Source organism: Mercurialis annua, linkage group LG7, assembly GCF_937616625.2.
Source record: "Mercurialis annua linkage group LG7, ddMerAnnu1.2, whole genome shotgun sequence".
NCBI classification, from domain to species: Eukaryota; Viridiplantae; Streptophyta; class Magnoliopsida; order Malpighiales; family Euphorbiaceae; genus Mercurialis; species Mercurialis annua.
The window spans coordinates 49004404-49289304 of record NC_065576.1 but is presented as its reverse complement, the minus strand read 5'-3'; the positions used below and the strand labels follow the sequence as shown (position 1 = coordinate 49289304).

At 32.5% G+C, this 284901-nt stretch overlaps 33 protein-coding genes, 2 long non-coding RNA genes and 2 pseudogenes across 46 annotated transcripts; 17 read left to right on the top strand and 20 right to left on the bottom strand.

Moving 5' to 3' along the window:
- Positions 1 to 5585: 5585 nt before the first annotated feature.
- Positions 5586 to 6749, bottom strand: LOC126657306 (uncharacterized). The gene has a single exon (XM_050351974.1). The coding sequence runs from the start codon at positions 6747 to 6749 to the stop codon at positions 5586 to 5588; it is 1164 nt and encodes a 387-aa protein (XP_050207931.1).
- Positions 6750 to 8792: 2043 nt separating this feature from the next.
- LOC126656654 (uncharacterized) lies at positions 8793 to 12187 on the top strand. The gene is made up of 8 exons (XM_050351265.2): positions 8793 to 9389; positions 9488 to 9582; positions 9670 to 9773; positions 9882 to 9982; positions 10066 to 10169; positions 10442 to 10879; positions 11010 to 11141; positions 11835 to 12187. Exons 1-8 carry the CDS (start codon positions 9147 to 9149, stop codon positions 11989 to 11991), a joined length of 1374 nt encoding a protein of 457 aa, XP_050207222.1. The 5' UTR covers positions 8793 to 9146; the 3' UTR covers positions 11992 to 12187.
- An 11207-nt stretch (positions 12188 to 23394) lies between these two features.
- On the top strand, positions 23395 to 28250 carry LOC126656453 (L-tryptophan--pyruvate aminotransferase 1-like). The gene is made up of 5 exons (XM_050351027.2): positions 23395 to 23608; positions 24035 to 24341; positions 27023 to 27303; positions 27428 to 27732; positions 27812 to 28250. The coding sequence occupies exons 1-5, from the start codon at positions 23514 to 23516 to the stop codon at positions 27991 to 27993; spliced, it is 1170 nt and encodes a 389-aa protein (XP_050206984.1). The 5' UTR covers positions 23395 to 23513; the 3' UTR covers positions 27994 to 28250.
- A 33-nt stretch (positions 28251 to 28283) lies between these two features.
- Positions 28284 to 30834, bottom strand: LOC126656450 (putative disease resistance protein At1g58400). Its single transcript, XM_050351023.2, has one exon. It carries the CDS (start codon positions 30065 to 30067, stop codon positions 28460 to 28462), a length of 1608 nt encoding a protein of 535 aa, XP_050206980.1. The 5' UTR covers positions 30068 to 30834; the 3' UTR covers positions 28284 to 28459.
- A 141-nt stretch (positions 30835 to 30975) lies between these two features.
- LOC126656449 (disease resistance protein RPM1-like) lies at positions 30976 to 34198 on the bottom strand. 3 transcript variants are annotated; one of them, XM_056103587.1, is made up of 4 exons: positions 34164 to 34198; positions 33092 to 33361; positions 31643 to 32991; positions 30976 to 31317 (listed from the first exon to the last, which is right to left on the bottom strand). In XM_056103587.1, the coding sequence occupies exons 3-4, from the start codon at positions 32913 to 32915 to the stop codon at positions 31229 to 31231; spliced, it is 1362 nt and encodes a 453-aa protein (XP_055959562.1). In that variant the 5' UTR covers positions 32916 to 32991; positions 33092 to 33361; positions 34164 to 34198; the 3' UTR covers positions 30976 to 31228. The 3 variants fall into 3 exon arrangements, with proteins under 3 accessions (XP_055959562.1, XP_055959561.1, XP_050206979.1); XM_056103586.1 differs by having other exon boundaries at positions 31643 to 33361; XM_050351022.1 differs by lacking the exon at positions 30976 to 31317 and having other exon boundaries at positions 31443 to 33361.
- On the bottom strand, positions 33493 to 35412 carry LOC126657305 (chitinase-like protein 2). Its single transcript, XM_050351973.1, has 5 exons — positions 35027 to 35412; positions 34545 to 34615; positions 34164 to 34323; positions 33707 to 33710; positions 33493 to 33621 (listed from the first exon to the last, which is right to left on the bottom strand). The coding sequence occupies exons 1-5, from the start codon at positions 35410 to 35412 to the stop codon at positions 33493 to 33495; spliced, it is 750 nt and encodes a 249-aa protein (XP_050207930.1).
- On the bottom strand, positions 33610 to 39523 carry LOC126656451 (probable anion transporter 5). Of its 2 annotated transcripts, none has more exons than XM_050351025.2 (6): positions 39285 to 39523; positions 39098 to 39157; positions 36220 to 37919; positions 35509 to 35859; positions 35027 to 35427; positions 33610 to 34323 (listed from the first exon to the last, which is right to left on the bottom strand). In XM_050351025.2, exon 3 carries the CDS (start codon positions 37768 to 37770, stop codon positions 36442 to 36444), a length of 1329 nt encoding a protein of 442 aa, XP_050206982.1. In that variant the 5' UTR covers positions 37771 to 37919; positions 39098 to 39157; positions 39285 to 39523; the 3' UTR covers positions 33610 to 34323; positions 35027 to 35427; positions 35509 to 35859; positions 36220 to 36441. The 2 variants fall into 2 exon arrangements, with proteins under 2 accessions (XP_050206982.1, XP_050206983.1); XM_050351026.2 differs by having other exon boundaries at positions 39126 to 39157.
- A 10052-nt stretch (positions 39524 to 49575) lies between these two features.
- Positions 49576 to 51528, bottom strand: LOC126655730 (disease resistance protein RPM1-like; annotated as a pseudogene).
- A 448-nt stretch (positions 51529 to 51976) lies between these two features.
- On the bottom strand, positions 51977 to 55649 carry LOC126655731 (AP-1 complex subunit mu-2). Its single transcript, XM_050350010.2, has 11 exons — positions 55479 to 55649; positions 55241 to 55387; positions 55079 to 55141; positions 54803 to 54979; positions 54587 to 54690; positions 53709 to 53816; positions 53469 to 53565; positions 53291 to 53388; positions 53037 to 53178; positions 52788 to 52910; positions 51977 to 52389 (listed from the first exon to the last, which is right to left on the bottom strand). Exons 1-11 carry the CDS (start codon positions 55605 to 55607, stop codon positions 52291 to 52293), a joined length of 1287 nt encoding a protein of 428 aa, XP_050205967.1. The 5' UTR covers positions 55608 to 55649; the 3' UTR covers positions 51977 to 52290.
- Positions 55650 to 56445: 796 nt separating this feature from the next.
- LOC126657462 (lysM domain receptor-like kinase 3) lies at positions 56446 to 59896 on the bottom strand (annotated as a pseudogene).
- A 9713-nt stretch (positions 59897 to 69609) lies between these two features.
- Positions 69610 to 76945, bottom strand: LOC126657304 (uncharacterized). Its single transcript, XM_056103708.1, has 2 exons — positions 76186 to 76945; positions 69610 to 69862 (listed from the first exon to the last, which is right to left on the bottom strand). Exons 1-2 carry the CDS (start codon positions 76835 to 76837, stop codon positions 69825 to 69827), a joined length of 690 nt encoding a protein of 229 aa, XP_055959683.1. The 5' UTR covers positions 76838 to 76945; the 3' UTR covers positions 69610 to 69824.
- Positions 76946 to 82879: 5934 nt separating this feature from the next.
- On the bottom strand, positions 82880 to 89231 carry LOC126654726 (protein POOR HOMOLOGOUS SYNAPSIS 1-like). 2 transcript variants are annotated; one of them, XM_050348685.2, is made up of 9 exons: positions 88901 to 89231; positions 88397 to 88513; positions 88219 to 88284; positions 87988 to 88091; positions 87556 to 87866; positions 87429 to 87481; positions 87291 to 87318; positions 87024 to 87108; positions 82880 to 83058 (listed from the first exon to the last, which is right to left on the bottom strand). In XM_050348685.2, exons 1-8 carry the CDS (start codon positions 89183 to 89185, stop codon positions 87050 to 87052), a joined length of 1023 nt encoding a protein of 340 aa, XP_050204642.1. In that variant the 5' UTR covers positions 89186 to 89231; the 3' UTR covers positions 82880 to 83058; positions 87024 to 87049. The 2 variants fall into 2 exon arrangements, with proteins under 2 accessions (XP_050204642.1, XP_050204641.1); XM_050348684.2 differs by lacking the exon at positions 82880 to 83058 and having other exon boundaries at positions 86889 to 87108.
- A 2629-nt stretch (positions 89232 to 91860) lies between these two features.
- LOC126656358 (uncharacterized) lies at positions 91861 to 96511 on the top strand. The gene is made up of 10 exons (XM_050350903.2): positions 91861 to 92295; positions 92377 to 92853; positions 92944 to 93101; positions 93746 to 93829; positions 93917 to 93969; positions 94244 to 94325; positions 94630 to 94737; positions 95049 to 95172; positions 95285 to 95370; positions 96036 to 96511. The coding sequence occupies exons 1-10, from the start codon at positions 91932 to 91934 to the stop codon at positions 96255 to 96257; spliced, it is 1758 nt and encodes a 585-aa protein (XP_050206860.1). The 5' UTR covers positions 91861 to 91931; the 3' UTR covers positions 96258 to 96511.
- A 739-nt stretch (positions 96512 to 97250) lies between these two features.
- Positions 97251 to 101024, bottom strand: LOC126657650 (ribose-phosphate pyrophosphokinase 4). Its single transcript, XM_050352363.2, has 7 exons — positions 100551 to 101024; positions 99518 to 99833; positions 99324 to 99419; positions 99074 to 99142; positions 98377 to 98505; positions 98018 to 98117; positions 97251 to 97657 (listed from the first exon to the last, which is right to left on the bottom strand). Exons 1-7 carry the CDS (start codon positions 100934 to 100936, stop codon positions 97524 to 97526), a joined length of 1230 nt encoding a protein of 409 aa, XP_050208320.1. The 5' UTR covers positions 100937 to 101024; the 3' UTR covers positions 97251 to 97523.
- A 6932-nt stretch (positions 101025 to 107956) lies between these two features.
- On the bottom strand, positions 107957 to 109155 carry LOC126657303 (uncharacterized). The gene has a single exon (XM_050351971.2). It carries the CDS (start codon positions 108986 to 108988, stop codon positions 107957 to 107959), a length of 1032 nt encoding a protein of 343 aa, XP_050207928.1. The 5' UTR covers positions 108989 to 109155.
- Positions 109156 to 113206: 4051 nt separating this feature from the next.
- Positions 113207 to 114405, bottom strand: LOC126657302 (uncharacterized). The gene has a single exon (XM_050351969.2). The coding sequence runs from the start codon at positions 114236 to 114238 to the stop codon at positions 113207 to 113209; it is 1032 nt and encodes a 343-aa protein (XP_050207926.1). The 5' UTR covers positions 114239 to 114405.
- Positions 114406 to 118456: 4051 nt separating this feature from the next.
- Positions 118457 to 119872, bottom strand: LOC126657301 (uncharacterized). Its single transcript, XM_056103830.1, has 2 exons — positions 119845 to 119872; positions 118457 to 118941 (listed from the first exon to the last, which is right to left on the bottom strand). The coding sequence occupies exons 1-2, from the start codon at positions 119870 to 119872 to the stop codon at positions 118457 to 118459; spliced, it is 513 nt and encodes a 170-aa protein (XP_055959805.1).
- Positions 119873 to 120991: 1119 nt separating this feature from the next.
- On the top strand, positions 120992 to 125046 carry LOC126655450 (glutamate--glyoxylate aminotransferase 2). Its single transcript, XM_050349646.2, has 13 exons — positions 120992 to 121116; positions 121615 to 121680; positions 121772 to 121889; positions 122264 to 122345; positions 122447 to 122534; positions 122620 to 122778; positions 122917 to 123090; positions 123179 to 123310; positions 123599 to 123664; positions 123771 to 123835; positions 123929 to 124020; positions 124101 to 124257; positions 124738 to 125046. Exons 1-13 carry the CDS (start codon positions 121000 to 121002, stop codon positions 124865 to 124867), a joined length of 1446 nt encoding a protein of 481 aa, XP_050205603.1. The 5' UTR covers positions 120992 to 120999; the 3' UTR covers positions 124868 to 125046.
- An 8300-nt stretch (positions 125047 to 133346) lies between these two features.
- On the top strand, positions 133347 to 134092 carry LOC126656155 (cyclin-dependent protein kinase inhibitor SMR6-like). The gene has a single exon (XM_050350655.2). It carries the CDS (start codon positions 133558 to 133560, stop codon positions 133897 to 133899), a length of 342 nt encoding a protein of 113 aa, XP_050206612.1. The 5' UTR covers positions 133347 to 133557; the 3' UTR covers positions 133900 to 134092.
- Positions 134093 to 143925: 9833 nt separating this feature from the next.
- Positions 143926 to 145030, top strand: LOC126657501 (mitogen-activated protein kinase kinase 9-like). Its single transcript, XM_050352198.1, has one exon. It carries the CDS (start codon positions 144004 to 144006, stop codon positions 145024 to 145026), a length of 1023 nt encoding a protein of 340 aa, XP_050208155.1. The 5' UTR covers positions 143926 to 144003; the 3' UTR covers positions 145027 to 145030.
- Positions 145031 to 150401: 5371 nt separating this feature from the next.
- LOC126657300 (germin-like protein subfamily 1 member 13) lies at positions 150402 to 151100 on the top strand. Its single transcript, XM_050351967.2, has 2 exons — positions 150402 to 150513; positions 150598 to 151100. The coding sequence occupies exons 1-2, from the start codon at positions 150402 to 150404 to the stop codon at positions 151098 to 151100; spliced, it is 615 nt and encodes a 204-aa protein (XP_050207924.2).
- Positions 151101 to 155556: 4456 nt separating this feature from the next.
- On the top strand, positions 155557 to 158246 carry LOC126654481 (F-box protein At1g70590). Of its 2 annotated transcripts, none has more exons than XM_050348350.2 (5): positions 155557 to 156102; positions 156745 to 156878; positions 157025 to 157207; positions 157462 to 157644; positions 157747 to 158246. In XM_050348350.2, the coding sequence occupies exons 1-4, from the start codon at positions 155589 to 155591 to the stop codon at positions 157627 to 157629; spliced, it is 999 nt and encodes a 332-aa protein (XP_050204307.1). In that variant the 5' UTR covers positions 155557 to 155588; the 3' UTR covers positions 157630 to 157644; positions 157747 to 158246. The 2 variants fall into 2 exon arrangements, with proteins under 2 accessions (XP_050204307.1, XP_050204306.1); XM_050348349.2 differs by having other exon boundaries at positions 157447 to 157644.
- Positions 158247 to 159504: 1258 nt separating this feature from the next.
- LOC126657414 (uncharacterized) lies at positions 159505 to 161845 on the bottom strand. Its single transcript, XM_050352091.1, has one exon. It carries the CDS (start codon positions 161540 to 161542, stop codon positions 159671 to 159673), a length of 1872 nt encoding a protein of 623 aa, XP_050208048.1. The 5' UTR covers positions 161543 to 161845; the 3' UTR covers positions 159505 to 159670.
- A 5007-nt stretch (positions 161846 to 166852) lies between these two features.
- Positions 166853 to 171543, bottom strand: LOC126655743 (amine oxidase [copper-containing] zeta, peroxisomal-like). Its single transcript, XM_050350025.2, has 12 exons — positions 170961 to 171543; positions 170726 to 170835; positions 170137 to 170442; positions 169851 to 169963; positions 169436 to 169766; positions 169138 to 169353; positions 168828 to 169064; positions 168373 to 168558; positions 168033 to 168173; positions 167663 to 167931; positions 167449 to 167530; positions 166853 to 167254 (listed from the first exon to the last, which is right to left on the bottom strand). The coding sequence occupies exons 1-12, from the start codon at positions 171175 to 171177 to the stop codon at positions 167132 to 167134; spliced, it is 2331 nt and encodes a 776-aa protein (XP_050205982.1). The 5' UTR covers positions 171178 to 171543; the 3' UTR covers positions 166853 to 167131.
- A 6576-nt stretch (positions 171544 to 178119) lies between these two features.
- LOC126656126 (protein DETOXIFICATION 29) lies at positions 178120 to 189032 on the top strand. The gene is made up of 8 exons (XM_050350610.2): positions 178120 to 178505; positions 178903 to 179444; positions 181886 to 181972; positions 182300 to 182356; positions 182455 to 182693; positions 182887 to 183005; positions 183107 to 183193; positions 188806 to 189032. Exons 1-8 carry the CDS (start codon positions 178188 to 178190, stop codon positions 188893 to 188895), a joined length of 1539 nt encoding a protein of 512 aa, XP_050206567.1. The 5' UTR covers positions 178120 to 178187; the 3' UTR covers positions 188896 to 189032.
- A 4441-nt stretch (positions 189033 to 193473) lies between these two features.
- On the bottom strand, positions 193474 to 194186 carry LOC126654443 (60S ribosomal protein L27a-2). Its single transcript, XM_050348299.1, has one exon. The coding sequence runs from the start codon at positions 194071 to 194073 to the stop codon at positions 193633 to 193635; it is 441 nt and encodes a 146-aa protein (XP_050204256.1). The 5' UTR covers positions 194074 to 194186; the 3' UTR covers positions 193474 to 193632.
- A 989-nt stretch (positions 194187 to 195175) lies between these two features.
- Positions 195176 to 197597, bottom strand: LOC126656206 (uncharacterized). Its single transcript, XM_050350721.1, has 4 exons — positions 197092 to 197597; positions 196869 to 197021; positions 196547 to 196752; positions 195176 to 195524 (listed from the first exon to the last, which is right to left on the bottom strand). Exons 1-4 carry the CDS (start codon positions 197548 to 197550, stop codon positions 195317 to 195319), a joined length of 1026 nt encoding a protein of 341 aa, XP_050206678.1. The 5' UTR covers positions 197551 to 197597; the 3' UTR covers positions 195176 to 195316.
- Positions 197598 to 197874: 277 nt separating this feature from the next.
- Positions 197875 to 204300, top strand: LOC126655578 (ABC transporter B family member 26, chloroplastic). Of its 2 annotated transcripts, XM_050349809.2 has the most exons (18): positions 197875 to 198438; positions 198530 to 198657; positions 198914 to 198956; positions 199081 to 199125; positions 199245 to 199367; positions 199457 to 199560; positions 199915 to 199969; positions 200059 to 200129; positions 200262 to 200364; positions 200944 to 201154; positions 201719 to 201792; positions 202109 to 202165; positions 202248 to 202322; positions 202817 to 202891; positions 202972 to 203253; positions 203373 to 203437; positions 203509 to 203569; positions 203745 to 204300. In XM_050349809.2, the coding sequence occupies exons 1-18, from the start codon at positions 197983 to 197985 to the stop codon at positions 203823 to 203825; spliced, it is 2109 nt and encodes a 702-aa protein (XP_050205766.1). In that variant the 5' UTR covers positions 197875 to 197982; the 3' UTR covers positions 203826 to 204300. The 2 variants fall into 2 exon arrangements, with proteins under 2 accessions (XP_050205766.1, XP_050205767.1); XM_050349810.2 differs by lacking the exon at positions 197875 to 198438 and having other exon boundaries at positions 198619 to 198668.
- Positions 204301 to 204966: 666 nt separating this feature from the next.
- LOC126657299 (uncharacterized) lies at positions 204967 to 217420 on the top strand. The gene is made up of 20 exons (XM_056103829.1): positions 204967 to 205450; positions 205541 to 205607; positions 205812 to 206228; positions 207445 to 207788; positions 207873 to 208073; positions 208200 to 208400; positions 208545 to 208619; positions 208696 to 208783; positions 208876 to 209824; positions 209913 to 209969; positions 211777 to 211870; positions 211999 to 212013; positions 212150 to 212299; positions 212375 to 212464; positions 212686 to 212760; positions 213315 to 213640; positions 213741 to 213993; positions 214083 to 214850; positions 215150 to 215396; positions 215527 to 217420. Exons 1-20 carry the CDS (start codon positions 205061 to 205063, stop codon positions 215970 to 215972), a joined length of 5253 nt encoding a protein of 1750 aa, XP_055959804.1. The 5' UTR covers positions 204967 to 205060; the 3' UTR covers positions 215973 to 217420.
- On the top strand, positions 216602 to 217420 carry LOC126654648 (uncharacterized). Its single transcript, XM_050348582.1, has one exon. The coding sequence runs from the start codon at positions 216602 to 216604 to the stop codon at positions 217214 to 217216; it is 615 nt and encodes a 204-aa protein (XP_050204539.1). The 3' UTR covers positions 217217 to 217420.
- Positions 217421 to 217503: 83 nt separating this feature from the next.
- On the bottom strand, positions 217504 to 220172 carry LOC126654643 (inorganic phosphate transporter 2-1, chloroplastic). The gene is made up of 3 exons (XM_050348573.2): positions 219298 to 220172; positions 218807 to 218998; positions 217504 to 218513 (listed from the first exon to the last, which is right to left on the bottom strand). Exons 1-3 carry the CDS (start codon positions 219985 to 219987, stop codon positions 217701 to 217703), a joined length of 1695 nt encoding a protein of 564 aa, XP_050204530.1. The 5' UTR covers positions 219988 to 220172; the 3' UTR covers positions 217504 to 217700.
- Positions 220173 to 221536: 1364 nt separating this feature from the next.
- On the top strand, positions 221537 to 223570 carry LOC126654649 (uncharacterized). Its single transcript, XR_007632664.2, has 3 exons — positions 221537 to 221703; positions 221854 to 221891; positions 223001 to 223570. It is a non-coding gene; the product is annotated as an uncharacterized LOC126654649 (long non-coding RNA).
- A 24424-nt stretch (positions 223571 to 247994) lies between these two features.
- On the top strand, positions 247995 to 249067 carry LOC126654647 (uncharacterized). The gene is made up of 2 exons (XM_050348581.2): positions 247995 to 248285; positions 248378 to 249067. Exons 1-2 carry the CDS (start codon positions 248084 to 248086, stop codon positions 248821 to 248823), a joined length of 648 nt encoding a protein of 215 aa, XP_050204538.1. The 5' UTR covers positions 247995 to 248083; the 3' UTR covers positions 248824 to 249067.
- Positions 249068 to 249094: 27 nt separating this feature from the next.
- Positions 249095 to 252532, top strand: LOC130014784 (uncharacterized). The gene is made up of 3 exons (XR_008789481.1): positions 249095 to 249268; positions 249399 to 249631; positions 250393 to 252532. It is a non-coding gene; the product is annotated as an uncharacterized LOC130014784 (long non-coding RNA).
- Positions 252533 to 271012: 18480 nt separating this feature from the next.
- Positions 271013 to 275737, top strand: LOC130014686 (uncharacterized). Its single transcript, XM_056106499.1, has 6 exons — positions 271013 to 271305; positions 271403 to 271482; positions 272036 to 272442; positions 274817 to 275017; positions 275145 to 275345; positions 275489 to 275737. The coding sequence occupies exons 3-6, from the start codon at positions 272398 to 272400 to the stop codon at positions 275588 to 275590; spliced, it is 549 nt and encodes a 182-aa protein (XP_055962474.1). The 5' UTR covers positions 271013 to 271305; positions 271403 to 271482; positions 272036 to 272397; the 3' UTR covers positions 275591 to 275737.
- A 142-nt stretch (positions 275738 to 275879) lies between these two features.
- Positions 275880 to 281609, top strand: LOC126654645 (uncharacterized). Of its 6 annotated transcripts, none has more exons than XR_008791123.1 (8): positions 275880 to 276052; positions 276141 to 276197; positions 277182 to 277256; positions 277333 to 277420; positions 277513 to 278249; positions 278338 to 278394; positions 278939 to 279157; positions 279252 to 279359. XR_008791123.1 is itself a non-coding variant. In XM_050348575.2 (8 exons), the coding sequence occupies exons 5-7, from the start codon at positions 277633 to 277635 to the stop codon at positions 280167 to 280169; spliced, it is 804 nt and encodes a 267-aa protein (XP_050204532.1). In that variant the 5' UTR covers positions 275880 to 276052; positions 276141 to 276197; positions 277182 to 277256; positions 277370 to 277420; positions 277513 to 277632; the 3' UTR covers positions 280170 to 280215; positions 281131 to 281609. The 6 variants fall into 6 exon arrangements, 5 of the variants coding, with proteins under 5 accessions (XP_050204532.1, XP_055962471.1, XP_055962470.1 ...); XM_050348575.2 differs by lacking the exons at positions 278939 to 279157; positions 279252 to 279359 and adding exons at positions 280040 to 280215; positions 281131 to 281609 and having other exon boundaries at positions 277370 to 277420; XM_056106496.1 differs by lacking the exons at positions 278939 to 279157; positions 279252 to 279359 and adding exons at positions 280040 to 280215; positions 281131 to 281609 and having other exon boundaries at positions 277333 to 277399.
- Positions 281610 to 281735: 126 nt separating this feature from the next.
- On the bottom strand, positions 281736 to 284000 carry LOC126657298 (uncharacterized). The gene has a single exon (XM_050351965.2). The coding sequence runs from the start codon at positions 283983 to 283985 to the stop codon at positions 281790 to 281792; it is 2196 nt and encodes a 731-aa protein (XP_050207922.2). The 5' UTR covers positions 283986 to 284000; the 3' UTR covers positions 281736 to 281789.
- Between the last annotated feature and the right edge of the window lie 901 nt (positions 284001 to 284901).

Genomic DNA, 284901 nt, shown 5'->3' with positions numbered 1-284901 from the left:
AAATTTTAAGTTGGAACACAAACTATCAAAAAAAATTACTATAATTTAAAACATTTGAGCAGTTTAACTACTGATAAAAAGTATTGATAGAATTGCCAAATTGCCAAAACATTATATTCTCATCCACATAAATAGTTTTATTAAAAAAAAAGAAAATAATAATAAGAAAGAAGTGACAAGAACAATTTTTTCAATTTAATCTGAGTTTCTTTCATTTCGTTTTTATTTGACTGAATTCTCTTATTTATTTCTTGTGTTATAAGATGTGTATTTCACAATTGAACGTTAAAATTAAAATTAATTACTACCGGATGACTCAAAGGCTAATGACAATAACATTATAGATATTACTCCATGATTTCGATACACTTGATGTATGTTCTAGACCAAATAAACACACACTTATCCAACAAAAGATAGTACTATTACTAATTAGAAAATCAATTATAATATAATCCAAAATTTTAATTTTGGTGCAAAAAGAAAGTAAAGGAAGCCATAATTTTTCATATTAACAGAGTGATTGTATTTCAATCTTTATCACTTTGTGATGAATTCAACTCAAATTGTTCAATCTTGTATTTTTCTATATGAATTGTATAGAATTGAACATTTAATAATGTGAAAGTAAAGAGTTTAATAATTATTTTAGTTTGATCTTAAATTATTTAATAGCTAATTATACTATTAAAATAATTCTTAATGTTAATATTCTAACATAAAAAATTTAAATTATGGATTAATTTAGAGATCAAATAGTAAGAGATAATAAAACAATAAAAACTAGGTCATAGTGTGAATTCTTTTTCTATTTTTAAGTGTTGGTATGACATTAAATTTCTTTTTTTAAAAAAAAAAAATTATCGATTTTTTTTAATAATTATTAAATTTATAAAATGACATATTAATATTGTGGCAGAATACAGAGTAGGGATTGGGCAGGATGAGGCAGGCAAGTCAACTTAGATAAAGAGAGGAAAAGAGGGGCGGTTGGGTGAGTTGGCAGGGACAGGCGCCAATTATAGCGCATGTGCGTTTCACCACCCTATTCTCATCTCCCTATATTCCTCACGCGCTTCTATTCATTTTTAGCCAACCGCCGGTTTTTTCCCGGCTAGCAAAATTCGATGCAAACCAGCAGCTGAACCGGAATCGTCTCTGCCCCGATTTAATTTTTAATTTCTTCCTGATTTTTTGATAGTTCGAACTTAACATTCGACTTAACTTTTATCTAACTCTCGTTTTGCTACAAATTCTAACTTTTATTTTGGAATTGTCAAACAATTGCCCGAACTAAATGCTATTATAGCGATCGACAGCTATTGATCACTAGTTTTTTAAAAGTCGAATCAGTAGATAAATTGATATGATCATCAATTTGTGATTCAATTGATTAAATTGATGCTTGGTTCAATTATCAATTTAACCAAACTTATATATTGATGTATAATTGTTAATGCCATAATATTTAAGTAATGATGTTTGTATTTTTTTTTTTTGAAAATCAACGGAACTCTTCATTAAGAGATAATCGAAACAGTTACAGGAGTAAGATATTCAGGAAAGTTCGAAAACCAGTCCCGATGACCTGACAAGGAACCGACATTACGCGCTAACAGATGCGCAGCCTGATTCGCAGATCGCCTTACAAAAACAAAAGACAAATTAAGAAACTGTTTCGCCAACATAATACAATCACCCACTAGCATATCCTCCGCTACTATCTCCGAACTCCGAATATCAAGAATCACCTCCATAGCATCCGACTCGATGATAAGCTTATCACTGCCCTTGAGCCATGACAAAGCCTCCCGGATGCCAATAAGCTCCGCCGTTCTTGGATCATAGTTGCCTGTAAACCCCACTTGCCTGGCTTTCACGACATGACCAAACTCATTCCGAACAATAATGCCTGCGGAAGCTCTGCTCTCAGCTTTGAAGATAGCCGCATCGACGTTAACCTTTAAGTAACCAGCCTTCGGACTTCTCCACATCGCTAACCCATCTTGCTCGCCAATGACCCGGTCGTTTAACTCTTTGTGCTTCCCTCTGGCTGCCTGCCAAACCAAGAGACGAGACGAAGCTGAATTGACGACGACATCTGCGTTGCTGGTTTTCTGATTCCACACCGCATTATTTCTGTTGATCCATAACTCCCAACAGACCATAGCCACAAGATCACACTCCTCCTTCTTTAAATTTTCGAGCCAGGCGCTGCACCAATCCCTTACCTGCTGAAACTGCCCTTGACCAAAGTTAACTTGAACCCCCGACCAACAGCTAATAGCAGCTGAACAGGTTACAAAAATATGAAGAGCATCTTCGTCTCCATTACCACACACCGGACATTGAGCATTAATGAAAACATGCTTCCTACGCAAATTAACAATAGTAGGGAGATAGCCCGAAATAAGACGCCACATGAAATTTCTTACGTGCATGGGAACATTGAGACTCCAAACCCTATTCCACCATTTAAAACTGCTCGCACCCACCTCAAACTCTCCTTGAATACAGCGATAGAAACTCTTGACAGAGAAGCGACATTTCGGTTCAAAGATCCAAATCCAACTATCAGGGATATCTCTAACACTAAGAGGCACATAGAGGATATGGGCCTGATCAGAAGCAGCAAACAAATCCTGAATAATATCCAGATCCCATTGCTTCCTTCCTTCCCTAAAGAGCTGCCAAACCCGACACTCATCACCTGCTGAATTCTGACCAGAAGTAACCTGCCCCGAATCCTTGTTCAACAACCAAGGAGTCTTCCAAATCAATGAACTTCTCCCATCCCCAACACGGACTCGAGCTCCTTTTCTCATTCCAGTCTGAGTTGCATAAATACTACGCCACACGAAGCTAGGATTAGAACCCAAACTAGCATTCAAAAAAATCAGTATTCGGAAAATATCTAGCTTTGAATACTCTACTCATCAACGCGGTATTGTTGGTGATAAGTCTCCAAGCTTTTCGCGCCAACATAGCTAAATTGAAGGAGTGCACTTTCTTAGAACCTATACCCCCATATTGTTTGGGAACACAAAGTTTGTCCCAACTCGCCCAACAAATGCCCTTTTTATCTTCTCGACTTCTACCCCACCAAAATGCATTCATCATACGTTCGAGCTCACCACAAAGGTCAAGAGGAAGAAGGAACACGTTCATTACGTAGTTAGGCACGGCTTGAGCCACCGTTTTCAGCAGAATTTCTTTCCCTCCTCTAGACAAGCATTTCGAATTCCATCCCTTGATCTTATTCCACACTTTTTCTCTAATGAAAGAAAAAATTTGGCGTTTGTTTTTCCCCACGAGAGAAGGCAACCCCAAATACTTCCCTTGATCCCCCACTTCTTTCACTCCCAAAATACTACCAATATCCAGCCGAATATGTGCCTCAGTATTCCTGCTAAATAAGATACTAGTCTTACTAAAGTTCACTCTCTGCCCCGATCCTTTCTCATACGCACCAAGAACTGAATTAATCACATTCGCCTCCCCTATCGAGGCCCGAAAGAAAAGGTAGCAATCATCGGCAAAGAATAAATGGCTAATGGCCGGGGCCCCTCTACAAACCGTAGCACCATGAATTCTGCCCGCTCTCTCCTCACTAGCCAAGAGACAACTTAGACCTTCGGCGCACATAATAAAGAGATATGGCGACAACGGGTCGCCTTGTCTGAGCCCCCTACCCGGAATAATAGGATCGTCGTCATACGTATCCCCCACACTCATGTATCTCACCGAAGAAATACATTCAAAAATAAGATCGATCCACCTTGAACCAAAACCCAATTTGCACATCATGAACCGAACAAAAGACCATTCGATTCGATCATATGCTTTACTCATATCGATCTTTAAGGCCGCTACACCATCTCTACCTCGGCTCTTCCTACGGAGGAAATGACCAATCTCAAAAGCAACTAAAAAGTTATCCGTAATCAACCTATCCTCAACAAAGGCACTTTGGTTCTCGGATATGATTGAAGGTAACAAATGCTTCATTCTGTTTACTAATACCTTGGCTAAGATTTTGTAGGCGACGTTGCATAAGGAAATCGGCCTCAAATCAGTAATAAGTTCTGGATTACTCACTTTGGGAATTAAAACAATACTAGTATCATTCATACTTTCCTCAAGCTTCCCTGTAGACATAAAGCTTCTGCACATACGCACCAGATCAGTCCCCACAATACCCCAATACTTCTTAAAGAACGCCGGGTTCATGCCATCAGGCCCCGGAGCTTTGTCGTTATGCATACTGAACACCGCTCTACGCACCTCCTCGCTTGAAATCTCTCTAAGTAAATCGACATTCTGAACTTCAGTAACCTGCTGCCCTCTGAACTCAATATCTGGTAACAGCAACTCATCAGAGGAAGTGAAAAGATCAATAAAATAAGACTTAACAAGACCAGAAATCTCACTCTCCGAGTTTCGCCAAGCTCCATTACCATCTCTAAGCCCATGAATACGGTTGTGTCTCTTTCTCGCATCAGCCATTTTATGAAAATATTTCGAATTGGAATCTCCTTCTTTCAACCAGAATTTTTTAGCTCGTTGCTTCCAAAAAGATTCTTCCTTCTCAAATAACTCGTGAAGCTCAGTAGAATGACGCGTGAATAACCCAATTCCCACTGCATCTCTTCTAGACTGAAATAAAGAGACCATCTTTTTCTTAGTAGCTATGTCTCTCGAAAAATTAGGGACTTGGTTGTTACTCCAATTCTGAAGCACCGACCTAGTTTTACTGATTTTTTGAACAATAGACTCAGTCGCATTATTATTCCAGCTTGCCTCAATCGTCTCGCGACAGTCCTCTTTCGAAATCCACACATTCTCAAACTTAAACCGCCTCTTCCTGACCCTGACAATTAGTCTGCTTAAAAAGAGCAGAATAGGCTTATGATCAGACGTAGTAATGTCTAGGTTAAGCACCTCCGCTTCCTTAAAAATCTCGGCCCAGCTGCTATTGCACATAGCCCTGTCGAGTCTTTCTTCCACCCAAACATTCAAACCACGCCCTCTTTCCCACGTAAACCTGCACCCTTTAGCTCCTAAATCGAAGAGGCCACTTGCCATAACTGCATCTCTGAATCCTGATAACATCCACAAAGGTTGCGACTGCCCACCCTTCTTCTCATCTTTATCCAGTAAATCATTAAAATCACCTAGAATGCACCACGGGAGAGAGGAATGCACACTGAGCTCCTTCAACAAATTCCACGAATCTCTACGCCTTTGCCGTTCTGGAAACCCATAATACCCAGTAAGTCTCCATTTAACTCCATCCATGTTGCTGACAGCTACGTCAATGAAGCTTGAGCAGCTACCAAGAATATCAACAGCACAATTCCCTTTCCAAAGGAGAGCGAGACCCCCTTTATGCCCTACAGAATCCTCAACAAACAAACCTTCATAACCCAAGGCTTTTTGTAAAGCAGTCATCCGAAAACTAGTTATCAACGTTTCACAAAGAAAAATAAAAGATGGTTTTTTACTACTGACCAAATCTCTCAAGAACCGAATCGCTCGTGGGTTGGCCAGCCCACGGCAATTCCAAGCTAGGACACTCATTGTTCTTAGCGGGCCTGGATACCAGGGCCCACCGGACTATTATTATATGGATCGATAATCATAAGATCATGTTGAAAATCTGACCCATTAGCCTCCCTATCTTCACTGAAACCCAACTCCAATCTCTTCCTTTTTGAATCTAGCGTCAATTCAGCCTCTTCACTAGACTTACTCTCCCCTTTATCTTTACCATAACCAGAATAATTCAAATCTCCATTATTCAAGGGATTTGATTTGCCCTCTCCACCCACCTTCCTTGTATCCTCCATATTCAAATTCAAATTCCTATTATGATAGGAAATTTTGAGATTCTCGCTGATCTTTCCATTTAGGGCTTCCACCTCATCACCTTCTTCGTCGCTGGAAACCCTAGCTTGGCTAGACGGCTGTAACCATCTATCCCCAGTGTTCACCATCTTTTTCAAGTTAACCCTTAGACAGGAATCATATGGCAGAAATTCTTTGGGGATCGGATTCTCAAAATACTTAGCACAAAACTTCTCCCAATGCCCTATTATACCACAACAAAAACAGAACATTGGTAACCTTTCATACTGAAAGTTCAACCAACTCCATTTTCCTCCTCCTCGTCTCAGTTTCATTCTTCTCTGAAGGGGACGACGAACATCCAGGCTTACTCTGATGCGAAATGAATTCATCCCTGATCCTCTAATCGGTGTTAAATCGCACTTAACGAATTTACCCAAGTAATTCCCAACATTCTCTCCTACCTTCTCCGTTGCATACCCTGCCAGAACGTCCAACACATGGACCAAAAAATCTGCAAACCATAGAACAATCTCCCCCGGAATCTCCCCGATGGATAATCGTTTAGTAATAATAAGATTCTTTTCGAATGTCCAAGGACCATCTTCAATCACTCTTCGCATGTCCAGTTCATGAAAGAACTTAAACACAAACAAATGTTCCGCCACCATCTCAATGCAAACTTTGTGGACCGGTTTCCAGATACCTGCCATAATCTGCTTGAACACACTAAAATTGATGTAAGTATCTGTCAACACTCGCCCCACTAAGCACCAATCGAAGCTCTTATCCACCATACCCTCCTCTTCCTCCAATATCTCCAACCCGCCATCCTCCTCCTCCGCCAACGTGATACGAGAATACATCTCTGAAAGGCTACCGCTATTGCTCGAAGAAGCCATGAGAACACAACAAGAGCGACATCAAAAGATAAAACTCAACAGAAAAAATTAACCCCAATATTTTGCATGAAAAATGAAACATGCACTGGCTAAAAGATGACCAATGAATGCGCAAAATCTAGGAACCAGTTACAACTTGCAAATAACACAGGAATAAAACACTTGTCAACGGCGACAAGACAAACTGATTGTCAGCTGACAATACCTCGCTTTTTACAATAGTTATCAGAGTATGATTTCAAAATCTCAACTTCCGATTCAAGTAATGATGTTTGTATTAAAACCCTGAATAATGACACTTGATATATAGATAAAAATGAAATTTTCTAGTATGTTTTAAGAATTCAAAATAAAAATATATTATTTACTTATGGGATCTATAAAAATATATATTACAATGATATTTAATTTGAGAAAATTAGAAACCAAGACAAGAGAAGTATTTAAATAATTTTAAATTCATCAACTTCATGCATTACTAAAGTAAAATGTTCAAATCTTTTCAGTTTCCTAATGGAAATTTATCCTTTTTTATTTTTCTATTATTTTTATTTTATAAATTGTTTTGTCATATATTTTGTGTGTGTTCTGGTTATGTTGTTTTATGTTTCAATCAAATATTTAATTAAATCAAGATCAATTTACATTTATTCGCGCTATAACTTTAAAATTCTTAACAGATCACGATGAATGTTGTTTTATTGAAATATAGTATTAAGAAAGAAGCACGTTGCAGATATGAAAGTTTCAAGAGTATGATAATATTTGAAAACTCTACACACTTGAATTCATTAAATTATTTACACCGATATTTATGTTTCGTTAGCTCATTTTTATCAAAACAGGTAAAATGCTCAATTTAATATAACTTTTAAATATTTTAAATTAGTTCATTTTTAATATACTTAAATATCATTTTAATATAATATTGTTAAAGATAATTCCACATTCTTTAGTAATACAAATATAAATGAATTAATAAATTTAAAGGTTCAAACAAGTACTAATTATTAGGTTATATTTGAATATAAATATATTTTATAAGTATATAAATTGTCACATTTTAATGTGTATAAAATTAATACGCCGATTATTCAAATAACACTTCTAATAAATCTTACAAGTTTTTTTTTTCTTTTTCCAAGTATTTGTTGTATCCCCTCAATTCTAGAAACGCCCAAATGGGGAACGTTAAGGAGTGGAGTGCACACACTGCACATGGACGAATGAGATATAAAGATTGGATACAAATTTTAAAAGTAAAATAATGGTTAAATGATTAAATGGATAAGGGCAATGCAGTTGGGAAGTTGGTGTTACTATATGTTAGATAGGGAACCTTCCAGCACTATTCCAGCACATTTTTTCTTCATTAGAAACAACAAAAATACTCTAGAAACAAACGCTTACTCATAATCAAGATATTATCAAACATTAATCCATTTTAATCACTAATCACTTAACATTCTATCACTAATACAGAGGCTAAATTTTTGTCAAAACATCTTTGGTGGGTCCCATCAAAGATTTTGTACACATAGGAGAATGGCTATTACCAAGACACATGGCAACAACCCACGTCGATACTTTTCTTTTCCATAATTTTGTCAAATATTAGTCCCGTTTAAAAATATTATCAGTAAACTGCAACTTCAATGTCATAAGTGTTGGACAATAAAATGTCAAAATTATGGGTTCAAATTCTCTAACAAATATTTTTTCTCCTCAAGTATTAAAAAATATATTTTTATTATTCTTTTATCTCCCTCTTAAAATGTTCCATTATACTTTTTAAATTAATTAAAAATAAAATTATATAACATGAACAAATTCAGTAACTAAAATGATATAATTTTATCTTAATTAATTTAAAAATATTATTTTAATTGATTCAAAAATAAAAAATATTATTTTAATTATAATTAAATAAAACAGTCAAAAATAAATTATTTAATTCGAAATTATAAATTCAGAGACCGAATTGAGTTTTTACTCTTATATAATGTGGTGGCCATATGCCAATTTGCATTGGACACATTAGAAAAAGAGGAATTGAATGACCAGTAATTGCAGTTCACATTTTATTGGTTTTCTTCTAGACTATTATTATATGAAAGGTAGGCCATGAGAAATTTGAGGAACACAACACAATCCAAAGGAACCTAACAACAGAAAATAAAAGACTTTTTTTCTTTTTTCTTTCAATTTTCATTTCATTTTTCTCTTCTTTATACCCCTTATTGCTCCCATTCTATGGCACCATAGATGGGTTTGACAAGAAGGGGTTTAATATTTTAATTCATTTTACACCAAATTTTACATCTTTTAATCTGTTCTAAAATTCTTGTTTTTGGTTTTGGTTGGTTAGTGAATTTCTTGAGAGGAAACTTTAAAAAAATGCTAAGATGGTGGATCTCTGCTTTGCAAATAACAGAGCTTTTTGTTAGTACTTTAGTGCATATAATATATGGTTTTTACATATTTAGCTCAGCTGTGGCTGGTGATATTTCTCAGGCTTTAAATGAATATATTTTAAAGCCTAGTATGAACATTGTGGTTAAACAAGAGGAGACGTTAAATAATGCTAATGATTTGCCTCCTATTGTTTTAGTCCATGGAATTTTTGGATTTGGCAAAGGGGTATGTAACTTTTTGTTTTTATTTCAATTGGGTCCAAGTCAAGTTTTGATCTTTTGTTGATAATGTATGTTGGTTTGTATTTTGTGGTGGTTTTTCAGAGATTGGGAGGTTTATCATATTTTGGAGGAGCTGAGAAAAAAGATGAGAGAGTTTTGGTGCCTGATTTAGGGTCTTTAACAAGCATTTATGACAGGTTGGTGTAAAAAAGATTGAATCTTTTGTTGTTGGCTATGGTTTGTTTTTGTTTATGTTCATTTGTTTTTGTGGGGTTGGTTTTCAGGGCTAGGGAGCTTTTTTATTATTTGAAAGGTGGACAAGTTGATTATGGTGAAGAGCATAGTATGGCTTGTGGTCATTCTCAATTTGGAAGGACTTATGAGCAAGGTTAAAAATCATTCATGTTTTGTTTTTATTTTAGGCTCTATGTCTATTTTGTCTTGTTTTGCTAGATAATTGCAAGAATTTTGGACCTGAATTGAATTTGGAATACAGGGCATTATCCTGAATGGGATGAGGATCACCCGGTTCACTTTGTTGGTCATTCTGCTGGAGCTCAGGTTGTTCGAGTGCTGCAGCAAATGCTCGCCGATAAGGTTGGTTTGATTTGTCTGTTGGTGTGTCAACATATAAACACATATCTGTTTTGTTTGATTTATATGTTGTTTTTGTATTTTAGGCATTTAAGGGGTACGAGGACACTTCTGAGAATTGGGTGTTGAGTCTTACGTCCTTATCCGGAGCCTTCAACGGGACTACAAGAACCTATTTAGATGGGATGCAGTAAGTTCCTTATGAACTTGGCCTTTTGTTTTCAACATTTTCATCTGCAAGAATTTCACTAATGAATCTAGAATCTAGATGTGTCATATGTCGATCCCCATAGATCACTAGTCAATCTGGTCATAAACAAAAAATGTTCTGTTCTTTTTTCCTCGTTTTAGATCTCAATTTACAGCCTTAGCTATGCTTATATGCCATTGTGCATATGTTCTCTTATGCGTCTTAATTTTTACTAGTTGCGACTAAATTTGGAGAGTGTTTTAATATTTTAGGCCAGAAGATGGAAGGTCATTGAAACCATTATGCCTGCTTCAAGTATTGCGCTTAGGAGTGATAATATACGACTGGCTTGACATCCCTGTGTTGAAGTCTTATTACAATTTTGGATTTGATCACTTCAATATGTCATGGAAGAAAATGGGATTTTTGGGTCTTTTTGATTGCCTTTTGGGAAATTCCGGTCCATTTGCATCAGCAGATTGGATTCTTCCTGATCTTACACTTCAAGGGTCAATGCGACTCAATTCCCATCTCCAAACGTTTCCAGATACATACTATTTCAGCTATGCTACTAAGCGCACTAGCAAAATATTAGGCATTACAGTTCCGTCAAGCATTCTTGGAATCCATCCGATGCTTTTCATTAGAGTATTACAAATGAGCCAATGGAGTTTTCCTCCAGATGTCTCTCCTCCTTACAAAGGATACAGGTCAGTTTTGAACATCATATGATGTCCCTTCTATTAATGGTCTAATTTCGAGATGATTGTACAAAATACTGTATCTTGTATAAATGAGTAATTTATAGTACAACATAACAGTGAGTGAATGCATATGCAGGGATGAAGATTGGCTTGATAATGATGGAGCAGTCAATACAATATCCTCCACCCACCCGCGTATCCCAGTCGAACATCCAAACAGTTTTGTTACAAGTGATTCTGAGTGTCAACCTTTGCAACCGGGAATCTGGTTAGTTATAAAACTTTCTTCCATTGTCTCACTTGCACATTCTCAGCTTAGCAGATATCAATGCACTTTCTTATCAACTACATACTCTGAGGATTAAATTGTTCAAGATATATGCAAAAGGCTGTCATTTTTACAAAAAGATCTAGAGCTAAGGTTCCGAATACAAACTCGTCCAATCTAAAGAGAAACTCATGACATTTTTTTCCTGTTCTTCATGTGCTTGAATGCTTCATTATCTTTTGCATTGCTAGTTCCAGAGGCTGATACTTAAAACATGGAAAGGCATAAATGAGGAGCTTGATTAATCAAGAACCCCGAGTAATCTGATTATACGTAAACTAGATGACTAACAAAACTGAATGATTAGATTTAGAAGTTAACATCCCACTAAATTTCGTCAAGAATGTGGTGTGAATGTGTTTGCTTAATGCGTTAATTGCTTTTCATCTACCAAGAAGCTATAACTGTGTTGCCAGTTCACAGCGTTTTGTTTCCGTCTTTTCATTTTCCAACAAGCTATAGCTATGTGCGTGTTCTAAGTTTCAACTCGTTTTTTTTTCATAAGAACTACGGAACTTATAAGAAAAACTTTCTTTCCTCCGTTGTCTATTTCAACGTTTTCAGCTTCAATGTTTATGTTTCCGTGCAACACAAATCTATAACATAGATGTGAAATTTGTTGTGACGATGCAGGTACTACAAGATTGTAGAAGCCGATCACATATTTTTCATCGTGAATCGGGAAAGAGCCGGAGTTGCGTTTGATCTAATGTATGACAGTATTTTTGAACGTTGCAGAAAACATGTATTTAGGAAGACACCTCAAATTCTGCCAAATGAATCTCACTAGCAATAGTTCACACTTCAGACCTCTTCTCTCAATATATATAAACTTTAGATGATGAAAAGAGAAAAAGATAAGAAAAGAGAATTATCACATTGCATTGGCAGTTGGCTTACAATTCTTTGCATAACATCAGATTGTAGTGGTAATATTCAATCTATTTGTAAATGTAAATTTCATCAAATTAGCTGTTTTTCTACTATCTTATGTTTACTCTTATATTGCTTTTAATATTTGTCCTTGAAACTTTGATATGAGTTTGGATACGGGTCGATTTGTGGGCTGGGTTTATACGAGTTTGGATATGGGTCGATTTGTTTAAAACGTAAAACGCAGTTTAATCAGTTTTAGCTTGCGTACATTGCAAGTAATATAATTAAAGTTATTTAATTAATGCTACTAATTTCTGTTATCAACTATTTTAATGAGTTAAGTTAAGAAATATGCAAAGCAGAGAAAGATAATTAGATCAAATGTTCTGTAGTCGAAGCACTAGACACAATACTCATCTTCCTAATCATTTCCTAAACAAAAAATACACTCAATGTTCTATAATGTGTAGAACTTAGTGAATCACTTAACCTTTGCAAACAATTTCTTCTTCTCTTGAGTAGATTTGGTGATCTTAAATGAAGTATGCTAGAAGATAATTCTAGTGTCTGAAAATATATAAATAGAAAATGCACGTATACCAAAAGCTAGTATTGCTATAGTTTAATGATGGTTTAGCAAGTTAAACAAAAGAGTTCATGTCAAAGAACAACAAAGAAAACAACAGTCAAGGATACAAAGAAGGATACAGCTGTAGATAAAAACTGCCGAAGCCTGATGACTTCCTACCCGCATCAAAAAACCGGACTGCTAGTCCAGAGTAGACATCATCTTCACTGGTTTCATGAGATTTTGCAGGGTCATATCTTTAGCCTATTCTGTTGATGCAACCAGTCATGACTTCTCTGCCTTTTCGAACTTCCAGAATGGTTGTCGGTACCACGACTAACATTGCTTATTCTATGATTGATCACCTTTTCGTTTAGATTACAGATGATTATTTTAAACAGGCTTCGTGGGATGTAAAGCTTCTTAAAGCTCATGGGATTGATGGATCCCATGCCCATTTTTATCAGAGCCAATGGAGTCAAATGTGACAATGCAGATTCTCTAAAGCTTTCTAGACATATTAGCTTATGTAACGTATCTTATAAAACCATTACTAAGTTAATTGCTAGATAATCATGCCTCGTATCATTGGTCCGACTCGAACTAACTTTGAGACAGGGTAATACATCACAGACAATGTAATCAAATCTCAAAAATTCATGCATACTATGAAAAAAAGAAGAGGAAGGGGTACATACATCGTATCGGTTTTCTAAACAGAATTGCTAAATTCATACCTCATGAATAGTCCCTCTAGGAGAAATTTCATGTACTTGAACTTTTCTGCTTCAGGTTGCTTCACAACTAACTAAGTCTGCTTACGAATCCCTAGTGAGCCATGATTGCGAAGTAGAAAATTATCGATGAACAATTATTTGCAGTCGGAATCCGATAATTTTTTAAAGTTAGCCTATCAAAATAATTTTTTCAATAATTTTACAAGAGGTCGATGACAAATTTATCGGGCATACAACTCATATTTCCGCCGACGAATGTGATACTCTAAATCATGCATGATGTGTATGACCATTTTCTACCATAGGACAATTGAGATTTAAGTTTGTATTACTACAAGAAATAATATAATTAATAACAACAATTTTGGTAGCAATTATTCTTGTTGTTACTCGTAAACCTTTGATAGGGAATATATACTTATTGGAAATCATAATTTTTTTTATTCTGAATGAGACTTCAACTCTAACTAGTAAGATACGATCTCACTAGTAATTAATTAGACCATTTGATCTTGTTGAATAAATAATTTCCTTAGATTTAAATTATATATTTTTGAAGTGTAATATTTTTTTGGATTTTTAATGGTGTAATTAATAAAAATAATTAGTCAATTATTTGTTTATATATATTGGAGATGAAATATATGTTATGAAAAAACAATGAAAGCACTATAAACGGAGGATGTCACATGTGTAATCATAAAAATCCACATGCATTTTTAGAAGGTAATGAAAATTTTATAAGTAATAAAAAAAGAAAAAAAAAACACACATGTATCATCATTATCGGCATTTTCTTAGAAAAAGTTTCAACGGCATCATTGGAAGCACATGAAATTGAAGCCGACAAAGCATAAAAAAAACGGTTCAAAATGTTGTTTATGAGGCAGCTCAAATCATGTGTCACATTTCAAACAACAAATACCCTTTATTTAAGTTTTGAAATAGTAGCTAAAATTTACAATTGAAAAAAAATTGTCATATAATAAATGGTTAAAATTAATAATGTAATGATTGTAATAATTAATTATACATTTTATTACATTTTACATTAGAGAAAAAATGTAATATTTTAAATTTAATATAATAATTTTTTATAAGTTAATTTTTGCATAATAATTAGAAGCCGATGCTCTAACTACGTAGCATTCCACAAGTGAAAATGTACCAGAAAAATACCTTAACTTTAAGGGTTATTTGCATCAATAACAAAAAATTAAATCTTTTATATTTTTAGCAATTAAGGATAAATTTTTTAAAGAGTATTTATAAAAAGAATCTAATTACACTTAAATTTGAGAGTTTTTCAAAGGCGGATAGGCTCCAAATTGCTAAAAAAAATGAAAAGTTGCTTAAATAATGCTTAAATGCTAAAAAGTGAAAGTTGATGTTTTTGATGTGTTCAAATAACCTTAACTTATAAGAAAAACACGATTCGATATAAATGAATTTAATAAATTTGTATAAAATATATTTATTTATAGATAAAAATGAATTGTATTTGATTTATTAATAAACTTATTTGACATTTTATTTATATTTTTTGTAAGTATAATGATTCTAATTAAATTTTAAAATAAATTATTTATCATTCTTATTAGGTAGATAGAACTAAATATGATCATCATTTATGAAACTTTCCAAGAATCAGAAAGAGCTTGCATTTGGTCATATGGTTTGGTATATGCAACTATTTCTATCATGGCTTTCTATTTTTTATTTATGGCTTTCCATTTATTTATCCTAATATTTATTTTCCATTCTTGTATATATACATACTTTTTTTGATAATTTGGAAGGACTAACACTTAGAGGAAGAATTGAACCCACCAATATTGTCCATATTGTATAAATAACATTAATCATTTTTCTTATAATAATAAGGGTCAATTTCATATAAAATCATTATCTTTACATATTTTTTTATTTTAATCACGTCTTTTAAAAAGTATCAAATAAAATCACCACCTTTTATTTTTTTTACAAATTTATCATGTGAAAATTCGGTGTATCTTTATTTACTCGACAACCGGAATCAACAAAAAAAGAGTAAGAGAAATGTATTTTGTGTGTTAATATGACATTAGTCAGATTAAAATATTTATTTGGGAGAAAAAGACATCAAATTTTACTCACTGATGATAGATTTGTAAAAAAAATGAAAGGTGATGATTTTATTTGACACTTTTTAAAAAACGTGATTAAAATGAAAAAACGTGTAAATGTGGTGATTTTATATGGAATTAACCCAAATAATAATAATAATAATAATAAAAATTCATATACCCTAAATATAATTTCAGACTAAGGTCTTGTAAATAGAAATAATGTGTCAAAATATTTTTACTTCTTTCGTAAATTTATCCATCTTGACTCCAAAAGTGACCAAATTTCTGGATACCAAAGGGTTTCTAATATCTCAAAAACATTAGTAATTTTTTATCTAAATGGATTATTTCCTCTCTTTTTTTGTTAATCTAATGATTCCAACTTGAAAACTGCATAAATTATACAATTCTAAATACATATGAATATTGAAAAGTCAAGTAACTCAATCGGATTTTCAATTTAATTAATTTCCCAAGGTACTTTGGCAATCCAATCTAATTCATGTTTGAATATAATTATCTCTTCTATTAGCTTATGTTGAGGACTTGTTTGGCAAAGTATTTTCTATAATCTTGTTTTTCTTTTCTCAAACTTTACAAGAAACAAAGTTGATGACATAATAAGAAAGAAAAATACAATTTTATCAAAAATTAAGATTATTTTTGCATTTTAGAAATTATTTCCATTGTGTACAAATATAAAAATGGAAGAGAAATTCAAATTTCATAGGCAAGAAATTGAAAAACAAAAACAATAAAGAAAAGGCTAATCCCTTGAAAAACCCCCCACCTTTCAACCCCCCTTCGTTTGCACCCTCACCTTTCAAAATCTCCAATTTTACCCAAATTCTCACATTTCATTTTCAATTGCACCCTAAAAATATTAAATTAGCCCTTTTTCACTATAAAAAAATTGAAATCGATAATTTATATTTTAATTCATATTCTAAATAGTCCTCAATGTTTAAATTTCAATAATAAAATCATATTTTTTAAAATTTTAAAAGTTAATTTTTTTATATAAAATAAAAATCAATTAAAAATATCATTAAATATGGTTTTGTTGTTCAAATTTAAATATTAAGAATTATTTAGAACATGAATTAAAATATAAAGTATCGATCTCAATTTTTTTCTAGTGACAAAAGCCAATTTAATACTTCTAGGGTGCAATTGAAAATGAAAGGTGATAATTTGGGTAAAATTGGAGATTTTAAAAGGTGAGGGTGCAACGAAAGGGGGTTGAAAGGTGGGTTTTTTTTCAGGGGTTAAGCCTAAAGAAAATAAAAAGATGAACATAAAAACACTCACACAAATGAGAACAAAAAAAAACAACCAAAAACTATACAATACCAAAATTGTCTGCATTTATTTTGGTAGTATTCGTAATAATTCATTGAATATTGCATAATAAACGTAAATTTGTATGTATTATAATTTGGATATATTCCAAATAATTTGGTTTCGAATATTTTACAACAATGCAACTTTGTTCGGGTCCTCAGATGCTAATTTATATAGCACTGTAATTATTACAAATTCAGTTGAGTTTTTATTTTATTTTAGGTCTAATTACTTAAAAACCACCCACATTAATATTTTTTTCATTTTTTAATAAAATTTTAAAAGTTAATCAATTATTTGGATTTATTTGAATGTTTTTAAAATTAAAAGATTTATTTATATTTTAATAAATATAAAAAAAGTATGAACCTTTAAATTAATTAAATTGTCAAAAAAATTAATTTTAGGATAGAGATGAAACATGAAAACACAAAAAAGGGTACAAACGGTTTTTTTTCCTACGTCAGGGTATAAATGAAAATAAGTTTCAACGTGGGTGGTTTTTAAGTAATTAGGCCTTTATTTTAAAGTAAATAGTTCTATTAATTAAAAGTTTGATCAGCCAGTATATAAATTTTGATAATAAAAAAAACGACTGCTACAACTAGTAGTCATAATTTCATTGTTAAAGTCTCTAATCACATCTTCTGTGATATATATATTTTCTCTTTAACATCGAAGCCATTATTGATATTAACGCATAACAATGCTTCTATTTGGTGAAATCGGTCGTAAGATGGTGACTTCAATTGTTTTACAGATATATCCAAGTCGTTTGCACTGCAAAAATCAATATTTTTATTTTAAAGGATGAAAAAGAACTATTTTAAAATTTGATTAGATCATATCTATTCTAATTAATACATTAGGATAGCAGACAATCTCTAGATATAGGCCAAAATTGGTTAAAAAAGAAACTTTATTCAAAACAAAAGACAAAAACTATATAAAAAGCTAAAAAAACTGAATTTAAGAGAATATAAAGGTGATTTTTTGGCCAAAAATGGCTAAAAACCACCTCCCAAATAAACAACAAGGAAAAATTTATTAGGATTTGTGAAGTTTCTCAAAAGAGAGATGACTAGAATTTTACCTGTGTTTTTTTGTCTTCAAATTATAAAATTTGTTGTTCGTTTGATCACTTTTGAATTTTTTTTTCACAGAGATATACTCTAATTACATTAGTAGTTAGTTGTTAGTAGTTCATTTTTTTTAAATTGATCTTAAACACTGATTTTATTGAGACTCGAAATCGAAATCTCACAAATGCACTAGAACGCCTTAGCCACTTCGACTAGGCCTCACTGGCGCATTTTTAATTTTTGATTTCATGATAACTAGCTCTACATTACGTGCTATATACGTAGAGCTATTCAGGGGTCGGACTCGGGCCGATCTATCGGGCTTTTTCATTTTTTAAGTAAGTCCAAATTAGGAATGAACTTCATTTTTACCATCCAAACTCGGCCCTTGCACTCTACATGTAAACTTAATTAAAATAGAAGTCCAACTGTCCATAAAATAGCAAACTTTTTGCGGCAGGCCGGACTTGGAACAAAAAATAAGTGTCCAAACAGGGCCCCAAGGGTACGACCTGGGCGAGCCGGGCGGATACACAGGCTCATGAACATTTCTATATGTACATGGCATATAACATGACTCGTATTAATTAATTATATATATTTTATTTATAATAAATTTAAATTAGTTGGAGTTTCTGTTAAAAATAAATACGAACCTTTAATTTATTAATTTTAAGAATTAATTATCGCTAACAATTCTTATTTATAATTTATTATAACTATATCAATATATTTTATTTATATCAATAATAAATTAGTAATAATTTTTCTCGGATCAAAAAAATATCGTGTGAGTTGGATCAAATTTATTATATTAGTTAAATTTAATATTAATAATAATGTGTTTTTTTTATAATTAAATTAGTTGAAGTTTTTATTGAATTACGAAATATTGCATGAGTTGGATTACGACTATAATTGTATTTATTAATTATAAATGTTTCATGAAATTCCACATCGCTAAAGGAACCCTTTTGAAAATGAAAGCAGAAGAATTTCGTGACGGCTGTCCTAACAGGATAAACGATTTCTTGTTTTTCTTCTCTTAAGATATTTTTAATTAAAACTGCATCTCTGGATCAATTGACTCCAAAACATAAAATAACATTAAGAACAGGTATCTGATTACAATGGTGCTAAATAAGTACTCCTTCCATTTTTTTTAGTTGTCACTTTAGACAAATGTATTTTTTCATCAATAGTTGTCTTTTTAGGAATTTAAGATAACATTAGCTATTATCTTCCAAATTTATCCCTCCCCTAATAAATGACTCTATAACTCAACTTACAAAAGCATTTACTACATAGTAGGGTTATTTGAGTATTTATTCCTATAATTTAAGACAGAAACTCTGTTTTTTAATATGTACAATTTTAACTAAATGGACAACTAAAAAAATGGAGAGAGTATTTGACTACAGACTTCTTCGTCTAAAAGCACGAGATATTTCTCGAAGGGATCTACAGTGATCAAATCATTTCAACAAATGACAAAATGACTTATAAAAATATAACAAGCCTTCTCACATGTTACATATATCCCATTTTATTATTAATCTTCTACTTGGAATACCTTCACTAACTTAAACATTAGAGTGGACTCGTAGCCTAAAAATCCAAGTCCATCTTCTAGTTAATTGCATAAATTGGATGAATCCGTCAAGTCAACATACGTAGCAGCAAGGATGGTGCATCGCCTCTTTCTCGTTCTCGTTGTTGATCGACTCTTAAACCAATACCATCTAGATTTAAGTGCTAACCAAACTCCCATATTCTCCATCAGATTAATCAGTAACAATTAAGTAGTAGTAACTATATTATTATAATAATTAAATTCATTATGATTGTACTAATTAATTCTAAAATTATAATCAATGATAAATAAGTTAGAGGTTTTATTGATTTAGAAAATATCTTATGAGTTGGATTAAATATATTATCTTAATTAAATTTAGAAATAATTCCTAAAAAAATCACAAACTTTACACGAAGTTTCATTTTAATCATGACCTTTAAAAGTTGTCATTTAAAGGCACGGACTTTCGTATTGTTTTAAATTCATCATTTCAGTGTATTTTTATTGACTAAATTCTTCACTAAATCATTAATGAATGACCCAAATTATTAATTAATATCAAATCTTATTATCTTTCGGTTAGAGTATCTAGGATTAGGAATTTTTAGTTAGATAAAATACACCGAATTTTACTTTGATGATAAATTTGAAATAAAATGAAAGTTCGTGCCTTTAAATGACAACTTTTAAAGGTCATGATTAAAATGAAATTCCGTGTAAAGTTCGTGACTTTTTTAGGAATTAACCCTTAAATTTATTATAATTATATCATTGTGTTTTATTTATAACCAATATTAAATTAGTTAGAAATTAATTAGAATATTTGTTTGATTAGAAAATATCTCATGAGTTGGAATAAAATTATTATTTATTTATTTATTTAAATAATTAATTTTAATAATATTAAAAGTATTAACAAAAGTGCTTGCCCCTCCAATTAGTAAAAATATATACGCGTTGACTAGAATTAAACATAAAATCATATCTTTGGATTTATCCGGTCGCATATTTTTAAATTTATCTGAAAAAGCACAGTTTAGATTTATTCGGTAATGTACTTTTTAGATTTATTTAAAAGATACGGAAAAAGCGCATTTTTAGATTTATTCGGCAAGATATTTTTTAGATTTATTTGAAAAACACGGCGACAAGCGTATTCCTAGATTTATTCAGCAATATATTTTTGGAAAATAAAGCGATTTATTTAAAAAAAAACATGTGAAATTTATTGAAGTACTATTTAATTGGTATTTTTCATTAAAGATACTTTCAAAATTAATGTATTCTTTTTCTATCAAAAATATTATGTTCATATTCTTAAAGCCTAATCATTTTAAAATCCAAACCTTTGTGTCTTTTATCAGTTATGGCCAAACTTTTTAATTTTTATAATTATATCCTATTTATAAGTTTTATTTATTTTTTGCAATTATAACCAAAATTTTGAGTTTTATTTTTAAATCCAAACATTTGCATCTTTTATCAAGGGTATTACTATTCGCCGCCCAAAATTACTACCCACCGCCCAACTTTTTACCAAAATATCCCTACGCCATTTTCAGCTAAAAAAAAAACTCAATCCTCTCAACTCAACTAAAAACCCGACAAATAACCGAGCAAATTTATAATAAAAATATCAAAATCACCTAAAAATAGAGGACGGTAATCTCTAATAATTAATCGGTTCTTAATTTTTTTAATTTTTTTTAAATTTTTTAATGGATCATCGTCTTGATTTGGCGATGGACCCTATGGGCTATCGCCTCGATTTCCAGCAGATGGCCCAAAGCCATCGCCAAATCAAGGCGATGGCCCCTATGGGCCATCGACATCTGAGGGCGATTGCCCATTAAAAAAAATAAAAAAAAATTTAAAAAATTAAATAAATAAAAACCGATTATTTATCGGAGGTTCCGTCTTTTATTTTTAGTCGATTTTGACATTTTTATTGTAAATTTGCTGGGATATTCGTTGGGTTTTTAATTGAATTGAGAGAATTGATTTTTTTTATAAAAAAAAAACTGAAAATAGCTTAGGGGTATTTTGGTAAAAAGTTGGGCGGTGGATAGTAATATTGGACGGTAAATAGTAGTCCACTTTATCAATTACAACCAAATTTTAAAAAATTATTGTCCAACTAAGATTTAATATAAACGTTTGGTCGTAATTGATGAAAAATTTGAAAGGTTTGGGTTTTAAAAAAATTGAAAGTTTTGGCGATAATTAAAAAAAAAAGCTTCCAAATTGGACATAAAGATTTAGATTTAAAACGTGAAGATCTAGATTTAATAAATGGATAAGCCTATTCTTAATGAGATCTTGATAAAATCCAAAATTAATGTATGAATTAATCTCGAATTAAACATAAAAACATATTTTAAGATTTATTTGATAGTACATTTTTCAATTTATCTGAAAAACGTAATTTGGATTTATTTAGCATCGTATTTTTTAGATTTATTTAAAAGATACGGAAAAGACATATTTTACGTTTATTCGACAATATAGTTTTTAGATTTATTTGGAATATTCGGCGTAAAGCGTATTTATATATTTATTCAGCAACATATTGTTTAGATTTATTTGGAAAATAAAGCAATTTAATAAGGAAACATATGAAATTAATTGAAGTCCTATTTAATTGATATTTTCCATTAAAGATACTTTTGAAAAATTAATGTATTATTTTCCTATCAAATATCTTATGTTCATATTCTTAATGAGATCTTGATAAAATACAAAACTAATGTATGAATTAATCTCGAATTAAATATAAAAACATATCTTTGGAGTTATTCGGTCGCGCATTCTTAAATTTACCTGAAAAACGTACTATTTTGGATTTTACTCGATAACGTACTTTTTAGATTTATCTATAAAATATGGTGAAAAGCGTATTTCTAGATTTATTCGGAAACATGTTTAATTTTAAAATTTATTTGGAAAATACGGTAAAAAAGTGCATTTCTAGATTTATTCGTCAACATGTTTAATTTTTAAATTTATTTGAAAAATACGGCTAAAAGTGCATTTCTAGATTTATTCGGAAACACATTTAATAAAACAACTTAATAAAAAAAATATGTGAAATTAATTGAAGTACTTTTTAATTGGTATTTCCCATTAGAAGATTCTTTAAAAAAATTAAAGTATGTTTTTTCTATCATAGATCTTTTTTTTTGTTCTAATTGGTGAACATTATTTTTTTTCATTTTTTAAATTATGTAATTCCTATCAAGATAAATTAATAATTTATTTATTTGATTTAGAAAATACAATACAAATAATCATAAAAGAGTATTTTAATTGTAATCAATAAATTTGATTAAAGATTTGTGATATAAAGTTCATATGATGCTAAGTTCAATCAATGAAGATTTATAAAAAGCTCTAATTTATATTACTATCTTTTCAATCGATAAATTAATTTGTAGTTACAGATTGTACTCATTGTCATTTAAATTAAATTCAGTGTATTTGCAGATAAAATATAATTTAAAAATTCGGCAAAATCATCATCAATTTTTATTTTTGATAAATTGAAATACCTTTCTATTTTTTATTGAAAAAACATTAACACAATACACAAATACCAAAATATATAACCACGACAACTTTTTTTTAGTAAAAAATTTATTAGTGCTCTAATTTTTCAAAAAATATAATAAAAATTGACGACTGATTTTATCAAGTTTTAAAATCTGTATTATAATTACAAAACACACTAAATTCTCTAGTTTTTTTTACTGTTATCATGCATAGAGTAATATAATTAGAAGTAAATTAAATAGAGAATCCAATAAATCTGAGAAAGATATTTTAGTTCTATTACGTGGAGCATGTATTTGATTGATAATATCCAAATGTATACCTCTATTAGATTACACTCCCAAGTGGCAAAATGGTTCATGCATCCGTTTTCAATTCTTTCTATATAAATATACCCTCTCAATAGAAGAAATACACTTACATTTCCATAGTTTTCATTCATTTCTTCACTCACTTTCTGCAAAAAAACACAATGGGAGGTTTCGAAACCGTAGCCAATGACGCGAAAAACTCCGTTTCTGCCACCAAAAAACTCCCCTCTTCTGATTCCTTCATCAATCTCGATCAGTAAGTTTATCGTTCTTCTATGTAAATTCAAACTCGAGACTTTTTTTAAAAAAAATATCGTAAACTATTGAATATTTGAAAAAAATGCTTTACTTTTCATTTTTATAGCAATTTAAGCACGTCATCACGAAAAGCTCAACTTTTCATTTCTTGATATTTCTAAATAAAAATAGTTTCTCTTCATCAAATGATGTTGTTTTTATCCATTTTTAATGAATAAAATAAAATAGTAAAAAAAATATGAAAGATCGAGCCTTTTTAAGCCAAATTTTAAAAGGCGTTTTTAAAGTAATATTATCTTTACTTAATCTTCTGATTATGTTAAAGATATAATCAAATTTAAAACAGAATAATCTACTTCATTAGTGGCTACTTATTTTACTAAACGTGAAAATAATGATTATTCTTTTTAAAACTTTTTAACAGTGGGGATCCGACGATGTTCGAGCCGTATTGGAAGAAACAAGGTGACAAGTGTACGGTGGTGATCTCGGGAAGTGACCTGATGAGCTACTTTAGCGACGTAGGAAACGTATGCTGGTTCTTAGAGCCACAGCTGTCCGATGCCATCAAGAGACTTCATCGGACGGTTGGGAATGCAGAATCCGATGATCGGTATGTTGTGGTGGGGACAGGCTCCACACAGCTCTATCAGGCGGCGCTTTACGCTATCACCGCCTCCGCCGGTAGGGCGGAGCCCGTCAGTGTTGTCTGTGCTGCTCCTTACTATTCGGTGAGACACTAATCAAAATATCAGTAATTATTTATTTACGTTCAATTTTTGGTTAATTTTTACGTATAGTCCTTATATTTTCTTCTATTTTCCACAAAATTCCCTTTGTTTCAATTCGTAACAATAAAATAGGTAGATTCCTCATTTTAGTCCATTTTCACTATTTTTGTTAAATAGTACATATATGGCAGATGATATATCATTTCATATATTAAAAGAATAACACCATAACTTATTTTATTATAAAAAATTAATGACATATTAGAAAATCAGAATAGATACTAGATTTTTAGGAATATTTTTTTTTTCAAAATAAGATTAAATGTTTATTAGTTTAATATGTCAAATGATATAATCAGTAGCCGCATATGCACTATGTAATTGAATAATAAAAAATGAACGATTTTTTACGTTATTTAATTTAAAATTTAGGAATTCTATAATTATAAATCAAAATAAAAAAAATTGATTAAAAAAAAAAGAGAAACCGGGAACTATGAATGAAAATTATTATTATGTCCGACATATCGATAAATAAAATTGATTCAATTTTATAATATTATAACAATAATAATTATACAATAATATTAATGAAATTTAGTTGGCCCTAGTTTGACAACAAAATTTACCTTAAAAGTTTCTCCATATGAGATTTATTATGATTGAGAATTGATGATTTTGGATTGACTAGTTAAAATAATATGGTCATAAATAGATATTAATGTGTGATTAGATCTTAATTAGGATTTAAAACAAGTCAAAGTCAATGGAACAAAGATGCAAAAATGGGTTATATCTGGCATTACTTGTTTCTGTTTGTGCTAAAATCGTGTCTCTTGCTGAGTATGTCTCACTTGGCCGACCTACAACATGCAATGATCTGTTGCATCTTTTTAAGTTTATTTATCAAATTAATTAACAACAATTTGAAGTATAACTTTTGATTTTAAGTTGAGAAAGCAATTTAGTTATTTTTGTTTAATGTTTGCATTTTTTTTAAAAAATTACATTGAGGTGATAATTTTATTATTTTGAATTTAATGATGTCTTTATAAGTTAATCTTTAATTTTGATTAATTATTTCAATTTCAACCTTGGCATAATCACTCATATAATTTTATTATTTTGAATTTGATGATGTGTTTATAAGCTAATCTTTAATTTTGATTAATTTATTTCAATTTCAACCTTGGCGTAATCACTCATATAATTTTATTATTTTGAATTTGATGATGTGTTTATAAGTTAATCTTTAATTTTGATTAATTTATTTCAATTTCAATCTTGGCGTAATCGCTCAAAAATATTTATTTTTTATTTTTTTTAATTTATGGCCGTTAATTTCGACCTAATTTCAATTGTAGTCTACTATTCATTTTTTTTCAATAAATAGCTAAAACTCCTTAAGATTTTTATTTTTATCAAACCTTTTAATTTCGTTAATTGTAACTTAATTTTAATAAGTACTTATTTTCTATTGAAGAAAAGTTAGATTTTTTTCATAAATTAAAAAACTGATTTTTTGACATATATTTAGTTTGCTATAATTGAAATATACTATTAAAATTTAGCTAAAATTGGTGTTTTTAAACTGTTGGATCATAAATAAATAAAAAGTCAAAAAAGTTGGACATCTTTGAGTTATTAAGTCTTCAATCTTTTGTTGCAATTGCATTTTTATGGATTAAATTGTCAATTATTGACCTGACTATCATAAGTAATGCAATTGTTTTTTCTAATATATCATTCTACGCAATGAGATCGATAAATTATATAAACTTTTTAATCAATTTTAGCAAATAGGATACATTTGTAATAAATAGTTGAAAATAGGATAAATTAGTCAAAATGCACAAAAAATTTAGATTTTTTGACTTTTTCTACAACTATCATGTTTTTTCTTGCTGTGCATGTCATGTTTTTGTCTTGCTGTGCATGAGACATGCATGATTGAAAAAGAAGAGACGTTATAGTAATTACCTAAGACAAGGTGACAAACATGTTCTTGAGGAACACAAAACACACTAAATAGAACGTGTGCATGTTCTTGAAATCCTTGATCCCAGACAAACATGGTAACATGCTCATGTTCTTTTTTTGCTACACTAACACTCAATTCTTGATATGGCTAAATCCGCTTCGATCCGCGGCCATCGGGAACTAAAAAGATTGATTTTGAAACTACTTGTATATATATAGTTCTTGAAATAGCAGACAGGAAGGTCCATCTATCTGTTCTGCAATTGAGAAGCAATATTTAATTATTTGCTACACTAACTATATTTAATTTCAAATGGTGTTTGCACTTAATGCAGACATCTTACATGTTGTCGACATTAATTTTCCAGTTGCACCACATTTAATTCTATGTTTTCGAGTATCCATATTTGTACTCTAATATTGCATATGCAAAAAAATATTGCGATGCACGAGACTAGTAATAGTTACGATTATGTTAATTTGATTATCTTTGATTAGATACTATAAAAAAAATAGATTTTTTAAGTTCGGTTTGGTTTTATATATAAAAAAGTTCAGTTAAGTTTTAGCACAAACTGAACCTAAAAATACAATCAAACCCCTAGGTGCATTATTACAGGGATGAACTAGTGGTGATATTTCCATAATCTAATTGATTTCCAATTGCTTCAATTTAGTAACATCGTTGCTATGGTTTGCAGTCATACAAAGATGAGACAGATTTCCTGCGTTCTGGTCTATATAAATGGGAAGGTGATGCATATGAATTTGATAAAGATGAACCATACATTGAGGTTGTGACTTCACCGAATAATCCGGACGGCGCCATTCGAGATTCTGTGGTTAACCGAGGAGACGGGAAGCACATTCATGATCTGGCTTATTACTGGCCGCACTACACGCCGGTCACTCGTCCGGCAGATCATGATATTATGCTGTTCACAATTTCCAAATGCACAGGTCATGCAGGTTCCAGAATTGGGTAAGCAACACATGGCCTCATAATTGTATTTAGCAACACATGCCCTCATAATTGTATTTAGCAACACATTCGCAGTATTGGTATGTAGAAAAATTATAAGTATGTTCTGTTTTTTGGACTGTAGATGGGCACTTGTGAAGGATAGGGAAGTGGCAAGAATGATGACTAAGTTCATCGAAATTTGCGCTATTGGCGTATCGAAAGAATCCCAGCTCCGAGCTGCAAGGATTCTCGGAGTGGTTACTGAAGGCTGTCAGCAATTTGGGACTACTCCTGAATCGGGAAACTTTTTTGAGTACGGCCAGTCGTTGATGGCTGAAAGATGGAAGAGACTGAGAGAAACTGTTAAGAACAGTCAAATTTTCAGTCTGCCTAAGTACCCACAGGAATGGTGCAATTTCACTGGAAAGTACATTGAATCAAATCCTGGTAATGAATAAAGATTTCCTATTATATCCTGTATTTTTAAGTCGTTTCAATTGACATTAATTTGAGTTTGTCCTAGCAGCATTTGCATGGCTAAAATACAAGGAAGACGCAGACTGCGAGAGTCTCCTACGAGCCGAGAAGATTCAGACAAGGGGTGGTGAGCGTTTCGGCAGTGGTAGAAACTATGTGAGGATTAGCATGCTCAGTCGAGAAGAAGCGTTTAACCAATTTCTGGCGAGGTTGTCGGCAATCCAAGGCTAGACATGACTAGATGAGGAAATAATAAAAGCTTGAGAGAAATCAGAACCCCGAGGATGATAATGTAATCTTTAATTCATCCATTAGGAGGTTATGTTTATGTTAGTTTTCAGATGGAAAATTTGTGTTCAGAACAGATCAAGTTGTGACAGGACTTAACAATCGATTTCCCATCTATAAATGTTGTAGCTTATCTTTTAAAATAAAATAAAATAAACTCTTATCAAGCTATATAACAATGTTCTCCTATTTATTTAATTTACAACTTAGGAAATTGTAAGCAAATCCAGGGATGAAGTTCTAACTTGTTTGGATCTATGCAGCAGAGACATAAATATCGAAATGAAAAACACCAAAATCAAAAACAGCAAATCAATATGTTTTACATTTTGAAGTTTTAGAAGCGTTTTTGAAATTGAAAATGAAATATCAAAAATTCAAGCCTCGAGGAAGTTTCCATTCAACGCAGTCAGGGACTTAATTCAAGAAATTTTAATGTTGAAATGTTCTGAATCTTATAGAACTCCTCACCTTTCAATCGCCGAATAATGTCGTTGTATGCAGGCAATAATGTTAATACTTGAAGTGTAGAAATGTTGTCTAGTCCTTCCGGGAGAAACTTGAGCTTCATACAATTACGGAAGCAAAGATGCCGTAAACTTGGAAAAGCTCCTTCCACAACCTCAGACCATTCCACTAGAGTGTCTGATGCAATGGTGAGAGTTTCTAGCTTTGGAAAACCACCCACTTTGCAAAATTCTTTGCCGATGTACTTAACCTCGTAAGCACGCCATAGAGTGAAGTGTTTTAAGTTCGGAAGACGCTCAAGTACTGAATTTGGATTCTCCAATAGCCTTGACTCTAATAAACTTAATGTCGTCAGGTTTTCCATGGAGGCAATCCAGTTAGGAATTTCAACTAATCCACCACTTAAATGCAGCTCCCGAATAAAAGGCGGAGGAGCGAATTCTTCCATTTCAGGAAGAAGTGTGTAATCGTCTTCATACTCTGCATCTAAGCTCAACGAGATGAGTTTTGTCATCTTCATCATCGCTGCAACAAGTTCGCTCGAATGATCGTCCGAGACACGATTAACACCGAGCTTTTTTAGTTGGGTTAAAGTACACAATTCAGTGGCTGCAGCGCCACCTCCAGCATAAACACCCTCGCATGTTTGAAGATTAAAAAGTCTTCCAAATCCCTTTGGAACCTTAATTTCACCATTTTTAGTGCTATGGGACACTAAGATGTGCCTTAAATGTTGAAGATTCAGCATCTCTATTGGTAGTATATGCTCAAAACAGCTAGACCTCATGTCGAAAGTTTGTAATTCTTGAAGATTACCTAAAGTTCTTGGAAGATTATCAAGATCAGAACAAAACAAGCCTAAATACTTCAGATGAACCACGTCACCGACTCGATCAGGCAAACATTCTATCTTGCCGTCCAAATCTAGCACCCAAAGATGTTCCATACTGCAGATGGCTTCCATATAGCTACAAGAAAGTCCTTGTAAAGAACCATTAGAAGAACCACGTCGATCAGCTGTAATTAGAAACAAAGACTGAATTTGAAGGTGTTTGAAATCCGGAGGATTGTCCTTCCCATCGTCTTCTATGACAGCATGTACAGGTAAATTTGCAGCTTTATTAACGAATTCTTGTTCATTCAGTTCAACAAGAAACATTTGATAATATAATTCAGAAACTTTTACTTCATTCGCCTCATGATATACATCTTCCACCAGAAGCATTTTCAAGCCGATTAGATCCTCAATAATCTTTTCTATAATATCCTCCATGATTTCCCCTGGATTTTCTAGCAATATAGATGCAGCCAACACAAGCCTAACTATTTTTGCTTTGTCTACAGGATATCTAAAAGTGATGATGGAACAATAATTTAAGCATGCCTTAACAAGATCAGGAAGCTTTTCATAATTTGACACAAAAACAGATGAAGTAGAAGAACTCTCACCTTTGTTCTGGTTGAAATGAGAAGAATTTGTTGTTGGAATCTGGGCGAAATAGTACTCGCTTCGATTATCAGATTTACGACTGAAGAAGAAGAGAGACATGGTTACTTGGTGATAATCAGATCAACCAAATCTGAATGAAGTGTTTTCTAATATGTTACTGGCTGTGCTGTAGTAAGCACTAGCTTTTTTACTCTTGATCTGTAAGTCAATCCATGTAGTCCCGTAATTATCACCCACCAACCGACCAATCTTGACTATTCTCTTGTGGAAATTTCATGGAAACTAAAGCCAATTAGCTTGTTCTCCACTCCTATCATTGTCATAATTACTCTTTAGTAAATGTTGTCTTAACAACTGCTCTCTAATTTCTATCAAGTTGTCTAACACTGACAAAAATATAAAGTACAAGACATTTCCTGAAGAACCCACCACAAGCCTGCTGCAAGTTATTTCCAAAGCTAGAAATTTTCTACCAGAAAATTAGACGCCTTAACTGTTGAAGATTCAGAAATTTTATCGGTAGTTCACGTAGATCTTTAAATCTATTCCACCTTATGTCAAGACTTTTTTTACCTTTTGAAGGTTACTTAAGGCTCTTGTAGGAGCTGAACCAGACCACCTACTTGCTCAGGCAAACACTCAACCTCACCATACAAAGCTAATCTTTCTAGGGATTTGAGCTTGCAAAGAGTTTCCATGTAACCCCGGGAAAGTCCCCGATTATCTGAACCAAAATAATGCGTTTGTTTATCCGCAGTAGTAAAAAATAAAGAGTGTATTTACAGTTTTAGCAACAAAGTATTGCTCATCCACTTCGACAAGAAATTGATCATAGTATAGTTTAGAAACTTTAATTTCAGTCTCATCATATCTTTCCCTTCGATTATCAGATTTACGACTAATGAAGAATAGAGGCATGGTTACTTGGAGACTACCACATCAACCAAATCTGAGTAAACAAGGAAAATTTGGCAATTAATAAAACAAAAAGAATTAAAGACTCAATGTTTGGTTCTCATCACTCAAAAATGTTATTTACGCATATGAATATTATCAGCGAATACACTTTGCTGGAGAAGAGAAGTTAGTTTCTTTTGCAGTAAAACTAAAGGCAAATCCGTAGCTGCCCGAGTAAAGAAATCTGCCTTCATCTTCAATCAGATCTTGCAGCCTAGTGAATTGGTTTTCACTGAAAACCAATTCACTAGAGTGATCATGGAGGAAGGATCCGAGTTCTTTAGCTGCTGGTTTTCGGTTTGTTCACTGTTTTGATTGTTCTGCATTTATTATAGAGCATGTGGTAGTGAAGCTTTGTTTTTTGCCTCTTGTAGCAGGCCGAGGCTCTTTCCCTTGTTTAAGGGTGTAATTGCAAGTAATTGACAAAAAAACAAATTGTAAATAAATCCATGAATTAAGTTCTAACTTGGTTTGATCTATGCAGCATGGAAACATTGAAATTAAAGAGACAAAAACAAAAAACAGCAAAATAGTATGTTTTATATTTTGGAATTTTAGAAGCGTTCCTCAATATAAAAACGAATATCAAAATGCAAGCCTCGAGGAAAGTTTTCAAAATATAGGACTTCTTGAAGAAAGTTTCCGTTCAACGTAGTCTAGGACTTAATTCATGATATTTAAATGTTGAAATGTTCTGAATCTTATAGAACTCTTTACCTTTCAATCGCCAAATAATGTCGTTGTATGCAGGCAACAATGTTAATACTTGGAGTGTAGAAATGCTGTCTAGTCCTTCCGGAAGAAACTTGAGCTTCAAACAGTTACGGAAGCTTAGATGCCGTAAACTTGGAAAAGCTCCTTCCACAACCTGAGTCCATTCTACTAGGGTGCGAGATGAAATGATGAGATTTTCCAGCTTTGGAAAACCACCCCCTCGGCAAAATTCTTTGCCAATGCTCTTAACGTCGTAAGCATCCCATAGATTGAGATGTTTTAAGTTCGGAAGACGCTCAAGTACTGAATTTGAATTCTCCAATAGCCTTGACTTGGATAAACTTAATGTTGTCAGGTTTTCCATCGAGACAATCCAATTAGGAATTTCAACTAATCCACCACTTAAGTATAGCTTCCGAAGAGAAGGCGGAGGAGCGAATTCTTCCATTTCAGGAAGAAGTGTGGTGTCACAGTAACCACCTCGCTCTGCATCTAAGCTCAACGAGACAAGTTTTGTCATCTTCATTATCGCTGCAACAAGTTCGCTCGAATGATCTTCCGAGACACGCTTAATATCGAGCTTTTTCAGTTGGGTTAAAGTACTCAATTCAGTGACTGCAGCGCCACCTCCAGCATAAACACCCTCGCATGTTTGAAGATTAAACAGTCTTCCAAATCCCTTTGGAACATTAATTTCACCATTGTTAGTTCTATGAGACACTAAGATGTGCCTTAACTGTTGAAGATTCAGCATCTCTATTGGTAGGATATGCTTAAACCGGGTAGCTCTCATGTCGAAAGTTTGTAATTCTTGAAGATTACCTAAAGTTCTCGGAAGATTATCAAGATCTGAACAAAACAAGCCTAAATATTTCAGATGAACCATGTCACCAACTCGATCAGGCAAACACTCTATCTTGCCGTTTAAATCTAACACCCAAATGTGTTCCACACTGCAGATAGCTTCCATATAACTACAAGAAAGTCCTTCTGAAGAACCATAAGAAGAAGCACGTCGATCAGCCGTAGTTAGAAACAAAGACTGAATTTGAAGGCTTTTGAAATCCGGAGGATTGTCCTTCCCATCGTCTTCTATCACAGCATGTACAGGTAAGCTTACAGCTATATCAATGAAATCTTGTTCATCCAATTCAACGAGAAAGATTTGATAATATAGTTCAGAAACTTTTAGTTCTCTCTTATCAAGATGTACATTTTCCTGAAGCATTTTCAAGCCGATTAGATCCTCAATAATCTTTTCTATAATGTCCTCCATGGTTTCCCCTGGGATTTCTAGCAATATGGATGCAGCCAACAGAAGCCTAACTATTTTTGCTTTTCTTACAGGATATCTAAAAGTGATGATGGAACAATAATTTAAGCATGCTTTAATAAGATCAGGAAGCTTTTCATAATTTGATTCAAAATCAGATGAAGTAGAAGAAATCTCACCTGTTCCAATAACTTCCAACTGATTTGCTTGAAGAATTTGTTTCGGAATCTGGGCGAAATAGTACTCGCTTCGATTATCAGATTCACGACTGAAGAAGAAGAGCGACATGGTTACTTGGCCATTATCAGATCAACCAAATCGGAGTAAGGTGTGCTGTAGTAGGCAGTAGCTTTTTCACTCTTAATCGAAATAATTCTCACTCACCAAGCAACCAATGTTGACTATTTTCTTGTGGAAATTGATGCCAATTAGCTTGTGGTTCTCCACTCCTATCATTATCATAATTACTCTTTCGTAAGTGCTGTCATAACAACTGTTCTCTAATCTCTATCAAGTTGTCTGACACTAACAAGAATTTCAATTTTCAAGTAAACTATTGCTTTGTTAATGTGCAATATTGTCAATCAAAGTAACAAATATAGTCAGAGATTCTCACTACATATAAAAGACCTTGCTGCAAATTATTTCCACCCAGAAGTGTATTTGCAGTTTTAGCAACAAAGAATTGTTCGTCCACTTCGACAAGAAACTAAGCATTGTTCAGTTTAGAAACTTTCATTTCAGTCTCATTACAATCTTCCCCTCAAAACATTTTCAGGTCAATCAACTCTTACAGAACTAAGAATACAAGAATGGTGTGAGAAACAAATGCATATTACATTGCCTACTGACAACTCTATTTTACATTTTCGTACGATTTAGGTCATTTTTGAGAGATTCAAATCCTAAGCAATACTTCTTTAAGAATTCCCACGTAAGCAGGGGTAAATTTATTTCGATAACTAGCACTAAGCGTGGAGATGTTCTCAATCTTGTAATTTTTTCATTAAGTAATCTCCAGGCAAGGTCTTCATGCATAGGAGACAAATCCAGTTTTTCAAGTGTAGATATGTTTTGTAAGCCTTCAGGAAGAAATCTAAAGTTTAAACAATTTTGAATACTAAGAGTTTTTAATTTTGGAAATGCTCCATTCTCAATCTCGGTCCATTCCACCAGAAAGTCAGGAGGAAATTGTACGAGTTTCCAACTCTAGAAACCCTCCGGATTCACAAAATATAGCACGAGACATACCAATAGATAGGCAAGGCACCACGACCGTAGTATTCAGCACCAGGAGTGCAAGGATAGGTTAATTTATAGTAATCACCACAGTATGACTGACTAGGGCTCATTTCCTTGTTGTAGCAAAGGCCATAAGTTAACGGTCCTCCTGTAGCTACTCCATAGCCACCTGAAACAAACATTAAACAAAATTTTAAACACAAATACATCATCCCAAATAAAACAAAACAAAAAAACTTCATAAGCATTGATCTAAACATTTTTTTTATAACAAGAACTTTCAGCCAGCGTATTAAATCAAAGGGATAATTGCTAAACAAGTCATTATCTTTAGCATGATTCGTATTTCAACACAAACTTTCAACTATGGCAATTTAAACACAGACTAACAGTTATTTGTATAATTCGAAACACCGACCATGATTAGTTTCCAGGAACAATAACCATCCAAAACTTTCAGCCTACATATTAAATTAAGGTATAACTGCAAAACAAATCACAACCTTTAGCATGTTTTGTATTTTAACACGACCTTTCAACTTCAGCAACTTAAAACACAAACTAACAATTTTGCACAATTCCTAACACAGACCAATTTTTCTATTAAAACGCGATGTTATGGATGTCGGAACTTCCGGCCTTTTTTTCAAAATTCGCAACACCGAAGAAATTTTTAGATTAAAACGCGGCGCTATGGACATCGGAACATGACATGGAACTATAAATTCCAGCATTCCGGCCTTTTACACATGAAAAATCACACAATCAACCATTTAAACTCAATTCAAAGTCTAACAAACGATTCCTACACCATTAACTACTATAATGTCAACCATAAACAGTTGAAAGCAGACAAATTTAACATTACTCACAAGAAGTTTTGCTGCCGACATGTCCTAAAAACGCAGCCAGTTCCTTCATCTGCATAAGCTTGCCTCCAGTAGTACAAAACCCAAGATGCTGAAAAAGAGTCTATGCAGCAATAAAAGACTGGTAATCCCAAAACCCAACAGCATGAGCAACCGGCATTCCTCTTCGAGAACAGATCCTCAAATTGGTACGTCTGAAACAAATCTGAAATTGTCTGATTACAACAATACTCCGACCACTGTTTACATTCCCATCCTCTAATACACTCTTTTTTCCCTCTCACACTCCTCACTCTCGTCTTCTCCGAGTCATCTCCGTTTGCCAACAAACACCAACTCCCCAACAACAGCGCCGCAATAAAGATTACGCATTTGCCCTGGTTCTCCATTTTCATTCTCCTTCTCTGCAATTCAATTAAAAAAACTATGAACTTTGAACTGTGATTCTAATTTAAAATTGAAATGAAGAGTGTGAACTAGGTTACCGGGAGAATTGGGTATTTGGATCTGGAGTTGAATTGAAGGAAGCGAGTGACGGGCTAACTAAATGAGTTGATCAGTGTTGGATCGGGAGTCTTTTTTCAGTCCATTAAAGTTGTTTGGTGGTGATGATTGATGAGATCAACGGTGGAGATTTGTTGTGGGAGGGTACAGATGGTTGATTTATTACTCAGCAATACAAGCTGGATTTTTGGAGGAGGGAGCCCACTGAGTTCTCCACCGACAGCCAAATATGGCTTCGCATAATTTGGCATTTTTTGGCATCATATATCAGCCCCTTACAACTAACACAAGACTATATCTTAAACGCTATCCTTCCACAACTGCAAACAAACCTATGAACAAAAATGGGAAGAAACCAAAGAAAAGAAAATCATCTATTTCAAATTCATGCAGATACACAAAGTTCATGCACAATGTCAAATGAATCAAAGTTGAACCGTGCACTCCCCCATTACAATTATAATGAAATTCATTGTAACAGCATAAGTAATTGTAAATCAAGAACTGGTAAGGTATTTTTATTATTTTTTTCCCAAATGATCTATGCTACCTTAGACTCTTGTTCATATTAAAGTTACATGATAATAACTATGGTTTTGGATGCATTCAGTTAACAACAATCAGAATCATCAAAGCAGCAGCATATGCCAAAAACTGCCCTAGTATGATATTGAAAGAATAGAGAAATTCACCTTTCAAGTAATATATCTTGAATTAAAAAACGGTGAGTGCTATTAATTGCCTCTATAGTGACCACTTCAAATATTGATGGTCTTTAATATTTTCAGTATATACCCTTCCTGAGCATAGTCTGTGGGTCGATCAATAATCGGAAGACTCAAAAGCGGACGATTGAATTCTTCACCAGATAATAATCTTCTGCAATCGATTCTAATATGGAAAAACAATATCGCCTAATCAAAAATCCTCTCTCCCGTTGCAAATAGCAAAAATACAAAAGAGCTAAAAATGCATAGAAACCCTGGTATGACAAACACAGATCTCCAGCTTTCTGGACTTGAGAGATCTGAATAAGTAGTTTTAGCACCTTCAAGAAGCCTACCAGTTAGATCAACTCCAATAATGCCAGCTAAAGTACCAGCTGTGTTGGAAACTCCCATCACTATTCCTGCATACCGTGGAGCAATATCCATGTGATTAACTGCAAAACCAGCCCTCCCAAGGGCCAAAAAACCGAGAGCAACAGAAGAACAGAAAACAGCACCAGTAGAAGTTCTGAAGAGAGGAAGTGCCATCAGAGCAAGAGACGCGGCCAAAAAACCTAGAGTGTTTAAAAACTTCCGGGTTTTAGTCACAGACAGAATTCTCTTCGTGATCAAGTGATCCGCAACCACCCCACCAATATTTGAGAATAAGAACATGTTGAGATAAGGCATCATCTTTGATGAACCCATTTCCTGAAGACTTAGCTGGAGGCCCAGCTCAAAATAAGTTGGCAGCCAGTTCATCAGAACGTACAAAGCATAATGGAATGTGAAATTGTTAACCACAATTGCCCAAACAGGCAGGCTTAGGAATATTCTCTTCCATGGAATCTTTGCAGTTTTAATAGGACTACCTCCATTTTCCATTTTTGTCTTCTGACCAGCTTTGATGGGCAGCAAAGATTCTCCAAACCCTGCAGCGGCAGCTTTTGGATGCTCAGAGCGTGGAGGATCACTTGCATATTTGACCCAGAGAAGTGACCACAAAACACCTAATACTGCTTCAACAAAAAATACAGATCGCGGGCCTTTGTATTTCACTAGACTTGGAAGGACAAGCATTCCCAGAGCTGCACCTAGATACATTCCAGAAGTTGTAAGAGAAACCGATCTAGAGCGTTCATGTGGTGGAACCCATTGGGCTAAAACGGTATGGATCGAAGGGAAGATGAATCCTTGCGCAACACCAACAAGCAAGCGAGCCATTACCAACATACTAACTCGATTTGGATCAAGAGGAATCAAAAAGCAAGTTGATGACCATAAAACAAATGAGAGGAGGAGAACCTTTCGCCCACCTATTCTCTGAGCGGCCCATCCACCAGGCACCTGAGAGCAGGCATAACCATAATAGAATGTTGCAAGTATAGTGCCTTTACTTGACTGGTTTATACCAACAGCATCGGCTGCAGCAGTATATGCAATAGAGAAACCTACTCGTTCTATATAGCAAACACATGTGCTGATGAAGGTTAAAATAACAATCCAATAACGGTTTGGAAATTTGGAGTCCTTCATAGTTCACATTCACTTTAATCTGGCGGAATACTCTTCAATTCAATTCACTTTCCCAGAGCTGACTTTCTCTCACATCCAACTAGATCAAAAGTTTAAGATCATTTGAAGTAATTGCATAGCCATCAAAGACCTTCAACATTGCATTACACCTGGAATAGAACAAAAATATAAGAAAAGAAAAGCAGTACAATGAATTCACATGCTGCGTGAAACATCAATATATGATTTGATTTCAACAGCATCCATCATGAAACAAGAACCAATACTATACAAATAATTTTCAGTTAAGAGTTTCAAAAGGAATTCAATACTATCAAGCCATAGGATTATACATCTACTGCACTTCCAAATATATTTAAGCACATAATATGAGCATAACAAAGAGAAACAGAAAGGCGTCTATCTATTTTGGTAAAAAGATCAATAACAGCCACGTAAAATAAACTGCCAAATAAAACATATGGTAAGATAATTGAAGGAAAATAGAGAAATCTCTTAAATGTTGTAATTTTTATTTTGAATGCCAGAAGAAAACAGATTCGTTATCCTTATTAACCACACAAGAAAATGAACACATATATTCTATCAAAATATCAATCTTATCATTCACTTTTAGAAATAAACATATTACAATAATAATTTCATGCTTTTCAGACCTTGTAACCTGAAGACAATCTCGTTAAGCAAACTATTGACGCTGAGAACTAAGCATTTCTAAGCAGCAAAGATGTTGGCAGGATAGTTAAAGCTACTTTCCTTACTTCAGATGTTGAGCGAAATATACCAATATACAGTAAATTGGAAACCAGTCTAAACACATATTTATCAGGAATGAACATTACTTAGAAATATAAAATCAAATTCACCTTAGAGCAAAATAGAGAGAATTAAATCGATGTTGAGTGTGCTAAAAAATGGAGCAGATTTCATAGCAAACGTTGACATGCTAGATTATAGAGTATAGACTAACTAGCATAGAGTATAGACTAACCATCACTTAAATAGCGGCAAACCGAGAGGATATACTATTACTGGCAACTTATAATTCTTCATAAACGCATAAAAATTTTGTCAACCAATTCAGTAAAACATTATTTCCCCATTTCCTAAAACAGTCATTATTTTGCTGTTTTCCCAGAAGAGGAATCAAAATAACAAAGTCAACGCAAATTAATCACACCACACAGACAATCATAATTAGAACAATAATTTTGTTTTTGTACCATGTATGCAATTCACTCACAAAAACAGAACAAAAGTTCAAAAAACAAACATGACAGCAATAAAAGAAGATAAAAAAAAAACTCAGGAGCATCAAAGATCTAACCTTTAAATTGAAAATATGGATTATTTACCATAACAGCTCGACAAATTGAATAGACATCACCTGCAATCAAACAAAATATCAGATGACCTAAAAAGATACAATCTTGTTAATTTCAAAAGCCCAAAACTTTAAAAGTTCGAAAACTTGAAACCAGATCTAAAAAGACAAGTAAAATTAAAATATAAACCTCAAAGCATCAATCTTTTGACTGCAACCAGATCTGATAATTCTACATCCAATCCATGTACATATGCATTCTTTTATTTCCAGGTAGAACGGAAAAGATTCAAACTTCAAAATCCAGACGTGAAATTTTGAACAAAAAGAGTCAAATTAATTTGTACGAACAGAACAGAACAAATGGGTGAAATTTTGTTTGTTAAACATAGAGGTCGCAATTTTCACCCATATGGTATCCATATTCTATCCATGATGAATCAATTAATAGGTAAAATTTGGGTTAAAAAATATTTGAACAAAGGGTCAACCCACCCCCTGAACTTGTGACACGGGGTCATTTAGCCCAATTTATACTTTTTTGAGCAACTAACCCCAAAACTCTTCATTTTTGGGTCAAATAACCCCATAATTTATATTTTTATTTTAAAAAACAGATTTAGGATAATTATATCGCAACAATTAGGGAAGTATCTAATTACTTTTTTGCATCCCTCACCTCCGATTTGTATTTTACGCGTTTTAAAAATACAATTATGGGTTACTTGACCCGAAAATGAAGAGTTTTGGGGTTAATTGCTCAAAAAAGTATAAATTGGGTTAGATGACCCCGTGACACAAGTTTAGGGGGCGCGTTGACCCTTTGTTCAAAAATATTTCAATTTAAGAGTATTTGACTTTTTTTATAATACTACTAGAACGAAACCCTCGCTTCGCTTCGGACCGAGCCATTTTTCATTGAAAAAATAACGGTTAAAGAAACATGAAATTAAAAAAACCTATTTTAATATAGCAATTAAGCATCAATTAGTATTAAAGTTGTATAAATACAGACATAAAATTTAACAGCAATAATAATAAAATAAATATTATTTTTATTTTTTTTTCTCTCAACCATAATTTTGGTTCATCTTCACTAATTCGACTCCTACAACACCAACAACTAAAAAAATCAATAATATAAAAAGAAAATAAAATTAATTGATCTACTGAGCTATATAGAATCTTCTATTCTAAAAAATAAATGTTAACAAAATCATAAAATATAAATTATAATACATGTACATAATAAAATTTAAAAATAGATATACATAAATGCTATTTGGCCAGAGTTGTTGTAGAGGTAATAATAAATTTTTTAAAAAAATATAGAGATAATTTTTACTAACACAATAATTTAATTATTATTTTTTAATCAAAATTCTATAAAAAAAATTTCAAACCAAATAGAAAAAAATGATTTAAAAAAAATTAAACGCTAGTTGCACATGTTGTTAATTATTCTTTTTTTTCTTTGTTGGTTAATTTTAAAAAAATTAAAAATAAAATTTTAATTACTTTATTCATCCAATTTTAAAAACATGAGTTAAAAAAATTCAAAATTGCTTAAGACTAATTTTGGAGAAAAAAGTCATCGTCTTATTGTTTAGTTAATCTAAATTCTAAAGGATTGCCATTTATGATTTAAAAGAAAAATGAATGCAATTTATGTTGATGAGAGCTAATAAAGTGTTTTTAACTTTTCCAATAAGGGTACAGCAATTCACACTTTTAATAAAGATGGAACCGGGACAAAATAGGAATGAAAAAATATTAATATTGTGGGACCTGTTTTTAATTTCCCAATAAGGGTAAGATCATGAGACTTCAACAGGAGGTGCAATTAGGGATGAAAAAGTAAAATAATCAAATACAGCCATGTGGCATTGAAACTTTCCATTGTGGGTACACAAAATAAGCAACTATTATATAAAACGACAAATTATATGAGGGGCATCAGAGGAATCTTAGAGCACTGTTCATTTAAGGGTTCAGTTTTATACTATAGATATAGTGATAAACTTTAAATTTCAAAAACAACATTTCCAAGTCGTACCAAAATATATTTTTTCCAGATTTTTTTTTAATATTTTTTTCGTTAAATTTTTTTTTAGTAGAACAAAAAAAATTTCCGAAAAAAATTTCCCGAGAAATATTCTTTTGCAGGATACATTTTTTTTTAGAAATATTTTTTTCCGAAATATAATTTTTTTCCAGAACATATTACCTCTAAAAGTTTCTCTCTAAAATTCATTAATTGCCACAAGATGTACAATTATTATAATAAAATTTAAATTTTAAACGATTAATTTCTAACATTATACATATAAAGTAGGTTAGGGTTAAATAGGGTTATAAAGATATGAATACCAATATAAATTTAAAACGGTCACAAATGAGTAGATTACCCATTTATAATCATACCCATTTTAACCCCACCCAAATCCACCCATTTGCCATCTCTAATTAGATCGCCTGTACAGATGTACTTGCACGTGGGACGTCAAATACTTTAAAGAGTCGGATACTTTATTAAAAATAAGACAAAAGATACAAATAAACCTCTCAAAAATTTTAAAAAAGGCCTAATGTCTTAAAAACCCCTGACCTTTTAGCCCCTTTTCAATCATACCCTGACGTTGCAAATTTGTCAATTTTACCCTATTTTGCATTTTTGTGTTTCAATTGTACCCTGAAAAATTAAATTAACGTCTTTTGCGTTTGGAAATTTGTTTAAAACATTCTACATGTCTCGCATATATTAATTGTATATTTTTAAAATTTATTTAAATTTAGTTAAATTAATTAAGAATTTAAATTAGTGTTAATTTGATTATGCTTTTTAGTTAGTTTTTAAAAATAAAGGACTTATTTGTATTTTTTTGAATAAAAAAGAATTTAATTTCATGTTTAGACTTAATTAATTGAATGATTTCATCATTTAAGTAAAAAAATTAACAAAAATTTAAATATTGGGGTACAATTGAAAACAGAAAATTCAAAAGTGGGTAAAATTGACAAATTTTCAACGTCGGGGTAGAATTGAAAAAAAGTTTAAAGGTGAGGGGTTTTTGAGTGATTAGGCCTTTAAAAAAATCATATAACTCTTTTTATTTATTCCTAAACCATTTAGACTTTTCAAATTTGTAAAGTGGTGCAAATAACTCCCCTCGTTAAACATTAGTCATAAACTACCCTAATAGCATCTCCAATGATACTCATATATTTGATAAAATAGAGAACATTTCAAATATAAAAAGTGTGACTTTTAATTTTATTTTAATAGTCCTTTTAATATATAGTTTACAATTTTATTTTATTTGAAATACTAGTGTACCTTTACGTGTTTCACACGTGGCTCGTAGTGTAACTCGTCAAATATTAGATAGTAATTAAAAATAGTAGTTTTTTAATTAGTAATTATATTTTATAAAATAAAAAGAATATTAATGTACATGTACATGTTTTCCGCGAGTGCTTTATTTTACAGTATATATTTTATGGCTTAACCGGTTATATATCTTTTACTTTTGAATGGTGATTGCAAAAAATCTTCCAATCTACATAGTTTATTGTTACAATTTCTTTCCGTTTTGCTCAGTTCAAAATTTATATTAAGGTTTTTGCCTTATAATATGGAATCCCATAAAATTTGTTTCTTCAAACTCACATACTGAATTAATTGTAGTAAACAACATAGCATAGACTAATACTATAGCAGTGGGAGATATGATAAACAATTCTATAAAATAGGTGAGCAGTTTAATTCTATTAAAAGTATTTTAAATTAGCTAATATTTTGATAAAATAGTTATTGTTTAAAAGTAGTTTAAATTTGCTAATATTTATATAATAATTATTGTTTAATAATAATTTAAATTGTATTAAGGATATTAGCACAAATGTGTGTGTCCCCCTGTACTTTTATATATAGTATAGATTAAATAAAAATTATATATTAATTTTTTTATTTCAATTTTTTTGCTTTATTATTTTTTTAATGTTGAAAGGAGATGATGTTTTCTTTTTAAGAAATAAAGTAATTAAAAATATACTAAAATTTTAAATTTAGTTGACAAGATATGATATAGAAAGTGAATTTGATGAGTTAAATATTTTATAGATTATTGAACTATCAATTTATTTTAAAAAAATATTAATGAATTTTAATTTATTTCAAAAATATTAATGACCTTTCAATTTATTTAAAAAAAGATACCGAACTTTCATTTATTTAAAAAAATACTAAACTTTCAATTTAGTTCAAAAAGAATACCGAACTTTCATTTATTTATAAAAGGTTATCAATTATGAATGAAAAGTTTTTTTAATTAAATTGAGGTTTTATACATGTATAATTTATGTGGGAAATAATTACTTAAAAAATAATCTCGTATGATTGGAAAAATTAACTTTTGGTAATTTTTTAAAAATAAAAAAATGTTTGGTATCTCTTTTGTAATAAATTGATAGTTTGATAACCTTTTCAAAATAAATTAAAATTATGTATCCTTTTTAAAATAAATTGAAAGTTCGATAAGCTTTTTAAAATAAACCAAAATTCGGTAACCTTTTTGAAATAAATTGATAATTTGATAACCTGCAAAGTATATAACCCGAATTTGGCTCTCGGCATACCGTGAGACAAATTCATGATTCTCTACTCTTATGGGTGTAAATGAACTGCGCTGCTCACGAGCAGCCCCGTGTTCAACTCAATAAGAGTTTGGCTCATGTTCGTTTGTATTCTAAAAGAACCAAGTTCGAGCTTGATTATATGTTTGTTAATCTAAACGAGCCGAGCATGAACAAAGGGGTGTTCGGCTCTCGATTAGTTGTTCATGAACAGACTAGTGAACGAGCTTGAATAAGAGATCGTGAACAAGTTCGAATAAGAGTTCGTGAACAAACTCGTTTAAAACTTTAAACTTGATTAGATGTTCGCGAACTAACTCGTATTTAAATTAATTTATATAGATATTTTTTATAATTTTAAATTACACAATTTAATAAATGCTACGTAGTTTTGATATAAGAAAATTTATATTGTGTTCGTTTGTTTACACATAAATAAAAGGGCTTGCGAACAATCTCGATTTGCATTTATCGAGCTTGTTCGCGAGCTCGTTTAGTTCTTATCGAGTCATTTTGCGAGCTTGTTCGTGATTCGCGAACTTGTTTGTTTAGAAACATGTGAAATTCGCACTCCATTAAAAAGTAATTGCCATTACTTTATATTATTAGAATTATGATAGTTGTCACTCATTTTTTTTTGAATTGAGTTGTCACTCATTTGAAAGTAGAATTGTCCACTATTATATTGGTGTACGTACATAAAAAAATTATATCAGTAATTATAAAATGAAAAATAAAATTATTTTAGTAAATAAATACAGTTTGAATATAAATGCAAATGATAATGTCCTTTTCATATGGGGATGTTTACATATTTTGTAGAGTAAGAGGCCTATTTTGTATATGAGAAACAAACATAAACATGATCCTGTGCCTGCTGCTGGGTTAGCAAGCCCATGCGTACATCACAAGCTCTGCGAGAGCGGGCCTCTCCAACCCAAGCGTTAGATGCAGTCTAAGAGGCCCATGAACTGGGTTGAGATAATTTTAAAAAGGGTTATCTACATATATACTTGTTTTACTCCACTGCTTTTCATATACACGCTTCAATTGAAAATTTATCATATTTACGCTTTTTTAGTTTTCATCTTTGTAACTGTACGCCTATGACTATATTACATATGAACATGGTTAGTCTATCTATTACTGGAAGCCTCCAATTTTAGTCCAAGTACCACCATACTATAATATATAAATTAATGAATTATTTTATAAAAACAATGACGCTGTTTGTATGATACGAATAACAGTTAGTTATTTTTGTTATTTTAAAATAAATTTTATTTTGTATAAATTATATATTAAAATTCTTAAATAATAATTAAAAAGTAAAAATACCTTTTAAGTTATATTAATTCAACTAAAACATCATTATGCTAAAGTCGTGTATTTAATTCCTTTTCCAAGTGCTCTTCCTTCACGATTATTAAAAAAAATCAATTTCATTAATATTTTTGTATGTATATTATTAATTTCCTTTTAAATATTTATAATATTTTAGTATAATTTTAAAAAATTGCACATTTCAAAATTTAATTTAATTTTTTTAATTTTAATAGAATTTAGAATAAATTTAAAAACTTTTAATTATTTTAAAAATATAATATTAAATTTTATGAATCTCAACTACTTTTTTTTAAAATAATTGGAGAGTGAGGGCGTTTGTGAAAAATATTGAACCCGTGATTTCGACAGAAAGTTGTCCAACGTTTATATTACTTGAGTTATACCCCGCTGATATGAATCATTACGACTAGAGAATGTTAATGAAGCATTACATGCTCAATGAAGATGAACAAATATTATTGTCATTACACCAATATAACATTGTAAACTTAGACATTGATTATATTAAAATTAAAAGAAATAAAATAATATCATTGTAGATTTGTATTTATTTTGCATCTAGATTAATTTCGTATAATGTATATAACATGTTCGGTAAAATACTTAAATAGACGATTTAAACTTAATTTATTGCTCTGAATTTATATTTGACTTTTTGGTTAAATATCTTTTAAATTTTAACTTTTTGAATAGAAAAAATAAAAACATTCAGAAACTCGAGATTACACATTTTAATTAGAAAATAATATTCTTATGATATCTTGTATTACAATATCTTGAAAAATATTTTTTATTGAATATTTGTTGATTATTGGTTGATTTTAATTGCTCATTAATTCTCTTTGATTAGTTTTTGATAGCTCGTTATAGTTGTTCTTTGGTTGATTATTGGTAGTTAAATGGTTAATAATTGGTGGCTCATTGGTAGCTTGTTCGTTGCTCTTTATTTGATCTTCATGGTTGTTGCATTTTATTTTTATTTTTATTAATTTTTAATTAGTGAGTTAGCTTTTACAATATTTGAATACAAATACAATTTTCTAATAAATATTATTTTCATTTATTAAAAAAATTGAGTTTATCTTCTAATTTTATTTTCTGTTATAACATATGATATTGGTATATTTTTTATTTGAATAATATAAAAAAATCAAAGAACTTTTAAAAAATTAAAATTTTTTGGATGAAAACAACTTTATGCAGCATATGTAGAATATATGAATATAATAATAAGAACATGTAGAAATGACGCTTATTTTTTTTTATAATACTCCAATGATATTAAAATTATATGTTGAATAGTTTTTTATAACGTCATTGCAAATTCATACAATGATATGATATTATTATTTAACTATTATAATAACTAAAAATATTATATACTTTATTGACTTTTAGTTTCTAAGTAGCTCGTTATAGCATTCTAGTTGTTCATTAGTTGCTTTTCAGCAGCTCATTAGTTAAAATCAAGTATCGTGCAATCAAAACTGAAATGCAATCAAATTTAATGTAAATATTTATTTATTTTTTCCTAAAATTTCATCATATAAATTGTTTCTTTTGAACTATAGAATAAATTATAATTTTTATTTATATAATTTATATGGCACAAAAAAACTTTATAAAATAACATAGATAAAAATTTAAAAAATAAAAAAACTAACTAAAGAGAATAAAATGTCTTAAATGGCCAATGTTTATATATAAATGATAAATTATAAAATATTTATAATAAAAAATAATAGTAAATTTTTTAAATAAAAATTAATAATTGTTATCATTAAAAAATTTTGTCTATATATTTAATAATAAAAAAAGTAAATCAATTAAATTTAAATTTAAAAATTTAAATTTTCATACCTCCTGTCATTTCTTTTCTCTTTGTTGTTATTACTTTAATTCTTACTATTATGTAATGATAATAAATAATAATAATAGTAAAAAAAAATTGAATTAGAAATAATTGTACAAGTCATTATAATTGGTAATTTAGAAAGTAGTGGGATCAAGTGAAATAGGACCCACACATTAGCATTTAAGTAGATTTGAAGACCATCCATGCATATATGTCAAAAATCTTAAAATCTGATGGTTTAAAGAATTCTCTCGGTTATCTATACTATATATAAAAGCACGGATGGAGGGGGGGACAGACACATTTACCTAATAACCCTTTCTAATTAATTATAATGTGTTTTTTAAGAAACCAATGACTTTAACTTAATTAAAAACACTAAATATTAGTTTAGATTTAATAATGGTATTTTATTTAAATAGAAATACCAAATACATCGAAATTTTCTTTCTGAATATGAGCAATCTATATTTGACTAAGGTGGTATGCTTATTCATTAAGGAAACAACGATTTTCACTTAAATAGAAACACTAAATAACATATAATATATAATAGTATATTAATTTATTTAACAACTGTAACCTATATGGAAACAGTAAATCACATATAACATGAATTCATGTAAATTATTTTTTAAGTGAATCCCGACACCAGTAATTATTATTGGAGTAGAGTCCTAATTAGAACACTATTGTTTAATATGATAATTAATATGGATTTAATTTTATAAATTTAACTTTTTTTTCAACTAAAATATTTGGTCTAATTAAACAAATTACTATTTAATATTATAACTTATCAATTTTTGGACTCTTAAAAATAAGAATCCAAATCCGATTAGGAATATTATTAAGAGAATAGAAGTTAAATCTAAATTAAAACTCTTAATATGGATTTAATTTTATGAATTTAACTTTTTTTTCAACTAAAATATTTGGTCTAATTAAACAAATTACTATTTAATATTATAACTTATCAATTTTTGGACTCTTAAAAATAAGAATCCAAATCCGATTAGGAATATTATTAAGAGAATAGAAGTTAAATCTAAATTAAAACTCTTAATAGAATTAGGTTAATTTTATATTATATATAAAATGCTTCAACTACATATTTCATTAACTATTCTGTATAATTGTTATTCTTTTTCATCTATTGCATCGATAATATAATGTCGTCGTCTTCCGTTGACACTACGGCGTCGTCTTCAGTTGATACTCCGTCGTCTTTTCCAATTAACAGGGAGAGTAAATATTTGTATCTTTTTTTATTTATAATTTTTTTAATTTATAATAAAAGTGATGGATTATATATATAACATTTTTTGACTAGATAAAACAAATAAGGATTAACCAACTTTCTCAAATTTGCTAACTAATTCATTATTAACGTCAATCTAATTTACTACTGTATAGGCTTTTGATAATCTTGGTAGATGATTTTTATAATGGAAAATGCTTTATAACCCAACACTTTTTACCAACTTCTTTAACCCACCTTACGTGGCAAAATTTCATTCGTCTAATCCCCACCCAAAAGTGTATATCTCAAAAAAAAAAAATTTAATCAATCTACTATTTGATTGCCACGTTAGGCGGTATAAAAAGGTGGGTTAAAAATGTTGGATTATATAGCATTACTCTTTTGTAATAGACGTATATAAAGGAATTATGGTAAGACTTAAGCGTACTTTCAAGGAACCCATTTTCAGTTTAACAATTTAGCAAAATCCTTTTTAATTACTTACAACTATTTAATTAGTAAAAATTAAAATTTCAAAAATTAAACACATCATTCTATTATTTGAAACACTAATTAAAAGTGTTACGCACCATGCCAGGTGCGCGACGCGGGTCGGATCCAGATTAGTCAGGGTGAAGCCCTGAAAACCGGATGGGCTTACCAAAAAATAAATAAATAAATAAATAAACTATATATAAATAAATATTATTGATAGCAATTAATTTTAAAAATTAAAAAATTAAAGTATTGTATTTATTTATAACAAAAAAATTAACTAATTTAACATTGATTACAAATAAAATAAATTAATATAATTATAACAAATTTAATGAATAATTAAATTGACGAGTTACGTTACGAGCCACGTGCGTAGCACGTAATGTAAAACTAGTTAATTTAAAAGAGCGTAAAAGTGAAAACAAAAAATTAAAAAAGAGCACGCTTGGAAGTCCAACTTTTGGACAAGTACATCTGCAAACTTTATGAAAAATGACGTACATCACGTCATTTCCTCTTTTAAAAAAGAGAAACTTACACCATTTACCAAAATAAATAAAAATAATTAAAATAGACATTAATGTGCAATATTGTTAAACGAAGTAACAAATAGTATTAGTCAAAAATTCTCACTACATGTAAAAGACCTTGCTGCAAATTATTTCCACCCAGAAGTGTATTTGCAGTTTTAGCAACAAAGAATTGTTCGTCCACTTCGACAAGAAACTGATCATCGTTTAGTTTAGAAACATTCATTTCAGTTTAGTCTCATTACGATCTTCCCCTCGAAACATTTTCAGGTCAATCAACTCTTACAATGAACACTTTGATTATCAGTTTTACGACTAGAGACAATCAGATCAACCAAATCTGAATAAAATGTTTGTATATTACTTTGATATCTAAAAGTAAATAATATGATCACTTCTTATTAGATCAACCAACTCTTACAGAACTAAGAATACAAGAAAGGTGTAAGAACCAAATGCATATTACATTGCCTAATGACAACTTTATTTTACAATTTTGTATGATTTAGGTCATATATGAGAGATTCAAATCCTAAGCAATACTTCTTTTGGATTTCCCACGTAAGTAGAGTTAAATTTATTTCGATAACCTGCACAAAGCGTGGAGATGTTCTTGATCTTGTAACTGTCTTCATGAAGTAATCTCCAGGCAAGGTCTTCATGCATAGGAGACAAATCCAGTTTTTCAAGTGTAGAAATGTTTTGTAAGCCTTCAGGAAGAAATCTAAAGTTTAAACAATTTCGAATACTGAGAGACTTTAATTTAGGAAATGCTCCATTCTCAATCTCCGTCCATTCCACCAGAAAGTCGGAGGCAATTGTAAGAGTTTCCAACTCCGGAAACCCTCCTGATTCGCAGAATTCTTTTCTAATTTGGTTTCCTTTGTAGGCTTCCCAAAGAGCGAGATGTTTTAACTTGGGAAGAACCTGAAGGACTGAAGTTGATATCTCTTGGAGATACGAATAGCTTAAGGTTAAGCAAATGAGGTTTGTCATGGTGGAAAGCCAAGTTGGCAGTTCAATTAGGCCACCATGTAAATAAAGCTCTTGAAGAAGTGGTGGAGGTGAAAATTCTTCAAATTCAGGTAAAAGCGAAAATGTTTCATCGTCAAAAAAGGTTTCCTCTGCTTCTAGCGACAAGGAGGTGAGGTTTTCCATCTTCATGATGGCTGCATATAGCTCTTTGGAATGATCATCACTGACTCGCTTAACACCAAGCTCTCGTAGTTGGGGCAAGCTGCTCAATTCACTAGCGATACCATCTCCAGCATACACACCAGTGCAAGTTCGGAGATTCGTCAGCATTCCTATCCCTTTCGGCACTTTCATTTCGCAATCGTTGTGACATTGGGACATAAGAAGGTGCCTCAGCCGTTGAATATTAAGTACTTCAACAGGCAGTTGGTACAGTTTTCCGCACATTCGTATATCCAAAGTTTGAAGTTTCTGAAGGTTACCTAAACTGCTCGGAAGCTCATTTAAAATCCGAGTTTTCCAAGCCTAAATATCTGAGATGAACTAAGTCTCCTACTTCATTGGGTAAATAATCTACCTTACCGTCCAAATCCAAAACCAACAGAAATAGAAACCCACAAATAGTTTCCATTGAGGCACGAGAAAGGCCTTTTTCCAATCCCAATCCCATGCGTTCCGCGGTCACAAGAAACAAAGATCGGATTAAGAGGCCTTTCAAGCTAGGATTGATGCCTTTACCATCATCAATGATCACCATGCGCAAAGGTAAATTTGCAGTATTATTAGCAACAAAATCATGTTTCTTTAATATAATAAGAGACAACTTGCGATGCAAGCTAGATACTTGTAATCTAACATCAAATCCATCATGTTCTTGTCGGAGCATACTTTTGGAAATTAGTTCAGTGATAAAGTTTTCTGCAAGATCTTCCATAACATATTCTGAATTTTCCTGTACTAGGCCTTCGGCCAGCAAAAGACGAACTAGTTTCTTCTTCTCCATAGAGTATCTGATGCAGATGCAACAGTACTCGAAGCATTTCTTGAGAAGATCAGGGAGTTTTTCATAATCTTCTTTGAGATTTGCTGCAAAATTTGAGCTCTGACTTAGTTCATCCGCAGTCATGGTGGAGCTGGAAATGGATGATCCGCTTCCGCCATCATCGACATGAGGTGAAGCTTTGTTTCTCTGTAGGTCTGCCGCAAAGGAGTCTGTATCATCAGATTCACAAGTGAAATTAAAGAGAGGCATTATTTGTTTTAGACTAGTAGTTTGTTGTTGCAAAACTGAAAACAGAAGTTTTGGCAATTTATTATAAAAAGGAAAAAATGGATTAAAGAATTAATTTCTGAATGTTGATTATTTATAGAATGAAATGAGTAATTTACCTTTATGAGTCGTTCAAAAGTCAAAACTGGAAGATAGCTATGAACCCACTGCCAAGTTGTTTCTGATGGTGGTGGGGGATTTAAATGTGGAAGATATTTCTTCACTTGTAAACCTTTATCAGCCATTGGATCATGAAAAAGAAACTACTGCACTTTCGCTTGTGAAAATAATAATATTAAAAGCTTAATAATGTTATGAGTGGATACAATTTAAGATCGTTCAATTCGAGTAATTCTTTCTTCAATTTTATGATTATACAGAGAAGAAAGGAACAAAATGGAAAGAAAATTTCTGAATCTGTGCAGTGAGCGATGACAATGGGGAAGGATTCCCCATTCGCCATGAGAATCCCCACCCGATGAGGCAAAATATCTCAGCCAGAAACAGGGCACGAAAGCAAGACTCCTCATTATTGTTCATGCTTTCAATTTGATTTCAAATGAAATTGAGAACAAAAGAAAAAAACTAAATCAAATACAAGCTCCAATTCTCTCTGAATTACAAGGAATGATGTATATCTTTTGCACAAGTGGTTGACAAATTTTTGCTAGCCCAGTATTACCAAAACCCATAAAATACTACAACAATGATGCACAAACGAAAAGCAAAAAAGATCGCTGAGGTTAGTTCCCTCTTTGTTTATCCATTCAATTTTCTTTCTCCGTGATTTCACATCAGTTAAATTTACCAGATCGATCCACAATGCTCGAGTGAGGATCGGTTTCAAATAAGCCGAAGCTCATACTCCCCGCCCATGGTTATATATCTCACCCATGGAAGAGACTGGTAACCGCTTTTCTCAATGATCTTCAAGTACCGGACCTACAAATATAACCAATCTTAATTATCTGAACTACATAAATCAAAATTTAATCTACTCTTCAGTTTTAGCCTTTCCAATAATGCAATTATGTGTAGGCAGTGAAACACATTCTGTGATGAGGAGCAAGTTATCATTCAACATTGAATCACAATAATGTTTAATCATTGTTAATTCTTCTACAGTTCCATTCAACACAATTAAAACTGGGACCAAAGTGTAGCTAGCATTTAACCTACATTATAATCTCAAAGTAAGAAAGAACAAACACAACGTCGTAACTCAACAAAACGCGGTAACACAATTGATATTCTTTTAGTGGGTGTGAGGGTAAAGAGATTCCAACATTCAGCACAAGGTTTTAAAAATCATACCAAGCAAGTGATATATGTAGCTATACCTGTATTCCAGACACAGTAAAGTATGGTATTTCAAATTTCACACGTATTGGAGCTTTTCTTTCGGGAGTTGCTTCTTCAGCAGTTATACTTGGAAGATTGAACTCTGCCCTTAGCATATACTCCTAAACGATATAAAGTTACAAATGATATCAAAACCATGAAAAATCATTACTGCAAGAATGAACAATTAGGAAAAAAACTGCTACGTAATGTCAAAACTTTAATTGATCATATTAATAAGGTTATACCTTTCCACCAGGAAAAGATTTTATTTTCCACATTAAAGCGTCATTTTCAGGAGCATATGATGCAGATCCCATTGATGTACGAACGTTAGGATTGGAAGCATCAGTTGGCACAGGCAACTCGATCTCAACATTTGTTGCAGTGCTACATGATTGAAGTTTTATAAAGATAAGAAAACCTAAGCATCAGCACCTAGAGCTCTAAATAGAATTAATGAAAGACAAGGTCAATACATCAATTGAAATTTTTTGTTTACCTGCGCTCTTTAAACTGACTCCTAGCTTTTACCATGAACTCAACACGACTTCTTGAGTGCCTTTCAACTTGAGCTTCCACCCAAATCAGAGGCTTAACCTAAAAGAAGGTGCAATAGAACTCATCGGTACAAAATGTAACAAAAAGAGCAGAAAAGATGTCATGAACTGCAAATGAACCTGAGTGCTCAGTCTATATGTCATCAAATCAAAAGCTCCATCAGGTGGTACAAAGGATATTGTCCGATCATTTTCAAATCGAGCCAAACGCACACATCTAAATCAAAACAATAGAATTTTATGTGATTCCTCAGATTAAAAATTTAAATGAGAGAACTTGGTTCAAGTAAACCACTATTTGTACTGATAAATTTCCAGCAACACAAGAATTCAAGTAGACCTGAGAATTAGGCCACATACTGGTGAAATTTGATGTCTTCCAAATCAATGGCCTTTCCCTTTGTTGCACGGCCTTGGGCCTCCAATAATACTCTATCATTTAGGCCAAGCTTGCACTCAGGCATGCCACTACAACAAAAATTAACAAAAACTTAAAATTTAACCAATAGCCTCTACAGCACAAAGAAAATTTGTAACTGAAAATTACATCATACACATATGTGAGAGAGAGACATATCACACTGTTAAAGTGCATTTCCGACAATAAAAATTTAATTAAATACTGGAAACTCAATATTTGAAATCAACAGGTTAGATTAGATGATTCATGTAATATTGATCAAAAAAAATACAATACAACTATATGTAGAGATCCCTCTTCAACTTCTGTAAAAAGTACCACGTGGCAGTTTAATACAACAGAAAGGCTTTTATCTTTTACAGAATTAAATGATGTAAACAACAAGAAGGAATGTAGTTGTTAGTCATTATATATATACTTCACCATTAATCGGGAAGAGTCTTCTGATAATTCAAGCTGGTTTAAACTTTAAAATAACTTTTATGTCTGTTAGTGAAAAGGTTTTTCAAGTATGTGGAAACCATTTACTAACAGATAATCCAAGAGAAATCTACATAAGAAACACACAGTAAAAGAAGCATTACTAATTAAGTAACTGAATACTATGATCATAGAAAGCATTAGAAACAAGCCAAATAGCATACATGAAACATGCACTGGAGTAAGAATGTATATTATCACAAGACAAACGTGCAAGCCCTTTAGGTAGGATAAAAACATACATTTGACTGTTAAAGGATAAATGCTCCATGAAAATCTACCAACTATATCATAGTTTCAAAATAAAATTAGCTCTAAATTTCAGTGAACACCTAACCTCAAATACGTTCTCATCTTGAGCGCCCCAACAACATCTGATCTTATTACTTGACCATTACTGTTGACCAGTATATTAACACTTTCAACGACATCCAAGAAAACCTAATACAAACAAGAACACACGTTTTAGGAGCCATCAAATATTCTACACATGAAAAGGCAGCTCACTAAATTAATAAAGTTAAAATGAAAGAAAGAAGAAAAGAAGAACTACCTCATTCTTCTTGTAATTTATGCCTTCACTCCGCCATGAGACAGCATTAGTAACAGCCATAGGAGGCCTCTGTGTAGTTTCCATCCGATACGCATCAGTCTTAATAAATTCACTGAGAATTCTTGCTTCCGTATACTGAGGGTATCCAAAGTCCATCATTTCATCAAGTAACTCATACTACAAAAGTCAACAAGAAAAAAAAACAACAATCATCATCTCAACCTCTTAAATAATCAAAATAAGTAAAAACGAATTCCAAATTACGAAAATACATACCACTACAACGAAGTTATCTCTAAGCGATTCCTCCTCTAATTCTTCAAAATAATGCTTAAAAACCTAATAATAATTAATAAATAACAAAATCACAATTAAAAACACATAATCCAACAATTATAAGCACATTAGCTATAATTAACACTGTAATTAAGCACTTACATCAACTACGCGATGAAGAAACGATATCAAACCAGCAGCATTACAATTCTGTCTCGACGCGATCATAAGATAAACATTACTATGCTGTACAAACATGTAACTAACTCCATTATCACACACAACCGGATCTTGAGACTGCGGATCTCCCTACAAAACTCACCAAAACGAACAATTAGAACGTCGTTTTAGCTACATAAACCACAATTACAAAGTTAAGCATCAAATTGAAAATGAAAACCTCTTTTTCGATGAGCTTGGTGAAGAAGCGCTCCGCCTGAACGGAGGAGACGTCGCCGCGATAATCCCGCCATACTAAAACGCGGCCTTTGATGTCTAATAGGAACAGAGCTGAGGCTGCTCCTGCCATTTCAGTTGATCAATTAGTTTGTCTGTGAAATTGGTTTTGTATCAGTCAGATCTGGTTAGTTATTCTTGAGTTCATTAATCTTAGCTAAACGACGTAGTTTGGAAATTTTGCAAATAGAATTTATTTTATATTAAAATTTTTGAAATAACATTTACATTGCAAGTTTTTTAAAATTTTACTAGCCGTTTAATGTTTGTAATAATATTTTATATAAATTATATCCTAAATTTTTTATATGAAATTTACTAATAATCTAAACAAGTTTATAGTTTTAATCTCTAACAAAATAATGTTTTAAGCTCATCTTGAAAGAATAGCTCAATATGTATTCTGAAATATTCAAAAATATTTTTGAAAAAATAAAGTTATAATTTTAATTCATTCTTCATTAACTCATCATTAATATTAAAAAAATTAACAATATTTCACAATGTACAAAATTTATTAAGTAAAATTAATTTAAAAAATACATGAGAATTTGTATTAATTTTCTGTTCTAAAATAATTGGTGCATTTTATTTTCACTTAAATTTTAAAAATACATTTAATATTATGCCGATTAATTTAGTTTTATCTACTTTTGGTACTCTTATTTATTTTAGAAAAACAAATAATTATAAGTAATTTTTTTGTATTAGTACTTTTAAGTTGAATATTAATAAAAGATAGAACAGGAAATTCAAATTTATTTTTTGAGATTATAAAAATGAATAATTATCTTAGTATATTTAAAAATAAGAAAAAATATTATCTATATTGACCACTCTTATAAAACTATTGCAACAAAAAAATAGCAAACACAAAATTTGCACTATTTGTACATGAAATAGGGTAGTTTAGATGACTGAATAAAATGATATTGTAACTATACTAAATATGTAAATGTAAATAATTTTATCTTCCACTATGGATCCCACTAAAAACTGGGCTATTTCCTCCTAGTGATGCTTCCCATTCTACTGAGGATGTGGTGATTTTAGAAATTGATGGAACAACATCTCTCATTTCTGGCCTGTTTATTGGATCTTCATTCAAACACCATTCTGCTATTTCTGCCATCTGCACAATTTTATAATTCAGAATCCAACTAGAGTCTACTACTCGGGTAATTGATTTTGAAGATATTTTAATTTCATTTCAACGGGAAGTTTCCGGCAAAAACACACACGTGGCATGCCAGTTTTACTTATTTGTATTTGAAAATTTATCATATTTGTATAATTTACGGGTGAATGAAATGATGTAGGCGTGATAAATTTTAAGGTAAAATTAAGCAAAAACTGATTACCACGTGGTGAAAAGAAATAAAAATTAATGTCACATATATACTTTCGGCTAGAAAACTTATACAAATTTGGATAAGACAAAAATACATGATGATCCAGAATAAAATTAAAATCTTGATTTTGTGCTAGAGACTCTAATACTATATCAAAACGAACCTTAAAAATATCATCCATAGGAAAACTGCCTCGAAGACTTCTATCTACAGCATTTTCCAAGGCTGTCTCCGGATCATCATCTTCAAATATTTTGTAAATCTAGTAAAAAATAAAAAGAAGATTTAGTTAGGCAATCATGATATGATCAAAATGAAATAAGGCATTATCCCGGATTTTGTTAATCGTACAAGACTATGTAGCACGAAAACGGAAACCATCAAATAAAAAATTTGAAACAGAAAAGAACTACAAGATACAGAATTCTTTTATTTGAGAAACTGGAAAAATTTCTGTGCAATAGTTGTAACTGTCATTTAAATGAAGAAGTGGTAGACTCACAACTGTAATTAATGATCTCATCTTCGTAGGCTCCCAGTTGTCGCGAACGAGTGCACGCTGTCCTGTGATCAGCTCCGCCAGGACAACTCCGAATGCGAACACATCAGTTTTTGTGGTCACCTGAAGCTCCTTCACAGATCTTCGGGAAAAACAAAGTTAGTCTTTTATTTTTGTGTTAAAATCAAGAATAGCAGACTGATAACTAATGTAAAACATTACTCTGGAGGAAGATAGCCTGGTGTTCCGACCAATCTTGTAGCAATTAAATCCTCATCGCTTGTTCGTTCAACAAGCTTTGCCAATCCAAAATCTGCAACTTTTGCTCGTAATCCTTCGTCGAGCAGAATGTTACAACTCTTGATATCGCGGTGAACGTAACGTTTCTTCGTATGGTCATGAATGTATTCAATTCCCTTTGCAGCATCCAATGCTATCTGCGCTCTTGCTGTCCAAGACAGGGGTTGATATCCTGTGATCAGAGGCGAAGTCAGAAATATTTTATAAAATAGCAAAAAAATTATATCTAGCTTACTAGTATTTTATAATATTATTAGCTTGTGATTGAATACCTTTAAGCAATGGATCGTGAAGATGCTCGCTGAGTGATCCATTTCGAATGTATTCATAAACCAAGTAAAGATGATCGTCTCCGCTGGCATACCCCAGTAATTCCACCTACGACATCATTTATTTTCACGGTCATTAAAATTTCATTTTAAACGAAATCAATTTTATTATTGCTTCATGACATGGAAAAATCCGGTTGCTACATAGACGCAATTTAATCTGAAATCATTGATCCGTTCATAATTTTGATGTTTAGTGACTAAATTAAAATTCGTTGACCAAATAAAATAATATGAAAATTTAGTGACTCCCAAAATGTAATACCTCACTATTCTTGAATATTGCTTACCACATTTATATGATGAATCTTACATAAGACTTTAAGCTCAGCAAAAAACTCTTTGGATTTGTTAGATTTCATCTTCTTTATTGCAACTTCCTGAACATTGACAGACAAGAAATGTTTATCGCACTATAACACAGTTTTAAATATTTTTTCATTTCGGTAATGAAACGAAAAAAGAATATTGGTTAAATTTAATTTAAAATCCGGTTACAATTAAAAAAAATACCTGCCCCCCTAGTTCACCAAAGTAAACACATCCATATCCACCAGCTCCAATTTTCCGAGATTCATCGCAGTTATTAGTAGCTTCTTCGATCTCTTCCAAGCTGTAAATAACTGGTTTCTCTGATTCAAAAGCTGTTCCATCTGCAGAATGTAAAATTAATTAATATCAGAGCTTGTTTAAATTTGAATTTTGTGACACTATTATATAATTTGTCTAACCTTCCATAAAATCCAAATTAAGAATCTGTAGAGAATGTTGTCTGATTGTAGTGCTCATGCTTTTGGAAATTGTTTTTGGTTCTTCTTTAATTTTCGGTTGCGATAATTTTCTCCTTAGAAAAGTTATTATCAACGTGATCATTAGAAGTAATGTCACAGCTGATAATATGCTTATGATTATTGTCCATTTGCGTCTCGTTCCTGATTCTGCATAGAAAATGAGGCAAATATGATTGTTAGATTACATTTTCATTTCCAGTTAGGTCTATCCTCTGCATACAATTATTTATTAATATTAATTTCATTAGTATTAATAAATTTTTAGGTTAACCAATATTCTTTAAATACCATAAACATAAAGAACAGCAAACTTGTTTTCCATTCTAACCTGTCTTAGGAGGTGCAATACCATTGATCTCTTTAGGCACAAACAAAACCCAATCAGGAAATATAGAATTGGCATCATTTTTCAGAAAACTGTTCATATTCAATATACCAGTTGTAGTAGATGATAATCTGGTAGCAATATTAGATATAGTATCGTGTAGCTGAACAGTAAAAGTCACCACAATTTGCGACTCACTTTCTACACAACCGCACAAAAGATGCACAGCCACTTTATTTCCTGTAACAAATGTAATATTTTCATTTCCAATTTCCCAAGCTTGACCGCTATAAACCCGATCCGAAACGCTAAGAAACGTATCGTTTTCTTTGACTGTGTAGATTGTATCGTAGAAGTAAGCTTTGGTTCCATTGACAGTAGCACATGAACATGGAACTGTTACTAGGTAGTCTTGTTTGTCTGCGTTTTGGATCGGAGCGATTTGGGTGACGTTTACAGAGTAAAAAGAAGCGATTTGCTCGATTAGTAGACCTTTGTTGATATGATATAACGATGCATTGCATTTGTTGAGATGTTCGGAGCAGGTAAAAGGGTGCAAGTTCGGGTCATTGAAGGCTAAAATTTGAACTAGTAAGGTTAATAACAATAGAAATGAAGAGATTATGAAACTGTGTAGGAGATTATGATTAGAAGACATATTTTCTTGTTTCAGGACATGGGATCAAGAGGCAATAATTCTTTTTCAGGAGAGGGAAAAAAATAAGGAGAAGAAAGATTGGAATTAGCCATTAATGATAGTTTTCTCTCTTTGTTATTACATGTTTGTCATATTATATCTTTGGCAAAATGATTTTTTATATTCATAATTTTGACTATTTTATTGAATATATATCTAAAATATATTTGTACATCTTAATCCGCTAGTTTTGTGAAATGGAATAAGTGTATCCAAACCCTAAATTATACCTATTTTCAAAATTTATTATTATTAGGCTTAATCACCAAAAAATGCCAAACCTATCCGTTTTGTGTCAATTATAGCCAAACCTTTAAAAATCACCAAATTTAGCCAAACCTTATATGTTCTGTTTCTTTTTTAGCCATTTTTGAATCGAACCGGTTTTTTTGACACCGTGTCATCCACGTCACCGCCAACTAAGCAATTGGCTGGTATGACACCTGAAATATTTAAATAAGGTTTGGCTATAATTGACACAAAAAATATAGGTTTGGTATTTTTTGGGTGAATAAACCTAATTTTAAATTCAAGCCAATTTTTAAATTTAATAATTAAGAAATTGATTATATCATTTATGAAATTTATATATATTTAAAAATAATTAATATTTCCTATTTAATACTAATTAAAATTAATTTTAATTTTTTACTAAACCTAATTAAATCTAATAAATTTATATTATAATATATTTTAATGAATATGTAATTAAAAAAATGAATTAACGTATTACGTAGGAATTAATATTGAATTAAATTTGGTGAAAGGATTTAATGTTTATAATGATTTTGAACTTGATTTAGTATTTTTAATGTTGTTGAGATCTTGTTATGACTGGGTTTAGGTAATAAATAAAATAGTTATGTATAAATTAAGGTAAGTTTTTTGGCTATGCCGAGTAAAATAACATATGAGTTTATGCTTATAAACATCATGATATATATTGATTACACCGCAATGAGCTTCACTTTATAAAGAAAAAAAAAGAGAAAATAATTAAACTCGTCCTTTAAATAAACAGTCTATTCAGTAATTATTTGTATGAATTATGTGTGTATAGTTGACTTATGAACACTGTCGTATGTTTGTTGTGTATATTACTCTCAGATTGTTCGTCGGAAGACGAACAATTGGGTCTCAAACGGCGGCGGTGTCAAAGAACCGACCCCTGAAATTTAAAAAAAAAAATTAAGATGAATATAACATTTTTTGTTTTTATTAGAATTTAAATTAATTATATATCCCTCAAATATGTAAAAAAATTATTATAATTATTTAAATTTAGTAAAAATAAATTAATTTTAATTAGCGTTAAATAAAAATATTATTTTTTAAATATATATGAATTTTATTATAATATAATTAATCATTTAATTATTTAATTTTAAAATTTGTTTTATTCATCAAGAAATACCAAACCTATGCATTTTGTGTCAGTTATAGCCAAACCTTATTTAAATATTTCAGCTGACATGCCAGCCAATTGCTTAGTTGGCTGTGACGTGGACGCCACGGTGTCAGAAAAACCGGTTCGATTCAAAAATGGCTAAAAAAGAAACAGAACATATAAGGTTTGGCTAAATCTGGTGATTTTTAAAGGTTTGGCTATAATTGACACAAAACGTATAGGTTTGGCATTTTTTGGTGATTAAGCCTTATTATTATTATTATTATAACTATTTGATTTCATGAATGATTATTTTACTCATTGATTTTAATTTCATTTTAGTAAGGGTTACCTTAGTTAAACTGAAAAATATTTACCCGAAAATATGTTTAAATTGAGGGTTAGATATTTTTGTCCCAATTTGCAAAATTGACATACCACCATTATGCCTAAATTATTTTTTTAGAGATGTACTTAACAAAATGGTCAAATTGTGGATGTAAAAAAAGCATATTGCCTATGTCTTTTGTCTAGATCGACCTTCTCATAATTAGGTTAGGATTTAGGGGGGTGTATTCCATTTCAAATCGAAGAACCGAGCTAAATTATTAAAACTGAATCAGTCAGTTCATTTTGTACTAAAACTAAACTGAATTTTTTTACTTGTAAAACTAAAAGGAACTGAAAAATTAGTCTTTTACAAAATTGAAACAAAGCGAACTAAATCTGTCAGCTCGGTTCAATTTGGTTCGGTTTATGCACAGTCGTACAAGGTACTATTAGCTTTTCCAATATAGATTTCTAAACTCCAATCAAGAATATGTTTGTAAATAATATGGTGTACATGGTTGTGATTTACAAAGCTTCTTTCTTGGAATATATTTAGAAGATATGGATTTTACGATGCTTACAGCTTTTAAATGGACGTATTAACTTTGTCTGAACATTAATAATGGGCAGATCTTAAATGGAGTAATATTCTAAAATTAAGTCGAAGAATGCCTTAACAGACACTTGTAGCCGTGTAAGTTACTGTCTCAAGCCTTTTGGCATCCATGCAACATGGAAGTCACGTAACAGACAGAATTATTATTATAGTTTTTGTTATTTTTTAGCATTTTTTTCATTAATATCTATTAGTATAAACTTATTTTTATATTGATAGATTGAACAGTAAGGTTGTTGTTTTATCCGTCTGCAGATCCCTATTAACTAATGAGAGCATTTTTGTACAGTTAATTGCAGTTTCAGTATCTAACTCCTCCATCACAAACTTTTTTTAATAACTTAATTTTTTTATGTAATTTTGTAATTTCTTTTAAATCCCATCTTAAAAATAATTGGTATCAATTATGAAATAGAGAGGCTCAATTAATATATAAACTCATGTCCGTTCACACACCAATGAGTTATAACTAAAAGAGTATAAACATCGGGTAGCAAACTGTTAGATCGTGGTTTAAATTCTTCCAAAAGCGCTCCTCCCTTCTCAATTATTAAAAGAACATCCTCTACACACGTAGCGTGATCGAGCAGAGCAACTCTTCTTGTTTTCAATCTTTTAAACACTCAATTTCCAACCTTTCGCAAGAACAAGGTCTATATATAGTTACAAGTTTCATATTAGAAAAAGACTTAATTACTTAAAAAAGCTCCATCTTGCATTTTTTTTCGTTTATACCCTGACCTTTTAAAAACAACATTTGTACTCAATTTTGAGTTTTTATGTTTCATCTCTACCTAAAAGTATTAAATTGTACTCTTTTAATTTGAAAAACAGTTTAAAACAATCCTTCATTTTTAACTTATATACTAATTAGATATTAATGTTACTAATAGTACAAAAATAACATCTTCTTCAAAAAATTAAAAATAATAATAATTTTTTTTAATTTTTTTTAAAATATTTCCAATTTTTTTTTAATTTTTTTAAAATATTTACTACAAAAAAATTAAAAATAATAATTATTTTTTTTTCATTTTTTTAATTTTATAAAATTAAAAAAATTAATTAATTATTTGGATGTATTTGATTATTTTTTAAGTTTAAGGATTTATTAGTATTTTTAAAAATAGAAAAAAGTATGTTTTAAACTCTTTTCCAAATGAAAAGAGTACAATTTAATGCTTTTAGGTAGGGATGAAACATAAAAACTCAAAATTAGGTATAAATGGTGTTTTTATAAGGTCACGGTATAAATAAAGAAAAAATGCAAGGTGGAGTTTTTTTTTAAGGAATTAAGCCTTAGAAAAACTATATAGTCGAGGAAAATTCATAACAGTCGAACCATTATTCATCTAATTATCATGCCAAAAGCATTTGAAGTTATGATCTAGTATTATTTTATTAATCAACAAATTTATTAAGGTTTCCCAACTTTGGTGGGTATAATGGTATTAGAGATATGTTTGCTTTCCAATTATGGAGAATGTTTTTGATCTTTATGGTGAATTTTTTTTATCATTCATCAATTGAAATTTGTCAGCAATTTATGTTTGGGATCGTGAAAAAATTGCAACAGATATTTATTTTTCATGAAGATCCGTGTTTATCTATATCTTTTGAAGTTTTTTTATTCTTACATATAAAAAAATATTAATTCAAAATTACATAAAATTTCGTTGGGTTGAATGAATGCATACAAATATAAAAGTAAAAATATATGAACAAAGGATTAATTCACCCTCTCAACTTGGCACCAATTATTAAATGAGTCATTTTCGACGATTTTGGTACAATTCAACCCGCAACTTAACAAAACCGGATCATTTCAATCCGTAACTTAGTAAAACCGATCAATTTCACCCTCCTAACACAAAAAGGAGAATGAATTTTCTAATTAAAAAAATTAATCCTAATTAATCTTAATTTACACTAATTAAAATGTTAAATCAAACACTAATCTAAAAAATTTAACTCTTTTGATCTTCTTCTTCCCTTCCACCTTTCGCCGCCTCTGCCGCCACTGTCCACCCTTCCACCACCGTCTGATCTGCTCCGGAGAAGTTATAAGGAGGAGCAGATCTGAATTCTAGAAGCATCAGTAGTTTTATAGTCTTATTTTTATGAAAGAGAATAGATAAGCGTATGTGTTTCACCTTTGTTATAATACTAGTTTCGTATTACGTGCTACGCACGTGGCTCGTAACGTAACCCGTAGATGTACATATTAGTAAATTTATTATAATTATATCAATTTTTTTATTTATAATTAATATTAAATTAGTTAATTTTTTTTGTAAAAATAAATATAATATATTCGGTTATTATTATTTTTTTCCATACTGAATTTATTCTTTTTTTAATTTTATAATAACCATAATTAAATAATTAATTTTATTTTATTAATATTATCTTTAAAAATAATAAGATAGAAATTTAAATAATAATATATTGAACAAATACAGTATTTTAGTTTTGTAGTTCAATCAAATTAAAAGATAGGTATTCCTACTAATTTGGAGACAATTTAGTTATTTTTTACATACTAAAAATTAAATTAGAAATAATTTAGCTACCTAATCTAATTAGGACGTTAATTACAATAATGATTAATTAAATAACTAATTAGTTAATGACTATAAAACCTTTATTTAGTAATAAACTGAAAATGATTATTCAGTAAATTTGCATGTCCCCTCCTATCCGTGCTTTTATATATAGTATAGATATGTGGTTTGTGTATGTTAAAGTTATATGTTCAATGAGTGGTGAACTATTACGTGTATAAACGTGATGGATGATATGTGTAAAGGATAAACTTGCTATGGGTTTAAGGGCTAACACTCTCATTTCTAAGCGTTCATTGCCCACCAGAAATTGGATCGTGACAATTCTGTCTCAGTATAATTTTAATTTTTTTCATATAAAGTGTTGTCTTCTTTATCAATTTTAAAATCCACCAAAGATCAAACAATAATCAAGTAAAAATTAATGTATCGATATAGTGTCTCAATACAAATTAACAAAATCAATCAAATATCAACTGAAAATCAACATAGGATTAACATGCATACAACACTATAATATTATAAATATTTATAAATCAACCACCATCAATAAGAAATCAATAAGTCGCACTGTAAAATTAAAAAAAAAATACAACAAAACAATAAAAATACGAAAACAACACAATATAAGTCCATAACTTCACAATCATCAAAATAGAAAAACATAAGATGCACAAATTTGTTAATATAATATGAAAAGACTGTATAATATATTAGATTTTTTAAACACCCTAATAGTGAAAAAAATAAAAGAATGAAACAACAAAAAATAAAGATGAATGGCGACAACAACAGGTAATGATAATGACGACAATACTGAGGGACGGAAATAATGATATACGAGGCATATATCAGCTCTGAAAGAAAAGCTGAAGAAGAACGACAATAGATATGGCGACAACAACGACTAATAATGACGATAAACGACCATGATCATAAATTTGTAAAGTTTTGAAGATAAAAAAAAAGCAAATTAGTAGTAGACGAAAGAGAACTTATTTATGAAAATAACCTTCAGATGTTAGTCAGCCGTGTAAATTTTTTTGATATGACAATAAAAATTAAGCTAATATGATATTTTTTCGTCTTTTTAGTACTCTATTGAAAATCAGTTAAAGTATTTGATAATTTTTTAAAGAAATTAAAACAAAAGAATTAAATATTAAGTGATTTGAAAAATTCAGACGCTCCAAATATAATTTTATTACTTTGTTTTTAGAAAAATATTTTGTGTAAAATAAATGTCAAACAGTTTTTGAGAATGGTTTGCAAAAGTGATGTCAAGGATTTGTCGCAGAATTTTCACCACATATAGCTCTTCTCGCAGACGTCTTGTTTATACAAGCGCTACATTCTTTAATTTGGAGCTTGTTCGAACTCATTTTCAGTTATCACTATATCTATAATATAAAGTTGAACCTTAATTGTTGGATTCCTCTTATATCCTTGCAAATTCTATGAATTTCAATAAATAACAACTTATGTTATGTGTCCTTAATAGCAAGTCTAAGAGTTTTTATGGTGTCTTTTTGTTATGTTCCATTTATACCCTTATCTATCCTTTATGTCTAATACTAATTATGCTGTCCTTGGTGAAAAAAATATGTTGGTCCCACATATTGATTATCTTTTTATTCATTTTATACCCTTTTTAATTCAATATACCAAATACAAATCATATTACCTTGATGGAAAAAAAAATCATCACATAAACCAACAAAAATAGGAAACCGACAAAATATATTTCTCTAAAAAAAGACATTTTACCCTAATTTTCTCTCTTTTTACCCCATTCCACCACCTCTAAACATTTTTGTTGACACATGATGTCTATAATTTTTATGCAGTGCATATATAATTTGATGATTTTTATCCTAAGTAATATGAGGTTTATTTTAATTCATGATTCAAATTTGGATAATGAAAATAAAATATAGAATAGTAATTGTAATTAATTGTTTAAAATTAGCATTAAAAAATGGAGAAAGTATAGTTAACAACAGGTGATGTTGATTATTTTTTTCGTTAAAAGCAGTTTTTTGTGGACTACTATTCGCCGCCCCAAATTACTATCCACCGTCCAACTTTTGACTGAAATGCCCCTAACATAATCTCAATTCAAAAACAAAAAAAACAAAAATCCTCTCAACTCAATAATCTCTCAAACTCAACCTAAAATTTCCGACGATAACTGGAGCCGATTTATATCGAAATCGACGAGAGATAAAAAACGGGGACCTCCGGTAATTAATTTTATTTCGTTTTTAATTGTTTTAATAAAAAAATTTATTTTTTAAGGGACATCGCCCGACGATGGCGATAGCCCTGTGCACCATCGCTTGGCGATGGCGATGGTGCAGAGGGACAATCGTCCCCGAGGGACGATTGTCCCAGTGGTGATGGCCCTTAAAAAAAATAAAAAAAAAATTCTTTTTTATTAAAACAATTGAAAACGAAACAAAATTAATTACCGGAGGTCCCCGTTTTTTATCTCTCGTCGATTCCGACATAAATCGGCTCCGGCTATCGTTGGAATTTAGGTTGAGTTTGAGAGATTTTTGAGTTGAGAGGATTTTTTTTTTTAATTGAAATTATGTTAGGGGCATTTCAGTCAAAAGTTGGGCGGTGTATAGTAATTTGGAGCGGCGAATAGTAAACCCCTTTTTTTTTGAAGAAAATAAACTGGAAAATTATAGTTAGAGAAAAAAATTAAAAAAAATATTTATTTTATTATGATTGTTATTGCTGTTAAATTTATGTCTCTACTTATGCAACTTTAATACTAATGATGCTTAATTACTATATTAAAATATATATTTTTAATTTCAAATTTCTTTAACCGTTATTTTTCCGATGAAAAATGGCTCAGTCCGAAGCGAAGCGAGGGTTTTTTTCTAGTATGATACTAAAACTTGAAGTTTACAATTTTTCAAAAAGTTTACATATTATTCTTAAAAAGAAAACAAATTATATATTCAAAGATTGTTGCTTTATGAATGTCGAAAATGGAATATGATTGTATCATTACATTTATATAAATTACACGTATTTAAATAATTATATGTATTTCATAATACATCAAAATCTCTTGCTCTTATTTAGTATTTTGAACAAAGGGCCAATACGCCTCCTAAACTTGTGACACGATGTCATCTAATCCAATTTATATTTTTTTGACCAACTAATCTCAAAACTCTTCATTTTTGGATCAAATAACCTCATAATTGTATTTTTAAAAATGCGTAAAATACAAATCGGAGATGAGCAATGCAAAAAAGTAATTAGATATTTTCCTAAATGTTGCGATATAATTATCTTAAATCTGTTTTTTTAAATAAAAATATAAATTATGAGGTTATTTGACCCAAAAATGAAGAGTTTTTGGGTTAGTTGGTCAAAAAAGTATAAATTGAATTAGATGACCCCGCGTCACAAGTTTAGAGGGCGCGTTGCCTTTTGTTTTTAGTATTTTTATTAAGATTCCGCAATATCTATTAAAATATCAACATTTTCCTTAAAAATGAAAAAATAAGCTTAAAATAATCTATATTTTTAGATAAATACAATGGCGGACTAAGAAGCACGGAAACTTCGATAAAGTTGCGTTTCCCGTTTCGGAAACGTTTCGGAAACCGGAAACTCTTGGACACCCGTACGAAACGTTTCGGGCCGTTTCTGTAAATAATAAAAATTAAAATTTATAAAAAATTTAAAATTATTACCCACAAATAAAAAAATCTAACTAGTTACCCATAAATTTTACATTCGCATTGCCCACAATACAACAAATATACTTATTTGTGTTGAATTGTATTATATTTTTTATATATTTATAAAATTTTAAATATTTAGTACATTAAATTGAATTATTTTGTTAATTATCATAAATATTTAAATAATATTTTTATAAATATATCCCTAAATTTTTGTTATTTACACGTTTCCCTCACGTTTCGTGTCCTTCATTTTGAAAAAATTTCGTTTCCCCGTGTCCGTTTCGTATCGTTTCCGTTTCCCGTTTCCGTTTCCGTGCTACTTAGGTGGCGGATGCACCTTGATAAGGGTGGGGTCCATGGACCCCCATCCTTTTTGGAAGGAAAAAAATTACCTACATATGTATATATATTTAATAAATTCATTAATTTACACTATATCTATTAGTTGTAATCAAAATTACTTCAAAATTACTTAGGGAGTAATTTTAAATATTTTTTTTGCTAAATTAGATATTATAAAATAATAAAATCATCAATTAAACCATTCATAATTCGTCTATTAAACTATTAAATACATTTTTTTTTACAAAATTATCCTTCTTTTATAAATAAAAGAGATATGAATTTATCATAAATAAGGGTGATTTTGTCATAACAAAAAGATTTACTTTGTCCTTATCAAATCTTGCTCTGGAAATAGCACCACCCTAAAATAAATAAATAATCAATATTTTTTTAAAACTTTAAATTATTGTATGTGTCAAATTTGAAATGTAAAATCCTCATTGAAAAGAAATGTACAATGTAAATTATTAAATTTGAATTAAAATTCTAAGGAAAAGTATACAATTTATATAAAAAAAATCTTATTTTGTATTTAGATATGAAATATAAATATAAAAACTACACTAATTTCTATGTATTATTTGCTAAATACTATTAAATCTCAAAAGTGTATATTTATTTAATCATTTAATTTCAATAGTTAATTATGAAAAGATATTATAAAAATATAATAATTTATCAGTTTCTTAATTATTTGATTCGGAACACAAACAAACTTATATATGTGATGTAATTGATAACGTTATACATTAGAAAGTATAAATTGAATAGTGTGAATAGGTGTAAGTATTAAATATTTTCATAAAATAAAAATACCTCGAAAATAATTATAAAGGGTGTTATTTTTATATTATTTAATTGAAAATATATTAATTTTTATTATATATATGGACCCCACCGTCCAACATTTCTGGATCCGCCACTGGATAAATAGTTACTAATTTGATCCTAACCATATAAATTAATCAAGCATGACTTAATTAATTTTTATTAAAACATGAAAAGGTCTTAATTTATCCGACGTAACCATATCAGATGCTCAGGCTAAACAATCTTCATCAACTAGACGGTGGAGGGCTGCAATTAATTGGAAAATAGAAAGGGTTAGTTCTTAATCTGCAGAATATTATGCTTCATTATTTATCTAAAACAAGCATATCAAATCAGGGGCGGAACTAGGGAGGGTCGAAGAGGGTCATCCGATCCTCCTCGCCGAAAAAAATTAAAAAAATATATTTTTTTTAGAAATGTTTCTTGTAGGAGGCGGTTATAACCGCCCCTATGTGTGGTAGAGACGGTTTTGTTCTTGTAGGGGCGGTTTTACAAAATAACATATTTGCACCTATTTACTGCCGTTTATTTTTCTAAATGGCCGAACGTAAAAATTTCGACCCTCCTAATTGGGAGTCCTAGTTCCGCCATTGTATCAAATGCACGAGAGGTTCTACAGGGATATTAAACTCCCTGGGTCACTAGAGTTACTTCGAATTACATAATGATCATTAAACTTGATTTTGTTACAAAATGGTCACTGAACTATATACCTTTTGTTACAAAGGGGTGTCACTCATATAAAACGCAACATTTTTGCTTACATGGCAAGCTTTAATTACAAAAAGGTACATAGTTTAGTGACCTTTTTGCAATAAAAAGTATAATTCAATGACTTTTTTGTAATTCATGAAAAGTTTAGTATTCTTTTTGTAATAATTTAAGCATGAAAACGATGCATTTTATATGGGTGACACCCTTTTGTAATAAAAAGTATAGTTCAGTGACCATTTTGTAACAAAATGATGTTTAGTGATCATTATGTAATTTGAAATAACTCTAATGACCCAGGAAGTTTAATATCCGGCTCTACAGATAATAAATGACACTCTCTCCATTTCAATGAAGTTGGTTATTTTTTTATGGGTTAATATAAAGGCCACACTTGGTTAGGGGTAAGTTCACTAAATAAGTTTAACTTTTCAGAAAATAGTATATTTTTATTATTTGGTTCATTTTTGTCATTCTACTTCCCAGGAAGTTAAAGGGTTGACTTCCTTTTAACTAGAGAAATAATTTTTCTAACGAAACCTAAGTAAATTCTACTTCCCTAGTTAAGTTAATTAAAATACGATTATAATCCTATATTTGATTAGTTAATTTAGTTATTGAAGGTAATATTGTCTTTATATTTTAATTAATTAAAAATAAAATACAACTTTCCGGGAAGTTATTAAGTGAACCAAGCAATAAATATATCGATTTTCTCCACACTAACTTACTTAGTAATTAATTTCCCGGAAAATATACTTGTAATACCCCGTATAATTTTAAAAACCTTCCGATAAATTCCCGGTATAAATTCGGATTGTTTCCGGGTTTCGATGTTTCGATTGTGGTTCGAGTAAAGTTGGTTTGGTTAAAAGCTTTAATTAGGTCTTAAAAAGGGGGAAAAAAATAAAAAAAAAATTATATATTGTTTTGCCTAAGGGTCTCAAACGAGACCCTTAAACAAAACAATAGGTCTCGTACGAGAACAAGAGTCTCGTACGAGACCCTGCACAATTCTTTGTGTCTCGTACGAGACCTTGGTTGGCTGCGTGCAGCCGGAGCCCTTCCTTCCCCCTATTTAACCAACTCTTTCACGTTTCTTTCAATTCTTCTAACCTAAACCTTCCTCTTCTAAACACCATCAGCCGCCACCCTCACAGGAACAATCTAAACTTCATCTTCATCATTCAAATAATCCCAATTGGGTAAGCTCTTCACCTATGCTCTTTATGTTATATACGATATCGTCTCCCGCTCGTAACTCATGGTGTTCATTGTTTAGCTTGCGTATTAACATGACTTCACGTCCAAACCGATTCATATTGTCTCCGGAATCACTGAGCTTCGTTATAATACAAGTCGGTACGTAAATCTCTTGGCTTGAGTTGCGATTACGGTTACGTGTTGTGAGTTTCATTACTGTCGAATAGTTTTTGATTTCTATCTTGTTATTTTAGCCTTATCGGGTTGTTCTTCGTCGATTCTTGTCGATCCGACAATCTCTACGAACCTCACGTTTTGAAATCGATAACGGTACGTTAAAATTCTTCGTTCTACACATTACGGTTCACTGTAACCTTACTCCGTTTTTCTGCCGATTGCTTAGGCTTTGAGTTCTTGATGTCGTGCTTGATTGTTAGGCCTTGAATTGGTGTTTATTGTTTGAGAGTCATTGATGTGTTTGTGATTAAGAGTTCAAGATTTGGTTATGTCAAGAAGTTGCCCGTATGTGTTGAGTTGATATGGCAGTAGAATATAGGATTTGGTTTTGATAATCTGTTAATCAATCAAAAGTGATGGTTAAATGGCGAATATGGTCACCACTCATTTTTGCTTAATCTTGATAAATCCTTTAAATTATTTCCATTTTGTTTCGATAATAACTTTGATTTTAAATATACAATTTGTACACGTTTTATCTTTATAACTTAAATTAATATAATTACTCGGGTAATTATATGTACTTTTAATTGTAATGTCAATTTGGCAAAATTACGGTTTAGCCCCTAAAATTTCTAAAAGACTTATTCGAGTTAAGTTTTATCTATTGGATAACTTTTGGATTTTTGATTGAATTATAAATTAGTAAATTGAGATCGAATAATTTATTTGATTTCAGATATAAAATTGGCTAAAGTGCAGTTTAGTCCCTAATTGGCTAAATTACAGTTTAGTCTCTAATTGGCTAAAATACAGTTTAGCCCCTAAACTTTTATAAACTTAAAATGGTTAGATTTTTTTGTTGTAACTTGGGTTACTTGAAATTGAAGTTATTGAGTTCTGCTTTTAAAATGGATTATTATTTTATCGAATTATTTTATAAATATAAACTCGGGTTTATATTTGATAAACGTTTTGAGTCGGGTTAGACTTGGGTCACCCGACAAGTGATTTAGCTTGGTAGTTATTGGTAACTCGGCTAACCCACTATTTGGAAATTAATTATTATTTAAAGATTATTAAATAATATTTGTAAATCGGATGTTAAGCGAGAACTCAATAAACTTGTTTTAATTGGGCTTTATTACCTATTGGGTATTTTTGTGTTGTTCTGGATTGTTGTATTCGGACGTGTTATTTGTGCTAATCCTATGTGGTGTCTAGTACTCTCTAGAGTTAGGGTCTGTTTTAATAATTATTTTATTTGTCTGGACCCGTCTACTGTTCGTGCCTCATAGGCGAACCAGGATTAGTTGCTTGCCGGTTATCACGTGAATTAGCAAGCAGTGAGTTTGTACTTACTATTTACCGCTTTATTAAGTAAATTGTTATTTTAATATTAAATATATATACTGTACGTATATTTCGAACTGTTTTTATATTATGGCTGTTAGTTGGAACATGCTACCTAATAGGCATCATTAGGATTGCATGCGCACCAGTATTGATCTTGGTAAGGTAAATATTGAAATGTGGTAACTCGGTGTGAGCATAGCTCTCGGGACCAGGTAGAGTAACTCGATGTAGCTCAGCTCTCGGGACTCTGGTATAAGTGTGGTCAGTGGTAACTCGGTGTAGCTCAGCTCTCGGGACCAGACCTATTGAATTATGTTTATATTTAGAATTGTGGTTTAGGGTTCCAACTATTATTCGTAATATCGTTATTTAATGTTTTACATGGTTTTAAAGGTTTTCCACTTAATAAATGTAAATAGTGGTATAAACTCATCTCAGTATATCTGACCCCGTTGTTTTTCCAATTTTTCCCAGGGTTATGATCTGAGAGAGTCTGGTGATCTCCGCTTTTACTTTTCTTTGGAGGTTCCATTTATTTTAGTAGAACTATCAACTATTTTATTCTTAGACCGCAGTAGTTGACTAGACGTCTTTATTTTATTTTAGTTGTTGTCGGATTGGTCCGACTGGATTATTATTGCTTTGGCATGGTATATTATTATTCAGAATTATTTAAGTTATGCCTAATAATTATTCAGTATTGGAAAGCATGTTATATTTAATTGATAAATATTATAACTGCTAGAATTAGACTGGAGTCTCGGTTGCCTCCGAGCATTGGTTTTCTGCAGGTTTAATTGAATTGTATGATATAAGAAAGGCTAGCTACGGGTGTCGGTACTACATTACCCATATCCAGCGCCGGTCGCGATTCATGAAAATGGGTCGTGACAATACTTCCCAAGAATTATACTCTTTTGAACCAAGTGAGTCAAAATCACCATCTTTATACGTTTTTTTTAGGGTTAATTACATATAAAATCACCACCTTTACACGAATTTTCAAAAATAACACGACCTTTAAAACGTGTCAATGCAGGGCATCACCTTTCATTTCTTTTCAAAAATAACATGGGCACGTTTTTTGATAAAATTTTGCTGACTTGGACACCCGATAAGAGTGCCACGTGTCACGCCACGTCAGCAAAAATGCCACTAAAAATGTGCCCGTGTTATTTTTGAAAAGAAATGAAAGGTGGTGCCCTGAATTGCCACGTTTTAAAGGTCGAGTTATTTTTGCAATTTCGTGTAAAGGTGGTGATTTTATATGTAATTAACCCTTTTTTTTATTTCAATCACGTCCTTTAAAAAGTGTTAAATAAAATCACAATCTTTCATTTTTTTTGCTATCTATCACCGATGAAAAAATACAGTGTCTTTCTCTTTTCAAATAAATGTCATAACCTGACTAAGGTCCTAATTATCACAAAAAATATCTTTTTCTTACTCTTTTATGTTTATTCTAGTTGTCGACTCAATAAAGATACATCAAATTTTCACATTCGTAATAAATTTGCAAGAAAATGAAAGGTGGTGATTTTATTTATCAATTTTTAAAACACGTAATTAAAAAATAAAAACATGTAAAAATAGTGATTTGATATGAAATCAACCTTTTTTATTATCATAAAATTTAAAAAATACGACCAATGTTATAAATTTTTATATTATTTTATTATTTTCCTACCATATTCTTATTTAATATAGCCACTAATTTTTATTTCCTTAATTATATATTTCTAATCCTAGCAATAAATAGTACTCTATCATTGAATTTTAACTAAGAACAATATTAAAGTTCTAATTTTAAAAATGATTAGTTTATAAATGAAGAGTTTCAGACAAAAAAATGGACAATTCAATTGAGATGTGGAGTAGATAATTATTTATCTTATAAATTTACATTTTTGAATAATATTTGTAATATAAAATATATAATTTCGTCCACCTAAGAATTTATATTTGTTTTTTAAAAAATTAATAAAATACATTTCCTTTTATATTTTTGTTTCTTTCTCATCTTATAAAATTCCTTTTAGTCCGCTACTTATTAGATGCAATTAGAAGTGAAAAATGGTTGTTCAATTAAAAATCGATCGATTTGACCAAAATTAAATTAACCAAATTATTTTATCTCGCTAACAAAATCGACCGAATTAACTAAAATCAAACTAACCCAAATCTAAAGAAATAAAATCGAACCGACCGACAGTTACACTGATATAAAATAGGCTTAAATATATCAAAAATCATCAATTTTTGCGTGTTTTGCATATTTAATATAAACTTTTAATTTTGGTAAAAAAATACACAAACTTTTCATTTTTTGCAATTAAGATCATGTTTGCGTTTTCTTTGAAAATTAATATCTTTTTACATCCAAAATGGTGATAGTGTCTTAATTGCAAAAATTAAACAGGTCTTATATTTTCTTGTCAAAATTAAAAATTTATATTAAATATGCAAAAACACATGAAAGTTGGTCATTTTTAGTGCATTTAGGCCTATAAATATATAAAAAAATGTTATCAAGAATTGATGTTTTCACTGAGCATGACTCCTCATTCGAAAGCTATGAAGAAATAAGATCTTGCTCATGAGCGAATTATAATTTTTCTTTTAGTTTTAGAAGCATTTTTCGAAGAAGAAAATGCTCAAATCGAAAACTTTTGAAATAATAAACAACAAAATATTATTTTTTTTATGCGGTTATTTGGATCATCGTTTTATTTGTTTATATTTTAATAGCTGAACTTTAACGGAAGATTAATATAGCAATTCAAGCTGAAAATTGCTTATGCAGCAAAAGACACATCATAAATTTTTATTGCCACATAAACATTTTTCAACCTGAATTGTTATAGTAAGCTTTTGTTGGTGTAAAATGAAAGTTAAGTTGCTAAAGTGTAACAAATAAAAGGACGATAACCGTTTTGTAGATAACTTATAATGATCTTAAAAAATTTATTTAACCTGTAATTTTTAATAAAAAGAGCTACAAATATAAAATTTCGAGATTCTAAAAAAATTTCCAAAAAAAAACGTGTCAAAACATAAAACATGACAAATTTCCGTGCAACATAGTTCACATCAACATAAAGGAACTTGTTTTTCATTCTAACCTGTCTTAGGAGGTGGAATACCATTGATCTCCTTAGGCACAAACAGAACCCAATCAGGAAATATAACATCTTCATTATTCAGAAAACTGTTCATATTCAATATACCAGTTGTAGTAGATGATAATCTGGTAGCAATATTAGATATAGTATCGTGTAGCTGAACAGTAAAAGTCACCACAATTTGCGACTCACTTTCTACACAACCGCACAAAAGATGCACAGCCACTTTATTTCCTGTAACAAATGTAATATTTTCATTTCCAATTTCCCAAGCTTGACCGCTATAAACCCGATCCGAAACGCTAAGAAACGTATCGTTTTCTTTGACTGTGTAGATTGTATCGTAGAAGTAAGCTTTGGTTCCATTGACAGTAGCACATGAACATGGAACTGTTACTAGGTAGTCTTGTTTGTCTGCGTTTTGGATCGGAGCGATTTGGGTGACGTTTACAGAGTAAAAAGAAGCGATTTGCTCGATTAGTAGACCTTTGTTGATATGATATAACGATGCATTGCATTTGTTGAGATGTTCGGAGCAGGTAAAAGGGTGCAAGTTCGGGTCATTGAAGGCTAAAATTTGAACTAGTAAGGTTAATAACAATAGAAATGAAGAGATTATGAAACTGTGTAGGAGATTATGATTAGAAGACATATTTTCTTGTTTCAGGACATGGGATCAAGAGGCAATAATTCTTTTTCAGGAGAGGGAAAAAAATAAGGAGAAGAAAGATTGGAATTAGCCATTAATGATAGTTTTCTCTCTTTGTTATTACATGTTTGTCATATTATATCTTTGGCAAAATGATTTTTTATATTCATAATTTTGACTATTTTATTGAATATATATCTAAAATATATTTGTACATCTTAATCCGCTAGTTTTGTGAAATGGAATAAGTGTATCCAAACCCTAAATTATACCTATTTTCAAAATTTATTATTATTAGGCTTAATCACCAAAAAATGCCAAACCTATCCGTTTTGTGTCAATTATAGCCAAACCTTTAAAAATCACCAAATTTAGCCAAACCTTATATGTTCTGTTTCTTTTTTAGCCATTTTTGAATCGAACCGGTTTTTTTGACACCGTGTCATCCACGTCACCGCCAACTAAGCAATTGGCTGGTATGACACCTGAAATATTTAAATAAGGTTTGGCTATAATTGACACAAAAAATATAGGTTTGGTATTTTTTGGGTGAATAAACCTAATTTTAAATTCAAGCCAATTTTTAAATTTAATAATTAAGAAATTGATTATATCATTTATGAAATTTATATATATTTAAAAATAATTAATATTTCCTATTTAATACTAATTAAAATTAATTTTAATTTTTTACTAAACCTAATTAAATCTAATAAATTTATATTATAATATATTTTAATGAATATGTAATTAAAAAAATGAATTAACGTATTACGTAGGAATTAATATTGAATTAAATTTGGTGAAAGGATTTAATGTTTATAATGATTTTGAACTTGATTTAGTATTTTTAATGTTGTTGAGATCTTGTTATGACTGGGTTTAGGTAATAAATAAAATAGTTCATTAAATTACACGGCTACAAGTGTATGTTAAGGAACAAACTGGCATGCAGTCTTCAACTTGAAAAATACTTGTGTGAACCTAGTTCGCCACGTGGGATTATGAACTATGCATTAAATACATAACACGTGGCGTTATTAAATGTTGTATCCAATCAATAAAGTGCATTTAATTCTAATTAAAATATCATTAATTAATGTGATATTTATTGATTGGATACAACATTTAATAACGCCACGTGTCGTGTATTTAATGGATAGTTCATAATCCTACGTGGCGAACTAGGTTCACATAAGAATTTCTCCAAACAGAGAGGTCCAACTACTAGTACATACACACGTGTCCATTCAAAAAAAGAACACATGTGAGTTTATCCTTTAACATCTCCTTCACGCGTAGCGTGATTTGTTTAGACTTCGTATGCTTGACTTGTAGAAATTTATCAACACTGGCTTCCATTAATTAATTAGTCAAGTTTATCAAACGTTTATAAAGAAGATTCGAATTCTACAATCCGCATCTTATTAGAGTCTTTTTTGTGTGAAAGAGGATAGATAAGTGTATGTGTTTCACCTGTTTTGTTATAATATATGTGGTTTGAAACGCTTAATAAAATGAATGAGAATGTATGTTAAAGTTAAGTCTTCCATGAGTGGTGAACTCTCACATGTATAAACGTGAGGGATGATGTGTAAAGGATTTTTAAAGTTTGCTATGGGTTTTGTATACCATTTTCATTACTTAGCGTCAATCATGACAATTCCGTCTCAATTATATAATTTTAATTTTTTTTCACGTACAAGGTCATCTTCTTCATCAAATTTAAAATCAACTAAAGATCAAACCACGATCAAGCAAGAATTAATGTATTGATATTGTATCTCAACAAATTAATAAGACCACTCAAATATCAATTGAAGATCAATATAAGATCAACATGCACATAACACTTTAATATTATAAAGAATAAAATTTTCCTCCAACCTTAATTTTAGGAAACTCTTACAACTATTGACATGGCACCTCTTGAGTGGCCTCTTTCAATGTCATTTGGTATATCTAAAAAATTATAACATTAGTTTCTATTTAGACTTCTTTTATTATTATTATTTTTCAAATAATACAACTAAAACTATAATTCTTATCAACATTTTATCATGAATGAAAAATTAAACTAATACAAACTTAACTCATATATTAATAATACTATAGTCTAAATTTTAATTTACTATTGTAACAATTATTTAAAAGTGTACTATAATTTTAAAAAATAAAAATGGATAACATATATGTTTATTTAAAACAATGTATTATTTTTAAAAAAAAATTATTAATAAAAGTTTTTAGTAGCTTAACTTATAAAAAAATTATTTTTAGTTAATTAATCTAATAATTTTTATTAATTTTATTTTTTAATTTCATTACATTTATATTTTATTATCTGCAATACTACCATTTAAGAAAACTAAAATATAAATAAAGATTATCAATTTAAGACAAATGATCATACTAGTGTCCAGTTTGCAATTTTAAAAGTCACAAGTTGTATGGGCATATTTTATGTAAAATATTGGAACTAAAAATATAACTTTGTAAATATATTAAATGTATTAGAAATGGCGACTCAACTAATATCATGTCAATAGTAGTAGGAGTTTCCTCCAACCAAAATTGTAGAAAACTTTTATTCTTTTATAAATATTTAAAAATACGTCATTGTCAATAAGAAATCAATAAATTGTGCTGCAAAATCAAAAAAGATTTAAAAATACAACAAAACACAATAAAAATATAAAAGCAACACAATATAACTCCAGAAATTCACAATAATCATAATAACAAAATATAGGCTTAATCACCAAAAAATGCCAAACCTATACGTTTTGTGTCAGTTATAGCCAAACTTTTAAAAATCACCAGATTTAGCCAAACCTTATATGTTCTGTTTCTTTTTAGCCATTTTTGAATCGAACCGGTCTTTCTGACACCGTGTCGTCCACGTCACCGCCAACTAAGCAATTGGCTGGCATGTCACCTGCAATATTTAAATAAGGTTTGGCTATAACTGATACAAATAATATAGGTTTGGTATTTTTTGGGTGAATAAAACTAATTTTAAATTCAAGTCAATTTTTAAATTTAATAATTAGTAAATAAATTATATCATTTAGGAAATTTATATATATTTAAAAATAATTAATATTTCCTATTTAATACTAATTAAAATTAATTTTAATTTTTATTAAACCTAATTAAATCTAATAAATTTATGTTATAATATATTTTAATGAATATGTAATTAAAAAAATGAATTAATGTATTACTTAGGAATTAATGTTGAATTAAATTTGGTGAAAGGATTTAATTTTCATGATGATTTTGAACTTGATTTATTATTTTTAATGTTGTTGAAATCTTGTTATGACTGTGTTTAGGTAATAAATAAAATAATTATATGTAAATTAAGGTAAGTTTTGGCTATGCCGACTAAAATGACATATGCGTTTATGCTTATAAACATCATAATATATATTGATTACAGCACAATGAGCTTCACTTTTTAAAGAAAAAAATGAGCATTACACTCGTCCTTTAAATAAGCAGTCTATTCAGTGATTATTTTTATGTTTATGTGTGTATAGTTGAATTATGAACACTGTCCTATGTTTGTTGTGTATATTACTCTCAAATTGTTCATCGGAAGACGAACAGTTGGGTCTCAAACGGCGGCGGTGTCAAAGAACCGACGACTAGAATTTAAAAATAAATAAATTTTAAGATGAATATGACATTTTTTGTTTTTAATAGAAATTAAATTAATTATATATCCATCAAAAATGTAAAAAAAATTATTAGAATTATTTAAATTTAGTAAAAAAAATAAATTAATTTTAATCAGCGTTAATTAATTATATATCCATCAAATATTATTTTTTAAATATATATGAATTTTATTATAATATAATTAATCATTTAATTATTTAATTTTAAAATTAATTTTATTCACCAAAAAATACCAAACCTATGCATTTTGTGTCAGTTATAGCCAAACCTTATTTAAATATTTCAGCTGCCATGCCAACCAATTGTTTAGTTGGCGGTGACGTGGATGGCACGGTGTCAAAGAAACCGGTTTGATTCAAAAATGGCTAAAAAGGAAACAGAACATATAAGGTTTGGCTAAATCTGGTAATTTTTAAAGGTTGGGCTATAATTGACACAAAACGTATAGGTTTGGTATTTTTTAGTGATTAAGCCAAAAAATATAAGATGCACAAATCGTTAATATAATATGATAAGGCAGTATAATATATTAGATTTTTTAAACACTCTAATATTGAAGAAAAAAAAGACAACAGAAAATAAAAAAATAAAGAAGAAGAAGTAGAGGAAGAAGAAGAAGAATTGATAAACATTGACGACATGTAATGATAACGACGACAATAGTGACGAACGGAAACTATATCTGAAAGAAAAGTAGAAGATATCACTACTAGAAAACAGTCTTTTAGCAACGGATATTTCCGTCGCTAAAAGATTGAAATCAGTTGCTAAATTAGTTTTTTATTGATAAAAAATTTAAATTCGTCGCTAAATCAAGATTTTTCTGTCGGTAAATTGATGTTTTCTAGTACGGCAACAGATATGGCGATAACAATGACAATGATAATAATAATAAGAAGAAGGAGAAAAAAGGAGAGCTTATTTATGAAAGAACCTTCAAATGTTAGTCGGTTGTGTAAAAATTTCTTATTTTTGATATGATAATGAAAATTAAGCAAATATGAGAATTTTGTTTTTTGTCTTTTTCGTACACTGATGATTGAAAATCAGCTAAAAATATAGTTGTTTGATAATTTTTTAATGATATTAAAATAAAAATTAAAAAATTAAAATTGTTAATTTGATAAATTCAGATACCCCTAGTATAATTTTTTTATTTTGTTTTTAGAAAAAAAAATTGTCTAAAATAAATGCCAAACAGTCTATGAGAATGGTTTGTACAGGTTACGTCAAGGATTTGTCACAAAATTATCATCGCAGATAGCTCTTCTCATAGATGTCTTGTTTATACAGGCGCTGCATTCTTCAATCTGGAGCTTGTTCGAGCTCACTTTCAGTTCTATGATCCTAAAACTCGAAATTAACAATTTTCTAAAAAAGAGTTAATAATGAATTACATATTCGAAGATTAATGCTTTATGTATGTCGGAAATGGAATGACTGTATTATTATATTTATATAAATTACACGTATTTAAATACTTACATGTATTTCAGAATACATCAAACTCTCTCGTTTTTATTTAGTATTTTATTAAGATTGAACGCACTACAAGAATTTTGATTTTTGAAAACGTTAGTTGTTGTTGTGAGACCCTAAAATATGATTTTTAAAAGTTTTTAACAACGATAAACGTGGTTGTGCGTGTTGGCGTAATATAACGTAGTTTATAACGACTTTTTTTTAATAATGGTCGTTACTATAGGTTTTACAAAATCTATAAGATTGGTTGTTAAAAGTTATTAGTCTATAAAAAGTCGTTGTCAAAATATTATAATATTAATTATTATTTAAATATGTTATATAATTTTATAATTTTTTTTGTTTTTATAATTTAAACTACAATTATTATCAAATTTTAATATTTTTCACTTTTTGATTGATATATTACAATAAAAGTAAAAATTATTTTTATAATGAAAGGTGGGTTTCTTTTATAGAGAGAATTTATCATTCTCATTTCACTTATTTTCAATGTGGGATTTTAACTATTCCTTCTTTCTTTTAGCAACGAAATTATTTGTCGTTGTGAAATAATAATATTTAAAAACGATATAAATTAAATTGTTGGTAAAGCAAATAATTTACAATGACATAATTAGTCGTTATAAAATAATTATCTTTAAAAACAATATAAATTAAGACATTGCTAAAAGTATAACTTTTAATAACGATTTTATTAGGCGTTGTAAAATAATTATATTTAAAGACGACATTAAAATAGTCGTTATAAAAAGTATATGTATTGTAACAATTTCAATGGTCGTTGTAATAGACCATTGCTAAAACTCACTTTTTTTATTGAAACGGTAGCTATCAAAATATCAACATTTTCCTTAAAAAAATGAAAAATTAAGCTTAAAATAATATAATTTATATTTTTAGATAAAGAGTTGTAAAATTGATCCTTTACAATATAAATTAATGAAGCATGACTTAATTAATTTTTATTACAACATGAGAGGATCTTAATTTGTCCGACGTAACCATATCAGATGCTCAAGCTAAACAATCTTCATCAATTAGACGGTGGAGGGCTGCAAATACATGGAAAATAGAAAGGGTTAGTTCTTAATTTGCAGAATATGCATGATTATTTATCTATAACAATCATATCAAAAGAACGAGAGGTTCTACAGATAATAAATGATACTCTTTCTGTTTCAATAAAATTGTTTATTTTATTATTATCACAAAATTTAAAAAATATAATAAATATTATAAACTTTATAATTTTTATGTATTTTTTTACCATACTCCTATTTAATATAATCTCTAATTTTCCTTTTCTTATATATTTCTATAAATAGCAATAAATACTTATCCATTGTTGAATTTTAAATACGAATAATTTAAAAAATTAATTTTATAATTGTTATTAAAAATAAATAAGAGTTTGAGAAAAAAATGAACAGTACAATTGGGACGGATTATTCATCTCATAAATTTAAATATTTGAATAATATTTTTAATATAAAATGTAATAATATAATTTCATCCACCTAATTTTTTTTTGAATTTATAAAATATATATCCTTTTATTTTTTATTTTATTTTCCCATCTTATAAAATTTCTTTGGGTCTGCTACTTATTAGATGCAATAAGGAGTGAAGAATGGTTGTTCACTTAAGAACCGATCGATTTAATCAAAATTGAGTTAATCAATTTATTTTATCTCGTTAACCAAATCGATCAAATTAACCGAAACCAAACCAACCCAAACCTAAAAATTACAAAACCAAAGTGACCGAATTAATTGGTTAAATTGATATAAAGTATAACGAATAGTTATTAAGAATTAATATAAATTAAAAGATAACAAATGTTTGGTCAATTCTTTTAAATATAATCCAACAAAAATAATTAATAACCAAACCGACGGAACAATTTGCATCAATCAAAAACCTATAACCAAACTAATCAAAATGTATCGGTTAATTCGTTTGAATGGAATTTTTACTCACCCTAGATGAATGCATAATGAAAAAAATTACCTTGGGGCTAGTTGAGTTAGCTGCATGGGCACAAATAAAACCCAACCCTCGACCAGCAAATTCGGGTCAGTAATCAGCTGACTATTCAAGCTTTGAATACCAGCAGCAGTAGAACCCAACCTATCAGCAATATCTATCACTGTATCATTCTGCTGAACACTATAAGTAGTCACAATTCGAGATTCATCAGCACCAGCAATACACCCAGACAAAAGATGCATAGAAACTACATTTCCTGCAATAAATTTACTCTGTTCATCTCCGACAATCCAAGCTTGTCCGCTATAAATCTGTTCCGAAACAGTCACGAAGGTGTCGTTTTCTTGAACGGTATAGGGTACATCATAGAAATATGCAGTAGTGCCATTAACATTTTTGCAAGAAGCAGTCATAGAGATAAGATAATCCTGAGTGTTTCCTCGGAGAATCGGAATGATGTTTGCTGAACTTACGTTGTAAAAACCGGCGATTTGTTGTTGCTGGAGATTTAATTTGTTGATATGGTAGAGAAATGCACTGCAGGTATTGACTGTAATTGAGCAATTAAAGGGGATCATAGAATCCGAGGCGAAAATTTGGATTGGCAGAGTTGAAAGTAAAAGGAGGAGATAAGGAATGAGATTATGAGATGCCATTTAGTTTGTTGTAGAAAATGGGACTTTTTGCCTTGACAAGGAAGGAATGAAATAATAGAATTAAGTAGTGCAATTTATAAGATTTTAGCTGGATTTATATATACAAGAGAAGAAGATTGTGAATTGAGCTACTGTTTCAAGAACCTAATTGAACCAGCTAGTTCAACCGGTTCGATTACAAATTAGAGTTAAGATGGGTTTGATTTTTATCTATTAACCAAACATACAGTTCAATCCGGGAAAACTGCTATAAAAACGGTTTGATTCTTCGTTTACCAGTTAGAATGTGATTCATTAACTAGTTTTTTTTTTATTTGCTAGGTAGAATTTTATACATGTCTTTAAATTTTAAATTTTATTTTTTATTTAACTAATTCAACCAGTTGAATTATGAACCAATAACCATGCCGGTTCATCCACCGGTTTGATTTTTAGAACACTGACTTAAGCCCTCAAGCATATCCGTCTACAATAGTAGGTTCTGCTACGATATAGATAGACAATTTAATTAGCTTGAGGAAACCGCCCAATAATCAATCCAATTTTTATTGAACAAGAATTTCTTGTTTTTTCCATGGCTGCTAATAAGGCCTGCACTTTCACATAGAATTCCTGGAATTTATAAATGATTTAGTATTGACTAAAATGTGGCTCTCTATGCAACTAAACTGAATTTTTAGGATGCCTAAAATGTACAAAACGCCTAGCATAGGATCACATAAAACTAAAACAATGATGAACAACAGAATTGAGAGGTATAATATAAAAGCAAAACAATAACATATTAATATATCAAAAATTCAAAGTTCTGATAAATAAAACTAAAGCTAGCACAAAATCTAAAACAAGAACAAAAAGAACTTCCTAAAACCGAACAAAGAAAACAAAAACAAGTAAACTAGACTATAAAGAACATAAGCTAATGAGACTTGCAAAACTCAATTAGAGGAGGAGGCACCAATGGAGCCAAAATTGTAGGAATAGTTTGATCTCCATTGAAGCAATCAGCTCCCCATTTTCTATAATCTGCACAGCATTCTACACCAATTTCAATATCTGGGAAAAATATGTTAGCCGCGGCTCTAAACCAGCACGAAGATACATCGAAAGCAGTTGTCCAACACTTGGCGTAGTCAATAGTTGGTGGAGAAGATGATGGTGGTGGTTTTGGTTTAGGAGTTTGAGGTGTTGGAGAAGGGATAAGCGGATTACTTGGTGTTGTCGGAGAAGGGATAAGCGGATTACTTGGTGTAGGATTAGTGTTTCCAGAACTGCAGTTGCAGCTGCATACACAGATTTCAGCACCTCTACCAATGTTATAAAAGTTGTGCTCCTTTTTGCAACTCGGAAAGCAGGGACAATCACAGTATGCGTATCCAATTGCTAGACCACTTTGTATCAAAGTGGCTAGACATATGGAAAGTAAAATCATGAAAATTGAAACTCTAGTCATGATTCTTAGTTTTTTTTTCTGCAGAAGAAGTGTATATATTATTTCGTTTCTCTTGAATGGGTTTGATATTTATAGACAATATAGAGTAGTGTTTTCAATTTATCCAACTTATTAGTAGTGCAATTTTATTTAACTCTAGCAATATAAAGCTTTATCCGGATAGTTATTATTAATTTGAATATTATCTAATCCTATTTATTAGTATACTGATTTGTTATTAGTATTAGCATTGCATCGCTTTATTAAAAAAAAATGGAGCTACTTAAAGGAAAAATATGCATTTAACCGTTGATAAAAACAGTATACAATACTACTATATCATATTTTGAAGCTATCTACAATTCTACATCCCTAGATTTGAGGCAATATTTGTATTGTATTTACTTTCAATCAAACTTTACCAGCTATTCAACTCTATCAACTCTATATATCATATCAATTTTTTTCTGCCATACGTTGCTAAACTATAGGCAATTAAATGAAAGGAAGTTGACTTCAAATTGTCAAAACTAGCTGTAGGAAAATAATTCATCTATTTAACAAATTTTATAACATGAGTTTTATTTATATATCTAACGAGTAAAAGTAGGTATTAATGTATATCAGCCAAAATAGATTAGAAATAAAAATTCATTAATATTGATTACTAACAAAATATTTAGTATGAGTAATTTGATAAATGTGAATAAATCTGAACTGAAAAGACTGATAGTAAGCACAACTTATAAGGCGTAAAAGAATAATGTGATAAAGAAAAAAAGAAAATTAACCATTCCTGTCAAAATAAAGAAATTTGCAGAAAGGATCTGCATTGTCTTTCTCTATGGCTAAGCTATTATAGATCATATAAAATGCAGCATGCTATATATTCAAATATGGTAAAGACCAAAATGTAATACAGAAAGAAAAAAGATTGCACCTTCAATGTGCAGATATGACAGAAAATTACAGCATCATTTCATCTCCAAGTTCAGCAATAACTTTCTCCACTTTCATCAACATATCTAGCAATGCAAAATGATAAGCATGACAAATTAGCGAATTATTGTCCAAAATTCAGCAGTGCTTTAGCACCATGCTTTTCGATTCAACGTAGAATCATGGTGACAAAATAAAACTGAAGAAGGGGTAGAATTACAACTACAACTTAGCTTAAACAGACTAATAGAATTAAAATGTTAGCTACCTTGGAAAGAGGAATCTTCCATGCATCTCTACAAGAAAAGAAAAGCAGCTATTAATTAGTATTATTATAAAGCACAGAGCAAATTAAGTAGCTGCAGTTGCACCAATTCAAATATAAAGTAAAACTGCAAGAGAATACCGCAATTTGAGATTTGAGATCAACATCCTCAGCTGAACTTGACTGAATTGCAACTAGACAAGCTCAAAGTTAAAGCATCAGCATAATAAATGAGTCACAGACAGTTTCTTATAATAGCGGGATCTACCTTGTTGGACATCAGAACAGCAGTTGCTCAAGAATGAAGCAAAGCTGGGAGGCAAAGCGGAACAAATGTCTTCATAGTTGTTATTCGGCAATGTCTCCTCATTAGTATGCGAGTCTTTCTCAACTTCACAGTTCAAATTGAATGAGATTTCGGGTTGGTAATAAGAGGTTTGAACGGGAGGCAAGACACTTGTTTCCTCCTCATTAGTATGCGAGTCTTTCTCAACTTCACAGTTCAAGTCGAATGTGATTTCAGGTTGGTAATAAGAGGTTTGAACAGGAGTCATAACACTTGATTCCTCTTCACAAGTTCTGCAAGATTAAAAATCAGTTTGGCTAATTCATAAATTTGCCTGAAAAGAAAACAGTATGCCTAGTTGATGAATCAAGTCAACTATGTAATAATGTAATGGCAGGTTTCAGATTTTTTTACCTAGCTGAAATTCGATCAGCAGACCTGAACATAGATTCCGATGGAATATCAGATCGAATGTCACTAATCAGAGGTTCAATTCCAGTAGGATGCTGAAAGATATCCTGAACATTCAAAACAAAAACACACATGACTTTAAAGAGGTGCATGGAATCTTCATGGCATTCAAAGATTTGAAACAGAACTCATATTTTTTACACAAAATTAATAAATTTCTAGCTAATTATTAACCTTCAAAGCATTTATGAAGGTCTCTGCTTCAGCAATCTCTGAAAATCGCACGGCAAACTGCTGAATCTGCTAGAAAATAAAAAAAAATGCAGGAAAAGAAGATACAATTAAACTACTGATACTTACATTTAAAAATCAGCATCTTAAAGATAATCAGCATCTTATTAAACGAAAATACCTCATCATCAGAGTCTTTATAACTTATGAAAACAGATCTGCTACCTCTAGGAGGATATCCAGAGAGACAAGACACCTGTGGCCAAGCGAATTGCAGCTTTGAAACATAGTGCTCTTCCTGCACCATTTTTTAAAAAATTAACCTAAAATCATATAACAAACTATCTGCACTTTTTTGTTGCGCTTAAAATCGAAACAAACAGAGTGATATATGTCTCGAATCATCAATCATCGCAAATCTACAGTAACCAAACGCATTATCACATCGAAAATCTCTATCCATCAATAGCAAGATACCGGACTGAGTATACATTACATAATTAGAATTATAAAAAATCATACTGCAATGTAATTGTTATAGTTATTAGAACTAATTTACACAAACATTCATATAACTACTAGAGGATCGGTCTCATTTAGTTCATCTTACATCAAATTTATTGAAGATTTATGAAGCTTCTACAACAAGCTGAAATAAAATTTCACAAGAAATAAAAGAACTGACCATGATCTGGCCGTGGAAACAGACGGTGAGGATTGAATCGGAGGCGGATGATGGACGGTGATGGAGAAGGAGAGAGGCGGACGGAGAACGAGAGGAAATCCAGGTGCCGCGGGAAGGGCGGTAATAGCGAGTGTGAGGAAGAGGAAGGAGGGAAGGACACGTGGAAGGGAGCGAAGGATAGAGCAGGAAGCGAGAGAAGGAGACTTGCCATAGCTTTTCTGTAACTGATTTCTCTACGTTGGAAGGTTCGCTTAGTATGAGTGCCAAACAATCTGTTGCTGCCATTGATGAAATCTTTTGAGTGCCAATTTCTAAATTTGAAATGGAAGAGGGAAAGTTTTTAGACCAAATGTAGTAATAAGGCCAAATCTCTTATAAAAGTTTCACAAAAGTGCTAACCTTTCAATTTTGTCTATTTGGCCAAAAATAAATTATTTGGTTTCAATTGTGGGCAACTCGCAATTTGATTTCAATTTGCCTATGTGACGCCTATGTGGTACCTATGTGGAATGCAAAATATTGAAAGGTCAGGACTTTTGTGAAACCAAATAATCTATTTTTGGCCGAAATCGACAAAATTGAAAGGTTAGGATTTTTGTGAAACCAAATAATCAATTTTTGGTCAAAATCGACAAAATTAAAAGGGCAGAATTTTTATAAAATTTTTACGAAAGGTTTGGCCTTTTTACAATATTTGGCCAAGTTTTTAATAGAACCCGCGAATATTAAATTGTGGACTGCGGACCTGCGGTTGGATCCGGTATTGGGCCCCCGGATGTTATTGGACTTTTATTTAGAGGAATTTGCACAAAACACTCCTTTTTTTAATTTATTTGTTCTAAATACCTCAATTTCAAAAGTTTACTTTTTTACTCTATTTTTCTATTATTTTTAGTTGTATCTCAATTAGCAAAATAACTTATTTGTATTTTTACTCTCCTTCTTTTAAACACATGCATATCTCATTTTTCTTTTTTTTCTCTCCTTTTATTCTTTCCTCTTTCTCCTTTTTTTTTCGTTTTTTCTTTTCTCTCTCCTTTTTCTCTTTCTTCCTTCTCATTTTTTTTTTCTCTCTCTTCTTCTTCTTTTTCTTCTTCTTTCCTCTGCAACTTTTTTTTTCGTTTTTCTTAAATCTGCTTTTTCTATTTTCCACATTATACAAATGAACTCCAAGACAAAGAAATTTGAATAAAAAAAGAGTTTAAGAGATAATATGATGGTGATAGATGAGAAATTTCTTCTTTTTCTTCTCTTCTTCTTCTACTTTTTTCTTTCTATGTTGTTTTAAATTATTTTAGCACCGTTTTGGAATTTTTTACAACTTTTTTTGAAAAAATCGTGATGTTCTTCATTAATGATATTTTGACCTGGTTTTCAAATGTTAAAAATTAATTTTAGAAATCGTTTGAAACTGTTTTCTCGAAACTGTTTGATACTGTTCGAAACCTTTGTAAACGGTTTGAAACTGTTTTATACTGTTTGAAACTGCTATTTTTTAAACTGTTTGAGTGTTTTTTAGAAACTGTTTTAGACTGCTTGAGATCTTTGGAAACGGTTTGCAACTGTTTTATACTGTTTGAAACCTTTGTAAACGGTTTGAAACTGTTTTTTTAAACTGTTATTTTTTATGTAAACGGTTTGAAACTGTTTGATACTCTTTGAAACTGTTATTTTATAAACTATTGAAAAGTATTTTTTAGAATATGTTTTAGACAGTTTGAGACCTTTGTAAACGGTTTGAAACTGTTTTATACTGTTTGAAACCTTTGTAAACGGTTTGAAACTGTTTTTTTGAAACTGTTTTTTTTTATGTAAACGGTTTGAAACTGTTTGATACTATTTGAAACTGTTATTTTATAAACTATTGAAAAGTATTTTTTAGAATATGTTTTAGACAGTTTGAGACCTTTGTAAACGGTTTGAAACTGTTTTATACTGTTCGAAACTGTTTTTTGAAACTGTTTGAAACTGTTATTTTTAGACTGTTTAAAAGCGTTTTTTAGAAACTGTTATTTTTTATGTAAACGGTTTGAAACTGTTTGATACTATTTGAAACTGTTATTTTATAAACTATTGAAAAGTATTTTTTAGAATATGTTTTAGACAGTTTGAGACCTTTGTAAACGGTTTGAAACTGTTTTATACTGTTCGAAACTGTTTTTTGAAACTGTTTGAAACTGTTATTTTTTAGACTGTTTAAAAGCGTTTTTTAGAAACTGTTTTAGACTGTTTGAAACCTTTGTAAACAGTTTGAAACCGTAATTGAAATTGTACTTGAAACCGTTTGAAACCGTTTTTAATAGATTTTTAATGAGAACAAATAAATTAATAATTTACAGTTTTCTTTGTTTTTGGAGAAAGTTATGATCGTTTGATTTGAATTTCCAGTGAAATTTGAAGTAATTTGATTACGAATTAAAAATTCGAGCGGATCGGAAGCTATATTTGAAATTAGCAATAAAATTGTAAGAAATAATAATAAAATTGTAGGATTTAATTTCTTGAAATGTTATAAGCTGAAGATTACAATTGATTTGTTGATTGTTTTTGAAAATAAATTGAAAAAGATAAAAAAAAAGATGAAGAAGATGAAGAAGAAGGAGAAGAAGCTGTGATGTAGAGTAAATATAGGGTATAAAAACAAAATAAAAGAGTAAAAAAATAAACATACAACACGCTGAGGTAGACAAATAAATATGAACAATTAATGTTAACAAATGTTAATATTTCTGTTTTTTATATATTTTGCTAATTCTCTCTTTTCTTTAAAACTGGATGATGTTGGAATTGATATTGAATTGAATTGAGGCTGATTCAACCGTTATTTTATTATTTTTGTCTATTTTTCAAATTTACATAAAAGTGATAATAATTTAAAAAAGAATTGCACCAGAAGAAAAATACAATGCAGTAAGCGTTGACAAAAATAACTACCTTTGCTTGGAAAAGTGAAAACATATACATATCCGCTCTTCTTATCAATTCCATTTCTCATTTCCCAAAGCAAAAACCAGAGACTCAAATTACCGCCATGAGAGCTCTTCTCAATCCACAACCTTCTTCAATCTCAATCCGACTCACCGATTCCAACACACTCGCCCACTCAAAACATCCTTCTTCTTTACGCTTCAATCAACGCCGATCGCTTGGCCGGAAAAATCTACGTTTATCTGTAAAATCTGCTACTCTGGACTCGGCAATACTCGATCAGCTAGGGATTTCAGAATCCGATATCAAGAACCCGGCAGTTTCGTCTTCTTATCGGAGCTCTGACTTACCCAAACCTAATCAAACTCTGTTAGATGCTCAAGCTAGGGTTTGCACCGGACCAACTCAAACCAGGCCTCTCAATGAAGAACAGGCCTTAAAAGTTCTTGATACAATTTTAAAATCAGGTGAGTTTTTATTTATTTATTGAGTAATTGTTTATGTATTAAATCATTTTGCAAAATTTGAGAAAATTGTGTTGTTTGTAGCTAGGGGAGAGCTTAAAGATGAAGAGGAAGTGTCCAAAGCGCAGCTCGGGGCGTTTTTCGCGGGGATGACGATACGTGCGAATGTGTTTCCGGAAGCAACTCAATGGAGTGAAGGGGAGAAGAGAGCGATGGGTAAGTTTTGGCCCTTACTTGTTCGTGTTTTACCGCCTGATGTGATCTTCATTGCGGATCCTGAAGGGTCGCTTATGGGATTTGGTAGCTCGATTGGGCCTCACTTTGTTGGGAACTCTACTTGTGAAATGAGATTGGTTGGTGCTCTTAGAGAGATTTTGGCTGGGGGTCATCTTGGTTATGAGGAGGTTCAAGGTGTTTTGAAGGAGGTTCTTCCTTTAAATAATGATAATTCCGGAGGAGTTAGTGAGTCTTTGCTTTCGGCTTTTTTAATTGGTCAACGTATGAACAGGGAAACTGATCGTGAATTGAAAGCTTATTGCCTTGCATTTGATGATGAGCTTGGTAGGTTTTCTATGTTATGTTGTGTGATTAGGTAATTCAAATTGGTGAATATTGTTTTCCTGTATGATTCAATTGTTAGTTGATAATTAGGTTCTGCTCCAATTGCTGATATTAGATCGTTGACTCATTATGGTGAACCTTATGATGGAAATACACGTTTCTTCAGAAGCACATTGTTTGTTGCTGCAGTTAGATCCTGTTATGGTGAATCATCATTGCTTCATGGTGTTGAATGGATGTCACCGAAGGTCAGCTCTATACATGTTCATGGTGCATGTTTGTTGTTTTATTTCTGTTTTCTACTAATGTAAGGATAATTGATCCTGAAGATCACTGAACTTTCGAATTTTTTCATTTCAGTCACTAAACTATTTTTTTTTTCATTTTGATCACTGAACTTTCATTTTTTTTCATTTTGGTATTTTCAGGCCAAAAATGCTTAGGTGGCAGCCGAAATTAATTTTTTTTAACCTGAAAACTTGCCATATATGCAATATTTGATCCAAAAAGTCATTTTCAAAGTGAAATAATGTATATGTGATAAATTTTCAAGGTAAAACTTGTAAAATTCTGTTGTCACATGTCAACTTCCGGCTGCCACCTAAGCATTTTTGGCCTGAAATACTAAAATGAAAAAAAATGAAAGTTCAGTGATCAAAATGAAAAAAAAAATAGTTTAATGACTGAAATGAAAAAAATCGAAAGTTCAGTGATCTTCAGGATTAATTACCCGTAAAACCCCATTTAACAAAGTTTATTAATCCGAATGATGGATTAAAGCCTCCAACTTAATTTTTTCCCTCTGAAATCTAGACAACGGCAGTTTGATCTAATTTCTATTCGTGGCCTGAAATGGAAATGACATTTTCTGACTGCTCTTGTGTTTAATTAGGGGGGCATAACTGAGGAACAGATGCTGAAGTTTATGGGAGCTAATACGAGTTTGACCCCTTTGCAAGCTAAAGGACTTCTTGAGGTATTTGTACATACTAAATTGTGTAGCCACTTTGTTCTCTAGTCTCTTGCTCCTATCTATTTTGAACTTTCTTGATTTTTATTTCAGGATGAGGAGGTTGGTTTTGCATACTTAAGTCTGCGAGAAGCCTGCCCATCTCTGTATGAAATCCAACCATGTATATCTATTTAATCCTTTCTCTCTGCTTCTTTTTTTCGCATGGAGATGTCTGCCTGTGCTTCTTTTTTCAGTTGGCAACTATTTTTTTTTTCATACTCGAAACTTGTGAACTTAATCAATCATCAATAGAATGTAATGTTAGTCGTTTGTCTTTTTTTTTTTTTAACGATGCTGGGTGCTGGATAATGAGGAACTCCATGAATTGACTCAAGGCACATGAAAGTTCTAATATCCTTTTTATTAATTTATTATCAGATATTCGTTAATTGGGTTGAGAGAGCACATAAAGAAACGTCCACCACTTGCAACAACTGAAAAGGTTCAGCAATATGTGAGGGTGAGCCGGACTTTCATTCTGCTACGCTTGTGTACATCTTGCTGGCCTTATTTCATTTCAAGAGTTCCCCGAAAAGATTAAAATTTGACTTGCCTATTTGAAGAAACTTCTTCCGCCTTCATTTAGGGGAAACATAGTTTTGTCTTCTGCTTAAGTTGGTAGATATTGTATTCTGCAATTAGTCAGTTATGCATGTGTTTACCTGCGGCCATTCTAGTCTAGATGAAGGCAATACTTATTGTAGTACTTGATAATTTTAAATATTATACCATCCAATGCGTTGAATGATTTGTTCTACCGACAGGCTCAGGGGAAGGAATCAATTGTTGCTGGCTTTTATCATGAAGGTTATGAGGAGCCTCTTCTAATGCTCATGAAAAGAAGAGGTGTTCATTCTGGTTTGGTGATCAAGGTAGGAACTTAACATTTTTAGATATCATTGAACTCGACAGTTCCCCAGATACTAATTTTGAAACACCCATGTTTTGTGTAGATATTTTAATTTTTGTTTCATTGTAAACTGTTAAGTGAAAAGGTATGTCAGAGGGTTAAATATTTCACCTTTTGTACAATTAGGCACAGATAATAATTTAATCTTAAAATACAAAAAATGTTAAAACACATTTCAGATTGTTTGTTTTCACATAGTAATATTACTTTTTTGTTTCAGCTTGGTGAAAAAAATGACCACTGATTCAGTATCTAACAATATTGTCAATTCAGGGTGAGGAAGGGGCCCTCTCAATGACGACAAGGTTGCGCTCTGCAAATGCATCAAAAGGGCTTCCAGTGAACTACTGTTCAGGGTTCCGTTCCTTGAGCATGGCATCTGCTTTTGAAGTTGATGGTTTGCAGGCTTAACCTACTTTGATTAAGTTTGGGTTTAACTAAGTTACCAATGGTTTAGTGCCTGAATTATATTTGATACTTACATATCAATCTACTTATTGGTGATTCAGGGGTGTCACGCGAGAGTTTCAGTATGGAGGTTAATGCAAAAGACTATGGTTTTGAACCTACCGATACACCAAGAACTGATAGATCCGTAAGTTCTCCAAGTTCTTATTGATTGTTGTCTTCTTTTTTCAGTTTTTCAACAGGCTCCAATTCTGATTTTGTACTTTATAAAGGTAGCATGGACCTACGTTTCCTATAGTGGTCAATTAGTGCTCCATCTTTTCTTCCCCCAAAGTTCTTAAGTAGACATTAAAGGGAGGCTGATTCACCTAATTTTTAGTCAAATAAAAAGGGAAAAATCCCTTCCTCCAAATTCTCTTATATATGGGAAGCTAAAATTTCTGTTAAGGACCATTTGAGAAAAAGGGGTTGTTAGTGTACAGCCTGAAAATACCTGAAACAAATGATAGAGAAGATATAATTAGTTCACTGACCTGTAAGAACTTCCATATCATATAAGTTTAAATATCATGTAGAAGAACTTGCTTGTCTTAATTTGCTTTCTAATAATATTGCATATCAGAGTCATTTTTGGTCCAGAACTTATTATCCTGTAACTGTGAGTTGGAATTTTCAGGCTGTTGTTATGAATTCTTATGTTTCCAGTCAATGGACAAAATATGTCGGTATATGTAGTTCCTGGTGTATTTGTTTCCTATATGTTCATCAGAATCATCACCCATCAATCAGTCGACGCCTTTTTATTTGTAGATCAATATTTATATCACCTAATGATAAGTTCTCTAATGTCAGATCTCCAAAAATATTGAGTTGGGTTTGGCAGCTCTTAATGGGCAAAGAGGTCCAGCATATGATCGAATTGTTTTAAATGCTGGAATGGTGGATCACTTGCTCGGTTCTGATGGTGCGGAAGATATCCCTACTGCTCTGGATAGAGCAAGAGAGGCTATTGACAGTGGCAAAGCTCTTAAGAAGTTGCTAAATTACATCAAAGTTTCTCACAAAGTAAAGTAAATGAAGCCGAACTGGTGCTTTCGCCCTTTTGTATCTGATTTTTGTGATGTGTAAAGTTTTTGTACTGAATCTACTGATCATAGATGGAGAAGGAATACGATTGCGTTGAGGATTATTCACACTTGAATTTTGTAAATTAGCGAATGTTAACCACATGATAAAGTTTCCATTACTTTTTAGTTTTTAGACTTTTTTGTCTCACATATTGTAAAATAATGTTTTTTGGGTGTAATTTGCATTAACCGTTTCAGGCGTCTCTTTCTTCAAATTGTTTCTACAATTTAATTTGTATCAACCTGTTACTGAACTTCTATTTGGTAGTTTGGTTGTTCATGTCGTTATTTCTGTCATTTATGTCAATTTTAATGATGTGGCGTGTCAACTAGAATCTTAAAATGGTTACATATAAGACTTCGGTCGACATGCCATGTCAAATTTAATGATGTAAAATAATGAGAGATAATCAATTTATTAAATACATATTTAACGACAATTGTAGTATAGATTAAAGTGTAGAGGTGATTAGGGGGAGAGATGATAGTACATGAACAATTATTTTTTATATTTGGTAGATACAGGAAAATTTGATTGCACTTGTTAACATTTGTTCTAACAAAGGAAATTCACTATTAGAGTTGTCCATCATAAGTGAATCATCTATGTGATCAGCCTACTTGCAGAATGATTTGCATAAGAGAAGTTACAGGCATTGTTATATGCTATCAGCAGCTGATTTACTAGTTCAGTTCGATCCGATTTAAATATTTTGAGTCATTTTGAATTCCGTTATATTTAATTTGAACTAAATGCATATACCCCTATCCTGTTCTAAACCCCTGACACCGGACCCAAACCTCTAGTACACTACTCAAACCATGAACGGTATTCCAAATCCGAGATTTCGGATCCAATCTTGAACATTAAAGTTTAAAATTATGATACAACATAATTTCAAAAAAAATTAATATCAAAATTGATACATATTCTTAGATATTTCACAAATCAGATTATAGAATATTTTATTTCATTATTTTTTGTTCTCTTCCATTAACCAAACGTAGCAGAGAAGTCGTTTAATTACATTAGAAAGATGCAGACCTTCAATTAATTGAAAACAAAATGAAAGAATTCTGATAGATTTACATTATGCAGCCATGAATCACGATACTGCAGTCACGCAGAAAAAAAAATTAAAGAAAGATTAAAAACACCTGGGTATCTCGACAATTTCCATCGCATGTCAACTACGCTAAAGACGATAAGATGTTAGATCTGGAGTGCAGTTGCTATGGAACTGGCAAGGCTAAGAACTTCAAATGGTGGTTTGTTCATCACCTCTCTCACTGTTGATGGACAAGAATCTGTGATCCAGAAGTAGGTCAGTCCATTCCCTGGATAGCCTGTATCACAAGCAACGACACACGAAGAAAAGAAGGAATCGGATTGTGAGAAAGAAATACTACAGAAGCAACAGAATTTGAAACAAATTGCCAAGGGCTCTTCGTTAGCCGATAATGTATTATGGATAAAAACAAATTTTCGTAACACTTCATCAGTAAGCTTAACAAGACTTTGCAGAAATTTCATACTTCGCTATTTGGTACGCTAAGGAGGGTGATACATTGTCGCAACGTAAATTTGTGAGGAGAAGGTGACGAATTAAGGAATTTCACTCTTCAATGTTTCTAAAAACGATAGTTAAATTTATGAGATCGGTTTAAGGATCAAATAAAGAATAACCAAATAGATGCATGTCATACCTCCATTATCAAATTCAAAGCGTTCCCATGACCTATTAGGAAAAATTCCATGAGTGACATAAGCACTTATTCTTGTTGCTCCATGATTAGCTAATACTTTCTACAAATTACGAGGAGAAATCCGGTAAGTCTTTCGATTTACAAAAGTTAAACAACAGAAAATGGTCAAGAACAAACAGTTGAGACTAGAAAGTTTAACCAGACCAAGCTTATCTAAATCTATTGATTTTCCATTTAAAATTGATTCTATAGTAGTTTAAGTTTTTGAAACACATGATTAGTTCGAATCGCAAGTAAAAAACCTATAAAACGTGTATCAGACAGAAGGAGAAAACACACCATGCATAAGCAGTCAGTACCTGGCATTCAATTAGTGTGCCGCCTGATTGAACTAAATCATCAACAATCACAACATGTTTTCCTCGAGGGTCCCCCTCCTTGATACGCACAATTCTTTGGTTACCTTCCCGAACTTTAGTGCATACAATCTGCATACCAACACATGCAAAATTACTTAGCAGAGTAGTCCACAATGAAGTCATTAGCATGCACAAAAATTGTTGTATGACTAAAACAAAAAGACCGTCAATACAGTGGAACAAAAGTATTTACAAGCACATGCGGAGTTAGTTTGACGTATGCAAACATAATGAGTCGTTCAAATCGGTAATCTTAAATATGTGGAAGAAGATTAAAACTTGTTTCATTTACTATCCAGCATAAGGATGGTTAGCCATTAAAGGACAGAACATGACTTCCTATACATCCACAGCTATGGATAACAAGCCAAGAGCCCCAATTTCGGGAACATGTCTAAGTAAAAATACCTTGCTGGCCAAAAAACTGGTTTAAATAGCAAATTTGTCCGTAAATATAAATTCCTTTGATGGTAGAAGTTCTGAATGAACTCGAGACACAAAAGACGAAGGCATTGAGAAGAATTAAGCATATTCTCATAAACCCATTCGAGCAGTCAGAAATGAAAATGGCTATAATGATTGCATTTATTAGCCAAGTAACGCCTATGTTGCAGAAATAATGTAAAAACGTAGATACCGTGGGAAAATGCTGCAGCTGGTTATGGAATCTTTTCCATGCACCATCATCAGGAAAAGCTATTGCTATCTGAAAATCGAAGGAGAAAAAACACATCTCTGAGCATAGATAGTAATAGCCAATCTCATCTACCCAAAAACAGGGTTCCAGATAAAATTTGCATGAAATGAATGTTATATTTATGTAGAATCATAGCGGATCACCTCAGAAACACGAAAAAAAATCGTAAACATACGAATCAAAGCCTTACATTATCAGAATCAGGAAGTTGCTGAAGCCGATTTAGAAGCAGAGGTATGCCACTCTCAAAGAAGGGCAATATATTATCACCAAAATAGAATCTTTCCTACAAAAATGCACAAAAACAAAGAAACATTACAAAATCGCCACAAGAAATGAACTTCAGAAATCACAAATCAAAACAAACAAACACAAGAGTATAACCTGCAAGGCATGAATATCAAAAATGACTAAACTGGTAGGTCCTCCTCTTGAAGTGGGTATGTTTGATAAAATCCTTGCAAGAGTAAAAGCAGTAGCAACATCTCCTTCGTCCTCCATACGCTCAGAAGTACCAGTAGGAAAAAAAGGAAGGACTAAAGTGAAAGAAGATATAAACAATTTGGGCAATGCATAAATTATTGAAAGTTGCTCAAATATCACTTTTGGTGAACTAAATGACGCCAGAAACGCTACATGTTGCCCTCGAATTGCTTGTGCATTTGGTATGAACAAATTAGGAAATCCATCTTCAAATTTCCTACAAAAATTCAATTAAATCACAACTTCAATAAGTAATTCACCAACCAACTATTCAAATGCCAATGAATGAGGGTTAGGCGTCTCCAAATGCATCATGAGTCCTGGGTTCAAATTCCGTTTGTAACTAACATCTATCAATGAGATTCTAGTAGTCGGAACACTATCTATATAAAACAAAAATCCAAGTATTCAAATTACAGAGGTCTAATAGTAAAATAAATTCAAAAGTTTACAGATTGTTGCAATTATCAAAAAAAATTAATTTATTAATAACAAAATAATTTCAACATTTCATTGCAATTTTAGCCAAATTTTTTTATTAATTTATTGTTTCAATATTCAGTTATAAATTAACTTAATTAGCAAAACTCATTTTTCAAAAATTTAAAATTTAGCTTCAAATTTTGGAAAAAATAAAAAAAATAACGTTAAAATCTAACTATAAATTCTCTAACTTTTTTGATAATTAAAATTAAAAAACAACAAATTTGAAGAAAAGAATTGAAAAAAAGAAGCCAAATAAAGCTAATCGCTATTGTATTGAAATGAAAAGTTGAGAAAATTAGATTAATTGAAAAAAAAGGTTAAAATTGCAATGAAATATTGAAATTAGGCTACCATTATAAAAATTAAAAATTTAGATAAAATTACAACATCCGAAAAAATGTGACTTAGACCAATTATAAAACAAAAGGTTGAAATAAATCCTTATCACCTCCATGTGATTGACCGGAGCTCAATTGCGTCGGATTCAGCAGCGACACGCTCTGCTAAGGGTTTAGTCTCGTCGCAGTAAAAAAGACAGACCCGTTTCATGGTTTTCAACGACGAATCCGATGCTGAAGCGGCCGCCATAGAAACCGACGACGGAAGTGAAAGAGACGAGCTTTGTAAAATGTGATCAGCTCCGCCTGATAAAAATGTGAATCCTAAATTCTGATTATTACTACTACTGTCGCAAGAAACTGTCAGAATTTTGGATTTTGATGGTGACGGGCTGTTGTTAATTGCCGGAAGAAAATATGAAAGTTTTGGAATTTTGGCGGCGGCGGCGGGTATGGTGGTGTTTAAAGGGGTTTTGAGCGGCGAATTGGCCGCCATTTTCGGCGGGATTTAGTGAGTTGGCAGGTGTATTGTGGAGAATCGGAAACGACAGTGATTTTGTGAATGATGAGACTTGAGAAAGGATTCGTTTGCTGCTGCTTTATAATAAACACGTTTTAAAGAGTTTTTTTTTTAAAAAGAAAACACATTTTTATTAGTATTTTTTTTCTTAATTTTTCTTTTCAATATGATTACTCAACCTTTGGATGGTTGATTCCAAATTGTTAATTACATTTTGATGTGTATCATTATTTAACTAGGCTAAAATATACATTACAAATATATATCAAATACTTCAAAAATACTCGATATCACACCAGTGATACATATTTTATAATCTATACATCTAGGGGTGTGCAAAAACCGAATTGAACCGAAAAATCGAACTGAACCGAACCGAAGTTTCAAGATTGGTTCGGTTTTTTAGTTAAAACGGTTTAGTTTGGTTTTTGTCAATCTAAAAATTTAATATTCGGTTTTCAATTTGGTTTTAGGTTTTTACAAACCGAACCGACCGAAAAACCGAATAACAAATTATTTTTATTTTTTTTTTGAAAATTTTAAAATTTATATGTTTATTTATACTTTTTTAGTATTTATTCTTTAATAATATGTAATATATAAGTTAATAAATTTATTATAATAGATAAAATATACAAACAACATATATAAAATTATTATTAATCAATGTTTTTTTAATTTTTTATATTAAAAAACTGGAAAAAAAAATTAAAAAAATCGGTTTTTAACCGAACCGAATCGAATTTTCGGTTCGGTTCAATTTCGGTTTTTGGTCTATTTCGGAACCGATTCGGTTTTGAATTTTGGCCTATTTTCAGTTTTGGTTTTTTCGGTTCGGTTCACCGAACCAACCGAAACCGACCGATGCATAGGCCTATAATACATCTACAATGCATCTATGTAAGGACGGAATTACATAGAACTTGGGGTACGCTCTAGCCTAGGATGCTGTCAGAAGTTTTTTTAAAGAAAAGTAAGAGAAAAGAATAATGTAATAAAATTATGACTAGAAAATAATTAAACCAGTGTTGTCGGAAATTAAGAAAAGAACTAAATGATTCCACGCTACAAGTTTAGATACAAATTAAGAAAAAAAATTAGATACAAAATGATTTAGAAAATAAATATAATTGAAAAATTAACCAATTTTTTTTTTAATTTTTTCGATATGATAATCTTATCATTCTATTTTTTATATATATATGGAAATTTAATAAACACTTTTTACATACATATATTATTATCTCCTGTCGATTGTGGGTTAGCATAAATATTTAATGTATTAAAGTAAATTAAATTTTATTTTATTTTATAAAGAAAAAAAAGAGAAAAAAATTGTATTCTTAATGTTAATACTTAATAGCAGTTAAGGATTAGGTAGATGATAAAGTTGGTTTTACCAAAAATATGAGTAAGCATTTAGAAATTAGAATCTGAGTGAGTATAATTAGATATTTTAATTTGGAATTAAAAACCTAACCTATACGCATCATTAATCTTGAGAGAACATCAATTTGAAAATTTGTTAGGCAGCTGCTGCAATCTTTGAGCAGAATTCTGTTTTAATAATAATATCATCAGCTCATCAATACTGAACATGCCTAATAAATCAGATAGAATTTTGTTTTTCTATATATTTCATTAATTAATTATATTTTAAATATTACGCATTTTAATATTTAATTTAAGTATTTTACTTTATTTGTAGTCTATTTTTTTCTTTAATTGTTTATTAAAGTAAATTTTGTTTATCTCCTTATAAAGTTTGTAATCATAATACAATTATTAAATTGTTTATCTATTCATAATAGCTTTAGTATTGTTATAATTATACTAAGAAAATATTTATTTATAATTGATTTAGTATTGTTATAATTATATTTAAAAAAATTATTTAAATCTATCAAATTAATTAATGCGAAACTTGTATCTGCCGTTTTAACGACCAACTCTCAAATGATCAAATCTACAGAGTCTGCTTAATAGTCCACTCCAAGCCACTAGTAAACCGGTTTACATACATTGAGTAAACAACATTTATGTAATAAACATATTTTATGTATTGTTTAGTTTAATTTTAGAGTGGAATTCATTTTATTTATAAATAAATTCAATTTGAAATTCATGTTCAAATAAATTTTTATATTTGGTGCCAATTCATTTTCAGTTAAATTTCTGTTTAATTAAAATTTTATTATTTTAAATAAATTTTCATATATATTTTTACAGAAATATTTTCATTAAAAAAATTTCTCACTAAATATGCGATTAGAATTATTTTGTTGTATATCAATCCAACTCCATTCTCTAAATTTTATAAATTTTCACCTTTCCAAATATTTTCACCTAAAATTTATAAACATTTTCTTTTAAAAAAATTATCTCTAAAAATTTGAATTATCTCTTTTTAAAATTTTCTCTCTCCATTATTTTTATAAAAAAAAGTTTCAAAAATTAAAGTTGGGGGAATCTAGCCTGAATCCATACAAAACCCAGCCCATAAACAGGTATATATCTGATAATATTCTATCAAACAGTGAAACTGACATGTGCTTGATCCATACGTGTTAGATTGGGCTTATTTGTAGACCATGGAGCTTGAGTTGAGACTCGACCCATTTGCCTAAGGGAAAATGTTCAATTTTGCCCGTAATATTTATATCAAAGTATGAATGACATAATAAGTGTCTGATAAATTTGTCTTATATTTCACAAGAAAGGCATAACTGAACCATTTACAAAACTCTAAGAGTATATTTAAGATAAATTTATCGAAATATTATTTTTTTGTATATATCGATAGAATAACCGATTACACCCGAATATTGAAGTAAATTGTAGATCAAAATTATAAGGGTGTTATAAACTTAACGATAATATAGATAATGCTTATAGACTAAACTAATTAATAATTAGTGATCACTCAATAATGCAACAAGAGAGCAAATATTTAGGAGGAATTTTATTTCTTTGATGAGTATTTTCAATTGTAAATTTTACATGGAATGGAACCTATTTATAGGCAATTTCACCCACCATGTAATTAATGCATTTACATGCATGTCAAATATGGAGGGTTGAAATATTTTCACCTAATTAGATAGGTAACTTTGAATTTGTCATCCATAATATTTCACACACTATTCATAACACTCCCCCTTGGATGACAAAAATGTTTATTCTAAATTACGCTATGTCGTACTGCCTCATTAAAAACCTCACTAAAGAAAAACCCAATGGGATAAAAACTTTAGTTAGGGAAAAAGAGTGCAGTGCGTAATTTCTCCCCCTCATTGCAACATAGATAATCCTTCATGTATTTCGCAGATGGCGCATTCCAATATTATGAACATGTTTTCTAAATATTGCTGTAGGAAGTGCCTTCGTGAAGAGATCAGATGAATTGTTATTTGATTGAACATACTGGATGTCAATTTCTTGATTCTTTATGAGTTCTTGAGTGTATGAAAAGAATCTTGGAGGTATATGTTTGGTTCTGTCACTCTTGACGTATCCTTCCTTGATTTGTGCTATACATGCAGCATTATCTTCATATAGAACAGTTGGACTCTTATGGACTGGAAGACCACAGGATTTTTGAATGTGTTGTGTTATTGATCTGAGCCACACACATTCCCTACTTGCTTCATGTAATGCAATAAGTTCAGCATGATTTGAGGAAGTGGCTACAATTGTTTGATTCTGTGACCGCCAAGAAATTGCAGTACCTCCACTTGTAAATACATATCCAGTTTGAGACTTAACCTTATGAGGATCAGACAAATAACCTGCATCTGCATAACCAATCAATTCTAGATTTGAATCGTTAGAATAAAATAAACCAAGATCAGTGCTTCCACGAAGATAACGTAATATATGTTTGATTCCATTCCAATGTCTCTTCGTGGGAGCTGAACTGAATCTTGCTAATAAATTGACAGAAAAGGATATGTCAGGACGAGTGCAATTAGCGAGATACATAAGTGCTCCGATTGCACTGAGATATGGTACTTCAGGACCAAGAATATCCTCATTTTCTCCACAAGGACGAAATGGATCAGTTTCAACATTCAGTGATCGATTAACCATAGGAGTACTTAAAGGATTTGCTTTATCCATACCAAAACGTTTTAAGATCTTTTCTATATAATTTGACTGATGCACTAATACGCCATTGTGCATATGTTTAATTTGTAAACCAAGACAATATTTGGTTTTTCCAAGATCTTTCATTTCAAATTCTTCCTTTAAGTACACACTTGCTTCATTGATCTCACTGTCTGTTCCAATAATATTTAAATCGTCAACATAGACAGCTATAATCACAAATCCGGATGTTGATTTCTTGATAAAAACGCATGGGCAAATAAGGTTATTCACATAGCCTTTATTTATCAAATAATCGCTTAAACGATTATACCACATGCGCCCTGATTGTTTTAACCCATACAAAGATCTTTGCAATTTGATTGAATACATTTTTTTGGGTTTTCTATTTAATGCTTCAGGCATTTTAAATCCTTCAGGGACCTTAATATAAATATCGCTATCTAGCGATCCATACAAGTATGCTGTTACAACATCCATGAGACGCATTTCTAATTTCTTAGAAACTGCAAGACTGATCAAATATCGAAATGTAATTGCATCCATGACAGGAGAATATGTTTCATCATAATCAATTCCAGGTCTTTGAGAAAAGCCTTGAGCAACAAGTCTAGCTTTATATCTTGTGATTTCATTTTTCTCATTTCGTTTTCGTACAAAGACCCATTTGTAACCTACCGGGTTCACATCTTTAGGTGTGAGGACAACAGGTCCAAACACACTTCTCTTGTTAAGAGAATCTAATTCAGCTTGCATAGCGTCTTTCCATTTATCCCAATCATGTCTATTTTGACATTCAATAACCGATCTCGGTTCGGGATCCTCATTTCCATTTATGATATCACATGCAACAGCATAAGAGAAAATTTCGTCAATATTTTCCATTGTGTCTCGATTCCACACAATCTTTGTATTATTGTAATTAATTGAGATTTCTTCGTTATTCTCATTTGTGTCCTCTTCTAGGGTACTGTCTTGATTAATTACATTCATATCCTCTTCTGGGGCATTGCCTTGGTTAACCTCATTTATTTCTTCTTCTGGAGTATTTTCTTTATCTTGTGTTTCTTCAGGAACACCTTTCTCTTTGCTAGCATGATCGAGATTTTCTGCTCCTTTTCTTTTCCTAGGATTTTTATTTCTTGAACCGATCGGTCTTCCACGCTTCTGGCGTGTCTTTGATTCATGAGCGACTTTATTTTCAGAATTCTCTTTTGGAATCTCAACTCTAGCAGGGGCATTAACTGCTGGTATATATGATTTAGTCACTCTTTTTGTATCTGTAAATGCGTCAGGTAATTGATTTGCAACAGCTTGCAAATGCACAATCTTTTGAACTTCTGTTTCACATTGTTTTGTGCAAGGATCAAGATGCAATAATGAAGGTTCACACCATGCAATATTTTTATCTGATTGTTTATTTTCTCCCCTAATGGTGGGAACTCTTCTTCATTAAAATGACAATCGGCGAAACGTGCTGTAAAAACATCACCTGTTAAAGGTTCAAGATACCTAATTATGGATGCAGACACATAACCAACGTATATTCCCAATCTTCTTTGAGGACCCATTTTTGTGCGTTGTGGTGGTGCAATTGGCACGTATACAGCACAACCAAAAACCCTAAGATGGGCAATATCTGGTTCTTGACCAAATGCTAATTGTAATGGGGAGTATTTATGATATGCACTAGGTCTAACACGAATTAATGATGCAGCATGTAATATAGCATGTCCCCATATAGAGATAGGTAGCTTAGTTCTCATCATTAATGGTCTAGCAATAAGCTGAAGGCGCTTAACTAGAGATTCAGCTAAACCATTTTGTGTATGTACGTGTGCAACAGGATGCTCAACTGTGATTCCAACAGACATGCAATAATCATTGAATGTTTGAGATGTGAATTCACCAGCATTATCAAGTCTTACCCTTTTAATTGTGTAATCAGGGAATTGAACACGCAATTTAATAATTTGAGCAAGAAATCTTGCAAATGCAACATTGCGAGTTGATAATAAACAAACATGTGACCATCTGCTGGATGCGTCAATCAATACCATAAAGTATCTGAATGGTCCACATGGTGGATGAATTGGCCCACATATATCACCTTGAATTCTTTCAAGAAATAAAGGTGATTCATTCTCAATTTTAGCCGGTGAAGGTCTCACAATTAATTTTCCAATAGAACAAGTTGTACATGACATATTACTTACTTGGGGAATTTTCTCACCTTTCAGTGGATGTCCTCGTGCACTTTCAATTATTCTCCGCATCATTATTGATCCTGGATGACCCAATCTTTCATGCCATAGTTTTAGTATTGAGGCATCACAATACTTTTTCTTTTCAGCTATATGTGATTCGACCACATTTATATATGTATAATATAAACCAGAAGAAAATGTGGGTAATTTTTCAATTACATGCTTCTTACCTGAAACATTTGTTGTAATATGAAGATATTCCATATTATCATCATTTTTTGTCTCAATATGGAATTTATTCAGACGAATATCTTTAAAATTCAACAAGTTTCTTTGAGACTTGGGGGAAAATAATGCTTCATTAATGGTAAGTACAGTTCCCCCTTGTAATAGAATAGTAGCTCTTCCGGAGCCTTCAATTAATTTTACCTTACCAGATATCGTACTGACATTTGTCTGACATCTTTTAAGATTTGAAAAATATTTTTGGTGTTTATGTATAGTGTGGGTTGTCGCACTATCCACAAGACATATGTCTTCATTACTGAACTTGGACGAAACAACATGCTGAGAATTATCCATATGCTTCTTAATTCAAACAAAGAAAAATTCATCATAAGAAATTATAGAATAACACAACAATACATAAGTAAATAATAAAAACATTACAATACATGCTGGATTAGTTTTCATTATTATTGTTCTCAAGAAAATCAGAAACATCTAAATGTGTCATGTCTATAGAGTCATTATGCATTAGACTGTGGTCAAAATCATCATCAGCAACAAAATTTGTTTCTATATTCTTTCCATTTTCCTTGAGGGAAGCTTGGTAAAGCTCAACAAGATGTTTGGGCGTACGACAGGTACGCGACCAATGCCCAGTCATGCCACATCGATAACATTTACTATCGACATTTTTCACTTGATGTTTGTATTGTCCACTGTTCCTGTTTTCTTGTTTCTCCTCCTTCTTATCCCACTTCTGGTGGTGATTCTTATGCTTAAAGGAGTTATTATAACCGACATGGTTGTAATTATTTCCACCTCGACCATAACCATGACCACGACCACGGCCACGACCACGACCACGAGGAGATCTATATGCGCTCGCATTTACTTCAGGAAATGGAGCAGAACCAGTGGGTCGTGCCGCATAATTTTTCATTAACAGCTCGTTATTTTGCTCAGCCACTAGAAGGCAAGAAATCAGCTCTGAATATTTCTTAAACCCTTTCTCACGATACTGCTGCTGGAGTACCACATTAGATGCATGAAAAGTGGAGAATGTTTTTTCTAATAAATCTTCATCAGTAATTGTTTCTCCACACAATTTTAGCTTTGAGCTAATTCGGAATATTGCAGAATTGTATTCACTAACACTTTTAAAATCCTGCAATCTTAAATGCATCCAGTCATAACGAGCTTTTGGAAGAATTACAGTCTTCTGATGGTCGAAGCGTTCTTTTAAACTATTCCAGAGAACAAGTGGATTATCTTCACTGAGATATTCTTTTTTTAATCCTTCATCAAGATGATGGCGAAGGAAGATCATTGCTTTTGCACGATCTTGAGTAGAGGCATTATTTCCCTCTTTAATAGTGTCCTCATGACCAGAGGCTTGCAGATGTATTTTTGCATCTAGTATCCATGACAGATAATTTTTTCCAGATACATCAAGTGCCGTAAATTCAAGCTTTGTAAGGTTTGACATGATTAAACTTTGGAATACTTTACCGAATTTTCTTGGATTAGAGAATCGTAAACTAATAGAACGATCGTGCTGATAACGTGTTATAAACTTAACGATAATATAGATAATGCTTATAGACTAAACTAATTAATAATTAGTGATCACTCAATAATGCAACAAGAGAGCAAATATTTAGGAGGAATTTTATTTCTTTGATGAGTATTTTCAATTGTAAATTTTACATGGAATGGAACCTATTTATAGGCAATTTCACCCACCATGTAATTAATGCATTTACATGCATGTCAAATATGGAGGGTTGAAATATTTTCACCTAATTAGATAGGTAACTTTGAATTTGTCATCCATAATATTTCACACACTATTCATAACACTCCCCCTTGGATGACAAAAATGTTTATTCTAAATTACGCTATGTCGTACTGCCTCATTAAAAACCTCACTAAAGAAAAACCCAATGGGATAAAAACTTTAGTTAGGGAAAAAGAGTGCAGTGCGTAATTTCTCCCCCTCATTGCAACATAGATAATCCTTCATGTATTTCGCAGATGGCGCATTCCAATATTATGAACATGTTTTCTAAATATTGCTGTAGGAAGTGCCTTCGTGAAGAGATCAGATGAATTGTTATTTGATTGAACATACTGGATGTCAATTTCTTGATTCTTTATGAGTTCTTGAGTGTATGAAAAGAATCTTGGAGGTATATGTTTGGTTCTGTCACTCTTGACGTATCCTTCCTTGATTTGTGCTATACATGCAGCATTATCTTCATATAGAACAGTTGGACTCTTATGGACTGGAAGACCACAGGATTTTTGAATGTGTTGTGTTATTGATCTGAGCCACACACATTCCCTACTTGCTTCATGTAATGCAATAAGTTCAGCATGATTTGAGGAAGTGGCTACAATTGTTTGATTCTGTGACCGCCAAGAAATTGCAGTACCTCCACTTGTAAATACATATCCAGTTTGAGACTTAACCTTATGAGGATCAGACAAATAACCTGCATCTGCATAACCAATCAATTCTAGATTTGAATCGTTAGAATAAAATAAACCAAGATCAGTGCTTCCACGAAGATAACATAATATATGTTTGATTCCATTCCAATGTCTCTTCGTGGGAGCTGAACTGAATCTTGCTAATAAATTGACAGAAAAGGATATGTCAGGACGAGTGCAATTAGCGAGATACATAAGTGCTCCGATTGCACTGAGATATGGTACTTCAGGACCAAGAATATCCTCATTTTCTCCACAAGGACGAAATGGATCAGTTTCAACATTCAGTGATCGATTAACCATAGGAGTACTTAAAGGATTTGCTTTATCCATACCAAAACGTTTTAAGATCTTTTCTATATAATTTGACTGATGCACTAATACGCCATTGTGCATATGTTTAATTTGTAAACCAAGACAATATTTGGTTTTTCCAAGATCTTTCATTTCAAATTCTTCCTTTAAGTACACACTTGCTTCATTGATCTCACTGTCTGTTCCAATAATATTTAAATCGTCAACATAGACAGCTATAATCACAAATCCGGATGTTGATTTCTTGATAAAAACGCATGGGCAAATAAGGTTATTCACATAGCCTTTATTTATCAAATAATCGCTTAAACGATTATACCACATGCGCCCTGATTGTTTTAACCCATACAAAGATCTTTGCAATTTGATTGAATACATTTTTTTGGGTTTTCTATTTAATGCTTCAGGCATTTTAAATCCTTCAGGGACCTTAATATAAATATCGCTATCTAGCGATCCATACAAGTATGCTGTTACAACATCCATGAGACGTATTTCTAATTTCTTAGAAACTGCAAGACTGATCAAATATCGAAATGTAATTGCATCCATGACAGGAGAATATGTTTCATCATAATCAATTCCAGGTCTTTGAGAAAAGCCTTGAGCAACAAGTCTAGCTTTATATCTTGTGATTTCATTTTTCTCATTTCGTTTTCGTACAAAGACCCATTTGTAACCTACCGGGTTCACATCTTTAGGTGTGAGGACAACAGGTCCAAACACACTTCTCTTGTTAAGAGAATCTAATTCAGCTTGCATAGCGTCTTTCCATTTATCCCAATCATGTCTATTTTGACATTCAATAACCGATCTCGGTTCGGGATCCTCATTTCCATTTATGATATCACATGCAACAGCATAAGAGAAAATTTCGTCAATATTTTCCATTGTGTCTCGATTCCACACAATCTTTGTATTATTGTAATTAATTGAGATTTCTTCGTTATTCTCATTTGTGTCCTCTTCTAGGGTACTGTCTTGATTAATTACATTCATATCCTCTTCTGGGGCATTGCCTTGGTTAACCTCATTTATTTCTTCTTCTGGAGTATTTTCTTTATCTTGTGTTTCTTCAGGAACACCTTTCTCTTTGCTAGCATGATCGAGATTTTCTGCTCCTTTTCTTTTCCTAGGATTTTTATTTCTTGAACCGATCGGTCTTCCACGCTTCTGGCGTGTCTTTGATTCATGAGCGACTTTATTTTCAGAATTCTCTTTTGGAATCTCAACTCTAGCAGGGGCATTAACTGCTGGTATATATGATTTAGTCACTCTTTTTGTATCTGTAAATGCGTCAGGTAATTGATTTGCAACAGCTTGCAAATGCACAATCTTTTGAACTTCTGTTTCACATTGTTTTGTGCAAGGATCAAGATGCAATAATGAAGGTTCACACCATGCAATATTTTTATCTGATTGTTTATTTTCTCCCCCTAATGGTGGGAACTCTTCTTCATTAAAATGACAATCGGCGAAACGTGCTGTAAAAACATCACCTGTTAAAGGTTCAAGATACCTAATTATGGATGCAGACACATAACCAACGTATATTCCCAATCTTCTTTGAGGACCCATTTTTGTGCGTTGTGGTGGTGCAATTGGCACGTATACAGCACAACCAAAAACCCTAAGATGGGCAATATCTGGTTCTTGACCAAATGCTAATTGTAATGGGGAGTATTTATGATATGCACTAGGTCTAACACGAATTAATGATGCAGCATGTAATATAGCATGTCCCCATATAGAGATAGGTAGCTTAGTTCTCATCATTAATGGTCTAGCAATAAGCTGAAGGCGCTTAACTAGAGATTCAGCTAAACCATTTTGTGTATGTACGTGTGCAACAGGATGCTCAACTGTGATTCCAACAGACATGCAATAATCATTGAATGTTTGAGATGTGAATTCACCAGCATTATCAAGTCTTACCCTTTTAATTGTGTAATCAGGGAATTGAACACGCAATTTAATAATTTGAGCAAGAAATCTTGCAAATGCAACATTGCGAGTTGATAATAAACAAACATGTGACCATCTGCTGGATGCGTCAATCAATACCATAAAGTATCTGAATGGTCCACATGGTGGATGAATTGGCCCACATATATCACCTTGAATTCTTTCAAGAAATAAAGGTGATTCATTCTCAATTTTAGCCGGTGAAGGTCTCACAATTAATTTTCCAATAGAACAAGTTGTACATGACATATTACTTACTTGGGGAATTTTCTCACCTTTCAGTGGATGTCCTCGTGCACTTTCAATTATTCTCCGCATCATTATTGATCCTGGATGACCCAATCTTTCATGCCATAGTTTTAGTATTGAGGCATCACAATACTTTTTCTTTTCAGCTATATGTGATTCGACCACATTTATATATGTATAATATAAACCAGAAGAAAATGTGGGTAATTTTTCAATTACATGCTTCTTACCTGAAACATTTGTTGTAATATGAAGATATTCCATATTATCATCATTTTTTGTCTCAATATGGAATTTATTCAGACGAATATCTTTAAAATTCAACAAGTTTCTTTGAGACTTGGGGGAAAATAATGCTTCATTAATGGTAAGTACAGTTCCCCCTTGTAATAGAATAGTAGCTCTTCCGGAGCCTTCAATTAATTTTACCTTACCAGATATCGTACTGACATTTGTCTGACATCTTTTAAGATTTGAAAAATATTTTTGGTGTTTATGTATAGTGTGGGTTGTCGCACTATCCACAAGACATATGTCTTCATTACTGAACTTGGACGAAACAACATGCTGAGAATTATCCATATGCTTCTTAATTCAAACAAAGAAAAATTCATCATAAGAAATTATAGAATAACACAACAATACATAAGTAAATAATAAAAACATTACAATACATGCTGGATTAGTTTTCATTATTATTGTTCTCAAGAAAATCAGAAACATCTAAATGTGTCATGTCTATAGAGTCATTATGCATTAGACTGTGGTCAAAATCATCATCAGCAACAAAATTTGTTTCTATATTCTTTCCATTTTCCTTGAGGGAAGCTTGGTAAAGCTCAACAAGATGTTTGGGCGTACGACAGGTACGCGACCAATGCCCAGTCATGCCACATCGATAACATTTACTATCGACATTTTTCACTTGATGTTTGTATTGTCCACTGTTCCTGTTTTCTTGTTTCTCCTCCTTCTTATCCCACTTCTGGTGGTGATTCTTATGCTTAAAGGAGTTATTATAACCGACATGGTTGTAATTATTTCCACCTCGACCATAACCATGACCACGACCACGGCCACGACCACGACCACGAGGAGATCTATATGCGCTCGCATTTACTTCAGGAAATGGAGCAGAACCAGTGGGTCGTGCCGCATAATTTTTCATTAACAGCTCGTTATTTTGCTCAGCCACTAGAAGGCAAGAAATCAGCTCTGAATATTTCTTAAACCCTTTCTCACGATACTGCTGCTGGAGTACCACATTAGATGCATGAAAAGTGGAGAATGTTTTTTCTAATAAATCTTCATCAGTAATTGTTTCTCCACACAATTTTAGCTTTGAGCTAATTCGGAATATTGCAGAATTGTATTCACTAACACTTTTAAAATCCTGCAATCTTAAATGCATCCAGTCATAACGAGCTTTTGGAAGAATTACAGTCTTCTGATGGTCGAAGCGTTCTTTTAAACTATTCCAGAGAACAAGTGGATTATCTTCACTGAGATATTCTTTTTTTAATCCTTCATCAAGATGATGGCGAAGGAAGATCATTGCTTTTGCACGATCTTGAGTAGAGGCATTATTTCCCTCTTTAATAGTGTCCTCATGACCAGAGGCTTGCAGATGTATTTTTGCATCTAGTATCCATGACAGATAATTTTTTCCAGATACATCAAGTGCCGTAAATTCAAGCTTTGTAAGGTTTGACATGATTAAACTTTGGAATACTTTACCGAATTTTCTTGGATTAGAGAATCGTAAACTAATAGAACGATCGTGCTGATAACGTGTTATAAACTTAACGATAATATAGATAATGCTTATAGACTAAACTAATTAATAATTAGTGATCACTCAATAATGCAACAAGAGAGCAAATATTTAGGAGGAATTTTATTTCTTTGATGAGTATTTTCAATTGTAAATTTTACATGGAATGGAACCTATTTATAGGCAATTTCACCCACCATGTAATTAATGCATTTACATGCATGTCAAATATGGAGGGTTGAAATATTTTCACCTAATTAGATAGGTAACTTTGAATTTGTCATCCATAATATTTCACACACTATTCATAACACTCCCCCTTGGATGACAAAAATGTTTATTCTAAATTACGCTATGTCGTACTGCCTCATTAAAAACCTCACTAAAGAAAAACCCAATGGGATAAAAACTTTAGTTAGGGAAAAAGAGTGCAGTGCGTAATTTCTCCCCCTCATTGCAACATAGATAATCCTTCATGTATTTCGCAGATGGCGCATTCCAATATTATGAACATGTTTTCTAAATATTGCTGTAGGAAGTGCCTTCGTGAAGAGATCAGATGAATTGTTATTTGATTGAACATACTGGATGTCAATTTCTTGATTCTTTATGAGTTCTTGAGTGTATGAAAAGAATCTTGGAGGTATATGTTTGGTTCTGTCACTCTTGACGTATCCTTCCTTGATTTGTGCTATACATGCAGCATTATCTTCATATAGAACAGTTGGACTCTTATGGACTGGAAGACCACAGGATTTTTGAATGTGTTGTGTTATTGATCTGAGCCACACACATTCCCTACTTGCTTCATGTAATGCAATAAGTTCAGCATGATTTGAGGAAGTGGCTACAATTGTTTGATTCTGTGACCGCCAAGAAATTGCAGTACCTCCACTTGTAAATACATATCCAGTTTGAGACTTAACCTTATGAGGATCAGACAAATAACCTGCATCTGCATAACCAATCAATTCTAGATTTGAATCGTTAGAATAAAATAAACCAAGATCAGTGCTTCCACGAAGATAACGTAATATATGTTTGATTCCATTCCAATGTCTCTTCGTGGGAGCTGAACTGAATCTTGCTAATAAATTGACAGAAAAGGATATGTCAGGACGAGTGCAATTAGCGAGATACATAAGTGCTCCGATTGCACTGAGATATGGTACTTCAGGACCAAGAATATCCTCATTTTCTCCACAAGGACGAAATGGATCAGTTTCAACATTCAGTGATCGATTAACCATAGGAGTACTTAAAGGATTTGCTTTATCCATACCAAAACGTTTTAAGATCTTTTCTATATAATTTGACTGATGCACTAATACGCCATTGTGCATATGTTTAATTTGTAAACCAAGACAATATTTGGTTTTTCCAAGATCTTTCATTTCAAATTCTTCCTTTAAGTACACACTTGCTTCATTGATCTCACTGTCTGTTCCAATAATATTTAAATCGTCAACATAGACAGCTATAATCACAAATCCGGATGTTGATTTCTTGATAAAAACGCATGGGCAAATAAGGTTATTCACATAGCCTTTATTTATCAAATAATCGCTTAAACGATTATACCACATGCGCCCTGATTGTTTTAACCCATACAAAGATCTTTGCAATTTGATTGAATACATTTTTTTGGGTTTTCTATTTAATGCTTCAGGCATTTTAAATCCTTCAGGGACCTTAATATAAATATCGCTATCTAGCGATCCATACAAGTATGCTGTTACAACATCCATGAGACGCATTTCTAATTTCTTAGAAACTGCAAGACTGATCAAATATCGAAATGTAATTGCATCCATGACAGGAGAATATGTTTCATCATAATCAATTCCAGGTCTTTGAGAAAAGCCTTGAGCAACAAGTCTAGCTTTATATCTTGTGATTTCATTTTTCTCATTTCGTTTTCGTACAAAGACCCATTTGTAACCTACCGGGTTCACATCTTTAGGTGTGAGGACAACAGGTCCAAACACACTTCTCTTGTTAAGAGAATCTAATTCAGCTTGCATAGCGTCTTTCCATTTATCCCAATCATGTCTATTTTGACATTCAATAACCGATCTCGGTTCGGGATCCTCATTTCCATTTATGATATCACATGCAACAGCATAAGAGAAAATTTCGTCAATATTTTCCATTGTGTCTCGATTCCACACAATCTTTGTATTATTGTAATTAATTGAGATTTCTTCGTTATTCTCATTTGTGTCCTCTTCTAGGGTACTGTCTTGATTAATTACATTCATATCCTCTTCTGGGGCATTGCCTTGGTTAACCTCATTTATTTCTTCTTCTGGAGTATTTTCTTTATCTTGTGTTTCTTCAGGAACACCTTTCTCTTTGCTAGCATGATCGAGATTTTCTGCTCCTTTTCTTTTCCTAGGATTTTTATTTCTTGAACCGATCGGTCTTCCACGCTTCTGGCGTGTCTTTGATTCATGAGCGACTTTATTTTCAGAATTCTCTTTTGGAATCTCAACTCTAGCAGGGGCATTAACTGCTGGTATATATGATTTAGTCACTCTTTTTGTATCTGTAAATGCGTCAGGTAATTGATTTGCAACAGCTTGCAAATGCACAATCTTTTGAACTTCTGTTTCACATTGTTTTGTGCAAGGATCAAGATGCAATAATGAAGGTTCACACCATGCAATATTTTTATCTGATTGTTTATTTTCTCCCCCTAATGGTGGGAACTCTTCTTCATTAAAATGACAATCGGCGAAACGTGCTGTAAAAACATCACCTGTTAAAGGTTCAAGATACCTAATTATGGATGCAGACACATAACCAACGTATATTCCCAATCTTCTTTGAGGACCCATTTTTGTGCGTTGTGGTGGTGCAATTGGCACGTATACAGCACAACCAAAAACCCTAAGATGGGCAATATCTGGTTCTTGACCAAATGCTAATTGTAATGGGGAGTATTTATGATATGCACTAGGTCTAACACGAATTAATGATGCAGCATGTAATATAGCATGTCCCCATATAGAGATAGGTAGCTTAGTTCTCATCATTAATGGTCTAGCAATAAGCTGAAGGCGCTTAACTAGAGATTCAGCTAAACCATTTTGTGTATGTACGTGTGCAACAGGATGCTCAACTGTGATTCCAACAGACATGCAATAATCATTGAATGTTTGAGATGTGAATTCACCAGCATTATCAAGTCTTACCCTTTTAATTGTGTAATCAGGGAATTGAACACGCAATTTAATAATTTGAGCAAGAAATCTTGCAAATGCAACATTGCGAGTTGATAATAAACAAACATGTGACCATCTGCTGGATGCGTCAATCAATACCATAAAGTATCTGAATGGTCCACATGGTGGATGAATTGGCCCACATATATCACCTTGAATTCTTTCAAGAAATAAAGGTGATTCATTCTCAATTTTAGCCGGTGAAGGTCTCACAATTAATTTTCCAATAGAACAAGTTGTACATGACATATTACTTACTTGGGGAATTTTCTCACCTTTCAGTGGATGTCCTCGTGCACTTTCAATTATTCTCCGCATCATTATTGATCCTGGATGACCCAATCTTTCATGCCATAGTTTTAGTATTGAGGCATCACAATACTTTTTCTTTTCAGCTATATGTGATTCGACCACATTTATATATGTATAATATAAACCAGAAGAAAATGTGGGTAATTTTTCAATTACATGCTTCTTACCTGAAACATTTGTTGTAATATGAAGATATTCCATATTATCATCATTTTTTGTCTCAATATGGAATTTATTCAGACGAATATCTTTAAAATTCAACAAGTTTCTTTGAGACTTGGGGGAAAATAATGCTTCATTAATGGTAAGTACAGTTCCCCCTTGTAATAGAATAGTAGCTCTTCCGGAGCCTTCAATTAATTTTACCTTACCAGATATCGTACTGACATTTGTCTGACATCTTTTAAGATTTGAAAAATATTTTTGGTGTTTATGTATAGTGTGGGTTGTCGCACTATCCACAAGACATATGTCTTCATTACTGAACTTGGACGAAACAACATGCTGAGAATTATCCATATGCTTCTTAATTCAAACAAAGAAAAATTCATCATAAGAAATTATAGAATAACACAACAATACATAAGTAAATAATAAAAACATTACAATACATGCTGGATTAGTTTTCATTATTATTGTTCTCAAGAAAATCAGAAACATCTAAATGTGTCATGTCTATAGAGTCATTATGCATTAGACTGTGGTCAAAATCATCATCAGCAACAAAATTTGTTTCTATATTCTTTCCATTTTCCTTGAGGGAAGCTTGGTAAAGCTCAACAAGATGTTTGGGCGTACGACAGGTACGCGACCAATGCCCAGTCATGCCACATCGATAACATTTACTATCGACATTTTTCACTTGATGTTTGTATTGTCCACTGTTCCTGTTTTCTTGTTTCTCCTCCTTCTTATCCCACTTCTGGTGGTGATTCTTATGCTTAAAGGAGTTATTATAACCGACATGGTTGTAATTATTTCCACCTCGACCATAACCATGACCACGACCACGGCCACGACCACGACCACGAGGAGATCTATATGCGCTCGCATTTACTTCAGGAAATGGAGCAGAACCAGTGGGTCGTGCCGCAAAGTTCGTGCCTTTAAATGACAACTTTTAAAGTTCATGATTAAAATGAAATTTCGTGTAAAGTTCGTGATTTTTTTAGGAATTAATCCAAATTATAAAAATACAAATAACTGAAATCTACAATCGATCTACGCTAAAAAACAGTAATAGGAATAAAAATCCAAAAATACAAATGTGATAGGTGACTAAAAACTGATTCAATTATTAAGAATTCTCTGACACTCATCGCACCTTTTTTACTTCTATTAATATACTTCAACGAGAATAGAAAAACTTTAAATCTTAAAAAATGTGATGTTAAAGTTTGAACAAATGTTGAAAAATTTACAAACAAAACAGAAAACGAACAAAAACACTTAAAAATACACACAGATTTCCTGAAAACAGAATAATTTGTTCAAAAAAACAACAAAAAGATTAACATAAAAGTTTATTCATGCCGAACAAAATTAAATTATTTCTCTTTGCCTAATTACCTCAGTTTTGAAGAAGCTATTTGGGTTGAATCAATCCCAAGTGAAGTTGAAGATCAGTGGAAGGAGGACAATGGTTTTGAAGCTAGTAAACGAGGAGAAATTTTTAGGTAGACTCAGTTTACCACGTCATCCGTGAACTAACCTATCATATTATGACATGTCATTAAAATAATGGCACTATTGTAATTTTATTTATTACTTATTTACACTTTTGAATAGTAATTTACGATAGTGTCATTATTTTAATGACGTGTCATAATATGATAGGTTTAGTCTATAGATGACGTGGTGGATCGAATTTATCTAAAAATTTCTCGTAAACGAGGGTCTATCACTATATCTAGATTAATGAGCGAACTATATTTGTCCCAAAAACACTCAAATAATATTATCCAACATGTAATCATACACTAATTATCTCTATAACATAAATAATACGTGTATGTCCGATCCCATCCAATCCCATCCTACTCATTTCATCATCCCAAATAATGTTTAAAAAACAAGAGTCCAATTTGCTCTTCTTAAAATAAAATATTGCAAATTTAACGTGAATACATTATATTATTTAAAAAAAAAATATGTGTATATATATGTAACCTGTAAATAAATTACATCGTAGAGAATTCAGACAAACAAATTTTAACCACTACTATATACATCCTTTATGAGAGAGACATTTCTTGATTAAAATCTCTCATTATAGACCAAGAACTGAGAGTTTAAAGCTACACCACATTTCTTGTATCACCAAGTTTATCCCTTAAAGAAAAATCAATACTTTCAAAATAATAATCCAATCTCCCAAAATAATTCAGTGGCTCTGGTGTTTCCAGTTTGTGCCCAATTATATCCTCAATACAACCAATACTTATTTACTTACACACACACAAAAATAAGAACATACAGTACTACTAAACAAAACTCTACACTGCTCTCTCTCACTTGTGGGCTGTTGTTATAGAGCCAAAATAACACTTGGCACAGGTACCTACCCACTTTCTCCATTTTTAGTTCAGATTTTGGATTCTCTTTGAATTTATGCATGATTTGAATGATGGGTGATTATTCTTTTTTTGTTTCTTGAGTTTTTCTATCTGGGTTGTGAGATTTTTGCATGATCAAAGATTTGAATTTGAAACATCATGTTGAATGGTTCTTGATTTGTTTGCTTTTTGTTCTGTTGGATTCTTGAAAAGCTGTAGACTTTGAGGTTTGATTCTTACCAATGGTTTAGATTTCCCCTTATGTTAACTATGACTGTTAAAAATTTAAGCAAATGATGAAAAATTTGTAGATTCTTGATGATATGTAGAGATTTTCGTAGAAACGGACACTTCAGTCTATCAATGTTTCCCGTTTCGGAAACTTGTTGGACGGTGGGCGTTTCGGACACAGAACTTCACTTTTAACATAAGAAACCTTAAAATAAGGCTGTTTCGCCGTGTCTGTGTCCAACTGTCCCGTTTCCCGTGTGTGCTACCTAGATTTGCTATGTTGGGAGATGTGCTGTTTTTGATTGAAATGAAACTTTCAGGTTCGGAACTGAAATTTACTGGTTTTCTCATCAGGAAGGTACTGTGATTATACCTCATGGCGCCTCGAGGATTAGACTATGAATCTTTGAATGAAAATGTGAAGAAGGTTCAGTATGCTGTTAGAGGAGAGCTGTATCTTCGAGCTTCTGAGCTTCAGAAGGAAGGGAAGAAGGTATACATAATTGCTCTTTCTTCAGTTTTCTACAGGCAAACTATTTTCATTTTATTAGTATTGTTTTTAGCTTCTGCTTCTTTTTAGTCATAATTGAAATTTATGAAACCTTTATTTATTGATGGTCATGTTACTTCAGCTTGGAACTAACTGTAATATATGGAATTTCTACTGTATTTTTGGGGTCACCGAGTTTTTTAGCATGATTTTCTGCTTTTTGTTGTTGAAAATAGTGTAAAAGTCATAATTTGTGTTTAGTCCACTTCTTACAACAACATTTGGTTGTTTGCGAGATGAGTTGCTTATCCTGAGTCTTTCAAGTAATAAGGCATACCACACCACTAGCTATTTCTTTATCGGTGCAATTCTTGTTTTTATTCCACTTTTTTTGAAAAATTAATGGAAAAAGTACCTTGTATAAGTGATAATTACTTTATGTTATAATCCTTTGTTTACGGCTCTGAGTTTCTCGCTGTAACTTTTATCTTATGTCCATAGATCATTTTTACAAATGTCGGCAATCCCCATGCTCTAGGACAGAAGCCACTAACTTTTCCTCGCCAGGTACAATTTCCGTGTCTTCCATTATTTATTATATTTCTTTGGTGCATTTATTACCGTTGTCTGCGTTGAATTAAGGAATGTTGTACTGCAGGTGGTTGCTCTCTGCCAAGCTCCATTTCTACTGGATGATCCAAATGTAGGACTGCTATTTCCTGCAGACGCCATTGCAAGAGCTAAACATTATCTTTCATTGACTTCTGGTGGTCTAGGTATTATTCTTACCCGTCTTTTGATTAGACTGTAATAGGTAAAGGATTAATGAAGCAAAACTATGTTCTTGTCGTTCATTTTTGTGTATCTGTAAAAGAATGGTTATTAAATCAAATCATTTATTTGTGAGGAAATGGAAGTACATAGAATAATGCTTTATGCAGATAGTCTGATTTTGTTTAACCGGTTTTCTTCCATTTCCTCTCCTAATATTTAATTTTTGCTTGATTAATCTGTTGTCTCAATGCGATAAACGAGTTCTTGCTTTTCTATATTTATATAACATTAAAACTACATGTAGCTAAAATGCGATTCTAGCAAAATGAGGCTCTAATGTAGGTTAACTAATAGCTACTCTTCATCATCTGTTTAGGTGCTTACAGCGACTCCCGAGGTCTCCCAGGAATTAGAAAAGAGGTCGCAGAATTCATCGAAAGGCGTGATGGATACCCAAGGTGATAGTTCTAAATCCCACACTTTCTCAATCTTTTTATGTTTTTCTTTGGCATCTAGACTGTGAGCATAAAAGATTAATCGATCCTTACTTCGTTAACAGTGATCCAGAACTCATATTTCTCACTGATGGTGCGAGCAAAGGTGTGATGCAGATCTTGAACACAATAATTAGAGGTGAAGGCGACGGGGTATGGAATTTTCCTACAATGAATTGTAGTAGTCTTAGATACGCAATGTGAAAATTGTGTTCATTAAAGCTCACATTTTTTTCAGATTTTGGTTCCAGTCCCACAATACCCACTTTACTCTGCTGCTATTTCTCTGTTTGGTGGTTCCCTCGTACCATATTACCTAGAAGAGACTGCAAATTGGGGTCTTGATGTCAATGACTTGCGAAATGCAGTTTCACAAGCTCGTGCTAAAGGAATAACTGTTAGTTAACTTCATCATTTTATATATCTTCAAACTTCAATTTGATTTGTTCTGTCATTAGCTGAACTGCTTACGAACATTTTGTTTTTGGAATGTTTAGCCTCGCCAATTGAATTAAATACATTGAAACTTGATCAGGTAAGAGCAATGGTGATTATTAATCCAGGAAATCCCACTGGTCAATGTCTTAGTGAAGCTAATTTAAGAGAGTTATTGATCTTCTGTCATAAAGAAGGCTTGGTGCTTCTTGGAGATGAAGTTTATCAGCAAAACGTATATCAGGATGAGCGCCCCTTCATTAGTTCTAGAAAGGTATTTGTTTTTTTTACTACTGTATGCTATTTGGTTCCAAGGGTCTCAAATAATACAAAAACTCTAATTTCATTATTAATGTATGAAGGTTTTGCTGGACATGGGGCCACCCATAAGCAAGGAGCTTCAGCTTGTTTCCTTCCATACTGTCTCGAAAGGCTTCTGGGGCGAATGCGGTCAACGGGGTGGATATTTTGAGATGACAAATATTCCTCCAAAGGTTAGGTTTCTGTACTATTTTGTGGCTTTATTGAGTATAACCTGGCTTTTTTCAAAACATTAGATTGGCAGTCATAACCAAAGCAATTTATTAGTTCTGAAGCACTAGCATGTAACAATATATAAGCTACGAAAAGTAAAGGAAAAAAGATAAAAAAATCTTGCATAAATTTTGGTCATTCTAATCATGTGAATCATTTTTGTAACACAATTGAATTTCAAAGAATTATCCGAGTCTATTTTTATCGCAATTATATTCATTCTTCTTCATTTTGATTCCATCTTGCAGACTGTTGATGAGATTTACAAGGTTGCATCTGTATCCCTTAGTCCAAATGTGCCTGCACAGATATTTGTAAGTTGGTACTCAATTTGCTATGTTGCAATGCCTTCATAGAACTAGGTAATTTAGTTATGTATTCTAAATATTTGCATAAAAAAACTAACCCTTCTGTCTGCAGATGGGCATAATGGTCAATCCACTCAAACCCGGAGAAATTTCATATGAGCAGTTTATTAGGGAAAGGTATGCCTGCTGAATTTAGTGCCTCAAGGAAATGAATTCTGAATACAGCAAAATCCTAAGTTCTCACTTTTCCTTCGATGTTAAAACATGCAGCAAAGGAATCCTTGAATCACTAAGGCGAAGAGCAAGGATCATGACTGATGGATTCAACAGCTGCAGAAATGTTGTTTGCAACTTCACAGAAGGTAAAATGAAATGATGTTCGTAAATATAAATCTTTGGAATTTCCTTGTTAGAGTATGAACATTGTGGAATTTGATTGTAGGTGCCATGTATTCATTCCCTCAAATACGATTGCCACCTAAAGCAATAGAGGCGGCCAAAAGGGCTGGAAAAGTTCCTGATGTTTTCTACTGTCTTAAGCTTTTGGAAGCTACTGGAATTTCCACTGTTCCTGGTTCAGGATTTGGACAGAAAGACGGGTATGTTTCTTATTAGTTTATTTTGTTTTTCATTGTTCTGTTCTGGCTATATAGGTATCGTATACATCCCGATGAATGTCCCCATTTCTGCCATAGTTTGTTGCATTGGGTTACTTTCGTAGTTATAACCTTCGCCTGTGTTGCACGTAAGCTTTTGGATTCCTGTGTTTTGGCTTTCGTTTCCATCTCCGGAAATGCTTATAGAAAATACCGTTTTCTTATTTTTCATCTCAACGTTTCAATTTTGAGTGTTTCGTTTACATAGGCCTTTCATCATTTCTTACAACCTCCATTCATGACCTTTTTGGGACTCTAAGCTCATGTCAACTAAAGGAAAGTCTTAAACTATCCTAAAGTGGCAGAAGCCATTCACTATCACATTCTATTTATAGCTTACCCCATCTAGAATAACCAAACATGTTTTCAGAAAGTTCAGCTGATTAAAGTTCTATACATTTAAAGTCGCTTTTTCTCTTTCAGGGTGTTTCACTTGAGAACAACCATTTTACCAGCTGAGGAGGACATGCCAGCAATCATGGACAGTTTCAAGAAGTTCAATGATGAGTTCATGGAGGAATATGAAGATTATAGGGGCTACTCAAGAATGTAAGCGATGTTTCAAATACCACCAAAATGTATCATATTTTCTTTAGCTTTTGTAAACAATTTGATAAATGCTCCTTGGATTACTCTATTTAGCCGTAACTGAATTCTGTTGAAAAATTTCTATCTCCTGCTAGGATTATCATTCCTTGCAATATATATAAGATAATCTCAAGCTTGAAACAAGTTTTCAGTTCTAAAACTTTACTCTTTTTTTACCTAAGCTATCTACCTTCCGTCTGAAATTACCTGCATGTAACTAGTCCTAGTAGGCTCACACAAAAATGTTTTGTTGCATTGATTACTTCAACTATACCTGGTTTTAGTTAAAGGTCGTGTTTGGTTCAGTGGCTATTATTTGGGATGTAATCGATTTGGGCTGCGAGTTACTTGAGATCGACTCGAAAAGAACTCAAGATCGACCTGAAAAAATTGAGTCGAGCTCGAGCCTGATTCGAGCCACTCGAGTTTAATATTGAGACAAGCTTGAATATCAATTAAAGAGGTTTGCAAGTCTAAATGAGTGTTTTTGCACACAAATAATAATATTTTACTTTCTTACTATATTAGCTTTTTATACCTCTAATTTTAGGTGTATATCATCTTAGTTGGTTAAATTCTATAATTCAATGAAAAAACAAACTATATGCATTGAATATGATAATTTAATTAATTATTTTTATTTTCTAGTGAACTCGGGTGAAGCTCAAGTGTGGTTTGAGTTCGAACTCGAGCTTTAAAATTTTAAGCTCATTCGATCTCGACCTCGAGTTCGAACTTGTATAACACACTGGAGCCTGAACTTGGTATAATTTGAGCTCGGCTCTCACTCCCTTAGATATTATTGTTGTTATGAGCTGCTGGAACCGTTGAATGCAGTCCGGTGGAGCTTTTTATTTTAATCGGATGATCTGTTTTCGATTTCCTTCAACATCTTAACCAAATTTGGCCTAAATAGCTATCCTTGTTCCTTGATATATCCATGTTTGGCCTAAATAGCTAACCTTGTTCCTTGATATATCCAGTAGTTGAGGCATGAGTTTGTTGTGCCTCTTTGCTTCTACTATCCATTCCTATTGAAGAAATCTACCTTGTAACTCCACCCTCTTGGAAAAGTTTGCATCTTTAAACATCTAATGAAAATAATTAAAGAGTGAACTCAAAACAGAAAAAATAAATCCTTACCTAGGCAGTCCTATTCTTGATAATACCCGATGACACGGGTTGATTCATTGTTGTAATATCAAACCATTTTATCTGTTATGCTAGAATCTTTTTATCTTTGTCTGTGGACGTAGATCATATACGAATAGGGGTGTGCAAAAACCGACTGAAACAGAAAAAACACAAACTGTCCGGTTTGGTTCGGTTCGGTTTGGAGCATAAAACAGATTTCAGTCAGGTTTTAGTGTAAACCAAAAATCAAACCGGCTCGGTTTAAAAAATTGATTTTCCCTAGAATTTTGGTTTGGTTCGGTTTTCAAAAATAGGATAATCTTGGTTCGGTTCGGTTTAAGCGAATGCGCACCCCTATAATACGGATGTTTGATTCTTCTTTTGTATTCCGGTTTGCTTTCGCAACAAGTGTTCCGATTTATTTTACGTCTACATTCTAGCTGTCTAGTTCTATTTGCTTTGTATGCTAGAAAAGGAATATTAGAGGTGATCCTACTACGGAGTGAGGACCTACATTCTTTAGCTCTAAGGACAACTTTGCAACTCACAACTAAGAGGATGCTCAAAGGGATAAAATAAAACTCCAAAGCTGAATGACAGCTTCAAGAAATCTTTTACTTTGATATGATGTCTAGAAAAAGGTTATTTTGACATCTAAAATATGTCAAGGGACTGAAATGTAACTTTATACTTTGTTTTATGAAAATGTAAAGGAATGGAATATCGAATATGAGAAAGCATGGAAGATAACTTTTTAATTGAAAATGAAATGAAGACTTTTAGCTTACTAACTTTAGCATATCTCCATTTATTAGGGAGCTTTTCATGGGCTAGCTATTAGGATTTCATCCAAGGGTTCACATCAAACTTGCAATGAGTGATTAAAAACATTGGAATGGACTGGACCGGGCGGTTGAACTGGAAACTGGCCAGCTGTCTGTCCGATTAATTTTTAAAATTGGAAATCCGGTGTGACCAGGTTGAACCGTATTGAACAGATGGTATAACCAGATAGATTCTAACTCATTCTAAAATATATATTTTTTGTACAATTTACCCAACCAGTCGGATTGGAAACCAACGGCTTAGCGATGCAGCCACCGGATCACCCACCGAGTTTTTAAAACTGCACGGATCCTAGCCTAAAATAATTCATGTAATTTAACGGGATTTGAACTTTGAAATTCCTCAATTTAATTTTAATATTTTGAGTTGAATAAAACGATTACGGTCTTTTCATGGATGATTGATTATCTTTTAAACTTACTATTTCTTGTGGTAATATTTAAGCATGTATGTCGGTTTGGGAGCATAGCGGTACATTTTTTAGCTCAATCTTCTGTTTCTTATTCAGATGCGAAATAGTGGATGTAAATCCTTCACTCTTCTTGCTGAATGTTTTAATGAATTAGGTTGTTCGGAAATTAAAAAAATATAAATTAGATTATTAACTTTACTGCAATTACAATATAAAATTTAAATTTTATTAATATCAAATGTCCATTTTTAATTTTTGATAAATTGAATTTCTGAAAATATAGTGCTTAAAGCGTTAAAAATATGAAAGTTTGAAGTTTTTGTTGTTGTTGCAAATAACACTAAATTACATGCATTGAAAATTAGAGGATAATTACACTAATGATGTTTGAACTTTTCCAAATCTTCTATTTCAATGTCTGAACTTTTGTTATTTTTCATATATATCAGCATTCAACTTCTACAAAATGTATCAAATGAGTTCTTTTATCCATTTTGCGCTAAGTAGACTACTAATAACGCTAAAAATTATTTTAAATTTGTTGATATGATTTGATATTTGAATTCCATTTATATAATTATATCATTACATACTCAATCGTCATTTTTTTTATTAAAAACGAAAGTTAATTTGCCTTTTAGCATATCGATGATCGAAACATGGCTAAAACAGCTTGTTTAAAAAAATTGACACATCAATAAAAAGAAATAAAAGTTCATACACCAAAATAAAAAAAATAAAAAACTTTACACGCCAATAATATAATTTTTCCAAAATTAAAATTACATTGGAACTTGAAACTGTGAAATTAAAATTCTCAGAATTAAAATGGACAGGGGTGACACATTAGAATCCAATTATAGAAACTTATGTTGGACACAGCAATCAAAGAGAATTGGAGAAAAGACAAATAGAGTAAGACTTATAACATCACTACTGCTTCTGCAAATTTGCAGATTACGTGAATTTAGAAGTCTGCATTAAAACTCATTTCTGACCCCAAAGAATCCAATTTAGGAAACCAATTCACATTAATTTAAGAATCATTCATACTCTCAACAGTACAGTGGTGTAGTATATGGATGATCCTAAATTGACATCGCCATCAAAATCTAGAGTGTAGATCATGATCTTCAATCATGAATCATGATGATGACACACCAACATCACAATCAGAGTATAAAATTGACAAGAGTAGAAGTTCAATCCGGTTTCCGAACTTGTGACTCGCTTTCAAATATCTTACTCACCTTTTCAGGTCAATTAAGGATAAAACTAGCCCATTCCGGTTCTCAAACTCGTTTATATATTGTACAATTTTATCCTTAGTTGATCTGAAAATAGAAAATATTGTCCCTAGTCGATCAAAACAGCTGCAAATGAATTATTTGATCCCGAATTATAAATCTGGAAACCAAGTGTACTCTTTACTCAAATGACAATGTTATGTCTTATTATTCTTTTTTAAATGACATAATTCAATTAATCAAACAATAAAGAAAATGAAATTGTATTTATTGCTATTTAATATTTATTTTGAATAATTGATTTTTTATGTCCTATAGACTCAGTCTTATATGAGAGATTTAGACTACTCCCTCCGTTCCATTTAATAAGGGACATATCTCATTTTTATTTGTCCCACTTAAAAAGGCCATATCGTGTTTTTTTGTGTCAATTTATATGAATTTTCCTTTTTTATCCCCTTTTCTCTTTCCATAATTAATGACTATTAGTCTATACACAAAATACAACACTATCATAAATAAGGGTAAAATAAGAAAGCACTATAATAATTAATATTTTCTTAATCTATGTGTGTCACGACCCGATTTCCATCCTCGAAACTCGAGCCGCGACCGGCGCTAGGGAATGGGAGTGGTAGCTCCGAAATCCGTAGCAAGCCTAAAACCACTACAAACTTTTTGCGATAAAAACAAACAAGCGTTTTCAGAAAAGCTTTTTAAGGAAAGATATTAAACATCTATGTACATTTTCTGAAAACCATCAATAGAAATTAGGGTCTTACAATGCGATGCCACATCAAGCATTGCCCTGTTTCGCACATCAAAAACAAACGGTTTAAAGCGCAGTAACACCATTCAAGTTTACAAACATCAGAGTATAAATATACATTAGACCGTTTGACAAAACTATATACATATCTAGGACTGGTCTACTGCAGCACTACTGATACCTACTTCTTCTATATATACTTCTAAGCAGACTTCTGAAGCAAGAATAGAAGCCTGTCACGTCAAAAGACTATTTACCTGAAAAATGGTTATAACAACGGGGTCAGTCGAAACTGAGTGAGTTCATAAGTTTACAGTTGAGTATTCTATAAAACAAAACAATGCAATAAATCATTCATTCATATGCATCCAAATATAACTTCCGATTGAAACCCTAATCCTTGATTCATCGAATTACCAAAACCAAATTCTTTCTTTCAAACAAAACGATATATCTTAATCTTGCTGGTAGGTTGCGGGATAGTTCAACCAGATCAACCAATACCATTTGGTACAGTCCCGGGATAGTTCAACCAAGGTGACTGTCCATCTCAAAGTCCAACGATCGATCGATATGAATTTCATATTCAAACAAACAAAACATTTTCAAACACAACCGAAGGAGTATACAGCTTGAACTTAACTAGTGATCACGTAGTTCCTATTGCCGCCCAATAGGAAAGCATGTTTCATCGGATCTATACTGGTTTCAAGATAATGATGCATGTATTTCATATAAAGCATCTTCGATAACAAATGGTGTTATGCAATTCATATAAATCATTTTACGTTTAAAAGCAATGCATTTTCAATACATCAAAAGTAAACACATATAAACTCACTGCTTGCTTTTTCCCCAAAAACTTTATTACGCGACCTCCGTCAAGCTCCTTGTCCGGTAGCTGGTTGCCTTGCCGGACCTAAGAAACAGACAAACATAACTCGAGTGAGAGTCTAACTCGATAGACATTCTAGACTCGAGATACGACAAGACACAAAACATAAGCCGTCGTGCTTCAAACGTAATCTTTTCCGATAAGCGATTCATACTTCTTCCGATCTTAACACTTTTCAATTTGATTCTCAATAGAGAATATAGGTTTTCTCAATGAAACCAATTGATATCCATAAACTAACTTATCCCAAACAACTAGTCATAATTTACTCGTTTTACGTCCGAATCTCGCATTTTCGGAGTCCGGGAGTCGATATCGGGATGGGGAATCATCAAAATAGGTTTTTAGGGTCATTCCCTTCAAAAGAGGGGTGGTGCACGTCGTGCACCCCCCTAGTGCACGTCGTGCACCTTGGGTGCACGTCGTGCACCTCACTGGTGCACGTCGTGCCCCTGCACGACGTGCACTGATGTTGTGCACGTCGTGCACCTTCGTGGGCACGACCCAGGCCGCTGAAAACAGCCCTCCCGACGTGCTAAAACATTCCCGAGCCATTAGATTCATCAAAACATCAATCAAGCTAGTCGGAAACACGCGAATACGATAGAAAACGAGTTTAAAACGATTAAACGATTCGATATTACAAAAACCTATCGTTTAACTCGATATACCATCAAATATACTCAAATAAACGGAGAAACGACTTGCTTACCGTGATTGCCCTTCGGAATACGATCGATTCGAGTTATAGAACGTCGAAAACGGACGAGAAACGGAATCGAGCGTCGGAACCGTATAGAACGATCGAGAGAATGAAGGAAAGAAAAAGAAGATGAAATGAAGGATCTGTATCCTTCCTTCTGAAGGTTATCTTATATATAACCTGGTTAAAATACACTTTGGTCCTTGAAACTTTTCAAAAGTTTCAATTTAGCCCAAAACCTATCCGCGTCCAAAATTTAAACGGTCTCCGATTGACTCGAAACTTTTACCACTAATACTATAAATTATTTCGCGGACTTTGGCGAAATAATTACTAGCTCGGGATTTATATTCTATTTTATATTAATTTTTGAAGTTATATCTTTAAATCCCGCTAATCCGCTTTCTAAACATTATTCTAAATTCCCGATAAAATTAAATTAAATTCTTCTTAACTTAACTTATCGGAAATTACGACACGTGGCACGACTTATTTATCTTAAAATAATTGGGGTATTACAATGTGAAAAAGTCATTTGTCTCTTCTTAAACGGGACGGAGGGAGTATAAATTAATTATCTTATATTACAATAATAGTATAGTAAAAATAATTAAACTCTTGAGCATATACACAATTTCACATCCTTTTACAAATCATTTTGCTAGATGAACTAAAACTAATTATTATTGGAGCAATATAACATTCACCTCATCCTTCAATATCTTTTTTAAAATTTTAATAAAAATAATTATATGATATCTAATTTTTTACAAATTAATAATTTGGTGAATATTTTTGAAACTTATAATTTTGCACTATGTAAAAACTAAAATAAGAATTTTTAGGTTCCAATTTTGTACGGTTAATAATTTTACAAGACTAAACCGATAAGAACCCGTTACTATAATACTCCCTCCATCCCATTTAAGAAGGGACATATTCCATTTTTATTTGTCCCATTTAAGAAGGGCATATTATGTTTTTTGTGCTAATTTATATGAATTTTCCTTTTTTACCCCCTTTTGTCTTTACATAATTAATGAGTATTAGTATATAGTACATAAAATACAACACTATCATAAATAGGAGTAAAATAAAAAACACTATAATAGTTAATGCTTTCTTGATATATATAAAAAAGTCATTTGTACTTTCTTAAACGGGACGGAGGAAGTACAAATTTAGAAATTTGGATAATGTTAATTATCTACCCAAAAGTTTTGGCGCCAAGAAAAATGAAGGTTAATCTCTGTAATCGGACTCTGGGTTATCAGCATTTGCTGCCCGTGGTCAGCCAATTTCACGGGCACTTTTTATTTCTCTTGACTCATTAATTATTAATAAATCATCTTATGTCACGAGTTTCCTCGGGTTCTCTTTTCCCTATTCCTATTCCTAGTTTATTAAAAACCAAATCAAAAATAATTCTCTTAAAATAACCTAAAACATTCAATATTTTTGCTTCTCTCATTCAAAGCCCCACCATCACTCATTTAAATCTTTTCGAATTCAATTTTTATGGCTTAACCAATCAAAAAGCCCGTCTATTTTTATATTTTTATTTATCCGATCCTTCTTTAAAATTTGTTGTTCAATATATTCCTATACTATTTGCTATTCGTTAAGTCTTTTTACCGAGTGTGTCGCTTAATCACCGTTAAGTGCTTAACACTTTCTATATAAAAAAAAGTGACAAAAATCCCTATATTTTAATTTTTTTTATTTACTGTTTATTTTTTAAGTTTTTTTTATTTACAAGTCTATATTTTTAATTTTTATTTATCTAGTCCTTTTTTAAGTCTGATGACGTGATTCATTTTTTTAACGTGTCGAATTAATTGGCCATTTAAAGTTAATTGTGTGTGCGTTTCACTATAAATATAAGATTTGATCACTAAAAAATACTAAACTTTTGCGAGTTTGTCAGCTATATCCAAATCTTTTAAAATCGGCCTACTTAACTTATTTTAGCATAATTGATAGTATTTTTATAGCCATTTTTGCATCAAATCGATTTTTTTGTCAATATGTCGGCCACATCACTACTAATTCACCGCATGAGCAACATGGCAACACTCATCCAACTAAACCACATGATAAACTAGATAATAATTAAATATTTTGGCAAAAAATAGGTAGAAAAGGTACCAAATATGCTAAATCAGGCTAAATGAGTCGATTTTCGAAGATTTGGATGTAACTAACAAAACTTGTAAATTTTTTGTATTTTTAGTAATTAAGCCTAAGTATAATTCACGCGTCTTCTCCATTCAAAAAAAATCTAAAAATTCAAAATAAATTAATTACAACGACCGCAGAAAAACATAATTTTTTTAAAAAACTAGATAAATAAAATTATTAAAATAGAAGGGCCTAAAGATGAATTTACCGATATTTGATTACTATTTCAAATTTCTCTCTTTATATGTTTTTTCTTAGCTTTTCCACAACTTTCAAAACTTTTTCTCCTCCTTCTTCTTCCTTGTGGTTTCACTTGATTCCCTCTGTCCATCCCATAACCAACAATCAACCCCAAAAGAAAAAAGATTTCACACTTTATTCCCTCTTCTTTTTTTTCTTTCTTAACAACTCCTTAATTTCTTGATTATAAAAGGGTAATTTTGTATCGTTTCTTGAAATAGAAAAAACATGGGTTTTTCTGGTAAGACACAAATGGATAATGGGTTCGATTTAGATTCTAAAAAATGGCTTCTTATAGCTGGAATTCCTTTGATAATTCCACTAAAGCCGATATTTACGAAGTGTGCAGTTACAGTGGTGAAGAAAGAAACTGAAAACGACGACGATGATGGGTGTCGTTCGACGACTCCGACGAGTGAAGAAGCTAGAATTCCTGAAAGACCGTTGTGCCCTCCTGCTCCGAAGAAACGAAAGGCTACGTTGAAGTGTAATTACAGTAATAGAGAGTTTTTTACCCCTCCTGATCACTTGGAAACTGTTTTTATACGCCATGTTGAAAGGGCTAATTAATTAACTGAATATTAAATGTTTTAAAATCAAATTTAGATTTAGGGTTTGCTTAATTTCTTCTGTTTTTGAGTTTGTTTTAGTTTTTGTTTGAGTTAGGGCACTTTTTTTAGAAAGATTTAGAAGGAGCTTAATTTTATGTGTACATTGTTGTAAAACTATTAATAAAAGCTGCAATTGAAGCTTCTGTTTTGTATTCGGTGGCGAATTCAGAATTTGTTTTCAGCCCCGTTGTGATTTTTAGTTCATTTCTGATCTCCCGGCAGTTCGAGCTTCACCTCTCTCTAGCTGAAATTTCTGACGCGAGCTCGGGCTGGAGCCTATCCTAACTTTAGGGTAGTTCCGCCGCTGGGTGTACTTCACACACGAGTAGCGGAACTAAGGGACAAGATGAACGGTTGTTTTTCTATTCCTTTCGATATTCGTTTTTTTTTATTTTTATCTCGATCCCTTCTTCCGTCATCAACCGTTGCTGCACATATATTATAGATTAACAAATTATAATAATGTAACATGGGAATGAGCTAGTTTTTATCTTCTGACCTAATTTAGTGAGTCAGTGACTGGTGCATAATTTTTCCATATCTGTGAGACTGTTGATGATCATGTGTAAAGGGTATAAATGAAAGTTTTGTGTAGATAAGCAGCAAAAGTTGTCAAATGCAAAAGTTAATGATTAAAAGAAAATGAAATTGCTTTTGAATGGTAAGAAGATGCTACACGGATCATGCAGAAAGCAAATTGACCACGACCAATCCCTTTCCAAAAAAGAACTCAATTTTAGCCTCCCATATAGTTAGGGAGGTGAAAAACCAAATCTAATTTAATAAATTGGATTTTGTAGATATTTTTTATTTTTTTTAGTTTGTTTTAATTTTATACTAAATTTTATATTATAAATCGAACTGAATTAAAAAAACCAACAATATCGACTAGTTTAGTTTACTTTAAAACTTTATATTTCATATTTAATCCAAACTAATTAAAAATATATATTTTAATTTAATTTGGTTATTTTCTAATCAATACATCAAATATATAGACCATTTGAATAAAAAATAATCAAAATCTATAAATAAAATTTATAGGTTTTAAATCGATAAATTTTATGTTTGATGTATTTGAAGGTTTTACCGTTTGAAATGAATATAAAATCAATAGTCTTAAGTAATAATTTTAAAATACTAGAACAAACTATGTATTAAAGATAAAGGTTTTTAACCTTTTAATCTTGTATGCAGAAAATAAAATGATGAATTTTAAAAAATAATGGATCCTTGATATTATCATTTCAAACGATAAATTTTATCAAATCTGTGCATTCAACGGTATCATAATTTGGCGATGGGACCTATTTACATTTTCATATACTCTCAAATTACTGCCAATTGTTTTTTTAATAAATTTTAATTTGATATGATAAATAAAAAAATTAAATTAGAAAAAAGGTTCTAATTTTTTTTTAGATGATTAGTTTTAATTTCTCTAAGTATTTTTTGTGTTTTGTTGTGATCCCCACTTAACTCCACCAACCTTGAACTCTTTTAAGTTTGAAGATAGTGGGAAGGGGAAGGTTCTATCTGTATTACTCTTTTTTGATTAATCAATTTATTTATTTGAAAAAAAGACAAGTAACATGTGGATTGGTAAATAGATTAGAATCCTATGTGAGTTTTGAATGGACCTTGTTTAAATACATTTTGAATCCTCCACTTTTCCACTCCAATAATTGACAATATCCTTTTTATATACTCATCTATCCTTCTAATTAATTTATTTAATCTATTGTGATATGCTTTTTAATGTAGAGAACTTGGAATGTCAATCTATGATTTAATTTATAAAATATTTATTAATTAATAATTTAATTAATAGAGTTAAATTAGTTTTTATATGTAGAATTTAAGGCAAAAGTTTTTTTAATATGAACAATTTTAACTAGATAAGAAAAAAATAAAGAGAGTATATCACAATTTTATATAAAAAAAAATCAACGTAACCAAAATTATTCAATCAAACAAATAAATTTGATTTTATTTTACGTGTACCTGATGGATATTTTGTTGATTAAATTATTGTTTTACTTATCGATTCTAATGAACAGTTTGTCGACAAGCTCTCGATAAAGTGCCGATGATTTGGGCGTCGATAATTTGTCGCTTAGTTGGAGAATTACCAATAATTTCTTTTATTAGTAGCAGATGGATCATTATCGGCAGAAAAAACCGTTGATAAAAGCCTATTTTATATTTCATTGGTTGTCACATGAAAGAAAAAAATTAATTGAGCCGAATTAAATTGAAATAATTTTTTCAAATCACATTAGAGTTAATAAGTTTAAACTTTTTTATCAATATATCTATATTTATATCTATCTATATCTATAATTTATAACATATATAAAAGTGTATTAGCGGGGGGGGGAATATATGGACAAAAATACCCAATACATGATTTATAAAATTTAACTATTAAAAATATTTTATAATTCCAATCAATCACTAACATTTACATGGAGATAAAAATTCTCTACATATCTTCTTTACTTTAATTATTAAAAAACTTTACTAATTCTAATTAGGAATTTTATTTTTTTCATAATTCTAATTGAATACATAAAATTGAAATTTATGAATAATATCCAGTCTTTCTATATGTATTGATTTATTTATATAATTTTAAATATAAAAATTAAAAAATTACATTCAACAATTTCAAATATAAATAATTAATAAACAATAAATTATATATATATATATATATATATAACTTTATTTTTAATTTTAAGAAATATATTTTATTTTTATTTTTACGGTACAGAATATTTAAACAGTAAGAAGGGAAACTCAGTTTCACCTAATCTCTGAATTTATATATTTTCATTAAAGTGTAAAGAAAGGGCTTTCATTTTTCTCGGGATCGGAGCAGTAATTAAGAAATTATGGGAATCTTGCTTGGCATTTAGTAGCTACTCTACGTAGTACTAGTAGGATTATTAATTTTTAATCCGGTTTAAATTAGTGGATTAAGTGGCACCATTATTGGATACCACCATTTCAAGAGCTATCTATTTACGTGTTTAAATAATTTTTGTGACATTTTGTGTAATGCATACAAGTGAACTGAATGTACTTTAATAGTTGTATTGTGCAAGATAAGAATATGCGTTTGGATTATTGGGATGTTAATAATTAATCTAGAATCACACATTAATTAATAATCCAATAATATACTCCATAGCATTGTGTTTAATAATGGAGTATTTAGATTAATTAAAAATAATGGGTTTAACTCAACCACCGAATACTTAAATAAACTCATATGAGAGTTGAATTTTATTTTCTAAATTTATTATAAATATGATTTTTTATGTTGTAATTATTTCTAAAATTAGTATAGGGTGGTTGTTATGTTATCAAGAAGCCCATATTTTTATTGTAGTATCTAATTCAATTATTGTGGCAAGATTTGAGATTCTTGTAACCTAATTTCATCAATAAAATGGAACCATATTCCCGCACAGGTTTGGTCTAGTGGTCTAAGTCTCAGCCATCTGGGCGTCAAAGATCGTGGGTTCGAACCCCGGCTACGCCCTTTCTTAATATGAAATGGTTGAGGTTGGATTGCTGGCCATTATAGCCCGGATTTATCAGATATGTGGGTTTGCGGGTGGTCCACATAGGGATGGCAATGGGGAGGGGATTTCCCGTTCCCCGTGGGGACCCGCCCCTAATGGGACGGGGAATCCCCACCAATTACCCCCATGGATACGGGGATGGGGGAAAATCATTTTCCAACCACGGAGATGGGAAGGGGACGGGGAGTATAGTCCCCACCCCATGGGGATCCCCATCCCCGTCCCCATGGGGATCCGATATATATTTATATTATAAATTTTAATATGTTATTTATAATTTTAAATAATTTAACATAATTTTTTTATTAGTTTCTATTTAGTTATAAATATATAATATTATAAAAGGTAATAGTATTTTTTATAATGATTTTTTTTCAAATATCTTATGAAAATAATAAAATTATTTATAAATTATATTTAATTGTACGGGGAACGGGGATCTCCATGGGTATGGGGAATCCATGGGAGTGGGGACGGGGATGGTTTTATCCCTATTAATTAAATGGGGACGGGGATGGAGATTCCCCATAGACGCGGGGACGGGGATGGCTTCCCCGTCCCCACCCCGCCCCATTGCCATCCCTAGGTCCACATTCCGGAGTTTGACAATAATATTGAGTTTCGGCTCAATAGAGTGAGTCCTCGTCACCAAAAAAATGGAACCATCTTCTAATAAAAAAAATAAAGCATAAATAATCATAAGATATCGGAAATATGCGCTTTAAATTTCAGCTTTTGTCATCTGAAAAAAGAAAGAACTTTAAGTAATCTACCTTTATAAGTTTTTGCTGCATGTAGAAAATTAAAGCACATCGATTTTTCAATAAAATACTAAAAATAGGCTTAATTATCAATCTTTTCAATTTTTTGTTTATTGCCTGAATTTTTAAAATCGTCAATTTTAGCCAGTTTTTTTTTAATTTTTAGTTTCAAATATTGTCGCTATTAGTTTATATTAGAGTGTAAAAAGTTTAAGTATGCCTTTTATATCTAGAAATATCGATGGTAAATTTTTTTGAACAATATGAAACAATATAGAAGGCATATTCCTTCCATTTTTTTTAAGTTGTTGATAGGAGTATAATACTCCTATCTTTAGGATGTCTTTTCGTATGCTTTGATGTGCTTTCACCCCACTTTTATATGGAATGGATTAGCTTATAGAGGGTGTTTATGTTTCAGGGAATCAAGAGCATTACGAAGAGTTTTGAAGGCGGAATAATGGAAAATGAGCGGAAACGGAAGTCGAGCGCGAAAGGAGCTAAAGCCGGAAGCGAAAGAAATGAATCCCTCCCCTTCTGAAGAGGTGTCTCAATTCGAGACACCCATATAAGCAATCTGTTTCTTGAATCTTTGTGTCTCAATTCGAGACACCCATATAAGTGGGGTGTCTCGAATTGAGACACCTCTTCAGAAGGGGAGGGATTCATTTCTTTCGCTTCCGGCTTTAGCTCCTTTCGCGCTCGACTTCCGTTTCCGCTCATTTTCCACTATTCCGGCTTCAAAACTCTTCGTAATGCTCTTGATTCCCTGAAACATAAACACCCTCTATAAGCTAATCCATTCTATATAAAAGTGGGGTGAAAGCACATAAAAGCATACGAAAAGACATCCTAAAGATAGGAGTATTTTACTCCTATTAGTTGTCCATTTAGAAAAATTACACATACCAAGACAATGCTCATTTTGTCTTAAATTACAAAGAAAAATACTAATATAACCCCACTAGTTAATAAATGCTTTCTAAAGTAAAATATAGAGTCATTTATTAGGCATGGGTAAATTTGGAAAATAAAGATTAAAATCATCTTAAATCTCTAAATGGACAACTATTGATGAAAAAATACATTTGCCTAAAGTGACAACTAAAAAAAATGGAGGGAGTAGTATTTAAGTATGCTTTTTATATTGCTTATTAATTTGGAACGGAAGAATTTAGATATGCCTTTTATATAACTTTAAAAATTTAGATATACATATTTGTCCAAATTTCCGATATCAAATATTTTATTATTTATAGTATAAATTTCCGATATCAAATACGTATATCTCGTCAATTATAGTCTAAATTTTTGATATCTAAATTTTTATTACTCATACGTATTTTTTCTAAACTGCCTATTAATTTGGGATGGAGAAATTTAGACTACAATTGACGAGATCTCGTCAAAAAAAAGACTTAGTTGTCCAAAAAAATTTCATCTTTCCAATTTTTTTTGTTTATGACCCCACTTTTTTTTTTCTTAAAGGCTAAAACTTTTATTAATAATAATAAAAATTACAAATGAACGATTCCTCAACACATTGAGTGAACTATTCTAAAAGAGATGATGAGAACTGTAAAAAATTACAATCATCGACTAGGGATTTTCTATCCACCAAGCAGGTCACCCAAAAAATTAGACTTGATTTTATTAACATACTCGCACAACTTCTGGAACGTTTTAGAAGAGTCTAATCTCTGAACGTTACATACTAAGTGATTATTGATCCCGATGGTCCTGCATCGCTTGAACCACCGTTGAAGCAACATCCACAGAAACACCTTCCTCATTAATCAACTCCAAAACTCGAACCGCCTTTGGTTCATAGTTAAAAATCCGTCGTAAGATGGCGACTCTAAATGTTTCAGAGATCTAAGTCGTTTGCATTGCAAAAAACAAATTCATCTTCAAAAATGAAAAAAGACTACTCTTTATTTCGATTAGATCAGATCGATCTAATTCCAATTAAGACAGTAGGATATAAATTATTTTTAGATCCAGATCAAATTGGTCAAGAAAGAAACTTTATTCAAAACTAAAAATCAAATTTGAATAAAACTGAATTTTAGAGATTGGGGAGGTGATTTTTGGCCTAAAATGGCCAAGAACCACCTCCCAAATGAACAAGAAGAAGAAAACTTACTAGAATTTTTAAGGTTTTTCAAACGAGAGTAGGTTTTTTTTAACAGGTAATTATTAATTTTTAAAATTTTCAATTTTAACCTATTTTTTAATTTTTAGTTTCAGTTGTAGCCATTTGTTCAAACTGAAGTGAAAAAAAATAATTCAAATATACCTTTTATATTGCTTTATATTGGTCCAATTTATATTTTTACCATAAATATCTTTAAATATAAAGCAACATGTTTAGGCAATATATATATATATATATATATATATTAAACTTTTTTCACTCCAATTAAAATAAATCGCTATAATTGAAATCAAAAATTAAAAATTGGAATAAAATTGGAACTTTTAAAAGGTCTATAAAAGTAGAAAAGATAAAATATTTTTGGATGGTTGAATTGCACTTACCAAAATTAATATTAAATTGGCATTTTACAAAATTGAGATATATAAAGTAAAATATCTAAAGAAACTAAGCATCTTAAATTAATTAAGCCAAACTTTTAATAGGATTTGGAACAATTGGTAAGAAATATTATTTCTTTATATGCTGGTAACATATCTAGCAAAATTAGAAGATATAGATTAGAAGGATATTTTCCCTTAAATGTCACACAAATTCACCTATTTAAACACTATAATCTAGAGGACTCAAATTCACTCTTAAAAAAATCACATAGTAAAATTAATAAACCAACGAGACTTTTGTCAAGAAAATGGAGTCCAAATCTTTATTGAAGTTAACTTCTTTTCTCGTTGCTCTTTTGGTAATTGTTTCATGTAAGTATTCATGAGTGTTCTATATTTTTTTGATCATTTTATTAATATTTCAAAAGTATCAATATTTTACGAGTGAGATCAATTTCAATCAATACTTACAAAATCGCATCTTTTAATCCAATTGCATATTTATTGTGTAAATTATAACCATTTTAAATATGATTTTTAACTTTTACCAATCAATCTGATTATAGTTGAGTCAATATGTTTTAATCACAAATGCTGACAAGTCACCATCATTTATGATTAAAATACGTTGGGTCAATATTGACATGGCTCACATTCACATATGGTAAAATATTGAAATTATTTTAAACAATAATTATAATAGACACAACAAATACAAAATCGGATAAATAGAGTAATTTTAAAAAATATTTGTTAGAATTGACCTCGTCCGTAAAGTATTGATATTTTTAAGGGGTTAAACTTATTATTAATATTGAATATTTTTACGTTCATATAATTGTTTTGTAGGTTCAGAAATGGTTGTTGGGCTTGGTGAAGTGGATAGATTAGGGCCTGGTTTGTCACTGAGCTGCAACACTCCTGCAGATTGCGCTATATATGTGTGCCCATGTACAAATTGTGCTTGTGTAAATAATCATTGTACTTGTCCCCCACCATCATCTTCAGATGAAAGCTCAAGGATTTGAATTTAATTGCCTAATTTGTTGGGCGATTACAAAATAAAAATAAATTGAATCACAGTCATTTCACAAATTAGTGTTTTGTGTTACTTTTCAATTTTATTTATGAATTGATATTATCTATATATGATTGTTGACATTTTGAATGATTCAAAATAAATGTACATAAAATGATCTGATTTGAAACCAAAAGTAAATGAAGATTTTTTAGAGAAACTCGAGCTCTTTATAAGTGATTAATAACGGTAAAGATTTACGTCAAAAGAGCTATCACGACCAAAGAAAATTTCTCATTTAGCTAGAGAGTGGGTAATTTTATTATAAAATTGATTAACATGCTGCAAACGAACTTTTCTATTTTCGCAATTAAACAATCTTTCACAATAAGCTGCAAGTAATCAACTGCATGCAAGGGATTCACAATTTTTTTAAATAGTATATGGTTTCAAATTGATTCGATCGGTAATTTTTTTAATATCTATATAGTCCGAGATTCAAAATTTAATTATTATTGAAGATTGAATTAGGATTTAATTTAAAAAATTATAAAAATCAAAAATAAAATAAACTTTTTAATAACTTGGTTTGATTAACTCAACCACCCAATGATATGACTTGTTGATATAAAAGAATAATTTTCTTTGGAGCAAATGAGCTTTTGGAGTAAATAATCTTTCACATTAATAGCTAAAAGGTAAAGAGTAAGAACATCAATAAAGAGCATTTTTAGTAAAATAAAGAGCATTTTTGAAATAGAGAGTGATATTTTTATTTTTATTTCAACGGACTCTCTAAATTTAATTTTTTTATAGATAATAATAAAAATATTAAATATAAATAATATTAATTTAATGAATTTTCTAATATAATTTTTTTATTTAATTTATTTTTTATAAAAAATAATATTAATAATATATATTAATAATATAAATTTATTTCTATATTTAAATTATTTATTTATTCAGTTTTTCTATTAAAAACAATGACATTATATTTTAAAATAAAACTAAGTAACTTATTTTTTGAACTTTAAAATTTTATCCTTTAAAATTTGACCGTAGAGAATGAAAATGGCTCTCTACATGTGGAGAGTCATTTTTCACTCTCTTCTCTAAATTTAAAAGTAGAGAGTCCATTGAATCTTTAATTTATTACCAAACTCTCTAAATTAAAGAGTTTGGCAAACTGAAAAAGTTTTTTGAAAATGCTCTAATTAGAGAATCCAGAATATAAAAGATCAAAGAATTATATTGAAAAATTTTAAAATTAAGTTTAATTTGCTACATTAGGAAAGTTTTTATTGATAAAAGATCAAGGAACCACTTGTATTTCAACATATTTATTTTTTGTTTATTATAAACACATATAAAGGGGTCAACGACGTGTCATTCGGTCCTTTTTTTAAACTAAATAAAAAATCGAACGACATATTACTTTACATTTTATATTTGTACCTATAATATTTTTCATTAAAAAATGTCTCATTGCCAAAATAAAAATCTAGATTTTATAGATTTTTCATATTTTAGCACCCAATTTTACATTTAATAAAATTAATAATGAGCTTTAATAACATTTTCAACAACATCCCATAGTTTTTAATTAAAATAGGTTATTGTTTTTCTCAAACGAATATGCGCATCAACTGTGTGCCGTTTGCTTATCTAACTCTTAAACATATTATTAGGAATATAATTAATTAACAGTAATCATAATTAATTTGGAAAATACATACGTGCATTTATATTATTCTCCATCAAGAAATCATTAGCTGGTCATTATGAAGTGTGTGAGTTCAAATCCACTTCTTTAACTAAGTAACTATACAAAATCTATTTAAGAAAGTATAATTAAAGATCTGCTATATGATATAAGATATACTATAAGATAACTGAATCTATGATTATTGATTACTATAGCATATATTTCCTAAATAAAACACTAGAATTTCGAAATTTACAGCGTTTGATTTAAGCATGTATTTAACTACTTACATGCACCGCTTAAAAAACTATATAAAGTATAGTTTCTTCACTTAAACCTCACTGCAAAGAACCCTAAACCCTAAACAAGGTATTTCTCTCTAAATCTCAGTCTTCATTCAGTGCTTTGTTCTTCTTTATTTTCATTCATAAAGATTAGCAATATGACTAAAAGTGAAACCTGTTTACGAGTTTGTTCAAAAATCCTGAAACCAAATAATATTATAAAACCTAAACGAAGAACAAACCTCAGTATCTCCCTTCAAGAAGTTCTCAAAGTTGAGTCCAAGTTCTTGCCGATATCTAGCAACAAATATGGTGGCGTGGCTCAAGAAGATTTGGAAGAATTATGTGTTCTTGGCCGTGGAAATTACGGCGTGGTTTACAAGGTACGACATCGTTCAACTTCAGAAATTTACGCATTGAAAGTCATTCAAGAAGATATCATGATGAAGTCTGTTACATCGAACTCTAATCCTTCACAAGAGATAGAAATCTTAACGGGTTCGGATTCGCCTTTTCTCACCAAATGCTACGGAGTTTTCGACCGTAAAGTCGGCGAAAAAGCGATTATAATGGAGTATATGGAAGCCGGAACGGTCGAATCCCTACTGAAAAACCATGGTCCTTTCCCGGAGTATGTGCTCGGCCATATCGCTTACCAGGTGCTGAACGGCCTTAGTTATCTCCATGCACGTCACATAGCCCATCTGGATATCAAGCCTGCAAATCTTCTGGTTAATAAAGATATGAAGGTCAAAATTAGTGACTTTGGGATCAGCAAAATTGTCGACAAGAATGCAGATGGTGACTTCCTTGGGAGCCAAGGAACGTATGCTTATATGAGTCCTGAGAGGTCAGATTCAGGGACCTTTGGGTTAGGGTTTCCGTTTGCGGGTGACGTATGGTCTTTAGGTGTGAGTCTGTTGGAGTTATGTGTAGGGCATTTTCCATTCTTCTCGGCTGATCAGAAACCTAATACGGTGGAGATTGTGATGAAGGTTTGTTATGGAGAGTTAGATGAATTCTTGCCGGAGGAAGCATCGGAAGAGTTTTTGAGTTTTCTCAGGTGTTGCTTGGAGAAAGATCCCTGTAAGAGATGGTCCTCTTCTCAGTTGCTGACTCATCCTTTCATTTGCATGGACAAAGATCCAATTCCTTGTAATTTGCTGGATTCACTTATTTGATAGAATAGAAGGTTTTTTATGTAATAGTTAACTGATTAAAAATGTTATGTAAATTACAATGTTTTGAATTGAGTATCAGCTTATATAACAGTATGATTTGTTTGCGAAACATTGCCCCAGTTTCGAATGGGAAAATTAAGGGATATAAGAACTCATCTGATAATCCAAAATATAATACAGCAAGGAAGAAGAGCTAGTAAGCATTAATTTTTGATTGAAGTTACTCAATTTTTATTTTAAATTTCTCCATTGATGTGATATGCTCTTGCATATGGAATTTAAATATCTAGACTATGTTCTTGTTCCATTTTTTGTTTAGGGGTGATTTTTTGTCAAAAGGTTTTCAAGCTTAAATTATAGTGCAGCTAGTAGAGCTATATTACGATCATAGATGGTAAACGTAAAACATGTAATGGAAATCTTATTATTAACCACTCTGAATGTTGTTAGTAAGTTGTGCTCACACATTGCAAATCATATTTATTGTTGTTAAATTCTTGATTTCCTTTGACTACGTTTCTTTATTTGATTAAATTACATAAGGTAGAAATATGGTGATTGTAAGCAATTCAGGTTTTTTGCTAGTGAAAAGATACAAGATCTTGTAGTTCTTGGGTGCAAATGAGATTTTGATCCTCTGGGAAGGTAATGTTTGTCTTTCTTTTCATTTTTTGGTTGGCTAGTTTGGAATTGGATTGATCGTTTAATAGATTCGGTTTGATTTCGGAGATCTTTTACAGATTGATGAGCATGTTCAGAGAGAAATCATGAACAGGTCACTCATCCCAATCAGATTCAAAGAGGTGTGTGTTCATAAGTGTGTTATGGTTTGCTAACTATGAACACAACTTGCTTCAGAATGACTCTTACTGATGTCTACTTTTACTTACTGAAATTTACTAAAACTGTTTCCAACTTCTGGATTTATAGTTTTTTATTTGATTATGCAATACAGATGTAAATTTGATGTTTATGCAAAATTTATTGCATGTATACAGTAAAAATTTCATATATACTTATTTGTTTTTTTATAGCTAAATATTTACAAAAATTATAGTCTGTTATATGGTAATAATCAAAATAAAACCGAAAACCATACCGAACCAATTAAAAATTTTGATTATTAAAATATCCTGAAACTCACATCTTTATGCATTGTAGTTCAGCTTCAGCGGTTTGGAACGAGGTCTTTCTCAAGCTTGTTTTGCTTTGGGTTATGCCTTCAACTTTGGAGTTTTTCTTCAATCAATGGGTAGCTACATCTCCTTTTAATAAACAAGCTAACTTATGGACTTCTCTTTGGATTCATCTTATTGGAAAATTTGGAAGGCAAGGAATGGACGTGTCTTCAACGATAGAGTAATCAAGTCATCGGATATCATTTTCCAAAGTTTCACCAAAGCGGCATTTATGTTTAAATGTAATAATAAGGATTTTTTCTATTCTTGTTTAGAGTTTTTAAGAACTCCGGATTGTATTCTCTGTTCTTGATGTTTCTCCAAAATCATAGCCATAGCCTTGATTGTGCGTAAGCTTTGATTCTTGGGGTTTTGCCACTTCTTGTGGCTTTTAATGAAAGTTTTATTCATAAAAAAAAATAAGGGTTTGTTTTCGATTCTTATTGTGCCGGAAACCGTGAGAATTTATGTTTTCTATTATCGCACTGGACTGAATGAGGAATGCACAGCCTTAACGGCAGTCCATCTTTATTCCCTCTAAGAAAAATGGTCAAATAAACCCCTAACGTTTAACTTATAGGTTAAGTAGGCTCTTAACGTTCAGAAAGGTACAACGAAACCCCTATCGTTTATAAATCATACTATAAGCCCTCGTTTTTTACACCGTTTCAACCTCCGTCTACTTTTGTCAACGTGGACTCATTAATTGCCAGCGTGAGTTGCCAGCATGGACTTAGCAATCTTCTTCGGATCAATCAAGTCCCCTAAAGTTTGACTATTGGGTGATATAGACCCTTAACGTTTAGAAAGATACAATTAAAAATTAAAATTTGAAAAAATTATTTCAGAATTCTAATATTTAATTATTTATATTTCAAAAATTATTGTTTCTCATTTAACTCAACATCTCTGCTAGTCACGATTATTCCGTTGTTAGGATTGAATATAGATTTTTAAATTCTAAATCATAGCCCACGAAAATAAACTTCTCACTTCTATCATACACAGTTTGGCCTTGAGACAGAGTGACACCATTGGAGAAACGTTGCACTTCTATTCCAAGGAAGTAATGGCAATCACCTAAGTCTTTCAATCAAGGGCGGATCTACTTGAAGCCTATGGTATGCTGAAGCCCGGGTTGCCGTCAGATAATCGGAGATAATTCGGTAGAGGCGCGGTGGAGAAGCAGCGTTTGTGTTGCAGACGGCATTTTTGAGCCATGTCTGCACTCCAATAAAGAAGATGATGACGACATGTTCTTTTTAATTTAGGTTTAAAGGGACCCACCCCGTCCCTATTTAAAAGATTTAAGTGCCAAACGACTGATGTCGTTTTGCTCTGTTTAATTGCTATAAAAGAGACCAAACTACACCGTTTGGCCCCTCAGTTCTCTCTATATTTATTAAAAGTTAAAACATTTAAGAAATGTTTTTATTCTCTCAACTCTCAAATCATCCAACTTTTTAAGTCAATTCATAAAGTTTTCTAAAATTTTCCAACACTCCCTTATTAATAAAATTTAACTTTGTGGGTACAAATTTTGTAACTTAAATTCTTTCTAAATTCTCTAGATTAATTTCCCAATTTTTAAATTAAATATCTCTAATTTTTTTATTTTTCAAAATTAAACTAAAATCTTCAAAAATTTACCAATTTTACTAATTTTTTAATGTATTATCTTTGAAAATTAATCCACCTCCTGTTTTGAATATTTTTTTCCTTTTTAATTTTTCATGTATTTTTTTATTTATATTTTAAGTAATAGTTATATTTAATTAATATTTTTAGTTTATTTTAATTATTTTAGTCATAAAAAATGATAGAATTTATTAAATTAGAACAAGTAAATATTGTTTTAGTTATTATCAATTTATTTTATTTTGTTGATAATAAAAAAATTATTTTATGAATTATTTTATGATCTTTGTAGATAAATGAATTGATGAAAACTACTCAAAATAAATCTATCTATGTTATAGATAATTTTGTTTTGTTAGAGCATAATAAATATCGACTCTTCTATTAAAAAGGCAATTCATCCATAATTCAGCAACAAAAAAGGACATACTGAATTTGATTCAGCCTTATAATTAAAATTCCGAACAACAAATTTCAATTGATGAATATCAAGCAATTATTACAAGGTTAGTGTAATATTTGTTGTATTATTTTTTACTAACATAAATTCTATAGGCTTAATCACTCAAAAACCCCCCTTTAAACTTTTTTTCAATTCCACCCCGATGTTGAAAATATGTCAATTTTACCCACTTTTGAATTTTCCGTTTTCAATTGTATCCCAATATTTTAATTTTTGTTAATTTTTTTACTTAAATGATGAAATCATTCAATTAATTAAGTCTATACATGAAATTAAATTCTTTTTTATTCAAAAAAGTACAAATAAATCCTTTATTTTTAAAAACTAACTAAAAACCATAATCAAAATAACACTAATTTAAATTCTTAATTAATTTAACTAAATTTAAATAAATTTTAAAAATATACAATCAATATATGCGAGACATGGAGAATGTTTTGAACAAATTTCCAAATGCAAAAGACGTTAATTTAATTTTTCAGGGTACAAATTGAAACACAAAAATGCAAAATAGGGTAAAATTGACAAATTTTCAACGTCAGGGTATGATTGAAAAGGGGCTAAAAGGTCGGGGTTTTTTAAGACATTAGGCCAATTCTATATAATTAGTGTTGAGATATTTATTTTTTATATGTTATTTAGTCCGGGCTGGAAAAACTTTCTGGATCCGCCACTGCTTTCAATGCAAATTCTGAACTCAGTTGCTTGATTAGTGTGTGAAAGAAATCATTGTTATTACCTGTAACAACTATATCATCTGCATAGATAAGCATTAACACAACAGTATTGGGTTTATGTAAAATAAACAAAGATGGGTCAGCTCTGCTGCATATAAACTAGAGGTGCCAAATGGGTGGGTTTGAGTTGGGTTTAAATGGGTAGAGTTATAAATGGGTGATCAATCCATTTATGACCTGTTTTAATTTTATATGGGTGTCTATACCTTTATAATTTTGTATGACCCGAACCCACTTTATATGTATAATGTTAAAAATTGACTTTTTAAAATTTAAATTATATTACATTTTAATTGTACATCTTGTGAGAATTAATAAATATTTTCTGGAAAAAAAAATATTTTTTGAAAAAAACAATATTTTCTGGAAAAAAAATTAATCCTGAAAAAAATTATTTTTGGATGAAAAAATTTTCAGGAATTTCCGTTTTTTTTTTTGTTTTTGAAGAAGCTTAGTTTTTAGGGTATTACAAAACTTTATTGATTGCTCATGGAGCTGGAGGAACTTGCTAAAGATCAGGCAATGTATTAAACCTTTCTTTGGTTACAAGTTATGTAATGTCAGTCACTTGTTCTTCATTCTCTTCAGATATTTGGTCGAGTGTGTTAGAGAAAATTGGTTTCAACAGGCAGCCAAGAAGTGGGTAATCAATATTTAGTAATAAATGAAGGTTTATTTATTGGCCCCACTCAAGCTTTGGTATACTTCCGCCACAAATTATGCTCTGAGGTCCCACAAACTGTAGTCAGTAAGGTTTGGAAGAAGAGTTTATTCATAATGGGAAGTGGTGAGATCAAAGGATTGCATGGGATATGAATTTTCCGCATAGGCTAATTTATTGCTCCAAACATAGGGTTAAATATTTTTTAGGTTACCGAATTATAATATTTTTATTAAACGGTTATCGAATTATAAAAAATTATAAAATAATTATTAAACTATAGTTTTTTTATAAAATGGTACCGAACTATGAAAAGTTATAAAATGGTTATTGGAGTAATATTTTCTTATAAATAAGTTACCATTTTGATGATGTGGACAAAAAAATATGTATAGTAAGATAATCTTTTTACATAAAAGAACAACAATTTAGTAGCTGTTTTGTAAAAATAACTATAGTTCGATAATTGTTTTCTAATTTTTTATAGTTCGGTAACCATTTTGTAGAAATAACTATAGTTCGATAGCTATTTTATAATTTTTTTATAGTTTGATAATCATTTTATGATTTTTTATAATTCAGTAACCATTTTATAAAAATATTATAGTTCAGGGACCTAATATATGTTTGACCCCTCCAACATCTATAAATAATGCTCCTCTCGTAGCTAAATCACTCACTCTTTCTCAACTTAAAGCATGAAAATTACTCATTTCTGTGCAGCTTTGGTGGCCATTGTAGCTTCAGTTTCCTCTTTTTGGTTTTGCCTTGAAGACTTTTATGTTTCAACCTATTATCTTAAAAATGGTGGTAATACACATCCGTTCCTCTTCTCCAGTAAAATTTTCTTAATATTCTCAGATTTTCTTTGACATTTCTTCTGATTTCATGTAGTGGTTTTGAATGGAAAGTTCTCCAAGCATCCAATGGCTACAACACCGATTTGTGGAGGCACATCGAGTGAAATCAGATTAGAAGTTATGCTTGTAAAAGGCGATACAATCCCGGGATTCAACAAGCTTGGCATCTCAGTGGCTCGCATTGATTATGCACCTTCCGAACTCAACTCCCCCGTCGCTCATCCTCATTCCTCTGGATTCCTAGTCGTCGTTCAAGGCTCACTCTACTTCGGATTCATCAGGACTTATCCTGATCATCTTCTAATCACAAAAACTTTAAAGGTGGGTGATGTTTTTGGGTTTCCAGTTGATCTGATTCACTTCCACTGTCACATTGGTACCAGTGTTGGTGTCGTGTTTGGTGGATGGTGCAGCCAAAATCCTGATGCCGCCATGACACCTAGCTTTGGCTCCGATACGCCGATCAACGAAGTCCGATTGGATGAGGTTACAGTCAACTTTCTTCTAGAGCACTTCTGGACCAACCACAACGATTAAGTAGTAAGATGTTTTGATTTAGTTTGAGTTAAAATATTTAAGTTGAAGTTTTGATAAAATGCAAGTGTATAAAGGACTCGATATCACCACCAACAAAATCACCCATGAGGGAGTACAATAGGTGATATTTGAATTTATTTGTGTTCTTTAAAAACTTTGCTGATTTCCTATTGGACGAAATGACAAATTTCGTGGTTTGAAATGTGATGATATTTATGACCTCTTCAGAGTCTTCAAATAATAATTTGTCCACAATCCAAGAATATTTTTGTTGATATTTAGCTGTTAAATAATTAAGTAACAGTATCCAGTGGTTTAAAATGATAAGATATGGTGTTTGAGCAAATTCCCAACTGCGGGTCCACAGTAGACACAATGTGAACAAACATAATTTTTATTCTGATAAAAATGCTTCTTAATTGACCTGAAATTTTCAATAAATTTTCATGCAGCCATGACTTGAATTACTAATTGTTTGTCATGCTTGAAAGAAAACCTAATATTTGTCTAAGATTTGACCAAATTCAAGCCTAACTGGGTTTCAAGCTTGAAAAATTGCATGACATGAACACTGTGGATTACAAGTGACACATACGAATTTTTATTAAAAAAATTTAAATAAAAAATAAAAAAATATTATTATGAAATTATTTTGCCATACCGAATATACTAATATTACAAATAAAATGTTTTTTTTTACCAAATACAAATAAAATGTGGAGATTGGTATAATAGAGAGCACTAAAGTTGGTGAGACTACATCAGTAGGGAAAAAAGTTGCTACTTGACATTTCTCATATCTCACAATTTAGAAAAACAGAATAAAAATTCCACCTTTATTTTTAAATTATAGAACGATTACCCCATAATTATTGTATGATTCACACGGTGATTTCACAGGATTTGGAAAAAATAAAATAAATTCTTTTACATAATATTTGAACTCTTACAAATTTATTTTGTTAATTTGAGGATACTCAGACTATTTTGCACCTTAGTTTTATCGCGTAGCTACGACTTAAATGACAATTTATCCTTTTAACTTGCAAGTAATGATCAATTTGTCACTAATGGCAAGCAATAACTATCAAAATATCAACTTTTCCGTTAACTTCTCTGAGCATTCCTAATTGCATTTCATTGTACATGTGAAATTCTATATTTTATATGCTTGAAGGGGCGATGATGGACAATTGTCTATTTTATAATTTTTAATTTTTTTAATATATTAATATAAAATTAAATAATATAGTTTTGTCATCTTAAAATCTGTAATATGCACTTTTAAAATTTGAATTTAGTCAATTTTGCCCATTTTATAATTTTTTAATATAAATTTATCTACTTTATAGTTTATACAACAAATTCTGATTTTTAATAATGATTAATTTATAGTAATTAATAAAATTAATTTATAGGTAAATTTATAATTAAGTGACTATAGTTTAAATAAAGTATTCAATTTACAAAGCACCCTTTAATTTCCGCTTTATTTATTATGTTTCACGTTCAAAAAGTGACATTAATATCAATAAAAAAACAAAACAATTAAAATCGTTTTTTTAGAAAGTTTTCATAATTTTTTTATTTTGATGGATTAGTTTTCATAAATTATTTTTGTATTATGCATATAAGGAATTATTAACTTATATTTTACATGGTATATATCATTTTACAATTTTAATGAAATATTAATTTGGCACGTTATCTTCAAGTTGGAACCTACTAAAACAATTATTAAAAAGAGATTATTCAAATATAGAGTATTATTTAATAGAGTTTCAACTGACAGCTGTCAGTAATGAGTCAGAGAGAAGCTCACCTGAAAATTCAACCACTATAATAGTATAATAATGAATCAACAAATTTCCTCTATATTTCAATTAAACGACCCATTAAAGTGAAAAAAGCATCAATATTTTGACGGCTTGAGAAGCTTCTCTTATCATCTCCCACCACCATATTATCAGCAAAGACAAATAATCCAAGCAACCTTTTTTTTTTCAAAAATGATAATCGATTTTTAAAATTTCAATTATTAATTGTTAGCTACGGAGGCGGAATTTGAATTCACAACCTCTCAATGCACCGAAAATGCCTTAGCCATTTAAATTAGATCTAAATTAACATCCAAACATCTATTAAGAATTCATAATGAGAAACATGTTTGGTTTATGCAATAGATGCGGAATGAATAGCTATTCCGTATAGAATGAATTTTTTTTTGCTTTGGTTCATGGAATATGTGTTCCACGGAATTGCTATTTCATAATTTTGTGGAAAATATTTCTCTCAAAAATTAAAGAATGGCTATCCATTTTTTATGGAATAACTATTCAATTTCATATTATTTCATTACATGAACCAAACATGGCCAAAGATCTATAATAAACAAACCAAGATAAATAAATGATGATAATGGGAAGTTAATTAAGAATACGGCCTTAGATTACTTAATTCATATATACACTTTTTCTCCCCATTAAATTGGTCTCATATTTCTACTTCACTACTCCCTTAGCCCACATCACCTGATATTTTGACAAAAAAAAACATCACCTGATATCATTAAAAAGGGCTTTGTGAAAAATACCCCAAAAAATGAAAAGAATTGTGAAAATATAGATTTTCTTTTTTCTTCTGAAAACTACTTGTTTGACTAAAAACGTTGTAAATAAACTTAAAATTTTTAAAATAATTGTAAATATAGTGAATCATAAACCAATTCTAAATCGCCACCACTCCCACCAATGTGCGGTAACAGCCAAAAACCGTTGGCTACTATTCCCCACCGATGGTTTTCGACAGAAACTCTCGATCACTGTCGACTATAACCACTATCTACTTCTATTTGTGTGCTACATAAAAGGACCAATAGGCAAGTGCCACATCAACTAAGTAAAATAATTGAAATATATAATATACAAATTATATAGGGATATTTGCACATTTTAATTAAAATTTTAAAACTAAAAATAAAAAGTACTATTATGAATTCTATCATGCCGAGAATATTAATATATATTACAAACTGTGAATAAAACAAACAGAATTATCATCATTTCTTCTTATTGATTAAATTTTACAGGAACATTTATGCGTATGATATGGACTTAAATAGTAATTTGCCCCCTCAACTTATAAACAATGGGCAATCAACATAAAAATTAACTTTATGGGCAAATTAATACACGAACTTGGTGATTATGGACAATTAGCACCATTTTGACAAATTACCTTATAAATTAAGGGGGTAAATTGCGAATTGAGGGGACAACTAACTTACAAATTGAGGGGCAAAATTCCAAAATGGGATTAATTGCCTATAATTAGTAAATTCGTATACTAATTTGCATTTAAAGTTAATTTATGTGTTAATTAATCATTACTTACAAGTTGAAAGAGTATATTACTACTCGTATGATATGTATCAAAATAGAAAACAGAGAGTATGTGAGATTTGAGAAGTTGACATTTTCATATTACACAATTTTGAAACAACAGAATAAAGTTTCCTCAATTTCGTAATTATAGAAGGACTAAAATAATCAACTCCTTAACTATTGTATGATTCTTACAAATTGGACTCTTTCAAATTGATTATTGTGTTATTTTAAGAAGCTGTTCGCAAGGAAAATGTCCCAAATGCTTAAAAAGCACTTGAGTTCGAGGTCGAACTTGACTCGACTCAGACTCGACTCGACTCGACTTGTCAATTTACCTCCACTTCTAAGGGTTATTGGCCAAAGCTGGGGGCGGCATTTTCACTCCCTTTAATTTTTTTTGTAATGAAAGAAGTATACATTAAAAACAGGGTTTGTCTTGTACATTGCCATTTAATTGCGACAAAACTTTGGCAATAAATAAATTAATTAATTGTGATAAACGAAAAATGAAATTCATTAATAATTAATTAGTATAAATTAAAAAGTACTTTAACTACTAATATATGAATAGGGGTGAATTAATTACATGTCTAATTCAATTTGTAAAACTGCTGAAATATAAATTTTGATTGCGTAATATAGTTCTAAATAGTAATATACTTCTTGTAGTTCAATAAACTTGCAAATTACTAGTAAATAAAACTACTCTGAGTTCTTTATCATATCTAAAATATGTTATTATTTCCATTTTTAATGAATAATCATCACTTTTCATTAAATGGTTAAATTAATAAAATGTATTAAAATTTAAAACAGAATTAAGTAAAAAAATTCTTAAGAAAAAGAATCTTAAATTCTTGCTGAGTTACGCTGTCGGTACAAAAGATCTAACGACGGTTTCTCAAAATCATTAACCAATTATCATGCAAATACATACGTCACCATTTCCTCTCCACCACCAAGACCGACCTAATTAATAATTAGTGACGTGGCATAAATCTAACGACGCTGAATACAATAAATACGATGTCGTTTTGTGCTGCGTCACTAAAATAAAAATCCAAACCAAACCATCGCTAATATTTCAAGCTCTCACAAGAACATGAAGCAAAAAACATGGCCAAATCGATCAGACGGTTCAAGATTCAAGTCACTTCCATTACCATACACCAAATCCAATAAACAATACACACGAACGGTCCTGATTTCTCCATCATCATCCCCATCATCAACAACCAACGGTCGTGATTTCTCCATGCTTCCATTCGACATACTAACAAAAATAGCAGCATCATTCACTCTACCGAATCTGCACACGGCGTCATTAGTTTGCAAGTCATGGAGAGACGGGCTAAGGCCATTAAGAGAAGCTATGTTGTTTTTGAAATGGGGGAAAAAATTTAAGCATGGGAGAGGCGGAGTTAAACCTAATTTGCAGAAGGCGCTTGATTCTTTTTTAAAAGGGGCGGCTTTAGGGTCTAGTTTAGCTATGGTGGATGCGGGTCTGGTTTATTGGGAACTGGGTTTTCATGATAAGGCTATTGAATTTTATCTTAAAGCTGCTTGCCTTGGTGATTCTGCTGCTCAGTGTAATTTGGGGATTTCTTACTTGCAGTGTAAGTTTTTTGTTTTTAGTTGAATTATTGAACTGTTTTGGTTATTGGGTTGTTCTTATTGTGGAAGAAATATTGCTATTTGTAGTTTGCCTTAATTGTTTAAAAAATCACGAGTTTTAGCCTGTGAACGGGCAATGTTGGACAAAAACTTTGGAATTTTTGCAATTTTAAACACTGAGCGAATTTCTGTCAAGGAATACTTATGTGGACGTCGGAACAGTGTTTATTCCGGTGTCCACATTAATAATTTTTTGATTGAAAATTGTTTGGTCTGCGGCATTGTAAAAGAATGGTATGTATTAAATTGTCAAAATTGAAACTTCGTTTAAAATTGCAATAGACGGTAAAGTTCGTGATTTTTAAAACAATTAAGCATTGTATTTTTAATAAATTGATGATTTTATTTGTAGTTTTGGTAAATATAGCCACAAAGTGAAGAAATTTTGTGAATTTCTAAAAAAATGATGAGCTTTATTTGGGAACTTTCTGGTAAATAAACAGACATTTCTGTTGATATGCTTGTGTGTTAGGGTATTATAGTTACAGGTGAAGAAATCTGTTGTTAAGATAAGAATTGAAAGTAATGGAATTTTCAATTTCGAATTTGTTTGTGATTTGTTGTGGTGATTTTGTTGTTTGCAGCTGAACCTCCAAAACCAATGGAAGCTATAAAGTGGTTAATACAAGCTTCTAATGCTGGGCATGTTCGAGCTCAGTACCAACTTGCACTTTGTTTGCATCAAGGTCGTGGTGCGGAACAGAATCTACGAGAGGCTGTATGTACATTGCTTCTAATGTTCATTTTACTTTGAGAATTCATTTAGCAGTTTCTTTTGGTAGGATTAGGAAATCGGTGGAGTGGTCTGTTTTTTTGTTTGTTTAGCAATCAGAGTTTGTGGTTATTAGATTGTCCTTGATGCAGGCCAAATGGTACCTGAAAGCTGCTGCTGGCGGGTATGTGCGTGCAATGTACAATGTTGCACTTTGTTATTCAGTTGGCGAAGGTTTGGCCCAGAGTCATCCGCAAGCAAGGAAATGGATGAAACGAGCTGCCGATCATGGCCACAACAAAGCGCAGTTTGAACATGGGCTTGGCCTTTTTTCGGTATGTAGCGTTGTGCTGTACCATCATTAATATCACTTGAATATTGTAGGAAGTGTAGGATTTGAAGTAGATTAATCTAAATTTCAGTTGCCATAGACAATGAAATTAATGCGGTTAAAAATTGTTGGATTACAGTTATGGTTCATGTTTTTTTCTTCTTGATTTTGTTTTCTGCCACTTATTTATTGAGCTTAGGCTTATTTACTTGTTGGGGTTTGCGTTGATGGAGTTTTTGATAGTCAAATTTTGGGCAGGAAGGAGAGATGATGAAAGCCGTAGTTTACCTTGAACTTGCCTCTCGTTCTGGAGAAACAGCTGCGACTCATGTCAAGAATGTAATTCTTCAACAATTGTCTTCTACTTCACGTGATCGTGTTATGGTCATTGCTGACAACTGGCGTGCCTTGCCTTCAACTCGGTGACATTCAAAATTATAGGTTTGTACGTCTTAAATTGATGGCCCTTCATAGTCAATGATGTGCATATAGTATCGATATATGCCTAAATAACTGAAATTTAAGGTTTTGTGACATTGACAGGAATCAAATCATCAAGAAATGTGTTTTGTCATCTTCAATCTACGGTTAAAAGTTTTCTTTGGAAGTTGAAAGTCGTGTATTTATGCGGTTTCAGTGCCATATATGCTGCATATAGTTGATTCTGTTAGGCCTGTTATGTGCATATAATTTGATCAAGGCTTCTAGTGCTGAATGTTCCAGCTGAAGGTGACAAAGAAAGTGGTTGCGAGAAGATATAGTTTTAAGAACCAAACCTCACTGGCCGGTTCAACTCGTTTGATTGGAAACAAAAGATCAGTCTGGTTCGATTTTTCCCTATAAACTGAAAATACAGTTCAAACTCTTTGAACCGGAAAAAACTGCAAGAGCGAGAACGCCATTGAATTGATTAAATTGTAAAAACCAGTTCCTTTACTGGTTACAATTGTATGTATGTGTCTAAACTTTCATGTAGGTTTGTTTTTGAAAATTTATAAATCAATATTATATTTGCTGTATAAATGTCTTTATCTTTTATTTAACTGGTTGAATCGGTAATTGAATTATGAACCGATGGCCATATCATTTCAACCGCCCATTTGGTTTTTAAATCACTCCTAATAAAAGTGTTTAGTTCTTTTTTATATATTCAAAAAAATGTTCTATTTTACTAGATTAGGTAGGAAAACTGCTTAATTAATTTATGAAATGATGATCCTGTTTTATTTGGAACTAATTAAAATCTAGCTGGAGATTTAAATTTTAAGAAGTTGAACAATAATACTAATCTCTTGGTTGGAACTTGGAAAAAAAATAATCAAATCCCTCAATGAACTTGTTGATCTAGTACCAAACTAACCAATTGAGTCCTAAATCCAGTATTTTCCTTAACAAAATTAATCTAATTTAGTCCAAATCTAGAAAGTGAGAGTCAAATTAACAACTTACTATTCAAACATAAATCCCAAAACCATTACCTTAGTCAACAGCAAGTTAACACACCAGCAAAACAAAGCTCAAAAAACATCTATAAAATCCCAATCTTTAGCCATTCTTTATAATTCTATTACATTAATTCAATTTCATTAGTCATATTTAAGCAAAGTTAAAAAAAATTTAAAAAATGGCAACAAGCAAAATCTCCAAAAGTTTGCTAATTGCAATGGTTGTGATCTTGGTGTGTTGTGAGGTTGGAGAAAGTTGGGAGTGGCCATGGATGGGTTTATATCCTCAGATTGATGAGGGACATTCTTGCTTCAGAGATTGCTATGACCAGTGTGAAACCTCTAGTCCCAGGCTTACACTCTCTTATTATAATTGCAGGCAGGTGTGCGAACCGTCTTGTATTACTGCTTAACTTGAGCCTCACGTAACAACATGGAACCCTAATTTTGTGAGATTAAGGATATGAATAAAGCTGTTACAATAACTTCAAAAATCTGTAATCTTAATTTGTCTGGTCTATGGCAATTTGTTTGGCTATTGTTTTATGTAATATGTTCGGATACGATAATTCATTTGAAAGTATGTATGCGTGTAGAAAACGAGCTATTTGAATTTAAATTTTGCAATATATCAAGGAAATTTACTCTTCCTTTTAAATTTTGCGAATCAGTTGACTGATGGTTCCTCCGGCTAGAAACAGGATCAAGTCTTACATATGCAGGGTAAAAACTATCCTTAGACCAGGGTAGGTTCTAGTTCCAACGGATTTTTTAAAAATAAAATAGAAGTAAAATTTTAAACATTCAAAACCTACCCTACAAATCTATTCGACCAAAAATCTCTGAAAGAATAAAATTCACCAACCAAAATTGCCAAGAAAAGACAGTCTCCTCTTGAAGCAGTTAATCAAGAAATGAATTATGGAATCATTGTTATGTTTCTGTACTCATTTTCTTTCTAAAAGTAAGCAGCCACCTGATTTAACTATGAACAAAAGAAATTATTCACTCAAAGAATAGTGTCAAGGAACATAAGACAACAATTGAGAATGACTGCTGGTGTGGTACAGATTGATATGTCGTATTGCCTTGAACACCAATTCTCTCAACTCAGTATGTTGTGCGATCACTGTCCGGTCTACCCCCTCGAGGGCATTCAAAACCCTAGCTTGCTCCAACGCCTGATTGTTTCCGGCGTGTAATACCAGGTAACATAAAAGAATCAATCCGTACAACTGTGCCCGCTCGTTTCCTTTCAGTAATTTCATTAACCGCGGTATGCCATTGAACTCGACTATAGCCTTGGAATGTGCTTCGCGTAGAAAATTATCCTCACATGCAAATTTTCCCAGCGCAATGGCAGCTTCAGTCGCCACTTCTTGACTTCCGCTACTAAGCTTGTCCACTAATGGACCAATGACCCAAGTCTCTCGGGCCGGAAAAATCCTAGCCAATGAACCAATTGCTTTTATAGCAGGCATTTCCAATGTCGGACTATCGGACTCTTTAATCACTCTCAAGAGCTGATCAATAACCGCCTTCGCAGCAGGCGAATTCGTCTTGAAGGCTGCACGTCTAAGATCCGCATTGGACTCAGCCGCGGAAGTTATCTCCTTTATAGTCATCAAACAATTATATTGCAACTCTCCTTCTTCCTTTTCGACCAATTTCGCCAAACAGAGTAACCCTTTAGTCTCCGTTATCCGCTTACTATTCGCCACACTTCCTTTCGCAAGCATCCACAAAGCCTCAGCACAACTAATTTTCAGTTTAAGCTTAACTTCCGGTCTCTCATTCTCTCTTTCCCTCCTATTATTATTATTATTAACACTACCACCTCTACTACTACCGCTATCAGAATGAACACTCGAATACGAATTCACATACGGTTTAAAGCTATGATTACTCTTCGAACCATTAACCGAAAATCTATCCATTTCTTTATTAATCTGAACAATAGAATGAATACTAATACTATGCTTACCCATCTGAACCAATTGTTCATCGGAGAATTTCTCGAACGACAACAGAGTAACAAGCGGTCTGATCACATTCTCTCGAGCAAAATCATCCTGTGCAACTGAGTCATGTTCCGCCATCCGTGCAACTAAACTCGCCATTAAACTCTGCACCATCATAGGCGAATCGGCCAAAACTTTAACAATTAAAGAAACCCCTTGCTCATCAACAATGGCTCTAACTCTGTCCTCATCATTAGCCAAATAAAGCAGCGCCGTCCCGGCCGCAACCTGCGATTCTACCGAGTTTTTCTCCTTTAACAGCTTTAAAACCGCCGCAACCCCGCCTTCTTCGACAATTATTTGTTTATTCCGATCATTGTCTTTAGCCAGCTGCGCTAGCTGATTAGCGGCTTCAATTTTATCATTCAAATTACGCATATGAATCGAAGCTATAGAAGACCAAACCCAAGCCAGAATCGGATCATTACTAGCAATCGGCGGCAACGTTAAATCAATACCAAAATCTCCACCGCCGTCGTCGCCACCTCCAAACCCTAAAATACTTTCGAGCCATTTAACATCACCAACGGAAGCTTCTAGAACACTCTGAACTTTCTTGAAATCCGCCGAGCTAATAATCGTAACGACACGGCGGAGAACGCTCCGTCGTTTACATTTCTTGACGAGCGTTAGCGCGCGATCAAAATTCTTGACGACGTCGGAAACTGTACGGCGAACTGGACGGTCGTAGAAAGATTGGGAAGAGCCGGTGAAACGGAGTAGTGAACGGAGCTTGTCGGAGAGTACGGCGGCGTAGTTTCCGATGCTTGTGCACTCTTGTTTGAAGGAATCGGCTTCTTGGACGGCTAAACGGAGTCGTTCTGAGATTAATAAAGAGTTTCTGAGTTCTTCTTCGACTCGTTTCTCCTCCATTATTAACTCAGTTGGTTTAACCTGAAAATGAAAAGTCAGGAATTTTTTTGTGTTTGGTGAAGGGAATGTTTAGTAATTCTGTGGTGGCATGTTTGTGTTTTTTGTTTTTTAGGGAATTGGGTCAGTTTAAAAAAGGAAAAAGATTGAAAATTCGTAGACGGGTAGAGAGAGAAAGTTGTTTGGTTTGGGAGAAAGTGGGGAGAAAATTATAAACTGACTTTTACTCGGGCGGGTGGGAACTGAGAAATGGGGGAGAAAGTGGCTGGGATTTGCTCCGGAGATGGAGAGAAAATTATTTAGGTGAATTTTTTTATTGATAAGCCAATAAGGAGTAAATTTAACTGAAGTTGAAAGAGTAAAACTGCATTAATCACTGTAGAAGTCATAACTGCTACAGTAAATAGAAATGGACACGGTTTATAAACCGGCGGTTTCTATTCAGAATTATCGGTTTATGATTTAAAAAAAAAAAACAAAATCCGTCCTGAAACCTCTTAGGTGGTTCTAATTCACGGTTTTGGTTCTTGTCGGTTTAAAAAATAAAATAAAAATAAAATTAAATTCAAATATTTCAAATTAAATTAAAAATTTAAATTTAAATAAGTGATTAATTATATCTGGACATAGCAATAATTATATATAGAGTTGAACCGGGTTAAACTTGGTTGAACTAGATCAAATTGATAAAAAAACCGAACATTGAACTGATGTACTAGAGGTTGACGGGAAAAAAACTGGTGAACCGGATTTTTTTAAAAATATTTCAAAATTATTAACCAGTTGAACCGGCCGTTGAACAGATTCATCTGATTGCACCAGGAACCGATGAATTGATGTGGCCACCGGTCTAGTTTTTAAAACACTGATTATAAAAAAACGTCTTGAAATTAACAAGTGATATTTTTAAATTTAATTCCAATAAACCATCTAAAATAAATTTTTTTTTATTTTATATTTAATAATAGATATATTAAATATAAATAATATTAGTTTAATGGATTCTCTGATATTAACTTTTTAAATTTGTTTTATTTTTATAAATAATAATATAAATTTATTCCTACTTTTAACTTATTTGTTTTTAAGTTTTTGTATTAAAAAATATTATATTTTAAAATTAAAATAACTAACTTATTTTTTAAATATTGAAAAATTTTGAATTTTGTTTTTATTTAAAAGGAAAATATCTTCTATTGTTCCCATAGTATCTACGCAATCTCTTAATCCGAATAAATCATCCTTTCCACAAAAATGAATACTTATCTACTAGATTTTTAAAAAAAATAAAATGGAAAGTGAAAATGTGTCACTTTTTACTTTCAATATAAAAAATAGATATAAAATTTAATTTTTCGTCAAACTCTCTAAATTAAAAAATTTGCCAATTTTTAAGAGTCATTTGAAAATGCTATAAATATTATCAGTAAATTATAGTTTATCTTATAATAAACAACATTTTCTTTATGAGTGTTTATCTCATACATCGATTGTGTCCTAATATTTACAACAATAGAATGAGCCTTTGCATTAACAAATTTTTTAATTACTTCTTAATATTTTCATTATAATTTTTTCACATCTTATTTTAAAATAAAAAAAATGATATAAACGCTGAGCTTTATTAATTAATACTAAATACTATCAATATAAAAGGAAGACAAATTGGATTCAAGAAATCAATTAATTCGTAGATTGATCATAACTTTGGTTTATGTTAAGTTCGATTATGATGTTAACTTTTCTTAAAGGCTTAATTACTTCAAAAACCCTCACCTTTAATTTTTATTTCGTTTATACCCTGACTTAGGAAAACTGTCACATATACCCTTGACGTTGTTATTATGTTTCGCTTCTACCTTTGAGGTATTAAATTGACCTCTTTTCATTTGTAAAAGAGTTTAAAATAATCCTTCATTTTTTACATATATTCTAATTACACGTCAATGTTATTAATTATACAAAACACCTTCTTCTTTAAAAAAAATTCAACTAATAATAATAATTTAATTTATATTAATTATCAATAATTTTTTAAAAATAAAAACCGTAAAAAAATTTACATAAAACAAATAAAATATTCAGACTAATTAATTTCAACTTAATACCGTACTTTAATTTTAAAATCCATTTAATTTTTTTTTTTAAAATGTTAAAAAAAATAGGAGGAGGAGCTTTTCTTCCTTCCATGGAAGGAAAGAGCAGCTGCTCCTTCCTTCCCTGGACGGAGAAGCAGCGAGCTCCTTCCTCCATGAGGAAGGAGCACGCTGCTCCTTCCTCCATGTGAGGAAGGAACACGCTGCTCCTTCCTCCATGGATGGAGGAGTCCATGGAGGAAGGAGTTTAGTTCCGTAAAAATAAAAAAAAATAAAAAAATAATATTAGCGGTTTTTTTAATAGGAGTACGGTTATAAGTAGGACTTAATAAAAATATTTTATCTTATTTATTTATTTTATTTAAATTAAAAAAATTAATTTGTTTTAGGACTTATTTGAATGTTTTTAAAGATGAAGTATTTGTTTGTACATTTTTTAATAGAAAAAAGTATAAAAATAACCCTTAAATTTAGTTGTTTTTAATAAATCATCTTTTTTTTGAAATTTGGGGTAGAGGTGAAACATAATGACAACGTTAAGGGTATATGTGACAGTTTTTCTAGGTCAGGGTATAAACGAAATAAAGATTAAAGGTGAGGGTTTTTTAAGTAATTAAGCCTTTCTTAAATGATGATGTGATTGGAATTGTCAATGGACGTGAGCAATGTTTGAGCTATTAGAACAAGAGTCATTGACCCCTCTTCTGTCAATAGATATTAAGGATGTTTAAAAATTAAATCAAACCAATAAGCGAATGAAGGCAATAAATTCATGAGCAAATTACTTAAAGGCCTCTGAGGTATATTATAATTAACAGTTTGGTATTTTTTATTTTAAAAATCTACTTAATGATTTTTTAGTTTTAATTTCGTTAACTGCGAGATCTTTCTATTAATTTAAAGGACCAAATCGTTTAACGGATTGAAACTCCTATATTAAATCGTTTAAAAGGGAGGGATCAAATTGTTTAATAAAATTAAAAATGAGTGACCAAATCGTTCACAAAATTAAAGTTGGGATACCAAATCGTTTGAAAGTAAGTGTCGGAATCAACAGAGGAATTTAATAGTTAACAGAATTAAAACCGAGGGACTATTAAGTAGAGTTTTAAAACAAGAAATACCAAACTGTTAATTATGGTATACTTCAAAGACCTTAGCGTAATTTGCTCTAAATTCAGTTCATTTATTTAAAAGTATTTTGTCAACTTTTTTTGTTAACCAAATTAAAATAACCGAACTAAAAAAGATTAATTTGATTATTTTAGTTTGATTTGAATTTTATAATTTTTTAGAACTAATTGTTTCTTTTTTATATAATTAGAGATATAAAAAATTTCTTGTGGAAATAAATGACTCACTATCTAGAAATATATTATCTAGAAATATATTGTCCAACGCTTATATAATTAAAACTATAGCTCATTGGTAATCTTTTAAAATTTCTATTTAGCTCAATCTTAAAAATAAATTAGTGTGATTTGAATGGAATGCACCTACACATTATACAGTCGACCCTCTAATAGTTAATATTCTACAAATTAATAATTCTAATAATTAATAGAAAATTGAGAGAACCAACTTCGTTTCACGTCGGATAATTAATAATTCTATTATTTAATAATTAATAAAATTTAACATATATTCTACATGAATATTAATTATTAAAGAGATTTTTTAAAGAAATATATAACAATTGATGATTTATTTGAGGTAATACTAACCTTAATTCATAAAATGGAAGTTAAAATACCATCAAATTATGACTTTTTTATTCTTCTGAGAAATTTTAAAAAAAATTATTAGATAAACAAATTAAAGTAAGTAAAGTATCTCTAATATAAAAAAATATTAAAGAATATTTTATTTTATGAATACAATTCCTTTATAATTATTTTTTAATTTGATATCAATTGATATTAAATTGAATATAAAATTATTTATTTTAAATTGAGTGATTGTAAAGTGTATTTAGTTAGTTTTTTATAACATAATATTAATATTAGGTCTATTAATGTAGATGCTTTAAAATATCTTTTATAATTTTTTTTATACAAATTCAATAAATTAATATTCTAATAATTAATAAATTTTTAATCCACCATGTGTATTAATTATCAGAGGGTCGACTGTAGTTACACTCCACCATCCATCTTTATCTCAAGAAAAAAATACAGTATTATAATTTAATTTTAATTTTTCTTTTTTTAGATTGATAGACAATTAAAGGAAATATCAACTAATTTATCTTATTATAATTTATAAAAAAATACTGCACTTCTCTATTTAATGTAGTTACATTACAACTTTGAGGTTTTTACTAGTATTTTATAGTTTTTTAACACATTTTACAATAATTAATGTGCGCCAAGGTTAAACAATGCACTGATTTTTGCCATGAAAATTTATTGAAGGCTTAAGGATTTTTGGGTAAGGTGATGGAAGGCACGTTTTATATTTATTGTTTTTTCTTTTTTCATTGTTTCCTTCTTTTTCTAATGCAACACTGGAAAGAAAAAAAAGAAGAAATTTGAACTTAAATTTATAATTAAATACTAATATATTTGTAATTATTAGACTAAAATTAATATACTTATATATTATCTTAAAGAAATTTACACCTTTTATTTAGATGTTTTAAAAAAAATTGATCTTAAATCGATTCATATAGTTTTACTCATTTTAATTTTTGTATCTCTAAATATTCTTAATTTTTATTAAAAAAGAATAATATTTATTAAAAAGAATAAATAATAAAAAAAGAAAATGTCAATATTTTATTAGAACTAATATAACTGTGGACACTGTTTTAAAGACCAAGAGGTTTAATTTTTTTAATGGAACATTTAAGTTTTTAAAAATCATAGCGTTTCACTTTACAGAGCCAAAAAATATCATAATAAATTAAGTATTTTATTACCCGACAAATAGACATTCTCTTATCTGCCAGCTTAACTTCATAAATATATGCTATGTTAGTATATTATATAGTAGTATATGACAAGGAAAATAATAGTTTAATTTTGAGTTCTGATCATCAAACTCACAATATTTCACACCTTACAAGATTCGAACTTGAAAATCACAGCTCGAATTTTAATATTTCCGGCTTCTGATTTCAATATTAAGCTCCAGCAAAAACGATAATTTAATCAAAAGATTCCAACTATACTATTTCACACAAAATCTTACATTCCTAAATTTATACAACCAGAACTTGTGTAGGTATCAGAATAAACACATATTCATAACGAGTTGCTTATACATGATATTTGTTTAGGTGCATATTGAATACAGATACTTTACAATTAATATTATTAATTTCAGTCTGATTATTAAAATCATAATCAAGCTGTCATTCTAGTTTGGCCTGCAGAAGCAGAATCAAGTTATACAAATATACAGACTTACCATGTAGAATTTGCTTGAAGTTGGACCAATTGCTTATTAATAATCCGAGCCAGATTCCGTCGAAAACCATGCAGAATCCATCCGTTCAGAGCTTGGCTAGTATTCCATTCTGGATAGGTTTAGCTGTTATTCCATTTTCCTTGAGTTCCATGTCACATGTGCTTGGAGGAACATCCACTGCTGGTGAGCAGTTGAAGAATCCATGAGGCTGCATTACAGACACCAAAACCATAACAAAAACATTTCTGATACGGGAAATGGAGAAACGAGATACCAAAACGTAGTACTCAAGAAGTTTATGTTTCTATTGTGTTTATGAAAACAAATAGTATTATGATTCTGTACTCTATATCAAGGATCATGAAACTTAACAAATTTGTATCATTATGGAGAGTAACATACCATTAGTGTAAAACCAATGCGATCCACTGGCATTACAGGCCAGTCTTCTAATCGAGGAATGTGCGTAACTCCAAATACATACCTATGAAAATTTGATGCAACGATTAGCGTCTACAGCTTAAATAAAGAATACGATTTGATTCAGTTTCAGAAGTAAACTAATGTGAAACCAACCCTTTATGTTATTATTCTAAGTTCAGAAGAAAACTCTCACCATAGGACTACATTAGTTTCTTCAAGTGATCGATTTTTCTTAACCCAAGTAGACAATCCCTCTCCAACATGTGGATTTTGATTGGGAAATTCTCCTCCGGGGTACATTTCGTCACGCGCATAAGGTGTGACCCAAAGATTATGTTTCAAGAAAGCAGCTCTTCTCAAGAATTTTGCTTCTGAACCAGCTAAAGGTAAACAATTTGAACCAGGTACTAGTTTGTAACCAGTGAGCTGCCCCGTCCTATTGACGGTTCTTGTGTTTCTGATCTGAATAAAGAAATGGGAACAGAGACATGAAGATTATGTACGAAACTATTCCAGTTTACACAAACAATGGTAAGAAAAGTAATGATGGTAGCAGTACATACAATCCAATGGCGAGCAGTTAATGGATTACAATCACGCATTGCTTGCAATTCAGATCGAAGCATTTTCTTCTCAGCATAGAATGCATTATTATGAACATTATCCTTTCCTGGTTCCTCAACTTTAGCATTCACCTCCACAACCTATAAGAAAAGGCATCCTTATTCAGCGAAAATAAAGACAAAAGCAAACTCGACGTTATAATCTTTAAATAGAAATTCATGTCAAAGGGATTACGGCCTGCAAATGAAGATTTTTTAAACTAGAATTACGGACAGAAAGATTCTTGAGATATGATAGAAGTAAAATCACTACAACCAAATAATAGTACAAAGAACTTGCCTGATTGAATGTTTCGCCAGGTTTACAGTCAACAGCCATATCCATTCGTGCCACGAAAAAGTGTTGGTGGACAGGTGCGTACAATCCAGGAGCAATTATGGTACCATATTTTCGTACTTCCCCAGGTTGCAGTGCTCCTAAGCTAAGAATTCCAGTTAGTTTAACCTCAGCTTCAATTTTCCCATCCTATAGAAAGAACAGATATCGTAAATATTTTAGCGATTTCTCAGAAGTTGCTAAAGTTGACATAAAATGGCATAAAAAGTTGGCAATCTCACAATTAGAACCATAGAAATATTTCTCACACTACAACAGCCTCATTTTGCCATCAAGATGGCAGCTGAGCCTTGCTGCCCTACTCTAAAGGCTTTGCATAAATGCAGGAAGAGAAATTAATTAGTAAATAGTAGAAGATATTGAGGCAATTGCTTGAACAAACATCAGAGCTAACTTGCCTGATAAAAATACCAGTAAAAGCCGTACTCATAATTAGCTACGGTACAGATAAAAGACACGGATAGCCTTCTAGAACGTCGGACTTCTGCTAATCCAGTTCTCCAATCTTGATGCTTCCATAAGATTCCATGATCCTCTTCGTGCAAACAAACACAATTTTCAGTTGTTTCAACTCCTCCGGAAAAATTTGTGAAGTGTGCATCAAAGTACTTGATGAAGCCCATACAATCGCAACCCTGCATTATATTAGTTATGTCAATATGCACATATGTGAGGTCAATCAAGAAAGCTAAAAACAGAATGTTTAACCTTCTTAAGAGAATGTGCATTTTTACCCAACCCGTCTTCACCTGCATCAAATGCATTCTTTCTGTAATGTGGGTCATTGGGATCTCCATAGGGAACCACCATCTCAACAAAACTTAATCTGTGAGCCACAGGTCTCCGGCCACGATTTCCATCAACGTATGCAACAGAATAGATAACTAAACCCTCCCTGGGTGTAAAACCAATGCGAAAATTCCACTGCCATAAAAATAACTAATAAGCATGGCGTCCTGAATATTAGATACAAGTTAGTGATGCAGTTCCAGAAATACGAAAGCACCTTCTGCCACTGAACAAAGTGTCCATTCACACGAAAGCTCGGACCTTCAGGCTGAATGATCTGTAGAGGTTTCACATCACTTCGATCAACACCTCCTCGAGATTCACCAGAAGTATAATTTCTTAAGGGGTCGGCCGGTGGTAAGGGGACAAGTTTACGGTCTTCAAAGTCGATCACCACCATATTTTGCATATCAACAACAACATGTATTCCTTCAACTGGACGAGCATAACCATTTTCCATAGGACAGTCACTCTCAGTTCGGCAGAAGATAAGCGGTTTAGCAAGTCTCCGGCTTGGAGCATCAGCATCACTGTGATATCCAGCGCACCTAAACACATAAAAATAAATGTTATGATTATTGAAGTACATAAATTGAAAACACAGCTTTGACAGAGAGTTAATATAAACTAACCAGGGGTCTACCATTACAAGATCCATATCCTCAATGCCCCTCTTTTTCATTGCCTCTCGAAACGGAGGGAAATCTTTCACCACAGCTTCACATTCAGCATATTCCTCAGCATCCTGTAATAGTAATTAAGAACAAAGATTCTAGTCAGCGATACCACCCATGTAAGACTGAATATTTTTGTTCTTTGCTTTTCTTTTTATATACATTTACTGCTATGCAGTAAAGTTGATACTAGATGTAATAATAAAACTTTCGAAAATAAATCTTCAACAATGTTTTCGCATACCATGGGAGGCTGAACATTTGGAATAACTTGAGATGAAATGACTTTGCCCCTGTGGTGGCCACCTCGAGTAGCAGCATGTACTTCAGATAGTTCAACAATCCATATGCTTGTTTCATTTGACTTTTTGTTGTAGACAATAAGCCTTGCTTTTCTAGGAGGAAGTTTAGTCGGAATTACAGGTCCACCTTTAGTTCTAGGAATTAAAGAAGGCTGGAACGGTGGGAAGAAATATGCGTCTGCCAATGCAACAACATTCTTTTCTGGCTCAAGCAGAACTACTTCGACAAACCGCATACTATCTCTCACCTGATAAACAGAGTATCCATGTCATGTCACCCATGTATATTATCCAAAATATTATAGTCCTCCGTCGGTCATGTTTACATTACACGAAACCCTCTATTTCGGAAACACAGAGAAATTTGATCTATGCATAAAAACTGTGGAAGAAAACCAACATAACATATGACACAACGACACCATTATATGAAGTGATGATAAACATACTACTAGAATTCATTGCAGACTTCGATGATGCAGAAAAGAACGCAAAACAATCAAATGAACTATAAGAAATGGTGTAATTAACCTCAGGAGTTGCTCCAGCAGCCCTAACAGTTGCCACAGCAACAGAAATTTCAGCAGCAATTAGAGGGTCCAGAGGGTGGCTGGTTTGTGCCCGTGCTGTCATTGGGATTCCTACATGAATAAAAACAAGCTCAAGAAAAGCAATTTCTAACATAACATATACTCCACAAAAGAAATAAAATTTCCAGTTCAACCTTGAAAAGTACTAAGCTTTATTGAAGTAGAAAATCAAGTACCTTTTGCAGAAGCAGGGTTTGGCTGGGGAGGATCAGTGAGTGAGTCAACAACAGGCGGGATCATAGTAGCAGTTGAATTGCCTCGGATGGGAGCTTGATCGGCGTCAGAAACAGAACCGACAGAACTCCAACCTTGCAACACTTCAGTTTCCGAAGCTGCAAGTTTGTTGGTGGAGTTGTAAGAAGAAAGCGTGGCCTTTTCCTGAGCTGAGGCCATTGTAAAGGGTTAGCAACTTCACCCTACTAATTCTCTCTCACTGACATACAGCACACTCTTCTTTCTTTCCTGGAAAAATTTCAAAGTTTCTTTCTTTGATTTTATAGACAGGACTGTGGAGAAGATGAGTGAGTTCTGCTAGATAATTGGAGAAAGTGGGTTGGCCATGGCCTTGGTTTTTAGTTGGTTTTGGTGCTTCTGGTTTGTATATTTGGAGAAGAAGACAAGAAAGTGAATCAGAGCATTACATCCACTTTGTGCAAACCAATAGATGATCTTCTTTCTTTCTTTTTCTGCCATTAATATTGACTATAAAGCTAAATCTTTGGCTGCCTGCTTGGCAGAGGCACAGTGGTGAGTCACTTCCATTAAAGATCAATAACTTAAATTAAATTTGAGTTAAGCAAATTATTTATAATATCTTAAAAAATGTAAAATCGAATCAATTGAGTTAATAGATTAATTCAGTTTGACCGATAAAATACAAATAAATCAGTTAAAAGCATAAAATATAAAAAATTATTTTTAAAAATAATAATTATTGAACTCGGTTAAGCAAAATTTAAAGCTTTTAACTATGATTAAATAAATTTTATCATTAATTAATTTAATTGGACTAAAGATTTTTTAAAACTAATTTATCTATAACAACTTTATATATGGGAGTGCGGACATATGAAATTACAACATTAGTCTTTGATAATTTACAAATAATTAAAGTTGTTATAAATTTAATTAAATTGAAGACTGTCTATTTTATGTATTAGTTATACCATGTTATATTTAAAACAAGCTATTGAGCATTTGTGATAAAAAAATATATATATATAATTATTAATTAATAAAAACAATATTTTAATTATTATTCATTTTATTAATTGTAAAAAAGATTTTATGAATATTAATTATAAAAAATTACAATTACAATTGATGTAGTTACTAATCATTCACTACCAAAGTATTAGAAATTAAAAATTGAGTTATAATAGAGGAGGACATATATCGAATTATACCGTGAACACTAAACCGGATCGGAACCGGGCCGGTCAAATATAGTTTGAAACCGTCAAATTTTAAAACGGGTCCAACTGGTCGGAATGGGAGGGAGGCCAATTCGGACAAGTTCAATATTTTTTAGAATCAAAATTGCTAGTGCTGGTTCCGATCCATATGTATTTACGATTTACACTTTAAATTATATATTATGTGTGTGTATAATTAATTAATTATTAATATATAATATTATATAATATTATATTATAATATAAACAACTATAAAAATATAAAATATAATTTATTTATTTTGAATATATTTTACTATTTTATTCTTTTTAGATTCTAACCATTAATTTTATTTTACTTTTATAATAATATATAATTCTACCTATTATATATAAATAACTAATTATTAAAATTACCAATGAGCTATAAATTAAATGATATAAACATTGATCATATTCTTAGGCCGTGGATTGAAATCCTTCCACAAGCGCTCTCTTTTTCAAATGATAAAAAGAAAAATCAACTACTAAAATATTTGGTCAATTAAATGAATTTTTTTAATTTTGAATATAATTAATTATTTAAAACAAGTTTAATTTAATTTAAACTGAATTTTATAAAATATATTTTAAATTTTTGAACGGGCTAGTGCAAGAACGTAGTTTTTGAACAGTTTGAAACCACAGGTTTGTGAATTGTGGCTACTCTACTTATAAAAATTAATTTTATTGTTCAAAATCTGTAATTAAACAAATTCACTACATGTATTATTTTCTTTTGATTATTATTTTGTATGTTATATTTGAATACAATATATAATTATAATTGTAATTATTAATTAAAAAATTTAGAGGATAATATTCAATCATTTCAAAATATCAGATAATAGTAATTGTAGCTAGGGTTAATTCTCCTATAGGGTTTTGCCGGCATAATTACTAATTTTGTTAGGTTTGTGCTAAAAACAATTGAGTAAGTCACCAATCTGGTCCTAAAAGCATAAAAAGAAGCTAAATAGGCTCCAATATCTAATTTTTGTATAATATCTCATCCGACTTCTAAAATCTAAAAGTGATTTATTTAATATTTTGTATTTGAAAATCAAATAATAAAAAGATTATTAAATAGACCGAATCTAACACGTTATTTGTATATTAAACCAATAACATTATAACAACTCATTAAAATGATGTAAATATTGTAATAAATGTATAATAAATATAATTTAGATTTTAATGATGATATTATAATACCATCATCATTTTAATGAATTGTTATAAAAAAATTATTTGAAATTAGATCAAACTGATAAAGCTAGCAAATGGAAAAAAAATCAACGGCTACTATTGCAATTATTTGTAAAACATAAGGTAGTAAAAAAAACCGGTAATATTTTTTTTTATAAAATTACTATTTTATTTAACAATATTACTAACCGAATCTTGGGTTTTAATAAAGATCTGCAAAATAGTAGAGGCTAACCACTCGTCAAATGGTGGTAGTTCGATAAGCACTTCAATTATAAATGAGAAAGGAGCAAATATGTTCCCGACGCTTGGAGTCAGAAGCAAATAAGCCTTAAAAGTTTAAAAAGGATCAAATAAACCCCTAACGTCTTAAAAAGGAGCAAATAAGTCTTTTTCCTAAACGGTGAGTTTAATAGTATGTGCATGGTGTGTAAAATTTGCTGACATGACAAACGTGAATCCTACATGGTATTTCTAAATCCACGAATTGCATCTTCTAAACTCTCTATGTAATGGAAAAAAAAGATTTCAAAATTAAAATCCCTAAAATTCCAAATTCAAATCAATTAAGAACTCTAATCTAAACGAATTGGATTTTACTTTTATGCTGTAAATTAGGGTTCTTAATTGATTTGAATTTAGGATCTTAAATTTTTTAATTTTTAAATTGTTTTTTTGTTCATTATAAAAAAAACTGAAAATATGCAATTCGTGAATTTAGCAATGCCATGTAGAATGTACGTTTGTCATGTCAGTAAATTTACACATTGTGCACACACCGTTAAGCCGTTTAAGAAAAGGACTTATTTACCTCTTTTAAAGATGTTAAAAGTTTATTTGCAGTTTTAAAGGCATTAGAGATTTATTTATTCCTTTTTAAACGTTAATGTCTTATTTACTTCTGACCCTAAACATTATGCTTTTTTATTTTTTTATTTATAGTTGAAGTGCTTATCGAACTACCACCTTTTGACGAGTAGTTAACTTCTAATCTATCTTTGTCACGCAACATAAAAACAGAGTCTTGCATTAGGTGCATGCTTTTGTTTTTGGGCAATGGTCTCTTAAATTAATTGAAATAAATTACACCAATGGCAAACTAGATCTGTCTTTTGTTCTTGATTAATTATTGTCGTTTACTTCCAATTTGTTTCGTTCATGGTTGTCGTTTACTTCCAATTTGTTTCGTTCATGGTTGTCGTTTACCTCATAAAGATTCAATAATTCAGCAGTGTCACGGCCCTTCCATATTTTTTCTTGAATTACAAGCAAAAGACAAAGTATTTAATAAAAAAAAATTCTAAAAATTTCTCTCATTTTCTCACCAAGTTTTTTCACTCTCACATCTCTCAGAAAATTTATTTTCTACCTTTGATTTCATAAATTGAAAGAGGATGGTTTTTCGAATTTAAGCTATCCAGTTCAATAATTCTGCTATAATATGTAATTTTCTTGAATTTATGTGTTTTTTTAATTTCATTTTTATTTACATGTGTCAAAACTTAAATTATCCAAAAAAAAAAATCATATTTGTTCAGTATTCAAATTCAAGTTCATGATAATTTAGATTTTTATTTCTAGTGTTAAATCAAAGTGCTATTAAAACCTAAATTAACTATGTAAGTTTTCCAAATATAAATGGTATGCGAGTTTGTCTCCTTTATTGTTTCCCAAAAAATTCCGATAATTTCTTATGGTGTGTTGGTTATACTAATAGATCAGCTGTTAGAGCATCTCCATTGCATGTTGTATTTTTATGCTATTTTTAGCACAAAATAAGATAAAATGCTACATATAGCACATATTATTGAAATTTACTCCATTGCAAAATGCTAAACTAAATGCTAAATTTATAGTTTTATAAGTGATTATCATTATTGATGGCAAATCTGTAAATAATTTAGATATAATAAAATTTAGCATATGCTAAACTTTCTAACAAATTTGGCACAAAGTTTAGCATATGCTAAATTTAGCACATGAAATAGAAGTGCAATGGAGATGTGTTTTTTATACTAAATGCTAAATTATAGCATTGTTAGGTATTTTGGCACTAGAGTGGAGATGCTCTTAGGTTTACTTTATTTTTTATATTTTTATATCATTTAATTTACTATGAAGCATTTTAATTTTTATACATATAACATAATCTATTTTTACTTTTTAACAAAAAAAAAACATGAAAGAGAAAAGAAATAATATAAATGATTTTATGCTTTTTGTTTATTTATGCATTGACCCATCATCGGACTCTTTTTTTTCTCAAGTGTGATTAATTGATTTAATTAATACATTCCTATAAGAAGGCAAAATGCTAAATACATTCCTAAAACAATATTTCCAAACTCTTTACTCTAAATTTATAAAGTAGAACGTCCATTTGAAATATTAAATTATTATCAAATTTTTTAAAATAGAAGATCCATTTAACATTTCTAGAGAGTCAAATTGGAGATATTTTAACTCTTTTAAAAATTTATTGAAAATGCTTTTAATTTGACTTTCTACATTTAAAGAGCATAATCAATTTGTACAACACGTATCTTATCACTTATCACATTTTTTTTAGACTTCAAATACTATAATCTCAAAATTTAGAGATATAAATTAATTTTTCGCTAGTATTTAAAATGTTTCTTATTTATTCAAAATTTACTGAAGTAATATTCTATCATAAAAACATTACATTTTAATAAAACCTCAACCAACATTTACTTATTTGTAGTTTTCGTGACAACATCATAAACGAAATTGGACAATCAGAATGTGTTTGTAATCTTGGCTTCTTCTTAGATTAAGTTTTTTGTAAGAGACAATAATAGTATCGGCATTTGTCAAGAACACGAGACAATAAAAATCAAATGAGTAAAATCTTAAGTCCATGAAATTTTGTAGCTATATAATATCTAAATTTCATGTGATACTGACTATATATGTATCAATGTATCATGCTAGCTGGCAATTAGTTGCCCCCCGCAGTTATAGATTATGTCACGCCAAAAGAGAGATATTTATATGAACTAAATTAAGCATGTATGGTTATAAATTATTGGCAAAAGGCTCAAAAATGACCCTCATATATTCCATCCAGACTCTTAAAGCTTTTTTATATTTTTCGAGACTTAATTATGACCCTCATGTTAATGAAACATAATATTCACACCCCTCTCTGAAAACATGAAGGGTCATAATGCCTTAAGGGGGTGCAAATTTTATGTTTCGTTAATATGAGGGTCATAATTGAACTTTTAAAAAATATGAAATGGCCTCAAGAATTTGGATGGAAATATAAAAGATATTTTTGAGCCTTTTCTCTAAATTATTTATTAATTATATAATATGTGGTATAATTAAGTAAAAGTTATTAATAATTTACTCAGTTATAATACGTCTCTTGTAATAAATAATAAATAAAACAATTCATAATTATATGTGGTCTTTAAATTCATTTTATTCATATTTTAACTCTTCCTTTTCAATGATAAAAAAAATCATTACATTCAATCAGTGTTTTAAAAACCGAATTGGTGGACGAATCAGTGAGGCTATCGGTTCCCGGTTTAATCGATTCAATGACGTTCAACCAGTTTGATAAATTTAAAAAATTAAAAAGTTTACAATTCACCGGTTTTTTTACCGCTTCAACCTCCGGTTCACCGGTTCAGCACCCGGTTTTACCGGTTCGATCCGGTCCAAACCGGTTCAATTAAAAGATTCGATTTTTTATAATTTTAGATCGGATCACTAGTCAGTTTTCGGTTTAACCGGCCGGTCCGATTTTTAAAACACCACATTCAAACATTAAACTAATTAATGTTTTAGTTTAAATAAACAACGTTGATTCACTCGATCTTTTTTATTAACTGATATTTAAATTGATTTTTGAGATTAATAATTTTATAAACTATTTTTTTAATTATATTATTAATTATTTAGATTAATTATAAATATTAATAAGATCTATGCAGCAAACTGCTAGATTGTGAGTTTAAATCCTCCCACAAACGCTCCTCCTGCCTAATTATCAAAAGAAAAAATCACATGCTACCTATAGATATGAACTAAATAGTAAAATATTATATGGAAGATAAATTCATTCTTTTCATATTGTATTAAAAAAAAGTCATACCTATCTTGAAGCTCCTATTTTTTTTATCTGATTTTTTTAAGTTGTGTTTTTATTTAATTCTTACATTTATTTTGTTTTGATTTAATTTTAAGTCTTTTTTATAAGAAAAAGGAGCGTGCTAATGAAAAATTTAAATTAGAAAGCACAAGAACCAAATAAATATAATAATTAAAATTATAAGGATCTATTAAATAAAAAAAATTAACTCATTAACCTAAATCTACTTAATCATTTTTTACGTGTTAATGGTAACTGTAAATGAAACACACACGTATAAATTTCTTCTAAAAAGGGCCTATTAAATAAAATCCGTGAAGTATATGGATCTAATAATTACAAAACTTTAAAAAAGGACCAAATCAACAAATTAAAATGGTGAAAATATAGGGGCCTCTAGATGAATTTGACCCAAAAAAAAAGGGGATCATATGTTTCAGACTTTATATGACTAAATTAGAGGTACTAAAAAGTGAAGTAAATAATTAGCAGACATCATCAGAAATACAATAATCTCTTTGAAAAGGAAAATAATAATGTACTACAAAATAAAATTGAATGGACCCATATTTATATGGAAAAGATTACATGCATTTATAATCATAGACTTCATAGTCCAAAACACTCTACTTGAAATGGAGTCAACACAGCCTCTTCTCTCCGACCAGCCACCGCCACTTTCCACACCAACCACTGATCATACTTCTTCAGCTTCCTTCGTCCCCGACTCCGATGACATCCCTCCGATCACCAGCCTCAGCGATTTCTCTAGAGAATTTTATACAGAATCAAAGAAACTATGGTACCTTGCTGGCCCGGCAATCTTCACATCCGTTTGCCAGTACTCTCTCGGAGCCATCACTCAAGTCTTTTCCGGCCAAGTTGGCACTTTAGACCTCGCCGCTGTCTCCGTTGAAAACTCCGTCATCGCCGGCTTTTCCTTCGGCATAATGGTATCAACATAAACCTTTTTTTAGGGTTTTTGAGTTTCAATATTATGAACTTGCGATAATTTCTTGGGATATTAAACTTGAGAGAGGGTATTGAATCATACGAAAAATGCAAAATGGATATTGAATAATTTTTTTTGTTATAAAACGGATAATAAACATAGCGAAACGTTATAAAAAAGAGGATTTTCAGCCACATGTTTCCATTGATTGGACGAAAAATAGCCGGAAGTCATCTTTTTTGCAACGTTTCGCTAAGTTTGGATAGTATCCATTTGTAACGAAAGTTGTTCAGTTCAGTCGCATAGTTGAGTGCCCTTCCAAGTTTAATATCCTAATTCCTTAAATCCGGTTATTTTTAACGTTGTCTTGATTCTTGAATTGATCTGAAAATGTACAGCTTGGAATGGGAAGTGCACTAGAAACTCTATGCGGACAAGCATACGGAGCAAAACAGCTAGAAATGCTCGGAGTCTATTTGCAAAGATCATGGGTTATACTCGGCACAACATCGTCACTTCTATGCTTATTATACATATTCGCAGCGCAAATCTTGAAGTTCATCGGACAAACACCGGCAATATCAAACGCAGCCGGATTATTTGCTATATACATGATCCCACAGTTGTTTGCTTATGCAATGAATTTTCCGATGGCGAAGTTTTTGCAGGCCCAGAGTAAAATGATGGTGATGGCGGTAATAGCGGGGGCTGCTCTGGTTTTGCATACGGTGTTCAGTTGGCTATTGATGATGAAGTTGGGGTGGGGCCTGGTAGGGGCTGCGGTGGTTTTAAATGCGTCGTGGTGGTTTATTGATGTAGCTCAGTTTTTATATATTATAAGCGGAACTTGTGGTGCAGCTTGGAGTGGTTTTTCGTGGAAGGCTTTCCAGCATTTGTGGGGCTTTGTTAGGTTGTCTCTGGCTTCTGCTGTTATGCTTTGGTACGTACATTTATTTTGCTTTTGATTGACAAAAATTTATGGGTTAGGTGATTCAATATGAGCTATCGTATTCGATCGATCTATAATCTTTATTATAAAATGGAGGTGTAAATTGATTTTAAAATAAATTAAACATTTTTAATTTATACAACTTATTTTGTAAATGAAGAACGCAAATTTGAATGAACATAATATATAGATCGTGTCCAATCAATTTGAAAGAATCTTAATCTAAAATTTATACATAGATAATATTAGAATTAAAATTCTATAAAATCTATAAGGTGGTATTATTTTTAGATTAGAATTTCTATTTTATTAAAAATTAAAATAACTTCAAAATAAAAAAATAATGATTTATCGAAATAAAAAGTATGGCTAAAATTTCTGCATTTTTACTTTGAAAGTAATGCTACCCATTCTTGCATTTAATTTAAATAATTAATAATTTTAAATAAAAAATAAAAATGAAACTAATATTTTTTAGAGATCTATTGAAATTATTTTAAAAGTTATTTTTTCACCGTTTTTTTATAATATTTTATTTTCTTATAATTACATTTTTATTTGAACAATGATTTTTTAAAATATTTTTTACCTGTTAATAAGATATAGCTCAAATGGTAAATTATATTAAAGTGGTGAGTTCCAATTTTTTCTATAAAGGCCAAAAAAAGTTCACAATGATAATTTTTTTTACCTAATTTTGGAAGTATACTAATTATATATTATTTTTATATAATATTTAATTAAGATAAATAATATAACTTAAATTATTTTTGTACAAAATTTAATAAACGAAAAACTTGAAATTTTATTTTTAGTTAATACTTAGGAAAGGACACTTGCTTCTGCTGTTTGTCTGCTCACCCAAATAAAAAAGGGTATCTCAAATCCAAGGAAGAAACAAGAAAAGAAAAGTAGACAATGATGTGCAAAAAAAGCAAATTCATAAATAATAGTAATAAAAAAAAATCAAAAACACATGAGCCTGCATGGAACTTTGAGGAAGTTAAAATTTCTCATTTGAAAATATTTTTATTTTCAAAGATCTTAAAAATTTATAAAAGAAAAATATTTTGAAATCGTTCGTAAATAATTCATAAAAGCTTTCTTCTTCTTTTTAAATTACAATCTCTATAATCCACATTATCTTTTGTTATAAATTTAAATTGTATTCAAAAAAAATTTTTGTTTAATAGTATAATAATTTATTTGAAGATATATTTTTTTAAATGGTATCTAATATATAAAAAAAATGAATACTTCTTTACATTTACAAATACGTTTCAAGAGTAGAGTTAAGAGCGAAGACGGGCGATCACTCCTCCTTCACCGGCTAGTTACTCAGAGGGGTATTTGGCCCCCCTTTAGCAAAACACATCCCCATTGTTCTTAGGTGTACTTGTGAAGCTTCATAAATTTATCTATTAACGGAGAATAGACTGATTTGTTGGTAGAAAGGAGCTGGAGCAGATCTCGTTATGCAATATAGTTGTTGATGAAATTACAAATCTCATTAGCAATTATATTGTTAAATCTTGATGCAATAATAGAAAGGAGCAGGAGAAGATCTCATTATGCAATAGTATCCCATTAAGCTCTCAAAATGAATTTTAAATTATTAAATCTTTAGAGTGTAGAAAAAATTAATCATATAAGACTCCTGGTTAATAGAGTTCAAAAATATTATTACTTTTTATTAGTTATCTATTTTTTATAATAAGAAAGTAATTGTAAAAGGACAAGTAAATTTTATAAATATAAAATATTAGATATTAAAATAATAAATTAAATTACTAGAAACTAATTCACACAAACGTATAAATATTGAAATTTGATGGACTGCTAACAATCAATAAATCTCTCATATTTTAAAAAATAAAATAATTATTAATAAATAACAACGATAATAATATATAATTATATATTATCATTACAAGTACAATAGCATAAATAAATTAATATTTGATAAATTTTATAATAAATTGATACAACCAATATTTAAAAAGTAAATAATATAATTGAATGATTTTTTTTTCATATTTAAACTTAACAATAAGTTGTTTGACCCAATTCATTTTTTTTAAATAGACGAATAACATTGTTCATATGATCTAAACAATTGCTAGACATAGTCGAACGATGTTATGTTTGTATTGACACGACCATTAAGTTGATCATATTCATAATAACCTTGAATCGTATCAACGTATTGAACCAACACGATACGAATAAGATTCGCCAACCTATTTTGAAACCCTTAATAGATTTATTACTGTAGGTTAGGCATTGTTTTCATACATTAATTTTGCTTCAAGCTAGCTAGACATCTTTTTCATTATATTTTTTTTCCCTATAATAAGATTATTATTTAATTATTTATATAGCCTTAGTTACAAGATAAGGTTAACATTTTTGTTGTTGAAAATGACATGCAGCTTGGAAATCTGGTATTTTATGGCATTGATACTGTTTGCTGGCTACTTAAAGAATGCAGAAGTTTCAGTGGATGCCTTGTCTATTTGGTACGTCTAAATTGTATTTAACAAATGAATTTAATAAGGTTTCTTACTTAATACATTGATTCTGTTTCGTTTTTTAATTTTATTATTCCAAATTTAAAATTTTGATTGCATTTATAAGAATCATTAAGATATCCTCTTACATCAAATTATTTAGTTTTAAAATATTGCATTTTATTATTCGTTTGCCACTATTTTTTCTTTATCTGTTTGACTAACCTATTTATTTTACTTGTCAATTTTATTCCAAATTGAAATAATTAATAATTTCATTTTAGTGCCGTTTTTCTTAGAATATTATGTGCAATAACACAGTTGAATTGCTTGCAGCATGAACATTTTGGGTTGGACCGTCATGATGGCAATAGGAATGAATGCAGCAATAAGGTTTATTAAATTATTTATTATTCCCTCGATTCCGAATTAATGAATTTTTTTAAAATAAATTCATTTTTTAAAATGATATTTTTAAGTAAATAATGCAGTGTAAGAGTATCAAATGAGCTGGGAGCAGGGCATCCAAGAACAGCAAAATTTTCACTGGTGGTAGCTACATTTTCATCGTTCATCATCGGTCTAATTCTTTCGATCATTCTCATCCTTTCGAGAGAGAAATATCCGTCTTTGTTTTCAAGTGATCCGCAAGTTAAACAGCTTGTTAATGACCTTACACCACTTCTTGCTCTATGTATTATCATCAACAATATCCAACCTGTTCTCTCCGGTAATTTCGCCTCTTTTCTATATCCGACTTATTGCATGGATTAATCTGCAATGTACTACTAATGTATATCTTATACAGAATTTATAATTTTTGCTTTTAACATGTTAAATTCCGCATAGATAAGTAAGTTATTATGTTATATTAATTGCGTTACGGATATTTAATTTTTATTTTTATTTTTAAAATTGTGAAGGTGTGGCTATTGGAGCTGGGTGGCAAGGAATTGTTGCTTATGTAAACATAGGTTGTTACTATGTGTTTGGCATTCCTATGGGTCTGATTTTGGGTTACAAAGTTGGTTGGGGTGTAAGGGTAAGTATTTTTATTTTCTTCATCTAATTTCTTGTTCAGATTCTGCTCAAATTGTTAAATAAAAATTCAAAATCTTGATGTTTTGGCCTTTTTTTATTCAGGGTATTTGGTATGGGATGATGTCAGGAACTGTAGTACAGACTTGTGCCCTTTTTTGGATGATTTATAGAACAAATTGGAATACAGAGGTAAAAAGAAAATAACTCACATATCATTATTGCATAACTCCTGAGTTCTAAGCCTTTCAAGTAATGATAAGAAGAGAAAAATTGATCTTTATTGATATTTCAAAGATGAATTACAAAGACTAACTGCTTATGCTTTTATACTACAAGCATTTCACAGAAAGCCAGCTAACTATAACAGAATCTACAATTCTGTTAAAATAACTACCTCCTCATAACTAACACTGTTAACACCTTCACTTAACAGAAGCAATCTTAGCTGGCTACAGCTGTCATCAATCCACATGCTCCTCTTGTGATATGATGAGCTGGAAATGTACACGAGCTACTTGTGACTTGCTTACTTGAAGAACTTGCTGACTTGGATGACAGTAACTTCTGAGCTAAGTTACTGTGCATACTGGTATTACCCTCCCTTAAGCTTGCAGCATAGATGTTAATCATGCCAAGCTTAGAAATAGCTTCTTGAAATTGAACTGGAGCAAGTGGCTTAGTAAAACAATCTGCCAACTGACAAGCTGATGAGACTGGAAGAAGATGAACAACATTAGCTGTGATTTTTTCCCTGATAAGATGGCAGTCAATCTCAATGTGCTTGGTGCGCTCATGGAAGACTGGATTATGAGCAAGTTGAATAGCAGATTGGCTATCACTGTAAAGTAATGCAGGTTGAGGATGAGGAAGCCTGAAATCTTGTAAAAGATACAACAACCACTGTACTTCACAAGTTAGAGAAGCCAATGCTCTGTACTCTGCTTCAGAGCTAGAACGAGAAATGGTGTTTTGTTTCTTAGATCTCCAAGAGATTAAAGAATCTCCAAGGAAAACACACATACCAGAAATGGATTTTCTGCTGTCCTGACATGCTGCCCAGTCTGAATCAGTGAAGCCCTTTAATTGAATAGTGCCAGTAGAAGGGAAAAACAAGCCTTGGCCAGGGGATCCCTTGAGATACTTAAGGACTCTATATGCAGCAGTTAAATGAGCTTGAGTTGGCTTGTCTAAAAATTGAGACAACTGTTGAACAGAGAAGGACAAATCAGGCCTGGTATTGCACAGATAAAGAATTTTTCCTACAAGTCTTCTGTATAGAGAATTGTCTGGCAATAACTCACTATCAGAAGCAGTAAGTCTTGTAGACTTGATCATGGGAGTTGGAGATGGCTTAGCATCCAAGAGACCATGATCAGCAAGCAAATCCAAGCAGTATTTCCTCTGACATAAACTAATACCAGTACTGGATCTAGCCACTTCAAATCCCAAGAAATACTTAAGTTTTCCTAAATCTTTGATGGAAAACTGTTCATGAAGATAAGATTTGATGGCAGTAACTGCAGGCAAATCATTGCTAGCAATGATTACATCATCTACATAGATGAGTAATGCCAGAAAAATTGAACCAGTGTGCTTAATGAAGAGAGAAGGGTCTGCAGCAGCAGGAACAAACCCTTGATCAATCAAGGCATGAGTGAGTTTGGCATTCCATTGACGACTAGCTTGCTTAAGGCCATAAAGAGATTTTTGAAGTCTGCAAACCTGATTTGGAGCTGTAGATTCAAATCCAGGAGGCAATTTCATGTAAACCTCTTCTTGTAAATCACCATGAAGGAAGGCATTGTTTATATCCAGCTGAAACAAATGCCACTTATGAATGGATGCTAATGCAAGAAGAGATCTGATGGTGGTCATTTTGGCCACAGGAGAAAAAGTCTCTAAATAGTCAATTCCTTCTTGCTGTGTAAAGCCTTTGGCTACCAGTCTAGCCTTACACCTTTCAACTGAACCATCTGCTTTAAACTTGGTTTTATAAACCCATTTGCAGCCAATAGCATGTTTACCCTGAGGCAAAGATGTAGCAGTCCAAGTCTTGTTGATGTTGAGAGCATTAATTTCAGATTGCATGGCTTCCTTCCAGCATTCAGACTTAATAGCATCATTATAAGAGACTGGTTCTCTAACAACATCAAGAGCAGCAGTAAAAGAATGGTGTGTTTTTGATAAATGATCATAAGAAAGAACAGACTGTAATGGATGTGGTGAGGTGCTGTATGCATTGGCTATGAGTGTGCTGTGCTGTTTTGGTAAGTTTATAGTATAGTCCTTGAGATGACTGGGTAAGGTTTTGGTTCTAGTAGACCTTCTTAATTCAGGAAAGTCTGTCTCCTGAAAAATATGATCAGGAGAAGGGGAAGAGGGAGATAGTGGTGCTATCCAAGGACTATTCATGGAGGAATTTGAAGGTAAGGGTGGTGTATCAGGAACTGGTGGTCTAGAAGGGCCAAAGTTATCAAAAAAAGCAAGATGAGAATGTTCAGGCTGCTCAGAAGATAAATGAGTTGTATCAGTTAGAGATATAGCAAATGGAAATACAGCTTCATAAAACTGAACATCTCTGGACATAAAAATTTGCTGAGTTTTTAAATCAAACAACTTATAACCCTTGACTCCAGTTTGAAAACCTATGAACACAGCTTTGGTTGCCCTTGTATCAAATTTAGATTTATGTGAAAAAACATTTGTAGCAAAAGAAAGACAACCAAAGACTTTTAGATGAGAGTAGGAGGAATGTTTGTTATGAAGGATGAAGAATGGAGTGTTGTTTGAGATGAGAGGAGATGGAGTTCTGTTGATAAGATAGACTGCATGTAGAATGCATTCTGGCCACAGAAATAAAGGTACAGATGACTGAAAGAATAAAGCTCTGGCTACATTTAGAATGTGTTGATGTTTTCTCTCAACAACACTATTTTGTTGAGGGGTATAGACACAGGATTTTTGATGTAAAATCCCATGGAGATGATAGAAATGAGGCATATCAAACTCAGAACCATTATCAGATCTAATAGTTTTAATGGTTTTGTGAAATTGTGTTTTTACAAAATTGCAGAAATTTTGAACATGATTTCTTGCTTCTGATTTCAGTTTCATCATAAATATCCATGTGTGTCTACTGAAATCTTCCACAATAGTTAAAAAATACCTAAAACCTTTAAGGGAGGTATTTTGGCAAGGACCCCATATATCAATATGAACAAGTTCAAATAAAGCTGATGTATGAGATTCACTGACAGGAAAAGGCAATCTTTTTTGCTTTGAATAATGACAAGTATCACATACATCTGAAAAATGACATGAAATAGAAGGATCTATTTGCTGTAAGAGCTTTAATCTAGGATTAGACAAGTGTCCTAATCTAAGATGCCAGAGTTTTGATGTAACAGTTTTGTTTGCAGAAACTGCATTACAGAAAACAGTTTTGTTTATCTCTAAATGATACAATCCATTTTTCTTTCTAGCTAGCCCAATCATCCTCCATTTGCTCAATTCCTGAACATAACAGAGAGAAGAGTGAAATAAGAAGAAAATGTTTGGTTTATCAGTAAGCTTACTTACTGAGATTAAATTGAAGTTAAAAAGAGGAATATACAGCACATCATTTAGAGTAAGTGAATCTGTCAACTTAACATCACCAATGTGAGTAACATCAACTTGTTCTCCATTTGGTAGATTCACCTTAACACCAGATATAATCTTATAGGTAGTGAAATACTCAAGAGAGCAAATGATATGGTCAGTAGCACCAGTATCAATGATCCATTCATTTGTGAAGAATTTAGCAGCATTAAAACAGGTATGAGTAAGCTTACCTGTGTTGAAATCTGGTTTAAATGTTGCAGACAAAGTGTTAACATGAGCTGATGTTGCTCCTGCTTCTTCTTTATTCTGAATTAATGCCATCAACTTGGCATATTGTTCAGTTGTGAAAGGAAATGAGACCTTGTTAGGATCTATTTTGTTATTGCCTGCTGAAAAATTATCATGAGATGTGAAACTATTCTTTCCAGAATTGTTCCAATACTGAGGATCAACATTCTCTTCTTGGCTCACAAAGTTACTTTGCTTGCTTCTGAACTGATAACCAGGAGGATATCCATGCTTCTTATAGCAGATATCAATAGTGTGGTTAGTCATACCACAATAAGAACAAAGCTGTTTCTTTTGTCCTGGATAGCCAAACTTCTTGTTAAAATTTGGTGCATTGCCCAAAATTCCTCTACCTCTCACCATTAAGGCATTTGAATCATTCAACATTGATTGTGCATCATCATAACTACCTTCTCCAGAGTAGTTATTATTATTTCCTTTTGCAAGGAAAACATTAGAATCTGTGATACCTGGTTGTCCCAGCTGCCTTTCAAATTGCAGCACTTTTGAGAAAACCTTGTTAATAGGAGGTAAAGGCTCCATCATAGTTATCTGAGATTTTACTTGTGCAAAATTCTCATTAAGTCCTTTAAGGAACTTAATCACATGATCATCATCATAATACTTCTTAACTGTTCTTGAGACTCCACACATGCATTGATTCAAGCAAGTACAGTTAGGCACAGGCCTTAAATTGACTAATTCATCCCACAGAGACTTCAAAACTGTGAAATATTCTGTTACAGAAATATTATTCTGTTTCAGAGCATATATCTCCTCATACAAATCACCAATCCTTGTGGCATCACCTTGTGAAAATCTTTCCTTCAGATCATTCCATATGTCAAGAGCATTATCAATGCATGAAATACTTTTGGCAATGGTAAGAGATACAGATCTATTAAGCCATGAAACAACCATCGTATTACACCTTTCCCATACCTCATACATTGGATCAGTTCTTAGAGGAACTTGAATTGATCCATCCACAAATTTATACTTATTCTTTGATAATAAAGCCATTTTCATTGACCTAAACCAAGAATGAAAGTTACCTTCAGTCAATGGAACAGTTACTAGCATCAACGAAGGATTTTCTCCTGGATGAAGAAAATAAGGACTAGAGGTCATCTCCTCTGGTCTTACATCAAAGTTGCTGCGATTCGCCATTGTTGCTTATCTCAAGCTTTAAGAAAGAAGAAGAAGAAGCAGATCAGTTTTTGCGGAAGAAGAAGAATGAGAGCTTTTCAATGCTCTGATACCATGATAAGAAGAGAAAAATTGATCTTTATTGATATTTCAAAGATGAATTACAAAGACTAACTGCTTATGCTTTTATACTACAAGCATTTCACAGAAAGCCAGCTAACTATAACAGAATCTACAATTCTGTTAAAATAACTACCTCCTCATAACTAACACTGTTAACACCTTCACTTAACAGAAGCAATCTTAGCTGGCTACAGCTGTCATCAATCCACATGCTCCTCTTGTGATATGATGAGCTGGAAATGTACACGAGCTACTTGTGACTTGCTTACTTGAAGAACTTGCTGACTTGGATGACAGTAACTTCTGAGCTAAGTTACTGTGCATACTGGTATTAAGTAAGGGTATGTAGTTGGTTCTAGCTAAACCGAAACGAATCAATTATTTTTCAAAATCAGTTATTTTGTTCGGTTAATTTTTCTTGGTTCGATTTAGTTGATTATTTTGATTTACACTAAATTTTTTATATAAATGAAACCACATCGAAAACCATATTTTTTTTGTAGTATCAAAACAGCGCCAATCAAATTTATCGGTTCGATTAGATTTTTCAAGATACTGTGTTGTATATAAATTTGTAAATGAAGCAATAAAGAAATAAAAGCATGTGTAATTTGTTTTTTTGGTGAAATGTTGTGCAGGCTTCGATTGCTGAAGATAGGATAAAGAAATGGGGAGGAGGAGACATAGATTCCAAAGGGAACAATGTTGACAAATTAACCTTGTCATAGATCTGCCTTGAATATTGAATCAGCATAATTCAGTGCTTTTCTAGGCAGATTTATAATTTTTCTAAGCTTAATTATGGGTAAAAACTCATTGGGTATATTGAATGATTTGAAATTTGATGCAACGTTTCATCTTTTAATTTTTGTAGTGTCTACACCTTAATTTTATTAAATTCATGTTACAAACTATAATCATAATTGAAATGTAATGTAATTATTATATAGTTTTGGTTCAAAGTCCTTAATTTACTGGAAAAATAAAATTAAAGAAAAGATTAAAAAAAACTCTATAAGCAAAAGATACTTAAAAACAAAAGTAAGTAATCCACTTTTTCTTCACTCTCTCTCTAAAAAAAAAAAGCTCTCCCTTCTTTCTAAAACTTTTTCTTTATTTTAATCTTATAGAGGGTGGGAGAAGGTGATTTCCGATCTTAATCGGAAAATCATCTTCTCTCCGCCCAAATTATTACTATTTGTACGGCTTTCTTTATATTTATGTCTTTTTAGATTTATAAATTTTTTTAGATCTAGAATTTTATTAAAACTTGTTGAAGTTTTTGTTGAATGTTCTTGATGATTGAAGGTGTTGTGAGGTAAAAATTTATCTTTTTGAAGATAAAGATCGGAGAACATGAATTTTCAAGAGATCTAGCTTTCAAGAATCAAGCGGTTTCAAGATCGTATTTTCAATATTTATGTATTTGGGTAACCTTTTAATGGTTAGAAAAGCCCTATTCGATGACTGTATCAAACAACTCTCATCATTATTCTAGATTAGCTCTTCAATTTGTTGAAGAACTATTTATTTATGTAATTTTCATTTTATCAATGGAAGTTTTTAGCCTTTGAGAAAAAAAAGACATACTTAAAAGCCAACATAGTGAGAACAATACATGTTCATGGATCTGGATAACTGTCTAACGGGTGTGGACATTGTTTTTCTATCTCAAGCCCAAAAAAGCCAGCAATTTTATAGACGAACTCGGATTTTCTTTTAAATGAAATTTTTCCATGCAAGTCTGCTCAAATACGGTTGAGACCGCATATTTAGAGCCTAAAAGCCGGATTTGAGTAGTAAATATAAAATCTCATACCAGACTCCGGCCGAACTTGAATTTATATAAAATAATAATAATAACTTTTCAAAAAAAATAATAATAAAAATAATAAAGCCTGGTAGGTCTAGCTCGAAGCCATCCCGTGAACAGGTTTAGTCAGAACTCATAAATATTTAAGCTGCTCTATAGTCATAAAAAATTACAATACAAAAGGACCTAACCGATGACTTCATCTAACAATTTTGTTTGAGCCTTATTTATTTAAAGCAAAAATTAATGATAAATCCTTGTGATAGAAAATTGATAAATTAGAAATGAGTACAAATTAGTTCTTCGTTAAATATAAAATAGTTATTTTAATAGAACATAGTTATATTATTTATTATAAAATTATCCTAAATCAATAATTATTATTCTTTTCAGTTTAATAATTGATTTTTGTTTTAATAATAAAATTGACTACAAGAGTCTCGAATCGACTAGAAAGAGTCTTAAAAATCCAATTATAACATCGAGTTACATAAACTCAGCTGTATTTTAACTGCTTAAAGTGCTATCCAAAACAGTTTATTAGGTCAAATTTGAAAAAACCAAAATCACCTCATACGACGGTGGGTGTTGTTGGCCATTGTGATCAATCCGTCTTGTTGGTCTATGTAGGGTGGCTTGCTGAAAATCCAAAATTTTCACTTGATTCAGGATGTATGAATGCTCATTGGCTAAGTTATTTAATTGCAGTTCCATCTGATTGTGAAAGACGAGCTTATAATTTTAACTAAAAATATAAACCAAAACCCGCACTGAAGAAAATAAATCTAATATGAGTTCATCAGACCCAAGTTTGATGTAAAAATTAAGCGTCCAAGTCTGATCAATAGGTCGGGCAAACACCCCATATTGAAAAGCTCTAGTAGTGGCTCACATTAGGGGTGTAACTGAGTCCAGCTAACTCGCGAGCTACTCGGGATTGACTCGAAAAATACTCGAAATCAACTCGATTCAATTGAGTCGAGCTCCAGCTACTTAAGTTAATTATCGAATCGAGTTCGAGCTCCAAAATACTTGACTCGATGAGCTCGCAAGCCTAATCGAACTTCGGTTGATTTACCTTTTTACCCTTATTTATATACATTTATAATAGTAACTTTATTTTACATTAAAATATAATTTTTAAATATTTATATTGAAAATCGAGCCCAGTCGAGCTCGAGTCTCAATTATTTTGTCGAGTTCGAGCTCGAGCTCCCAAAATAAAACTACACTGAGCTCGAGTTTCGAGCTTAAGATTTTAGAGTCGAGTCGAGCTTGTCAGTGTTTCGGCTCGACTCGGCTCGGTTACACCCCTAGCTCACATGATGTATAGTTTTAGTGAGTTTAAGTAGCAATTCACCTCCTCAACTTGTAAATAATAGGCAATTAACATATAAATTAACTTTATGGGCAAATTAATCACGAATTTGGTAGTTATGGCAATCAATCCCATTTGGACAAATTAACTTGCAAGTTGAGGAGACAAATTGCAAAATGGGGCAAATGCCAAAATAGAGTTTATTGCTAATAATCAACAAGTTCGTGATTAATTGTTCACAAAATTAATTTATATGTAAATAATTCATTGTTTATAAGTTGAAGAGACAAATTGCCACTTAAATCATTTTACTGAAAGTAGTTGGCAGTCATGGCAAATACTTCTTGTGCATAGATAGATTCAATAAACCAAACCAAATTAACCATAATCAAACTTTTCACTTTTTCATAACCATTTTCACAACCAAATAATTTATTTCAATGAACCAAATAATAACTAAAAATAAAATTAATTAATTAATTTTGGAGTTGATATTTTAATGGCTTAATACATAATTTGACCCCTGAACTTGTACCCTTTTACCTATCTAACCTCTAAACTTAACGTCTCACCTATCGAACCTCTGAACTTGTTAAATAATCCGATTTAACCCCTAAACTTGATAAATACGTAAATATTGAACCCCTCCGTGCCACCTGTCACTTGAAACGTTCTAGAAGAAATTGTGTACGGAGGGGTTTAATATTTACGTTTTTATCAAGTTCAGGGGTCAAATAGGATTATTTGACAAGTTCAGAGGTTCGATAGGAGAGACGTTATGTTTAGGGGTTTGATGGATAAAAGGGTACAAATTCAGGAGTCAAACTATGTATTCAGCCATATTTTAATTATATACAAATTTGAAGGGTAAATTAATACTTAAGTCCTATAAAAACCATTAATAGGAATACCTTAAATTACTAACAAATTACAAAAAAACAATATTTTATTTATATATATATATTCGATCCGTTTTGGTTAAATTAAAAATTTCACACAAGAAACTAGACTGAACCGAAGTAACTAAAATTTCAAAAAAATTAAACCATAACAAAGCAGAACTAACCAAAAACCAGACAAATTAAAATTTCATATTGGCTCGATCGGTTAATCCAGTTACACCTGAATACTGCACATCCCTAAATACATCTGTGTTTAAATCAAGTACTAATCTAAGACTAAGTTCTTCCTTATCCAACTATGAAAGCCTCACCATTTCACAAGGAGTTTTGTATAGATGCTCTAAGGGCAACCCTGCATATTCTATTTGGAATGGTTGGTAGTACCAAGAGAGGTAGACTTTATACTAAGAAATTATATATAACAGACACAAATGAACAGAGGATCTAATCAACTTCATGTAATCGCTGGTGTTTAACAGTCATATGAATGATACCATCTCATAAGCAAGACCTATTAAAGAACTAATCTAGTCATTAAGTTAGCTAGAAGATTTCAACTTTATCATATCTAACTTCAGTCTTACATTTCGACATTTCATTTCTATGTCCAGAAAAAAAATCTCAACCTATGAAACAATATTTATAATCTATTCATGTAAAAATGTTATGCCATTTTCCACTTTGGTGTTTTTCATTTCAGTGTTTTCATGCAACATAATGGCAACTAAGTATTCAAATAAAAACTTCTGATGATCCTATAAAATCCTAATCCTGTTGAAAATTCAAGACCCTTGATCTATGCATCATTCTTTTAGTAGAGATAAAAAGTTGAAAACTGCATATGCTACATGATTAAAAATTAAAGACAACTAATCAGTAATCACTCATCATTCCCACGGATATCAATTACTAATCATCTGATCTGTTAAACTATTTCTCCATCGAATAAAAACGATAGACTTGATCAATAATTCTGAAAAAGCATTTTGCAGCAAACCTAATATAGCAACCAATGCACCACACATGAACAAAGAAAACCATATTCAAATCAAGCAGGCTGCTATTGCAGAAGAAAGAACAAGATGTTGAGGTAGCACAAACTACACTCCCTAACAATACTTAAATTAAATTGGAACTATCTTAAGTTAAAGGCGAAAGTCTTCCCGATCTAAAGTGTAGCATATCACTATAACGCCTAATACAGAAAAACACTTCATTCAACATTTACAATAACAAAATTAGCAAGCTCTAATCAAAATGGAAGCTGTCCAAATGAAAGAATTTAGCATATTGATGATTATAGATAATTCAAATAGTTATACCACCATACTTTAATTCTAACAAATAACCGTAAATCATAACAAAAAAATCCGCATAAAATAACAAAATCCTCCGAGTACAAAACATTAATAAAAAATTCAAAACCCTAAACTTAAGCAGTAAGAAGAACAGCACCACCAGCTTCCTTAATCTTCTTCTCAGCAATTTTAGAAACAAGTTTAGCCTTAACAACAAAAGGTTGATTCTCAGGCAAGACACCTTTACCTAACACCTTAAAGTACCCAAACTGAGTAACGTCAATTAACGGAACATTGTCCTTATTAGCCTTATCCTTAACATCCTGAGGCATCATTGACCAAAGCTTTTCTACGTTCACAATTGGACAGTAAAACCTGTTACGTAGCTTATGGAAATAACGCATACCAACTTTACCGAAATACCCTGGATGGTACTTGTCGAACAGGATTCTGTGGTGGTGCATACCTCCGGCGTTTCCCCGACCTCCTGGATGCTTTCGGTGCTTTCCGATACGACCGTGCCCGGCGCTCACGTGGCCTCTCTTCTTGCGGTTTTTCTTCAGTCGTGTTGCCATTTTGCTCTTGCTGTTAGGGTTTCGAGAGCGGCGGTGTTATGAGATTTAGAGATTTATGTAAATTAGGGTTTTGGGCGGATTTATTATCTGGTAGGGGAAATGAAGTGTGGTTGTGTTTTGCGGTTTTGCTCTCTAGGGTTAGAAGAGGTCTGTGGGTTTGGGTTAAGCCCAAAACTGTTTTTATGAAAGCCTTTGGGCTATGGCCATGGTTCACAATCCCAAAACCATAACCGTCCAAGAGGCGGTTTCGAGCCGGTTCGAAATTGGCCGGTTCAAAAAATTAATTAAATGAGAGTATATTTAAATAAAAGTTTAAAATTCATATTACTTTGAAAAGTTCAATTTGAAACCGGAACCAACGGTTCCAGTTTCAAGAAAAGTTGAACTGACCCAAATCCGGCCTCTTCCGGTTTTGAGCTGGGCCGGTTCACAGTTTAAACCGGCCCATAGCCATCTCTAACTGAGGGCACATTCTTTAAATTTATAAGCTATAGTTTAAACCAATAATACAAATACTTTTTATCCAAGTTAAATAAAATTTCAAATTCAAGTCTTTAAAATCAATTAACAAATATCGATTCCATTTTATGAAGTACTCCTTCCGATCCATAATATTTATCGCATTTAAAAAGTATTTTTGCTCGATAATATTTGTCATTTTAAAATGTTAAAAGAATATTAATTACTATATTCTAAATTTGACCCTTATTAATTTATTAGAAGAATACAATAACACAAATAAAAATATTAGTCATAAATACTAACAAGTTTCAAGATAGAATTAGCTTAGTAAAAATTTATAAATTATTTTCTTAATTTTTATGTCAAAATTAAATACGAAAAATATTATAGATTGAAATTAGTTAAGCCAAAGAACATAGTTGGAATATTTAGAAGATATTAACAGGTATTCTTGCAATAAATCTTGTGATAAATAACACACGTAATTTTGAAAATTAGAAGATTTATTAAAAAAATTGCTACGATCACTTCATTTGAATTCCATAGTGGTTACTCCTGTTTATAATTTTTCAGAGGAATATTGTGAAAGGAAAGGGAAAAAGCAACACAAAAGAAAATTACTGAAAAATAGAGGTGTAGCTAATGTTAAACAAATGAAATACATTTTCTTCAGCTTTATACATAGAACAATGTCACAGTGATACATGAACAATATATAAACAATAATATAAACAAATTACAGCCAACTATAACAATATGGTACACACGTTTTTAATACAATTTAACTTTGGAGAACAAGGGCAGCACCTACTAACCCCAACCATAGAGTTAAAGCTACCCAAAAAGCTGTGTTTTTCTCCAGCCCAGCAGGAGGTCGCCAGACCAGAAAGTCGGCTAAATAATCTCTCGATGATGAAATTTGATTGGTGGTTGATCCGCTAAATGTTTGATCCTTGTCTTTAGATTTGTCTGTCCATGTTGTTGCATAGCTGCAACAATTACATTTCGGTGTTACCATTTCTAAATTAGATTCAATCATAAAGGAGTAAGATCAGTAATAGTCAAGTAAAAATCCTTTGGCAGACATGAAAAACACAATTCATGAAGACAAAAATTAAAGAGCGCAGTACAAAATTTCAATTGATGGTAGGCAATCTGAAGGTAGGCTATAGGCATATCGATAAGCGATTTGCAAGGACATTCAAGGATGAAAATGAGAGGTTTCGATCTAAGCAAAGTCAGTAGCAGCAGATAAGTAAAACAATGAATTTAAAATTGATGCTAGTGTCGGTAGATTCTAATGCTGCAATATACAAAACAAACTTCCTATACAAGGCAGCCCTAAAGATGAAAATGACAGGCAAATGGAAACATAGTTGCTGAAAACTAAAGAATAAAGAGCAATCCATGGTCAAGTATAGGCCTAAGGCTGTTGAGTGTTGAATAAAGACGTGGCTGAGTCAAGAAACAAAGCAATCACGTAGTGAGAACATAAATTAACTAGGCAAGAACCCACAAGAAGACTGTAAATCAAACAACAAAGATATTTGCTACGATGGAACACCGCGCCCTCATTTTTTAGTGTTGGTTATAAATGCACAAGGATGTGAATGTGAGTTTGGAGCAAACATGTATAGGCAATGGAAGTGAATTTACAACTTACAAGAGAATAAATAAGAGTTCTTTGTTTCCCACCACCAGCGTAAAGCTAGAAGCAGAATTATTCATTTTTAGCTCATATTCGGAACTTTAAAGTAGGAAATTGCCTACTTGGAATATTTAACTTAATCTATCATACCATAGTACACATAAGACAAACCAAAAGTTTTCTTAAGCCATATTTAGTAGAAAGCAATAACAAGATGAATGAATTATCATAAAATGGGTTTACAAAACATCATCTAAAATGCAACAATCAAGCTCTTTGCAACATTCATCTTCATAAAATTTCACGTTAATTACATTCAATCATCATAGTTCACACAATTGAACCAAAAAAGCCGAAACGTACCTGTCATAAGGAGAACCAATCAAAGGAATGGTAACCATCTCTTCTTGGGAAATCTTAAGCTTCGGAGCTTGCAAAATATAACGAAGATCAGCAGCTTGGCGTCGAATACTTATACTAGGATGATTCCTTTCCAACTGCCGGTAAAGAGCAATACAATCTTTATGACGCTTATTCGCCTCATACGCCATAGCCAACCATATTTGAATCTAATCAAATCAACCACATGAACATAAATCAAAACCAAACCAATCTAATAAGGTAAAACTATAAAATAATAATACAAAATTACTTCAAGAAATTAGTAGAAAATTAGAAATCCAACCTCACCACCAAACAATGTAGACCTAGGAATAATAGTAAGAGCAGCTTCAAGAAATTCAATTGCTCTTGCGTACGTTCCTCTTCCATACGCTTTTTGCCCTAATTCAAACATTAGTTGCGCTGTTTCTCGTCTCTCAGCTTGTTCTCTAGCTACCTGTAACATCATAATCATCCATAATTCAACCAGAATCAAATTTATTGAGTATGTAATTATGAAAATAAACCTTCTCAAGCTCTTTTCGAACTCTGGTTTTTTTCTCTTCTTCAGATTCTTCTTTATCCTCATCCCTCTCAGTTTCCTCGTCGGCTTTATTTTGTAATTCCTCGGCCTTCTTCTCCAACTCTTTCATCTCTTCGATCTCCTTCACTCGCGTTCTCATTTCCTTCTCCCAATCGTACGGTTCCTCTTCTCCGTTCTCTTCATCGCTGTCGAAATCCACACCGTTCTTCTTTGAATTTGCTTTTCCTCTAACTGCTACTACTCGCTGGCTCCTTCCTTCTCCTGCTCCGTCCGATTCGAAGCTCTTAGCAGAGTATGGTGTGTGATAATGAAGATGTTGATCTCTCTTTTGAAGATTCAAAACGACGTCGATTGGTACCGGTCGAGCTTTCCGGTCTAGAATCACCGTCCATGGTAAAACCACGTCTAGTAACACCGCTGAATTTCCAACAATCACCGCCATGGAGTGTCGCCGCCGGTGAAGAAAAATCTGAGATATGAAATTCTTTTAACTGAAACAGCACTCTTTGTATGGAAGATATTTTAGCGGGTTTCTATACTTAAAATGACTAAAGTACCCTTAATTTACCCGAAACTGATTAAGTAACTAACGGGGCTATATCTGTCTACAAGAATGTAAACGTGGCGCGTGTTGCAGCCTCACAGAAAAGCCGAACGTTTATTCATGCACTCGTGTCAAACACGTCACTGCTACAGTTTTCCGACAGTGAAAACGATACCGTTTTGAGTAACATTTTCTTGCGAAATTGACATGAATGAACAGATTTTCTCATTTCTTCTGCACCACAACAACCAGACCAGAGCCAAAAATAATTCTAAAAATTTGGTATTTTTGATTTTTGGTATGCATCTAAACAGTTGAAAGAATTGAAAAATGGCGATGCTACTGTGTAATTCAAATCCTCGATTTTCCAACTCACTGAGTTACAAACAACAAGAATCGTCTCTCAGAAAACTGTCAACTGTCAACGCTAGAAGACTCAGATTCTGTGCTTCTCCTTCTAAATTCCCTAAACTACGTCGTTTTGGTGTTTTACAATGTGCTTCGTTAGCTAACGGATATCCGATAGCGGATAATATTAACCCGATTGAAGGAGAAGAAGAGGAAAGAGGAGAGAATTACGAGTTACACGGGAGAATTCGCGAGTTTTTCGAGTTTCTTCCGTCGATATTACCGGGCGGAAATTGGTGGAGTTTCTCTGAAGATGTGGAAATCAAATATTTAGCTGAGCCTGTTACTATTTGGAAAGCTCTTGGCCGTATGTGGCAATTAGTTGCTCATGATCGTTGGGTTATTTTCCTCGCTTTTTCCTCTCTAATTGTTGCTGCTGTAAGTTAAATTCTAATATTATTTTACTTGCAAGTGATTTTAATTGTTTGTTTTATCAATCTGAGGTGTTTGATTTCTGTATTTGGCTCAGGTTTCGGAGATTTCGATACCGCATTTCTTGACAGCGTCGATATTCTCTGCTCAGAGTAGTCAAATTGCAGTGTTTCATGGAAATGTTCGGCTGCTGGTCTTGCTATGTGTTGTAGCTGGAATTAGCAGGTTAAGATGTTGTATGGTCAATGTTCCCTTTCTTACTAAAAATAAGTTGATTGTTTGTATGCAGGATTAATTAAAAGAAGTTAATGTCAACTCCTATTTTTCAATTCCGCCCAGTTATTGTTAAAACGAATCGAGATTATTTTGTTATCTGTTGTTCTCTAATTAACTCGTTTTCTGGCTGATAATGTCGAATTAAAAGCAGTTTTTGTTCCTGCTGTACATACTGATGTTGTAATTTGTTGACTTGATATGTCAGTGGTCTAAGAGGTTGCTTTTTCGGCGTTGCAAACATGATCCTTGTGAGTTTTTTTTTTCTGCTCTATTTGCAATGTAGATTGTAAACATTGGTATTTTTTTGTTATATGAAAAAATGCAGGTGAATTGGCATTTTGCTGTGTTGACTTGTTTGTTTTGTAATATTAGGTCAAAAGGATGAGGGAAACGCTATATTCTGCTCTTCTTCTTCAGGTTATCTTTTTCTGTCTGATATAGAAAGTCATCAAATATGTTTTTGCAAGCCATAGTTGCCATGATACAGTTATGTATTGGATTATGTTTTTCATTGGTGATACATCCATCTGTTGTAGGATATATCATTTTTTGACGATGAAACAGTTGGTGATTTGACAAGTAGGCTTGGTTCAGATTGTCAGCAAGTTTCTCGGGTTATTGGAAATGATCTTAATTTGATACTACGCAATGCCGTACAGGTTATTTGTTGATACATATAATAATCAACTGAAACTCGGTGTAATTGTAATATGAGAACTTATCATCTTGTTTTGTGCCTCTGTTCTAGGGTACAGGTGCTTTGATCTACTTGCTAATTTTGTCTTGGCCACTTGGTTTATGCACCTTGGTGATATGCTCAACTTTAGCAGCTGTCATGGTGATATATGGCATGTAAGATCTACCAGTATCATAATTGAGTTTTATGCATATCGGGATGTTTGTTTTGTGCTTATAGGCAATAGCTGACTGTGATTTTGTGCAACTGATATTCAGTAAATGGCAATAAATAAATGACTATGTATGTGCTAAAGTTTTCATTTCAAGGAAAATATAGTTTAATATCTGGAAAAAAGAAGAAGCACATTTCAACTTTTAGATTTACAGAAGATATCGGATTTCAATTGCACACGCACAGATTTAAACTTTAGTGCTGTAAGGCAAACTATCACATGCAATTTGCTTCTTGTCTATTTGTGAACTTATTTTCAGAATGCCTGTACTTACTCTCTATGTTTTATTTGTTAGGTACCAGAAGAAGGCAGCAAAGTTAGTTCAAGAATTCACTGCTTCTGCTAATCAAGTAGAATATGTTTTCTCATCTCTAAGTTGTGGGAAAAATAGTTTTTTCAATCAATGATTAAAAGCTCAGCACAAGTTAGTTTTTTGTAGGTGGCACAAGAGACGTTGTCTTTGATGAGAACAGTTCGTATTTATGGAACAGAAAAGCTAGAACTTGAAAGGTGAATGTTTTTGGGAATATAAAATTCAATGGAACATACAACTAACCAGTTTTTCTGTGGAAAACAAACTATAATAAGATTCAAGCATATACCAATAGCCTTACATGATGTGTATATTTTCTGTTCGTAAAGGTATAAGCTATGGCTGGACAAATTGGCTGATATAAGCTTGAGGCAAAGTGCAGCCTATGGATTTTGGAATTTGAGCTTCAACATGCTTTATCACTCAACTCAGGTCCAGCTTTTTATATTGTTAAAATGTTTGGCTGTTTTGCTTTTACCTTTCATTGATGTAAGAAGTTGGTTTTGGTGTCCTTACATTTGCTAGCCTGTGAAATTTTTTAGTGATGGATTTTCCAAACAGATTTTATGCCACTGGACGTTCTGTCCTGACTTGATGCTTTTTGGAGCATCTTAGTAGAGGCATACTTCACTTGATTGCAGGCAGTTAGTTCTATTCTGCAGGTTATTTGTTTGGTTTGGTCCCATTCAACCTGATCTGTGCTGCCTTACTTGTAGTCTTAGGTTGTAGATACTAATGAAGAGCAGAGCAGATGATAAACTTTTTCTACAATCCTTCAGTCCTTTTTGACATCTCGTGAAGCATTCCCTTTTGATTTAGCGAGTCAATGGCATTTTTGTAACTTCACAAATGCTCAACTTTTTCAGCTTTAACTCGGTTTAACTTATGAATATATACTTTTGTTTATATTATTCTGAACATAAGAAAAAAATAGATTTATTGAGTCAAGTTAAAGCTTAATGCCTCTCGGGTCTTGCTTTTTGCTTATAATGGCATAATGTGTTTCTGCAGATTATTGCTGTTCTAGTAGGAGGAATGTTTATTCTGGCTGGTCATATTACAGTGGAGCAACTGACAAAGTTTATATTATACAGTGAATGGCTGATATACTCTACATGGTGGGTAGGCGATAATTTATCATCTCTAATGCAATCTGTTGGGGCAAGTGAAAAGGTCTTCCAGTTGATGGATCTCTTGCCAAATGACCAATTCCTATCGAAAGGCAAGCAATTTGCTAACTTCAAAACATGTCTTAGATGATTTTTTTTTCCTTTGAGCAAGTCCCTGTTATGCTTTCTTTGTTTTGTGGATTAATCTAAAGATTGCAGCATCAAAATCTACAGGCCTGATCATGTCTTGTAGATTTTGTCTGGTTTTCCATATCACAGAACTAAAACTTTGAAGACATCGCATCTGTTGATGTCTGTTCCTAACAAATGCCTGCTGAAATATTATGACGGTCTTGAGTACTGAGTTTTTCCAACTGTGCATTTGGTTGGCTTCTTGAACCTTACTTTAAAACTGAATTGACTATAATTGGCAACAGTTAACTCTTACAGATTGGGCCATAGAAAGAATCCACTAGCATTTGTGTAGGTTTTGCATATCAGTAGGTTTGGTCCTTTCCATTTTTTCTACTTCTAATCTCAAATTTGTTTATCCAATTTTTTTTTTGTAGCCAAGGAAAGTTTGGCATCCTACAGCTTGTGTTCAAGAACTTATACTTTTTCTTCAATTTAGCTTTCCAGTCATAATTATTTAAATTTTCGGTGTAACTGCTTTACAGGATTGAAGTTGCAGAGGCTGACGGGACATATAGAATTTGTGAATATTAGTTTTCATTATCCATCACGGGAAGAGGTATCATTCTCATCTTTAGCATAAAGCGCCCCTTTTCTTCTCCAAATTTAGCCTCTTATGCTACCTTTGGAAGGAGTTTCAAACTTCCAATAGCCATGCACCAATAAATGTCAGCACGCATGCAGCAGTACTTTTCTGTCCCCTGTCCCAGTGAACACTCTGTTAAGGTGCAGAATGCTTTTCCGTATTACAACATTCGGGGGGTATTGAGATAGAAACAGGCAGTGAATCCTGGATTGCTTTTTGTGCAAATGTTACTATTCTGCTTTCGCTTTCCTGAAATTTGTACTCCAATTGAAATTTCGTATTGGGACAGGTACCTGTACTGCAACATGTAAACCTTTCAGTGCATCCAGGTGAAGTAGTTGCAATTGTAAGTGTGTTAATTTTATTATACCACGTCATGCTTCTAAGGTGACCAGTAGAAATTACTTTCTGTTCTTTAACTTTGTTAGGTGGGACTCAGTGGAAGTGGGAAGAGCACATTGGTAAATCTCTTGCTCCGTTTGTATGAGCCATCAAATGGTCAGGTAATACTTACAACATTAATTGGACCTTTAATAACTTAGAAGCGATGACTCTGATGGAAGGAGTTTGTGCTTTATGGGTGAGTAATCAAGTTAGAACAGTGTTTAGTACCTCTAGGCGATGTTTTTGTAGTTGCTAAATGGCAGTTACTGAGCATTATAAGCATTTGCAGTTCTTTGCTTTCTCTTTCCAGGGTTAAGAGGTTAATGATAATTTCAATCAACTACCTAAGGTAGATTTATTAATTAACATTAACTCTTAAACGATACTTAGTTCCTTACTACTTTCCCTTTCGTCAGGGTTTTAAATCAAGGTTATTATGCTTGTTCTCGACAATAGTTTGTTCATGATTTTCATTCCTTCCCATCTCATCTCAAATATTCAGTTTCTGGACTTTAAAATCGGTACCTGTTAATCTGATTGTAACTGTTTATTAATGGCTCTTCTTGTGGAGAGTGTGTTATTGAATCTAAGCAGTTATTACTATACCATGCAGATTTTAATTGATGGCTTCGCACTTAAAGAGTTGGACATCAAGTGGTTGAGGGAAAGAATTGGATATGTGGGACAGGTCCTTCATTAATCTTTATCATTTTATGGGCTTCTATATGGTCACCAAATTTTCTTTTTAAAAAGTAAGATATTATACAGGAACCAAAACTTTTTCGGATGGATATCAGTTCAAATATTAGATATGGTTGTCCACAAGATATAAACCAGAAAGATATTGAGTGGGCTGCTAAGCAGGCATATGCTCATGATTTCATTTCATCTCTGCCCAATGGTTACGAAACATTGGTTGATGACGATTTGCTCAGTGGGGGTCAAAAGCAGCGTATCGCCATTGCTCGGGCTATTCTCAGGGACCCTACCATTTTGATACTCGATGAGGCTACTAGTGCGCTGGATGCAGAGAGTGAGCACAATGTTAAGGTATCTACTTACTGCAAATATTTACCTACTGTCATACTTATAGTGATACATGCAATTTCGAATTTCTTTATGGCTTGCTGTCTTTCAGCTTTTGATGAATCATTTGCAACCTTCCCTAGGGTGTCCTTCGGGCTGTTACAAGTGACTCGGCGACAAAGAGAACTGTCATAGTAATTGCACACAGGTAGGTCCATTTTTCCCTCCGAGTTTTTTTTGCGTGGGTTGAAGTTTGATTTTCTTCTCCACTCTCTGCAGGCTTTCAACAATACAAGCTGCTGACAGAATAGTGGTTATGAGTAATGGTCAAATAGTTGAGGTTGGTGTTCTTGACATTTTTATGGGAACTCTAATAAAACTCCATCTTAAATTGTGGTCAATGCATTACATTGTTGCTCTATTTTATGCATATCAAAGCAATAGTTGTTTGGTTCGCATGGAATAAAAAAGTTACTCCTAAGGAATAACTTAACTTTCTACTTCTAACAAAACAGATGGGCAGTCACAGAGACCTTCTTGATCAAGATGGCCTTTATGCACGATTAACAAGACGACAAGCTGATGCCGTGGTATGATCTTATTGCATTTCGTCACTTACGTTTTCGTGGCTCAGGGAATCCATCAACATCTAACCTATCCAATCATCAAAATTACGAATTGGAACGAGATATCTGACATAATATAACTACAGAAGCAACTTTTGATTTCTCAATTGCCGCAAAACATAAGCATTTATGTCAAAGAAACCAGATGCTTACAACATCTATAAAGTGGAGAATCACCATGACAGCATGGTATAGTGAGTTCTGTAATTTATATTTATATGTTCATCACAAACTACAATTGACTATAAGAACTCGAGCAGCGATTATAAGAACTCGAGCAGCGATTATAAGAACTCGAGCAGCGATTATAAGAACTAAATAACAATTGTAACAATTGTCATTGTATTAGTAAAATTCACAAAGGAGTAACTAAAACCCTCTTAGGTGGAATCTTTAATTCCTAATGCTGTATTTTCTAATTAAATTCAATTTTTTATTTTGTTAATTACTTTAGTATAGTACAGACTCAACTCAACAGTTTTTTTCTTGTTCCAGCTAAATTAAGTTAGTTAGTGTCAAACTTTTCAGGACTCTGATCCTACAATACTAAAAATTATTATTTCTTTCAGGGCTATATTATTGTTAATAAGATCAATATTATTTTGACCATTAATCATTGTTTATTTTGAATAACAATCATTTTTATTAAATGGTTAAAAAGATAAAATACACTAAAAATAAAGTAACCATTGAATTTCCCATTATTATTATGATGATCAATTATGTATAATCACAGACTTGGCTGATCACCTATGTAGGGTTATGCATAACGGAATCAAGTTGATAATTTCAATTACATCCGAAATTATAAATGTTGTATTTTACATTTTAGTTCGGTTTGGTATAAACTAAATTAAAAAAATCAAACCAAATTAAACTAAAAAATTAATTTAAACTAACTAATTTAATTTAGTTTAATCTAAAATAATGCAAAATTTATAAAATTGGTCAGTTTAATTTAAATATTTTTATTTTAAATAAGTTTACTCAGTTCAGTTTGAAGTGAATGTTAACTAAAGCTCAAAATGGATTGAGCCCTTACATGAGGCCCATTAGATGATCTTTTCCAGAAAAAATAATCAGCTGATGCAGGCTGCATAAACATTAGCATGCATCCTCTTCTCTTCTTGTTAATCAGTCTCCCCTGTTTAATCTTTCAGTAGCCCAAACCCTTATTCTTCAAAATTAAAAAATCAAAAACCTAAATGGACGGATTTCAACAACAGCAACATAATCCGTACATGAGACCACCGCCACCGGTGCCGCCACCGGATCCTCACCACCACTATCTTCACGGCCACCACCAGCAGCAGCAGCCAAGACCACCAGTCCCTCCACAACCCTCATATTACTCCAATCAATTCCAATATTATCCCCCTCCACCACCAGCTCAGCCTTCTCATTCTCCGTCTCCTCCGCCTCAGCAATGGGCGGGAGTGCCACCTCCTCCTCCGCCTCCTCAGAGTCATCAGCCTGCTTATCATCAGCCACCACCTCCACCTCCGCATCAACATCAACATCCTTCCCATCACCAGTTCCCTCCTCCACCGCCTCCTTATTCCCATCCTTCTCAAGCTTATCCTCCGGCCAGTCAGGTAATTACACATGTACTGTGGTTACTTGCACACTTAGCATATGCTTGCATTTCTCAGTTTCAATGCTTTTGATACGCTGCCGTTTTACAGGAATGGGGTAACTCTAATTGGGGCCACCCGCCGCCGCAGCAGCAGCACCCAGGCTGGGATTATCAAGGTTAGTGGCTCTTTTCTTAATGAAATCACATATTTATGCAATAAATGATGAAGATCAGGCAGGTCATTTTATGTTAATGTAATCCTATTGCTTGCTTTTTTGACCTAAGTTTAGATATAAGCTCGAAATGGAAACATAATTTTCTCATAGGCAGCTCTTATTCTAGAATTAATCATTGAAATGATGACTTGGGTGTGTGTGCAGTGGCGGCCCAGAACAATACAGAGGATTGGGCTGCCAGAGCCAGAGCATGGGCAGCGCAAACTGTTCCAGCTGATGATCAATATGCGCAGTCTCAATTTACACAAGTTGCCAGAACTGACGAACAAAGTCGGTTTCATGAACAATACCAGCAACCCACTGATTCTCATTATCAAGATTTCCAGCATCAACAATATCCTACACAAGGGTATCAGCAGTTTCCAGTTTCAGCAGCCCCTTCACATCAGCCTTCGATATCTTATTTGCAGGAGAATGCATCTTTCCAGTCTGGACCATCTTCTAATGTTCCTGATGGCCGCATGCCTTACACTAGTGGAGGTGGAACGTCAACTGGAGCAACAACTGCAAGTCCATCTGTTCATCCGCAGGAGGTACCTTCTAGTTATTCTTCTGTTACAGGTAATGATTTATTAAGTGTCTTGTAGTTACATGTGGAAACATGTATTCAAGAACTAATTTTATGGAGTGCACTATTTTCAATAGATTGCACCAATCTGATTATGTTGAATTCTGTAAATCAAAATTTCTGAGGGATGGAACTTCTGATGCATTGTCATTCAGATCTAGTTGGTCTGTGTGTACTTTGCAATTTGATTGAGTAGGACAATCTTTATGCTCTTTTTAATCCATTGTGGGGTGTCTCTTGTTTATATTCCTATTTTATGCTTTCATAGGTCACACCTTTTCAGTTTTGTCGAAATGGATATTTTCTAGGATTTGCTTAAATTAATATGGTGTTGACATATGATTTGATCTTCTTGAAAGTTTATTTAAATTGTAGTTTAATTTATTTAGTTAATAATTTATGTTTGGCTGTTCGACTTCTCTCCTAATCAGTTCTCTGGCTGTTCACAAGGACCGGGCTAAATCAAATGGGAAACAATTTTTTTTTCAAATGAAATTTTTATTCTTATTTTAAATTCCTTGCTGATTGAACATGTGATATAGTAAAAACATTTTGGTAGGAATAGGCAGTTGGATTAGAACTTCAATGGACCATCTGCCTGCTTCATAACAATTATTTGCACAACTACATTATTATGCCTAACTTTATGTTAAAATTGCCAATTTATAGACAAACTTTTTTTAATGCTGTCTAATATATATACAATGGAGTCATTTTAAAGAAAGAAAAATAATACTGGAGCTTATCCATCCATATCTCTATATTCTCTTGAATGAGCAAGTTATTTCTGATGGCTTCAAAGAGGTTGAATTCTGGAAGTCTCGTGATTGTTCTATATGGAATATGTTACCATTGTTTTATTTTATTTTTTGAAATTTCATTGCTATTTTATGGGATGAAAGAAAGATGAAATTGTTGTTAACATTGTAATATTAAGTAACATAAAAAAAAATTCTTTCCGCTCGGTTAGTTACAAGATAACTAAAATAAAATGATAAAAGTTGGTCTGCATAAGACTGCAGATAAATCATGTTTTGACAGTCATTTATTTACGTTTTGTACATATGAAGTTTGACATACATGAAATCAAGTGTTGCCTGCTTGTCAACTGAGAGTGAGATTATTGATGATCAATATGAGCTAGTATCCATCTTCAGATTTTGATGTCTCACTTTTAATTTTCAAATATTCTATTGGACTATATGACAGGTAGAGAAGAGGCCATTGATCAAAAGGATCAGCTGTATAAATCGTTGCCTTTTCCCATATCCTCAACATATGAAGGACAACGTAATATGCCACCAACATTACCTGCTCATGGTGGATCACTTTTGACTGAACAGCCCTTTGCATACAGAAATCGGGGAGCTGATCCTAATACTGACCTTAGTGACCAGCCTTTAGAATTTGCCCCCGGTTTCACCTGTGATCAAAATCCACCTATGCAATCTAGTTATCCTGCTCATCATGATTCAGCAGGAAATGTAAGAGGCCTTGGTCCTGTCACACCATCTGCTTATCCTCCAATCTCTTCCGTACCATCAGGGCATCAGGTACTAATTTTGGCTGTTTAGATTTTTTATTTATTTATTTGGGGACTTCTAAATTAATTTACTAATATTTGCTACATTTTCCAGCATGATTTTTCGCCAGCCCTATCACCCCCTATTTCAGGACATACTGTGCCTCCATTTGGAAGCTATCCTGGACATTTTCAATCAACAATTCCAGCTGCGGGTTTGTCGTATGGTCTTGGTCCTGGATCTTCACTTCATCCTGCTGCAGGCTTCTTAAGCGATGCCTATGGGATTTCAAATATTGCCGAACGCCCTAAAAAGGTGAGCTGTGTATACTGGTTTATTGTTTATAATAATTAACCAATGAGTATTAGTTCCATTTGAATGTGGTGAGTGAGGGGGGCAGATTTGTATTAGTTTTTAATAGTCCGTTTGCTAATTTGGCAGGCTCCTGTGCCTAATTGGCTTAAAGAAGAAATAATTAAGAATGCATCTGTTATCACACGGTCTTCTTTAGAGCATGCTAAAGAGGAATCAAAATTCATAGAGGATGAAGGTGTTGATAGATTGTATGGGAAGGGTGAGCAAGCTGATAGCAGAAGTGTTGATTCTCCTAGGTCGAATGAAGAAGAAGAAGAAGATGATGAGGTGCTTATTTTGTTCAAATGATGTTTTGTTAGCTATTGACCTCTTTTGACTTTTTAATTTCTGTAAAAAATTTAATTTAGTTCTTCGCCATTTTTTTGGGAAATAAATATCCACTCTCATTGTCCTTTTTCTTTTACTCTGCAGGCTGATGAGGAAGTTGCTAAATCTGCTGCCCTTAATCAAGAAATAAAACGTGTTCTGACTGAAGTTCTTTTGAAGGTTAGCCGCATTAATCTAGTAGGCATCTTTTTACTGCTATCCCATGTCAGTTTTAACTTATTTGTTTCTTGAATAGGTTACTGATGAGCTTTTTGATGAAATTGCATCAAAAGTTCTTGATGAAGATAATCCTATGGTTGAAGGTGCTGGTTCTGTAATTTCAGGTCGCTGTTTTACTAATTATGTTGATAGACATAAAATGTTGACCTCTTTCTTCTCTAGAACTTATCCTCAATTTTGAATTTTGGGTTTTCAGAAGAGCACAATGCTAGCACTGCAAATCACAAGGTGTCTCCATCTCCTCCAGAAGTCCTGATTCCCAAGACTTCTGCTAAGGTTCTAGTTTCTGCTAAACCCAAAGAGCCTGAGACTGAAGATGTCAGCGAAAAGTCAAGTTCCAGTGCCCCTGGAAATGTATTGGGTCTAGCTACTTATGCATCTGATGATGATGAAGAGGATGATGAAATCAAGAGTTCCAGCTTGCCAAATGTTAGGAACAATGATGTGCTTCAACAATCCAGCTCTGCAGAATTTTCAAAAGTTACACATGGTGTTGCTGAAAATGGCAGCTCACCAGAAAAACCTGTAAAGAGCAGCAAGCAGACAGATTTGGAGACGGATTTACGCAAAACAAGCCTTGTTGAGTCTAAACACACGATCAATGAGTCTGGTTTGAGAGCTAATCTTGCAAAAAAAGTTCTGGACGACTCTCAAAATGGGGAAACTCGTAGGAAATTAAACGAAGATAGTGAACATGAAAGTAAAAAGAGTTATTCTGGAGAAAACATTAAGGATGCAGAGCTTGGGTTCAGGGAAAATGAGAAAGGAGATAGAAATGGTAAGAAATCAGATGAAGTGCATTCAAGAAAGGAAAAGAAAGATGATCGAAATGGCTCAAAAGAGAAAAAGAAAGAGCGAAGCAGTAGGACTGGAGAAAAATCAATGGAATCTGAATCAAGGAAAAGATCCCATCTTAATATGGAGGAGGATAGGAAAGAGTCAGAGAAACTGCATAGATCAAATGCCAAAGAAGATGACAATAGAAAAACAGGTCGGACAAAGGACAAGGAAGAAGATAGAGCAAGACATAAATCTGCCAATGACTCGAGCAGACGCAAGAGAAGACGTTCCTCTTCAACTAGCAGTAGGAGTAGAAACAGCAAAGACAGAGAATTGAGTCATGAAGGATCAGACGATTCTAAGAGGTTCTTCTTTCAGACATTGTTTATTAATTTATTTCATATTTTTATTCTTGATTTTATGCATATGTTCATTCTTTTTTCTGTTCTGCAGAAAGACGCATTCAAAAAGGCGGAACTTATCACCATCACCTGTCAGGTCAAGAAGAAGGTACATTTATAAGTTTTTTTGGCGCTTAAATAGATTTTTCATTTATCTTGGAATTAGAAGTCAAATTCTAATGAGATGTTAAGACATCTCATGGAAAACAAAGACTTGAGATGAGACCTTAAATTGATGACTGCTTATGTCATCTTAATATGCAAATTATCTGTTAACGTTGTTAACAGGTTAGCGTTCTTTTCAAACAATATAAGTTTACTTGGGCGAGACCCAAGTAAAAATTCAAAGTCTAACTGAACTCTTGTGTTACTATTTATATATTTCCCACCTAGTGCTTTGTCATTCTTATAACTGTTGTCATCTTAATATGCAAATTATCTGTTAACGTTGTTAACAGGTTAGCGTTCTTTTCAAACAATATAAGTCTTGGGCGAGACTCAAGTAAAAATTCAAAGTCTAACTGAACTCTTGTGTTACTATTTATATATTTCCCACCTAGTTCTTTGTCATTCTTATAACTGTTTGTGGCTTTGATGGGAGGCTTTGATGAACTTTAATGCTTGAGTGAAGTTTTTTGTTGGTTGATTCTAATAGATTGCTCTGATACTTTTTGTTTCACATTCTACTAAATTTCTAATTTGTTTTCTTAATTTACATTCCACTCGATTACTAAATTGATTCTCTTTCATGTTCTACTCAATTTCTAAATTTGGATATCATTCTTGCCATATTGTTTGTTTGTCTCTATTTCCTGTAGTCTGCATTGGAAGTCATATGGCAAGCTTTGCCTTCTGAAAAAAGTAGACATATGTTGGGTGGAAATGTATTGTGTCATGGGAATGAAATTATGATTTGGGGGAGAGTACATTTGATCTGGTGTTTGTACTTTGTACACTATTGGGTGTTGGAGTGGACTTGACTCTTTTGTTAGAAAACTTGGCGCTCATTATGACACATGGATGAGCCAACATGTGGTACTAGTGTGGAATTTCTTAACATAACATTGTTGTACTTCTATCTGTTTTGTTTTCCCTGCATCATATACTTCATTTCCATGATTTGTCAGTGTTTGTTTCACAAGTGACCTCAGTTTGTTTATGAGATGCATGACCTTTTCTGGAACATGGATTGACTTTCCTTTTTTTTCCTCCCTGTAAACTTGCATGAGCAGGTTCCCTTTTTCTGAATCTCTCTTTCATACTGTTTACTTTCTGTCAGTAATTTCATAGATAGGCTAACCTTCTGTCAACATATGGACTTTTACATGCATACAGTCACCAAAATTGGCCTGTTGAAGACATTATACTATGCAAGCCTTTGGGAAATGCAAGGCACTCTTACAATCCGTTACGTATTTATTTTCATGTTAACATTGTATCTGTTCTTTCAAACTACACACAGACAGGAAATGTTAATTCTATCAACATAATTTTTCTTTGGAAAGAATATTTAGAATTGAACATAAGCTACTAGGTTTTAATGATCAAGGTATAGTCTTGCTGATTGCTTCTTCCCTTATAACTGTTCTTGAAATAAAATTTGCAAAATAATGGATAGAAATGGATACCTATCCTGGATATTCTGTAAATCATACACATCTGATTCATCTTTTATAAAGTATAATAGAGGTTGATACCTTCTTTTTAGGTTAATTTTCACTTTGATTAAACTGAATTTAAGAAACTTGGATACATAATGGTGTTTGATTAAGTAGATTAAGTTTTCATGTTGCGAGTAGCAAATAAGTTTATGTTCAGGACAGATCTTATCAAGTTTTGACTAATACAAGGCTAAATGTTTTGCTTGAGTTGTGTCTGACTCACCAAATAAGTGTGATGGGTGTTTTCATTTCTAGACAAGTTTCGCGGTCACCTCATAGCAAGCATTCTCAGCGCAGGCATTCTCCCTACTCTTCTCTTGAGTCCACCAGGTATGTTGCATGCAGCCTCTAAGATTAAGATTTTATTAATGTTTTCTCAGGCATGATCACCCACATGCTCCCAGGTGAAAGCGCCAAGCTTCATAATTTTGTACTTGAAGTGTTCTCTTGTTCAGTAACTGTAATTATTTTCTACAGGAAGAAGAAATCAAGGTCCAAATCACCTGTAAGGCGGCATAGATGAGTCTACCGGACATTCTTTGGATGATACTGGTCAAGGAGCGCAAGGACTTCCGATCTGATGGTCTTCAAGATGTACCCGCCTTTACATTTTTCATTACGGCATAAGCAAGGGGAAAATGGCCTATATTTTGTCGCAGCGGAGGAAGGTGTTTGTGGTTTTATTAGTTTTGATTTATCGGCATGCTTAAGGAAGGTTAAACTGATCCAGCGGAACCTTGTTTCAGAATCCCGTTCAAAAAATAACGAAGATTTCTGGGTCAGTTTGTTAATATTTTTGACTGAGATGAACGACTTCTTTGTGAGTGTTATAATTATAGCACATTGATCTCAGTTAGAACAGCAGGCTGTAGTGTTATTCTGTTGTGTGATTTGGCCATTGCAAGGAGGGAAGCTTCGTCGCATTAGCGATCAGACTAAAAGTGTTAAATAGGCAGCTGCAATTTTGTATTCACTTTATGTTTTTAGTGATGATCGTGCAAAAGATGTGTAATTCTTCATAGTTACCAAAAGCGAAATCCATATTACGAGCCTGGCATCAGTTATGCTTAAATCGAGCTGCCTACAGCACAAGTTAATGTCATGTTCGGATGCACAGATAGGAGTTGAGGTCAAGATATGGCATTACGGTTTCCGAAAATTCAGGTTTCATCCCATTTGCAGGCTTACAGTGAATTGTTGAGAGTTGTCCATCTTATACCGTACTGTCAGAATACTACTGTTTGAGTCGACACAGATCCACCAAATGGTGTCGCTCCAACTCCAAAACAAAGAAAAAGCAGCTATGTAGACAACCATCAAACGGTGTCGTTTTCGTCATGAACATTGCTTTTCTAATGCTGAATCAAACTATTTGACCTTTATTGGTGGAAGTTAGGAGGCAAAGTTTTGATTATTCAAATATAAAAAACGGCAAAAAATAATGGAAAGCTGACGTGTTATTAACTCCATATAAGCATAACCTCACATGCCTCATGAATCCATCGCCTCTCTCTCCTTGATGTTAGTGCTACACTGCCAAATGCCAATACCATATTAGTCTACAATGGCCGCCTTTTCAGTTTGTTATTCTTTCACTCTATTTTCTGTTAAAGTAAACACTTTTTCATTTTGTCACATAAAACCCATCTCTCTTCATTATTCAACACTTCTTCTCAACTTTGTAATATCAAATGAAGGTGAGAACTTATCTAACGGTATAAGCGCCGGACAGCAATCTCGTGGTTACGTTTTTTTCATGTCATGCTGATTTTTTTTGTTTTCTTGTATTACAGGTAACTCGAGTAGGTCTTTGGTCAATTTGGCTGTATGGTTTTATACTCATTGCTCTCTCCATGTACACTACTCAGAAATTACCTTCGTTCATCATCAACAACATCCAAGAATCTCCCTTTACCAATCACAGCAATACGCGTAATCCGAAAATCACAATCTTTTCAGCACCCAACTCAGTTGGAGTTAAACAGAGCCTTGCTATTCGCTCTTGGCTCGCTTTATCGCCTCGAATTACTGTTGTTCTTTTCACTCAGCACCCTTCTGCTGTTTCCTTTGCCTCCGCCTTTGATTCGCGGGTTCTGGTTGATTCCAGTGTTGATTTCACGTAACTGTTTATTCTTGTTTTTGCCACATTTAGTTCTTTAATGTTTAAGAATCTTTTAATTTCTGTTGAATTATTCTGTTGGGGTGTTGATTTTGTGTAGGTTTCTTGGTGTACCGTTCTTGCATTCAATGCTGGAAAGATCGAGAGATTTTGCAATGGATGTATCAGTTTTTGTTGATTCAGAAACAGTTCTTCTGCCTGATTTTGTTTCCAGTTTGAATTATGCTTATACACTTGATCATGATTGGCTTTTAGTTGCTTCATTGCGTAATGTTTCTTACTTCCCGTTTGATTTGGATGGCAATGGAAGACACTGGCTGAGAAAAGATGGTAAATTGATGACATCTCATGAGGTATGGAGGAATCTTTTTCTATTAGACACCGGAATTTTGACGGTTTGACACAAGTGAATTGATATGATATCTTCTTTTGATTGCATCAGTTGCTGGAAACTCTTGGGCAGAATGGGCTGTTGAACTCGAATCATTGTGATGATAGATTGTTGTTGGCGTGGAATGGAAAGAATGTGCCTTTACATGACGGCGTGCTGCCTCCTTTCTTGTATGGGAAAGGGATTCATAACCATTGGATTATCAATGAAGCTATGTTGTCTGAATTTAGGTTTGTGTTTGATGCAAGTAGGACGATTACGTGTTTTTATTTAAAAGATCATGGAAACTGGTCTGATCGGTCAGTGAAGGAGTCCGGTTTTGACGATACCAGAAAGAGAAGTTGGGAAAATGCTGGCAATTCCCATCTTGGTGCAGCATATGGATCATTACTTTTCCGCGAAATCAATTATTCTAGCCTAGTAAAACTTGTGAACTGTGATGGCAGATATCTCTTTGTTGACTCAAAAGAAGATATTTTAATGAATCAGAGACCTAGCCTATTGAATAGAAGAGTCTTGTATTCTAGGACTAAGATGAAAACTATAGCTTGTGTTGACAATACTAAATCACAAGATGAGACTTTGAATTGCTCCCTGAAAGATCAGTTACAGCACTTGGCACCACTCGAGTTTCCATTTTCCTTAGAGTCACTGCTTTCGATAGCTGCAGATGAGAATAATATAGTGGTGCTTGCTGTTGCTGGGTTTAGCTATAAAGATATGTTGATGAGTTGGGTGTGCAGATTGCGACGCCTCCGGGTCACTAACTTCTTAATTTGTGCCCTTGATCATGAAACATATGAGTTCTCAGTCTTACAGGTAATTTTGCATCTATACTTTCTGCTTCTTTTCAGTATCAGTTTCATCCCCTATCTTAATTGCCATATATTTTTGAGTTCTGTATCACTTGAAAAAAAGGAACAAGAACATTTGAATAACTAGTTGTCTATGTTATGAATTATGATAATTGGTAATCAATTAATATCTGAGAACTTCTTGAAAAATTGATTGCAATTAAGAATTTCCTCTGGGAAATATAGTGACTTTATATGATGATCAATGTCTCGGACGACATGGCCTTTATGCGTCTAAACTGAAAAATCTTTGTTTCATGCTAGGGCCTGCCTGTTTTCCTCGATCCATCCGCCCCACGTGATATTAGCTTTGATGATTGTCATTTTGGAACTGAATGCTTTCAAAGGGTGACAAAAGTGAAGTCCAGATTAGTTCTGAAGATATTAAAGCTGGGGTACAATGTGCTTCTAAGCGACGTAGATGTGTATTGGTTTGCAAACCCATTGCCAATGCTCTCTCTTTTCGGTCCTGCTGTTCTGGTTGCACAGTCTGACGAATACAAAAAAACAGGTCATATTCTAACCTCAGGGCAGTTAATTTCTTCAGTGATATAGAAATAGAAATATGCATTACATCTGTATAATTAATTAGATTGAAATGCTAGAGCAACTCGTTCAAATTTTCTGTAATTTACTTACAGGACCTGTGAACTTGCCTAGGCGTTTGAACTCTGGATTTTATTTCGCTAGATCTGATAGCTCAACGATTGCTGCTATGGAGAAGGTGGTAAATCATGCGGCAACTTCGAGTCTCTCTGAGCAACCAAGCTTCTATGACATGTTATGTGGAGAAGGTGGATCCAATCGCTTAGGTGATGATAAATGTGTGGAACCTGAAACTAATCTGACCGTTCATTTCTTGGATAGAAACCTCTTCCCTAATGGTGCATACTCAGACCTATGGCAGAAAAAAAATGTGAAAAAAGCCTGTAAAACAAAGGGCTGTCTCGTTCTTCATAACAATTGGATCAGTGGAAGGCTGAAGAAACTGGAGCGTCAAATTTCGTCTGGTCTATGGGAGTATGATAGTAGCGAAAGGATGTGCTACAGAACTCAGAACATTCAGCACAGAGGAGTTTCAAAATGAAGAAGCAGTTCTTTCATTCCTTGATATTGCAGATCTACTTTAAGTCGACCTGGATATGTCCTTTTCTTCGAGGGCTGGCCTATTATGTGTTTGAACCGAAATATTTCTGTCTTCTACCTAGGCCTGCCTGGTTTCTGAGATCCGTCAGCCCTTTATAACATCAGCTTTGATGATAGTCACTCTGGAACTGAATGCTTTTAAAGTGCGACAAAGTGATGTTCAGAATGGTTCTGCAGATATTGAAGCTAGGCTACGGTATACTACTGTGCTATGTATTGCCAAATTTGTCCGGTTCATCGGAGTAGGGTAGCAACTAAAGGATGTGCCGCAGAAGCAGCTCATTGTGAAGATGATGAAGTATGTTCTACCTGCTCAAATGGTTAATATTCTTTGATGCTGATTACTTTGGATTTCTCGTGGTTAGAATAAAAGAAGATTTATGCTGATTCTATGTTATAATTGTACGCCTTGGTTTCATCTTTTTTGTTTTTTGGGAGAATACTATATTGGAATCAGCCGGCCATGCAAAACAAAAGAGAAGTATATCCACCTTGACAACAGTTAATACCTGAAGCCGGCACAACTTTCGCCACATTTCCTGCTGATCTGACAGCTTTTAATTTTCAGATATGCTGAAGGCCTGTGTTAACTTGCTAGGTCAAAATCAAGACTCTCATAAGAAATCGAAAAGGAAAGAAGAATTGGAAATAGCTTCCATCTCATTCAGCTTGCGCTCACAGTCAAGAGATTTTTATGTGAGGATAGTTCATGCAGGCGGACGGGAGGATTTGTATCCGCATGAAGTTCCGGTATCTCAATTGATGGAAAAATATCCCGGGATGTGTGTTGCCAGGCCAGAAGTTTTCAAAAATCCTCAGAAATCCTTGTTAAGGCCGGACGAGACTTTGTTGCCAGGTCACAAATATTTGATGATTCCAACTACTACTGCTCGGAAATTGAAACGTAAACAAACGAAGAAGGGAAAAGCCTCAGGTAATGCTCATGTTAAAAATGAGATGTCAGATGTAAACATTACTTGGAATGCAGGTAAAGACGGTTCAGATGAATCTGTTTCATCTGCAAAAGAATTCTATGTCTCCAAGGGGAGGTGGTCTAAAGACTCGAAACGTTCATCAAGGAAGAGTGTTAAATTGAAGAAGCCTTTCGTTCCTCCGCTCCCCAAAACAATTCGCGTTCAAGGATGGGAACCAAGTCTGACCTCTGTACAGGAACTCTCTCCTTGATCATTTCATCTGCCTGTTCACTTGCATCTGTATTCCGGTACGTTGTTAATTTCTCCTCGGTGTTGCTTGATTGCCTGAGAATTGTCTTACAGACAATAATATGAATGTATAGAAGTTGTTTGAATACTTCTCACTTGCAACACTTTCATAACTGCTAAAAAAATTTATATGCTAATCTTTTTGAATATTACATGTGAATTTCAACTCGGTCTGTTTCGATGAGCCATCTCGCAATCTAGTTTATGCGTGTCCGAGTATTCTTATAGGATACATAATTCAAACAATGGTTAGAGTTTGAAACACATAAATTAACAAGAATAATTAAATATGTGTCCTCAGTTCCATATAAATTGTGAATTCCAGGCTAAGGAATTCACATTAGCTCAAAAAGACGGAATAATTTACAAATTCTTCGAAGAAAAGATGAATGATCTGGATTAATAGCATACATTTACCTGTTACTTTGAATGATGTAAATGCACACTCAAAATATGGAAGACAAAAGCTTGGTCAAGATCCATGTATAAATAACTGCAAAAGTAGCACCAGCTGGTATTGTGATAAGCCATGAAGCAACAATCTCTCTCACAGTCTCTGCTCTAACACTGTTTAGTCCTCTCGCAAATCCCACCCCCATGACCGCACCCACCAATGTATGCGTTGCTGAAATTGGTAGTCCTAGTTTTGAAGCAACTAGAACAACAGAAGCTGCCGCAAACTCGGCTGCAAATCCTCTAGTTGGTGTGAGTTCTGTTATCTTCTTTCCTATTGTAGCTATCACTCGATAACCCCACATGGTCAACCCTGCAACAATACCGAATCCTCCCCACGCAAGAACATCAGTCGGAATAACAATCTCCGCCGCACTGGCACCGCCTTGAAGAATAGATAATGCGGCAGCCAAAGGACCTATTGCGTTGGAGACATCATTTCCGCCGTGAGCGAACGACATGAAGCAGGCCGAGAGTACTTGCATGTATCCAAAAACAACATAAACTATCTCCAGCTGGGTTCCTGTTGGTCCAGCAATATCAGAGAGAAATCCGATGTTTTTGTTCTGGAGAGGCTCGGGCTGTATTGCAGCAGCTTTTTCGAGGAGAGGACCAAGCTGTTTGTGGATGATTCTGTAGAATAAGAACGCACCAACTGCACCACAGGTTAAAGCCTGTGCCAAAGCTATAGGAAAGGTATTGCTTAGAGGAAAAGCTGCAAAAGAGATCCCCGTTACACCCGCAAAGACAGCGATTGGTGCAGCTGCAGCTGCTGCTAGTCCTGGATTCGGAGCACTGTAAACAAACTGCAAAACTATGTGCAGTGAGAACTCGGAAATTCCTCATTGCAGATGATCATAGAAGCTGAAAACACGGTGAAATGGAAGACCACAAAACAGCATTTTTGGATGTGTCTCCGGAAACGGAAACTAAATGCTAAAATGTAGGACTGATAAGATTTCCATGGAGCATAGTTCGTAAAGATTGAATACTATAAGTCTTTTGGGGAGAATAATTCTATTAAGCAAGTATAAACTCTTTATCAGAAGATAAATGCAATAAGCTTTAACGTTTCGGGTATAAGATAGGAAGTACATACCCGACGGATGCATTTATAGACAAGGAACGAGACCATAGCTCCCATTACGGGTGATATCACCCAAGACGAAGTCACCTTTGCTAGTGAACTCCAGAAGACAGCACCAGGTCCTCCATAGACAAGACCAAATCCAACCATTGCTCCTACAATACAGTGTGTGGTGGAAACAGGCAAACCATAGTAGGATGCAACCTGCATATATTTCCAGATAATAAGATCATTCAAGATTATAGCTCAACTACCAATAAAACAATATGGAGAGAGTTCACATCCATTAAAACTAACAAAAAAGCATCTAGTTTCGTAGTAATTAGTAAACAACAAAAGCGAATTGAGCGTAATGATCCATAAAATCTAAATATTTTTTCAATTTTATCAATTCTAACCAAACTTGTTACTTTGTCAATTATAGCATGCATGATCTAAAGGATTCTATTTAATTATTAGGCCTAAAAAGAATGCATTAAGAAATAAACAAAAAAATGTAGCACCTGCAACCAAGTACCAGCAGCAGCCAAAGAAGAGAGCAGACCAGCAAAAAGCAAACTATCTTTCCCTTCAAACACATTAGCCATCAGAATCCCCTTCTGCATTGTCCCAGTCACATGAGTCCCCATCAAAAACGCGCCGGAAAACTCCAAAATAGCCGCAATAACCACCGCTTGCCGGAGACTCAAAGCGCCAGAACCAACAGAAGTCCCCATAGCATTAGCAACATCATTGGCTCCGATATTCCAAGCCATATAGAATCCGAATAACAGCGTCGTGTACGATAAAATCTTGGTCTTCAAACCGAATCCTGCTCCTAAAGATTTCATCAGAAAGGGCAGACTCAGAGCTGCAAATGCTATGAATATAGATATAGCAGAAGCCGTTCTTGATGATATATGAAACGCCTGAGCCATTCCAGGCAACTCGTCATCTTCTTCTCCAACATGTTTCTTCTCAATATGAACATCTTCTGTTCTTTCCTCTTCACTCCCCGCGTCGGCAAAGGATGATATTCCGGCAAACGGGGGTGCAAATTTGGAGTTGTTCAGTCTCAGAACCGGGAAAAGAACCTGGTTTGGCCGGAAAACGTAAGAATCTTTGTTCAGGCGGTTTTTGTAGGAGTTGGGGAGGAGTAAAGATTCTTTAGTGAGAGTGTTTCTTGAAGAAGATAGGCAGTAAGAGGAAGACATTTCTTGAAGGAAAATGATGAGGATAAGGGATTAGTGAGGTATATTCTTGACCATGGAAGCAAGTGGAGAAGGGAGAGTGGTTGGTGGTGGTGGTGGAGGATGTGGTGGTGGTGGTTGTGAAAGAAGAATGAGAAAATGTGCATGTTGGAATTTTGTTTTAAAAAAGTTTGGATTATTTTTGTTGGGGTGGAGTTGAAAGGGATTTGTCTGCTTGATTTAAATGAGTGGTGCTTGTTGCTTGAGAGTTTTATACATTATACACTCACAACTTTATAGAATTAGAAACAAAGGATCATTTTACTCCTTCAAATTGACATGAAATATAAAATAGGTCAATTTTAGCAAAAGTAGGCAAAAAATCTCAACCTTGGCCAAACCGTAGCATTTATGAAAAATTATACAACACAACCGTTGCGTCATATTATTCGTGCAATAAGCCAATAGTGCGTTAGTCACTTGGAAATATTAATGTCAATATGGGCCTAACTTGAATGGCTAACGCCGTTCTAAGTGCATCAAGAAGTTGTGGATCCGAACCACGCCTCTAAAACTAACAAACTAACAGTTGAGACTCGAAAAAATCGATTATCATCTTTGATTAAAAAAATGGAATTCAATGATAACAACATGTAATAATTAAAAGATTATGTATCGCAAATGCTTATTGACTTATTATAAAAATGACGCCACGCAACAGTTGTATGGATAAATACTTATCATTTACACTCCTCTATTAAAAAAAGAGTGGAAAATCTGATTAATCATAATTAACCTTAATTAACCCTAATTAACATACTATTTTAATTAATCTTAATTAAAATCTAATTATCCCCAATATTAAATTTAACTTAAAACCTAATTGAGGATAGGCTAATAGTCTTAAAAATTACCAATTTTTTTTTTCAATAGCACCCTAATCTTGTAATTTTGTCAATTTTACACCTTTTCATATTTTTGACTTTGAATAACATCATAAATCACTAAATTGAACTCTTTCCATTTGGATAATATTTAAAATAAATTTTTCAGATTTAATATATATTATAAATGATATATAATGTTATACATTTTCACAAATAAACCATCATCTCCACAAATTTAAATTAAATAATATAAATTAATTAAAAATGGTCGATTCTGCACCGCATTACTTAGACCCATTTTGGCAAATTAGCTTACAAGTTGAGGGAGTAAAATGTCAAAATGGGGTTTATTCCTCATAATCACCAAGTTCATGACTGGTTTGTCTATTAAATTACTTTATATGTTAATTGGCCCTTGCTGACAAGTTAAGGGGCAAATTGCTATTAAGTCCATATTTTTATGTCATAGTTTAAGATTCTTGTATACAAGTTTCTGGACTCGGAATTAATGAAGCCCATAATGGTGTCTTTTTGAAGCCCAACTGGGGTAAGCTATCGTGTCAGGATATCCATGGGCCTATCTTAGGCCAAAACTGTTCATTTAGTTTAGAGGAAATTACATGGTGTACGCCTTTTTGAAAAATATATCCACAATTGGCCTCTCAAATTTTAAGTTATCAAGCGTACTCTTTTCTTAACTTTCTCTTTTCACTTTTACTCCTTTTTTCCCTTGCCGTCACTGTGCTCATTTCTGTAAACCATTTTTTTCTCCTGACTATTCTTCCGCTCGTCGTCTTCGTGTTTTTCCTGTAAATCGTTTCCTTCGCCATCTTTGTTCATTCAAAGTTTCGCAGTAAACTTCTCTTATTTACTATTCTTTTCTCTTATCTTATTCTTCTACTTAACCCTAATAGTTGCTTTATTTATTAATTTGTGTTAAATTAATTAATCAATAATCAGTTTATGTGAATAATGATTCTCTGTTCACTTGTTTAATTTGTAGATTTGGAAACAAGAAAAGGTGACGAGGATCATGATATGGTATAGTAATTTTATATGTGTATTGGTATGGTAGTAATTGGTTTTGTGTAATATGTATGATTCCTGCTCCATAAGACTTTCTATGACTGAATACCAAAGTTCTAGTGTGTGGCCCTAATTCTAACGAGGTTTTTAAATTGCTTTCTTTGTTCTTTCTTTTATTTTTCTATTATAAAAAGATGGGTTTTGAATATCATTGATTGATCTAGTTTTTCTTTTATAATCTTTGCTCAACTTTGTTTGAATTCTTTGATCAGTAGACAAATTGAAACTGATAGAGAGTTGAACTATTATTTGTAGTTTGTAGCCACCTTGGCGTAGGACCATTAGAATCTAGAAAAAACTTCTTTTTGTGGTTGAATAAGCAAATTTTTATTTAATTTGCAGGCTACAGCAGAATTGTAAGGCATGATATATTTTAAGTATATTTTCTATGTATTGTATTTTTTGTGTATCAATTGCCACATTCTTCTCGTTGAATATATATATAGTTAAATCATTTATTTCCTTCTTCTTATTAAGTGGTATTGGACTGAGTTTTCTTTCTCTTAGATGTGGATATATGAGAAAATTAGTTTGATTTTTATGTGGTAGTTTGACATTAGCTTTTAGAATATACGTTTTTTAGATGAGTTTTTAGCTACTCATGAACTACTAAAAAGCTACTTGGAATCGTAAGGTGTCTCTTTTAAGATTTTGTCCACCTGAATCTCTGTTGGTGGCTCAGTTCATTCTGTGTCATTTGCTGGATCAGATGCAATAAATGGATGTTTAAAGGGTATGAGTGTGGATGTTTTTCGAGTTAGTTCATCAAGAGCTATAAGCACATCAAGTCAAGGTTGGAAGAAGAAGCAAAATAATTACAGAAAAATTTATTACTGTTGTTTTTTCTAGTGTCAATGTCTTTTATTTTTAAATGTGAATCCTGATTCTATTCTTTTAATTCATAATAAATTATTAGTCGGAATCAATTGGATTATGGTTTGCAACATTAGCCGTGAACTTTGTCGCGAAATGATTAATTAGCAACAAAGGTTTTATATGTTGGGAAATGTTTTTAGTAACGGACATTTTTATTTGCTTGCTCAATATTATGTTTGAATTTTCAGGTGCTACAAATGCAACGTTTACACTAGTTAACAAATGTGAGTACACCATATGGCATGGAACCTTAGGCACTCCAAAACTAGACTCGACAGGCTTTGAACTACCAGAAAGAACTTCCCGCTCCTTTCAAGGTCTGACATGATGGTCCAGTCGCTTATGGGGAAGAACAAGGTGTAACTTCGACAGCTTCGGCCAAGGTTCCTGCTCTACCGTAGACTATGGCTCGAGCCAACTTGATTGCAATGGAAACAACGCTACCCCACCGGCAACTTTAGTAGAATCTACACCAACTACACTCATAAGAATGCTATTTTTCACCTGCTCCGGATATAGCTCAAGGAAAAGCCCAAGCATTCTATTCAGTCTCCAACTTGCAAAGCATTGTTGTTTCAACAATCTAATTGTGGAGTGCGATGCTTTAAATGTAATTGAGCATCTTCAAGGTGTAATAATCGACCTCTCTAACCGGGGCCTGATTTTTTATGATATTTTGCAGCTAGCTTGTAGTTTTACTAATATTAACTTTCTATATACTCGTAGAAACAACAATATCAACTTTGTATATTCAGCTATGATTGCTCGTTGGTTGTCGTTTGCCGGTCTTTTGGAAGGTTATTTGTCAGTTGCTCTTCCGTTAATTGTAGGTTGCTTGGTAAAATGTTGTTTGTTCGTTGCTTTTTCGTTGCTAGTTGGTTGCTTTTTGGTGATTTATTAGTACCTACCAAAGTAGAATACATAGAAAGAAAAGCAAACTAATGCCTCTGAATCATAAGTAAAAAAGTGGTTAAGAAGGAATATATTTCTTAGTTAATTGCTTTTAATAAAAGGGAATCGTTTAATTTTATTTCAATATAAAAGAAAACAGAGCATTGGAATTAGAATTATGAATAGAAATAAAACAGAATCAAAATTTTATTACTTTGCTACAGATTTCAAAATCACAACTAAAAGCCAAATATGTGAGCTGATATATGAGTTTCAGTCACATACATAATCACCAACTAGTCAATATCTAAGCAATTGCTACTACTCTATTATTATCACTAAACCTAAAGAACTGAAAAACTACAAATCAAAAGCTTGGATAATGTCAAACTATTAGTATAAACCAATCAAAATAATACTAAGAATTACATCTGAGCTTATTCACTTTTTGCTCATAGTTTACTTTCTTAATCCACCTCTTGCTTCTTATACCTCAATCTCATCCCATGATTCATTTATCTTCACTTCCATTGCCTTATAATTGCCACTTTCGTTGAGAATCGGATGATAGTCTTCTCCGAAAGTGAGTGCAGATGCATCCAACAGTTCATTCATCTCAATTTCTAATTTCTTCAATTTTTCTTCACATTTTTTTTAACTCGGCTACCAGCAATTCTTCAAACATAATCTTTGAACTCGGCATTAGGGATGCTTGCAACAAACATTATGTTTTCTCATTTTTATAACAGAGCATCAAAATGCTTTCAGTTAGAATACGCCTATATGCAGCTCGTAAAGACGATAATAACATTAAAAGTTGCAAGAATTACATCTCTAGAAATTTCAGTTATTGAACAATCTGATCAATTATTTAATTAACATAGCTGTTGGAGAAATTTCAGCAAAGAATTCAATAATCAATCACAAAATTAAAGAGCTAAATCTAAAATAATAAAAGATAGTACAGCTTACCCAGATTGTTGTACATTAAATTCTTCATAATCAATGGAAGATTTAACTCGTTTTTCTCTTCCCCTAATTCAGCCTTTTATTACCAAATTTATAATAAAATTCGCAGTATCAATTTTGTCCACCAAATTTGCTATTTGATTCTATAAATTAGTTTAAGCTCTATATTGAATTTGTCAAAAAAATTGAGGTTGTTCATCAAAACAGAAGAAGGAGTTAACTGTAATGACTCTGTTAATAGAAAGAAAGCAAATCTGAAAACACAAAATTAAAAAAGGCGTATTTTTGCTAGCTTTTTAGTGGTAGAGTATTTTTAAAAAGACCTAGCCCAAATCAAGCATTTATACACTTAGCCCTTTAGTTTAATGTTCAGATCTGGCTGGACCTGAAAATATAATAGGTTCAGTTTTTTATGAATGGATTTAAATTTTTAATTTCAGAAAAAATTAGAGATTAATTTGTACAATTTCAGTTTTGATATTAATTTCGAAATTGTTATTTTTCTCATAATTTTTAAAAATTGACTTTAGTTTTCTAACACTTTTACTGCTTTCCCCTTTTCTAATATTGTTAGTTGATTTGGTCAAATAATATAATAGTAAAAAAACAAAGCTCAATTTGATCTATAAATTATTCTTCATTTAGTTTTTATAATATAATAACATATATAATTAATTTGTAAATCCTAATAACATTTATCTTTTCAAATATATTTTAAAAAAATCTTTATTAAAAAATTGTAATATATATGAAAGTTAATTTAACATGTTTCGATTAGGAGAAAAAATAGTTTGTTTGGTTTTAAATTTACTTTTTTTTGATTTAAAATTAAATTAAATCAACAATATATTGGATTTTAAATCTATTTGAGTCAAAACATATTAAATCTACTTGATTTTCAAAAATATTTTTAATTAAATTAGAAATTTTGTTAAACATTTAAATAAAACATATGTAGGTATAGATGTGTTTTTTTATATGAAAGGTTTAAATGTGTTAATCATTTAAATAAACAATTATACACTATTTTTTAGAATTAATGTTTTTTTTAATTTTACCGATTTTTTGAAATAATAACAATGTCAAAAGTTTATTAAATTTTATTTTATTAATCAAATTTTTTAATTGACGGAGAGAATAATAATAAATTTTAATATAACAACATAGAAAAAAATAATAAATACTTTTAAAAAATTAAGAGAAAATTAATAATTCTGATATAGTATGAAGACTAAAGTTTAGCAATTACTATACTAGTAATAATAATCTAAATTTTGAACCTAAAAGTTTCTTGATTATTCCTATGGATTGGCAAAGGCATTGGATGAAACTAGGTGGTGGGAAAATGGGGAAATAAATACTTATTTTTATTGTTCTTGATGAAATGTTTTAGTTTGATTGAAATTTTATAATATGTTATGAAGTTCATAAATATTTTAATAAAAATAAAAATATAAAAAGAACATAAAAATACCGGCCATATTTGTTTTCTTTTCAATATTTCAAATTCACAAGACATTGAAAAATCAAGTAAAAACAAGACAACATTTTGAAATAAAAGCTTCAACAAGACAAGAATATTTCAACTATACATAAATTTCCCACTCTTCTGGTCCAAATTGTGTAAAAATGTCAATGGTTGTCACTTTGGTCCCCATTTAGTTTTTGAATCAGAAATGGTATATTCTATGAAACCCTAATGAACACCCATCAATGTTCCATTCCTTGCCCATGTTTTCAACTATAAATCAATCCTTTATTAACTATAATATAAGCAATTATCTTGTTATACAAGCCATTGCCAAAATCAAACTAATTATATTTTGTTGTGCCAAAAAAAAACTCCAATTCAATTAAAGTTCTAAGGTCTTGTATCACTTGCAAGTAATTAAATTGGTATATTGGAGTAGTTTTCAATATTATAAAGTTTCTAGTTTTGAATGTCAGTCAATAAGAAAAAGGGGTATATAATTCTATTCTATTAGGTTACCAATTGAAAATTCTAAAAAAGAAATTGATATAATTTTTTTTCATAAATTTAAAACATATTTGAAAAATCTACAATACTTTTATTTAGGTATTTCTAATTTTATATAATTGGTTACTTTATACAAATTTTAACAAAATGGATGAATTCTATAATGCACACTTTTTTGCATGTTTTTGGTGGTACACCAATGGTGTATATTTGGAGCTAGCAATCTTAAAAAACATTAATTTAACTTTATTAATTAAGTAAAATTATTTTTAATACAAAATGAACTTAATTCTATGAATTAAAAATAAATCTCAATATATATGCAATGTATATTTACTTTATAGATATCATAACATTATTTTTTATAAAGAAAATAGGAAAAACAACTAGTTAAATGCATTAATTCTATGAAGGAATATATGCTACAGAAGAATATATTCTCAAACTAATTATATGACATAAAATTAACCAAAAGCATAAAAATATGAATGCATTCAATAAAGACTTTTTTTTTGTTCATTTTGTTAGCTTCTGCCTTATATAAATAGGGTGAATAGAATTTTGTGTCATTTACATTGTCAATGCATTGAACAAGTAGCAAATATATGCTGCTGAATCAAACGACTCCTTGCCCATAATCAACATCATCAGAAAACTATTTTTTTTTGTCTTGAAAATATAGCCAGTTTCATTGAATTACACTATTGGTAAATTATTTTTTGCGACCAATTAAATTTGTCTTTAGTTTGTTAATGAACGACGGCTTTTTATCTTTTAGCAACATCACTAAAAATTATTTTCTAGTAGGATCATTACAAGTTAGACGCGTTATTTCTATAGATTGGTGAATGAAAATTAACAAGATGATAAATTATTAATTTTGATATAAATAACTCTTAATATGAAATATATATTCATCTCAATTATATATTATATACTTAAAAATGAATAATTTTGAAACGATAGTTTGGTCAATCCAATCTTTCAATTTATAATTCGGAATCAAATAATTCATTTTCAGATGTTTTTTAATTAAGAGCAATATTCTCTATTTTTAAGTCAATTAAGGATAAAATTGTATAATATGAACAAGTTCAATGATCAGAATCAGTACTTAATATTATCCTTAATTGACATAAATATAGAGTAGTGTCATCATTTTTAAAAATTATAGAATATTATCTCCAATCGATTAAAATAACTGACAATGAATTATTTAATTTAGAATTATTAGTTTAAAAACCGAATTGATATATTACTCGTTTATGATTATGATTAACAAAGAATTTAAAAAGATCAAAAATACTCCCTCAGACGGTGATGAACTGATGGGGGATCCAGCACAAACCAGGCAGCTGGTAAAAGATCATGATCGGACATAAACCAAAAATCTCAGCAAAACCAAATATTTAGGTATATTCTTCTATTAAGTTAGGCCTTAAATAAATACAAAAAATAAAATAAAAAATGAACTGAAATTCTATTAAGAAATCAAAATTATAGGTGTAAATTGAAACTAATAAAAAAGAATTACCAAAAAACATATTTGATTGGAATTAAAATAATTTAATTTAAATTATCTCCTAATGCAATTTCTTAATCTTAACTTATATTCTGTTTTTTTTTTTCATTTCTCTTTGGCAGCTGCAAGGCTAAGAGGCCTTCTAATCCTCTTTACAAGTGGATGAGTTGTCTCCATGCCACGTGTAAAAGAGATATATGGTCAGCATTTTAAGTGGATATCCAATCCTAAAATATTCCAAAAAACCAAAATTGTAACTTTCAATTTGCAATTTTTTCTCAATTGCAAAAATAAGATAATAACCATATTTAAAAAAACAATTTGAGCATATGAAAGGAACCTGCCTATTTTTTATTTCCTAAATAAAAGATAAAGTAAAAATAAATGGAATCCCCAAACATGATATTTCTACATCCATACAACTTTATGTCATCAATAATGCAGAGTGTAAACATCATTTAATTCGCAATAATGTGATATAATTACATTATATTTCAATCAATTTTAGTGAATCAAACACGATTCTAGTATTCATTATCATCTTTTTTAATCTTATACAGTTGACCCTCTGATAATTAATATATATGATAATGTTCGCTAGATTTTCACCTTGCTCAAACCTTTGAATTTATTAATGGGTAACTTTAGGTACTGATACTTTAACCGGTATGATTCTAGATGAGGTAAACAGGATTTGAATGACGTAACCCTAATTCAAGTGACGTAACTCGAATTCAAGTAACGTTGTTCAAATTATGAATGACGTCGCCGTCGTTCGATTAAACTAACAGTATTAATCTGGGAATCCTGAGATCCAAGCGAGATTAATGTCAATTCTACTCCTAAACTAAAATTCAATCCGGAGATTGGGATAAAAGCCTGAGCTTTGGTTTTTGATTAATGATGTGTTGATAAAAATAATAATACAAAACTACTGACTATTTATAGGGGACAAACCCTAATAAAGAGACCTAATTCTAATGAGATTCTATCTCCTAATTAATAAAGAAAAACTAAATAATAAAAGGCTAAAATAAACATAGCTCCTGTTGGGCTGAAATCCCCTATGAGCCCATTCAGCTTTCCTTCCTTCCCAGATCTCTGGGCCGGTGCAAACAATGCCCCCAACAAGCTTAGAGTCACAGCTCTGGGCTTGTTATTTTCGGCCTAGAGCCTCATATGGGCTTCACTCCATGTCATAAGGCCCATGCGGTAATATTTTTCTTGACTTTTGACATTCAGTAACCGCTTTTACCGGATATAAAATAGTCATTTTTTCCCTTTTTAGATTTACCTGAATCTTTGACTCCGAAATTCTCTCAGAACTATTGACCACTTGCCGATTTTCCAGATCCAAATCGCCTATCCTTCAACACGAATCACCATATCATCATGTCTCAACAAGAACGAGCTGCTCTTGAAGCATCAAACAAAATCGCCGAAGTCCGCTCAGCTGCCCCGTCGACTTCCTTTGAGGTAATTTCAGAACTAGATGATAACCGATTCTCAGTTGGTCCGATTCTCACCACTCCTTCAGAACTCTGTGAAACCGCAGTCCCATTCCCAGATCATGCTCCACCTCGCTTCTCCGAACTCCACTATTCTTCCGTATGGACCGGTGAAACTTTCCGAAACTGGCCAAGTACCAATGCCGATTACAAAAGTTGGGTTTTAAGACTTCACGGTTATTACGGCGATGTCTGGAAGGCTATCGGCCTGTATGATCTAATTGGGATAAGCCAAAACTCCTTCCCTATCGCCAAACATTACTGCTTTGGGGCTTCCCTTTTCTGGTCAGACACCACTAACACCTTCTGTTTCAGACAGGGACCGATGTCCATCACCCTTTTAGACTTAGCCTGTATGTTCAATATTAACATAACCGGTATAAGGATATCGCCTCTCAATTGCCAAACACTTCCAAACTTACACCTCCGCCCCGAAAAATCGGCAAAAAGCTTCAAACACTTCCTATCAGCGAACATCGGTCAAAATCACCTCCCTCCAACTGCTGACGAACATGTTGCTTTTCTAGCCTATTTCCTCGCCAAATTCATAATATGCCCAGCCTCCTTCCGAGTCACCCACGAGTGTCTTCGAATCGCCGTTGCCCTCGCCGAAGGCCATCCATTGAACATGGGCGAATTCATCCTTGGACACCTCTACCGATGCATGCATACCATGATAAAAAATGGCAAAGTCAAAGCACACCGATGTTCCAGTGGGCCGATGTGGATGATCCAAGCATGGCTATTTATGTACTTCCCAGATATCGTTACACTTCCAGAACGATCTTCAGACATATGTTTTGGATACACCATCTTTCAAGGGGTCGCCACCTTACCTCATCTCAAAGATGTCATCGCCTACTTTTTGGACACACGCGAATCGCCTAACACTTGGTGCCCGATACTTAGCTGGCGATTCCCACCCAAATGGCTTACCTATGGTTGGGAAATAACTGACGACAATGACATTGATGAAGACATCTACTCCCAATGGTGGGGAAACTGGTGCAATGCCCTGACAAGCCGCAACCTGATGATCGGCAATAACTTCAAACACAGCGGGTCTGAAGCTTACTGTCCGAACTACCTGTCAAGGCAATTCGGCTATACCCAAGCGATTCCATGCCCGTTCTTAATAGACAGAAACGAACAAGGGCTTACTCGCTCGGCCTTACCAACTCCTAGATATGTTGGGTACCTCGGCCAACTGCATGAAGCCTACTTACCTTCTCCAGACGAATTACCAATTCCTGACGGGAACCCTTCTTCAACAAATGAGTTCGAGGAGTGGTGGGAGATAGTAATCGGGATCAACTTTGGATTATCGGCAGACGAAATACTTAAACTGAATATTTTTCAACTTCCTGAAACGAAGCGAAAACGTACTCACGCCGATGTTTTTCTTTTACAGGTGCCGCAGCAGAAGAAGAGGAAAGGTAATTACGAGCATCACCTTGAAATCGTTAAATTTGAGCGCTTTTACAAATTCAAGTATGACCCCACAAATCGCCCTCTTTTAAGCTTAAAAATGGAAAACCATAGAAGAGAAGCATGGCGAAAATATGTCCTTAAATGGCGGAAAGTGTGGGAGAAAAAATATCCGCATCGCCCTTACCCAATTTTCCAAAAACATATTCGCCCATCTTTTCTTTATAAAGCACCCTTAGTACCAAATTCTGAAATTATGTTAGCGAATAAGTGGCCGAAGTCTCGTCCTAACAAGGTGACATTTACTGGTTATTTTGTGCCAGGTGATTGCAAAGACATCGCCGCCCTTGTTAAGGAATTGAAAGTGCCTGCTGGTAAATAACGAATCCTCTTATCTTTTTATAACTCTGCCAAATTCGTCTAACTTCTTTTCTTTTCAGAGGTAGAAGCCGAGATTGAAGGAGCGATTCCTTCTGAAGATGAGGAAGACGAACAACCTCTGAAGAGGAAAAGAACTGGGAAATCGCCAGCAGTACTGCAGACTGGTAGGAAACCGAAGCCACAACCAAAAAAGGCGAAATCGGTTGTTGTTCCGCCGATTATCATACCGGAGGCGATTCCCTTGAAACCACAAGGAAAAGAGCCCTCAAAGAAAAGCAGCAGCACAAGGATATCCATAAAGATGAGCGGGGGCTCGGTGGATCGCCCAACTGTGGTTGAATCGCCTGCTTCGGTGACTGCTGCTGCGACAGTTTCGGTTCCTGGCCCTTCGAGTCTGAAGCCAAACATCTCGCGCACCGAAGCTTTAAAGGTACATCCCTCATAATCTTCATTTATCGGTCATGACCCCGAAATCTAACTCGTACCTTTCTTGCAGACTAAACTCCTCGCCTTTGACTCCGATACGGAGAGTGACGAAGAGGGCTCCACCGAAAGTTCTTCCAACTCCGAGCCAGAAGCTGGTGACTCGGCAAATGACGTGGATCTCCATCTGAATACCATGGCAGCTATGAAAACCAAAGGGATCCAGGTGCTGGGCGATCCTGACGAAGCTGAATCCATGAAAACATCGCTGGAGGCCCTTCTTGCTGTGAAAGATGTGAACAAGGTCCCTGAATCAGCCAGGACGACAATCGCCAGGGTGGTGAAGGAGCTGCCGAACCTGACAAAGCTTTACAAAGAAGCCGCCCCTGCCAGAGCTTCATACGAGAAATCGCTGGAGACCAAGCGCAAGCTTGACGATGAGTTTGGCTCTCTGAGGTCGAATGCTAAGAAAACATCTGACAAACTCGCCCCTCACACCACAAAAATGGATGAACTAAGATCCAAAATTGAGGAACTGCAGGCGGAGCTTAAAGCCGAGGAAGAGATCGCCGCGCCCTTGGAGCAACAGCTGGATGAATTTATTTCCCAAGGGACGGATCTGAAGGATCGCCGGAACCAACTGAAGAAAACACTCGCCAGTGCTGAGAAGCGTTATTCTGAGGCGGTGAAGAATTTATCCGACATCCGAAGCGTGATGGGCGATCTCTTTAGTCATTTTGGCTGATTTCTTTTTAGCGTCCTAACGTTTAAACATTTTGGATTTGTAATTTTTGTACAATGTTATTGATATTACATTTTGCTTGCACTTTTAAACATTTTGATTCTTTTTATTAAAATAAACATCATGTTAATCGGCTAATGTTCCGATTTAAACCCACAAAGGTGCCAGTGCTAATTGACAAAATAAAATCGGCTGGTGTTCCGAAGTTCATATATGTCTAATGCAAGTACAAATTACAAGGTAAGCCTAAATAATGTGAATCGGCTTTGCTTCCGATTATCAATTCCGTACCGTCAACCCATCGGTCAAGAGTCCGATTTCGTGAAAATTACCTTTCTTACTTCTCGAAGATGCGTCTGTCAATTCCTTCCCAGCAGCTCGGGACGTACTTCTTCAAATACTGTGCGTTAATGGATCGGTCATGGACTCGACCATCTATGTCAGCGAGTATATATGCACCGTTACCCAATATTCGGACAACTTTGTATGGTCCTTCCCAGTTCGGAGACCATTTTCCTAGTCCTTCCTTTTTTGCTCCAATGGGCAAAATGACTTTCCAAACGAGCTGGTCTATTTGGAAACTCTTTCTTTTGACACGTTTGTTGTAAACTCGTTCTACTCTTCTCTTCTGAGCTTCTAAGTGGTCGAGTGCCAATAATCGCTCCTCATCTAAATCCAAAGCTTCAAGAACCATTTTATCATGATAGTCGGCCTTCGTCAAGACGTGCTGCATCTTTCGCCTCGTAGACGCTACCGTCAACTCCATAGGTAGCATCGCATCGTGCCCATACACAAGTTTGAAAGGTGTAGTGCCCGTTGCCGATTTTTGGCTTGTGCGGTTTGCCCAAACAGCTTCAGTTAATAACTGATGCCATTGTTTTGGGTTGTCTTCTATCATCTTCTGAATGATGCCCTTAATCGCCTTGTTAGTCGCCTCGGCTTGGCCATTTGCTTGTGCATAGTACGGGGTAGAACGTATCAACTTGAAGCCCATCTCCTTTGCATAATCGGTTATCTCACTTCCAGTGAACATAGTTCCCTGGTCCGTAGTAATAGTTTCTGGTAACCCATGCCTCAGGATAATGTATTCTCTGAAAAACTTTATGACCGATTCTTGACTTGGTGATTTCAAAGGTATGGCTTCAACCCATTTAGAGTAGTAATCGGTCGCGACAATCACAAACGTGTGTCCTTTTGACGATGACGGGTATATTTTGCCAATTAAATCAACAGCCCATCCTCGAAATGGCCAAGGCTTAACTATCGAGTGTAGCATCTCGGCAGGAACGTGCTGAACAGGACCGCACTTTTGGCATGCCTCACATCCTTGGGAGTATCGGATACAATCTTGCTCCATTTTAGGCCAATAAAACCCGTATTTATGGATCAGCCATCGCATTCTCGGACCAGCCTGATGTGCACCGGCGATTCCCTCGTGTACTTCGGCCATGACCAACATTGCCTCTTTCGGGCCGATGCATCTAAATAGCAAACCGTCGCTCCCTTTTTTGTACAATTCATCGGCTAGAACTATATAGTTGAAAGCCAGAGTTCGTAACCTTCTGTTGGACATATCTGGCGATTCAAACCATTTAGTTATCTCTTTCCTCCAATCTGTCGAAAAATCCAACTGGTACACGGAATGGATTGCCTTGTACACCGCATCGTCTCCTGTTACCAAGTTTGGCGTATCTCGCCGGATCGCCTCATACTCGTAACAAGGTTTGTAACCACTACCGTGTTGGGCGAGATCATTTGCCTCCATATTGTCGCTTCTCTCCGTGTATTCTAACCATGTATCCGAGAAACCGCCAATAAGATGCTTAGCCTTGTTGCAATATCGGATCAAAAGTTCCGACTCGCACTTGTATTCTCCGGAGACTTGTTTTATCACTAGCAGCGAATCACCCCAGACTTGGATCGATTTTGCCCCCAGCTCCATCAAGATTTCTAAGCCTAAAATGAGAGCTTCATACTCGGCTTGGTTGTTGGTACACTTGAATGCCAAAGAACAAGACATTGTAAACCGTGCCCCCGAGGGCGAGATAATGACGATTCCTGCTCCGGCACCCTTTTCTGTTCTTGATCCGTCAAACCATAATTTCCAAGGATGTAGTTCCATGCAGCCGATTCCCTCTTTTATGTTGACTCCTGGGTGATCCGACAGAAAATCGGCAAGGACTTGTCCCTTAACTGCTTTCTGAGGCACATTCACGAGCGTGAATTCTGACATTGCCACCGCCCACTTTCCCATCCGACTCCTAAGATACGGTCGGGATAGAATGTATTTTATGACGTCGGTTTGTGCTAGGACATAAACCACCACTGGCAACATGTAATATCTCAACTTGCAGCAAGTGAAATATAAGCAAAGGCACAGTTTCTCGATGTCCGAGTATCGTGTTTCAGTATCGGTCAAGGCTCTACTGAGATAGTAGACCGATCTTTCCACGCCTTGGTCTTCCTGTGCAAGCATACATCCCAAAGATTGGGGAGCTGCCGATATATACAGTAACAAAGGCTGATTTGGCTTTGGCGGCATCATAATCGGCGGTTTTACTAAGTATGCTTTCAGCTCGTCAAACACTTGTTGTTGTTCAGGGGTCCATACAAACTTCTCATTATCATTCCCCTTCAACAATACGCTCCAACTGCGTAATCGGCCTGCTGTGTTTGAAATGAAGCGCCTTAGGAAGTTTATCTGTCCGATCAACCGCTGTAGCTGTTTCTTGGTTTTTGGTGGTTCAGCATTGATTATCGCTTTTGCTTTATTTTTGTCTACCTCTACCCCCCGCTGGTGAACCAAGAAACCCAAGAAATTCCCTGCTGATACACCAAAAGCGCATTTTAATGGATTCATCTTCAAACCGTTGCTTCGGATCCGCTCAAAGCCCTGTTTCAGATCGGCCAGGTGAGCCGCGTCGCTCGGCGATTTTACGACAACGTCATCGATATACACCTCCAGACATGCTAAACCTTCGAACATTTTGTTCATGGTCCGTTGGTAAGTTGCTCCGGCGTTCTTCAAACCAAAGGGCATCACAATCCATTCATAAGCACCAATCGGCCCTGGGCATCGAAAAGCGGTTTTTGAGATATCAGCTTCGTGAATCGGCACTTGATTATATCCAGAATGAGCGTCTAGAAAACTAAGGATGTTGTGTCCGGCAGCACCGTCAATCAGCATATCAGCTACCGGCATCGGATATTCGTCTTTGGGTGTCGCTAGGTTCAAATTCCGGAAGTCGACGCATACTCGCAGCTTGCCGTTCTTTTTCATGGCGGGCACTATGTTGGATAACCATTCTGTGTATTTAGCCTCCCGTATGAAGTGCGCCTCTTTAAGCCGATTGATCTCTTCTCTGATCAACTCCTCGACCTCTTTTGACATTCGTCTAGGAGGCTGCCTGAATGGTCGGAAGCCATCTTTCAGAGGCAACTTATATTCGGCGATTGATTTGTCGAGACCCGGCATGTCTGCATACGACCAAGCGAAACAATCCTTATATTCCCGAAGGAGCGCAATCAGCTCGTCTCTAAACGTGGCGCCGAGGTTTGCGCTGATGAATATCGGTTTTGGTGACGATTCCGAGCCTAAATTAACTTCCAAGAGCGTATCTTGAACCTGGGCTGGATCGTCCCCCAATTTTCCGGTGGCTATTTTGAGATCCTCTATTCTCAAGGTACCAGTTGGGTCTTGATCTTGATCCTCGTATATGCATTCCGCGGATAACACTCCGAAACTGAGTGCTAAGTCAAGAACCTTTCTTCGCAACTCTGTATGTCGTCTATCCATCAGAATGTTGCAAGATCGTAGATCGGCCGTTGCCCTCGAGGGTAACATCTGCAGGCCGATCCGCGTTGATAAGGATCCTGGGACTTTTGATATCTCGATGACTTAGAGATTGGATGTTCCTTACTTGCTCGTCATACATCATGGCTTCTAGAACGTTGCTATCCTCGCCGAAAGGGCTCGGATCACCCTGCACTATCTCGGCCTCTCCAGCCTCTCGCCATAGTATCAGCATCTGATGCATGGTTGATGGGATGCACATATTGGAATGGATCCAGTCTCGGACGAGTAGCACATTGTAATTACTCCTGGCATTAACAACGAAGAAACCTTCTTCGGTCTCTACTCGGCCCACCTTTATCTTAAGGGTGATGTACCCTTCAGCGGGGGTCTCGCCTCCGGCGAAGTCTGTCATATAAACGTCGGTGGTCTCCAGCTGGGTGCGTTCGATACCGAACTTCTTAAGCATCCGGGAAGGCAAGATGTTTACTCCCGCGCCGTTGTCGATTAGAACCCTTCCAATGGCGACGCCATTTACTTCGGCTTTGATGTACAACGGCCTTATGTGCCTTGTCATTCGTGCTGGTGGTTTGCTTAGAGACACAACTGCCGACGCATCCACACTATTCTCGTCCGGGATTATAACATCCCCGTCTAAAATCGACTTCTGCCCCGGCTTATTTCTAAATGAATCCGGAAGAGTAACTACTTGGACCTCTTTTCGGTTATCATTTTTAGGAATCCATGCTTTCAGCTGCCCGTCTTGGTGAACAACGACCAACTCTTTTTTCACGGGCACCCAGGCCTTCAACTGGCCGTCTGCGTGACTCAGGACTACGTCCCTGAAAGATCGCCTGTCCCTGGTGGGCGATTTTTCATCTCTTGCGTGCGTATGAGAAGGTAGGCCATTATCCTGATGTCGTTTCTTTTCCACCCAAACCTTCCTTAGCTTTCGCTTTGGTGTCTCAAAGGGCTCGGTTTCGGACCGACTATGTCTGCCCTGGTCTGCGTCCAAATCGTCTTCAGGTGCCCCCAGTCTTTCTTGAATCGGTCTTTTAGTCCCGGAAGGAGGTGCAGCATCGGTCAAACGATTTTTAACTGGGACTCGGCTCCCTGGTGCCGATTCTGGTCCTGCGGCGATCAGTCGCGACTCCTGTCGCATTCTCTGCATCCGTCTCTTTTGTGTCTTGGTCATACGAGGGGTCTCCTCCGTTGGCCTGAACACCCTTTTAAAAACCGACCTCCCCTTCTGTCCGGATGGCATGTGCTGTTGCCACTCCTTGGTGGGGGACTTTGGTTTAAAAGTTTTTGGATTTGCTCTGACCGATTTTCGTACGTACTTGGTCTCGGGGCGTTTCTGGCAGTGCTGGCAATGTTGGCAAATCGGCTCTGATGTAACTGGTTTGGTCACTTGACCTTGCCCTACTGCATCATTCACCGCTACCCTCTGTCGAGGTCTCTTAGCACTCCATTTCTCTAAAACTTTCCCGATACCCAATACTTGGTCTAAGTTGGGCCGAATCAAATTAATCGAGACGCATTTCGCATCGGCCTCCCTTCTTGACGGGAATAACAATTTCCCTTCCGTTATTGCTTTCTGGACTACGTTTCTGAACACCACGCAATTATTGGTGTTGTGTCTCCATGAGTTATGGAATTTGCAGTAGTCCTTGCCCAGCAGTTCCTCGCTTGTTGGCAACACATGACCCTCAGATAGGGAGATTTGCCCGTCTTTTAGCAAAGCGTCAAATATATCGTCGGCTTTCGTCAAGTCGAACGAATATTCCTTTTGGATGACCGCCATCTTATTTTTCTTCACATATCCTGGCTTCCTTAACGCTGCGCATTCCGTTGGTTTCTTTCCGAGGAATTCGGCCATACATATCTCATCATCGGATGAATCGCCCTCACTATCGGAGATGACGGCCACGTCTAACTGATCGCGGTAATAGGTGCCTTTCGAAGAACCTCGCCTCTGTTCCTTCTCCTGGAGTAATCGTTCGTAACCCGTGACCCTGTTGGTGAGCTCGAACAAGTCCCTAAATCGATGACCTTCGAAATGTTCCCTCATCGCGAAATTCATCCCTTTTACGACCATCGGTACGCAATCCCCCTCAGATATGTGCGTCATGCACCTCGTCCTTAAATTCCGGAAGCGGCCGATGTATTTTTCGACGGATTCGCTGGGCAGCTGCGAAATCCTTGCGAGATCGGCCAAGGTAACATCTGGTGGTGCTCTGTAAAATTCTTCGTGGAATTTTATTTCCAGGTCTTTCCACGTATCGATTGAGTTGGGCGATAGGTGAGAGTACCATGTGAACGCCACCTTGGTGAGAGAGCTGGCAAATAACCGTAGTTTCCAAAAGTCGTGGGCCCCTGCTTCTCCACATTGGGCAGAAAATCGCGCGATGTGTTCCACCGTGGATTGGCTCTTCTCTTCTCCTGAAAATAAACTAAATTCTGGCACTTTGTACCCCCTAGGGAATGGGTACAGTTTGTCGATCCAATCCGGGTATGGCTTCATGTACGACGGCCGAGGCATTGGCCTGACGTCGACCCCTAATTTCTCCAGTTCATCTAGCAACTGCCCCCGATTGTATAAATTGTTTTCTCCCATGGGGGCGTTGTCGCTACCGTAGGGATTATCCTGTAGCGATTGCAAGTTTGGGTATTGTTGCCCTGGCAACTGGTCGTTGCCTTGGTATCGAGTCGCTCCGGTACCAGTACCATCGCCCCCTTGGAATCGCCCGGCTCCTGGAGATGGCTGATCGCCCATGTGAAATCGCCCAGCTCCTGACGAAGAAGGATCGGTCCTAACACCTGTGTCTCCTTCTGGGCGAGTTAACAATCGTACCGATCCATAAGCGAAACCGGTTTTACTTGGTGATTGCCCTGCATCGACCGAACTACCGAGACCGCCATTTCTCTGCGTTGTCGAGGTATAATCGGCCCTTCGGTGATTCTGATCGGTCACTGATTGTCCCGAAAAGATCTTCCCCAGATTGTCCATTGAACTTGTCAAGTTGTTCAAATTCTTCACGATCGACTGCTGAACGACCGCCTGGTCGGCCAACATTCCTTTGAAAGCGTTGGACATCTGTTGCATCGCCCCGTCAAACATCTGCCGATTTTCCTGAGCTATTTCGTCTCTCATTATGGTAAAATCGGCCCTAGATAGCGACGGGCGAGTGGGTGGTATTTCTCGGGAAAATTCGTCGAACTCCTTCTCCACGTCATCGCCTTCCATGGATTTGTTGCTTACAGAAGTCACATCGGGTATAGTGTTCTGAACCCCTTTGCTCTGTGACTGCTTATCGCCCTTAGCCATGACGGTAATGATCTCTGGATCTGGTTGCTCTATCTCTCCGAATTTCCTTTGAAGTTTCGCTCGGCTTTGAGACCGAGTTTCCCTGTAATCGTCTGGAAAAACTCCGGTTTTTGTGCTGACCATAAACTGTCCCCAGTGGAGTCGCCAAAAGATGTTCGCTAGATTTTCACCTTGCTCAAACCTTTGAATTTGTTAATGGGTAACTTTAGGTACTGATGCTTTAACCGGTATGATTCTAGATGAGGTAAACAGGATTTGAATGACGTAACCCTAATTCAAGTGACGTAACTCGAATTCAAGTAACGTTGTTCAAATTATGAATGACGTCGCCGTCGTTCGATTAAACTAACAGTATTAATCTGGGAATCCTGAGATCCAAGCGAGATTAATGTCAATTCTACTCCTAAACTAAAATTCAATCCGGAGATTGGGATAAAAGCCTGAGCTTTGGTTTTTGATTAATGATGTGTTGATAAAAATAATAATACAAAACTACTGACTATTTATAGGGGACAAACCCTAATAAAGAGACCTAATTCTAATGAGATTCTATCTCCTAATTAATAAAGAAAAACTAAATAATAAAAGGCTAAAATAAACATAGCTCCTGTTGGGCTGAAATCCCCTATGAGCCCATTCAGCTTTCCTTCCTTCCCAGATCTCTGGGCCGGTGCAAACAGATAGACTAAAAATTTATTAATTATTAGAATTATTAATTTATTAAATATTTTATAAGACGTAATATTCAATTTAGTTCCCTAAAATGTTATTAATTATTAGAATTATTAATTTATAGAGTATTAATTATCAGAGGGTTTACTGTATTTTCAATTTTATTAGGGGAAGGTAGAGTCACTGGGTTAGATATTTGTTTAGGTTTATTCCGCTTTAGATCAAGTTTAAACATTTATTTTCAGATTGATTTTGATTTAAACATGCGGTTTTATATTTTAATTAAACTTTTTATGTATACATAAAAAAAATTAGTCTGAATCTATATAAATTTATTATATGAATTGAGATTGAATAATAAATATTAATCTCGTACTAGACTCAGGCTGAATTTAAGCAGAGTCAATACTGATTAGGCACAAGATTTGTGGGAGATCGTTTAGAAAGGTTTGATTTATACCAACCCAATTTTTTCTAAAGCGATCAAATTGATTGATCAAATGTTCAAAACCAAACTGACTAAACATTACACCATAATCGAAAAAATATATTTGAAACCGAACTGAACCGAATAAGACAGTATTTCCGCCAGTTGGGTTAAAATCGATATAATACAAGGAATAATCATTAAAAAACTAAATATTCAATTATTTGTTTGGTTCAGTTAATTTTGATTTTTCCAAAGTTTAAACCAATGTTTTAAAAACTGAACCGGTAGCCGAATCGGTGAGGCCAATCCGGTTCAACATCCGATTTTTTACTGGTTCAATCCAGTCCAATCCGGTCCAATCAAAAGATCCGATTTTTTACAGTTTTAGACCGGATCACCGACCGCTTTGCGGTTCAACCGGTCTGACCGGCCGGTCCGGTCCGGCTTTTAAAACAATGGTTTAAACGAAACTGATACAAACAAAAAAGGGTTAATTGCAAATTAATACACAAACTTTATCCTAATTTGCAATTACAACACGAACTTTAAAACTTGACAAATTGGTACATCGATTTTTATTTTTTGGCGAATTGATACACCAAACTGGAAAAACACTAACGTGGACATTGTCATATACAACCACGTGTTGTTATGATTGGTCGGTGTATTAATTTGCCAAAAAAATGAAAGTTGGTGTATTAAATTGCCAAGTTTCAAAGTTCGTGTTGTAATTGCAAATTCGGGTAAAATTCGTGTATTAATTTGCAATTAACCCAACAAAAAAATTGTCAAGATCAAACTGATTGAAACCAGATTTATCACTAACCGACTAAAAGTTATTGGTTCAGTCGATTAATTCAGGCGGCATGTACTTTTGTTCACGCTAATAAAAATCATAGACAAGTAATCTAATTCAAACTAGAAAATTTGAAAGAAAATTCTCAATTTCTCATAAAAGGTTGGAAGCTTTCCCAGCCACAAACAATAAATTTCTGGAAATAGCAAGAGGTAATATAATGGATGTTTCCCTTTTTTAGTTTGGCAATATGCAAAATGGACCTACAAAATAACACCATATTAAAGTTCCAAATGCATAGAGAATGAACCAAGCAAAGTGCATGATTCTCTCATCAAAAGGATAAGGAGATAAAGCTTGGATATGCTCATTACCTTTTAAAAATTGCATAGCAAAAACTATATTATAAAAATTCTAAGGATATGTCCTAAAAATAAATTAAAAATTCTAAGGATATGCAATGCAACTATGAGCAAGAGGTAGGACCCCATTTGACATATTTTTAGGTGCTATCTCTCGGATTATTACATGACATAATCATAGAAAAAAAGACAAAAATATGATTAAGTTGATGTTTAATTAATTAGCCAAACTCTTTTTTGGCTTAATATCATCTGGAAGTTATCTTTATAAGGCAGCCAACCTTAGAGAAAAAATTGTGGGTTAGAAAGATAAATTCTATTAAGTCATTGGTAAGTACACGTTTTCAACTTTTCTAAATTGAAGATTAACAATACTTTGGATTCAACCAGTCAAATTAAGAAGAGATATTTAAATTTAAATATATTTCAGGTTTAAGTTTCATTAAAAACAATAGGCTTATCCCCTTAAAACCCCCTCACCTTTTACCCCTAATTCGTTTGCACCCTCACGTTGCAATGTACCCAAATTACGACCTTTCACTTTCAATTGAACCCTCAAACATTAAATTGATCTCTTTTCACTTGAAAAAATAGGTTCATTTTTGTTTTAAATAAAATATTAAGTCTTATTTTAAAATATATGCTAAAATTTAAAATATTAATTTGAACATTTTTCAAGTGAAAAGAGGTCAATTTAATGCTTGAGGGTACAATTGAAAGTGAAAGGTCGTAATTTAGATATATTTGGTGGTTTTACAATGTGAGAGTGCAAATGAAATGGGGGTAAAAGATAGGGGGATTTTAAGGGAATAAGCCAAAACAATAACAGGAAATTAATAGCACTTCTTGTGAGATTTAATTATTTTATTATTGCTAGATGGTTGGACTGTAATATCTCACTATTGAGTGTTGAGTGAGGTTGATCATGTATACGACAGGACCCGCTCAATTAGAAGTTAGCAAATTTTGCATATATATTTTTTTAATTTCTCATATTCTAATAGATCAGTCGAGTTCTTGAATAAAACATAAACCTAGTCCAGCTAAAAAAAATTGTACATGATATAAGATGAAACTTTAAATAGGTGTAATCACCAAAAATATTTTATCTTTTTAATATTTCGTTTGTGGTTTTATTTTTCAAAATTTTTAATTTTAATTTATTTTTTAATATTCACTTTCAATTATAAATATTAGTTTGTTCAAATTGGAGAAAAAACATATTCAAATATATTTTTCATATAATTTCATTTTTTTAAAAAATTATGGTTAACATGAAATAATATATATATATATATATATATATATATATATATATATATATATATATATATATATATATATATATATATATATATATATATATATATATATATATATATATATCATATTTTAATTATATCATTTTAATTTGGACAAATGATTATAATTAAAAAAAATTAAAAAAAAATTATGATTGGAGATTTTAAAAGATGAGATCATAAAAAAAATAAAAAAAATATTTTTAAATGATTAGGTCTTTTAAATAATATTTGATGGCAACTAAACACTAGAATCAAGCATAACAGCTTCAATCCTCTAAAAAAAACTTCAATCAGTTTTACTAATTAAAAATAAGTTTATTACAAACGAGTTATAGCTCAAAATGTATAAATACCGAGCAACAAACCGCTAGGTCGTGGGTTCAATTTCTCCCATAAGCGCTATCCTTCTCCAATTATCCAAAAAATATTAATTGTAATAACCAAAAATATATCATATATTCGATATTATTGTTAATATTTTAAACTTTTACAACTGTTAATTTTAGTTAATTTTGTAATTTTCAGTTTAAATTAATTATTCTACTTTCTAATAGAGTTGTTAGTTTCGCAGCTCTGGAAAAAATTTCATACCAAATTTTTTACTTTAAAAAAAGATCAAGTATGTTTACAGTCATGTTAATAATTCTTTAGTATTTTAAAAAAGTTCTAAAATGAAAACTATAAGTCAGATGAAATATAAAATTGAACCGACTTTAATTTAAAAATTTTAATTTACAAAAATATGTATAACTAAATTTTTTGTCATAAGCTAATCTGTTGATAGAAGTAAAATTTGATATAAAAGTAAATGACTATTCAATAATACCGAATAAGCCAATTTAAAAATAAACAATGATTTTTGCAAATACAGTCATCTAAAAGGATTTTTTTAGCCATCAAATGAGTATTAATTAATATATTTCATTTTTTGTTTGAATAAATTTTTTCACTAGTATTTTGATTTGACCAATTTTAACTCCAATTAAAAAAAATGAGATTTTTTTTTAATGATGAACCTTGTTTTATTCATATAAACTCGAAAATCTAGTACTACAAGTTGTTGGTAATCTCAAAAGATATTACATTACTTTTCTCCATACAAAATGGACCACATATTTGGCATGTAATCCTAATAGGATGGCAGAGTGTGAAGAAGATATTAAAAATTAATTAACAGTATGAATTTAATATAAATTTATTAATATCACATATCCTGACACCTGTTATAATTAGTCCTCTCCTCCTTGCAAAACAAAGCTAGCTTCACCAGACCCATGGCTTGATGATGACTACAAAATGTGGGCCTAAAGGGCTGGACCAATTTACGGTTTAATCCTTTAGCGACAAGGAAATAGTGACGAAGTTGGGTGAATGTGGATCAATGTCGGTAAAGTCCGTTTAAAAAGTTGATGTTAAAGAAAAGTATGGTTCATACAATCTAAAAACATAATTTTCATTTATTTTATAATTTTTAAAATATATTTTTTCATCTTATAAATTATTTCAATTAAAATCAATTAAAATATTTATTAAAAATAAAAGGTTTTTTTTATTTATGGCTTAATTATTTTTAATAAAGATATGCGTACCAAAATTAGGCTAAAATTTAAAAAATATGTTCGCAATTCAAAAATAGATAAAAGAGTTAGGATTCTTAAGGTATGATTTCTTTTAAAATTTGTTTAATTTTTAGTTTGTAAATTTATTTGAATTTTAAAATTTTCGACAGTTGTATTCAAATTTTTCAATCAATTAAATTATGTCAATCTTTCGTTTTATTACAATATTTGTTTGTGTTTTCTATTCATTTTTAGTTTTTTTTTTCTCTAACCATCGAGCATTAGGAAATTTGAAATTATAATCGCAAAATCGAATATCCTTTTTTTGAATTTAGAGTCATAATTTACAATTCCAAAAAAATAAAAATTTTCCAACTAAAGAGTTTATATAGATATTCAACTGAGATTGAAACCGTTAAATTAATTAAAAAAATAAATTAAATTCAGATATATATATGCAAACACCGCAAAATTTGGACAAAATTTGAAAAATTTTAAAAATATCTTGTTTTAATGCTATTGAACTTTTTTTCAAAAAAAAATTATAAATATCAAAGTCAGGTTAAAATTGACTTTAAAAGGTTGGATATTTTAAAAAGTTGGATGCAAATAAAAGACAAAAATTGAGATATTTTTAATAGTGATTAAGTGGAAAAGATGATTATGAATTTTTAAAAATAAGAGATTTTTTTTCATGTTTTCATGTGCAAATCAAATTAATAAAAAAATATAAATCAAATAAATCAATATCAATATTAGAAAAATCCTCAGCAATTGCTTAAAACAAAATATGTTTTTATATGTACAAAAAATATTAGGTAAAATTTATAATGAGCAATGAAATTAATTTATCTATAAGTTAAAATTGGATTTTGCTTTTGAAAAATAATAAAAGAATTTTTAATCGAAAATTGATTGATCATTCAATATAAGTGGTTATGGTCAATTAACTCTAATTTTATAAATTAATTTATAAGTTCAAAAGAATAAATTGTTAATTAAGAGGGAATAAGCTTTCAAATTGAAGAGATAAATTATAAAATTAATTTACTATAACTATAAATTATAAAATTAATTTATATATTTATTGTTTATTATTTACCGATTGAAGTACCAATTACTACTTAAGCAATATTGTTCTAAAAAGGATTTTCCTACCTGATGAATGACCGACATTATTCACATGCCTTTTATTTTCACATTCACATGCTGACAAAGGAAAACCAAGAGTAAAAATAACCAAAATTAATTAAAGTGAAACCAACTTTAAAGTATTTTAAATTTCTTAAACAAATTATTATTTAGTTTAATGTAGAATTAATTTTTAGTCTATGAATTATTAATATTCAATTAAAATCTCCAACAATAATAAAAAGTTAAGACACATTTTAGAAAATCAAAACTTTTAAAATTTTCAAGAAAATAAATGTGAAACCAAAGAAACATATGAAAGGAATAACTAGGAAGAAAAGTTAAAGAAATATGTAACAACATTATATGCTAAATTGATTTCTTAACGAAAATGAAAGACTTAATGAGTTAGGTTAGATTTTTGATTATATTGGACCAGAAGCAAGGTATCTTTGGCATATATAGTTGAACTTGAGCAAGTTTTTGTTCTATGAAGAATTAACTTTTGCCAAATATTTATTGTTTTTAAATTATTTACTATAAATCAAATACAGCCAGATACTACGAAAGATTAAAATATAAAATGCAATTCTAACGTTTGATCTAATTGAAAGGAAATGAACAATATTTTTTTCATGTAGTAAAAAAATGTATGATATTTCTAGAGTAGAATAGTCAGTTTTTGTAATTTAAAAAATAGCTTTTACGTTCGTAATGATTAAAACACAACTTTTACAATTTTACATAAAGAACTGTAATATTGTTTTAGCATTTTATAGTTTGAAATCATCATCTAATGTTTTGAACCATTACAACCGTCAAACTGTATCGTTTAGTGAAAAAAAGATACATTGATGGTCAGTGACGAAGCCAGTATTTCAACATAGCGAGGGTCAAATTGCAATATGTAATATGTGAAGTAGACAACATTAAAAATTAGGGAGAGTTAAATTGTAAAAAATAAAAAAAATTGGTGCTAATTTTAATAATTATAAAATTTTAGAGGGGGTCGTGACACTCCCATGCCTCCCCCTATCTCCGTCACTGTTGATGGTTGAAAATGCTAGAAAATAAAAAATTGAATTTTATTGTCCCTAATTTTACAAATTGTACTAAAATTGCTGCAAACATGAAAACCGTGATTTTTTTAAATAGCCTTTTTCTGTAATGTATATTTTCCTCTTTTCTAACATATATAGAAAAATTAAAAATTAAAATAAATTTATATTATTTAATATTTATAGATAAAATACAAATAAAAAAATGTACTTAGAGTAAAATTAAAAAGTTTGTATATCTAAGATGTTTTCAAAATTTAAGATAACTTGGTTCATCAAAAAAATTAAAAATTTAATACATTTTGTTTAGTTTATAGTATAAAATTTTATGCTTGAAATCAAGTCATATTAAAAATATATTGTATTATAGAATTTATAAAGAGAATTGAAACAAAACACATTATGTTTATTTATTTATTTTAAAATAATAAAATTTCATTTTAAATGTTCATCAAACAAATTTAAAATAATTACGTAAATATTTTATCGCCTATGAATCTTTATAACTAAATTCTAGAATCTACTCTTTTATGATTTTAAAAATTTATTTAGAAGAGCTTATGGCCAAATAACCGAGTCCCCTTTGAAAGTACTATTTGTTACGATAAAAGGGCTACTGAAATCTTGACTTACCGTACTAAAACAATTTAAACTTTTACCACCGTTAGTTTTTACTAGTAGTAATTTTTAACAGCAAATATTTTTCCCAACTTCACACCTGTGTTTGACTCCGTATCTAGTCATCAACCTTTTGCTTTTTACCTTGAAAATAGTGGGGCCCGTAACGGAATCTTAACTCACGTCGACTGGCCCCACACTCTCAATTTCAATTTCAGCAAATTAAAATTTTAATTATTAATTTATTTTCACTCTGTAAACCAAAAAAAAAACTCTATAAATAACGCTTGAAAAACACCATGCCTAGGCTTGAAGAGGCAAAGCATCTTCTAAAGCACTCTTCACTTCTTCTTCTTCTCTAATCTCACTTTTAGAAGCATGGTAGGACCTTCTCTTGACACCACCACTAGCCTCCATCTCCACCACCATAAACCACCGTCCTCCTCCGCCGCCACCACAACGATAAAGTTCCTATGTAGTTACGGCGGCAAGATTATTCCTCGTTTTCCAGACGGAAAACTTCGTTATCACGGTGGTGAAACTCGCGTTCTTGCTGTTGACCGGTCCATTTCCTTCTCTGGTAAGTCATACATACTTCAAATTATTTGATTTAATCCGTATTTACGAGATTTGTATCAGTAATTTGATTGCGGATTATATATATTCATACAGAACTTTTGTTGAAGCTTGGAGAATTATGTGGAACGAGAGTGAATCTACTACGGTGTCAATTACCTACAGAGGATCTTGATGCTCTTGTATCGATTACCTCCGATGAAGACCTAGTTAATTTAATGGAGGAATATAACCGAGCTGCCAATCAAAAAATCAGAGTTTTTCTTTCCCTGCCTAAAAAACTATCTCCTCCATCTTCAACCTCTTCCTCCTCATCATCCTCTGCATCCTCATCATCATCTTCAAATAGCTATGCAGCTACGAATGGCTCCACAGCTTCATCTTCTTCAGCTTCGACTCCGAGATATTACCATCAGATTTCAAAGGCGGTAGCTTATCCCGTGAAAAAGATTCATCATCCTCATAATTACGGTTATTATGGAAACCCTAGCCAATATCCTACATGGTTCACAACGGGAACCATTGGCAATAACGAGTGGTGATTGAAAAAAAACTGAGAACTGGATGAATATATGTCATAAGAAGAAGAAGAATATCTGAACATAATAATCAAGAAAATATATGAAAAACGGAACCGGAGCTAGTGGCGGAACTGGATCATATATATATAATCTATATATATATACATGAATATGTAATTTGGGGACTGTAAATCATTAAGAAGGATTTGCGTTTTTTCTTTGGTCCGTGGAAATTAATGAATTTTCAGTCCAGTTTCCAAATTTATTTTGATGGTGAGTTGTTTTCTTTTTTCCATTTCCATTTCCAGCTCCATGTTCCAGTTCCATAGATCATACCCTGTTATTATTGGCAAAAAAAAACTCCATGAATTCGCAGTTGCGTGCCGGCGGCGCGTGTTCCTCCTCTTCTCCTTCTTTAATGTGATGGCTTATGTCATGCAAAATCCACCCACTCATTTTTATTATTGTAATGATCCAATTCTTGTTTCCCATGCCTTATCTTTTTTGATCTCATCCTTCTTTGTTTTCTTTTGCTTCATTGTCTTCTTTCAATTTGTATTTTATTGTTTTTTGGCCTAATTTTTGTGAATTTGCAGGTTAACTACGAAATTGGTATGTTGTGGATAAAGATGGAAGATGATATCGACGAGTTATAATTTAACGGTATAAGCACTGGCCAGCAAACGACGTAAAAATTATTGAATTAGTTTGTGGTGGATAAAGATAGAAGATGGTGGAATAGCACATGCTAAAGGACATGAAACGACATGGGAATTATTGAAGTTAGGTTTGAGTTGGCGGTTCTTCTTCTGGAAAGTTCATTCGTTAGGTATACTCCGTTTCTTTCCTTGAATCATTACATTGTTATAACTGCCCTTCAATTTTGTGGCGCCAATTTTGATCTTATTATTGTTACAATCTTCTCAAAATCATGCATGCTTGGTTGTTTCTAGACTCGATCTCGAACTCGAATTATTAGTTATAATGGTGTACGAAAATGAAAATGCTGAAACGAACTAAATTTAAAACAGAAAACAGCAACGTTATATTTTTCACAAGAACACGTTATAAATTTAAAGTTTACAAATTTTAAAATTATTTCCCTTTCATAAAGAAACATCAAAAAACTCGATAAATTTCCGTACAATATCAAAACACAGAACTATTCTTTTTTTAATTCTGAGTTGAATTTGGACATTCAATGTTTTATTCTTATTGTTTGTTTTTTGTTGGTATCTTATTTTAAAGTTGAAGTATGTAATATGACAACATATAGTACTACTATATTATTTTGTGATGTGTTATAGCTCATAATTTTATTAGTTTTAAATTTTTATCATTAGCGAGAAATGATATTTGGCGCTTATAGAAAAATTAATCTCACGATCTTGATAGAAATTTGCGCAGTACACGTACTATTTGAACTATAGTTCTTTTATTAAGTCTATTAAGCGACAATATCTAATGAAATGCAAGCTGATTTATGAGTTTTTTTGGTTCATTTATTATGAGTTGATGTTTAATAGTAATATAGAAGCATGATGATGATATTACATTCCATGTTCATTCTATTTTTTCTGGCTATGACAGTGAGCTTATATGGGGTCAATGGAAGCAGAATTGGTGAGCCATTTTGACCAGATATCATCGATCCGAGTTGCTAGGATGGCAGCACATACACGTACCCAAACCAATATATTTATTTGTTTGATGAAGAACATATTATTATGGAGTGATAGCTACGAAATTGGAAACATTTGCCGGGACCATAGTCCATAGCCATAGGCCATTTAATTGACTGTGGGATAACTATGGACACAGGCATATTGGAAATTAAGAGCAGTGGGCAGTGGCCCTAATGACAATATACATACCACCACTACCATATTAATATCATAACATTAAATAATGACTAAAGTTCAATTTGAATACGAATAAAATCCATTAAGGAACTGAAAATGAAATATGAAGTTGGTGGTCAGCAAAAATTAAATCACACGAGTTAACCAAATTAACCAATCTATCTTTTTATAAATTTAAATAATTTTTTAGTTGATTTAGTTCGATTCAAAATATTTTAGTTTAGTTACGGTTGATTTTTATCTATTTTTGAATTATTATTTAATATTTTTATCAAAATTAACTTACGAATCCAATTGATTTGATTTTATAATTAAACATTTTAATTAATTTGATTAAGGAAATAAAATAATTGGCTTGATTTAATTTCATTCAAAAGAATAGAGATTATGATAATTTATGGTTTAAAAGAAGGGTTTTCACTCACTTAGCATTCAAAAAGAATCTCCTTTTGCTTTCCAAAGTTTTGGTGAGATATGAGACTCAGACGACTGAATTAATTAAAAATTCAAATGAAAACATTATGAAAGGGAGATGATGATTGCTATTATCTGGAAGATAACGATAAAGGAAATTAAGGTTATCTTGCCCCACCTCCATGTGCCATCTATTTAATGTGCATTTTTTTAAAAAAAAAAAGGCAAAATCCACCCTAAGCCTTTTCTATTTTACCATTTTGACTTAATAAGCCCTTATTCTAAAATTCATCATTGACGGATCCATTTATTTTCATTATTGACATGTTCAGACCCTTACGTAGATGGAAAATGGAAAATGCGTTTCACTCACCGTTACGTGAGAATAGAAAACATTTGTCTGATTTTTTTAACTTTGAATCCTACTACTACATATAAAATAAAAGGACCTTAAATGGACTTTTTTCTTTTCTTCTCCACTTCTCTAAAATCAGATGTTCTCGTCCAGGAATTTGTATGTTTCCTCTGCTTATTCATTTTCTTAATCCATTTCAGCTTCATTATTATAATGGTTCACATGATTATTTCAGGTGTTAAGTAAGAAATATAAAGCAAATAAACTACTATTTTCATTAGTTAATCATTTGGAGGGTCAATTTCTGATTTATAACAGCAGATATTTTGTTTTTTCTCTTTTACTTTTTCTGCTTTGTAATTTAGTAATAAACATAATGTTATAGGATCTAATGCTAGAATTTATGAGTCAAATTGAACTTTGAAATTGCAAGGATCCCTAAAATTGGTTATGATACATTGTCAATTAACAGAATTTCAGCATTCCCAGAGTTGGGTGCTTAATTTTTTTCCTTAATTGTCAAGTATAATTTTTTCTTCCTTCTTTGTCGATTTTTTTCGTCTCTGTTGATTTTTTTTCTTTCAACTACATAATGTTGTACCTGATTGAGTGTGAGAGACGAGATAAAGAAGGAAGAAGCAGAGGAGAATGAGGAGAGGTATGAAGTGAACGAGTTTTTCAGGTTTAGGCGGAGAAAAAGATAACGGCGGTGACGTGGAGGAGGAGGAAACGGAGAAGCGGCAAGGAGGAGGAAGTGTGGTTGATTTGTGGTGGTCGTCGTCTTTGTTGAGCTGGAGGAGTCCGTCGGAGTGTGGGGAGCCTAGAGATAGCCTCTGCATTTTTGAGTTTAGTGAGAGAAATGGATAGAGAGAGGGAGGAGCTGTTGGTGTTTAGTATAGTAATGAGATTTGGTTACAAATGGCAGTGTGCTGCAAACGTCAAATTTTTTTGAATTGAAAAAGACATGGTGAGGGAAGAAGATGATGGCAAAATAATAATTTTGCCATCAAATTTATTTTATTTTTCACTTTTTGTTTAAAGTGTGATTTTGTGTAAAACAAGTCCTCAAAATTAATGCCACGTTATTTTTTTCTGTTAATTAACGGAGAGCGAGATACACTTTCCATTTCCATCCACGTAAGGACCTGAACATGTCAATAATGAAAGTAAAAAACTCATCAGTGACAAATTTTGGGATAGAGACTTACTAAATTAAAATGGTAAAGTATAGGGGCCTTAGGATGAATTTTTCCTAAAAGAATGAATAGTTGAAGAAAATAAAAAAAATAGCCTGTGTACATTCTGAAACCTACTTTGCTTGTTTATACTTTAGAGTGTTTTTCTATATATATAATTAGAAGAGATAGTGTTTATAACAAAAATTAAATTCCCGATTTTAAAAATTTTCTGCTAGATGTTTATATCATTTAAACTATAATTCATTGATTAAGGTGAATTTACTTTATAAAATATTTTGATTGACTTTAAAGTCAAGATTAATTAGTTTTGTGAATGGATTAGAAAATACAATTTTCTCTAACCACTATACACGCTGTCCAACTAACCGATTAATTTATGCAATATTTATTATTTATTTAATTTTTAAACATTAGAAATTTTAATAACATTTAATCAAATCGGGTATCTCTCCCCTCATATATAAAGATTTTTTTTTACAATTAAAGATACATTATGAGAAATCAGTTCCGAAAAATCATAAGAAGAATAAAAAATAAGAAACAAAGATTATGAGTAGACTAATGAAAACAAGAACTAGTAATTAATTAAGTTAATTTAGGTTTTTACCTGAATATTATGTTTTATTTCTACTAATTTATTGCAATTAATTTACGTTTTTAGAATCGCTCCATTAATATCTAAAACGCTCAAACATGCAATAAGGCACACAAACACCTATATTTTTGCAATAAATCATAATAAAGTGATACGGAAATGACTCAAATATTAGGAGTATTCTACTCCTAATAAGTGTTTCAAGATTTAAATCAAAAAATGAAATTGTTAGATTCCAATTGTTTTAAAATTATTTTTAATGTTTTCTATGATATTTTTAAATCATTTATAAATAAAGTATTTTTAAGAAATTAAAATTTTGATTAAGTGTTTAAAAAACTCAATAATCCAAACCCTAACATATCGACATTGACGAGCTAAAGAGCAAAAATTGCACATAATTAAACATAATCTTCTTCCTGTTACTCTCTTCACAAATTGTTGTAACTTCAACTCTTTAAAGCAATCTTCCATGGTTTAGGCGGCAACAGTCGGAAGAACCGTCCCTCATGGACTTTCCTTAATTAGGGGGGACGGTCGCCGCAACTTGCCCCACCTTGTTTATTTGAAAAAGAAAGAATAAATGTGATTCTTACGAGTAAGAGTTTCAAATTACTTATTTATTTAATCTGTTTCAGATTTTTAGTTTTAATACAACAACAACAAGAAGGCGGCTGGTATAGTACCCAAGGCTGCTGCCAAATCAAAAAAAATATGGATCGCACTAATTCTAACGGTGAAAAATAAAACAGTAAAGAGAGCGAAGTATGAGAAGGAAACTCTGATGGCTCATAAGAGGAATCCAAATAAGAAAAATGGAAAAAGCGAGGTTTTAGAGGAGACTATTGAAAACTAGAACTAGTTAGTTGCAATTAGTTTATGTTTATACATATCTAAATCTGGTTGGAAGACAAACTCGTGGATATCACATTCCATGTGAATGCTTTTCTTTTTTTGTCTATGAGAAAATTTAATATTCATATGAAATTGATTTTAAACAATATATTATTGTTTGTTTGGGTGTTTCAAGATTTAAATTAAAAATGAAATTGCTAGATTTTATATGTTCTTTTAAATCATTTATTAAATGTTTTCTGTGCATTTTAATATATATATATATATATTCAAGTGATTGTTTGGGAGAATTAGTCCTAATACTAATGCTAAGGTAATACAAATTTGTCCCAATCTTTTTTTTTTCACAAATGGCAGTTGTAGCTAAATCTCATTGTAAAAATCAATGTTGCATCTAAACTTAAGACATGATGATATCCTGTGTCCTACAAATTAAAATTCAAAATGATCTATATAACGGGTTGACTAGATCAAATAATTATGGATCTCGTTAGATTTGGAAATGTAGATTTTACCTCAGTCTTTCTAGTCATGATGATCCTCCTTTCGTGCTTCTTCTGTTTTAACCATCATAACTGTCTTTCTCTACAGCGACTTCTTCTCCCGAAAGGCATTGGTGCAAGCAAGCGACTTTCCGTTCTTCTTAGGAGTTTTCATGGCAACCTTTTTCTTCTCGGAATAGCTATCCGACTTGTTTTTCCTCGTCATTATCAATGAGTATCGAGTTTTTAGCGAATGAGTTTGAATATATTGGATATTTTTTCTAGATATATTGGAGATTTAGCAGTTAGGCTGAAGTTTAATTTTACTCCCTTTATTAGGTGGGGCGTCCACCGCTACTCGCCCACCGTGGCAGAAAATAAAATACGATATCCATCTTTCAAGATCTATAGAAATGCAGGAGATCATCTTCCAACCTCTACTTTTACTGGTCTGGACTTTTCTTTTTGCTGCCTTCTTCCCACCATCAGCGGTGGTCCGTTCAGGAAGTGTGGGTAGAGTCTTGACCTTCTTTAAGACTCTTCCGGCGGCCTTTTTCCCACTGACGAGTAAGAAGCGAGTTAGGAACAATCCAAAATAAACAAAATTAAAAAGAAATAAAAAGTAATTAATAGGTAAAAATTATAAAGAACGATTCAGAATCAACAGATTGAAAGGAAATCTAGCGAGTTAAAATTATGAGAAAGGATTCAAAATCATTAATAGGAAATCGAAGGCAAGTAAGAGGTAAAGAACGATTCAGAATAGAAAAAATTAAAATGAAATCAGGTAACAAAAGAGTTAAAAATACAAGAAAAGATTCAAAATTAACCAATAAAAAAAATCTAGCGAGTTAAAATTATGATTCAAAATCAAGAAGAAATCTAGCGAGTTAAAATTATGAATCAAAATCAAGAAGAAATCTAGCGAGTTAAAATTATGATTTAAAATCAAGATGAAATCTAGCGAGTTAAAATTACAAGAACCTATAACTGTCGGGCTTATTCTTTCTAGCCATTTTTTTTCCAGCTTGATTTTGATTTTGATTTTGAGAAAATTGTGTGGTTATTTAGTGTGGCGATTTTCCGGCGAAGTTCTTCCTCTTGGACGCCTTCTTTTCACCGGAAGCATTGGTTCGAGGAGGGAGCTTGCAGTTCTTTGACAGAGCTCTGGGAGCGGCCTTCTTCTTGTCGGAGTAGCTATCAAGTTTATTTTTCCTCGCCATTGTTGATTAGATTAGAGTACGGAGTTGATTTGAAATTTTGGGAGCTTCTTAGTGGGTAGATTGGACTAGTCTGGACTGCGGTTTTTTCTACTTTTTTCAGTAAAAATGTAACATTTATACTAAAACAATGCCATGTGAATTTAAACTTTGATAAATATGAGGGTCATTTTTGGGAGCTTTCTTGGCGAGTGGATTGGACTAGTGTGGACTGCGGTCGTTCCTATTTTTTTTAATAAAAATGTAACATTTATACTGAAAAAATATGAGAATCACAAGCGAAATTCAAAAACATAAAAATGCCAGGTGAATTTTTAGTTTGATGACTCTTTTTAATATATTTTAAAATTAAATAATAATTTTTGAGTAGATAAGAATTAAATGCCCAAAAATGGTTAGTGGGATATTAACATTAATAAAAAAATATATTAATAAAAGTATGTGATAAACATGATTTTTACATATGTATTTTAAATTTGTTTTTTCTATTAAGGGCGTTTTACATAACTACTTGAAATAATAAGCAAAATTGTAGCTGTAGTTATAACATATTATTCTAAAGATTAAATTTGCAATAAATACCCAAAAATTAAACTTAACAGATCAAGATCAGCCTGAATGTGCATTAGAAATCCAGGTCATTAGAATAAATTATTTAGTTTACAATGATTATTTTAATAAAGCTTTAACTGACGGCAGAGATGAACTCCTAGCGATTTCCCTTGGTCAGGGGGACAGCCGCCGCTACTCGCCTCACCTTAGATACTTGGAAAAAAAAACATAGAAAGTATTTTAAGAATGAAAATAGAGGTATAAGAACTTTTATGAATAAGAAACGCATTTAAGAACCTTGAGTGATTTTACTTTTATAATTGAAGAGAAAGAAACATTTGTAGAAGAAATTAAATCCATAATCTTAGGCTATCTTCGAGAAACTCTAAAATTGGAACTCTATTTTTTAGAGATAGAGTAAGTATTCCTCCAACAACAAATTCTATCTGTAAGTTTAAATAAATTTTTCTCTAACCACAAACTCTATCTCTTACTCTAAAAATATATTTTAAAATTATATTATTTTGTTATTTTAACAAGGCTTAAATGCACAAAAAATCACCAACTTTCGCGTGTTTTTGGTATTTGACACAAACTTTTAATTTTGGCATATAAATACACGAACTATCAATTTTTTACAGATAACTTTTTATTTTATATCGTATTGTTTTTCTACTCCCAAATGATTCTAGCAATCATCTTTTCAGTTTACCATCCCTATTTGGGGCGTTTGATTCAACTTTTTGGTAGAGTTTTAGTTTTTACTTTTTAAAAATCTCCATCAAAATATTTGATGAGAATTTTCTTTAGAATTTTTGGAGCTTTTTAAAACTCCAACAGCTATTGTTTGAAAAGCTTCATTTTGGAACTTTTTACCAACAGCTGATAGCTGTTTCAATATTTTTAATTATTTAAACACAATTACCCCTACTAGAATATATCATTTGTTTAATATATAAAATTATTTAAATTATTTTTTAAATACTCTAATCATTTATAAATTATATAAAATTATTTTATTTATATTAAAACACCTATAATTTAATAATTTTTTGAAAAATTTATTATAAATTTATTAAAAAAATATCTAAATAAATTTCAACTACGTATTGTTTCTTATAAAAAAAAATTATTAATATTTTTATAAAATAATATATAATGTAATATTCTTAATTTAATAAATAAAAATAAAAATTATGCCCTTCATGGTCATTTTATATATAAACAGCTACAGCTAATTGAATTTCACCAAACACTCATAGTCTATCAGCTACCAGCCAACAGCTAACAGGCACTAGCTACAGGAAACACCTGAACCAAACAGGCCCAATCATGCTTTTCAATGTGCAGTTCTGCTTGCATATAAAATTGGGCCTTTAGAAACATACATTTCATATATCACACGCAAAGGAAATTTAAACTCTTGAATTTTGAAGCCAAACTCTTTAGTTTTCTTTAAAGACAAATAATAATTTTTTTCATTAAATAATTAAAAAAAAGTACTATATAAACTGAAAATCATTTTCAGGTAATTTTTACTGATTATATTTGTCAGATAATTAATAAAAAGATTAACTAAAATATTGGCACACATAAACCTCATCGGTGTGTTCCCACTCCATTATATGAGAAATCTGAAGTTCGTATTGGCAATAAATTTATTTTCAAGACGAACTAGAGTTGGCGACATTAATTGAGAAAGTAATACATTCATATGGGCGTATGCGGACGACAACTCGGTCTCACTCGGAACCAATGCTTTTGACCGGTTTCACGATAAATTTATGGTTAGACCGGCCCAACCTGTTTTACTTGGATTTTTGAACTTTAATTATTATTAAATTATAAATAACATTTTACAAATAAAAATAACTATTAAATTTTGTAGAATAATTATTTAATGTTTAATAATAGATAGAGTGATTGTTCCTTGTGAAAGTATGAAGAATAATTATAAATATTTGAAAGCGAAAATAATTGTAGACACTAGACAACTATTTTTCAGACAGGTAAAGAGTGACACTGACTGAAGCGTCCAATGACGATTTTCATGAAATTCGTCCGCGTGACGAGCTATCGATCCGTTTGTTTGAATTGAAGCAGGCGTGATCACTGCACATCAGCGAATTTAGGCACTAGAACATAATTAGCCGTAAATAATCTATAAAAATCCAAAGAAATTGTAGTCTAATTTTAAAAATTGGACTAATTGCAATATTTTAAAAGTTTATGGGCTAATATCTAAAATTGTTGTTTTTTACACTCTCGGCATGATATTATGCAAAATCAATTAGAAACATGTTTTAGGCTAATTTTAATGTGCTATGTAATTAAATTCCAGATTTCATTCAGTTTCGATATCCAAAAATGCATGTTAGGATTTTTTACGCATTTGTTGACATGAACATATTCTTGTTCTGATTGCCATGAAAACACATTCTTTATCTAATTTAGGATGTTTATCAACTGTATATAAATTGTTATGCATGTAAATGTATTTTTCCTATTCAATTTTAGGCGTTTTGAGTGTATTTTGCATGAAAACCGAATCGAAATGATGAAAAAACCAACTGAAACAACAAAACTGCCAGAAAACGACGAAGTGACGCCACCAAAAGAACTGGCGCCGCCTCCAGAACATAGTAGCGCTGCCACAACTACAGAGTTTTTCTTTCCGTGCGTAAAAAACTATCTCCTCCATCTTCAACCTCTTCCTCATCATCCTCATCCTCATCCTCATCATCAAATAGCTATGCAGCTACGACTAGCTCCACAACTTCATCTTCGTCAGCTTCGACTCCGAGATATTATCATCAAATTTCAAAGCCGGTAGCATATCCCGTGAAAAAGATATCCTCATAATTACGGTTATTATGGAAACCCTAGCCAATCCTACATGGTTCACAACGGGAACCACTGGCAATAACGACCGTCCCGTGGTGATTGAAAAGAACTGAGAACTAGATGAATAATTGAATATATGTCATAAGAAGAAGAAGAACATATGAACATAATAATCAAGTAAATATATGAAAACGGAACCGGAGCTAGTGGTGGAACATATATATATATATATATATATATATATATATATAATCTATATATATAATCTATATATATACATGAATATGTAATTTGGGAACTGTAAATCATTAAGAAGGATTTGCGTTTTTTCTTTGGTCCGTGGAAATTAATGAATTTTCAGTCCAGTTTCCAAATTTATTATGATGGTGAGTTGTTTTCTTTTTTCCATATATAAAAGCATGGAAGGGGAAGGGGGATAGGCACTTTTACTTAATAGCCCTTTACCAATTCATCATTTAATGAGAGGTTTTATGGTAATTAATAATTCTAACCTTTATAATCAGCAGCCAACAATAATTGTGGATAAGTCTCTTTTAGTTCTTGATTGTCAGCAAATGCTTAATGATTCTATTTGTAGTGAAGTCATGTATGTTAGCAGGAATAAGAACATGGCTGCACATTTTCTAGCCAAGATGGCTATTAGAAATGCTGTTCCTAATCAAGTCTGGATGGGAAATGTCCCACCAGAAATTCTCCAATTTGTATTGGCTGATGCATCAGCTCTTTAGTTAAGGCAAAACCCACGCGGAGGCCCCCGTACTTTATCTGTTTTGTTCGAGAGGCCCATGACCCAAAGTTTGTCACGTTTGGATCCCTGTACTTGTCATAATCCTTATTTTAAGGCCCTTTTATGGTCTAAAGTTGAAAAGTGTAGTACACTCTCTCTTTCCGTTAATTAACGGAGTTAAATTACTGTTTTCATAATCCACGTCATTTAAATAATCCCTCTTTTTGTTTGACATGTTAAATAAGTGGGCCCCATTTGGTTTTGATTCCAACTCATCTTCTCTTTGATTTCACCTCCACTTCCATTCTTCTTCTTGTTCTTTAACTTCGTCTTCTTCCTTATCTAGGGGTATAACATAGGACCATACTTATCTTTCACAACTTTAAATTATGTAAAGTTCAAAACTTAATCTTTTAAATTACAAATCAAAACAATTATTAGACGCGAAAATGGTTCAATTACCTCGAGCCTATTCAAACATTTGCAAAATAAGAACTGGAAACAAACAAATCCGGAGGAGTTTAAGCTTCAAAACAGAAAATGAGAAGAGATAATGAAATAAAAAATGGACGAAAGAAGAATTTTAAAGGACAAATGGAATAGCAGTGAAGTAACCCATACTGCGATCGTCGGAGGCAGAGTCTGCGGAGAGCGAACAATGGTAAAGGCGGCGGAAAGCAACGGTCGGAGGCAGATGCAACAGAAAGCGAAGAACAAGAATGATGGTCGGAGGCAGCAGACCGAACCGTCAAAACTAGATTGATTTGAAGTACCATTGTGGAATCAACATCTATTGCACAATTACTCTCAAATCAAGATCCTAATTTCAATTTAATTTGCAGTTTGTTATAAATTGGCCGAACTCATACTAAGGCCCCTGTACTATACGACTTTTGTTCAAGAAGCCCTTATCTCGAAAATGTTATTTCCCCAGTCCTTTTAGTAGCATTTTCGCAATTTTAATGCCCTTATCTGGACGGAATGAAGAGAGTGTGTCTCACTTTCGTTATGGGAGAGTGTAAATAATAAATTGTCGTGGTTTTTTTTAACTTTTGATCCCTATAAACAAGAATAAAATACACATAAAATTAAAGGACTTTTAAGTAATTTTCTCCTTTCCTTTGTTCACTTCGTCTTCTCCGCGCTCATCCAATTTTGCCCAGCCACTATTCACCTCAAACACACAGTTACTAAAACTTCATATTTTGACCCACAGCTTTCTAACTTTCACTCACTCCATTTTTGCCATCTATTTATTTCATTTCATCTAACTTAAATTCCATACCCTCTTTTTCTTTCACCAATTTTCCCTTTGAATCCATCTCTTTAATGGCAGCTATCTCCGGTTCATCAATGATCATGCACTCTCGTACTACTCTGATAATGTCAATTTGTTGTTTTTATTTATTAATTATGTGTTAGATCTGTTAATTTTTTTATTTGATTTGTTATTCGAAATGTTATTCTTTTTCTTTAAAATCTCAAACAACTGACCCAGCCATTATGAGCATCACCATCCTTAATTTTCGGAGGATTATCCATCACCACTGTATATGAGAATGAAGAGACGATCGTGCGGCAGCAGCAACACCAAATGCCCAATTCTTGGATCTGCAGTTTTTGGAAAGTGGAGATGAAGCGTCAATGTATGTCTTGCGTTCATATTTCGCTGTCTGTCTCCCTTTTCAGATCGTCCACGGTGTATGTCACTGGAGGTCACAACGGGCAGAAGATTGCTTTGAGGCCAGTGGAGGTTTACGGTCTTGAAAAGGTTAAGAAGATGGCGGTGGTGGTGGCAGATATGAATTAAAAAAGAGTTGCGCAGCGAGTGACAATCGTATCGTATTTGAATTGTCCATCGGAAACAATATAGTAGGAAGGAAGAAAAGAAATCGGCAGTACTGGTTAAACAGATGGAGGAAGAAGATGATGGCAAAATTATGATTTTGCCATCAAAATTATTTTATATTACAAATTTTTTGTTAAGTTCTGATTTTATATGAGATAAACTTTTAAATTTATGCCACGTAGATTTCCATGTGGAGGAAGGAATGCCATATCATATTATTCTGTTAATTAACGGAGAGTGAGATACACTCTCTCCCTTCCGTCCAAAAAAGGGCATTAAAGTCGCGAAAATGCTAGTACAGGGACTGAGCAGATAACATTTTTGAGATAAGGACCTGCTGAACAAAAGTCGTATAGTACAGGGGCCTTAGTATGGGTTACGGCCTTATAAATTTGATGTAAGTTCGTGGTCATGGAACATGTGATTTGTCACTGGGTTTTGTTGTTCCAGTGGCTCCGGTGGCCGTAGGTGGTGGGGGACGGTTGGGGGTCTTGAATTGGGAATTTAGAAAGAAAATAATAAAAGAAGAAGATGTTATGTAAAATTGCCATGTCATTAGTTATATAAAAATTAATTACCATATCACAATTTTTATTAAAAAAAATTATCTTGTCATTTTTTATTTTTTATTTCACTCTCACTAACGGAGAGTGTGATAAACTTGCCAAATTCCGTCCACTAAAGGGCTTTAAAATAAAGATTATGACAAGTACAGGGATCCAAACGTGACAAACTTTGAGCCAGGGGCCTCTTGAACAAAATAGGTAAAGTACATGGGTTTTTCCATGGGTTTTGCCTTTAGTTAATGATAATCTCTTTTCAAAAAAAAAATTGTGGATGTCTAATTTTCACAATCCTAACACAATTACAATTGTGATTGGTAACGTATTACAATCCTAATATGCCACTAATTTCTCTAACTTTTCTTTTTGTTGGAATTTTACAAGTTTGAGTTGTAATAGAAAAATATAGTCTTTTTGGCCCTCAATACTACGAACGTCAGTGGGGTGTTAATGATTTTATTAGGCTATTTAATAAAACAATAAACAAAAATTTTAGACATGTTAATGTGAAATTATTACAAATATATTTGTTTAATATAAAAAATTCCAATAATTCATCAGAAAAATTCCAATAGTTATTAATAAAAAAAAATTACATTCAGAGAATATATATAAAATAAAGTTTATAAATTCAAAAATCTTAAAATAAATGTAATTTGAATTAAATCTCCAACATAATTGTCACGACCCAAATTATTGAGCCGAGACCGGCGCTAAGGAATGGGAGTGGTAGCTCCGAAACCCGTAGCAAGCCTAAAACAGTTATAAATTTTTCGCATTTAAAAGTATAATATTGTTTATAAAATATTTTTGGAAAACTCTTTTAAATAATATAATTATAGTTATTAAAATATTATATCAGAGTTTACATTTAAAATACCATTTGAAGTTAAAGCGTCTATCTAATACTGACAACTACTGACTACTGCAGCTCTAGGAACTCATACTTGTGCAAGTCCAATGACTTCTGGCACAATGGAGGTGGCTTGTCTGATCCGACTTCTAATACCTGCAAACATCAGAATGAGGGGTCAGTATTTGGGAAAATACTGAGTGAGTTTGCAAGTTACTAATGGTATTATTAAAATTATAACATCGCATACTCAAAATATAATTTATGATTTTTCATTTAATAACTATCATACTTAACCTCATCCACCTGACATCGATAGCGAAGCCAACCGATGTATCCTGCATGCCTGACATCGATAGCGAAGCCAACCGATGTATCCTATATGCCTGACATCGATAGCGAAACCAACCGATGTATCTCATACGTCTGACATTGATAGCGAAGCCAACCGATGTATCTGATATGTCTGACATCGATAGCGAAGCCAACCGATGTGTTTAATTCGAATCGCACGAACTATTCTCTCATATATCATACAGACTCGAGACATTACCACAAAGTTGATACATCAAAGCAATCGAACATAACAATATCTCATACAAACAAATCACATAAATGCGATGTATTTCACAGAAATACTTATCATATATGAAATTAGCTTTTATAAAAAATACGCGAAAGTAAGATGCAACTCACAGTGACCGCTATTCCTTATATCCGAACGTAAGCTCTAGGAGACTGGTCCGTCAATCCTCGTCGAGCTTCTTGGTTCGTCATACTCGTAGCTCAATAGTCCGTCACATCTATCATAGGATTATATCATCAAAACATATACTTAGAGAATCCTATTCTTAAAAACTGCACTAGATACCTAACACGACAAAAGCACGAACGTCGTGCTCTAAACGTATCTTTCTATATAGATCTCTATTCATATTTTGATTACTCATCATGTTAATGTTCATTGCTATAATGTCTTATTAATATTCATTTTAAGACATTTGTCAGAGTTCTACGCCCGTATCATGTCATCGGAAGCCAATTTTCGCTCCCGGAAGTCCCTCGGAGGTCACGATTGAAGTAGGGCACGTCGTGCCAGCTTGGCACATCGTGCCCTTCATTTTTCATGAAGGGCACGACGTGCCCTTCACTGGTGCACGTCGTGCACCCTTGTGGTGCACGTCGTGCACTTCTGGTGGTGCACGTCGTGCCCACTTCGGGTACGATGTGTCCGACGTGTTCTGGACCATTTCTGAGGCCCCAAATCATCCAAAGCTCATACCAAGTCGCATCTAACTCATATAAACACTTAACTTATCCTTTTACACCTCAAACGTATCAAGAGCAACTCGATTTATATCCGAACGATTCAAACGTAACTTTTCAAACGAAACAGCCACTAACTCAGCAAATTTCACCATTAAAACGAAACTCTTACCTTGATTTGATGCTGCAAAATGATAGAGGATCCTTTCCTCGTTCCGTGGCCGCGAGAATCGCTCAATTCCGAGTCCGAACGAAGAAATTATGCCAATCGCAAGCCCGCTCGCGTCACGAAGTTATGTCGCACGTCGTGAGACATTGTTGCACGTCGTGCGATACCTTCAAACAGCATCAAACCTCATCTCGTCATGCTCCCGACATTCCTAACTCATCCCAACATGTTTCTATATCAATATAATACAATATTCAACTCAATAATCATCAAAAACGTCAAAACCGACGTGATTACGGTTCGTTTGATTCGTTTCAAACCAAAACAGCCCTAAATCTATCAAATTCCGAAATCAAACTTCAATTTTACCTTAGTTTGATGCCCTTAGTTGATAGAGAATCAAATTCCGAACGAATCGATATAAAGAACTCGCGATTTGGACGAGAAACGGCGACGGATCGTAATCGATCGTCGAATTTCTCTCGCTCTGTAACATTTCTTTCATTCTCTTCTATGGATGGTTCCAGCTCCTTCAAATCATATACATATATTTGGCTAATTAGCCATTTTAGTCCTTTAACTCTTTAACTTAAACCATTTCTCTTTTAAACTTACTCTTTTAACCAAATGATTAATTATCCATCTTATACGTATTATTTATATCCAAATAAATAATACTAACTCAATATTATTATTTTCCGTCACTAATCTTTTAATTACTACCCTCGATATTTAATTGGCTAATTTGCACTTTGGTCCTTGAACTTTTCAAAAGTTGCAATTTAGCCCAAAATGCATCCGCGTCCAAATTTTAAAAGGTCTCCGATTGACCCGAAACCCTTACCACTATTACTATAAAATATTTCGCGGACCTTGGCGAAATAATTACCTTTTTTCGGGACTTGATTGGTTAAATTACCACTTTAGTCCCTGAACTCTAGTTTGGGACTTTTCTTGATATTTTTCCTTTCAATTCAAATTTCAACTTTAGAATTGGAATATGATATTAAATTCCGCATAATTACTTTGATTTCTTGGAAATTATTCCCGATATCGCCACTCTGGCGAATCAGAACTGGACACATGGTCCAATAAAATACTTAAATATTTTGGGGTATTATAATAATTAAGTTAAATTTTATGTTGGTTATAAATTAAACAAATTTGTATAATTATAATAAAATTTAATTAATACATAAATTGATAAGGCACACCACGAGCCACGTGCGTAGCACCTAATGCAAAACTAGTACTATAAAACAAATGATGTATTATTTACAAAATAAAAGCCGAGGATTTTAAAATGTAAAAAGCATGGATGACGGCACCACGTCAGCTGCCATATTAACAAAATACCTTTAAAATTTCAAACACCCAACCCTTAATTTAATTTAGAAAAAGATTAAAAAAAAAATCAACCCAATCTAATCTAAACCATTAGATTAATCCAACAACCAACCCTACCATTACCCCCACCCGACCACTGTCGCTACCCAACCAACGCCGAAAAATTTTCCGGTCATCTTTGACATGGATCTGTTCCTCAGGAACAGATCCGGCTGCGCTGTTCCTCAAAAACTGATCCGGCGGATCTGTTCCTTTTTCGATGACCGGAAAATTTTCCGGTCATCATTAACTTGGAGAAGATGACCGAAAAATTTTCGGCGGTGGTCAGGCGGCGGCGGTGGTCGAGTCGGTGGTGGATGGGCTAACCAAATAGTTTGGGTTAAATTGAGTTGGGTTGGATTGAGTTGGGATATCTTGGGTGTTTTAATTTTTTTGATGACGTGTCAGATGATATGGCACCGTCATTTTTTTTAAGAATGTTAATTGACCAGGAAAGACGGCATCAGGGATATTTTCGTCCTCAGAGGGTTTTGTGAGCGCCGCCACAAATATTAGGAGGTTCGTGCCCGTTTTTAAACATCAGGAGATTTTATACATGTATGCTCAAAAGTCAGGGGTCATAAGTGATTATTATCCGATTTAAACTCATATCTATATCCACTTTACTCAAACTTGAGATTTAACTTTCAACTTAATTTTTTCAAGGCTTAACCTAGATAAATAAAAATGCTTAACTTTTCATGGAAGGCAAAATTAACAAAACAGATAACCACTAGTTTTTCATAAGGGCAAAACTAAAAACCAACAACAACTGTAGTTTTTACATAGGCAAAATTAGAAACCAACAAACAACAGTGATTGAGTTTTAATGATTAACTCACAGCCAAACTAGTTTTAAAAGGTTTTTCATGCAAGTAGTTGAAGTTTGTTTTAACGGTTTGAATGCTTAAGTTTTGAACATTCATACATACATAAAGGTATGATATTTATAGCCCTCAAAATAATCTTTCCATAACTTCGTTTGTGTGATCCAAAGAGAAATAAAAGCAACATCCTAAAATAGTGAAATGATGACGAAGTTTGTGCCTGCAAACGTATAATAGTATGATAATGATACTGACATGGTCATTGTCTGTCGTTTAATGTTCTGATACTGATATGACACTGATACGATAATATAAGGATAATGATATGATAATCAAGTATTGTTTTCTATTAAAAAAGCTGCAGTGTCGTGATACTGAAATGGTAATCAATAATACCAAAATGATAATCATGTGTTATTTTTTGTAGAAAATTATTTTTTCAAACAATTTTTTTAAATCTGAAAGTTAAACTAAATCACAATAGTAACTACGAGTTAAGAAAAAATCGCCAAAATTAAATATGAAAGAATGATGGGTTTTTGATATTTGGGTGCCTCAAAGGCACCCGAATTTCCAATTCAGTGCCTCTTTCAGAATTAATTCCGAAAGAGTGCCTGGTCCCACTCGTTCCGCATTCTAGGAATGCGGAACGGATGGGGTTCCGCATTCTTAGAATGCGGAACAAGGGCAGCAGCTGATTAACAAAGTTAATCAGCTGCTTAAACACGTTCCGCATTCTAGGAATGCGGAACGTGCTTCCCCAATGATTGGGGAGACAGTTTTGTCTCCCCAATCATTGGGACTGCAATGATTGGGCATTTAGTGCCCAATCATTGCTGAACTTTATTAAAAAAAAACAATTTTTTTTTAATTTTTTTAATAAACACTATAAATTAAATATATTAAAAATCGATTTAAATGCTTGTTTGATTTAACTACTAATTTTAACAAATTGAAAATATCTGGATACCGGAGCCAACTACCGCATGTAGTTCACTTAATTTGTATCTCTGAGCCTTGGTTTTGCATATATAACTTAGTCTCTAAAATAAACACACCTCACTCACTCTCATTACAGAACAACAAACTGATTTTGAGTTTCCGAATGGATTCTTGTCCTCTAAGAGACGACGGAAGGCCTATGTTCAAATCAAAAATACCCCGTTTTTTCAAGATTATTCTTGACGACGCCCTTCGTGATGGCAAGCTTGTACGTCCTTTTATCTTTTTTTAATCAATTTTTTGATCTGCATAACTTATAAGAAGATAGACTTTCTAACTTCACCATGAACATATAAATTTCTATGTATATGCACAGTATATTCCAAGAAAATTTGCCAGACTCTACAGAAACAATCTGTCAAGTTCAGTAGTCCTCAAGGTTCCAAGTGGTGCAAAATGGAAACTAGATTTAGTGAAATCTGACGGTGAGATTTGGTTCTAGAAGGGTTGGCAAGAGTTTGTCAACTTTTACTCTATAGCTTATCGGTCATTTCTAGTCAACCACTTTCAGTGTTTTATTTTTTCTTTTATTTATTTAATGAAGGTTCAATAGAAAATCGTTTATTAATTTATATTGATTTCTAAAATTATATCATTTGTTAATTAATTTAAAATCGTTATTAATTTATATCGTTTATTAATATTATATTTGTTAAAATTATTTATTGGCCCAATCATTTGCATCTCCCCAATGATTGGGGAGACAAAAGTGCTCCCCAATCATTGGGGAGAAGCAACGTTCCACATTGCTACAATGCGGAACGTTGCTAAGCAGCTGATTAAGCAATTAATCAGCTGCTTAAAGCGTTCCGCATTGTAGGAATGCGGAACGCCACGTGTTCCGCATTTCTACAATGCGGAACGCGTGGGACCAGACACCTTTTTGGAATTAAATTCCAAAGAGGCACACAACTGGAATTTTTATTGCCTATGAGGCACAAGAATATCAAAAACCCAAGAATGATAAAGTGATGCCAGAGCGATGGAAAAAAACGAAAAAAAGAATGGAAAAAACAGAGAGAAAAGAGAGAAAAAAGAGAGAGAGAAGTAACAGATGGTAGAGTATAAAAATAGTTATAGTAAAATAATAAAAAATATATATTATTATAATAGAGATAAATCTTAGAATAAAAAAATAAAAGTGATATTTTCTCTTTTTTTATTGAGATAATAATTATAATTATTTTTAAATGGAGTATATCAATTTCTCATTTTAAAGTGTGGAGACTATTGGCGAAAATACATTTATATTAGGATTAGTTTAATTTAGTTAATATTTTATATTAATTAAGGATAATCATATTAAATACAAATTAAAAGAGGTGTAAGGATATTAATATATTCCCCTTTATATTTATTATTCAGTATTAAAAAAATGAAGGCCACTCACCACATACATAATACTAAACGAACAAATAGACTAACATTATTAACGTTTACCGACGGACAATAGCTCAAACGATATAAGCGTGCAGCAACATTATGCTAGATTGTGGATTCAATTTCTCTCATAAACGCTTTCTCTCTTCAATTATTAAAATTTATAATAATTTATTAACGTTTTAAAATGAATGATGTATTACAATAGAGGATAGCAATATTGATACATCTTTCTTTTTTTGTTTTATGATAAAAAATCTAAATAAAACAAATTAAAAAATTAATACTATTATTTAAGTACAATGTATATTAGAATAACAGTAAAAAAAGTACGATGCTTTGGTCGATTTACCGATTGCCACAATTCTTTTATTAGGAATGTGTAAAATCCGATCGAAATAAAAAAATCAAAATGAACCAATAAGTGTGGTGTTGATATTTACAAACTGAAGTATTCTTTTAGAAAGTTTAACTTTTCAAACTAAATTACTCAGTTTTTATTTTGGAGAGTTCAGCAGCTCCTTTGATAGTCAACAGGTCGGATTCTTTTAGTTGGAAAGGGAAAAATGAGTTCATAATTAGAGATATTTCTCTATCAATTCAGCAGGTATCAAATTCATATGGCAGCAATAATTTATTTCACTTACTCTGGAAAATGAAGGTGGCTCCTAGGATTCAATTTTTCACATGGCTTCTTGTTCATGATAGAATTTTTTCTAATACTTCATTGGTGGCAAGAGGTATTTTAATTTCTGATCTCATTGGTTGCTTGGTGTGTAATTTGGAGGAATCGAGTATGCATATCATTTGCCATTGTAGTTTTACTTGGAGATTTTGGTCTTATATTTTGGCAAAATGTGATCTTGTTTGGGTTTCGCCTCCAACGGTGGATATCTTTTTCTGTGTTTGGACTACTTTCACGCACTCATCTTTCAAGGATTTGTGGCGTCTCATTTGGTTCTTCGGTATTTGGAAATTATGGAAAATTTGGAATAATAGGGTGTTCAACAACGTGGATAATTCACATGAGTCTCTAGCTTACTTGTGCATTACCAAGGCGGTTCACTATTTCTCTTCGTTTCATCCTCAATTTCCATATAACGGAAATGATGTGTTTAGATGTTTGGATACTTTTGTCATTCCTTTTTCGGATCTCTTGCCTTCCACTGCTTGTGGTTGAGCTTAATAAACCATCATCTATCCAAAAAAAAAAATTACAAGTGAATTTTGGTTCGACTCTAATGGAATACCCTAATTTTTTTTACCGCATACGCATTTCTAAAACAAAAAATAGGTAAAAAATGGAGGGTGGAATTCTACTGATTAATTTCTCAAACTATACGCTAGTGATGTATTCGGTTTACGTGTTAGTGATGTATTCGGTTGATTAAATTATAGGGTTTTACGGTTTTTTGAATTTATGGAGTCGAGGTGTGGTCCGATTTAATTTTAGAACCGATGTGGTGCTTGAACGGGAAACCATATTTTTTTTATACCGCATGTGATTTTTAAAACAAAAAATATGTAAAAAGTGTAGGGATGAAATTTGGAATTTTAACCAATAAACTTTTCTGATTGGTCACACAAAATAGAATTAGGTCTAATAATTTTGAATTTCAAGAAAAGGACCATGAATCATTAAAGTAAAAAGCAAATTGTAAAAAGTAAAAAAAGCAAAAGGGAAGCAATCAATGTTGTACACGTGGCACCACAAAATGACTTAATCTCCTATTGAATATTAGCCGTGGATGGGTGTCTAAAACGAAGGGCCAGATATTGGAGACAGAAAAGTGAAGTCTTTAACTTTAACCATCCAAACTAGTTCTTGTCTTCCTCTTGTTTGCGCCTCCATGGTTATCCTCTTCATTTGCCTTTCATCTTTTCACAGTGTTTGATCCTCCGCCTTCAACGGCGGCTCTTGCCTTTCCACCGTGTTTTCTCCTCCGCCTCCAACGGCGGCTCTTATCTTTTCATGTTACTCCTCCGCCTTCCTCCATAGATGGATCTCCGGTCATCTCAGAAGATTATGAAATGGATAGCGTGTCTTGTGAGCAAACGGATCAGCAGGGGCTGTGTGAGAAGGTGCTTGACTAAATCAGAGATTTACGAATTTTTTTTGGCATCTTTTGCAATTAATTAATTAATTAAAATTTGCTTCTTTTGCTCTAAACTTTTGCAGAGGTGGTAGTTGAATAGCGTGTGAAGATTAATAAATCTCAAACCATATCAGAAGATTATCAGATCTATTATATTAAGAAGGTGATTACTCAATCAGAGATTTATGAATCAAAGTTTGCATCTTTTACTTTAAACTTTTCAATTCCATCAATTTTATATAAAATGTTTTGATTTGTGTTTTAGAATGAGAAAGCAATCTGATGCATATATTTTATTGATGTGAAATCCTGTCCTACAAAACTCCATGGTTTTGTTGCACTGTTCGAAATTTGCTCATATAAAGGTTGCATCTTTTGCTTGAATTTTTTTGCAATTTATTAATTTTTGTTCTGTCGAATAAGACTGTCCATAATTTCATAAATTTGCTTCTTTTGCTCTACATTTTTGCAGAGGTTGTAGTTGAATCTTTGTTTGTGAATTGCAAAAGATTTTCAAGTTTATGTTTTCAAATGGTAAACAAAGATTTCATTATCAACTTTCTTCTGTGGAATAAGACTGTCCATAATTTATTTACCATTTGTTAGTGGCAAGTTTATATTTTATAAATTGCACATCTTTTGCTTTGAAATCTTTGTTTCTCTCCTGATATATGCTTAGATTTTTAAATTCTGCATACTTTGGAATTTTTTTGCAGGTTCAAGTCTAGGGCCTCTTTTTTTGAGTTTGTGATCTTGGATTATTTGCATTGGCTATATAAATGGAAGATGAAAGTGTTGGGATGAGCTGATACCTGAACCTTCAGGAATCAGAGTTACTGTTGGCAAGAGATTTATATTGAGGAATGGAGTAAAAAACGCGAGCCTCATCACACTGATCGCATGCTTAGAATGTTGATCACTAGAAGCTGTGGTTCGCTTTGCAAGCACTGCGTCAGTAGCAATTCCAGGAGAAAAGATGGTCATCATTTTGTAATTGTTTCCGTTTATTATTGCTGACAGAAACAGTTCTGAAATGATGACCGTGTGTTTATAAATCATACCGACAGACATTTTGAATATGTATCGGAATGAGGACATTGGCATAAATGAGGTCTACAGCAAGGTTAGTGTTTATAACGCTTTGTTAATGTTTAGGATTAAAACAGATCATAACATGAATTTGAGTTATAGAAAAGACTATTAGTTTGGTTAAGTGTTGAAAATTAGCACATAATGAAAAGACCTAATTCAAATTTTCAAAATCAAACGAACTTATTACTGTAGTTAATCCAAGTCCTAAGAGAATTAAGAATAGAAAAGAACAGTTTTAAGAAAACTGAATTGTAATCCTTAAATAGAGAATTAATATCAATTAATTTATATTATAACTAATGACATATAGCTATAGCGTATAATATTGTCTTTATTAAAATTGATACAAAAAACATGAGTTTGAGCTATATAATAAATATAAATTTAATAACTTAGCAAGTTTTAAATTTTAAATTATTCTGTTAATTCTTTTTAAGCATAATTTTTTTATTAGTTTAAATGGTCACATTCAATTCAATTCATGCAAGTAGTCAACAATATATAGAAATTGAGGTGAGATTTCTCTATATGTTTTTGAACAAATTAAAATAAAAGTATAAATTGAAAACATTTGTATTATATCTCTTTATTAACAATAAAATAATTTCCATATTATATTATTTTATTAATAATAAAACACCTTATATGAAGGTGCATAAATGAAGAGTCCTACATCCAAAGAAAATAAGACAAACTCTAAACAGTTAAAGTCTATCTTTCCACATAGAATGGTTAATAATTTTATTGTTACTTATACTCTGATATAGTGGCGAGTTAGAGGAAATTTGATAATTCAATCTATTTTATTCTTATTGAAATTAAAAAGTCGTTATCTTTATTTAATGAAAGTTGATACTTAATTAATTAAATTTAAATACTTAACTAAAATAACTAAGTGTATAATATTATTTTTCATTCAAATTTATAAATAACGGGTCATATAAATGTCGCTCACGTAGTAAATAGCTAGTACATTATTAACCAACTATCTACAATTCATGAACAGATTATGCTATAAAGAATATATATTACATATAACGGGTCTTATAAAATTATTTACGTACTTATAAATATAAATATAATTATTAAATATAATTAATATTTAATAAAAACTAACAAGTTTCGACTCTTACAGAGACCAATTTAATGTCGCACCCGCACATATGTTCTCCACTCATTCTACTCTTCTTTTCTCTTTTATTCCGGCCCTAATTCCACTATAATACTTTTAGGCCATGTTTGGTTCATGAAATAGGTCCGGAATAGAATAGCTATTCCGTATTAAATAGTTATTTCTCACTTTGATTCATGTAATAGTAACTCCATGGAATTGCTATTCCATGATTTTATGGAATAACTATTCCTCTCAAAAAGTAAAGAATAGCTATTTTATTCCATACTATTCTATTCCATGAACCAAATATTGCCTTACTACTACTCTAATTCTTGTTATAACTAGTTTATTAATCCATGTTTTTAACTTTACATCAAATTAGTCAAATTACTGATTCTTGTTATAACTAATTAATATACTTAATAGTTTTAATTTAGCTTATAAAAAATCTAATAAAATGCGTAGAACAAATGATTTAAAATCTAACAATTCTATATAATTCTTGAAAAACCCAAAACAAAAAATCCAAATCAAATTCTTGAAAAACCCAAAACAAACAATCTAAATCAAAGTCGATTTAAAAACCCTAAACAAACAATCCAAATCAAATTTTGGAAAAATCCAAAACAAACAATCCAAATCAAAGTCAATTCAAAAACCCTAAACAAACAATCCAAATCAAATTCTTCAAAACCCAAAACAAACAATCCAAATCAAATTTATAGACAGAAAATTAAAAACAAAAGCATTACATCGGTATCCTTCAGATCTCCAAAAATGAGCTTCCAACCATGCATATCTGTAAGTTTAGAACCAATTAGTAACTTAAATTATAAAATTTACGTAAAAACCTAATTAAAATAGTCACTTACCAGATCTCATCATTATCAGTCTTTTCTTCCCCAACCTTGTTTGTTTCCCCATTTTTCTCTTCGGCCGGATTCTTAAAAACTTTTCTCTTAGGTGCCCGTTTCTCTCCGTCGGCGTTTGTGCGAGCCGGGAATTTGTTCACTTTCTTGGTGTTAGTCACAAGCCCAGCGGCTTTTTTCCCGCTATAAGAATCGGGTTTGCCCTTCCTAGCCATTGTTAGCGAGTGAGAGAGAGTTTTTTGCAAGCAAAAATTTGTGTGTGAGGAGGGTTTTGTGTTTGGCGGGAGAGAATGAGAGTGAGAGTGAGAGAGTGAGGTGTTGATTTTATAAGGTTAAAGAAGAAGGGTATTTTTGGAAAGTTGTTGGTTATTTGATTTTGGGGACTTCTAAATTAATTTACTAATATTTGCTACATTTTTCAGCATGATCCTTCGGCAGCCATATCACCCCCTGTTTCAGGACATACTGCGCCTCCATTTGGAAGCTACCCTGGACATTTTCAATCAACAATTCCAGCCGCGGGTTTGTCGTATGGTCTTGGTCCTGGATCTTCACTTCATCCTGCTGCAGGCTTCTTAAGCGATGCCTATTGGATTTCAAATATTGCCGAACGCCCTAAAAAGGTGAGCTGTGTATACTGGTTTATTGTTTATAATAATTAACCAATAATGTATTAGTTCCATTTTGAATGTTGTGAGCCAGGGGGCAGATTTGTATTAATTTTTACTAGTCCGTTTGCTAATTTGGCAGGCTCCTGTGCCTAATTGGCTTAAAGAAGAAATAATTAAGAATGCATCTGTTATCACACGCTCTTCTTTAGAGCATGCTAAAGAGGAATCAAAATTCATAGAGGATGAAGGTGTTGATAGATTGTATGGGAAGGGTGAGCAAGCTGATAGCAGAAGTGTTGATTCTCCTAGGTCGAATGAAGAAGAAGAAGAAGAAGATGAGGTGCTTATTTTGTTCTAATGATGTTTTGTTAGCTATTGACTCGTTCAACTCTTTGATTTCTATAAAAAAATTAATTTAGTTCTTCGCCATTGTTTTTGGAAATAAATATCCACTCTCATTGTCCTTTTTCTTTTACTCTGCAGGCTGCTGAGGAAGTTGCTAAATCTGCTGCCCTTAATCAAGAAATAAAACGTGTTTTGACTGAAGTTCTTTTGAAGGTTAGCCGCATTAATCTAATTGGATGAACTGCATTCAGGAGAAGACATTAAGAGTTATTCTGGAGAAGACATTAAGGATGCAGAGCTTGGGTTCAGGGCAAATGAGAAAGTGGATAGAAATGGTAAGAATTCGGATGAAGTGCATTCAAGAAAGAAAAAGAAAGATGATCAAAATGGCGCGAAAGAGAAAAAGAATGAGCGAAGTAGTAGTACTGGAGAAAAATTAATGGAATCTGAATCAAGGAAAAGATCCCATATTAATATGGAGGAGGATAGGAAAGAGTCAGAGAAACTTCATAGCTCAAATGCCAAAGAAGATGACAATAGAAAAACAGGTCGGACAAAGGACAGGGAGGAAGATAGAGCAAGACATAAATCTGCTAATGACTCGAGCAGACGCAAGAGAAGACGTTCCTCTTCAACTAGCAGTAGAAGTAGAAACAGCAGGGACAGAGAATTGAGTCATGAAGGATCAGACGATTTGAAGAGGTTCTTCATTCAGACATTGTTTACTAATTTATTTCATAACTTTATCCTTGACTTTATGCATATGTTCATTCTCTTTTTTATTCTGCAGTAAGACGCATTCAAAAAGGCGGAACTTATCGCCATCACCTGTCAGGTCAAGGAGAAGGTACATTTATAAGTTTCTTTTTGCGCTTAATCTGATTTTTCGTTTACGTTGGAAGATTTAAAAGTCAAATTCTAATGACATGTTAAGACATCTCATGAAAAACAAAAACTTAAGATGAGACCTTATATTGATGACTTCTTATGTCATCTTAATATGCAAAATTATCTGTTGATGTTGTTAACAGGTTAGCGTTCTTTTCAAATGATATAAGTTTACTTGGGTGAAACGCAAGAAAAAATTCAAAGTCATAACTGAACTTTTGTGTAACTATTTATATATTTCCCAGCTAATTCTTTGTCATTCTTATAACTGTTTGTGGCTTCGATGGGCGGCTTTGATGAACTCTAATGCTTGAGTGAAATATTTTGTTGGTTGATGCTGAATAGATTGCTCTGATACTTTTTGTTTCACATTCTACTAACTTTCTAATTTGTTTTCTTAATTTACATTCTACCTAATTACTAAATTGATTTTCTTTCAAATTCTACTCAATTTCTAAATTTGAATTTCATTCTTGCCATATTGTTTGTTTGTCTCTATTTCTTGTAGTCTGCGTTGAGAGTCATATGGCAAGCTTTGCCTTCTGAAAAAAGTAGACATATGTTGGGTGGAAATGTATTTTGTGTCATGGGAATGAAATTATGATTTGGGAGAGAGTACATTCGATCTGTTCTGTACACTATTGGGTGTTGGAGTGGACTTGACTCTTTTGTTAGAAAACTTGTACGCGCTCATTATGACACATGCATGAGCCAACATGTGGTACAATAGTGTGGAATTTCCTAACAAAACATTGTTGTACTTCTTACTCCTAGGTCGAATGAAGAAGAAGAAGATGATGTGCTTATTTTGTTCAAATGATGTTTTGTTAGCTATTGACCTATTTTGACTTTTTAATTTCTATAAAAAATTTAATTTAGTTCTTCGCCATTTTTTTGGGAAATAAATATCCACTCTCATTGTCCTTTTTCTTTTACTCTGCAGGCTGATGAGGAAGTCGCTAAATCTGCTGCCCTTAATCAAAAAATAAAACGTGTTCTGACTGAAGTTCTTTTGAAGGTTAGCCGCATTAATCTAATAGGCATCTTTTTACTGCTATCCCATGTCAGTTTTAACTTAACTGTTTCTTGAATAGGTTACTGATGAGCTTTTTTATGAAATTGCGTCAAAAGTTCTTGATGAAGATAATCCTGTGGTTGAAGGTGCTGGTTCTGTACATTCAGGTCTCTGTTTTACTAATTATGTTGATAGACATAAAATGTTGACCTCTTTCTTCTCTAGAACTTATCCTCAATTTTGAATTTTGGGTTTTCAGAAGAGCACAATGCTAGCACTGCAAATCACAAGGTGTCTCCATCTCCTCCAGAAGTCCTGATTCCCAAGACTTCTGCTAAGGTTCTAGTTTCTGCTAAACCCAAAGAGCCTGAGACTGAAGATGTCAGTGAAAAGTCAAGAACTTTTGGAGACGGATTTGCGCAAAACAAGCCATGTTGAGTCTAAACACACGATCAATGAGTCTGGTATGAGAGCTAATCTTGCAAAAAAAGTTCCGGACGACTCTCAAAATGGGGGAACTCGTAGGAAATTAAACGAAGATAGTGAACATGAAAGTAAAAAGAGTTACTCTGGAGAAAACATTAAGGATGCAGAGCTTTGGTTCAGGGCAAATGAGAAAGGAGATAGAAATGGTAAGAAATCAGATGAAGTGCATTCAAGAAAGGAAAAGAAAGATGATCGAAATGGCTCAAAAGAGAAAAAGAAAGAGCGAAGCAGTAGGACTGGAGAAAAATCAATGGAATCTGAATCAAGGAAAAGATCCTATCTTAATATGGAGGAGGATAGGAAAGAGTCGGAGAAACTGCATAGTTCAAATGCCAAAGAAGATGACAATAGAAAAACAGGTCGTAAAAAGGACAAGGAGGAAGATAGAGCAAGACATAAATCTGCTAATGACTCAAGGAGACACAAGAGAAGACGTTCCTCTTCAACTAGCAGGAGTAGAAACAGCAAAGACAGAGAATTGAGTCATGAAGGATCAGACGATTCTAAGAGGTTCTTCTTTCAGACATTGTTTATTAATTTATTTCATATTTTTATTCTTGATTTTATGCATATGTTCATTCTTTTTTCTGTTCTGCAGAAAGACGCATTCAAAAAGGCGGAACTTATCACCATCACCTGTCAGGTCAAGAAGAAGGTACATTTATAAGTTTTTTTGGCGCTTAAATAGATTTTTCATTTATCTTGGAATTAGAAGTCAAATTCTAATGAGATGTTAAGACGTCTCATGGAAAACAAAGACTTGAGATGAGACCTTAAATTGATGACTTCTTATGTCATCTTAATATGCAAATTATCTGTTAATGTTGTTAACGGGTTAGCGTTCTTTTCAAACAATATAAGTTTAGTTGGGCGAGACTCAAGTAAAAATTCAAAGTCTAAATGAACTTTTGTGTTACTATTTTATATATTTCCCACCTAGTTCTTTTTTATTCTTATAACTGTTTGTGGCTTCGATGGGAGGCTTTGATGAACTTTAATTCTTGAGTGAAATTTTTTGTTGGTTGATTCTAAATAGATTGCTCTGATACTTTTTGTTTCACATTCTACTAAATTTTTAATTTGTTTTCTTAATTTACATTCCACTCGATTACTAAATTGATTCTCTTTCATGTTCTACTCAATTTCTAAATTTGGATATCATTCTTGGCTTATTGTTTGTTTGTCTCTATTTGCTGTAGTCTGCATTGAAAGTCATATGGCAAGCTTTGCCTTCCGAAAAAAGTGGACATATGTTGGGTGGAAATGTATTTTGTGTCATGGGAATGAAATTATGATTTGGGAGAGAGTACATTTGATCTGGTGTTTGTACTTTGTACACTATTGGGTGTTGGAGTGGACTTGACTCTTTTGTTAGAAAACTTGGCGCTCATTATGACACATGGATGAGCCCACATGCGGTACAATAGTGTGGAATTTCTTAACAGAACATTGTTGTACTTCTATCTGTTTTGTTTTCCCTGCATCATTTACTTCGTTTCCATGATTTCTCAGTGTTTGTTTCACAAGTGACCTTCTCAGTATGTTTACGAGATGCATGACCTGTGCGGGAACATGGATTGAATTTCCTTTTTTTTCCTCCCTGTAAACTTGCATGAGCAGGTTCCCTTTTTCTGAATCTCTCTTTCATACTGTTTACTTTCTGTCAGTGATTTCATAGATAGGCTAACCTTCTGTCAACATATGGACTTTTACATGCATACAGTCACCAAAATTGGCCTGTTGAACATATTATACTCTGCAAGCCTATGAAAAAAGCAAGGCAGTCTTACAATCCGTTATGTATTTATTTTCATATTAACCTCGTCTTTGTTCTTTCAAACTACACACGGACAGGAAATGTTAATTCTATTGAATTCATTTTTCTTTGGAAAGAATATTTAAAGCTACTAGGTTTTAATGATCAAGGTATAGTCTTGCTGATTGCTTCTTCCCTTATAACTGTTCTTAAATTAAAATTTACAAAAAACTGGATATAAATGGATACCTATCCTTCCCGGATATTCTGTAAATCATACACATCTGATTCATCTTTTATAAAGTATAATAGAGGTGGATACCTTCTTTTTAGGTTAATTCTCACTTTGACTTGACCGAATTTAAGAAACTTGGATACATAATGGTGTTTGATTAAGTAGATTTAGTTTTCATGTTGTGAGTAGCAGATAAGTTTATGTTCAGGACAGATCTTATCAAGGATTTTACATTCCGAGTGAGACCTTGTAATAGAATTAAAGGAACTTCATTCTCCTTGTTGAATTTTGTTTTTATGAATTGTCCAGAGAAAAGAGAAGAACGCTCAAGTACATTGGCGCCATTGCTGGAAACGATGCCATTGATTACACCGTCATCTATTTCTTGGTGGTGAGAATTTGGTCCACAGGTCAACCACGGCATTGTCAAGTAGACTAGTAGAGAGCTGCTGAAACAAAGTTGCTCACCAAGTTCCCTTGCGGAGGTAAATTATTCTGTACGATTTCACTTCTAACATCTTTGTCTATGATTCTGAAGAAATGTATTTTCCTAATTTCACTCGGGGCGTGTTTTACATGCCTAATTCAGGACAATATCAAAACAAAGTACTATTACTGTTTCGTTTAACCAGAAATTAACTAACATTAACAGCTCTATTATTACTATTTAGAGTTAAATTTTGTGAAAGTTGACCGTTCTTTGCAAGTAAAGACATAAAAAACCACTATTACTTACGTGGCTTTGATTTCAAATGATGATCCTTTATGTTTTAGGAGTGAATACAGTCAGATGAAATGCTTCGTGCGTTTCATGCTTATGCAGCTATTTGGAAATCTATTCGTGTGTAATTGTTTGGAATTTAGGTTATGGATAATTATTGGTATAAATGAAGCCTTTATTGAGTTGATTGCTACTTGATCAAAGTTTCCAATGTAACTTTACCGCATAGTCTATGGTGTTCGGAATTTTTTTGAGTTCTATGTTTTGTCATTTTGTTTCCATTTCTAAAGATAATTGAAATCTTGAAAGAAATATCATTTTGTCCTATTTTCGCGTTTTTCGGTTGCAATGTTTTTGTTTCCATGCAATATAGGTAATACTAGAAAATGGTAAGGAATAAATTGCTGCTAGATTGATATTCTTGGTCTCACTAAATATCAAACCTTTTTGTTAGCGAACACCCTTTGTATTTGTAAGTATATAAAAGATGTTCATCACTTTGTATTTGTTTGTATTTACCGCAATAAGTGCACTTTGCTGATTATTTTTTCATTTCTAGAGTCTGTTCTAGCTTAGAGTAATTGTTTCTATTTCTTACATGCTTCAGTATGATGAACTATAGTGTGAAGAATACAATTTATATTGTGGCTAAAAGGGTGTAATCTACTTCTGGTTACAGGTTGTATTGCATAATAGGCCTGGAAATTCGTTACTAGATATTAGCTTCTACAAACTTTCAATTCTACGAACTGTTCTGTTTTCAGAAGAGTTCATACAAACATGGTTCAGAAACTTAAAGCTATGAAGGGATGCGCAATGTTGGGAGCATGAAGTTACTGCTTGGTGTGGTTAGTTCTCCTATTGAATTTGACCATCAATTTCACATTAATAAAAAATGTCTGCTTTTTGGACGTTTGAACTGGCAGTAGTAGGGTTCATTTTGGTGTATCAATGACAAGTTTGTGAAATCAAATTGTGAAAATGTGTGCTTAATTCTTAATCCATCTTAGATATGTTGTATGAGTTTAACGCAGGCTTGACTTTAACATGCCCAGTGAATTGTAATTCTGCACTCAGCTAGAGCAGAAAGCAGAGACAATGAATTGTAATTTGCAATTTACTGAGAAATCATAAAGAGAGAAACTATAATTTCTTGCATTCACGATCATAATTTTCTGCAGTCAAAATCTACATTCACAATCAAAATTCTCTACATTCAAAATCTGCAATCAGTCTCTAATTATTAGAAAAAAGGATGCACATAAAATGAATAACATCCTAATCTGTTGCGACTGTTGAAAGAAATATTTTTGGAAGAAACAAAAAGGTAAATTTATTTTAATATCGGCACATTACAAATTCACCTCCCGAACAATTTTCTAAATCTTTGCAAGGCAGAGAAACAGTAAGGCTCCCATCCTCCATGTCATATGACCACAATTTTGTTGGGTGCAATCTGTCTAGGACGTAGATTGTATTGCCCTGAAATGTCGATTCTGTTGCACAACATGAGCTGCTACAAAACCTACTATCAAATATGGTAACATCACCCAGCTTCTTGATCTCCTCCCACATCATCGTCTCAAAATTCATCTTGAAAACAGAAATACTTTGAACACCCATATGTTTTTCCCTCCTTGATTTCCCATGGTCATACATTGTTAAACAAACAAGCTCACCTTGTGATTCAAGTAAAGACTCGTCACAAACCCGTGCCCCTCTTATCCTGTTAATAGGGGGCTCCACTCCCACATCTATTATCCTAAAACTAGGTTTCATTTCAATGATCACAAGCCTCGAGTCATTCTTGAACGCGTAAATCTTTCCATTATGGCTCGTGACCTTGAGCACTCTTCGATTTTCTTCTTCCTTCGATAAGGCTTCTATGGTCCACTTATCATCACCAACTTTACAGAACATAATGCTACCGCCATACTCCTCCGCCTCATCGCTTCTTCTTCCGAAAAACGACACCAAGCAGTCAGGATCATCCGGAGACAATGTGAGGATACATACGTCATAATGGAAGGAATCCCATTGTGGTAGCAGAATTCTCTCCATTGATGTCGGATTCAACAAGAAACAATCGCTAGTTTTGTTGGACAGGATCACTAACCATTCCTCGCGATAGCAGCAAATGGACATCCCCCGCAATTCATCTATTTTTCTAGTATAACTGCAGCCTTTTGATACATCAAAGAAGGTCTGCATTTCATCATTCTCTCCGTGGAGGAGAACGAGCCATGGATGTGCGCTCACTGCAGCTTCTTGCCGGTTCAGAACAGGAACTTGATGACGAGCAGTGGTTTTGAAGCTCAAGCTGCGAATGAAACTATCCTCAGTGTTCTGGTCTTGATCATATGTCACAGGATTGGCCGAGAGCCAATCCAGCTCATCATAAGAAAACAATTGGAAACTGGGTTGGAACCAAGTTCCATTCACATATTCCTTCATGTTCTCCAAGTCTTCAGCAGTATATCCATCCTCTTGAAACGAGTGAAACTGGCAAGTTGAAAGCGAAAAGAAGACACTATGGCCGCCATGAAACTTAGGAAAGTAAATCTTGTTCTCCATTCCGTGCACTTGCGAGCTATGACTGGGCGACGATAGAGAAATAGAAGAGGTGTGGCTAATAAAAATCATCCAATCTTCTAGGCTTTCCACTTCCTTCCAAGACCTTGGAATCCAATTATTAAGCTTATAAACCCTCACATACTCTCCCATGTAACCGACAAAAACCGACACCAACTCGCCATTGTACTCGACCAGAAAGTTCTCAATATCCGGATCCGTACATGGGTTCCGTCGGTGGAGTATTATCCATCGAGCATCTCCTCTCTTGGTGGAGTCAAAAACACCCAGGCAGCCATCTTCACTTAAGCAATAAAAAGCTCCTCGAAAGAAAACAGGATGGTTATAGGATGTGAGGAATGTTGTTTTGCAGTAAGCCGGAGTCGTATGAGAGAGTCGTTTCTTGTTAGGGAACGTGAGCGATGTCCATGAATCATCTCCCCGGCGAATGAAGGAGATATAAACCTCCTTCTCATCTGTCCACGTGTCCACTATTCCGAAAACCATGCAGTCGGGTGAAGTCGGTGCACATGAAAAACACATCCTGTTGAAGCTATATTTATTCGCTGTCTCGTTTAAATCGGGTAAATTAATTCTTTGCTTTGTACAAGGCTGGAAGAAAAACATCTCAGCTTCTCGGGACGCAAGCAGCCAGCCATGCTTCGAAAACAGAATTTGAGTGCCGACCAGCTCAGGAATATCCAGAACGAATGTGTTGTCGTAAACCGGATTGTAGACGTTGCAGGATGGATTTTCGCCGTGAAAGTGTATCAGAGACGGATATTTGATGAGTTCCGTAGCATAATTCCGCCGAAAAACAGGAGATGAACGCCAAGTTTTACAAACGGAATTGAAGCAGACCAAGTCTTTGGCAAAAAGGCGTGACTTTATCAAACTCAGAATATCCCCTGGAACATTATTCCATAATGGCTCGCTGTTCTTCATGTCGCAAGTTTTCTCCATAAAAAATTACTAATGGAAACAATGTATGTAGTTATATAATAAGTGCTAATACAAATTCAATTCGATTCAGGAATTAAAACCCTATACTTTTCTAATCTTTTTTTTTTGGTACATGGTACATGAGGTTTCCTGAAAGGGTCTCAACTATGAGACGGCACTTTTAAACCTTCCACATTCAGACTAATCCCCACTCGAACCGTGTAGGTCTCTTGCGGGAGCAAACTCTTCTAATCTTAATTAGGAGTTATTGCCATTACATAAATATACGAATTTACATATTTTAACTGGTTGAAGCAGTCAACCTTAGCCACCGGTTGGTTACTTTGGAGGCGATTTTTTTGGAACCAAAACGAGGAAGAATGAGACAACTTTTTGGTCTTCAAAAATTAATTTTCTAATTTTACTTAAATAACAAAAGTTTAATTTTCTATTTTGCCCTTAGCTTTTTTTTCTTCTTTTAATTAAACTCCCACTCTACTCTTTTACTCAAATCCAACCTCACTTTATTTTGAATAGATAAAATTAGTTTTTTTTACTTAAATTCTTTTATAATAAAAGATGCCTTTTCCAAAGTTTAGTTCCATTGACCTTATTTTCCATTTAAACTTCTTTTATGGAAATCATATTTATAATTTATCTATTTATTTAAAAAATTTGTCTATAGAAAAAAATAATTTAAAATATCCAGATACTTTATTTTGAGATTATCTCTCGAATTTTAAAATAAAAATTCTAACATATAAATCATTGTAACACATAATTAAGAATAAACAATCAACTTAAATTAGAAATTTTAGCCATGAAGTGGTCCAAATATTGTTTTAACCTCGGATTTTTAAATCCCGTCCACTTATTTTTAGACGTCTGAATAACCTAATTTACGTCCGTAAATTTTGGGGTTGTTACATTTTAATTA

What these genes read in the sequence shown, in the direction of transcription:
- LOC126655743 (XM_050350025.2), bottom strand. Translation starts at nt 171,177, where the DNA reads ATGGCCTCAGCTCAGGAAAAGGCCACGCTTTCTTCTTACAACTCCACC. An exon ending in CAAATGTTCAGCCTCCCATG is followed by an intron (nt 169,964 to 170,136) that starts GTATGCGAAAAC and finishes TTACTATTACAG; the next exon opens with GATGCTGAGGAATATGCTGA. An exon ending in TTTACTGGTATTTTTATCAG is followed by an intron (nt 168,559 to 168,827) that starts GCAAGTTAGCTC and finishes TTCTTTCTATAG; the next exon opens with GATGGGAAAATTGAAGCTGA.
- LOC126657501 (XM_050352198.1), top strand. Translation starts at nt 144,004, where the DNA reads ATGACTAAAAGTGAAACCTGTTTACGAGTTTGTTCAAAAATCCTGAAA.
- LOC126657299 (XM_056103829.1), top strand. Translation starts at nt 205,061, where the DNA reads ATGGACGGATTTCAACAACAGCAACATAATCCGTACATGAGACCACCG. An exon ending in CCCAGGCTGGGATTATCAAG is followed by an intron (nt 205,608 to 205,811) that starts GTTAGTGGCTCT and finishes GTGTGTGTGCAG; the next exon opens with TGGCGGCCCAGAACAATACA. An exon ending in TGACTGAAGTTCTTTTGAAG is followed by an intron (nt 208,620 to 208,695) that starts GTTAGCCGCATT and finishes TTTCTTGAATAG; the next exon opens with GTTACTGATGAGCTTTTTGA.
- LOC126655731 (XM_050350010.2), bottom strand. Translation starts at nt 55,607, where the DNA reads ATGGCAGGAGCAGCCTCAGCTCTGTTCCTATTAGACATCAAAGGCCGC. An exon ending in TAAATTACAAGAAGAATGAG is followed by an intron (nt 54,691 to 54,802) that starts GTAGTTCTTCTT and finishes TGTTTGTATTAG; the next exon opens with GTTTTCTTGGATGTCGTTGA. An exon ending in GAAGACATCAAATTTCACCA is followed by an intron (nt 53,566 to 53,708) that starts GTATGTGGCCTA and finishes GTTTTGATTTAG; the next exon opens with ATGTGTGCGTTTGGCTCGAT.
- LOC126657301 (XM_056103830.1), bottom strand. Translation starts at nt 119,872, where the DNA reads ATGGGATTGGATGGGATCGGACATACAC. An exon ending in GGATGGGATCGGACATACAC is followed by an intron (nt 118,942 to 119,844) that starts GTATTATTTATG and finishes TGTCATTTAAAG; the next exon opens with GCACGAACTTTGCGGCACGA.
- LOC126656449 (XM_056103586.1), bottom strand. Translation starts at nt 33,200, where the DNA reads ATGTCGCTCTTCTTCTTCAGTCGTGAATCTGATAATCGAAGCGAGTAC. An exon ending in CATTATTTGGCGATTGAAAG is followed by an intron (nt 31,318 to 31,642) that starts GTAAAGAGTTCT and finishes CCCTTAAACAAG; the next exon opens with GGAAAGAGCCTCGGCCTGCT.
- LOC126656155 (XM_050350655.2), top strand. Translation starts at nt 133,558, where the DNA reads ATGGGTTTTTCTGGTAAGACACAAATGGATAATGGGTTCGATTTAGAT.
- LOC126657303 (XM_050351971.2), bottom strand. Translation starts at nt 108,988, where the DNA reads ATGTCAAACCTTACAAAGCTTGAATTTACGGCACTTGATGTATCTGGA.
- LOC126656453 (XM_050351027.2), top strand. Translation starts at nt 23,514, where the DNA reads ATGGGAGGTTTCGAAACCGTAGCCAATGACGCGAAAAACTCCGTTTCT. An exon ending in TCCTTCATCAATCTCGATCA is followed by an intron (nt 23,609 to 24,034) that starts GTAAGTTTATCG and finishes ACTTTTTAACAG; the next exon opens with TGGGGATCCGACGATGTTCG. An exon ending in GTGCTGCTCCTTACTATTCG is followed by an intron (nt 24,342 to 27,022) that starts GTGAGACACTAA and finishes TATGGTTTGCAG; the next exon opens with TCATACAAAGATGAGACAGA.
- LOC126657302 (XM_050351969.2), bottom strand. Translation starts at nt 114,238, where the DNA reads ATGTCAAACCTTACAAAGCTTGAATTTACGGCACTTGATGTATCTGGA.
- LOC126657300 (XM_050351967.2), top strand. Translation starts at nt 150,402, where the DNA reads ATGAAAATTACTCATTTCTGTGCAGCTTTGGTGGCCATTGTAGCTTCA. An exon ending in CTATTATCTTAAAAATGGTG is followed by an intron (nt 150,514 to 150,597) that starts GTAATACACATC and finishes GATTTCATGTAG; the next exon opens with TGGTTTTGAATGGAAAGTTC.
- LOC126656451 (XM_050351025.2), bottom strand. Translation starts at nt 37,770, where the DNA reads ATGAAGGACTCCAAATTTCCAAACCGTTATTGGATTGTTATTTTAACC.
- LOC126654647 (XM_050348581.2), top strand. Translation starts at nt 248,084, where the DNA reads ATGGTAGGACCTTCTCTTGACACCACCACTAGCCTCCATCTCCACCAC. An exon ending in CCGGTCCATTTCCTTCTCTG is followed by an intron (nt 248,286 to 248,377) that starts GTAAGTCATACA and finishes ATATTCATACAG; the next exon opens with AACTTTTGTTGAAGCTTGGA.
- LOC126657304 (XM_056103708.1), bottom strand. Translation starts at nt 76,837, where the DNA reads ATGTCTTCTAATCATAATCTCCTACACAGTTTCATAATCTCTTCATTT. An exon ending in TATTCCACCTCCTAAGACAG is followed by an intron (nt 69,863 to 76,185) that starts GTTAGAATGAAA and finishes AATTAATTGCAG; the next exon opens with CCCTCCACCGTCTAGTTGAT.
- LOC126657306 (XM_050351974.1), bottom strand. Translation starts at nt 6,749, where the DNA reads ATGGCTTCTTCGAGCAATAGCGGTAGCCTTTCAGAGATGTATTCTCGT.
- LOC126657305 (XM_050351973.1), bottom strand. Translation starts at nt 35,412, where the DNA reads ATGGAGAACCAGGGCAAATGCGTAATCTTTATTGCGGCGCTGTTGTTG. An exon ending in TGTCGGCAGCAAAACTTCTT is followed by an intron (nt 34,616 to 35,026) that starts GTGAGTAATGTT and finishes TTTAATATGTAG; the next exon opens with GCTGAAAGTTTTGGATGGTT. An exon ending in TTCGAATTATACAAATAACT is followed by an intron (nt 34,324 to 34,544) that starts GTTAGTCTGTGT and finishes TGTTTGTTTCAG; the next exon opens with GTGGCTATGGAGTAGCTACA.
- LOC126656450 (XM_050351023.2), bottom strand. Translation starts at nt 30,067, where the DNA reads ATGTCTCTCTTCTTCTTCAGTCGTAAATCTGATAATCGAAGCGAGTAC.
- LOC126654443 (XM_050348299.1), bottom strand. Translation starts at nt 194,073, where the DNA reads ATGGCAACACGACTGAAGAAAAACCGCAAGAAGAGAGGCCACGTGAGC.
- LOC126657650 (XM_050352363.2), bottom strand. Translation starts at nt 100,936, where the DNA reads ATGGCGGCCAATTCGCCGCTCAAAACCCCTTTAAACACCACCATACCC. An exon ending in CTCCGGTCAATCACATGGAG is followed by an intron (nt 99,834 to 100,550) that starts GTGATAAGGATT and finishes GAATTTTTGTAG; the next exon opens with GAAATTTGAAGATGGATTTC. An exon ending in TTGATATTCATGCCTTGCAG is followed by an intron (nt 99,420 to 99,517) that starts GTTATACTCTTG and finishes GCATTTTTGTAG; the next exon opens with GAAAGATTCTATTTTGGTGA.
- LOC126656206 (XM_050350721.1), bottom strand. Translation starts at nt 197,550, where the DNA reads ATGGCGGTGATTGTTGGAAATTCAGCGGTGTTACTAGACGTGGTTTTA. An exon ending in TTCGAAAAGAGCTTGAGAAG is followed by an intron (nt 197,022 to 197,091) that starts GTTTATTTTCAT and finishes ATGATGTTACAG; the next exon opens with GTAGCTAGAGAACAAGCTGA. An exon ending in ATTGGTTCTCCTTATGACAG is followed by an intron (nt 195,525 to 196,546) that starts GTACGTTTCGGC and finishes TAATTGTTGCAG; the next exon opens with CTATGCAACAACATGGACAG.
- LOC126657414 (XM_050352091.1), bottom strand. Translation starts at nt 161,542, where the DNA reads ATGGAGGAGAAACGAGTCGAAGAAGAACTCAGAAACTCTTTATTAATC.
- LOC126657298 (XM_050351965.2), bottom strand. Translation starts at nt 283,985, where the DNA reads ATGGAGAAAACTTGCGACATGAAGAACAGCGAGCCATTATGGAATAAT.
- LOC126654481 (XM_050348349.2), top strand. Translation starts at nt 155,589, where the DNA reads ATGAAGCAAAAAACATGGCCAAATCGATCAGACGGTTCAAGATTCAAG. An exon ending in AACAGAATCTACGAGAGGCT is followed by an intron (nt 156,879 to 157,024) that starts GTATGTACATTG and finishes TCCTTGATGCAG; the next exon opens with GCCAAATGGTACCTGAAAGC. An exon ending in ATGGGCTTGGCCTTTTTTCG is followed by an intron (nt 157,208 to 157,446) that starts GTATGTAGCGTT and finishes AGTTTTTGATAG; the next exon opens with TCAAATTTTGGGCAGGAAGG.
- LOC126654726 (XM_050348685.2), bottom strand. Translation starts at nt 89,185, where the DNA reads ATGGCAGCAACAGATTGTTTGGCACTCATACTAAGCGAACCTTCCAAC. An exon ending in GTTTCCACGGCCAGATCATG is followed by an intron (nt 88,514 to 88,900) that starts GTCAGTTCTTTT and finishes AAAATGGTGCAG; the next exon opens with GAAGAGCACTATGTTTCAAA. An exon ending in GCTGATCGAATTTCAGCTAG is followed by an intron (nt 87,867 to 87,987) that starts GTAAAAAAATCT and finishes TTAATCTTGCAG; the next exon opens with AACTTGTGAAGAGGAATCAA.
- LOC126655578 (XM_050349809.2), top strand. Translation starts at nt 197,983, where the DNA reads ATGGCGATGCTACTGTGTAATTCAAATCCTCGATTTTCCAACTCACTG. An exon ending in TACTACGCAATGCCGTACAG is followed by an intron (nt 199,368 to 199,456) that starts GTTATTTGTTGA and finishes CCTCTGTTCTAG; the next exon opens with GGTACAGGTGCTTTGATCTA. An exon ending in ATTATCCATCACGGGAAGAG is followed by an intron (nt 201,793 to 202,108) that starts GTATCATTCTCA and finishes GTATTGGGACAG; the next exon opens with GTACCTGTACTGCAACATGT.
- LOC126656126 (XM_050350610.2), top strand. Translation starts at nt 178,188, where the DNA reads ATGGAGTCAACACAGCCTCTTCTCTCCGACCAGCCACCGCCACTTTCC. An exon ending in GTGGATGCCTTGTCTATTTG is followed by an intron (nt 181,973 to 182,299) that starts GTACGTCTAAAT and finishes AATTGCTTGCAG; the next exon opens with CATGAACATTTTGGGTTGGA. An exon ending in TATCCAACCTGTTCTCTCCG is followed by an intron (nt 182,694 to 182,886) that starts GTAATTTCGCCT and finishes AAAATTGTGAAG; the next exon opens with GTGTGGCTATTGGAGCTGGG.
- LOC126656654 (XM_050351265.2), top strand. Translation starts at nt 9,147, where the DNA reads ATGCTAAGATGGTGGATCTCTGCTTTGCAAATAACAGAGCTTTTTGTT. An exon ending in TGGAAGGACTTATGAGCAAG is followed by an intron (nt 9,774 to 9,881) that starts GTTAAAAATCAT and finishes TTTGGAATACAG; the next exon opens with GGCATTATCCTGAATGGGAT. An exon ending in AGCAAATGCTCGCCGATAAG is followed by an intron (nt 9,983 to 10,065) that starts GTTGGTTTGATT and finishes TTTGTATTTTAG; the next exon opens with GCATTTAAGGGGTACGAGGA.
- LOC126654648 (XM_050348582.1), top strand. Translation starts at nt 216,602, where the DNA reads ATGCTGAAGGCCTGTGTTAACTTGCTAGGTCAAAATCAAGACTCTCAT.
- LOC126656358 (XM_050350903.2), top strand. Translation starts at nt 91,932, where the DNA reads ATGAGAGCTCTTCTCAATCCACAACCTTCTTCAATCTCAATCCGACTC. An exon ending in TTGAATGGATGTCACCGAAG is followed by an intron (nt 93,102 to 93,745) that starts GTCAGCTCTATA and finishes GTGTTTAATTAG; the next exon opens with GGGGGCATAACTGAGGAACA. An exon ending in AAGCTAAAGGACTTCTTGAG is followed by an intron (nt 93,830 to 93,916) that starts GTATTTGTACAT and finishes TTTTTATTTCAG; the next exon opens with GATGAGGAGGTTGGTTTTGC.
- LOC126654645 (XM_050348575.2), top strand. Translation starts at nt 277,633, where the DNA reads ATGTCAGTGAAAAGTCAAGAACTTTTGGAGACGGATTTGCGCAAAACA. An exon ending in GGATCAGACGATTCTAAGAG is followed by an intron (nt 278,250 to 278,337) that starts GTTCTTCTTTCA and finishes TCTGTTCTGCAG; the next exon opens with AAAGACGCATTCAAAAAGGC. An exon ending in CCTGTCAGGTCAAGAAGAAG is followed by an intron (nt 278,395 to 280,039) that starts GTACATTTATAA and finishes TGAATTGTCCAG; the next exon opens with AGAAAAGAGAAGAACGCTCA.
- LOC130014686 (XM_056106499.1), top strand. Translation starts at nt 272,398, where the DNA reads ATGTATCGGAATGAGGACATTGGCATAAATGAGGTCTACAGCAAG. An exon ending in TAAATGAGGTCTACAGCAAG is followed by an intron (nt 272,443 to 274,816) that starts GTTAGTGTTTAT and finishes TACATTTTTCAG; the next exon opens with CATGATCCTTCGGCAGCCAT. An exon ending in AAGAAGAAGAAGAAGATGAG is followed by an intron (nt 275,346 to 275,488) that starts GTGCTTATTTTG and finishes TTTACTCTGCAG; the next exon opens with GCTGCTGAGGAAGTTGCTAA.
- LOC126654643 (XM_050348573.2), bottom strand. Translation starts at nt 219,987, where the DNA reads ATGTCTTCCTCTTACTGCCTATCTTCTTCAAGAAACACTCTCACTAAA. An exon ending in CTGCTGGTACTTGGTTGCAG is followed by an intron (nt 218,999 to 219,297) that starts GTGCTACATTTT and finishes AAATATATGCAG; the next exon opens with GTTGCATCCTACTATGGTTT. An exon ending in TCTATAAATGCATCCGTCGG is followed by an intron (nt 218,514 to 218,806) that starts GTATGTACTTCC and finishes ATAGTTTTGCAG; the next exon opens with TTTGTTTACAGTGCTCCGAA.
- LOC126655450 (XM_050349646.2), top strand. Translation starts at nt 121,000, where the DNA reads ATGGCGCCTCGAGGATTAGACTATGAATCTTTGAATGAAAATGTGAAG. An exon ending in CCTTCATTAGTTCTAGAAAG is followed by an intron (nt 123,091 to 123,178) that starts GTATTTGTTTTT and finishes TAATGTATGAAG; the next exon opens with GTTTTGCTGGACATGGGGCC. An exon ending in GAGCAGTTTATTAGGGAAAG is followed by an intron (nt 123,836 to 123,928) that starts GTATGCCTGCTG and finishes TAAAACATGCAG; the next exon opens with CAAAGGAATCCTTGAATCAC.